This window comes from Rhinatrema bivittatum, chromosome 4 (genome assembly GCF_901001135.1).
Source record: "Rhinatrema bivittatum chromosome 4, aRhiBiv1.1, whole genome shotgun sequence".
NCBI lineage: Eukaryota > Metazoa > Chordata > Amphibia > Gymnophiona > Rhinatrematidae > Rhinatrema > Rhinatrema bivittatum.
Genome location: NC_042618.1, coordinates 24752683 through 24983948, shown reverse-complemented (window position 1 = coordinate 24983948; position 231266 = coordinate 24752683). Strand labels below are relative to the sequence as shown.

The 231266-nt window shown below is 45.1% G+C and overlaps 2 protein-coding genes across 5 annotated transcripts; one reads left to right on the top strand and one right to left on the bottom strand.

Moving 5' to 3' along the window:
• Positions 1-20659: 20659 nt before the first annotated feature.
• LOC115089681 (alpha-1-antitrypsin-like) lies at positions 20660-114372 on the bottom strand. 3 transcript variants are annotated; one of them, XM_029597876.1, is made up of 6 exons: positions 91560-91570; positions 91181-91183; positions 78808-79479; positions 65921-66191; positions 50047-50194; positions 20660-20931 (listed from the first exon to the last, which is right to left on the bottom strand). In XM_029597876.1, the coding sequence occupies exons 3-6, from the start codon at positions 79460-79462 to the stop codon at positions 20740-20742; spliced, it is 1266 nt and encodes a 421-aa protein (XP_029453736.1). In that variant the 5' UTR covers positions 79463-79479; positions 91181-91183; positions 91560-91570; the 3' UTR covers positions 20660-20739. The 3 variants fall into 3 exon arrangements, with proteins under 3 accessions (XP_029453736.1, XP_029453737.1, XP_029453735.1); XM_029597877.1 differs by lacking the exons at positions 91181-91183; positions 91560-91570 and adding an exon at positions 114268-114372; XM_029597875.1 differs by lacking the exons at positions 91181-91183; positions 91560-91570 and adding an exon at positions 103970-104049.
• A 10957-nt stretch (positions 114373-125329) lies between these two features.
• On the top strand, positions 125330-195527 carry LOC115089680 (alpha-1-antitrypsin-like). Of its 2 annotated transcripts, XM_029597873.1 has the most exons (8): positions 125330-125362; positions 127348-127437; positions 127698-127947; positions 149607-149705; positions 153714-154379; positions 165989-166259; positions 177170-177317; positions 195264-195527. In XM_029597873.1, exons 2-8 carry the CDS (start codon positions 127372-127374, stop codon positions 195453-195455), a joined length of 1692 nt encoding a protein of 563 aa, XP_029453733.1. In that variant the 5' UTR covers positions 125330-125362; positions 127348-127371; the 3' UTR covers positions 195456-195527. The 2 variants fall into 2 exon arrangements, with proteins under 2 accessions (XP_029453733.1, XP_029453734.1); XM_029597874.1 differs by lacking the exons at positions 125330-125362; positions 127348-127437 and having other exon boundaries at positions 127860-127964.
• The last annotated feature ends 35739 nt before the right edge of the window (positions 195528-231266 follow it).

Genomic DNA, 231266 nt, shown 5'->3' with positions numbered 1-231266 from the left:
CCCTTTCCAGTGTTAAGACATCTAGGTCCTGTCACCTATCAGTTACAATTACCATCATCACTCAAGATTCACAATGCCTTTCACGTTTCCTTACTCAAGCTTCTAGTTCTCTCCGGATTCTCCAAGAAGCCACCAGATCTGGTTCCACTATCTTCTGAGGCTGATGTCACGTACCAAGTTGGAGAGGTCTTGGACATTCGGAAGCATGGAAGAAAATGGGAATACCTCCTGTCATGGGAGGGCTTCGGCCCTGAGGAGAACAGCTGGGAACCGATGGCCAATATCCTAGACAAGGATCTTCTTCGACAGTTCCATGTCAACCATCCTCAGAAACCCAAACCCCCAGGGAGGGGTTTTAAGAGGGGGTGGGGTACTGTTATGCCTGTTGGTCGCAGATGGCTGTGACCATGAGTACTCACTGATGGTATTGCTTTCCTGCTCTCCCCAAGTCTGCTTGCTGCATGGGCCAGCCTACACTGCCGCGTCCCGCAGGACTCTGTATGGTGGCATGGACGCCGCTACCTTCCACTACGATGTTGGGCCTTCCTATGCATGTGCACGCGTCACTGGCCCCCGCCTTTGAAGCCTCTTTGGCGGGAACCTTGGGGTGTGTCCTTGTTTGATGATCTCATCACAATCTGGTACTTAAGTTCCACCCTTGCTCCCAGGAAGCTATCTTGGCAACAAGTTCCGTGCATATCTACATCTCCTGCCTTCTTGTTCCTGAGAAGACGTTCCTAGCCTTGCCTCTGAACCCACTCCTCGGGGGTCAATGTATGCTCCTTGGGAACTTGCTCTCCTGGCCTACCCCACTCCTTGGGCTAGCTCTGCGCCTCCTGGGTCTCACTCTGCAAAGGCTGCTCTACTTGGCTTTCCTTGGAACACAGCAGCATACTGTGAGTTCTCTACAAGGCGTCCCGCTCCTCGGGCTCGAGCCTGCATCCTATACTTGACCATCTATGTACTACCACTTCTTGGGTTGTGCCTATTGTTCCTTCAGTGACTTGCCAGAGCTGCCCCGCTCCTCGGGACTGAGCTCTTGGGTTTTCTCGTACTGTCATCTACCCACTCCTTGGGTGGCCTATTCCCTAGACTGCCAATGTCCTTGGCTCTCCGGGATCCCGTTGACGTCACTACAGCTACGCCCTCCTCACTATATTGCTCTGCCCCTCGGGGCTGCCTTCCCGGAGAACCTCCTGCACAGCTAGCCTTGCCCCCGCTCCGTGGTTCAGCTGGTGTCTCTCCCTTTGGGGTCTCTGGCCAGATATCATCATCTCTCTGTCAAATCCAAAGGTCACCTCCTGGTTCCTGGGAATTCCCTCATTACTATGCCTAGAACTCCTGCTGTGCCTATACCTCGCCTCCCAAATGTGCAGACCTATGGAGCTCTGCCCCACAGGCAGTATCAACTTGCATTTCAGGCCAAGGGGCCACATACCCACAAATCATAACAACATCCTGCAGGGATCTGTTTGAAGCCAATGGCATTCATAGAGACTAGGAAGGCTTCGCAGGAGGGGGATGGAGGTGTGGCGTCAACGTGGAAGTTGAAATCTCCAAGGAGGACGGGGGTAAGTCCATGTCAATGTTGTCAGCAATTAGTTCAATAAGAGGAGAGGCGTTGTTTTTGAAGGAGGCCTGGGGGAAAGTAAACTAGGCATACTTGGAGTTGTGTGGACTTGAAAAGACCAATTTCGAATTTTGCGGGGGAATGGACCGTTTGGGAAATTAGTCTGAGTTCTTTTTTGGCGGCTAGTAGAATACCTCCTCCCCTTTTCTTAGGCCTGGGTAAGGAGTGTATGTCATATAGGTGAGTGGGGAGTAGGGGAGTTTATGAACCCCTTCAAAAAAATGAAGCAGATTTGTTAGGCAAGACTTCCCTTAGGTAAATCCATGTTAACTGTATTCCATTAAACCATATCTTTCTATATGCTCTACGATTTTGATCTTTAAAATAGTTTCCACTATTTTTCCCGGCACTGAAGTCAGGCTCACTAGTCTATAGTTACCCAGATTGCCCCTGGAGCCTTTTTTATATATTGGGGTTACATTGGCCACCCTCCAGTCTTCAGGTACAATGGATGATTTTAATGATAGGTTACAAATCTTAACTAATAGATCAGAAATGTAATTTTTGAGTTCCTTCAGTACCCCAGCATGCATACCATCTGGTCCAGGTGATTTGCTACTCTTTAGTTTGTCAATCTGACCTACTACATCTTCCAGGTTCACAATGATTTCGTTCACTTCATCTGACTCATCACCCCTGAAAACCATCTCCGGAACTGGTATCTCCCCAACATCCTCATCAGTAAACACAGAAGCAAAGAATTCATTTAGTCTTTCTGCAATGGCCTTATCTTCCCTAAGATCCCCTCACAGGTTTCTTGCTTCGGATATATTTTAGAACGTTTTTATTATGAGTTTTTTTTTCTATGGCCAACTTCATTTCAAATTCTCTCTTCGCCTGTCTTATCAATGTTTTACGCTTAACTTGACAATGCTTATGTTTTATCCTATTTTCTTCAGATGGATCCTTCTTTCAGTTTTTCAAGGATATTTTTTGGCTAAAATAGCTTCTTTCACCTCACCTTTTAACCATGACAGTAATCGTTGTGCCTTATGCGTGGAATATATATAGTCCGTGTTGTACTGGAGATGGACCCTTGGCCTGATGCAGGATTGGTACGGCCCTCTGGTCGGATCTAGACAGCACCTTCCACCAGGATGTGGAGCACATGAGGAGACAGAGGCTGGCTGGAGCTTCGCCAATAACTGTCCGGGGTTTCTGCAGGTTTAGCTCTTGGGTACCCGGACCGCCTGGACTTAGGTGGGCCTCAGAGAGTCTCCTGGAGAGGTATCGGAGAGGTGTGCCCTTCATGAGCAAAGGTGCGCGGCTGATGCAGAGAGGATGAGACAGACCCGAACTGGAGACTCTGGAGACCTCAGGGAGGTAGCAGTTCAGGAAGGTTCTCCATGTGAGACAGGCAGTGCCTGTAGGTCTGGTTGAAGGAAGGCCGTGGGCAGAGTCCAAGCAGGTTGGTCTGGTGGTCACAGGATTAGAAAAAGTGTGTCCAAATGAAGCAAAAGGGTCAAAGCCAGGGTATCCATCCAGAAGTGGTCAGCCAAAGCAGGAGTCAGTTCCAAGGTCAGTCTGAGTGTAGTCAAGGCAAGCGAGGGTCAGTTCCAGGCGGTGGTCAATGTGGTCAGGCAGCGGTCAAACATGATCAGAAGACAGGCAAAGGTCAGGGCCAGTCAGCGGTCAGACGTAGTCAGGCAAGCAGAGGTCAGTATCAAGAATCAGTCTGAAGTTTATTACCAGGGAACATGGAGCAGGAACGAGACAGTCTCTGGAAGACACGGAGGACCACAGGAACACGGAAGACTGGAAGACTGGAACAAAGAATGCTGGAACAAGGAATGATGAGACCTTCAGGGACATAGTAGCCAAGTCCCAAATCCAGTCTGGCAGCCCCAGTGCTGCCTTGGATCAGAAAGGTCTCCCAGTAGGAGAACATCACCCTGGTATAGCAGAAGTTGATCCTGTAGCAAGGACCTGCTCTCCAGGTGATGTATTGTCCTCTCGCACTGAGGACAAGTCTCCCAGGGCTACTGCCCAGGAGGAAAGGGTTAGGCCGGCCATCATAGTTGGTGATTCAATTATTAGAAATGTAGAAAGCAGGGTAGCTGATGGACGTGAGGACCGCCTGGTAACTTGCCTGCCTAGTGCGAGGTGGTAGACCTCACGCGTCACCTAGATAGAATTATAGACAGTGCTGGGGAGGAGCCAGCTGTCGTGGTACATGTGGGCACCAAAGATAGGAAAATGTGGGAGAGAGGTTATGGAAGCTAAATTTAGTATTTTAGGTAGGAAACTGAAATCCAGAACCTCCAGGGTGGCATTCTCTGAAATGCTTCCTGTTCCACATGCAGGTCCCCAGAGGCAGGCAGAGCTCCAGAGTATCCATGCGTGGATGAGACGATGGTGTAGGGAAAAGGGATTCAGTTTTGTAAGGAACTGGGGAAACTTTTGGGGAGACTCTATATCGCTCCATGGTGAGACCGCAACTTGAATACTGTGTACAATTCTGGTCGCCGCATCTCAAAAAAGATATAGTTGCGATGGAGAAGGTACAGAGAAGGGCAACCAAAATGATGAAGGGGATGGAACAGCACCCCTATGAGGAAAGGCTGAAGAGGTTAGGGCTGTTCAGCTTGGAGAAGAGATGGCTGAGGGAAATATGATAGAGGTCTTTAAGATCATGAAAGGTCTTGAACGAGTAGATGTGAATCGGTTATTTACACTTTCGAATAATAGAAGGTCAATTTTCTCAGTGGAAAAGGGTAAACAGTGGAGTGCCTCAGGGATCTGTACTTGGACGGTGCCTTTCAATATATATATATATCAATGATCTGGAAAGGAATATGGCGAGTGAGGTTATCAAATTTGCGGATGATACAAAATTATTCAGAGTAATTAAATCACAAGCGGATTGTGATACATTACAAGAGGACCTTGCAAGACTGGAAGATTTGGCATCCAAATGGCAGATGAAATTTAATGTGGACAAGTGCAAGGTGTTGCATATAGGGAAAAATAACCCTTGCTGTAGTTACACAATGTTAGATTCGATATTAGGAGCTACCACCCAGGAAAAAGATCTAGGCATCATAGTGGATAATACATTAAAATCGTCGGCTCAGTGTGCTGTGGCAGTCAAAAAAGTAAACAGAATGTTAGGAATTATTAGGAAGGGAATGATTAAGAAAACAGAAAATGTCACAATGCCTCTATATCGCTCCATGGTGAGACCGCACCTTGAATTCTGTGTACAATTCTGGTCACCGCATCTCAAAAAAGATATAGTTGCGATGGAGAAGGTACAGAGAAGGGCAAACAAAATGATAAAGGGGATGCAACAGCACCCCTATGAGGAAAGGCTGAAGAAGTTAGTGTTGTTCAACTTGGAGAAGAGACGGCTTAGGGGGAATATGATAGAGGTCTTTAAGATCATGAGAGGTCTTGAACGAGTAGATGTGAATAGATTATTTACACTTTCGAATAATAGAAGGTCTAGGGGGCATTCCATGAAGTTAGCAAATAGCACATTTAAGACTAATCGGGGAAAATTCTTTTTCACTCAACGCACAATAAAACTCTGGAATTTGTTGCCAGAGGATGTGATTAGTGCAGTTAATGTAGATGGGTTCAAAAAAGGTTTGGATAAGTTCTTGGGAGGAGACGTCCATTAATTGCTATTAATCAAGTTTACTTAGGGAATAGCCACTGCTATTAATTGCCTCAGTAGCATGGGATCTTCTTAGCTTTTGGGTAATTGCCAGGTTCTTGTGGCCTGGTTTGGCCTCTGTTGGAAACAGGATGCTGGGCTTGATGGACCCTTGGACTGACCCAGCATGGCAATTTCTTATGTTCTTAAGGAACACTGGGACAAAGCAGGATCAGGAACAAGGAACAGGCAAACTAGATACACTGAGGTGAAGACCCGATTGCCAAGGCGAGGTTCTGGGGACAGAGTCTCGCCTTATATACTAGGACTATGTGATGTCATCAAACTGCACCAGGGGTCGGAATTCCTGTGCTGGGACCTTTAAATGTGGAGACATCGGACGCGCGTGCACACCTAGGGGCGGGGCCGAGGAATTGGAAGACGCAGAGCCCCTGCGAGAGCTCCGCTGAGAGGCTTGCGGTGTGGAAGAGGCCAAGGACACCTGGGGAAAGCGTCGAGGACGTTGGGAGCTGGCGACAGCGGCAAGGCCGGAACTGGTTGAGGGCTGCATGAGGTGAGCAGGACCGGCCGCGGCACCAACGCGGCCAGGATGCGCAATAGACCGCAACTCTAGGATTGTATTTTTAAACAATGTCCATACCTGTTGAACACTTTTAACCTTTGCAGCTGCACCTTTCAGTTTTTTTCTAACTATTTTATCAAAGTTTCCCTTTTGAAAGTTTAGTGTTAGAGCTGTAGATTTACTTATTGTCCCCCTTCCAGTTATTAGGTTAAATTTGATCATATTATGATCACTATTGCCAAGTGGCCCCACCACTGTTACCTCTCTCCCCAAATCCTGCGTTCCAGTAAGAATTAAACCTAAAATAGCTCCCTCTCTTGTTGATTCCTGAACCAATTGCTCCACGAAGCAATCATTTATTCCATCCAGGAACTTTATGTCTCTTACAAGTCCTGATGTTACATTTGCCCAGTCAATATTGGGGTAATTTGGAATTTGGAGGCATCCACTGGTTTATACCGGAGAGGCATCCACCACTCCTCCGGTATAAACCGGAGGAGTGGTGGATGCTTGGAATGCCCTTCCGGAATTTGATGCCCGGAAGGGCATTCCAGGCATCCACCACTTCCTCCAGAAGGGCATTCCAGGCATCCACCACTCTCTCCGTGAAGATATACTTCCTGACATTGGTTCTTAGTCTTCCTCCTTGGAGCCTCAGCTTGTGACCTCTGGTTCTGCTGATTTTTTTCCGACGGAAAAGGTTTGTCGTTGTCTTTGGATCGTTAAAGTTTTTCAAGTATCTGAAAGTCTGAATCATATCATCCCTGCTCCTCCTTTCCTCCAGGGTGTACATATTTAGATTCTTCAATCTCTCCTTGTATGACATCCGATGAAGACCCTCCAGCTTTCTGGTCGCCCTTCTCTGTACTGTTTCAATCTTGTCTCTGTCTCTTTGAAGATACGGTCTCCAGAACTGAACACAGTACTCCAGGTGAGGTCTCACCAAGGACCTGTACAAGGGGATAATCACTTCCCTTTTCTTACTCGATATGCCTCTCTCTATGCAGCCCAGCATTCTTCTGGCTTTTGCTATCGCCTTGTTGCATTGTTTCGCACACTTCATATCATTAGACACTATAACCCCAAGGTCTCTCTCCTGCTCCATGCAGATCAGCCTTCCCCCCCCCCCCCCCCCCATCGAATACAGTTCATTCGGATTTCCACTCCCCATATGCATGACTTTGCACTTCTTGGCATTGAATCTCAGCTGCCATATCTTCGACCACTCTTCCAGTTTCCTTAAATCCCGTCTCATTCTCTTCACTCCTTCCGGCGTGTCCACTCTGTTGCAGATCTTAGTGTCGTCCGCAAAAAGACAAACCTTACCTTCTATCCCGTCCGCAATGTCGCTCACAAAGATATTGAACCCGACCGGTCCCAACACCGATTCTTGCGGTACACCACTTAAAACCGCTCTCTCTTCAGAGAAAGTTCCATTTACCATCACACATTGTCTTCTGTCCGTCAACCAGTTTGCAATCCAGGTCACCAACTTGGCACTCACTCCTAAGCTTCTTGTTTTATTCACCAGTCTCCTATGTGGAACCGTATCAAAAGCTTTGCTGAAATCTCAGTAGATGACATCGAGCGCTCTTCCTCGATCCAATTCCTTGGTTACCCAGTCAAAAAAGTCAATGAGATTTGTCTGACAGGATCTTCCCCTGGTGAATCCATGCTGCCTCTGGTCCATAAATTCTCCGGTCTGTAGATAGTTCACTATTCTCTCTTTCAACAGTGACTCCATTAGGGATGTGAATCGTGTCCTCGATCGTCTTAACGATCGATTTCGGCTGGGAGGGGGAGGGAATCGTATTGTTGCCGTTTGGGGGGGTAAAATATCGTGAAAAATCGTTAAAAATCGTGAAAAATCGAAAAATCGAAAAATCGAAAAACCGGCACATTAAAACCCCCTAAAACCCACCCCCGACCCTTTAAATTAAATCCCCCACCCTCCCGAACCCCCCCCCAAATAACTTAAATAACCTGCGGGTCCAGCGGCGGTCCGGAACGGCAGCGGTCCGGAACGGGCTCCTGCTCTGAATCTTGTCGTCTTCAGCCGGCGCCATTTTCCAAAATGGCGCCGAAAAATGGCGGCGGCCATAGACAAAAAAGATTGGACGGCAGGAGGTCCTTCTGGACCCCCGCTGGACTTTTGGCAAGTCTCGTGGGGGTCAGGAGGCCCCCCACAAGCTGGCCAAAAGTTCCTGGAGGTCCAGCGGGGGTCAGGGAGCGATTTCCCGCCGCGAATCGTTTTCGTACGGAAAATGGCGCCGGCAGGAGATCGACTGCAGGAGGTCGTTCAGCGAGGCGCCGGAACCCTCGCTGAACGACCTCCTGCAGTCGATCTCCTGCCGGCGCCATTTTCCGTACGAAAACGATTCGCGGCGGGAAATCGCTCCCTGACCCCCGCTGGACCTCCAGGAACTTTTGGCCAGCTTGTGGGGGGCCTCCTGACCCCCACGAGACTTGCCAAAAGTCCAGCGGGGGTCCGGAAGTACCTCCTGCCATCCAATCTTTTTCGTCTATGGCCGCCGCCATTTTTCGGCGCCATTTTGGAAAATGGCGCCGGCTGAAGACGACAAGATTCAGAGCAGGAGCCCGTTCCGGACCGCTGCCGTTCCGGACCGCCGCTGGACCCGCAGGTTATTTAAGTTATTTGGGGGGGGTTCGGGAGGGTGGGGGATTTAATTTAAAGGGTCGGGGGTGGGTTTTAGGGGGTTTTAGTGTGCCGGCTCACGATTCTAACGATTTATAACGATAAATCGTTAGAATCTGTATTGTATTGTGTTCCATAACGGTTTAAGACGATATTAAAATTATCGGATGATAATTTTAATCGTCCTAAAACGATTCACATCCCTAGACTCCATTACTTTTCCCACCACCGAAGTAAGGCTAACCGGTCTGTAGTTACCAGCCTCCTCTCTGTTCCCACTCTTGTGAAGCGGAACCACCACCGCTCTTCTCCAATTACTTGGCACCACTCCCGGAGGCATCCGGTGGATGCCTCCGGAATTTGATGCCCTTTCGGGCATCAAATTCCAGAGGAAGTGGTGAAGTTCAAAACTGTGAAGCACTTCAAAGGGGCGTAGGATAAACACTGTGGATCCATCAGGTCTAGAGGACGCGTAAAAAGAGCAGGCAGCAAAACACTGCACGGAGCGGCAGTAGCCACAAAGGCATTCACGGAGCGGGATGCCAGTGGCCAGTGGTTGGTGTTCCACCTTCACGGAGAGGAAGGATGGAGGGCTGCCATCTCCCAATTAAAAAAAGAAAAAAAACAAACAAAAAACAAAAAACAGGGATGGGTTCATGGGCTATAGGTATTACCAATTATTAGGCTTATTCAATTACCAATTATTAGGCTTTTCAATATTTGATGATAGTTAATGTGACTTTCAAGGCATACTTCACTTTCAATGCATATCCAGCATAGCTCCCTGCTTCAACGGCAGGGGAGAAGAAAAACTAATACTTCACGCATATCCAGCATTGCTCTCTGCTTCAACGGCAGAGAGCTATACTGCAGCTTACCCAACTAATCAAACTTAATATTTCACTTGGAAGCAGCTCCATCACTGCTCTCTACATTAATAGTGGGGGTGAAAGGGAAATAGAACCTAAGGTTACTAAGAGCCAAGAAAAACAGATAAGTATGAGAAAAAAGAAGTGTGAAGCTTGCTGGGCAGACTGGATGGACCGATTGGTCTTCTTCTGCCGTCATTTCTATGTTTCTATGTTTCTATTGCTTTAATGATCTTTCTTTTTGTGCCATTGATCACATTCCCTCACATTGGCAGGGAGGAGATCACGAATCACTACTGCTACAGCCTGAACAACGATGGATTTATAGACTAAATACCATTACTCCACACGGGCTAAATACTGAATTTGATTTACATGCGTTTTTAGGATGAATGAACTCTGAGTTTTGGTTCTGTATATTTTTTGACAGTGTTCTTGATCAATAGGAAGAACATTGATGTTTTGCATTCCAGTGGCGTTACACGAGAATTGGATATTTAAAGAGACGCGAGCCTCGACTTCAGTTCTTCTGTTTCCAATGAAGAGATTATTGAGAAGTAGTGTCCATTTTGAGATGGTAGCCTTTCAGACTAAGATAAGTACTTTTTCATCTTCATCACTAGTGAATTTCTATAACGACATTATTGTTATCTTTAGGTCATGACTCTAAGTTTAATTATGTTCACATGCCCCTGAGGAAGCTGTGCTGCGAAACACCAGCCGTGTTGGGCTGTTTTGATAACAGTACTAAAGAGTCTACTATTTACATTCTCTGAGGATTGAGGACAATTTTATGAATACTTAAAAAATGAAAAAATAAGTTTGACTATAATTTTTGAATTAAAATATTTTTCGAAGGTGAATGATTAAAAGACCGGTTGGTTGCTTTGAAGTTACACAACATCAGGCTTGCTGACATGTTCATTTAGGCTATTGTTGCGACCATCGCTGCCCGATGTCTCCACTCCGCCCACCTTACCTCTTTTGCGACTCCTCCTTTGGTTGATGGATGTTTGGCTGCCGCAGCATCTGTTTGCTATCCTCTCCGGTGTCCCCGGACCTGCTTGGGTGCTGCCTCCCACCATGTTGTTCAGAAGCCTAAGGGCGCGCGTGCATGGTATGGTCCCGACTCAAGTACCAGCTGTGGTGTGAACCTCAGGGGCGTCTCCCTGTGATGATGTCATCATACCCGGATATTTAATGCCTACATTGTTGCAGCTATTTGAGTTAGCAAAGGTTTCGCTTCGGATGGGATTTGCTCTCCGTACCTTGCAACTCTGCCTCCTCAGACTTTACCGTTGAGGTACCTGCTCCTCGGGGGCCTCGCTCTCTCTTTGTTTTTCAGGTCGCGGTCTGGAACTGGTACTCGCTCCTCGAGGGCCTGTCTTCATTCCAGCTCCTGTGCTTCTTCTAAGAGACCATTGTGGAGTACATTTCCAACAAGGTTCTATATCTGAACTGTGCTAACTCACTATATTCAGATCTCTCTACAGCACAGCCTATGCGGGATAGCTGTTCCAGTGCCTGAGGGACTACAAGCCCAGGCGGGCTACTTCCAAGCTCACTACTGCCACCTCTGGTGGTTCACAAATCAGTCTAATAAAAGAACTAAATGTGTGTGTGTGTGTCTCTCCAAACCTGAGCCTGACCTGTGGCCCCTCTCGGGACCTTCCCCCGTGGGCATGATCAACTACCACTGGTCCAGGGATCCACCCAAAACCCTTACAAACAAAAACAGCTATATATAAAACAATTTTTGTTTCCACTTTTTTTGTTGTGGTTTGTGGTAATTGAAATCTCCCATTATTATTGCACTGCCAAATTGGTTAGCTTCCCTGATTTCTCTTAGCATTTCATCATCTGTCTCACCATTTTGTCCAGGTGGATTGTAGTATACTCCTATCACTATACTCTTACCCAACACACATGGGATTTCTACCCATATAGATTCTACTGAGCATTTATTCTCTTTTATGAACTTTATCATGTCGGACTCTATACCTTCCCGGACATAAAGTGCCACACCTCCACCAAGTCGATCCTCCCTATCATTGCGATATAATTTATACCCTGATATAGCACTGTCCCATTAGTTATCCTCCTTCTACCAATTCTCTGTGATGCCAATTATGTCAATCACATCATTTACTGCTATACACTCTAACTCTCCCGTCTTACTTCTTAGACTTCTGGCATTGGCATACAGACATTTCAAAGTGTGTTTTTTGTTTGTATTAACAACATGCTTTTCAGTTGTTAGGGATAATTTGGAAATCATTAGCTTCGGTGATTTTTTACATATAGACACATGGACTACATATGCTTTTAATGGAACCTCTCTGTTGCGATGCCCTAACTCTCCTGTTTCATTAGTATCCTTCAAGGATACATTTCTCTGAACCATGCACTGCTGAGTGACTGTCGGCTTTCCCCCTTTCTCTAGTATAAAAGCTGCTCTATCTCCTTGTTGAAAGTTAGTGCCAGCAGCTTGGTTCCACACTGCTTAAGGTGGAGCCCATCCTTTCGGAAAAGTCTCCCCCTTCCCCAAACGTTTCCCCAGGACCTTACAAAACTGAATCCCTCTTCCCTGCACCATCGTCTCATCCATGCAGTGAAACTCTGGAGCTCTGCCTGCCTCTGGGGACCTGATTGTGGAACAGCAAGCATTTCAGAGAATGCCACCCTGGAGGTTCTGGATTTTAGTTTCCTACCTAAAATCCTAAATTTGGCTTCTAGAACCTCTCTCCCACAGCCGGCTCCTCCCCAGCACTGTCTAAATTCTATCTAGGTGACACGTGAGGTCTGCCTCTTTCGCACCAGGCAGGCAAGTTATCAAGCGGTCCTCATGTCCACAAGCCACCCTGCTATCTACATTTCTAATAATTGAATCACCAACTATGATGGCTGACCTAACCCTTCCCTCTCTGGGAGACTTGTCCTCAGTGCGAGAGGACAAAACATCACCTGGGGAACAAGTCCTTGCTACAGGATCACGTCCTGCTACACTAGGGTGATGTTCTCCTACTGGGAGACCTTTCTGATCCAAGTCAGCATGGGGCTGCCAGACTGGATTTGGTACTGGCTACTATGTCCCCGAAGGTGTCATCAATGTACCTCTCTGTCTGCCTCAACTCCTCCAAGTCTGCTACTCTAGCCTCCTGAGATTGGACTTATTCCCTGAGAGCCAGGAGCTCTTTGCAGCGCGTGCAGACATACAGTCTCTCACCAGTGGGTAAAAAATCATACATGTGACACTCAATGCAAAAGATTGGAAAGCCCCCCTCTTGCTGCTGGATTGCTGCCTTCATCTTAGTTTTATTGAGTTCCTAGCTAAGTTTAGGATACTAAGGGAGTTGGAATTAGAGTACTTTAAATTTACAGGAATATTTACTAATTAATCTGCTATTTAAGTTTAGGATGCTAAGGGATTTGGAATTAGAGTACTTTAAATTTACAGCTGAATTTACTAATTAATCAGATAGTCCTAAATGGGGATGATTAAACTTTCAATAAGGACTGGTACAATAGTATGATTTAGATAAGACCCTGATTGATTTTTAATGAGAAAGTGTCTCGTGCCTGAAATGCAAGGGTTGAGTGGGTGACAGACACTAGAATTAACTATTTCTGGCTTGCTTATTACCTCAGACACACACAAACTCTAAAGAATATAAGAACATAAGAACATACCATACTGGGTCAGACCAAGGGTCCATCAAGCCCAGCATCCTGTTTCCAACAGTGGCCAATCCAGGCCATAAGCACCTGGCAAGTACCCAAAAACTAAGTCTATTCCATGTTACCATTGCTAGTAATAGCAGTGGCTATTTTGTAAGTCAACTTAATTAATAGCAGGTAATGGACTTCTCCTCCTAGAACTTATCCAATCCTTTTTTAAATACAGCTATACTAACTGCACTAACCACATCCTCTGGCAACAAATTCCAGAGTTTAATTGTGCGTTGAATAAAAAAGAACTTTTTCCGATTAGTTTTAAATGTGTCACATGCTAACTTCATGGAGTGCCCCATAGTGTCTCCTAACCTTCAAGAAGGACTTAAAAACTTGGCTGTTCAATCAAACTTTCCCTGAAAACCCTGGTTCTCCTTGATGCAGATCCCAAAAACATGAATGCAAGTCATATGACTATCATTTAGTGGACTTATTGAACTTTCTCTTCACAGCCATTTAAGGACACAATCCTATTTTAATAATGTATTATATCATTCATTTTTATTTTTTATTTATTTATTTTATTTTATTTTATTATTGATTCACAATTTTATCTATTTTTGCTCTCTGCTTGCTGTTGTTCCTTGATTCCAATTGTTTTTTAAATGTTCAATGGTTCATGTTCATTGTTTAATGTACCGCCTCCTAGCGAAAGTTTAGTTTTCTTGTAAATCGGTGTGATCTATATTCTTTATAGGAATATCGGTATATAAAAAATTCAAATAAATAAATAAATAAATAAATAAATAAATAAATAAATAAATAGTCTTTCTATTATCCGAAAGAGTAAATAACCAATTCACATCTACCCATTTTAGACCTTTCATGATTTTAAACACCTCTATCATATCCCTCTTAGCCATCTCTTCTCCAAGCTGAAAAGTCCTAACCTCTTTATAGTCTTTCCTCATAGGGGAGCTGTTTCATTCCCCTTATCATTTTGGTAGCCCTTCTCTGTACCTTCTCCATCGCAATTATATATTTTTTGAGATGCGGCGACCAGAATTGTACACAGTATTCAAGGTGTGGTCTCACCATGGAGCGATTCAGAGGCATTATGACATTTTCCGTTTTATTCACCATTCCCTTTCTAATAATTCCCAACATTCTGTTTGCTTTTTTGACTGCTGCAGCACACTGAATCGACGATTTCAATGTGTTATCCACTATGACGCCTAGATCTCTTTCTTTGGTTGTAGCACCTAATATGAAGCCTAACATTGTGTAACAATAGCATGGGTTATTTTTCCCTATATGCATCACCTTGCACTTGTCCACATTAAATTTCATCTGCCATTTTGATGCCCAATTTTCCAGTCTCACAAGGTCTTCCTGCAATTTATCACAATCTGCTTGTGATTTAACTACTCTGAACAATTTTGTATCATCTGCAAATTTGATTATCTCACTTGTCGTATTTCTTTCTAGATCATTTATAAATATATTGAAAAGTAAGGGTCCCAATACAGATCCCTGAGGCACTCCACTGCCCACTCCCTTCCACTGAGAAATTGTCCGTTTAATCCTACTCTCTGTTTCCTGTCTTTAAGCCAGTTTGCAATCCATGAAAGGATATCGCCACCTATCCCATGACTTTTTAGTTTTCCTAGAAGTCTCTCATGAGGAACTTTGTCAAATGCCTTCTGAAAATCCAAGTATACTACATCTACCGGTTCACCTTTATCCACATGTTTATTACCTCCTTCAAAAAAGTGAAGCAGATTTGTGAGGCAAGACTTGCCTTGGGTAAAGCCATGCTGACTTTGTTCCATTAAACCATGTCTTTCTATATGTTCTGTGATTTTGATGTTTAGAACACTTTCCACTATTTTTCCTGGCACTGAAGTCAGGCTAACCGGTCTGTAGTTTTCCGGATCGCCCCTGGAGCCCTTTTTAAATATTGGGGTTACATTTGCTATCCTCCAGTCTTCAGGTACAATGGATGATTTTAATGATAGGTTACAAATTTTTACTAATAGATCTGAAATTTCATTTTTTAGTTCCTTCAGAACTCTGGGGTGTATACCATCCAGTCCAGGAGATTTACTACTCTTCAGTTTGTCAATCAGGTCTATCACATCTTCTAGGTTCACCATGATTTGATTCAGTCCATCTGAATCATTACCCATGAAAACCTTCTCCAGTACGGATACCTCCCCAACATCCTCTTCAGTAAACACCGAAGCAAAGAAATCATTTAATCTTTCTGCGAGGGCCTTATCTTCTCTAAATGCCACTTTAACCCCTCAATCATCTAACAGTCCAACTGATTCCCTCACAGGCTTTCTGCTTCAGATATATTTTAAAAGGTTTTTACTGTGAGTTTTTGCCTCTACAGCCAACTTCTTTTCAAATTCTCTCTTAGCCTGTCTTATCAATGTCTTACATTTAACTTGCCAACATTTGTGCATTATCCTATTTTCTTCTGTTTGATTCTTCTTCCAATTTTTGAATGAAGATCTTTTGGCTAAAATAGCTTCTTTCACCTCCCCTTTTAACCATGCCGGTAATCGTTTTGCCTTCTTTCTACCTTTCTTAATGTGTGGATTTCATCTGGACTGTGCTTCTAGAATGGTATTTTTTAACAATGACCATGCCTCTTGCACATTTTTTACTTTTGTAGCTGCTCCTTTCAGTTTTTTTCTAACAATTTTTCTCATTTTATCAACGTTTCCCTTTTGAAAGTTTAGCACGAGAGCTGTGGATTTGCATACTTTTCCTCTTCCAGTCTTTAATTCAAATTTGATCATATTATGATCACTATTGCCAAGCGGCCCCACCACCGTTACCTCTCTCACCAAGTCCTGTGCTCCACTGAGAATTAGATCTAAAATTGCTCACTTTCTCGTCTGTTCCTGAAACAATTGCTCCATAAAGCTATCATTTATTCCATCCAGGAACGTTATTGCTCTAGCTTGTCCTGATGATACATTTACCCAGTCAATATTGGGGTAATTGAAGTCTAAGCATGAACCTTGCACATTCGCAAGTAACACAAGACGCTGGTGCAGGATAAATGTTAAACCACCAATTCTATGGTGTATTTTAATAGCAATTCCAAATGGCAAAGAATAGTATTGTTTATAATGGCAACTCCATGAATTCAAATACAAGGGTTTTAAACAGGTCCCCCGACACGGTCCCGTGTTTCGCTAGGCTGCATCAGGAGGGACCCAGGGTACATTCAAATCTAAAGGGTAAAAACAAATCTAAATCAGAATAATGGTGACAGTGGCTACATAGTAAGAACCTTGTTAACATGTACATACCTCTGAAGTGATACCCGGAGCGCGCAGGCTCTCACAGATGTGGGCTATTTAAACATAGGAAAAGGCGCGAACGCAGCAGCTCTCGCGAGAGCTGTCAAAACCACCAAGTCTCAGCAGATCCGTCCCTGCAGCGGCCATCAGCGAAACTCAATAGAAAAGATTCCACTCAATTTCTCTATTAAGACCCTCAGGGACCACCGTGTTAAGCGTAAAAATCCATCTCTGCTCCCGACGACCCAGGACCGAGGGGTAGTCACCGCCCCGGGGAGGGCGGCCTACGACCTCGATGTCCGTGAAGTAGAGCTCAGAGATGGCATGGCCACATTCTATCCAGTGGGAGACTAGAGGCTCATCTACTCTGTGTAAACGAATGTTAGAACAATGTTCTATCATTCGAGTTTAACATACGCGTGGTTTTTCCCAAATAGAGTAGAGGGCAAGGACACTTCACAATATACACCACGCCTTTAGTGAGGCAATCTGACACCGCCCGTAGTTGAAACAGGTGCCCGGTGATGGGATGTACAAAGGATGATGTGCAGTCCGTGTGGCTGCACATAGTGCAGCGGCCACATGGACCATGTGTACCCTGGCTGTGCGCTAAGTCAACAGGTGAGGATGCGTGGACCAGCCGGTCACGCAAGTTTTTGCCGCGCTTAAAAGTAAAGCGCAGCGGGCTATGTAAAAGGTCAGTAAGTGCAAGGGCTGCCCAGTGTCGTCTTATCATCGAGGCAATGGCTCCCTCCATAATCGAGAAGGGTAATATGCAATTATTGGAATCATCCTCAGAGTTCGAAGCTGGTAAAAACAGCCAATCTCTGTTAGTGTACAATGCTTAACACGGTGGTCCCTGAGGGTCTTAATAGAGAAATTGAGTGGAATCTTTTCTATTGAGTTTCGCTGATGGCCGCTGCAGGGACGGATCTGCTGAGACTTGGTGGTTTTGACAGCTCTCGCGAGAGCTGCTGCGTTCGCGCCTTTTCCTATGTTTAAATAGCCCACATCTGTGAGAGCCTGCGCGCTCCGGGTATCACTTCAGAGGTATGTACATGTTAACAAGGTTCTTACTATGTAGCCACTGTCACCATTATTCTGATTTAGATTTGTTTTTACCCTTTAGATTTGAATGTACCCTGGGTCCCTCCCGATGCAGCCTAGCGAAACACGGGACCGTGTCGGGGGACCTGTTTAAAACCCTTGTATTTGAATTCATGGAGTTGCCATTATAAACAATACTATTCTTTGCCATTTGGAATTGCTATTAAAATACACCATAGAATTGGTGGTTTAACATTTATCCTGCACCAGCGTCTTGTGGTAATTGAAGTCTCCCATTATTACCGCACTACCAATTTGGTTAGCTTCTCTAATTTCACTTAGCATTTCACTGTCCGTCTCACCATCTTGACCTGGTGGACAGTGGTATACTCCTATCACTATGGTCTTCCCTGACACACAAGGGATTTCTACCCATAAAAATTCAATTTTGCATTTAGTCTCATGCAGGATGTTTATCCTGTTGGTCTCTATGCCATCCCAGATATAAAGCGCCACACCACCTCCCGCGTGCTCTCTCTATTTCATGAAACTTTTATAAGTCCAAAGATTTCTGAAAGCTATACTTACTAATGCTCTTTAACCACTGTTAAATTAGTCTTCATTCAATTAATTGAAGGGTTTGAGATGGTGCGCACTTCCAGTCCTCCTCTACTGCAAAGGGTGCAGGGCCTCTGGAAGCTGGGGTTGTGGAATTCAATCCCTGGATCGCTTGCGGTGACCTCTGGACTCCTCTCCCAGGGGATGCGCGGAGCAGTATGCAGATGAGCCTTCCGGTCCTCTTGTACTGCAGTTACTCTCTCCCATGTCCCCAGAGTCATATCCAGTTCTCCATGCTTTATCCCTATCAGCTCTCTTGTCCTTCTCACGTCAAACCACAGCTCTCCTCTCCTCTCATCTTGATCCCATTATGCCTCACTGTCTTCCCTTCTCTCCCATTTCCATCCCACCTCCCTGACAATCTACCTTCTGGCATGCTCGACCTGACCCCCACTGCACAGCACTGGATTTCTTCTTCCCAGCAGGCTCATCCCGACTTCATCATACTAGTGATGACTTGGCAGGCTCAACTCCTCCACATTACCTTCTACATGCTAGCCCAAGTCACCCTCTCTTATTAATAGTGACACTGCAGTTATTTCCAGGCACACTCAAGCCAAATTCTTCAGCCTCTTCTAGGCCACATGATTCACAGCTGCTCTTCCTCTCTCTAGGTCTGAACAGCCAAATTCTGAGCAAATTTTAGAATTTCTGTTTCAGAGGGGAATTCTTTGCAAATTCTGTACTACACAGCTGCACAGAATTCCCCCAGAGTACCGACAAGCTCATCCCAACTTCACCACACTAGCAATCTCCCAGCAAACTCAACCCCCCCTGCACTACCTTCCACATGCCAGCCCGCACAGGCCCCCTCTTTTACTGATGCTGTCTCTTCTGGGCCTGCTCAGGCTGAATCCTGCAGCCTCTTACTTCCAGGCTAAGTGAATCACAATTGCTCTTCCAGTCTCCAGACCGCACAGCCAAATTTTGAGGAAAGTTTTGAAATTCTGTGCAAGGGGGGAATTCTGTACTAAACAATTATACAGAATTCCCCAGGAGTAATATTACAATTGACTGGTACTGCACGTCAATGACTGCATCTATCAGAAGGAATTATTTTTTCCATTCGTGAAATGCATTGAAATAATGTTGACTGCCAGCTTTATTCTCTCTCTAGAAGCCTTTCTTTAGCATTCTTTATTCTCTCTTTTACTGAATCCTCTTCTTCCTTTATTTTGCGGTGCCCTTCATTTCTATCAATGTCTTTAATTGAAAAAAGAAACCCAACTTCCTGGACATAGCAAGAGCAAGCTCTTCTTCTGAAAGGTGACTATTTCTGCCGTCTCTTGGGGAGTGGGAGTCCATCATCCAACCCTTGAGCAATAATTCTAGTACAGCGAGATGCTTAGTGATGGTACAGACTCCCTCCTCAAGAACCTTTATGAGCCCAGCCCAATGTGAAGATTAGATACCCAGGGGGAAGTGTTCTGTGGTAATGTTGCCCGGGTTGTAATATGTTCAGTTTTCATTCGGTGTAGCCTTCTATAAATCCCTGAGCTGCCCAGAGTAAACTCTGTTTTCTAAAACGTTTTACCCATAACATTTTCATCAGCAACAATGGTCATGTGGAGGGTATTTTAAAAAGCCATTTACTTTAACTAATTAGCCCCACCTTCCCTGAAGAAAAGTAAGTGCATGATCAACCACATATAAACTTTAAGGTGTGGGAAAAACAATGCACGTAGTTTTGCATTTTCAAAATGACGCACATTTTTCACAAGCAACATGTCTGCAGAAAGAGGAAGTGCACATCTTTGTAGGTACTTTTTCCCTTGGTAGTTTTCAAAGGGAAAGTGCATGCATTGCCTACTTTCCCTTTGAGAATTAAAGTACACATGGACTTTGCAACTACCAATATAGGGGCAGACCCTGAAAACCTGCTCCTGTGCGGGCCGAGCCTATTTTGCATAGGCTTGGCGACGCGAGCAAGCCCTGGGACGCGCGTGTCCCGGGGCTTGAAAAAAAGGGCGGGGAGTGGGAGGGCCAGAGGCCTCTCCACTGCCGCTGGGACTGGGGATCGCATGCTGGCACTCGGCCGACGCACGCAAGCTACGCCTGTCCAGAGGCAGGTGCAACTAAGAAGATAAAGGTTGGGGGGGGGGGGCGTTAGATAGGGCTGGGGGGGCGGGTTAGGTAGGGGAAGGGGGCGGGGGCATGGGCATGGTGCCGGTCCAGGTGTGAGACAAGGCTTCTGGCACAGCAGCTGTGCCAGAGGATGTTCGCCGGCAGCCGGCCAGTGCGCGCAAGATTGGCAGGCGTGAATAATGGAAAAAAGGTAGGGGGGGATTTAGGTAGGGCTGGGTGGTGGGTTAGATAGGGGAAGGGAGGGGAAGGTGGGGGGGAGTGGAAGAAAAGTTCCCTCCGAGGCCGCTCCAATTTCGGAGTGGCCTTGGAGGGAACGAGGAAAGCCATCGGGGCTCCCCTAGGGATCGGTGTGCGCAAGGTGCACAAGTGTTGCATCCCCTTGCACCCTCCGACCCCGGATTTTATAACATGCGTGCGGCAGCACGGGCATTTTATAAAATCGGGTGTATATTTCTTCGCGCTGGGTAGCACGCACAAATGTACCCCGCACGCAGGTTAAAAAATCTGCCCCATTGTTCTGAAAACTTCCCCTAAGAAAATTTATTTAACATAAAGGAAGAATGGAAAGCTTCACAACAAACTGAAATTCCAGGTTACACTTGTTGCAGTATTGTTTATTGTAAAAGTACAATTGCATTCGACAGGTAGAGCAGGATAGAAACTATTTTGCAGTAGGGTCCGCAACTTTTCCCATGAAGAGTATGCTTTTAGTTTCATCACTGGCTATCAGAAGCAGGAAAGGACGATTCATCTTTATAGTGAAAGGAACAGACATTCGTATCATTTCAATGGCAGTAACTGCTGCAGCCTCTGTGCCTCTCTCGTCAACACTCACCACTGCCTTATGAGTAGCCTGGAAGAAAAGGATAGAAAGCTTTATAAAGCACTTGTTACAGACCTATGAGCCATAAGACTCATCTTCTGTTATGACTGGAGGTAACGGATCATGGCTTGAGTATGGTGGTAAATGTTACTAATACACAGACAATGCTCATTTGCTGTTTATCATTAATGACTGATCATGGTCAACCAGCAACATTCCTTCAAACCAAAACCATTGGTTCATTATCTTACGTTCATTGCTTCCTAGCTCGATATCTTAGTTTTCTTAGAAGCCTGTCATGGGGCACTTTGTCAAATGCATTTTTTAAATCCAAATACACCACATCCACTGGTCCACCTTTATCGCCATGTTTATTAACTCCTTCAAAAAATGTAGCAGATTTGTGAGGCAAGACTTCTCTTGGGTACATTCTGGCTGTGTCTCATTAAACCATGTCTATCTATATGTTCTGTGATTTTGTTCTTTAAAATAGTTTCCATGATATTTCCCGGCAATGAAGTCAGGATCACTGGTTTATAGTTTCCCAGATTACCCCTGGAGCCTTTTTTAGATATCGGGGTTATATTGACCACCTTCTAGTCTCCAGGTACAATGGATGATTTTAATGATAGGTTACAAATTAATAGTAATAGGTCTGGAATTTCATTTTTTAGTTCTTTCAGAACCCTGGGATGTATACCATCTGGTCCAAGCAGTTTGCTATTCTTCAGTTGATTAATCTCGCCTACTATATCTTCTAGGTTCACCATGATTTGGTTCTGTTTATCTGAATCATCAACTTTGCACACTGTTTGCAGAACAGGTATCTCCCCAACATCTTCATTATTAAACACCGAAGTAAAGAATTAATTTAGTCTTTCTGCAATGGCCTTACCTTACCCAAGATTCCCTTTAATCACTTGATCATCTAACAGTCCAACTGACTTCCTCACAGACTTCTTGCTTTGGAAATATTTAAAAAAAATTTTTTATGAGTTTTTGCCCCTACAGCCATCTTCTTTTCAAATTCTCTCTTAGCCTGTCTTATTAGTGTTTTACATTTAACTTGCCAATGTTTATGTTTTTCCCTATTTTCTTCTGATGGATCCTTCCAATTTTTGAAGGAATTTTTTTTTTTTATAAAATAGCCTCTTTCACGTCACCTTTTAACCAAGCCGGCAGAAGTTTGGCCTTCCTCCCACCTGGACTGTGCTTCTAAGATGGTATTTTTAAACAACGTCCCTGCCTGTTGTACACACTTAACCTTTGTAGCTGTGCCTTTCAGATTTTTTTCTGTCTTCCTTATTTTATCAAAGTTTCCCTTTTGAAAGTTTAGTGCTAGAGCTGTAGATTTACTTATTGACCCCCTTACAGTCATTAATTCAAACTGGTTCATATTATGATCACTATTGCCAAGTGGCCTCACCATTTTTACCTCTTTCACCAAATCTTGCATTCTGCTAATAATTAGATTTAAAATAGCTCCCACTCTCATTAATTCCTGAACCAATTACTCCATGAAACAGTCATTTATTCCATCCAGGAACTTTACCTCTCTAGCATGTCCTGATGATACATTTACCCAGTCGTTATTGGGATAATTGAAAGCTCCCATTATTACTGCATTGCCAAATTGCTTAGCTTCCCTTTTTTCTCTTAACATTTCTTCGTCATCTTATCATTTTGGCCAGGTGGATGGTAGTATACTCCTATTGAAATATTCTTCCCCAACACACATGTGATTTCTACCCATAATTTTTATTTCTATTTTATTTATACATTTATTTAATTTTTATATTCCGCTTTTCAGCACTTCAAAGCAGATTATATTCAGGTAACATAGTTATTTCCCAGAGAGCTCACAATCTAAGGGGGTCATTTTCCAAGGTGTTATCGTGGGAGATAAATTCGCAAATCGCGCTAACAACCGTTAACGCGATTTGCAAATGCAAATTCGTAATTTAATATTCAGGGGGCGGAGTATATGTAAAACGGGAAACAGGTATCGTGGCCCCCAACCCCCTACGCTCATACCTAATCCCCACCTCGAGTTACTAGGTGGCCCTCCCATAGGGATACAAATACCTGTCTAGGGCATAGGCACTATAGCAAGTCAGTCAGTCTCAGTCTCAGTCTCAGTCTCTCTCTCTCTCTCTCTCTCTCTCTCTCTCTCTCTCTCTCTCTCTCTCTCTCTCTCTCTCTCTCACTCACCAATTGCTTAGTTTCATATAACATGTTGCTTGCAGCACCTAAGAGTGGAAATAGGCTGTTTGGACACTTTTGTATACTGCAAAGATTCATTGGTTGTTTTATCGCGGTGCACGATGTTTTCGCGATTTGCGAATCCATTTCCGCAAATGGCGAAAACATCACGTGATGCGATGTTTCCCCGCTGCACGAAAAATGCCTTATTTGCATGGGACACGCCCCCTCATGCATTACCACTGCGATATTGGAAAATGAGGCCCTAAGTTTGTAGCTGGGGCAATGCAGGGTAATGTGACTTGCCCATGGTCACAAGGAGCAGCAGTGGAATTTGAACACTGGTCTCCCTAGTTTGTAGCCTGCTGTTCTAACCACTAGGCTACTCCTCCTACCCATAACTCTTAACCCACCTACACGCACCTTACCCTTCCAGAATTCATCTCACCCCCCTCCTGACCCTCCCCTGACCCACCCACACACCCCTGATCTCCCCCCCCCTGACCCTACACCCCACTGCCCACCTCCCAGCAATTATTATATACTATTTATGTTAAATTACTTATACCGCCTTCCTCTCCTCAATTTTTTAATCCCTCCTGCCACTTAAGTCATAACTGAATGCTTACCATGTCATTGCGAACATTGTTACCATGTTATAATGGTACCATGTTATAATGTAATATAGTCATAATCTTCCATGTTATACTGTTACCATGTTATAATGTAATATAGTTATAATCTACCATGTTATACTGTTACCATGTTTTAATGTAATATAGTTATAATCTACCATGTTATAATGTAAAATAGGGCGGACCCCGCCCTATCTCTCAGTTTCCTGTAAACCGATGTGATATTTCGATCGAATGTCGGTATATAAAATAAATAAATAAATAAATAAATAAATAAATAACAATTCTACCATGAATTTAGTCTCTTACAGGATCTTTATTCTGTTGAATTCGATGTCATTGCAAACATAAAGCACCACCCCACCCCCAAGTTGATCCATCCTATTATTGTGGTGTACTTTATACTCTAGCATCGCACTGTCCCATTGGCTATCCTCTTTCCTGGTAGTCTCTGAGATGCCAATTATGTCTACCTCTTCATTCAATGCTATACACTCTAACTCTCTCATCTTACTTCTGGCATTGGCTTACAGACATTTTTGTTAATATTAACAACTTGCTTATCAGTTGACAGGGATAATTTGGAATCTTTTAACTCAGATGGTTCTGTACTAATAGGCACATGGACCTTTTTTGCCTTTATTGGAATCTCTCTGTTGGGATGCCTTAACTCTCTTGTTTTATTAGTATCCTTCGAAGATACCTCTCTCTGAACCATGTGTTGTTGAGTGACTGTCAGCTTTCCCCCTTGTTCTAGTTTAAAAGTTCTGCTATCTCCTTTTTAAAGGTTAGTGCCAGCAGCCTGATTCTATCCTGGTTAAAGTGGATTAAGTCCTTTGGGAAAAGACTCCCCCTTCCCCAAAAGGTTTGCCAGTTCCTTACAAAATTGAATCCCTCTTCTTTGCACCATCATCTCATCCATGCATTGAGACTCTGGAGCTCTTCCTGTCTCTGGGGACCTGTGCGTGGAACAAGGAGCATTTCAGAGAATGCTACCCTAGAATTTCTGGATTTCAGCTTTCCACCTAAAAGCCTAATTTTGGCTTCCAGAACCTCCGTACCACACCTTCCTATGGGATTGGTGCCTACATGCTCCATAACAGCTGGCTCCTCCCCAGCACTGTCTAAAATGCTATCTAAGTAATAGGTGAGGTCCACCACCTTTGAACTAGGCAGCGATTCTCACATTCACCAACCAACCATCCAGCTATCTACATTACTAATAATCAAACCACCAACTATGATGGCTGATCTAACCCTTTCCTCCTGGGCAGTAGCCCTGGGAAATTCATCCTCAGTGCGAGAGTGCAATGTATCACCTGGAGAGCAAGTCCTTGCTACAGGATCTTTTCCTACTACACCAGGATGATGCTCTCCAAATAGGAGACCATCTTCCTCTAAGGTAGCACCAGGATTGACTTTAGCTCCACCCCTCCAGGGGCACACACGCGCGCACGCGAGAAAGGACTTGTTACCGGTTCATCACCCGCAGGCAGAGGACAGCCCCCTGGATGACGTCAGACGCCGGCAAGGTACTTAAGCTGGCGTCTGCCTACTTAGAATCGCTTAGCAATGAAGTTCCTCTTCAGAGTGTCTAGTTGCCATCCTGCGACTCCAGCTCCTGTGATTCCAGCTCCTGTGACTCCTGCTCCTGTGACTCCTGCCCTGTTGATCCTGATGTAGTCCACGGTATCTGTTTCAAATTCTCTGGCTTGATTCTCTGGCTCTTGACCTCAGCTCCTCTTCCAGTTCTCCTGTCTGCCCCCTGCCTTGACTTCTGGATCGTCTTCTCATCGCTTCGCATCACCGTCGCCAAAGGCCCAGCGGTCCAGGTCCTCATGGGCTCCTCCTGGTGGGATCTTGGACTTCCAGGGTGAAGACTCCCTCTTCACTACCGTTGCCTAAGTCCCAGCGGTTCGGGTGCTCATGGGCTCCTCCCGGGTGTACCACGGACTTCCAGGGTGAAGCTTCTACACAGTACTCGGTCAGCCAGCCGCTAACCCGGTCTTCTCTTCAGGGGAGTCCAACTTCTCTTCCAACTCTTCTCCGCAAGGCCGGCCCAAGGGTCCACATGCCTGGTCACAACAATAGGTATATACACACACTAATGAATATACCCCACTATTTCACTTCTACCCCAAACTTTTTAAGTTCTAAAATTTCCCAAAGCAATACTCACAAGATGATGTTTTCCTCTCAATTCTCCTGCAGGAGACACTAGAAAAGAACTTACCTAGTTCCCTGGTCTTCTTGTTTAATTAAAAAGCACACGCACAAACACTCAGTTCAGCTATGTCATCAGGAGGAAAGGAGTTGCTCTCTTACAGTGGTTAATCTGTTAGTTGCTGATTTTTGTAGCATCACACATCCTCAGATGGGTTCTGAGTGTAATGGACCCTCCGGTTACATTACCATTAAGCCCTAAGTGATTACTGTCTTCAGTTAGTGCAGTATAGGTTAGTGAGAAGGGGAGGCACCATCCTGTACATACCTCCTTTTTTTTTTTTCAAAATAGTTTTTATTATCAGCAATAAATGCATCCATACACTAAACATAAATGGTATAGTACATCAGTTCCAACAAGGGCATGTCCCAACCAAGTTTATTATGTCAAACAGTAACAAAAGTACATACCGATCCTCTGCAACTCGTACAATGCAATTCCCGCTTTTCCTCTTTTTTATTATTTATTTATTTATTTAATTTCTTTTACTATACCGATGCTCAAGACCAGGTCTTATCGTACCGGTTTACAATGTAACTGAGGGGAAACCAATTAACATCTAGGTAGAAAGTAAAGTTACATTAAACAGGGAGCGTAAAACATGGGAGATGGAAGACAGGACAGAATTTAAACTAAAACAACTGGAGAGTTAAAGATACATAAACTAAAACAACTGGAGAGTTAAAGATACATAAACAGAGATTTATCCTTGGCGATTATTAACATTAACATTATTAACTCCCACCCTCCCTGCCTAGTGTCCCAAGTACTAGACACTGCCCCTAGTAAGATCCCATTCATACAAATGCAACCTCCACATTCAACCCATTTGACACCCCCCCCCCCCCCACACTTGTGGCCAACAGGCAGCCCCAAGCAAACGATAGTAACCCCCTCCTTCCACCTCGCCTAGACCAGGGAATTCAATCCCATAGTATAATGTCTAACAGCCCAGTTTGAAAATCCTTGGGTAGCAATGCAGAACATGCTTTCCAGTACCCCTTGTACTGCTTATCTCATTTGCGGCTTCCTGAAGTGCAGTCCATGCATTCCAACTGCAGAAACATTGCCATCTTCTGATACCAGGCCGCCACGGAGGGTGACGTGGCCAGTTTCACCCACACCGACAGGATCGTACGACAGGCCAGCAGAGTGGCCACATGCCCAAATTTTGCCTTAGAATGGTTACCTGGTGGTAGTGAGCTAAAAGGATGGCTTATCAGAATACTGCCTGAGGCCTGTGTGGCAATACCAGTACAGCAGGTGACAGTATCCAGCACAACATCCCAAAACTACGTAAGCATCTGGCATTGTAGGAGATGGTGTAGCAAAGATCCCTCCTCAAGACCACACTTGATGTAAAGCAGACAGTCGATGAGGCCCATCTTGAAACGGCAGACGTCATCGTAATAGGTCAAATGGAGAATCCGGAACTGCAGTTCATAGAGTCCCACGTCCGGGTTGTTGGCATGCAGACTTTTGAAGCAGTTCAACATGTAGTCCACCGTTATATCCCGGGTTAGGAGAGTTGACCACCGGTGCACCAGTGGTTGCAAGAAGTCACATGTCTTGCAGGCCTCACCTAAGGTTTTCCATCCTGCAATAGTGTTGGTGAGACAGGCCACGTCAAAGGCTTTATTTTCGTAGGCAGTTTCTGCGATTACCTCCTCCATTGTCCACGAGAGGGACTGCAGATAATGGCGCGCCTGCAGGTATGCAAAGAAATGACGGGGTGGCAAATGATAATTCTTAGACAACAATTGTAAGTCCAAAATATTATGGGACTCCGAGTCATATAAATGAAATGTGAACACTACCCCATGACTGGCCCAGTGCTGGAAGATGCCACTGCAGTCCTGGCCAGGCAGAAAGTCCAAATTGCCCAACAGCAGCATCAGTAATGAGGTGATGGCCACCAGACCTTGGAGCTTCCTCATCCACCTCCAGGCACGGATATATGGGTTCAGCAATTGCCTGGGGAAGTCCAGGGTACGTAGCTGTGAGGGTCTGAGATGCAACAAACAAAGCGGCGACCAAGGTGCCGTCATTCTGCTCACCAATCCCCTTCTCACAATAGCGGTAAATATCTGTCAGTCACTCTCCCACAAATGTCAGCTGGCAGGAGACATTATAAAGCCGAAAATCTGGCATCCCGCAGCCCCCCACCTGTCGGGAATGTTTGAGAGTTTTGTATTTAATACGGATGGCCTTGCCCTGCCACAGAAATTTAGCAATGCAGGATCGCAGATGCTTTAAATCATTAACAGTTAACCAACATGGGAGCATGTGTAACACATGTAGAATTTTGGGGAGAATTATCATTTTTACCAATGCACATCTGCCAAACAGAGAAAGTGGGAGAGATCGCCAGGCTACTAATTGTTAGGGATGTGCAGAAGGAAAAAATGTGTTTTGTTTTCGTTTTTCATTTCGCCCAGACCCAAATTCATTGCATTAGTTTCATAGAGGGGAAAACCAATTCGTTTAAGAACATAAGAACATAAGAAAATGCCATACTGGTTAAGACCAAGGGTCCATCAAGCCCAGCATCCTGTTTCCAACAGTGGCCAATCCAGGCCATAAGAACCTGGCAAGTACCCAAAAACTAAGTCTAGTCCATGTTACCATTGCTAATGTCAGTGGCTATTCTCTAAGTGAACTCAATAGCAGGTAATGGACTTCTCCTCCAAGAACTTATCCAATCCTTTTTTAAACACAGCTATACTAACTGCACTAACCACATCCTCTTGTAACAAATTCCAGAGTTTAATTGTGCGTTGAGTAAAAAAGAACTTTCTCCGATTAGTTTTAAATGTGCCCCATGCTAACTTCATGGAGTGCCCCCTAGTCTTTCTACTATCCGAAAGAGTAAATAACCGATTCACATCTACCCATTCTAGACCTCTCATGATTTTTTTTTAAATTTTTTATTTATTCATCTTTTAAATAATATACAAAATAAACTTTTGCATTGAAATACAGAGAAATAATACTTTAATAATCATCATTAATAACATCTTTTCCCTCTTAACATAGAGGGATTATAATTAACAATTCTGGAAACTTCTCTTGTTACATAGGAAACATTGGGGAGATGGAAACAATACTAAGGAGTATAGAAGGAAATTAATTTAATCATTCTTTAGCATCCATTTGCCTTACCCTTAAAAAACACATACTCCCTTCATGGTATTTCTGACCAGCTTAATTAAGCACTTACAAGGATAACGCAGTATAAAACTGGCTCCTAATGCTTGGGTTTCAGATCTCATTAATAAAAAAGCCTTTCTACGCTGCTGCATAGCTTTAGCTAAATCTGGATAAACACATACAAGTCCACCGCAATATAATTCGTTCATATTTTTGAAATAATTTTTCATTATCTTTAAAACACTAGCTTCATCATAAAAGGTAACAAAGAGTACAGCCTTGTCCACAATTTCAACAGATGAGTTTTCTAAATAATCGGTTAGATTTTGGAAATCCAACCTTTGAACATTTAAAGTCCCAGAGACAGAGTTGTTTCTTTTAGGTAGAAAAAATAATTTAACAATGGGAATCTCATCTAATGGAATCTTTAACTTCTCCATTACGTATTTTGAGAAGTATGCCTAAACAGACAAACAACATGAAGGAAAATACCCAGACGCCTCTGCTATTCCTTTGGCCTGCCTGGGCTGAATGAACTCTGAGTGACTTTCTGAGCATGACTTGCAGAATGTCTCTGAGCAGGTAGACAAGTTGGCACCAAAAAAAGGTGAGCCTATTCATTGGGTCACACAGAAGAAACCAACGCGGGAGCTTCAGGCACTACCTCACTGGACAAGATAATTAACAGAACAAAAGGATTATCTGGAGAGTGAGGGCAAATGGGCTACATCTGGGAAGACTGGTCAGGGCAGTTCAGGGAAAGGGTGTCATGTCAACAGCATGATGTGACTCTGTAAATGAGTCTTTGGGCAGTCACGTAAGTCTAGAAGCTTCGACAATATTTATGTTTAACTATAAAAGAAGGATCACTTCCTGTATCCAACGAGATGCTGTTCAGTTTGTAAGAATAAGGGCACCCAGTATCCAGCATCTCCCAAGAACACTTATAATGCCTAATAAAATTACTTTATACCTTTTACTGAATCTAAGTGTTCTTGTGTCCCTGGCCCTAAGCATAGAGTATTATTTACATATTTAGCGACAGCACGATAGGGACATTAATAGCTATTGCTATTATTATTCTTTGGTGAAGTGTTTGGATTCTGGTGGACAGAATCCAATTATACACTACATTCTCGGACATGTAATTGGCTTTAAGTCCGAAGGAAGTGTTCCCAGGCTTAAGTGGTCTGGAGGAATTTACCCGGAAGATATTTGAGCTCAGAGAAGAGGCTTCACGAGATTTTCGCGCTTCCCTGGTGGTTGGCGTAGGATGGATCCATTTTTTGTACGTATGTAAATTAATCTTCAAAACATTTGTATCAATTTTTTATTTTTTATGTATATATATTTTCCATTATTTGATTGTTGGTGTGCACATGTACATCATGCACAACTCTATTTAAAAAAAAAAAAAAAAGAATGAGGAAGGAGGAGGATCAGAATAAATTTTTGCTAAAGTGTTTCAGGTTCATTTAGTGGTTAGTAAACTTGCAGTTTACAGAGGGTTAGCTAGCAATAGTCGGTCTTTTGTCCTCAGACCGCATGGCTTAGAAGCTTGGCTCTGCAGCAGTTTCAAGTTACACTTTTGAGAGGACGGGGAGCTGCAGAGTAAATGAGGTGATTTTTCTGTTTGAAGCTGAGGCACCTTTGAGAGCAGTGGTGATTTTTACAGACTGCAGCACAGTAGCTTCCAAAGGAGGAAGAGGAAATTATGAAAAGTTTGAAGTTAAATAGGGTAAGTTTTTATAAGTTCATACTTAAGTTTGCTTTGGAGTTAAAGCATGCTTGCTGTTAGGTTATTATTAAACAGACAAAGGAATCTTTTGGTTCTCTTAGGATGGCACAGGGCTGAGTGATTTCACCCTTGCCTGGTACAAGGAATCTTATATTTACAGTAAATATAGAAACATAGAAATGACAGCAGAAGAAGACCAAACGGCCCATCCAGTCTGCCCAGCTAGCTTCACACATATTTTTTCTCATACTTATCTGTTTCTCTTAGCTCTTTGGTTCTATTTCCCACCATTAATGTAGAGATGCTCATAGTTTCATCTAAGTTTTCAGAACTGTGTTATTAATGAGAGTTTATTGTGAAGAGCTTTTAGAACAATGTGAGCTGTGTTTCATTTCTGAGAAATTCTAGACTTTCATCTGGTAAGAAAACATGAAACTGTATTTATTTAAAGCCATTCATAATTAGATTTGATTTATCATTGGAAAGGGATGTATTGTCTTTTTCTCGTTTTAGAAGTCCCATGGAGTAAATTAGTGGTCAGCTTTAAAGAAATTTGCGTTGTTGAAAGTATGGGGATGTGAATATTAGGGCTGAGGGGTGACGTGATGTTAAAGAGGGGATTGAGTTTTATTTTTATGCTGGATAAGGGTATGTAAAGTGCTTTATCACTTAACTAACTTATTCATTGAAGTGTAACAGTTGTTTGGCGGGAGAGGAGGTGACCCCCCCCCCCCTTAGGAATGTATTTGAGGAGAAAGAAAAAAAAACCTGCGAGCCAGTCACTTTTAAAATGAATTGCATAGTTCTGCTGATGTAAGAGTTTTTAGTAGGGATGTGCAGAGCAAAATTTTATGTTCATATTTTTTATGTCCGAAAGGGGGTCCCACTTGCGGCCAATATGGACATAAAAAAAATCCAATGAGTTGGGTATATGTACATATGTGCAAAAAAAAAATTAAACCCCCTCACCCTCCTTAATCCCCCCCCCCCAGACTTACCACAACTCCCTGGTGATCGAGCGAGGAGTGAGGACGTCATTTCTGCAATCCTTGGCGAGAAGCATGTGACGTCGGTGGCACGTCGAGTGACACGGCGTCACGTGATTCCCGGCTCGTTCGCGCCGGACGGCTCGTTCGGCCCAAAAAGAACTTTTGGCCAGCTTGGGGGGGCCTCCTGACCCCCCCAAGCTGGCCAAAAGTTCTTTTTGGGCCGAACGAGCCGTCCGGCGCGAACGAGCCGGGAATCACGTGGCGCCGCGTCACTCAGACGCGACGTCACGTGATTCCCGGCAAGTCAGGAGGCCCCCCCAAGCTGGCCAAAAGTTCTTTTTGGGCCGAACGAGCCGTCCGGCGCGAACGAGCCGGGAATCACGTGACGCCGGCGTCACTCGACGTGCCGCCGACGTCACATGCTTCTCGCCAAGGATTGCAGAAATGGCGTCCTCACTCCTCGCTCCATCACCAGGGAGTTGTGGTAAGTCGGGGGGGGGGGGGGGGATTAAGGAGGGTGAGGGGGTTTATATTTTTATTTTGGCTCAACAATCGCAATTTCCCACATATCGAACATATCTATGTTCGATATGTGGGAAATCCGATCGTTTATGTCGAATCAATTTTTTAAGTAAAAAAAAAATATGAGTTGCGTTTTACTAATGCGGTCAATCCGAATGCACACCCCTAGTTTTTAGGTTTTTGTTTGATATTGTAAAGTGTTTGGTTGGGTATGTTAGAGGTTAGAGTGAGTTTGTGATAGAAGATGGACTAAGGATATAAGTTATTTAATTAAACTGACGTAAGAAAAAGGGAAACAAAAAAGGGAGAAAAGACCTCATATGCCTACCATCCCGGCTGAAGTTTTTGTTAATTAAAGACCTTATGTTATATTCTAATGATGATAGATATTTCTCAGTTTTGCTTATATCTCACTAAATGCTAACTTTTGGAAGAGGGATGTGGTGTGCTTAACAACAACACAATAAAACAGGGAGATCCCTCATATATAATTGCAGGTTTTGGCTAATGCATATGAATGAGTGCCTAGGGTTGGGCACAGTAGGGAATTAATTGCTCTCTGGTATAACAAAGTCCATTCTTTAAGTGAGTTAGGCATTTATAGCACAGAAAAAAAAAGGGTTTTAGATTTGTAAATGGAAGTAGCTCTTATCACAGGGGACAGTGCCTCCTAGAGGTGGAACATTATAGAAAGGAAAGTAGCTTTATGACTGCTTTTTGCTGAATTAAGGTATAACAGAATGTTGACTTTTAAGGAACCTGTAATGTCATTTTTAAATTTAATTCTAATCATTATATTAACTGTCATATGCTAGATTTCTTTCCAGGGTATCAAGGCACAAAGCACCTCTGTTTCTGTTCCATGGGAGATGACGGTCACAGTTTTTTCCAGTTTTTTCCAGTTTGATTCCTCTTCATTTTTTAATAGATCTATTTTAATTTTAATCCTGATTTTTTGTTTTCTTTTGTGGATCGATCCAATTCTTTTACATTGTTTTTAAAGTACTTTTTATTTTTATTTTTGAGCTCAAAAGTTTGTCAATTGTCTGTTATGTGTTAAATGTGTGATACTGGGAATGAAGAATGAATGAATGCATGCATTATGTGGTCAGTTTTGTGAAATATATGTTTTAATGTAATGTCTGAGTATTTATGTTTATGGTTTGGACCAGTGCATGCTGCATTGACACACTGTGGAAATATTATGCAAATTAGATACTGGGAGTCCATGAAATATGGAATTTCCTTATTGATTAATTTGATCAATTTGATTTCTTCTGCTTTCATTTAGGTTTTAATTCGTTCCATATGTATCCCACATAGTAAGGAGCTAAGAGATTCTGCTCTGCCATCAGCACTGACTGCAGAAATTATCCTTGGCCACAGAAGTTATTACATACTTTATGGACTGAAATACTTACAATTTATACCTGATCTTTGCTTTTCTCTTTGTTCTGTGGAAGTGACTTTAAGCAGAATCTAGGTTCTTTCATTCTTTACCAATACTTGGATATTCAAGTTAATGATATCATCTGAAGTGATGCTATTTTTATTAGTTGGTATGTTCCAAGTTTGGTAGAATTTTCCAGTCTTAGAATTTCTAATACTTATATGTATTTCTGTGCTGAATCAGCTAAATGAATATGTACTAGGTTTTTCTTTATCTTTATCTATGGAAGCTGCCTTCATCACATAGAGGGTGATGTGTCTCAGTGTGATTCAAATATGATAATTCATGGTTCAAGAGGGATATATATATATATTTCTCCTCCACACCAGCATATGTTAAAATACATACTGATTTATTTGCTATAAGCTATTCTTATTCTTTTGTTCTGTGGTCTGTACTTATGGTAATCGCTTTGCTGATCTTTATTTCCTTTTTACCCTGATTTCTTTTTTTGTTTTATGTTTGGTTATTCTGATGTAGTTCTTTTGATCACATGTATCAATGCACCTTGAAATGCCATGCGATAATTGATTGTTATATGTATCTAGTTATTATGCCTCTTTGCAAGTGCCATGATTTCGGTTTCCTAAATTAATGATATAATTTGAGGTTATGCAATTTTTACATTTGTAGAAATTTCCAGTCCAAACATTTCTATTATGTGATTTCTTGACATGCTCTTCTGTCTCTATTTATAAGCTAGTTTGTTTCCATTTAGGATTCCAGAGGGGAAGATATAATTTTCCTTATTTCTGTTTTTTATTTTTATTACATTTCTTCCTTTCTCTGTGCAAAGACTTACACTGATGGTTTATCAATCCTGCAAAGTACATTATTTTGTTTTAGACTGCATAGCATGCTATAGACTTTCTCACAGAGTCAGCTTTCACTTGTTTCTATGATTATCCCCAATTACACTTAGACTTACCATCATCTAAGAGGGGTATTAGCCCCGCTTTCCTAGAAGTACCTGAAGACGAAGCAGTATTACTAGCCCTCATCTACCTTAACAACTTCTACCCCTTGACCAAAACTGGTTTAGAAGCCTTCCCATCCACAGCTGTATCATCTCTTGGACAGGTGACTGCCACAGTTGAATTAGGACTGTCCATACAGCGATTGCTTTCACTGCTACAGGTTGTTGTCATAATAATGCATAGCACCATCAATACCCTACAGAACTAGCATGATGTTTTGGACTTTTGCTATGCCTTTGCCTACTATGCATATGCCTCTGCTTTCGATGATTTGGATTTTCAATCACTGCAGCCTATGAGCAGAATATGTCTTTTTTTTTAACACTTTTATAACTTGTCCCACATTATGTATGCACAACACAGTATGAGTCCTTCTGCTGATTCTTGGTTTTCTTCTATTTTATTGGCTTCCTTCACTTTTCTGATAACGTGCATTGATTATATCCCTGCTTGCCATTTTAATGAATATTATCCTGGGTAGTTGTTTACAATAACAGTACTCCTTGAAAAGACTTGTCTAGTATACCTAGTATTATATTAGAAACATAATACTTTCATACTGGTCTCTCTTTGTTCTTCTTATCTTTACATGTTATACCACTATTATGTAATTACTTGACTCTGAAAGATAACATATGTGGTCTTGCTATTATGAAGTAGGTCCTTTTTATAACGCAGGTATCCGTATAGCTCAATTATAGAGCTAATGGCTACCTAGTGAAAATTAGTTATGCTGTTATTATTTGTCAATTCATGAGTGCATGTCTGCCTATGAGTCTCATTTACTTTAAAGGGGGGATCTAGATGGATAACAACACACACACAAGGTTAGTTGTTAGCTTACACATTTAGCCCATTTGCCATAGTCACTTTTCACTGTTCTGTCTTCACCTCTGGTACTTGAGTGTGCCACTTTGCCATTTGACAGTGGCACAAGAGGGAAATGAGAAGTATGCCTAAACAGACAACCAACATGAAGGAAAATACCCAGACGCCTCTGCTATTCCTTTGGCCTGCCTGGGCTGAATGAACTCTGAGTGACTTTCTGAGCATGACTTGCAGAATGTCTCTGAGCAGGTAGACAAGCTGGCACCAAAAAAAGGTGAGCCTATTCATTGGGTCACACAGAAGAAACCAATGCGGGAGCTTCAGGCACTATCTCACTGGACAAGATAATTAACAGAACAAAAGGATTATCTGGAGAGTGAGGGCAAATGGGCTACATCTGGGAAGACTGGTCAGGGCAGTTCAGGGATAGGTTGTCATGTCAACAGCATGATGTGACTCTGTAAATGAGTCTTTGGGCAGTCACGTAAGTCTAGAAGCTTCGACAATATTTATGTTTAACTATAAAAGAAGGGTCACTTCCTGTATCCAACGAGATGCTGTTCAATTTGTAAGAATAAGAGCACCCAGTATCCAGCATTTCCCAAGAACACTTATAATGCCTAATAAAATTACTTTATACCTTTTACTGAGTCTAAGTGTTCTTGTGTCCCTGGCCCTAAGCATAGAGTATTATTTACATTTTCCTGAAGGTTAATAAGGGAATCTCACCCATAACAATCGGAAAATTTAATAACCTTATATTTAGATGCCTCATAAAGTTGTCTATTGATTCCAGTCTCCTCGACATGCTCGCCCTTTCAGATAACATAGTGGCATGATTTTAAACACCTCTATCATATCCCCCCTCAGTCGTCTCTTCTCCAAGCTGAAAAGTCCTAACCTCTTTAGTCTTTCCTCATAGGGAAGTTGTTCCATTCCCCTTATCATTTTGGTAGCCCTTCTCTGTACCTTCTCCATCACAATTATATCTTTTTTGAGATGCGGCGACCAGAATTGTACACAGTATTCAAGGTGCGGTCTCACCATGGAGCGATACAGAGGCATTATGACATTTTCCGTTTTATTCACCATTCCCTTTCTAATAATTCCCAACATTCTATTTGCTTTTTTGACTGCCGCAGCACACTGAACCGACGATTTCAATGTGTTATTCACTATGACACCTAGATCTCTTTCTTGGGTTGTAGCACCTAATATGGAACCCAACATTGTGTAATTATAGCATGGGTTATTTTTCCCTATATGCATCACCTTGCACTTATCCACATTAAATTTCATCTGCCATTTGGATGCCCAATTTTCCAGTCTCACAAGGTCTTCCTGCAATTTATCACAATCTGCTTGTGATTTAACTACTCTGAACAATTTTGTGTCATCTGCAAATTTGATTATCTCATTCGTCGTATTTCTTTCCAGATCATTTATAAATATATTGAAAAGTAAGGGTCCCAATACAGATCCCTGAGGCACTCCACTGTCCACTCCCTTCCACTGAGAAAATTGTCCATTTAATCCTACTCTGTTTCCTGTCTTTTAGCCAGTTTGCAATCCACGAAAGGACATTGCCACCTATCCCATGACTTTTTACTTTTCCTAGAAGCCTCTCATGAGGTACTTTGTCAAACGCCTTCTGAAAATCCAAGTATACTATATCTATCAGTTCACCTTTATCCACATGTTTATTAACTCTTTCAAAAAAGTGAAGCAGATTTGTGAGGCAAGACTTGCCCTGGGTAAAGCCATGCTGACTTTTTTCCATTAAACCATGTCTTTCTATATGTTCTGTGCAACTGTTATCGGTGCTCTCTTTTGAAGCTGTGGTGTGTTTTTTACACTCTTGCAAATACTCTTGCAAATACTTCCCCCATTGCCATTAAAGTCAATGGGGGAAGTATTTGCAGCCTATTTTTTTGCTGCAGAATTGGGGTTTTCTTATCAGTTCTGATGAAACGTCTGGGGAGCAATCATCAGAACGAGAAAAGTGCTCCAAGGTACTTAGACTGTGGCAAAGTGGCACCAAAGTGGCATGAATAGCCTAAGGCACATTAAAGGGGCAAAGGGGTACCAGGAGTGGCAAGAGTGCTTTAACAGAGGTGCAAAGCAGCAGCAAGAGTGTAAAAAACACACCACAGCTTCAAAAGAGAGCACCGATAACAGTTGCATGACCCCTCGAAGGCAGTACGACAGGCAAAGTGGCAAGACAAGTGGCATCAACATCCTACAGCACAATGAAGAGGGAACAGAGCAAGCAGAAAGACTAGCACCAACACACTGAAACCATGATAGTGGCAAGACCACCACAAGGAGTAGAGTGAGTCATCTGGTGTATGGCAGCAAGGCAGAGTGATAGAAAGTTGATAGGGGCAAGATAAGCTGGCAGAGCGGAGGTAGTCAGGTCCCTGTGGTTTTGACAGGATAAAGACAGGCTGGCACCGGGGAGAGTTCCTTTCCTTTGCGCAGGAAAGGGCTCGCTAGAATAGGTTGGCCACTAGAGTGGAGCACGAGCCTTTAAAGTGTAGCGAGTCGACATGGAGGTGGTTTCTTTGTGAACAGCGGTTCTGGTTCAACGTGGGTCAGCAGGTACTAAGAGATAGGCTACACCCGGGGAGAGTTCCCTTTCCTTTGTGCAGGTATGTTGTGGTTTGATCTGTCACTTCTTCCTGAACTGGTTCACTACCAGAAGAAATGGCATCTTTGTGAAAGATAATTCAAAAGAGGATGCTTTTAGAGCAATAGAGACTGCCATTTGTGAAGCACGAACTGAGCTGGAGATTATTTGTGAATACCCAGAAGCTATTAACTGTACTTATGCACTTCAGCTGATGACAAAGGAACTTGAAGAGCTCTCAGAAATAAAAAAACTGCTACTCAAGTCCAAATCTACAATATCAACCTACGTTGACATTGTACCCTACACCAGCACTTCTCAACCGGTGTGTCGCGACACACCAGTGTGTCGCCAAGCACCGGCTGGTGTGTTGCGTGCTCCCGGTCTCTCCCGCTGCTCTTCCTTCCCTGCTGCCATTGCCGCTGGGCTAGCAGTACATTCAAGCCCAGCAGGAATGGCAGTGGCGCTAGAAGAAGCTCTGGCACCTGTGGCTGGCCTTTTTTTCTTCCCGCGCCCCCCCCCCCCCTGCCATGACCCGGAACAGGAAGTGATACGTGGTGCGTGGGAAGGAGAAATAGCCGGCCTTTCCATGTGGAAAAGTAGCAGCGGCAGCAGCAGCAGCATCGGCCCCCGAGCAATTGAAGCAGCCGGAAAGTAGACAGCAGCATGAGCCTCCTGCGGCTGATGGGATTCTTCTTTTTTGGCCTGCGGGGGCTGAAGGAGGAGGCTGCTGCAGCTACCATTTGTGCACGGGGGGGGGGGGGGGAAGAGGAAGTGAGTGAGAGAAAGAGAGAGAAGCAGCCAGCAAGCCTGTGTGTAAGTGAGAGAATGTGTGTGTGTGTGATTGAGAGCCTGTGTGTAAGTGAGAGAATGTATTTCATTGAGAGCATGTGTGTGATTGAGAGAAACTGGTCAGAGAGCTGATGTGTGTGTATATGTGAGAGACAATGAAAGTGACTGCTCAGGGAGATGACTGATGTGTATGTGAGAGTGTGAGACATTAGTCAGGGAGGTGACTGATGTGTGTGTGTGTGTGTGTGAGAGAGAGAGAAAAAGCATGGAAGTGAGAAATCTGGGTATGTGAGAAAGCATGGACGTAAGAAGCCTGGTGTTGTGGGTGGGTTTGTGTGTGTGTGAAAGAAAGCATGGGAGTGAGAAGCCTGATTATGTGAGAGAGCATGGGAGTGGGAAGCCTGTGTATGTGTGTGCATGCATGAAAGAGAGACTGGTTGGTAAGGTGACAATGTGTGTGAGAGAAAGAGACTGGTGTGTGTGAATGTGAGAGAAAGAATGTGATTCATGGAATGAGAAGCCTGTGAACCTGGAGAGCGAGCATGGAAATGAGAAAAGACTGGTGTGTGTGTAACAGAGAAAGTGATTATGGGAATGAGAAGCCTGTGCATGTGAAGAGAGTGAGCATGGGAGTGAGAAACCTGGGTGTGTGTGAGACACAGCATGGGAGTGAGAAGCCTGTATATCTGAAAGAGAACATGGGAGTGGGAAGCCTCTGTGTGTGTGTGTGTGTGTGTATGCATGAGAGAGATCAGGTGACTGGTATGTGTTTTTGTGTGTGTGTGAGAGAGAGAGAGAAAGAAAGTGATTATGGGAATGAGAAGCCTGTGCATGTGGATAGAACAAGCATGGGAGTGAGAGACTGGTGAGTGTGTGTGAGACAGAGAAAGTGATTATGGGAATGAGAAGCCTGTGCATGTGGATAGAACAAGCATGGGAGTGAGAGACTGGTGAGTGTGTGTGAGACAGAGAAAGTGATTATGAGAGTGAAAAGCCCGTATATGTAAGCAAAACATGGGCGTGGGAAGCCTGTGTATGTATATGGCATGAGAGAAACTGTTCAGGAAGGTGACTGGTGTGTGTGTGTGTCAAAGACTGTTTGGGAGATGATTGGTGTATGAGAGACAGAAACTGGTCATGGGGGCATGACTGGTATGGTGTGTGTGTGAGAGACATGGGCCCTAAGGAAGAGGACCATGAATATAGAGCTTAGGCTCTACTGCTGCTTCTGCTGTGTGCTATGGCCTGCATGGAAGAGGAGTAGGAGAGCTGCTGGAGGGGGTAAGTAAAGGTGGCTTTTTAAGTTTATTTTTCTTGATTGACTGCCATTTTGATTATTTAATATTATGTGATGTGTCTGCTTTTTTTTTAAATATTTTATTGGTGTTTGGAGAATTTATAATAGTTTTTATGAGTTTTTAATTGTTGGATGTTATTCTGTTCATAGCTGTTTTGAAACATTTATTCTGCTTATTAGTATAGTTTTACAATTATTTCTGTGTGGGGATCTATAGCTGCTTGCTAGTTCTGTTTTCCTAATAAGAGGTGTATTGGTTTTTAGGGTCTGATTTAATATTTGTAGTGTTGCCTTTTCATAGATAGGGTTCCTCCTGTTTGAGTGTATTCCATAATACAGGTGTAACTGTGTGCGGATTAGTTTATGTGCATTACTACAGATCCTGGGAGTATGTTAGGTTGGTTCTGTGTCTCTTACCGAGATGAGATATTTTACTAGCATATAAAAGTTTTATCAGTCTTATTTGTTGTGTTTTCTCAAGAGGACATGCATTGGTGGTAAACTGCTGTCTTTTCATAAGTAGGGCTATTGAGACTGGAAGTAGAAGGAGTTTGAGTTGCTGTTACTGAGATGACACCAGAACCAGAATATCTTTTTTGTAGGGTGAATTGTATGGGGAATGTCGTAATTCTGCTTTACATCCATTATTGTGGGTCAGGGGGGTTTCCGTGGATGCAAACTGTACTTTTACATCTAGCCCTGAGACGATCATGGGTCAGGGTGTCATGCATGTGAGAACCATCTGTCAGGTGTGTCCCGACAGAAAAAAGGTTGAGAACCACTGCCCTACACAGTGCTTCTGTAAACTATGGGAACACAGAGGATGCACTAGAGTGCAGCTAACACCAGTTTTCTATAGTACTATAAACATTAATGTTGGCACCTAAGAAAGATTTAGGGAAAATGGCCCATATTATGAAGGTCATGAAAACTATTCAGCATATGAAATATGCAAGCTCCAAACATCTTAGGTCAGCTTTTTATGTTCTTACATTCCAAATGTTACAAAACAGGAAAAAGAATATTCTGGAAAGAAGTGATGCACAAATACATGAAACTGAAATTAGAAATACTAGAACTAAACTCAGACAGGCATAGCATTTGGGGTCAGGCCCTTGTAGTGACGTAAGGGCTGGACAGTGGACAGATAGGCACAGCATTTGAGGTCAGGCCCTTGTAGTGACGTAAGAGCTGGCCGGGCAGGCACAGCGTTTGAAGTCAGGCCCTTGTAGTGATATAAGGGCTGAACAGACAGTCACAGCGTTTGAGGTCAGGCCCTTGTAGTCACGTAAGGGCTGGATGGGCAGGCACAGTGTTTCAGGTCAGGCCCTTGTAGTGATGTAAGGGCTGGACAGGCAGTTACAGCGTTTGAGGTCAGGCCCTTGTAGTGACGTAAGGGCTGGACAGTGGACAGACAGGCACAGCATTTGAGATCAGGCCCTTGTAGTGATGTAAGGGCTGGACGGGCAGGCACAGCATTTGAGGTCCTGTCTTGTCCCACCCTCCTCCCCCCCAATCCCCACCTAAAATAGCATCAGTCAATAATTGGTATTACAATGTTCTCATTCCTTGGTACCCCCAACGTTATTCCAGACCAATATATAACATCTCCAAAAAACACCCAAACAAGGTTGGGGGAACCCTATTGGGTATCAGTGCTCATCAGACACACTTTCCTAGCCTACTTCGTTACACCCTAAAACTCCGCTGGACTCAGTTAAGGTATCTATGCAGAGACCAGATTCTAAAAACTTAGAGAGCGAGTCAGGCCTAAGGGCTGTGAGCTGTTCCATATATCTTATCTGTCTCAATTTAGTGTACAGTTGGGCTAAACCCGGTGGATGCACCACCTTCCAATGCGCTGCAACCAATAAACGTGCGGCGGTCACAATAAAGGTAAAGATTTGGGTCGATTCGTCCTCTAGGGCCGGATATGGAATCCCCAGTAGCCAATAATCAGCCTGCAATGGTATCTGGACCCCCAAGACCGAGCCTACAAAAATTTGGCACTGCACCCAAAACTGTTGAATCCTGGGACACTGCCACCACATGTGCCAAAAAGTACCCATTTGTGAGCATTATCGCCAACAGAGAGGGGACCTACCAGGCATCCAGCGTGCCACTCGCACTGGAGGATAGTGCCATCTCTACAATAACTTATAACGATTTTCCATCATTGACATGGACATGGAATACCATCCCAGCATTTGAAAGTACTCCTCCCATTTATCCATACTCCACTGTGTCCCAAGATCTCACTCCCAATCCAACATGTGAGCATTTTTTTGCCGTGTCTTGCCAGGAGCCCACACAAAGGGAAAGGATCCCCCCCATGATTGTGATAACGTTGGGTCCAGTGCCAGGGCCTCCAATTTTGAAAAATTAATCTTAAGCCCTGCTGTTACACTTCTGCTCCAGGCCCAGCCACATGCAGGCGTTTTCCTTCGCGGAAGGGAGCCGTGGAATTTGGCCTCCTTCACGGCACGGAGTTGCCGCCGATGTCATCTCCCTTGCGGCCCGGAGGCCGCAGAAGCCGGGGCATTTCCCACGGCTTGGAAGCCGCTTTGACACGGCCCTCTTCCTGTACTTACAAGGCCATCTCTGAACTCCTCCCTTCAGCGGCAGAGACACCGCTAATGTTGGGGCCTGCCCTGAGGCCCAGCTTCCTCTTCGCTCCTGTGTCGGCATCCTGCAGCATGGCCGCTGGCCATAGTTCTGCACTGCTTCCTGTTCCTGCTTCTAGGGTGCGGGCTGCACCTCCCTCAGTGATTTAAAGGGCCCCTGGCTGGATATGCCCCGGGCCCCACCTGAACTACTCCCTGGGCTTTTCTTGATCTTCAGCCCTATATAAGGGCCCAGCTTCCAGACCTTGGTTGCCTTCGCAAGGAGTTAGTCTCCTTGGGGTTACTCCTTCCAAGGACTTTTCGTCTTCGCTTCTGCAGGCATTCTTCTGTTCTTCGTGGGATCCCTCGTTGTTGTTCTGTGTTCCTGGTCTTTTCTGTATGTCCTTCGTCTGGTTCCTGATGTTCCATGATGTTTCTACTTTGATGTCCTGAACCCTTGGTTCCTCGAACTCACCTCTCCTGGCGTGCCATGTCATGTTTCGTCACCTCGTGGCATGAGCCTGTCTTCTCGTCTGCAGCCCAAGTCTCCGGAGGGTCACCCTTGCCCGAAGCCAAGTCTCGTCTTGGTCCTGTGTCTCATGTTGGAAGCCAAGTCTTGTCTTGGTCCTCCGTCCCGACTCTCATTCCGGCCCTCGGATGTTCTTGAGACTGCTCCATCCATGCCTAAGACTCTGATTGAACCTGTTCCATTTCAGTGTGGTCCGTGACCAGCCATGGGCAGCTGTGTAGGGCGTGCCTTGCTACAGGCTTCTACTGAATCTTCGCCATGTTCAGGCTTCATCTTCCACGTATTTGTCTGGAGTCTGCCTCGCACTCAAGCGTGGTCCGTGACCAGTCCCGTGGTGGGCTGTGTAGGGCGTGCTGCGTTGCAGCCTCAACCCAGTACTTGACTTTGCTCCTGAACCTTGCTCCTGAGTCTTCACGTCTCAAGCTTCTTGCTGTGTCTTCATGACTCCAAGTTTCTCATTTGAGTCTTCGTGTTCCAGAGCCTCCTGTCCGGCCAGCCGCCTTTGCCGTTCCCAGTGGCAGGTCCGAAAGGGCTTGGAGTAGTCAGAGGATCACTCAGAGACCAACCTTGCGTGTTTGGCCTCATATAGGCTGTGCAGGTCGGCAGGGGCTTGGTTTCATGGTCTCAGCCCAGGCTCAGACATGTCTCACCAGCCTCGGTTCTGCTTTCGAGTCCTTTGGGGTCGTGCCGATATCCACGGTCAGTCTTGATGTCCATCCTCCAGTTCCTGATGTTCCATGATCCAGTCCAGATGTCCATCCTCCAGTTACTGATGTTCCCCCTAGAAAGCGGAACCGCTCTCCTAGCGCTTCCTAACAGATTGCGAAGGCCATGTGCCTGGTAGGGACTGTCCGTGTCCCGGGTTTCTGTTCCTGGACTGTTATCCAGTCCCAAAACGTTTTACAACATGCTGGAGGCGCCAGCATCCCTGGAGAAATTGTTTTCACCAGCTGTTTGGATTCCATGACCTGCAGGAGTCGCTTGCATCTGGACTTTCATCCTTTCATCGATGCCCGGTTGGGTTCCACGACCTGCAGGAGGCGCCTGCACCCAATCTTGACTCCATCAAGTTCTACTATACGATGCAAGCGGATCCCACCCTTGGATTCCCTCCCACCTTCTGTGATGATTTATTTATTTATTTATTTATTTATTTTTAGATCTTTTATATAACGAAGTATAGCATTCTGCCTTCACTCCGGTTTACATGAGAACAACATAATACATACAACAACATAATTCATACAGCTAACCTTAGAACGTTGTGTAACATAAAAAAAAGAAATTGAATATGATTAAGAGATTACTTAATAGAACTATTATAATGTTCCTGGAATACGAAAATATGAAGTTAACGAGGCAAGGGCAGCACAGTAGATTGTGTGGTCGGCGAAAGGGGCTTATGTAGGAGACCGGGGCATGGTGGGTGGGGTGGTGCAAGACGAAGGAAGACTAGGAGGGGTGGGGATGGAAAGGTGGGGGCAAGAGGAGGGTGTGACTAAAGAGCGGGATCGGAAATGTGTAGTGGTTCGAGATAGATGTACGTTGCTTAGCCCACGCCGTCTCTGAAAGTTTGGCTGAATAACCAAGTTTTTAGTTCTTTTTTGAAGGATTTGATGTCGCAGACTGATCTTAACTGTAGAGGTATAGAGTTTCATAAATTTGGTCCTGCTATGGAGAACGCTCTGTTCCTGGTGTTGGTGAGTTTCACGAGAGGAAGCGAGGGTATTTCTAGGTGTAGTTTGTTGGCTGTTCTGGTCAGTCGTTGAGGTTTGTGTTGTTGGATTATGTCATTGAGTGCAGAGTTGTTGGCTTTGTGTAAAGCACTGTGAACTATTGTAGAGTTTTGAATTCTATTCTTTGCTCGATTGGGAGCCAGTGAAGAGTTTTCAGGACAGGGGTGATGTGTTCTGATTTCTTTTTTTCCAGTTAATATTCTTGCTGCGGCATTTTGTAGTAGTTGTAGAGGTTTTAGTGTAGTTTTAGGTAGGCCAATCAGAAGGGAGTTGCAGTAATCAATGCTGTTGAAGACGAGCGATTGTAGAACTGTTCTGAAATCATGTTGGTGGAGAAGTGGGTTTAGGTGTTTGAGGAGGTGAAGTTTGTGAAAGCCTTCTTTGGTTTTGGTTGCGATGTTCTTTTTTAAGTTGAGTTCGTTGTCGATCCAGATGCCGAGGTCCTTTGTCGATTCTTTCAGTTGGATGTTGATGTTATCTATTTGTAGTGAGAGTGATGGAGATGATAGTGCTGAGATGTTTCTTCCTATGAGTATGCATTCCGTTTTGTTCATGTTGAGGCATAACTTTAGGTGGTTCAGCATGTCTCTGATAGCGATTAGGTATTTGGCTGCAGTGCTAAGTGCCTCTTCTATTGTGGATGTTACTGGGATGAGGAGTTGGATGTCATCGGCGTACATGTAGAATGTTACTCCGAGGGTTGATATGAGGTGACAAAGTGGAAGAAGATAGATGTTGAAGAGCGTGGCCGAGAGTGCGGATCCTTGTGGTACTCCAGTTTCGAGAGGAAGGGAATTTAAGGATTTGTTGTTAATGGTGACCTTGAAAAATCTGTCTTTTAGGAATGATTTGAACCAGTTGAAGGTTTTGCCGGAGAGACCGATACTGGCTAGTCTTGACAGTAGGCAATAGGGATGTGCAGAGCAAAAGTTTATGTCCATATGTCCATATGTCCAAAGGGGGTCCCATTTGCGGTCAATATGGACATAAACAGAATTCAATGAGTTGAGTATATGTCCATATGTGCAAATAAAAATTTAAACCCCTCACCCTCCTTAATCCCCCACCCCCCCAAGACTTACCACAACTCCCTGGTGATCCAGCGGGGTCAGGACGCCATTTCTGACCAACTTTGCAAGGAGCATGTGACGTCGGCGTCACGTCGGAGTGACGCGGCGTCACATGATTCCCCGCGGGGTCGCTTCCGGGATCCTCGTTCGGCCCAAAAGGAACTTTTGGCCAGCTTGGGGGGGCCTCCTGACACCCCCAAGCTGGCCAAAAGTTCCTTTTGGGCCGAACGAGGATCCCGGAAGCGACCCCGCGGGGAATCACGTGACGTTGGCGCCACGTCGGAGTGACGCGGCGTCACGTGATTCCCCGCAAGTTCCCTCCGGCACCCTCGTTCGGCCCAAAAGGAACTTTTGGCCAGCTTGGGGGGGCCCCCAAGCTGGCCAAAAGTTCCTTTTGGGCCAAACGAGGATCCCGGAAGCGACCCCGCGGGGAATCACGTGACGTCGGCGCCACGTCGGAGTGACGCGGCGTCACGTGATTCCCTGCGAGTTCCCTCCGGCACCCTCGTTCGGCCCAAAAGGAACTTTTGGCCAGCTTGGGGGGGCCTCCTGACCCCCCCAAGCTGGCCAAAAGTTCCTTTTGGGCCGAACGAGCATTCCGGCGCGAACCCGCGGGGAATCATGTGACGCCACGTCACTCCGACGTGGCGCCGACATCACGTGCTCCTCGCACAGGATTTCAGAAATGGCGTCCTCACTCCTCGCTGGATCACCAGGGAGTTGTGGTAAGTCTTTGGGGGGGGGGATTAAGGAAGGTGAGGGGTTTAAATGTTTATTTTGGATCAACAATCGCGATTTCCAACATATTCAACATAGCTTTGTTGAATAAGTTGGAAATTCGATCGTTTATGTCTCATCACTTTTTTAAGTTAAAAAAAAAAAAAAGTAGCGTTTTACATTTATGTTCAATACGAATGCACACCCCTAGTAGGCAACTGTGGTCCACAGTATCAAATGCCCCAGAAAGATCGAGTAAGATTAGGATGTGGCATAGGTTGTTGTCAAAGCCCCTTATTATTTTGTTTGATAGGTTGACTAGAAGAGTTTCCGTACTGTGGTTTTTTCTGAATCCATGTTGAGCGGCATGGAGAATATTGTTGCTCTCGAGGTGTTCATTAAGTTGTTTTAGTGCTGCTTTCTCGGTCATCTTTGCGAGTAAGGGGAGGTTTGAGATGGGTCTGTAGTTGTTTAGATCCGCAGGGTTTAGGTTCTTCTTTTTTAGAATGGGAGTGATGGTTGCGGTTTTTAGTTCGGTTGGTAGCTCACCTTCTTCGAGAGATTTGTTGATGATGGCAGAGATTGTAGGTGCTATGATGTGTGCCATTTCTTTCAGGTTGCGTGTAGGTATAGTATCAAGCTCGTGGCGTGCAGGGTTGATTTTTCTTAGCATTTTTTCGGCTTCTATGTTTGATATGGGTTCAAAGTCTGACCAGGAGTTGTAGCGTTTGTTTCGAAATTTCCCTCTGTGGATGGGGTGTTTTGAAAGTTTCCTGTTATTTTGCTTATTTTGTTTTTAAAGAATATGACTAGGTCTTGGCTTAGGTTGTTAGATTTGGGTGAAGTGGTGTTGTTGTTTTCTTCGATGAGATTTCTGATAATGTTGAACAGTGTGTTTGAGTTATTTGAAGAGTTCTTTATCTTTTGGCCGTAGTAGTTGCATTTGGTGTTTGTTATAGTGTTTTTGTAGGTGGCCATTTGTGTGCGGTATCTTTGAAGGTTAGAAGAGTTCTTGTGTTTTTTCCATTCTTTTTCCAATCTTCTGAGGTTCGTTTTCATTGAACTGAGATGTGAGTTAAACCAAAGGTTATTTTTATCTTGTTTTTTCTTTAGCTGTTTAGTTTTTATGGAGTTTGTTGTTTGCTGTTTGTTCTGTTAAATGGAGCCAGGATTGTATCGCACTGTTGATGTTTGAGAGGTCTAGATTGATTAGTTGCTTTCCAAGCTCTTGTTGTAGTAGGTTTAGTTGGAAAGGAGGTCGATAATTGAATGAGGTGGTATTGTTTCTACTTGTAGAGATGTTGGATTGTGCAAGAGTTCTGCATCGTAAGAGGACGTGGTCCGACCATGGGACTGGGCTGGCTGAGATGAATGTGTCAGAAAAGTGGTGGCTGGTGAAGATTAGGTCCAAAGTGTGACCCGCTTTATGAGTGGGTATGTTTACTTGTTGTGTCAGGTTGAAGCTGGAAAGCATGTCTAGTAGGGTTTAGCTGTTTTGTGACTTGGGGTTGTTGTCCATGTGGAGGTTGAAATCTCCGAGAATTATAGTGGGTTTTTTTGTGCTGATGTTAGTGATTAGGTATTCAAGTAGAGGGGAGATATCGTTTTCCAGGAGTTTGGGGGGGCAGTAGACCAAGCATATTTGTAGGTGTTCTGAGTCAAAGAGAGTGATTTCGTATTTATTGGGATGGATGTTGGGGATCCATTTCATGTTGAGGTTCTTCTTGATTATTAGTAGTAGTCCTCCTCCTCTGCGTGACTTACGTGGGATTGAGAATAAGTTGTAGTTGTTGTTCGCTATTTGATTAATTATAGCTTGATCAGTGTTTTTAAACCATGTCTCTGTTATTGCTATGAAGTCCGGGTTTGTTTCTTGAATCAGGTCGGATATTAGTATGAATTTTTTGGTCAGTGATTGGGCGTTTATTAGAAAGAAGGTGAGGTATATTAGGTTTTTGATGTTTTTATTGATTGGGATGTTGATCAAGTGCCTGAATCTTGTCAGAGGATTCATCTTGTTAGTTGGGAATCGTGGTGAAGTTGCTTGAAAGTTTGTTGTTCGAGTGCCTTCTTGTTTTGAGGAATAGATATGTTGGGTTTGGTTGGTATAGAGGTTTCTTGGTGGATCTTGGGAGGAAGGACGGGTGGAGTGGTGGGTGGAGTGACGGGTGGAGTGGCGAGCTTAGAACAGGTCTTGAGGGATGCTGAAGGTCAGACGTCACTGGAAGATAGTACTGGGTGATATTGTGAGGAGATTTGGAGGAAGTCCAGAGGTATGTGTGATGAGTAAGTAGTATTTAGATGTGATAGGGGATAGTCGGTAGTCGTAGTGGGTGTTCCGGGATTCGATGTTGGAGGGCGAGGTCTGGAGGTGTTGTTTTTGAGCTGAATGTTGGTGTTTCTGTCGCCCTGTATTATTTGCAAGAAGGTAGTTAGATGAGGATCTAAAGTAGAGGAGGGATTGGTAGCGGAAGAGAAATCTGGGCTGCTCTTTGGGGCTGCACGAAGGGGCGCATAAAGGGGCAGGCTCCTTTGTTGCGCGCCTTTGGTGCGCGACGCCAGGCGAACAGCACCCAAAGAGCTAGTGAGGATTTAAATCCCCTCCTAGGACGTGGGTGAGTGACGACAGCAGCGCGACTTTTTTTTTTCTCTCTTAGCTTTCGGGTGCTTCGTTCGGGCTTTGCGGCTACATGTGCTCTCGTGGCCGGTGGTGGGCCGTCGGTGGTAGGGCGAGAAATGAGGGCCTTACCCTGATGGGTCCCAGCGCCGGCCACTCGACCCTTTCTCCCAGCTCCAATTAACTCAAGAAAGGAGGAATTACAATGAACGAGGAGCAGGGAGTGGGAGCAGGCAAGAAAGGGGGAGAGGGGGTGGGAAGGAGAAGGAGAAAGGGCAGAAGTAAGAGAAAAAAGGAACAACCATAATAAAGGCATAGGGAACTTATTTACAACTTGAACCCTGCTTGCTAATTATATTAATATTGGCTCCCCCATTGATAATAATCATTGTGAAGGAATCAGCAAAAAGGATAGGAAAGCAGATCATTCAAAATCTTACTTTTGATACTGTCAAGTCACGGTATCCAGTGATTCTAGAGAAATCAGCTGCATTGGAAAAGATGACAGGCATTCCCAGCTTCATTAATGGTTCTTTTAAATCAAGGGTTGAAGACATAGTGAACTTTGGAAGATACAAATTTACAGATCTGTAAAGGAAGCAGCACAAAGATTACAGTTATCAATTATATTTTATTTATTTATTTTTATTTTTTTAGATTTATGTTCCGCTTTTCGCACTTTTTCAGCGCTTCAAAGTGCATTACATTCAGGTACTGTAGTAGTCATGTTATAAAGTATAATTTTTTGTCTTGCATATTTAATGTATTAAAAGATTTCATTTAGTGATATCCAAATAAGAACATGCCATACTGGGTCAGACCAAGGGTCCATCAAGCCCAGCATCCTGTTTGCAACAGTGACCAATCCAGGCAATAAGAACCTGGCAAGTACCCAAAATCTAATTCTATTCCATGTTATCTATTTATTTATTTTTAACTTTTATATACTGATGTTCCTGTATAGGTTACATATCGCACCAGTTTACATGAAACTAAAACCGGTTTACATGTTACTGTTGCTAGTAATAGCAGTGGCTCTTTTCTAAGTCAACTTACAAATGCAATGGAAAAGGGTGAAGTGGATAACAAGACTCAACTAAATAAGGCACAAAAGGAGTCCAAGAAAAGCAGTAACCTGAACGAGAAAAGTTGGAAAGCTATGAGCACAAATGCTTGTAGTATGGGCAATAAAATCCCAGATCTATAAGCACTAATGGTAGAGACGGACTTGGACATTGTTGCTGTCATGGAGACATGGTTCACGGAATCTCACAATTGGGATACGGCAATACTGGGCTATAAATTATTAAGGAAGGACAGAGAGGACAGGAAAGGGGGAGGAGTGGCTCTTTATGTCAGAAACAATATCCAAGCATCTAAGCTACAAGGAAGATGGGGCAAAGAAGAAGCACTATGGGCCGACCTAAAAAAAGATGATGGGGCATCCATTTTTATTGGAGTGGTTTACAGTCCTCCAAATCAAAAGAGCTTGACAGAGATCTGGTTGAAGACATCCAAAAGATGGGAAAGAAAGGAGAAGTGGTGATTGCTGGAGATTTTAATATGCCGGAAGTAGACTTGAGAATCCCTTCTGCAGAATCTAACAAAAGTAGAGAGATAGTGGATGCCCTGCAAGGGGCTCTGTTAAAACAAATGGTAATGGAACCCACAAGGAAGGAAGCTACACTTGATTTAGTGCTCACCAATGGAGATAATGTCTCTAATATCCAGGTGGGTGCCCACCTAGCACCAGTGATCATCAAACGGTATGGTTTCATATCACAAATAGGATACGGAGAAAAAGCACAATGACCCGAGTTTTGCTGTTCAAAAACACGGACTTTGATGAAATGGGGAAGTACCTGGAGGAAGAACTAGAAGGCTGGGAGAACAAGAGAGATGTGGAACAACAATGGACCAAACTAAAAGGAGCAATTACCAAGGCAACTAATCTATATGTTAGAAAAGTAAATAAAAGCAAAAGAAAAATGAAACCTATCTAGTTCTCAAGGAGGTGGCTGACAAAATAAAAGCTAAAAGAACAGTATTCAAGAAATATAAAGGATCCCAAAGGGAGGAGCACAAGGAAGAATATCTGATGGAACTGAGGGAGACAAAGAAAGTAATCAAGATGGCAAAACGTCAAGCGGAAGAAAGGATTGCCAAAGAGGTAAAGCGAGGTGACAACACATTTTTCAGATACATCAGAAAAAGGAGAAAGGTCCAATATAGTATAGTGAAATTGAAAGGTGAAAAGGATCAGTGTGTGGAGAGAGATGAAGAAATGGAAGAAATATTAAACGAATACTTCAGTTCGGTGTTCACTAAAGAGGATCCTGGAGAAGGGCCGTCGCTAATTAACAAGAAACTGAAGGGGAGTTGAGTAGATGCAACTCTGTCTACAGAAGTTATGGGAAGAGCTTGGAAAACTAAAAATTGACAAAGCCATGGGGCCTGATGTGGTTTAATCCCAGGATACTGAGGTAGCTCAGAGATGTGCTGGCGGTTCTGCTGCATGACCTGATCAATAGATCCCTAGAAACGGGAGTGGTGCCGAGTGATTGGAGAAGTGCGGTGGTGGTCCCGCTTCACAAGAGTGGGAGCAGAGAGAGGCTGGAAACTACAGGCTGGTTAGTCTTACCTCGGTGGTAGGAAAAGTAATGGAGTCGCTGTTGAAAGAAAGAATAGTGAACCATCTACAGCTGAAAGAATTGCTGGCCCAGAGGCAGCATGGATTCACCAAGGGAAGGTCCTGTCAGACAATTCTGATTGACTTTTTTGACTGGGTGACTAGGGAATTAGATCGAGGAAGAGCACTCGATGTCATCTACTTGGATTTCAGCAAAGCTTTTGATACGGTCCCGCACAGGAGCCTTGTGAATAAAATGAGAAGCTTAGGAGTGAGTGCCGAGGTGGTGGCCTGGATTGCAGACTAGTTGACAGACAGAAGACAATGTGTGATGGTAAATGGAACTTACTCTGAGAGAGAGTGGTGTTAAGTGGAGTGCCGCAAGGATTGGTGTTGGGACTGGTCCTGTTCAATATCTTTGTGAGTGACATTGCGGATGAGATAGAAGGTAAGGTCTGTCTTTTTGCGGATGATGCTAAGATCTGCAACAGAGTGGACACGCCGGAAGGAATGGAGAGAATGAGACGGCATTTAAGGAAGCTGGAAGAGTGGTCAAAGATATGGCAGCTGAGATTCAATGCCAAGAAGTGCAGAGTCATGCATATGGGATGTGGAAATCCAAAAGAACTGTATTTGATGGGGGGTGAAGGGATGATGTGCACAGAGCAGGTGAGAGAACTTGGGGTGATAGTGTCTAATGATCTGAATTCGGCAAAACAAAGTGACAAGGCAATAGCTAAAGCCAGAAGAATGCTGGGCTGCATAGAGAGAGGAATATCTAGTAAGAGAAAGGAATTGATGATCCCCTTGTACAGGGCCTTGGTGAGGCCTCACCTGGAGTACTGTGTTCAGTTCTGGAGACCGTATCTCCAAAGGGACAGAGACAGAATGGAGGCGGTCCAGAGAAGGGTGACCAAAAAGGTGGATCGTCTTCATAAAATGACTTATGAGGAGAGATTAAAGAACCTAAATATGTACACCCTGGAGGAGAGAAGGAGCAGGGGTGATATGATACAGACTTTCAGATACTTGAAAGGTTTTATTGATCCATGGTCAACAACAAACCTTTTCCGTTGAAAAAAAAATCAGTGGAACAAGGGGACACGATTTGAAGCTACAGGGAGGAAGACTCAGAACCAATGTCAGGAAGTATTTCTTCACGGAGAGGGTGGTGGATGCCTGGAATGCCCTTCCAGAGGAAGTGGTGAAGACTAAAACTGTGAAGGATTTCAAAGGGGCATGGGATAAACACTGTGGATCCATAAAGACTAGAGGATGGGAATGAAGAGAAGAGCCATGGGGGTGGAGTACTGTAATGGAGGCTTCTACCTGATGATTACTACCCTTATTCAATAAGCCTTCGCAACTCCAACATTGCTCTCTGCTTCAACGGCAAGGGAAATGTGGAAAACAGGATTTGCATTCAGACAACCACCAACAAGGACTGAATTTCACAATCTGGGTAAACAGATAAGAGCGGGGGTAGCTTGCTTATTACGGAGGTTACTACTCTAAACCAATTAGGTCTGATACATCTCTTTGAATACATATACAGCACTGCCCTTTGCTTCAATGGTAGGGGAAAATGTGGAAAACAGGTTTTACATTCAGACAACATCCAACAAGGCATTGATCTGTGCAGTCTGGGTAACCAAGCATCGGGGTAACTTGCTTGATATGGTGGTTACTACCCTTAACCATTAAGCCTTATGGGTACTTGCCAGGTTCTTATGGCCTGGATTGGCCACTGTTGGAAAACAGGATGCTGGGCTTGATGGACCCTTGGTCTGACCCTGTATGGCATTTTCTTATGTTCTTATGCTCACCTTTGATGCAACTCCAACATTACTCTCTGCATCAATGACAGGGGACAGCAGGAAATTTGAATCAAACAGTCACCAACAAGGGCTCTGAACTTGGTGGTAGATGAAACAGATAAGTATGGGAAAATAATGAAACATATAAGTATGGGAAAATAATTGTGGGAGCTTGCTGGGCAAACTGGATGGGCCGATTGGTCTTTTTCTGCCGTCATTTCTATGTTTCTATAATAGCAGGTAATGGACGTCTCCTCCAAGAACTTATCCAATCCTTAAACACAGCTACACTAACTGAACTAATCACATCCTCTGGCAACAAATTCCAGAGTTTAATTGTGCGTTGAGTGAAAAATCACTTTCTCCAATTAGGTTTAAACGTGCCACATGCTAACTTCATGGAGTGCCCCCTAGTCTTTCTATTATCTGAAAGAGTAAATAACTGATCCACATCTACCGGTTCTAGACCTCTCATGATTTTAAACACCTCTATCATCTCCCCCCTTAGCCATCTCTTCTCCAAGCTGTAAAGTCCTAACCTCTTTAGTCTTTCCTCATAGGGGAGCTGTTCCATTCCCCTTATCATTCTGGTCGCCCTTCTCTGTACCTTCTCCATCGCAAATATATCTTTTTTGAGATGCAGAAACCAGAATTGTACACAGCTTTCAAGGTGTGGTCTCACCATGGAACGATACAGAGACATTATGACATTTTCCGTTTTATTCACCATTCCCTTTCTAATAATTCCCAACATTCTGTTTGCTTTTTTAACTGCCGCAGCATACTGAACTGACGATTTCAATGTGTTATCCACTATGACGCCTAGATCTCTTTCTTGGGTGGTAGCACTTAATATGGAACCTAACATTGTGTAACTATAGCATGGGTTATTTTTCCCTATATGAATCACCTTGCACTTATCCACATTAAATTTCATCTACCATTTGGATGCACAATTTTCCAGTCTCACAAGGTCTTCCTGCAATTTATCACAATCTGCTTGTGATTTAACTACTCTGAACAATTTTGTATCATCTGCAAATTTAATTACCTCACTCGTCATATTTCTTTCTAGATCACTTATAAATATATTGAAAAGTAAGGTCCCAATACAGATCCCTGAGGCACTCCACTGCTCACTCCCTTCCCCTGAGAAAATTGTCCATTTAATCCTACTCTCTGTTTTCTGTCTTTTAGCCAGTTTGTAATCCACGAAAGGACATCGCCACCTATCCCATGACTTTTTAAAACATGTACCGTAATTAACATTTGAAACTAATTGGCAAATCCTCTTCCTGGGTTTGGATTTTGACTCTTATAGAAGGGGCTTTTGTTTTGTTTTATTTTTCTGAGGAAGAAAGCTTAGCATGGGTGGACAGAAGCAAGCACAAAATGGAAAGAGTCTCTAAAGAGACATGTGAAAGGCAATGGTGGACATGGCTAAGTTTGAGATGCTGCCTGTAAGGGAGTATACAGACATCTCTCTTGGACCACCTTAAGAAACCAGGCACAGCAGTCTTGCCTGGCCCTCCTTAAAGTTGAGACCCACATAGAATCTTGAGTGAAAAGAGGAGCTCTTCCCCAGAGTGTAAGACCTCAGGATTAGAAGGGTTAGATGGGCCCCGGGGAAGTGGCAGAGACCCCCCATATGTTAAGACATGTTATGTGTGAGGACTATGTATAAGCTGAAGCTAAGGTGAGCTGTACATTTTGTTTTCAGTTGACTTTTTCACTGTAAATAAAGTACACCCTAAGGAACAGTCAGAGTCTGTCTCCTTTTTCCTCTGGCAGTTCCCAAGCTGCTAACACTTGAGTTATCACATATGGTGGCAGAATTGGGATTTCTTGCCTAAGGGGGAAGCACAGACAAGAGCCCACAGCCACAGCAAGAGAAAAAAAAGTTTGCAGTGCTTTTTTTCTTTTCCTGGTTCTTTCCAGTTCCATTCACCCAGCTTTTGCATAGCAGGCTAAGGAGACTAGCCCCGCTTGCATAGTCAGGGGTCAAGCAGTGAGTAAGGGCTGGATAGGCCAGCAGATGTTTTTGTTTTTCCACTGTCCTATCCCCAGAGAGATATGTAACTTGGAGACAGCTCAGTAAGCAGAGAAGATGGAGCAGGTGATCAGGTCCTTGCTATCAGTCAGCAGCAATTACAAAATGCTCTGCAAACCCAAATTAATCAGCAGCAGGCATTGCAAGAGCAGGTGACACAGTAGCATACGGTTCTAATGCAGATAGCCCAAGCTGTGCAAATGGCTGTAACCAGGCCACCTTCAGTGTCACAGACGCTCCTTAAGATAAACACTGGAGAAGACCCAGATGACTTCTTGAAAAGGTTTGAGCATACAGCACAACTGGCAGGATGCCCAGAAGACAGGTGGGCTACCTATCTGGGGAATCTACTCACTGGTGCTATCAAGATGCTTACCAAACAGATAATCCGGAAGAGAGGACCACCTATCTGGTATTCAAGGTAGCCATTCTAGGGAGATCGGGGCTCACACCAGAAGCCTACTAACAGCGATTTCAGTGGGGGATTATTCAGAGAAAACTCTAGAAACCTATTCTACAGACTTAAAGATGCTGCCTGGAAGTGGCTGCACCAGGAAGGGAAAACCGGAATGGAGGTAGCCAAAGTGGTTCTGCTGGAACAGTTCCAGGACAGCCTCGACCCACCCGTGCGGCAGTGGGTTTGCCAGTACCCAAGTCTTACAGTTGAAAAGGGTCTGGAAGTAGTGGAGGCCTATCATCAGGCCCAACCATGTCCAAATCGCCATTTTTCCAAGAGAAGCCCTCAACTCGGACAAAGAATGGCATAGTCCTAAAACTCAGAGGTCTCGAATGTCAGCAGCATAGGTCCAACTGGACTTTTAACCTCACCTGCAACTCTCAGTCGGACTGCCGTGCTTCAGTTGTAGAGCAAGGGGCCATTTCACCAAAGCCTGTCCCTATAGGAAAGATGAGGCGATGGACATTAATACTGTGACTCCATGCTTTTGTAACTTCGTGGATGTCTCTAGCCAGGCAGTTTCTTCATTCATGGTCTCGGTCGAGCTAGATGGCCTTCCAACACAATCCTTAGTAGACTCAGAGTGTGAAAACACTGGTTCAGAGAGACTTAATGAAGCGAGTCAAACTGACTATGAAAAAGTAGTGACCCTGGCATGCATTCATGGGGACCATCGACAATATCCAACAAGCTGGTTGCAGCTGAAGATCCTGGCCAGCCAAGAGATGGTCGAGGTGGGAATACTCCCTTGGCTACCCTACTCCATGATCATTGGACAGGACTGCCCAAAGTTGAAGTGTCTCTGGAACTAGCTTACAAGTGGTTGAGCCAGCCACAACCATGAAGAACTTGAGTTGCCAGAACTCTTTCCATTGGATGACCCTGACCTTTTCATAAAGACTCTAAGACTCCTAAGTCCTAGACATGACGTTGACAGGACAAGTACACTTACGCTGCTAATCTAGAGGCAGCCGAGGAGGAGGGTTTGGAGTCAGAGGGAGAACAATCACGCACCCAGAATGTCCTACCGGACCCCTTGGAGTGGAAACCTCTGTGTGATCTGGGAAACTTTAGGGGAGCTTAGAGGCAGGATGAATCCTTTAAATGGGCCCAGGAACATATACAACGGGTAGACGAAAAGGTAGACCCTGGGGTGTAGCTTGCACAACCTGTTCCTCCCTATTTTGTGATAAAAGGGGGATTTATTTTACAGAGTTACAAAGGGAAGTATGGAAGGGGAAGTGATAGAACAGCTCTTGGTTCCCAAACCCTATTGTCAGCAGTGATGCAGTTAGTACATAGTCACCTTCTGGGAGTCACCTGGGGGAGGAAAAGACCCAGGAAAATATACTGGCACTTCAATCAGATGCTCAAACAAATGTTGAGGAAATTTGTGGATGGAGATGATAAGAACTGGTACACATTACTACCCTATGTGCTGTTCACAATTTGCGAAGTACCACAGAGCTCATTGGGATTTTCCCCATTTGAGTTACTATTTAGAAGGAGACCAAGAGAAATCTTGGACATAGTTCATGAGACCTGGGAAGATGAAGTGAACTCTAGGCAGAACCTAGTGGACTACGTACTCCAAATACAAGATTGCCTAAAAAAGGCTAGAGAGGCAGCCCTCCTATGTCTGGAAAAGGTTCAGAGGTCTCAAGCTAAAGCTTACAATTGTCCTACTGTCCAATGAATGTTCCAGCCAGGTGACCATTGCCTTCTTCTCCTTCCATCATCAGAAAGCAAGCTGCTAGCACGTTGGAAAGGATCTTATGAAGTGTTGGAGAAAACAGAGCCCGTGAATTACTAAATAGCTCAGCCAGACAAATGGGAAAAAAATCTACCACATATACCTCCTGAAGAAATGGGAAGCACAGGAATGTGGCATGGTTCAGGAAGGAGAGTTTGGCCCAGAGATTGGACCTGAAGTGGACCAGCCCAAGTTCCTTTCAGAAAGCAGCTAACCATTGCACAGACAGCTGACTCGAAGCATGTAGTAGACAAAAACAAGGAGATCTTCTCAAACCTGCCTGATCATACCCACCCGGTGTAACATAGGTGATGATTCATATGGACTGAACCAAATCACGGTGAACCTAGAAGATGTGGTAGGCTTGACTGACAAACTGAAGAGCAGTAAATCACCCGGATGGTATACACCCCATGGTTCTGAAGGAACTAAAAAATGAAATTTCAGACCTATTTGTAAAAATTTGTAACCTATCATTAAAATCATCCATTGTACCTGAAGACTGTAGGATAGCTAATGTAACCCCAATATTTAAAAAGGGCTCCAAGGGCGATCCGGGAAACTACAGACCAGTCAGCCTGACTTCAGTTCCAGGAAAAACAGTGGAAAGCTTTCTAAATATCAAAATCACAGAACATATAGAAAGTGTTGGATTCGTGGACCCTTGGGCCGATCGGAACCAGGGGAAGAGTTGCTGAAGGTGGTTACAGCAGTGGTCCCGACCGGGAGGCGGCAAGGATAGACTGGTGGCTGGCCGAAGGTGGAACTCTGGAAGCCCTATGCGACCAAGAGCTTTGGCGAGAAAGAAGGAGATGGTGGCGCTGGCACTGTGGTGAGAAGATCTTCGCCCTGGAAGCCGATCCTCCCCCGAGAGGAGCTCGTAGGAGTTCGGCCGCTGGGACTTAGGAGATTCACCCTGGAAGCCGGAGTCCCCCCAGGAGGAGCCCGTAGGAACCCGGCCGCTGGGACTTAGGAGGGCCCGCGGGGGCCTGGTCCGATGAAGTCCAAGGTTGTGTGCCGATGGGTCGTCGCTCGCCAGTCCAGAGTCAGGAACCAATGGATCACCGTAAGCCAGTTCGAAGTCAGGAGCCAGAGAGTCAACGTAAGCCGGTCCGGGATCAGAAGCCAGAGAATTACCGTAAGCCAGTCCGGGGTCAGAAGCCAAGAATCACCGCAAGCCAGTCCAGGGTCAGAAGCCAAGAATCACCGTAAGCCAAACCGGGGTCAGGAGCCAAGTAGGAGACAATGAAGCAAGAACGCAGCAACTGGAGACAGGAATACCTGGGAACCTCGTTGCAAGGCAAGGTCCTAGTCCAGCTGCAGGGCTTAAATACCCTGCAGCGTCTGATGTCATCAGGAGGCGTCCCCGATAGTTTCCCGCGCTGTCCCCTTTAAATTCTGAGCAGAGACGCGCGCGCGTCTAGGGGGCGGGGCCTACCGCCGAGAGACGCCGGCTGCTCCGGCGCGGCAAAGAGGCAGGAGCTGAAGGAGCTGCAGGCCCGCGCGAGGTGGGGAGATGCCGGGCCTGCGGCGGCAGAGGTCCCTGGAGGCCCGGGGAGCGCAGGGCCCTTGCGGACTCTCGACGAGGTGGGTGGCGATTCCGGGGTCGGCCCGGAATCGCAACAGAAAGACATAGTTTAATGGAATAAAGTCAGCATGGCTTTACCCAAGGCAAGTCTTGCCTCACAAACCTGCTTCACTTTTTTGAAGGACTGAAGAAACAGCAAGGAAGGCTGTCTAACAAAGCCGTGAGGGCGAACAAACAGGATTAGCAGCCAAATGTCCAAAAAATGGATTTCTTTATTGCAGGGTAACACGAGTTTCGAGTTTTGAGTAAACGGGGAAAGCTATGCTGCTGTCTTTGTTTGTCATCACAAGCTCTAAGCATACTGGTACATTCACTACCTCAGTATATGCAAAAACAGTGATACCGCTGATACAATTATTCTCAAGCCAATCCAATAACCATAAATGTTCAGTCTTTTTCAAGACTTTGATCCTTTGATCCATACACGATTTGAGTTGAGCCCCTGATGTAGCCCCATTGTAAAAGGGCGAAACTCGGCCAGAGTTGGGCACTTTTCACACGCTCGTGTTACCCTGCAATAAAGAAATCCATTTTTTGGACATTTGGCTGCTAATCCTGTTTGTTCGCCCTCACTTTTTTGAAGGAGTTAATAAACATGTAGATAAGCGAGAACCGATAGACGTAGTTTATTTGGATTTTCAGAAGGCGTTTGACAAATTTCCTCATGAGAGGCTTCTAGGAAAAAAAGACAGGAAATAGAGTAGGATTAAATGGACAATTTTCTCAGTGGAAGAGAGTGGGCAGTGGAGTGCCTCAGGGATCTGTATTGGGACCCGTATTTTTCAATATATTTATAAATGATCTGGAAAGAAATACGACAAGTGAGGTAATCAAATTTGCAGATGATACAAAATTGTTCAGAGTAGCTAAATCACAAGCAGATTGTGATAAATTGCAGGAAGACCTTCTGAGACTGGAAAAGTGGGCATCGAAATGGTAGATGAAATTTAATGTGGATAAGTGCAAGGTGATGCATATAGGGAAAAATAACCCATGCTATAGTTACACAATGTTAGGTTCCATATTAGGTGCTACCACCGAAGAAAGAGATCTAGGCATCATTGAAATCGTCGGCTCAGTGTGCTGCGGCAGTTAAAGCAAACAGAATGTTGGTGTTGTGTTCGTGGATCCTTGGACCGGTTGGAACAAAGGATGGAGTACTGTAGAAGTCCACAGCAGGTGTCCCAACTGGGAGGCGGTTCGGGGAACTCGGAGCAAGCTGTGATACTGGACTACGGTGGAGTCCTATGCGACCAAGGACTCGGTACCCAGAGGAAGGACGGACGATGTTGGGCCCTGGTGATTGAAGAGTCTTCACCCTGGAGACCGGCACTCCCCCGGGAGGAGCCCTTAGGAGTCCAGCTGCTGGGACTTTTGGAGATTCACCCTGGAAGCCGGAGTCCCCCCAGCAGGAGCCCGTAGGGATCCGGCCGCTGGGACTTAGGCGACTCCCTGAAGACTGAGGATGGTCTGGATGCAGGCGCCTCCTGCAGGTCGTAGGTTCCAGATGGCTGGCGCCTCCAGCAGGTCGTAGGTAGTCTCTGTAGAGAAGTCGAAGAAAATCCAAAAGCCGGTCCAGGAGTCTAAGTCCAAAGAGCGGTCCGCAGCCAATCCAGGGGTCGGTGTCCAGAGAGTGGTCCAAAGCCAGTCCAGGGGTCGATGTCCAGAGAGCGGTCCAAAGCCAGTCCAGGGGTCAGAGTCCAGAAGAATCAAACCAGCAAGGAGGGCAGAACAAGAGCGGGACGAAGAACCAGAGCCAAGGATGAAGCGGAGAGGAGTCAGGAGACAAGCTGGGTCGAAATGAAGAGCAGTCCAAGAACGCAGCAACAGCAGACCGGAGACCAGGAACCTTGTTGCAAGATGAAGAAGGAACCAGGAAGCAGGGCTGAAGTAGTCTGGGCGTCTGACGTCATCCAGGGACGGCCCAGAGGTTTTACCATGCTGGCCCCTTTAAATCCCGCGCGCATGCGCGCGCGCGCGCGCCTAGGGGGCAGAGCCAGCCACAGCAAAACGCCGGCGTCTCCCTCGAGGAGGGAGAGCCGCGGCAGAGGCCTGAACAGGCCCCGACGAGTTCCTAGCAGAGCGGACCGACCTCGGAGGAGGTAGGGGACCCGGGGTATGGCCCGGGGTCGTAACAGTTGGGAATTATTAGAAAGGGAATGGTGAATAAAACGGAAAATGTCATAATGCCTCTGTATTGCTCAATGGTGAGACCACATCTTGAATACTGTGAACAATTCTGGCCGCCGCATCTCCAAAAAAATATAGTTGCGATGGATAATGAACAGAGAAGAGCAACCAAAATGATAAGGGGAATGGAACAGCTCCCCTATGATAAAAGACTAAAGAGGTTAGGACTTTTCAGTTTGGTGAAGAGACGGCTGAGGGGGGGATATGAGATAATAGAAGGACTAGGGGGCACTCCATGAAGTTAGCATGTGGCACATTTAAAACTAATCGGAGAAAGTTCTTTTTCACTCAACGCACAATTAAACTCTGGAACTTGTTGCCAGAGGATGTGGTTAGTGCACTTAGTATAGCTGTGTTTAACAAAGGATTGGATAAGTTCTTGGAGGAGAAGTCCATTACCTGCTATTAAGTTCACTTAGAGAATAGCCACTGCCATTAGCAATGGTTACATGGAATAGACTTAGTGTTTGGGTACTTGCCAGGTTCTTATATCCTGGATTGGCCACTGTTGGAGACAGGATGCTGGGCTTGATGGACCCTTGGTCTGACCCAGTATGGCATGTTCTTATGTTCTTACATCTCCTGGAGCTGTGATACGCCAGTGACCCTACTGGATTCCTGAGGCCAGTAGGGTCACTGGCTTTTTACCTTCCATTGCCTGCAACACTTTCAAAATGAAAGAACTGGAATTCTGCCTCCACATCTGTAACTGCTCACAGGACCGCGTGTATTATTGAGACCTTCTCTTGTTGTAGCAGAAGAACCAAAGATTAAAGTGGAAATCTACTGAAATCATTTTTTAGGGAACAAATTGTAGGAGGCGCTTTTCAAACTATGAGGTCGATAATGAAAAACCTTCCCTGCCCCATCCCCCTCCCTCCCAATTCTATGACCTGCTTCCTCCACACACTCAGTCCCCACTGGCACCCCCTGAATGGGGAAAACCTGCCCTAAGGGGCCCCCCAGCTGAACCAGCAGGAGACGCATGCTCGGCATTTCTGGCGGCTCTGACAACAATGCTAGTGGAGTCCCCTATTAGCCTTGTTGTCAAAGCAACAAACAACGCCCAGGCAGCAGGAAGGAAGCGTGCGCCTCCTGCTGGCTCAGCTGGGTGCCGCTTGGATGAAGTCAGCAGTATTTCAGAGGGGTGCTGATGAAGATTTGGAGAGGCGGCAATGGTGGAAGGGTGGGCAGACCATAGAAATGCAGTGGTGGCAGGAAGAAATATTGACTTTAGCAGTTTAAAAGAAAATTCTTCTGAGGTGCCCAAAGGGAGGGGAAGCAGAGAGGTCTGTGCCTCAGGGTATTGGGAGGGAGAGTAGGAGGGCAGGCTAATAAAAAATGGTTATGCAGTGCTGGGAGGGAGGTAAGCAAGGGAGAATCACAGCTCTCAGGTCAGCAGGTTACTAAAATGATAATGGAGAGAACGGTGCTTAGGAGATTGCAGCTTGAGATGGGGTTTTTTTTTTTATTGCTTTGTGGCTTGTGGGAGGGTTCCTGAGCTCTGGCTGGCCAGATTTAGGCTCCTGCAGTGCTGTGATTTAGTCCTGTAAGTTAGGCAGTGAAAATCCGTGCTAGCCACCTCACTTTTTCCATCCATCGTAACCTTGTCCCATGGACTGCCCAGAATATCAGTGGTTAAATTTACCTGCCTTAGGGGACTAAATGTATCCAAATAGCTCAAACAGTTTTCAAGGGCTGTGTAGATATTGAACTTGCTGTGTTTTGGGATAGTCTTGGGGTAGGTTTTACGTGCAGATTTTGCTCCAAGTTTAAAAGTGAAAGCATGCCTGTCCTTTACCTATGAAACTTGCTCTGGCACCTGCTTTGCTCTGCAGATAATTTTTCAATTAAAAATGTCATCGATTCACTTTATATTCTTCCAAAGATCTACACCAGGGTGTTCATCTCCATTCCTCAAGAGCCACAAACAGGATATCCACAATGAACATGCATAAGGAGGTCAATATTAAAAAGTCATTTGGTCGGTTAACTGAAAAGTTATCCAACTAAATGGCTACTCGGCCATATTGAAAGCCGTATGCAGGTTAATTCTAGCTGAATAAGCTGGGGGTGGGCGGGAGGCATTTCCGGGAGGAGCAGAGTTAGCTGCTTACGTTCTGTGCCTAACTCTGGTAAGCAAAGTTCGCCAGTTATACATAACTTTAAGATAGCTGAGAATATTCAGTGGTGCAACCGCGTCACTGAATATACCCTGCCAGTTAGCCGTTTATGTATAACTGGCTAACTACCACAGCCACACAGCGGCTGAATATGGACCCTGAGACAGATGTGCATGTGTAACTCTCCTTTAGTAAAAGGTAATGAAAACATATCAGATGCGTTACTTGTGACCTTTCAGGGTTGCAAACTGAGGGGACGATGCAATACAGAGCACCTCAGCCAAGCGTACTGTATAACCCGCAGTTGGACTCGGCTTGTATAGGCACTAATTAATCTCCTTATGCAATAAGGGCATTAGCACCTCTACAAGGCACATCCAACTGGGCATTCACTCCCAATGCAAAAAAAAAAAAATGCCAGCAGTCGGGTGCAGGAAACAAACGCTCAATTGAGAAGCGTCCGTTTCCTGAACCCCCTGGCTGTGCGGTGTTTAGGAAAACTGACGCCGATAAACTCGGCGGGGGGGGGGCCGACACACTTGGGCTCTCCTTGCTAATGCGACCCCCTAATTTAAATCTATTTATTTATTTATTTATTTATTTATTTATTTATTTAGGGTTTTTCTATACCGGCATTCGTGGTTAGAAACCACATCATGCCGGTTTACATATAACAAGGGGGTGTGAACGAAATAACGGAACATAAACAAGTGCAGAGAGAACTTGAAGTTACAATATAACAAGGATCATATAACTGGGGAGAGAATTAGAGTAAGATAACTGAGTAGTTAATATTAATAATTTACATTATATTGTGAAGTCTCTTATATGATGTTGTTGTCCTTCAATTGGGGTCTGGGAAGGCTTGCTTAATTAATTAATTAATTAATTGCATTAATGCATTGTGAGGACTTTGGATTATCTGCTGCCAGTGGGGCAGGAGCATTTCTTCTGCTCTCAGCTACTGGAATGTGGATTTCCTAAAGGGCTTATCTGCACAAGCAACAGGAACTACTTCTCCAACCATTTCATGCTTTTCATCAGCAGCAGAGGAGGACAAGAGAGTTGCGATTTTTTCTGTTTGATGTGCAAGGACTTAAAGCCTCTATTAAAGGTGCACACACTTTATACATTGCAAATGAACTCAATTGCATGAATTTGTGAACCATTATATATATCTGCTTTTGTGAACAAACAAATCCATTCCATTCTAATAAAACTGAATGAGTTGTGCATCTTCATGATTGATACGGGGTTAATGATTGAAACTGAAAATGTGTGCAGTCTTGAAATGATTCTCTATACTGAAATATGTATGTATATATAGAGTGAGAGAGAGAGAGCAGTGCCTTCATTGTATCTCATGCATATTCAGATAGGTATCCAGAAAGCCAGGCCTGTTTGTGGGTCTTAAGGACTGGAGATGGCCATCCCTGCCTTAAACACTCCACCCAGGAACGTCTTCTCACAAGGTGGCCAAAGTACTTAACCCACATTGAGAGAGGACAGTTTCAGCCGGATGATTTACATGAGTAAAATGCTTTTTGCCCACATAACTGGTTTTGAAAATTGCTCTCATAAGAATCAGTGAGGTCCTCTATTTGTGAAGCCAAGATTTGTGTCTTGTATAAAGACCTATGTTTAAGGCCTAATCCTAAATTTGGATTCTCTGCAAACTTTAAGCATCTACAACAGTATTAGTTTTACCTCTGGTGCACGATTGACATCCATTTCTTCATTGTTGACCTTGACAAAGCATCTTCCACCAGCTTCAGTTTTCCTTCATTAGGCAAAATCACAAACGCTGAAGCTTCTCCTTTGTAAGGCAAGCGCACTATAGTGCAACCCAGTTCTTCATCATGAGCTATGTCATACATGCCACTTCGGAACATCATAGGAACTTGTACAACTGTGTTCTCATCTACGTGGAAGTCTCCTATCTTTGTGTCATTAACGCTAAACTGTTTTTCCCATTCGCCTTAAGAAAGAGGAGAAAAAGAAGGGGAGAAAGATAATTCAGTGTTCTAAAAATTTGCAGTATTGAAAACATATAATTCATCTGTAACTGCATACATTTGGGAATTTTGGGTATCAAAAGCTCATTAAAAGTATTCATTTCATTTTGATTGTGGATTGACATCGATATTCAGAGAGCCAGCAGGCAGGTAAGTTATCCAGGTTCAGTTGTGCGTGTAATCTGAATATTCAGCTGGACTTACCAGATAAATCTGCTGCTGAATATATCCGGATTAAGTTATGCACACAACCTTACAGCATTTATTTTGTCTACTAGACTTATTCAGTAACTATAGCCAAATTATCTTTGCACACTGGCAAAACTTTAACCCCCAGCCCTGGAATGCCTCCAGCACCACCTCTTTTTATCGGGATACATTTTATGAGCACAATGAGCTCTGCACATAAAAGTTATCTATTAGAGTGGGGAAACATTTAAATCTTGGCTCTTGTCAGCCGAACTCCAAAATTTAGCTAGACAAAGCCTTTGAATCCTGACCCCATTACTTGTTGTCTAGTCTGTGCTGTCATTTTAGAAGAAGGCTACCTGTACCCTCTATGTTGATAACACCCACCTTGTATCAATGAAAAAATTTGCTATATAAACGATAGGCCTGCATCTCCTAGGGACAAACCCATTACCAAGACGGTCACAAATGACCTCATATTCATGTGATCAGACGGGTGTATATGGGCTAGTAGGATGTCCCAAAGAGCACTCCATGGACCATGACTGCAATCAAAGTTGTAGGGGAGCAGAATACTGATTATTTTTTGTTTTTAAGTAAAAAACCTATACCTAACAAGTATCCTGTTTAATTGAAGGGTGTGCGCAGGGGCCATCACTGCTTGCTGTGTGTTTTTCTGAAATTGTGCATAGTACTTAGGATGTACATCTTGCTTTCAACGTGCATCAAAGCAAGACCAGTAGACAGCAGCATGCTCAGACTTTGGGAAGTGTAGTAATGGAAAGGGCAAGATGGTTGTAACTGTTGCCCTCAGACAATGTGCTGTTATCCTAAGTTATTTTCTGACCTGGCAATGAGGCGATAGCACCAACAGATCCCAGCATTGCAGGCAGGAATTTATGGACTTGCTCTTGAATTAACAAGAGTATTAGACATCCTAGGTGAACCTTCTGCCTTGAGCCCCCCCCCCCCCCCCCCCCCCCGAAGTCCAGGCCACAGCCCCGACCTCCCAGACCCAAACACACAAGTAAAAATTATGCAACAATAAAATGAAGTAATATAAAACATCAATAATAATAAAACCATACTACTAAAAGGAATATTTCAAAATAGCAGACAAATAGTGACAGCCAATAATTACAAACTCAAATTTAAAAAAATGTTCCAGCTTCAAAAGTAAAACTGAAAAACAGCACACACATCAAATATTAACACCCAGTGATTAAAACTAACAAAATTACCTGGGAACCTTTGAATTCCAAATGCCCTGAGATTGTCGTGGATTAGCTGAAGGGGTGGGGAGTGGGGGTTGTTGTGCACAAACTTTCTCCTTTAAGAACATAAGAACATAAGAAATTGCCATGCTGGGTCAGACCAAGGGTCCATCAAGCCCAGCATCCTGTTTCCAACAGAGGCCAAACCAGGCCACAAGAACCTGGCAATTACCCAAACACTAAGAAGATCCCATGCTACTGATACGATTTATAGAAGTGGCTATTCCCTAAGTAAACTTGATTAATAGCAGTTAATGGACTTCTCCTCCAAGAACTTATCCAAACCTTTTTTGAACCCAGCTACACTAACTGCACTAACCACATCCTCTGCCAACAAATTCCAGAGCTTTATTGTGCGTTGTGTGAAAAAGAATTTTCTCCGATTAGTCTTAAATGTAGTACTTGATAACTTCATGGAATGCCCCCTAGTCCTTCTTTTAATCAAAAGTGTAAATAACCAAGTCACATCTACTCGTTCAAGACCTCTCATGATCTTAAAGACCTCTATCATATCCCTCCTCAGCCATCTCTTCTCCAAGCTGAACAGCCCTAACCTCTTCAGCCTTTCCTCATAGGGGAGCTGTTCCATCCCCTTTATCATTTTGGTTGCCCTTCTCTGTATCTTCTCCATCGCAACTATATCTTTTTTGAGATGTGGCGACCAGAATTGTACACAGTATTCAAAATGCGGTCTCACCATGGAGCGATATAGAGGCATTATGACATTTTCCATTTTATTCACCATTCCCTTCCTAATAATTCCTAACATTCTGTTTGCTTTTTTGACTGCTGCAGCACACTAGGCTGATGATTTTAAAGTATTATCTACTATGATGTCTAGATCTTTTTCCTGGGTGGTAGCCCAGGAAAAGATCCTAACATCGTGCAACTGCGCCACGCGGCTGCCATTGCCTGCCCTCCACCTGCTGAACCCGATCACCGAACGACCAACACCGGCCTGCCGAGCCTGAAGTCGGCCCGTGGCACACCCGCGACGACGTCAGCAGCAGCGCCGGGTAGGGACCTTTAAATCCCTGCCCCGACCTCTGGCGCCGTGCGCCGAAGGAGCATGACTAAGGGGCAGGCCCCTTAGTGCTTCCCTTTGTGCTCTTCCTTTGGGCGCTTCCAGTTGTCCTCCTATCAGCCAACACGACTGCCGAATCCTATGAGCCAAAGGAATCCTCCCGACAAAGCAAGCAAACAGCAACCACGCAGAAACACACCTGAAAAGACCCTTCCAGGACCTACTTACGGACCCGACCTACAATGCTTTGGCCCTGTCGCCTCCAACAAACGGACCCTACGAAGAGGCTCGCGCAATCAGCGCACACCCACCGAGGTAAGAGCTAGCTACAAAATCGTTAGGCTTTATTCATTTTCTCCTAGAAGACTCCCCCCCCCCAGGCATCCTGTGAGTCCTTCTCCTCCCCCCAGGCATCCAAAGACTCCCACTCACCTCACTGTCTCCCCTCCGCTGCCCTCCTCAGACCTTGCGCATCCTAACCCTTTCGTACTCCCCACCCCCTTCGCTCTAACCTCCCTTCCACCTATACCTATTCCTGCCTATCTCTTATCTCCTTCAGCCCCCCCATGACCACCATCATGCTCTCCCACCCAATCCCAATCATCAACCGCAGGTCCCTCAACCTCAAGAAACCCCTAGATAGTCCACAGTCCCCACGCCAACGAAACTTACTCCCCATTATGCTCTCCCCATTACCCAACTTCTAGGCCTTGCAACCTTCACCCTGCTTCTCTGCAACACACAATCCATCTAAAAAAATAATACCCATTATCAACGACATCCTTCTTGACTCCAATCCCGACATCCTCGCCCTCACCGAAACCTGGCTTAAGGACACTGACAACGTCCTGTTGAACCAATTTCCCACACACTCCTATGACATATTCTCAATACCTCGGCCAAAAAAAAAAGGAGGAGGCCTCCTCATAGCATCTAAAAAATAACTTAAACTCTCTCTGCTTCCCACAAACACTATACGAAAAATAGAAGCAGGCCTATTCAAGTCTTCCCTTATGCAAATTTTTCTCATATACGCTCCCCGAGAAGCCCTTGACAACAACCCCTCACCACTCATAGAATTTCTTTTGCAGAACATTGATCTTGATAGTCCTGCCATCATCCTTGGGGACTTCAACCTACATGTGGACGCTCCCTACTGCACACCCTCCTGCAAAGCCTTCCTCTCCTCCCTCAACGCTATGGGCTTCACCCAAACTGTCAACACTCCCACCCATAGAGCAGGTCACACCCTTAATCTTCATCAATTCACACATTCAAGTTAGCACTGCCCCTTCCTGCACTCATATACCATGGTCTGACCACGCGCTTATCTTAACCCCCTTTCTAATGAAACACAATCTCCCCAATTCCCCCCCCCCCCCCCCCCCCCCCGACAAGACTATTCACTTCAGGAAGCCATGCAGCCGAGACGACCTCATCACTGCCCTCTCCCACAGCTTAAACAAACTTGATTTCACTGACACTGAGACAGCCCTTACTTCCTGGAATGGGATTACTTCCAGTGTTGCTAACTCCTTATGCCCCTTCATCACAAAAACCCTTAACACCTCAAAAAACTCAAAAATCCTTGGTATTCCTCCGAGCTCAAGATCCTTAAAAATTGCCTAAGACACCTGGAAAAGAAATGGTGCCAAGACCCATCCCTATCCCTCTTGGCCAACTATAAATCTACCTACATAAAACCAAAAAAGATTTTTATACAAAAAGAATACACGACCTACAATTTAATGCCAAGGCCCTTTTCTCCTATGTTGCTGATCTCACCAAGTCACCTTTGACTTGTCCTACTGAATCTGAATCGGATACGCAAGCTAAATGTGAAAAACTCGCACTTCACTTCAATGAAAAAGTCTTGAAACTCACACAGCAATTTCCCCCTTCAGCTTCACTTCCCACCTCTCCTGCTACCACCTCACTCACCACATTTAACTCCTTTGAACTAACATCATCACTGGAAATAGAAAACATTCTCAAAAAAATGAGACCTGCCCGGCACCTCTCTGATAAGCTGCCTACGAAAGCCCTTCTATCTATTCCTAACACTATAGCTAAACCCATTGCCGACATCATAAACACTTCTCTCTCCTCCGGAGTTATTTCTGACCCCCTCAAACAAGCCACCGTCAAATCACTACTTAAAAAGCCTAGCCTCAACCCTGACGACCTCTCCAACTTTCGGCCTATCTCCAACCTCCCATTTCTATCAAAAGTACTTGAAAAAATTGTCAACATCCAACTCTCTGACCACCTGGAAAAATATAACATCCTCTTTCCCTCCCAATTCGGATTCCGAAAATTCTATAATACAGAAACCCTCTTACTTTCACTATCTGACTCCATTCTTAAAGGCTTCGACAAAGGTCACTCACACTTACTAGCACTTCTTGACATCTCAGAGCATTTGATACAGTGAACAGCGAAGGGGTGCCAGTAATGCCGATTTCACTGAGGTGCGTGAAGAGAGTGTTATGCACGCACCTCAGTGAAATCGGCATTACTGGCACCCCTTCGCTTTGGTTTAAATCATACCTAACCAACAGACTCTACAAAATAAAAATCAATGATTGTGAATCGAAACCAATCCACCTCTCTAGAGGCATCCCACAAGGGTCCTCTCTCTCCTCTACTCTGTTCAATGGGTTTAGCTATAGTGTTAGGAATAGATAGAAGGACTTTCATAGGCAACGTATCAGAGAGGTGCCGGGCAGGTCTCATTTTTTTGAGAATGTTTTCTATTTATCTTCTACCCCTTTGCAAACTCCTCTCTGACCTTCACCTCACCCACTTCATCTACGTGGATGACGTACAAATACTCATCCCCATCACCGACTCCCTAGCCGCCTCCATGAAAAGATGGGAAAATGCCCTCTCATCTATAAACGGCCTTCTCACCACTCTCCACCTCGCCCTTAACACTTCTAAAATGGAGCTCCTCATTATCTCTCCTCCCACCCTCTCCCAGTGCACCACCTTAGCAGGCACCTCCTTCTCTTTTCAAGCCCGAGATCTAGGTGTTATAATAGATAATCACCTCAACCTACAAAAATTCATTGGCGCCACCATGAAAGAGTGTTTCTTTAAACTTAACACGCTAAAAAAACTCAGACCCCCTCCTATACCTCGGCGACCTCCGTACTGTCCTGCAAGCCACAGTCATGTCGAAAATAAACTACTGTAATTCCCTCCTTCTTGGTCTACCAAAAGCCACAATTAAAGCCCTACAACTCTTACAAAACACAGCGGCGAGAATTCTCACTAATTCTTGCAAATGTGACCATATCACCCCAATACTCAAAGACCTGTACTGGCTCCCCATTCAACAACGCATAACCTACAAGACCCTCACTATATTGCACAAATCGCTCCACAACGAAAATATGCACTAGATGAAAATACTATCCGCCTCCTTACCCCAACCAGACATACAAGATCTTCGCACACAGGTATCCTCTACACCCTACCCCCAAAACAGATTCACCTCAAATCTACAAGAGAGTGGGCCTTCTCAATTGCCAGCCCCTATGCCTGGAACACCTTGCCACCCGAACTAAGATTAGAACAGTGTCCACATAAATTTAAATCAAAACTCAAAACATGGTTTTTTAAATAAGCCTACCCGTAATTCCTCTACGTGACATCCCCAATCTAAACCCCCGCTTTCATCTGTTCCCTACTCCCCAAGAGTAACCATGATAAGATTGCCCGTACATACAACCCTGTCTACAACTCCTGTGTGGCTCTCCAAATAATTTTATAGCCCTGTTAACCCGTCACACTTTGTACAAGATCTTAGTCATCTGCTCTCCCATCATTTTATATTGTTTTGAATTTTTATTATGTACATAAGTTTGCTGTTCTGACTTCTAGCCTTATGCTATCGCTCCCACGTGCAACTGTCTCTCCACTTCCCAGTTCTCTGTTAACCTGTTTTTTGTAACTGTTCTCTTCCTCCTTTGTTTTTTTACCCCTGTTACATGTAAACCGGCATGATATCTCTGATAAAGGTCGGTCAAGAAAAAACACAAATAAATAAATAAATAAATGCAACACCTTGCACTTGTCCACATTAAATTTCATCTGTCATTTGGATGCCCAATCTTCCAGTCTTCCAAGGTCCTCCTGTAATGTATCACAATCCGCTTGTGAGTTAACTACTCTGAATAATTTTGTATCATCCGCAGACTGGATGGACCGATTGGTCTTCTTCTGACGTCATTTCTATGTTTCTATGTTTTCTATGTAATTTGATAATCTCACTCATCGTATTCCTTTCCAGATCATTTATACATATATTGAAAAGCACCAGTCCAAGTACAGATCCCTGAGGCACTCCACTGACTACACTGGGAAACAAATTTTCACAAAAGTCATGTTACAGAAATGAAATTAGTCAATTCTTATAAATTTCCATGTGCTAAACATGAATGTGACTGTGAAAATGCAAAATTGGCTCTAGTTTTTTTGTAATATGCAATAATATAATTACATCTTGAATTGTATGCCAATAGTAGGAGACCTACGGTTAATACCGTTTGAAAAATGAAGTCATAGACTACGTCTTAGATTTCTTTGCTTGTCTCTTGTACACCTGTTCGGGAGCATCTCTGCGGAGTGTCCAGCAGTAGTCAGCCAGCATGAATATTTCAAATGCTCACCCTTTCTGACTGGGCTTCATATAGTACACTGCTGACATCAGCTTACTCAGCAGCAGCATGGCAGTAGAACTGCATTGATTCAGAAAATGATGTAATAAACTCTGGATGATGTGTGCATGATGGTATTATGCAATATTACATCATTCTAGGCTTATTTACAGTCCTACTGGATACATTTACATGACTAAACATAGAAAGTGAACTATATTAAATATCTTCAAAACGAGAGCCAATAAAAACTTTTCATGGTCATATTCGTATTCAGCACATCAAGATACTACAGAGTAGGACCTTTTTAGGTCAGTAACACTTTCATTGTTGCCCAGAGTTACCCTTTTCAACTGAGATAATTGACCATTTAATCCTACTCTCTGTTTCCTGTCTTTTAACCAGTTTGTAATCCACGAAAGAACATCGCCTCCTATCCCATGACTTTTTAGCTATCTTAGAAGCCTCTCACGAGGGACTTTGTCAAACGCCTTCTGAAAATCCCAATACACTATATCTACCGGTTCACCTTTATCCACATGTATATTAACCCCTTCAAAAAAATGAAGCAGATTTGTTAGGCAAGACTTCCCTTGGGTAAATCCATGTTGACTGTGTTCCATTAAACCATGTCTTTATATATGCGCTACGACTTTGAACTTGAGAATAGTTTCCACTATTTTTCCCGGAACTGAAATCAGGCTCACAGGTCTATAGTTACCCAGATCACACCTGGAACCTTTTATATGTATTGGGGTTACATTTGCCACCCTCCAGTCTTCAGGTACAATGGATGATTTTAATGATAAGTAACAAATTTTAACTAATAGATCAAAAATTTCATTTTTAGTTCTTTCAGTACCTTAGGATGCATACCATCTGGTCCAGGTGATTTGCTACTCTTTAGTTTGTCAATCTGGCCTACTACATCTTCCAGGTTCACAGTGATTTCATTCAGTTCGTCTGACTCATCACCCCTGAAAACCATCTCCAGAACTGGTATCTCCCCAACATCCTCATTAGTAAACACGGAAGCAAAGAATTAATTTAGTCTTTCTGCAATGGCCTTATCTTCCCTAAGAGCCCCTTTAACCCCTCAGTCATCTAGTGGTCCAACCAACTCCCTCACAGGTTTCTTGCTTTGGATATATTTTAAAAAGTTTTTATTATGAGTTTCTGCCTCTATGGCCAACTTCATTTCAAATTCTCACTTTGCCTGTCCTATCAATGTTTTATACTTAACTTGACAATGCTTATGTTTTATCCTGATTTCTTCAGATGGATCCTTCTTCCAATTTTTGAAGGATGCTTTTTTTTGGCTAAAATAGTCTCTTTCACCTCACCTTTTAACCATGACGGTAATCGTTTTGCCTTCCTTCCACCTTTCTTAATGTGTGGAAAATCATATGGACTGTGCCTCTAGGATTGTATTTTTAAACAATGTCCATGCCTGTTGAACACTTTTAACCTTTGCAGCTGCACCTTTCAGTTTTTTTCCTCATTTTATCAAAGTTTCCCTTGAGAAAGTTTAGTGTTAGAGCTGCATATTTACTTATTGTCCCCCTTCCAGTTATTAGTTTAAATTTGATCATGTTATGATCACTGTTGCCAAGTGGCCCCACCACCGTTACCTCTCTCACCAAATCCTGCGTTCCAGTAAGAATTAAATCTAAAATAGCTCCCTTTCTTGTTGGTTCCTGAACCAATTGCTCCATGAAGCAGCCATTTATTACCTCCAGGAACTTTATGTCTCTAGCAAGTCCTGATGTTACATTTACCCAGTCAATACTGGGGTAATTGAAATCTCCCATTATTATTGCACTGCCAAATTGGTTTGCTTCCCTGATTTCTCTAAGCATTTCATCATCTGTCTGACCATTTTGTCCAGGTGGACGGTAGTATACTCTTATCACTATACTCTTACCCAACACACATGTAATTTCTACCCATATAGATTCTATTGAGCATTTAGTCGCTTGTATGATCTTTATCCTGTTTGACTCTATACCCTCCCGGACATAAAGTGCCACACCCCCACCAAGTTGATCCTCCCTATCACTGCGATATAATTTGTATCCCGGTATAGCACTGTCCCATTGGTTATCCACCTTCCACCAAGTCTCTGTGATGCCAATTATGTCAATCTCATCATTTGCTGCTATACATTCTAACTCTCCCGTCTTACTACTTAGACTTCTGGCATTGGCATACAGACATTTCAAAGTGTGTTTTTGTTTGTTTTAACAACCTGCTTTTCAGTTGTTTGGGATAATTCGGAAATCATTAGCTTCGGTGATTTTTTACATATAGGCATATGGACTATGTGGTAAGGCAAGAAGTGGGCTGTGGTAAGGCAAGAAATGGACCTTTGGGCCGACCTGCAGGACGACACAGAGCAGACCGGGGGGCGGAGTCAATGCTTGGCAAGGATACCCAGAGCCTGGAATCACCCCGGGAGGGGCCCATAGGGACCCAGGCCCTGGGGACTGGAGCAGTCAAGGTAGTCCAGAGAGGGTACGATCAAGGGTGGTCTGGAGAGCGGTCAGAAAGTTCAGAGAGAGCTACTGGTGGACAAGGCAGATAGCTGGCTGGCAGGCAGGTCACAGAAGTAGGCAGAGTCTGAACCGGCGGCGAGTAGGAGACTGGGCCGCGAAGCAGCCCGGGATCAAGAGTGCGGCAGGCTGGTAAAGGAGTCCGTGGCAACCCGGGGTCAAGACAGGCGACTGGTTTGCAGAGAGGTCTGTTAGGCAACCGGGATCAGGAACCAGGAGACAACGAGAGTCAGCAAGCAAGGACAGGAACAGGAAGCAACTAGTCAGCAGGAAACCTCGTTGCAAGGCGTCTAGTGGGGGACTGGACGCCGGTTAAATCTGGAGCGGGACGTGACGTCAGCAGGCGGGGTGGAGCCGGGCTTCCGGGTGCTGTGCGCTTAAGAGAGCCCTCCTCGCACGCGCGGCCAGGCAGGGGTAGGCCTGTAATGGCGTCTTCCTCATGGGAACTCCTCGGGCGGAGGCCCCGTCGAGCCTGGGTTCAAGCGGAGTCCTGTGAGAGCTGAAGAGACGGTAAGCGGGCCTGACCCCGAACATGAGAGGGGCTTCGGGATGGCAACACTATGTTTGCTTTTAATGGAACCTCTCTGTTGGGATGCCCTAACTCTCCTGTTTCATTAGTATCCTTCAAGGATACATTTCTCCAAACCATGCACTGCTGAGTGACTGTCGGCTTTCCCCCTTGTTCTAGTTTAAAAGCTATTCTATCTCCTAGGGGGCACTCCATGAAGTTAGCATGGGGCACATTTAAAACTAATCGGAGAAAGTTCTTTTTTACTCAACGCACAATTAAACTCTGGAATTTGTTGCCAGAAAATGTGGTTCGTGCAGTTAGTATAGCTGTGTTTAAAAAAGGATTGGATAAGTTCTTGGAGGGGAAGTCCATTACCTGCTATTAAGTTCACTTAGAGAATAGCCACTGCCATTAGCAAGGGTAACATGGAATAGACTTAGTTTTTGGGTACTTGCCAGGTTCTTATGGCCTGGATTGGCCACTGTTGGAAACAGGATGCTGGGCTTGATGGACCCTTGGTCTGACCCAGTATGGCAATTTCTTATGTTCTTATGTTCTTTTTGAAAGTTAGTGCCAGCAGCTTGGTTCCACTCTGGTTAATGTGGAGCCCATCCTTTCAGAAAAGTCTCCCCTTTCCCCAAATGTTTCCCCAGTTTCATACAAAGCTGAATCCCTCTTCCCTGCACCATCGTCTCATCCACGCATTGAAACTCTGGAGCTCTGCCTGTCTCTGGGGATATGCACGTGAAACAGGAAGCATTTCAGAGAATGCCACCCTGGAGGTTCTGGATTTCAGCTTCCTATCTAAAATCCTAAATTTGGCATCCAGAACCTCTCTCCCACATTTTCCTATGTCGTTGGTGCCCACATGAACCACGACAGCCGGCTCCTCCCCAGCACTGTCTATAAACCTATCTAGGTGACGCGTGAGGTCTGCCAGCTTCACACCAGGCAGGCAAGTTACCAGGCGGTCCTCACATCCACCAGCCACTCTGCTACCTACATTTCTAATAATCGAATCAGCAACTATGATGGCCAGCCTAACCCTTCTCTCCTGGAGAGTAGCCCTGGGAGACTTGTCCTCAGTGCGAAAGGATAATATATCACCTGGAAAGCAGGTCCTTGCTACAGGATCACTTCCTGCTTCAGCAGGGTGATGTTCTCCTACTGGGAGACCTTTCTGATCCAAGGCAGCACTGTGGCTGCCAGACTGGATTTGGGACTTGGCTACTATGTCCCTGAAGGTCTCATCAATATACCTGTCTGTCTGCCTCAGTTCCTCCAGGTCTCTCATATACACACACATAATTATACATGCTCATTCTTTCTCGCACACAAACACACACAGGCTCTCCCACACATGTACACTCTATTAGATACACACATATGTACATACAAATGCTATCTCACTCTCACACCCTCTCTCCTTCACATACACATGCCCTGATTCACTCACACAGGCTCCTTCTCTCACACATACACACACTAAGGATCCTTGTCCCATTCACACATATACCCTTACACAGGCTCCATCCCTCTAACTAGCACCTTCACTCTCTCATACACACACAGTTCCTCTCATCCACACACCTAAATCAAGCTCCCTCTCTCTCTCACGCACACATTCCCTCATAAAGGTGCCTTCTCTTTTTCTCTCATACACCCCCTTATACAACACACTCTGTCTCTTGCATACACACACCTCGCTTCACACAAGTTCTCTCCTCTCTGGCACACACATCCATACACAGGTTCCCTTTCCACACCACAAATGCACTCTCACTGTCTCACACTGGCTCCCTCTCTCTATCTCATACACACAGCATACGGTCTGCCGAGTCTACTATCGGCCGCAAACAAGATAGGCTCTGCTTTGCGCCCGCTGATTCTTTACTCCTCTCTGCCGGGAGCGGGATGGGCTCCACTTGTGGCCCCTTATGGCTCTCTTTGCCATCCTGTACTGGTTGGCGCTCTAGACAACTGCCTAGTTTTGTCTACTGGACGCACTGGCCCTAGGGAGCAGGTATTATCACAAATGTACTACTCATGTGAGTTTCTAGTCAGGTGAGCATTATGTAATAGATCGTAGAGGCTGTACTGGATAAGCACACACTAGCAGCACAGGAATTAAAAGCAATCACAGTAGGGGAGGTCTTGAAGTTTCTCTCTATTCAGAGTACTGCTAGGGAGGATCTTGTTCAAGTCATAGGGATAAGTACTTCAAGCGATCATTACAAATGTATTAAATTATTACACAATACAGAATTATTTTTTTCTCTTTCTGAGCTCACAACCAGTTATTTCAGTCAGCTACCAGATGAAAATTCTTGTAACTATTATCATCTGGCTGCATGATATGTCTTACCTCTAAAAAATATGTAGTTAAGAAGAAGCAGTACAGTTGCCTCATCAATAGCCGTTAAGAAGTCAACAATCTTTCCATGTGTTTTTTCCTCTACATAATCATTGACCTGCTTTACAGCTTCAGATGTATTCTTGAAGTCAGTAGTAAATGCTGTCGCCTCATAATAATGTTTCATGTCACCTGAAAACTTGTCTAGGACTTTGAATTCTTTTTGAATGAAAACAGCATTTCCTGTGTTCACCTGAAGCTTGCTGTCAGGCTTGTTCAACATGTGGATCAGATATTGAAATGCCCTGTGTATCTCTTCTTTTGTGAGATCAGTGTGGTTCAGTCTTAATCCTTCAATAATCTGGTTTAATGTTTCAGTCCGGGCACCTAGGGAGAGCATGGACAGAGCAGTGGAGATGCTCACAGGAGAGAAGAACACGTTAGTGGAAGCTCCAGGTGAAGTAACCTGATGATAAAAATCGAATGCAAAGTCAGCATTGCTCGGGGCTATTTTGTGACAGGTGACATTTTTGTGGTCATGCTTTTCTGAATCATTGTGGTGGTGGTGGTGGTGGTGGTCATCATCATCATGCTCTTTATGATGATCCCCATGGACCACAGCATGGAGCATCAAAATGCACAGACAGAGACAGAGGACAAACCGCATTGTTCTTGTGAATGATTCTGTAAAATAAATACATAAATAAAATCATCATTTTCAACATTAGCAACATAGGTTAATGGAAAGCATTTGCATTGTATAAACATTAAGTGACATCACTGGCTCTTTGGTGCAGTGGTTTGTATTCTGCATACGGTGCATGGCTTCTAAACGTTGCCATAATAGGGACGGGCACAAATCCCTTCTGAAAATAGGGACCTATGTCTTAAAGGTACAAGTAAATCACTTGTAGGAACCCTGCAGTTTCTTTGTACTTAAGATTGCAAACTCTCTGGCTTTTCCCTAGACTGTACAGATTGTATGCTTAGTGTCCAGAAACTGAAGGAAGGGCTTCAACATCTGAAAGTGTATCCTGAGATGTGGTACAGAGCCTACCACTGTAAGAGAAGTCCTTTATAAATGTGTGCCTGATGAGGCTCTCTGCTCTCTTTCATATCCTCGCCTGACATCACTTGGAAAGAATATGTATAGAGGGGCTTGCATCCCTTGTTCTGAGCTGGTTGCTGTAGTTCTGGCGGGCTACCACAGAGATAGTACTGTAGTTCCTCTGAGTTGGTTACAAGTGAGGAAGCAGCCATTGCAGGACCACGAATGAGCAGAGGAGCCAATGTGGCTCCAGTACTGCTAATAAGAGAAAGATCTGATAAAGCTAGGAAGCTGATGTTGATTGAGGAAGCTGACCTCCAAATAAAGGCAGCAGTACAGTCCCCAGGCTGCAGACAAGCAAGGCAGTTGGTGTGGGCCTGTGCTGCAGGAAATCAGTGCAGCCCATGGGTCAAGCCAATGAGTAAAGAAACCAGTGAGAGAGAGAGATTGTGGGAAGGAGAAAGGAAGAGGTGAGAAATCTGGAGCTGGAGGGAGAGGATATGAGAGAAGAAATGGGAGAACATAAGAACATAAGAAAATGCCATACTGGGTCAGACCAAGGGTCCATCAAGCCCAGCATCCTGTTTCCAACAGTGGCTAATCCAGGCCATAAGAACCTGGCAAGTACCCAAAAACTAAGTTTATTCCATGTAACCATTGCTAATGGCAGTGGCTATTCTCTAAGTGAACTTAATAGCAGGTAATGGACTTCTCCTCCAAGAACTTATCCAATCCTTTTTAAACACAGCTATACTAACTGCACTAACCACATTCTCTGGCAACAAATTCCAGAGTTTAATTGTGCGTTGAGTAAAAAAGAACTTTCTCAGATTAGTTTTAAATGTGCCCCATGCTAACTTCATGGAGTGCCCCCTAGTCTTTCTACTATCCGAAAGAGTAAATAACCGATTCACATCTACCCGTTCTAGACCTCTCATGATTTTAAACACCTCTATCATATCCCCCCTCACTCGTCTCTTCTCCAAGCTGAAAAGTCCTAACCTCTTTAGTCTTTCCTCATAGGGGAGTTGTTCCATTCCCCTTATCATTTTGGTAGCCCTTCTCTTTACCTTCTCCATCGCAATTATATCTTTTTTGAGATGCGGCGACAAGAATTGTACACAGTATTCAAGGTGCGGTCTCACCATGGAGCGATACAGAGGCATTATGACATTTTCCGTTTTATTCATCATTCCTTTTCTAATAATTTCCCAACATTCTGTTTGCTTTTTTGACTGCCGCAGCACACTGAACCGATGACTTCAATGTGTTATCCACTATGACGCCTAGATCTCTTTCTTGGGTTGTAGCACCTAATATGGAACCCAACATTGTGTAATTATAGCATGGGTTATTTTTCCCTATATGCATCACCTTGCACTTATCCACATTAAATTTCATCTGCCATTTGGGTGCCCAATTTTCCAGTCTCACAAGGTCTTCCTGCAATTTATCACAATCTGCTTGTGATTTAACTACTCTGAACAATTTTGTGTCATCTGCAAATTTGATTATCTCACTCGTCGTATTTCTTTCCAGATCATTTATAAATATATTGAACAGTAAGGGTCCCAATACAGATCCCTAAGGCACTCCACTGTCCACTCCCTTCCACTGAGAAAATTTCCCATTCAATCCTACTCTCTGTTTCCTTTTAGCCAGTTTGCAATCCACGAAAGGACATCGCCACCTATCCCATGACTTTTTACTTTTCCTAGAAGCCTCTCATGAGGAACTTTGTCAACGCCTTCTGAAAATCCAAATATACTATATCTACCGGTTCACCTTTATCCACATGTTTATTAACTCCTTCAAAAAAGTGAAGCAGATTTGTGAGGCAAGACTTGCCCTGGGTAAAGCCATGCTGACTTTGTTCCATTAAACCATGTCTTTCTATATGTTCTGTGATTTTGATGTTTAGAACACTTTCCACTATTTTTCCTGCACTGAAGTCAGGCTAACCGGTCTGTAGTTTCCCGGATCGCCCCTGGAGCCCTTTTTAAATATTGGGGTTACATTTGCTATCCTCCAGTCTTCAGGTACAATGGATGATTTTAATGATAAGTTACAAATTTTTACTAATAGGTCTGAAATTTCATTTTTTAGTTCCTTTAGAACTCTGGGGTGTATACCATCCGGTCCAGGTGATTTACTACTCTTCAGTTTGTCAATCAGGCCTACCACATCTTCTAGGTTCACCGTGATTTGATTCAGTCCATCTGAATCATTACCCATGAAAACCTTCTCCATTACGGGTACCTCCCCAACATCCTCTTCAGTAAACACCAAAGCAAAGAAATCATTTAATCTTTCCGCGATGGCCTTATCTTCTCTAAGTGCCCCTTTAACCCCTCGATCATCTAACGGTCCAACTGACTCCCTCACAGGCTTTCTGCTTCGGATATATTTAAAAAAGTTTTTACTATGAGTTTTTGCCTCTACAGCCAACTTCTTTTCAAATTCTCTCTTAGTCTGTCTTATCAATGTCTTACATTTAACTTGCCAATGTTTATGCTTTATCCTATTTTCTTCTGTTGGATCCTTCTTCCAATTTTTGAATGAAGATCTTTTGGCTAAAATAGCTTCTTTCACCTCCCCTTTTAACCATGCCGGTAATCGTTTTGCCTTCTTTCCACCTTTCTTAATGTGTGGAATACATCTGGACTGTGCTTTTAGAATGGTATTTTTTAACAATGACCACGCCTCTTGGACATTTTTTACTTTTGTAGCTGCTCCTTTCAGTTTTTTTCTAACAATTTTTCTCATTTTATCAAAGTTTCCCTTTTGAAAGTTTAGCACGAGAGCCTTGGATCTGCACACTGTTCCTTTTCCAGTCATTAAATCAAATTTGATCATATTATGATCACTATTGCCAAGCGGCCCCACCACCGTTACCTCTCTCACCAAGTCCTGTGCTCCACTGAGAATTAGATCTAAAATTGCTCCCTCTCTCGTCGGTTCCTGAACCAATTGCTCCATAAAGCTATCATTTATTCCATCCAGGAACGTTATCTCTCTAGTGTGACCCGATGATACATTTACCCAGTCTATATTGGGGTAATTGAAGTCTCCCATTATTACTGCACTACCAATTTGGTTAGCTTCCCTAATTTCTCTTAGCATTTCACTGTCCATCTCACCATCTTGACCAGGTGGACGGTAGTATACCCCTATCACTGTAGTCTTCCCTGACACACAAGGGATTTCTACCCATAAAGATTCAATTTTGTATTTAGTCTCATGCAGGATGTTTATCCTGTTGGACTCTATGCCATCCCGGACATAAAGCGCCACACCTCCTCCCGACTGCTCCTCTCTGTCATTGCGATATAATTTGTACCCCGGTATAGCACTGTCCCATTGGTTATCCTCTTTCCACCATGTCTCTGAGATGCCAATTAAGTCTATGTCATCATTTACTGCTATACATTCTAATTCTCCCATCTTACTTCTTAGACTTCTGGCATTAGCATACAAACATTTCAAAGTTTGTTTTTTGTTTGTATTTTTATTCTGCTTTTTAATTGATAGGGATAAGTTAGAATTTTTTAGCTCAGGTGAGTTTTTAGTTACAGGCACTTGGACTACTTTTCTAATTATTGGAACCTCACTATCGGGATGCCCTAATTCTAATGCATCATTAGTATCCTTTAAAGATACCTCTCTCCGAACCATGCGCTGCTGAGCGACTGTCGGCTTTCCCCTTTGTTCTAGTTTAAAAGCTGCTCTATCTTCTTTTTAAAGGTTTAGCGCCAGCAGTCTGGTTCCACCCTGGTTAAGGTGGAGCCCATCCCTTCGGAAGAGACTCCCCCTTCCCCAAAAGGTTCCCCAGTTCCTAACAAAACTGAATCCCTCTTCCTTGCACCATCGTCTCATCCACGCATTGAGACTCCGGAGCTCTGCCTGCCTCTGGTGACCTGCGCGTGGAACAGGGAGCATTTCAGAGAACGCTACCCTGGAGGGTCTGGATTTAAGCTTTCTACCTAAGAGCCTAAATTTGGCTTCCAGAACCTCCCTCCCACATTTTCCTATGTCGTTGGTGCCCACGTGTACCACGACAGCCGGCTCCTCCCCAGCACTGTCTAAAATCCTATCTAGGTGACGCGTGAGGTCCGCCACCTTCGCACCAGGTAGGCATATTACCAGGCGATCCTCACGCCCACCAGCCACCCAGCTATCTACATTCCAAATAATCGAATCACCAACTATGACGGCCGACCTAACCCTTCCCTCCTAGGCAGTAGGCCTTGGGGAGATATCCTCAGTGCGAAAGGACAATGCATCACCTAGAGAGCAGGTCCTTGCTACAGGATCCTTTCCTGCTTCACCTGATTGGTGCTCTCCCATTATGAGACCTTCTTCCTCCAAGGCAGCACCAGGGCTGCCAGTCTGAAATTGGGACTTGACTACTATGTCCCTGAAGGTCTCATCTATATACCTCTCTGTCTGCCTCAGCTCCTCCAGGTCTGCCACTCTAGCCTCCAGAGATCGGACTCGTTCTCTGAGAGCCAGGAGCTCTTTGCATCGCATGCACATGTACAACTTCTCACCGGTGGGTAAAAAATCATACATGTGACACTCGATGCAAAAGACTGGGAAGCCCCCCTCTTGCTGCTGGATTGCTGCCTTCATCTCAATTTTGATCAGTTCCTAGTTAAGTTTTAGGTTGCTATGGGAGTAGGAATGTGTTTAACTTCCTTTAAATGTATTAGTGAATTCACTATGTGTCTGGTAGTGGCCTACCGGGGTCTGATCGAATTCTCAATAAAGTTTTTGTTGATGGTTTTTTTTTGTTTTTTTTTTTGAAAGTGGCACCTGCCTATAAATTAAGGGATGAGCTAGGGGTGGGTGGGTTTTGAAATACAAACAGTCTAACTTCAGTTAGTCAGCCTGAGTGACTCACTGCTCCCTTGATTAACAAATGTTGGTCCCTATTCAAACCCAATCACACTACCTCAACACCTTTCCAAGGTGAGTAACTGAGCTGAACTATTCAACTTTTTTACTTTGGTATATACTGCTCCTAGCTTATTTCTAGCTTCTGGCTACTTTTTCGTGGGGGTTTTTTTTTTTGTGGGGGGGGGGGGGTTTCAATACAATGCACTCAGTATTAAAAACAAACAGTCGGCTCTTTAAAAGTCTGGAGAAGGGGGCGCTGTTTGCAGCTCATGTGAGCAGACGTGTGCCGGCTCTGCTCCTCCCTCCCCGAGCCTAAAAACCCCAGTAGACTGCCGATTTTGGTAGTGGTTCGCAGCGATTTCGACCCAGAATCACTTAGGGGAGAGCCCCGTGCCATTTATGATGACCTCCAAGAAAAAACCAGCGGACCTCCAACAATTTTCGTATGGCAAGGCCGCCGCGGAGCTCACCCAAGATGGCGCCGACCAGCCGGGTTCGGCACAGATAGAAACGGCAGACGCAGGCCCCGGGACTAGTGAATTGGCGGACCCCGGAGCGGCGAGCCTGGCTTCACTCCTTACCCGGGAGGAGGCCCGTCAGTGGTTTATAGACCTGCGGGCGGATCTGAAGCAGCACCGATCGGACCTCATGGCCTCTATGGCTGAAATCAAGGAAGACCTGGCAGCTGTGGGACGCCGCGTGGACGAAACGGAGAATCGGATAGATGGCCATGGTGACGCGATCAACTCCCTCATCGCCAGGCAGGACACCTCTTCTACCGAGATACAAGCTCTGCAAGCTAAAGTCGAGGACCTAGAAAATAGGAGCAGGCGAAACAACTTAAGAATCAGAGGGGTCCCCGAGGATCCGGAGTTTGCGGACGTGGCAGGTACGGCAGCCCTGATTTGCAAGGACATTTTGATTCAAGGGGGTACTGATACCTCTGATCCCGAGGGCCCGCACACCACAGTGCAATTTGAGCGGGCACATCGCGCCCTGGGGCCCCGCAGAGACCAAAAACCAAGGGACATTGTCCTGTGCTTCACCAGCTTTATGATGAAGGAGCGTATTTACACACTTTCCCGCCAAATGAAGGATATCCAGTGGCACAATTTTCACATTGCTATTTACCAGGATCTTGCTCCAATCACGCTTCAAAAAAGGTTTGAGCTTAGGGAAGTTACTTCAGCTCTACGGGAGAAGGACATCAGATACCGCTGGACCTTCCCCTTCGGACTGGCTTTTCAGATACAGGGGCTCACTCATAGGATTACAAACATCATGGAGGCGACTGAAGCTTTCCATAAGGCTCATCTGCCAATTACCTTTCAACCCCGCCAACCGACGGATAAGGTCCCTACTAGGGACAATGCACCTCGGTGGCAGCGAGCTGGAAAAGGGGGTAAGAGACTCCGTCGCCAACCGGAGGAGGGCCGTGTACAACATGATGAGCAAGGTTGAAGACCCCTGAACTTTCGTGCTTACTGAAATACTGCGTGGATCTTGAGGGTCCCGCTTCACAGATGTTGGAGGCCTGAAAGGGGTCTGGGTCAGGACTTAATCTCATGAGGTTTTTTCATTGCTGATTTCTGTTGACTTATGTTAGTTATATAATGTTTGCTGCGATACCATTCCAAGTTTTTTCTGCTGGGGATAAATGTTGTTTTAGATTATCCTGTATAGGATTCTGAGTGAGTGCTCGGGGAGGGGAAGGGGGGAGGGTGTGGCGGGTCGGACTCCGTGATTGATGCAGCAGGCTCACTGGAGTAGGGGGTCCCATGGAGGTCTCTGGGATCATATAGAATACTGTGGGGCCATGGTCAATAATCTGTTCTTTTCTTTCGCAGAAGTGACGGATACAGTTGATGGATTCTCACAGAGGGGGAGGGCAATCAGGCGGCAGCATATTGTGCGGGGGGACTGTGAATTGTCTGGGGGCGGTTGGAGCGTGGGTTACTTTTCCATGTACTAAATGGCTACTAAATTGATTTCCTTAAATGTTAAGGGTCTAAACACGCCAAGGAAGCGTTTATTGTTTAAAAGGGAGATGCAGAGACAAGCAGCGGGGATAGTGTTTGTACAAGAAACTCACGTTCGGAAACATCATGAAAGGCTTTTGGCTTTTCCGCAATACCCGACTGCTTTTTGGGCAGCCAGTACTGTTGGCCTTAGATATGGAGGGGTGGGAATACTGCTCTCCTCTTCTTTTGTTCACGAGCTGTTATTGGTTGAACGGGATCCGCAAGGCCGGTTCCTTCTGGTTAAACTTAAAGTAGATAACAAACTCATTACATTGCTAAATGTGTATTTTCCCAATACCCACCAGGAGCCATTTATCCATCGCTTACATACGTTGTTACTTCAACATGCGGATGGGGAGTTGATAGTGGGGGGGGACTTTAATTTAGTGCTGGACCCGGCGATGGACTCCAGTTCCAGTCGCTGTTCTCATTCAGGGGGGAGTCGAGCGTTGCGTACCTTTTTGAGTAAGTGGGGCCTTGTGGATATCTGGAGGGTTAGACATGCACACTCCAGGTCATACACATTTTATTCGTGCCCGCACGATTCTTATACGAGGCTTGATTATTTCTTCATATCCTCATCCTTACAACCTCGGGTCCAAACTGCTGACATAGAGACCATCACCTGGTCGGATCATGCGCCAGTGTGGCTGATGTGTAGATTGGGGGACGCTGGTCGAGGCTTTCGGTCCTGGCGACTTAACGATTGCCTCCTTAAGGACCGGTCCTTCTGCGTTAAAGTAGAGGACCAATTGAAAGAATACTTTCGGAACAACCAGACAGCGGGTATCTCACCACTTATCGTATGGGAATGTGCAAAGGCTGTGATAAGGGGAACCTTCCTTGCAAGGGCTGCGTATTGTAACAAAGCACGAGAGGCACAACGGAGGAAGTTATTGGGGGAATTGGCTACCCTCACACAGCGCCATAGTGCTACGAAATCCGTGGGGTTATATCAGAAGATTTTAGCAGTCCGGGACCAGCTCCGGGCCCTTGAGGATACTGCTATTAGTCATTATCTGACTAGACTTAAACAGCAACACTTTGAGGGGGGCAACAAAGCGGGGAGATACTTAGCTAGGCGCCTTAGGGCAGCGCAAGCTAAAACGGTTGTAGCCAAGGTGTATGATCATGCTGGAAAGCTAGCTACCTCAGAGGAAGCCATTCGGCTTGCATTTACTGATTTCTAGTACTCCCAATTATATAGTAAGGATGGGGCTATTTCACCTGACGCTATACTAGAGTACCTCTCGGCTGTGCCCCTGCCCCAGATTACCCCCTCACAAAAGGAATTTTTAGACAAGCCCATTGAGTCGGGGGAAGTTTTGACTGCTATTAAAAAGCTGAAACTCGGCAAGGCCCCTGGAATGGATGGCTTTACAGGCCAGTTTTACCGCAGATTTGCAGCGCTTCTAGTGGAACCCTTAACCCTTGCATTTAATTCCCTATTGGAGGGTTCCTCTTTCACCACCGACGCCAACACTGCGGGTATCACAATCTTGGCAAAACCAGGCCGGGATCCTACCAGATGCAGCTCATACCGGCCGATTTCTTTAATCAACTTCGATCTCAAGATCTTGGCCAGGGTACTGGCAGCACGCTTGAATGGGGTTCTTCCTGGTTTAGTACATAATGACCAGGTGGGCTTCGTACCGGGGCGCTTAGCAGCTGATAATGTCCGCAGGATAGTTGATATCGTTGACATAGTTCACAGGTCTAATTTACCCTCAGTGCTTTTAGCTTTGGACGCTGAAAAAGCTTTCGACCTTGTCCACTGGGAGTTCTTATTCCAGGCCCTGCGGGCGATGGGGTTTGGGTCACCTTTTATTTCCCTCTTATGTAAACTTTATGAGAACCCGGCGGCCAGAGTGAAAGTTAATGGTAGCTATGGGACTCCCTTTCCCATTAAGAGGGGAACCCGGCAAGGCTGCCCCCTTTCTCCTTTGCTTTTCGCTTTATTCCTAGAACCCTTCGCCATAAGGATTAGGGGGGCTGCGGCGATTCAGGGGGTGCGGGCGGGGAATGACCATTTTAAGATCTCTCTCTTCGCTGATGACATTATGTTCACCCTCACCGACCCAGACCGGTTGCTGGACGGGCTACTCGGCGAACTAAATAAGTTTTACAGCGGTGTCGGGGATGAAAATTAATTTTGACAAATCAGAGGTCCTTAATCTAACACTGTCTCCTCAGTTAACCACCGAGCTCCAGCGTCGTTTCCCCTTCAAATGGGCCCCTTCCTCTCTTAAGTATTTGGGGGTTCGTATAGGATCGCATAACAAACAGCTTTATGACTTGAACTACCGCCCCCTTGCCAGGGACATAGGTGGTAATCTAGACCAGTGGATGGACAGTGCTCATTCCTGGCTGGGAAGGCTGGCTATTGTTAAAATGAATATACTCCCCCGTTTTTTATACTTCTTCACCACTATACCGATTTTTATTCCATCCCAGCAACTCAAGCAGTGGCAACAGCTCTTATGCAGTTTCATTTGGCGCAGACGCCCGCCACGGATTGCGAGGGCCACCTTGTATCAACCCAAGGTTAGGGGGGGTTTGCATCTTCCCAATCTGGAATGGTACTACTGCGCGGCGCAATTGCATGCACTAGTGGCAATACACGGCACCCGTGATAGACCTCAGTGGGTACGACTAGAGCAGGCCATGATAGATTCCCTCCCCATAGGGGCGTTGCCTTGGCAGCCTCCAGTAAAGTGGCCTAAGACCGTGACTGTAACGTTTGCACTGCGCACCACGCTGCGGGTGTGGCGCCGGTGGCGTGCCATTCTGGTGGGCACTGAATCCTATTCTTTGATGACACATCTTTTTACACACCTTACCGATGGGGGACATGAACGCACCAGGTCCCAACATCTTTGGGAGAAAGCTGGCATATATAGAGTGGGACATGTGCTACAGCAGGAGGCTCTGCTGACCCAGACCCAGTTATGTGATACATATGCCCTTGTCAGCATGGACTTTCTTTTGTATGCTAGAGTTTCCCATTTCGTTCAAAGGGGGCTGCGAGAGGGCACCTTGAGGACGAAGAATACCCTATTTGAAACGTATTGCAAGAATGCCTCGTCCATTAGAGGAGTTATTTCCAAAATTTATGCCCTTATTAGTGGACGTCGGCTAAGGGTACAACGTCACAGAACTCTTTGGGAGGTGGACCTTTCGATCCCGCTAGATGACGCAGATTGGGAGAAAATATATTCCACCGCCACTAAATGCTCTCTCTCAGCTGGCCTACAGGAAAATTGTTATAAATTAATATATCGCTGGCACAGAACACCTGAGGCCCTCCATAAATTTGTACCTTCAATTCCTGATGTCTGTTGGAGGGGATGTGGTGACAAGGGTACTTATTATCACATCTGGTGGGATTGCCCGAGGGTCCAGGAATGCTGGTCGCAGGTTATTGCTTGGGTGAGTCGGCTTTTTCCTGTTTCCCCTCAGATTCGCCCCTGGCATGCTTTGCTTGGTCTCCCCATTGACGATACTCCAAAACACACACAGCAATTACTTTTACAAATCTTTATTGCAACACGGGCAGAGATCGCATTACATTGGAAGAGGGTTCATGCTCCCTCTTTGGCTCATGTACATAAACGTTTACATTCATATTACAGCATGGGTAGGCTGACGGCTGTGCTACGGGATCGTCTAGGAGCTTTCCATAAAGTTTGGGAACCTTATTGCACTTGGTTACAGAAGCAGGGTGAGGTTCTTTCTTCACTCGTACCTTAATTAATTGCTCACCTACAGGACCCAATCTTTGTGCTCCCTTCTGGGTAATGTCTCACGTATATGCACAAGGATTTTGCTTCATTCCCCAATATCAGCGGTATGTGGTCTTTACTGACCTCTGTCACGGGTCCGTTCAGCGGTGCCTTTTAGCTGAGCACCGCAGTGGTATGCTGTATCGTGCCCTCTTGTGTCTTCATTTGCCCTCTTTTGTCTTCTTCTGTTCTTTTCTTCTCTGATGAAGCCCTTGCCGAGGTACCGCTGGCTTCCTCACTTCTGGACAACAGCAACTATGACCATGTGGGAGGGTGGGGGGAGGGATAATGGGTTGGCTGGGGTTATTTCTTTTCTCCATATTGTTAAAATGATGGTGACTCTTTGTTGTAGTTAGCACAACATGCAGAACTCTTTTGTACTGTAGATACCTGGAGTTGGCAGTGTGTCTAATAACTGTTCATGTTATACATGTTGTACATACTCTGCTTGGTTACCAATAAAAATTGTTTAAACGAAAAAAAAAAAAGTCTGGAGAACACTCAGTTCTGCAGACTTTTAAAAATAAACACACTATCTACTGCTACCTTATTGACTGACTAAAAATACAAACAGTCTAACTTGTTTATTCACTGCCTACCTACTGCTACCTTATTGACTGACTAAAAATGCAAACAGTCTAACTTGTTTATTCACTGCCTTTCTGACTATTAAAGGCACAAACACACAAACACACTAAATAATATTCCCAAATAGTTAACTTTGCCCCAATACTTTTAAAAAAGTCAATGTCCCAAGCAAAAACTTACTGATTCCTTTCAGCCACCAGCAAGGTGATCCTCTCCTCTCAGTGTTTCCACTGGAATGTGGGTTACTGAGCTCTTTCCTTCTAATTTATAATGTGCTTCTAAGGTAAATTAGTGCAAAACAATCCCTTAGGAGATGTACACTTCAGTTAGATTTCCTGAGTGACCTTTCAGTTAGATTTCCTGCGTGACCTTTCAGTTAGATTTCCTGAGTGACTCACTGCTGTGCTGATTAACCAAGAATAGTACCTATTCACAAACACACAATCTTCACACTTAGTTAGTCAGCCTGAGTGACTCACTGCTCCCTTGATTAACAAATGTTGGTCCCTATTCAAACCCAATCACACTATCTCAACACCTTTCCAAGGTGAGTAACTGAGCTGAACTATTCAACTTTTTTACTTTGGTATATACTGCTCCTAGCTTATTTCTAGCTTCTGGCTACTTTTTTGTGTGTGTGTGTGTGTGGGGGGGGGGGGGTTGTGGGGGTTTTTTTTTTTCAATACAATGCACTCAGTTAGTATTAAAAACAAACAGTCAGCTCTTTAAAAGTCTGGAGGGTAGGAAGGTGCAGGAGAGGTATGGGATGATGCTTGAAGGAACATTTGGGGTGAGATAGGGAACTAGGGGGTGAAGACAGAGGCATTGCTAGGTATTTAAATGACTTGGGGCACAGGCCATGGAGTCCAATTAAATTCAAGAATCACAATCATCTTACCTCCTCCAGATCTTCCTGTAAAAACACAGGACACTGATATTACTAATATCCTGGTGGGGCAATTTTAAGAAATCGGCACCAATCACACTGGCAGAGCACATGCACTGGACCAGCCAAGAGGATTTACACCATACTGGTTGATTCTTCCATGATCAGGCATCGCTGCGAGGGTCTCTCTCCACTTCTGTTCTACTTAGGTACTGCTTGCTTTCATAAAGCTATTTTATTCTCTACCGTATCTCTCCATAGAATAAAAAATAAATTGTAGACAGAACATGCAATAACATAATTACTGAAAATCAGATTCCAGTCACTGGATTTCTGGCAAATTCTAAAACCTTTCAATGGATCATGAAAGAATCATCTAAAACAGGGGTTCCACCTTTTCAACCTCCAAAGTTTTCCCGGACCCCCATATGCTTGTTTAATTTTTATGTGCAGTTATATGCTATATATAGAAAAGTTATTAATGTAATAAATAATTATATGCACATCAGACTCATTCATAATAAATAAAACTAAAAAATGTTTACTGATATAAAGTAAATACATATAATTGCAAAGCACAGCAGTAAAGGTGCAGGAATGTATTCATCTTCATTAACTTATGTAGTGTAACTATAGGCAGCCACACAGCTGGATCTGGCGCAACTGGGGGGAATGGACTGGTGAAGGATTAGGGGATGGGAAAGAGAAAGAGAGGGAAACAGATTGGTGGGATGGGAGAGAGAGACGGACTGGTGGTGGGAGATGGACTTGTGGAGGAATAGAGAAAGAAACTGACTAGGGTGAGATGGAGGAGGGAGGGAAGGAGAGAGGCTGGTGGGTGTGGACTGGTGGAGAAAGAGAGAGAGGCAGAGAAAGAGAGGCTTGCAGGGATGGACTTGTAGAGAGAGAGAGAGAGAGACTGATGGGGATGGACTTGTAGAGAGAGAGAGAGAAAGAGACTGGCAAGGATGGACTGATAAAGAGAGAAGGACTGGTTGGGATTGGTGGGGATGGAGTGGTGGAGAGAGAGAGAGATTGGTGGGGATGGAGTGGTGGAGAGAGAGAGAGACTAATGGGGATGGACTCTGGAGGGAGAAAACTAATGAGACTGGATTGGTGGAGGGAAAGACAGAAACTGGTAGAGGGAGAGAAAGGGACTGGTGGGGATGGATTGGTGGAAGGAGAGGGATGGACTGGTGGAGGGAGAGAGGGGGAGTGGTTGGGGTGGACTGTGAAACAGAGAGAGAGTGAGAGACTTGTGGGGAAAGAGGAATGTTTGAGGCCCCCATCACTAAAAGGGAGAGGGGTAGAGAGAGGTTTGGTGCACTGATTTCCCACCCAGTCTCTCCCCCCCCCCCCCCCCCCCGCACTGTATTATTTTTTATTATTGTTACTAATTTTAAATAAAATCACCTGGGACAGGGAAACCACTCTGTTAAATCGATCTTGTTGGGAGTCCAATAGTTCTCTCCACATTTTCCTGTTAGGAAATTCCATATATGCAGAGACCGGACAGCCCTGCTCATAAAGCAAGAGTCATCGCTACAAACATTTGGCAGCATTATGGCAAGGTGCTGGGTGTGCAGGTCAGAGGCATTTCTAGACAGAACCTTCTAAATAACAGAAACCCTGGCCAGTTTCAGCCATCTAGTAAAACTATTACTAAAATTATTCAAGAGCGACAATCATTAAAACTTCTTCTATTTATCTATCTTTCTTTATGCTTTACTTTAAGTATGTTTATTTATGTTTTATTGTTTGTTTATGAACGTTTGATTTGTACACTGCTTAGGGTTCCGTGCGTAAGTGAATTATAAATTTATATATGACAGTGAAGTCTGGGGTCTACACAGGATAGGACAGAATCCCAATATAAAACCTGCGCCTGAAGTTCTACAATAACCTGTGCTCAAGAAACTCCCCCAACAAGGTGCAGAGCAGAATAAGGATATTTCCCCATTATGACTCATCCAATTATTCTTAAATTCAGCAGCCATAAGGCCTGTTTGTGGCTCTTGAGGACCAGAGTTGACCACCCCTTAACCTAACCATGTATAACCTAGCTCCTTGGTGGATTAAACCTCTTACGGGTGCTCCCAGAATCATCGTAACTTCTTACAGATACATGTAGAAACGAAGAAGCGCGTTGGTAAAAGGGGGTTTTGGGGGGGTCGGGAGGGTGGGGGAAGCGGGGGGATTGGGTTTAAAGGGTCGGGTGGGTTTAGGGGTTATTTTTGTGTGCCATTTTTCCTGCCCTCCCCCGAAACGATAAGAGAACCCCCACGATCAATATTGGGGGGTTTTCCTATCGTTTCGGGGGAGCCCCCGATTTCTGACGATTTTGAAAATATCGACGATATTTTCAATCGTCCGAAGCCCGATTCACATCCCTACTTCTTAATGTTTGGGTAATTGCCAGGTTCTTGTGACCTGGTTTGGCCTCTGTTGGAAACAGGATGCTGGGCTTGATGGACCCTTGGTCTGACCCAGCATGGCAATTTCTTATGTTCTTATGTTCTTATAACTCATATCAGGTAGAAAGCATTCAGATCACATAACATCTTCTCTGATTGACCTACATTGGCTATCCTTCCCTCAAAGAATTAAACTTAAACTTGGGATGAGTATTTACAAGCTCAGCAATGACGGTCCATGCCCCTGGGCAAATGCAATATTGAAATTTTATCAACCAGCCTGGTCCTTGCGTTCTTCACAGCGAGGCCTCTCAGAAGTTCTTTTGCCAAAATTCACACGCTTACACATCACACGTGATGGTTCGTTTTCTGTGGCCGGCCCGGAATTTTGGAACTCACTTCCTTAGAAATTCAATAATGTGATTCTGTCAAAACTTGTAAAACTCTTTTAAAAACCTTTTTGTTTAAACTTGGGTTATTTTTAACTTTGTTTTTTAATCTGATGTTCTTCATATTTTAGGAATCTATTTTTGTGTTCCTTTGTTATTATCATAATTGTTTTATCGTGTTATGCTATTATTTCTTCTGTTTATGTACCTTCTGTAAATCGCCTAGACCTTCATTGTGATAGGCAATGCATAAATTTAATTAAATGTAAATATAAATATTATCCTTCACCATAGAAAAATATTATTCAAACCCTGGTGTCTCCTCACTAACAGCAACACAAACACCCTCCACTACTAGAAACATTGTATAATACAAAATCCTGCAAAAAATATACACACAATCTACAGGAAACCTGCCAAACCATAATACCCTAATTGCCAGACTCAAACAGTAAGAACTCTCTCCTTAAAAAAGCAATACTGCAAATATTACACCCGGCCCTAAGACACCAGTACATTTCCTGTTAGGAAAACAGTACAAATCGTGCTGCTATAGATCCTTATACAGAAACCACAGGCTAGTAGAATACCTCATCTAAGTCACTCATGCAAAACATAGACAGATCCTTGCCAAATGCAGAATAAAGAGACCATAAAATAGAAATACAAATGTGCAGACAAAAACTGAACTGGAAACCGAAAGAAGCCAGACACTGTATGCAGCGCAAGAATGGAAAAACAGAAATATCACCTTTCCTCATAAAACAAACATATCAAGAAATATGAAACCAATCATAACAGTAAAACCATACTAATAAAAATAATAAATATTGCAAAACAACTGATGAATAGAATATCCAATGATTAAAAACTCACTTTTTTTTTAAATTTGCCAACCACCAACAAAATATTTCAAAACAGAAGACACAAACAATAATAATTAAAGCTAATAGTCTGAGATGTCTTGGATTAGTGAAGCATGTCATATGCATACATTCTATAACATATAAATATTCATTCTGTCACACACTCCAACCCTCTCTCTCACATACACACGCCCCCATTCTCACACAATCCTTTTCACACAAACACAATCTCTCTCTCACATTCCTTTTCTCATACATATACAAGTACTCCCCCTTTCTCACACATGTTCACACACACACACACCTTCTCATATACATACACCCTCCCTTTTTTTACACCTTTTTTCACAGATACACATACTATCTTTCACATTCATGCACCTTCTCACTGTTGCGCAGGAGGTGGACCCTTGGGCTGAGGTGGGATTGACGCTACCCATAGGGGAGGCCCTACGGTCCCCACCGTTGGCAGGCAGAGCTGACTGACTGACGGAGGCTGGCTGGGACTTCACCAATACCAGCCCTCGTTCCCCACGGGTTGAGGCTTTGGGTACTGGGGCCTGCTGGAGTTAGGTGGGCCTCCGTCCGAGGTCTTTGAGGAGATGATGAGGAGGTCAGCCAGGGGCCAGCAAAGGCAGGACTCGAGAGTCTGTACTGGACGAGGCGGAGTCCCAGAGACCCGGGTGCCAATAGGAACAAGAATCAGACAGGGGGTGGCCGAAGCCTGAAAGGCCAAATCCATGAATGAGGCTATAGAGATGTCATAAAACAAGCAGAAGTCAGGGCAGGAGGCAATCAAGGAGCAGTGGCAAGGCAAGGCTAAGGTCAAGTCCAGGAGCGTAGTCAGACAAAGCAGAGGTCAGGACGAGGAGATAATCAGGCACGTAGTCAGATGAAGCAGAGGTCAGGACTAGGAGAAGATCAATAGCGTGGTCAGGCAAAGCAGTGGTAGGGTCCAGGAGAAGATCAATGGCGTGATCAAGCAAAGCAGGGGTCGGGTCCAGGAGAAGATCAATGGTGAGGTCAGGCAAAGCAGTGTTCGAGTCCAGGGGAAGATCAGTCTGTAGTAACAGCTGAGTAGCACGAAGCACAGGAACCAGAGGAAGACGAAACCAGGAACAGGAACATGGAAGGAAAAGGAACCAGGAACATGAGGAAATCACCAAGGAGGCAATGAAGTACATGTGCAGCGTGAAGACCTGATGCAAAGGCGACTAACAGAAGCTGAGCCCAGCCTTATATACCGGAGCTTCAGTGATGTCATCATCCGGGGCCGTGGGATGGGTTCCTGCTGCGGCCCCTTTAAAAGGAACAGAGAGGCACGGTGTGGGACGGCAGCATCTCTCGGCGAACTACGCGGGGAGGCCCGCCACAGAGCACTGGAGTCAGCTGTAGAGACAGGAGCGCTGGGGACAGCCCATGAATGGAGACGGCGTCCCACAGCTGCAAGGGAAATGGAGCCAGATGCTGGAGCAGGCAGAAGAGGGTAAGAGGGCCTGGCCGCAAGCCTGCCGCGGCAGGCACATGTAGCACTCACTGTTAGGATCTGCTCCTCCAGAGGGGAGGAGCTAGCAATCTGTGAGGATCTACTCCTCCAGAGGGGAGGACTTAGCAATCTGTTATGGGTTGCTCCTCCAGAGGGGAGGAGTTAGCAATCTATTATAATCTCCATGCTGAGATAACACTCTGTTAGAGTTTGCACCTGTGGAAGGATGAGTTAATAATCCGCTATGGTTATGATGTCTAATGGGCGGAGACATCAGATGGGAGCTAGCACTCTGTAGGATCTGCTGCTGGATACTCCTGTTGGAGAAGGAGTTGGCAATCTGATAGAATCTGCTATGCTGATGGGAGAGGCACACAGATGAGAGTAGCAATCTGATATGCTCAGCTCCTGAAGTGGAAGGAGTGAGCACTCTATAGTAAATAGGTGAATCCTTGGGCCAATGGCAGATGACAGTGCCCCCAGGAGGATATCCTGAGAAGGACCACCAGCTAGGCTGGGGTATGGAGACAGACACAGATAGTTCTTTTATTAGACAGGTTAGTAGAACTACCATAGGTGGCAGTAGTGAGCTGATATGCCCGGCAGGGCTGAAGTCCCTCAGATACTGGAACTTCGATCCCAGGGTTGCTGAGCTGTTGGGAGACAATAGATAGTAGGGATGTGAATCGTTTTTTGACGATTTAAAATATCATCCGATATATTTTAAATCGTCAAAAAATCGTTAGGGCCACGATACAATACCAATTCCCCCGATTTATCGTTAAAAAATCGTAAATCGGGGGAAGGGGGAGGGCAGGAAAACCGGCACACTAAAACCCCCTAAAACCCCCCCCCGACCCTTTAAATTAAATCCCCCACCCTCCCGAACCCCCCCCCCCCAATGCTTTAAATTACCTGGGGATCCGGCGGTGGTCCAGAACGGCGGCGGTCCGGAACGGCCCCCTCAATAGAATCGTCATTCACCTCCTGCACTCGATCTCCTGCCGGCGCCATTTTCCGTACGAAAACGATTCGCGGCAAGAAATCGCTCCCGGAACCCCGCTGGACTCCCAGGAAACTTTTGGCCAGCTTGGGGGGGCCTCCTGACCCCCACAAGACTTGCCAAAAGTCCAGCGGGGGTCCGGAACGACCTCCTCCGTCGAATCGTTTTTGTCTATGGCCGCCGCAAAATGGCGGCGGCCATAGACAAAAACGGGGGTCCGGAACCCCCGCTGAACGACCTCCTGCAGTCGATCTCCTGCCGGCGCCATTTTCCGTACGGAAAACGATTCGCGGCAGGAAATCGCTCCCGGAACCCCGCTGGACCCCCAGGAACTTTTGGCCAGCTTGGGGGGGCCTCCTGACCCCCACAAGACTTGCCAAAAGTCCAGCGGGGATCCGGAAGGACCTCCTGCAGTCGAATCGTTTTGGTCTATGGCCGCCGCCATTTTGCAAAATGGCGCCGGCTGAAGACAACACGATTCAATTGAGGGGGCCGTTCCGGACCGCCGCCGTTCCGGACCACCGCTGGATCCCCAGGTAATTTAAAGCATTTGGGGGGGGGGGGGGTTCGGGAGGGTGGGGGATTTAATTTAAAGGGTCGGGGTGGGTTTTAGGGGGTTTTAGTGTGCCGGCTCACGATTTTAACGATTTTCACGATAGTTTACACACCCAAACGGCAACAATACGATTCCCTCCCCCTCCCAGCCGAAATCGATCGTTAAGACGATCGTGGACACGATTCACATCTCTAATAGATAGTGAGTAGACAGTGTATGCTGGATACATAGCCAGAAGAAGACAATCTCACTTAGATTCTTAAGAAGGCTCAGTAGCTGGAAAGAGTTAGGCCCTCGAGGAGCGAATACCTGGTTCCAGGGAAAGCTCTGAGAGAGTGGTGGCAACTCACGATTGTCCGTATCTGCGATAGCTTCTAGGCAGTAGAGAATCTTCAGAATCTTCAGGAACATGGGCGCTCGAGGAGCGAGTACCGGTTCCTATCTGTAATCTGAAATAGTAACTCACAATGTCTGTATCTGCGATCTCTTCCAGGTAATAGAGAATCTTCAGAGTGTTTAGGAACATGGGCCCTCGAGGAGTGAGTGCCGGTTCCTGTCTGCAATCTGAAATAAAGAAAAGAGAGCGAGGCCCCCGAGGAGCGGGTATCCCTGGTAAGTCCGAGGAGGCAGAGTAGCGTAGAGAGAAGTGGGTCCAGATGAATCCCCGCAATCAATCCTTGCTAACTCGAATTGTTAGCGAAAGTGAAGACCTTTAATGTTGGAAGCAGATGATGTCAATACAGGGGGACGCCCCTGAGGTTCGCGCCCTTGCTGCTACATGCTTCGGAGCGCGCGTGCGCGCCCTACGTCATCAGGAACATGGCGGATCCGCAGCGTCGAGCCGGCCCGGGGATGCCAGAGAGAAGCAGCATGGAAACGCCGCGGCAGCAAGCCATCCATCATGCTCGAAGGGAGTCGCCAAAGAGATAGAGAGGGGCGCAGGCGAAGAGCAGCCACAAGCGCAACACTCACAGACCCCTTTTCTCACACATGCAGTGTCTTTCACAAACTCCATTCACACATACATACAAATGCTCCTTCTCTCATACACACACATGCTCCCTCTCTCTCACACTCCTTTTCTCACCCACACATGCTCTCACACACCCTCTCAGTCACACATTCCATTGATCTCTCTCACACATACACACACACTGCATCTGTGAGACAAACACAGACACACTGCCTCACACATACATGCTGCATCTCCATCACACACACGCACATACACAGGCACATGCTCCCTCTTAAACACACACATGCCCTCACATACACATGCTCTCTCTATCTCAGACCCACACTGTTTCTCACACATATACACACAGACACACTCCCTCTCTCAAAGACCCACATGGTTTCTCACACACATGCTCCCAGTCTCACACACACATTTTTTCATACACACAGAAATATTCCAGGTGTCACATGATCCTCTCACTTACACACTTCTTTTATTATTCATACACACACACTCCCTCTCTCAAAGACCCACATGGTTTCTCACACACACGCTCCCAGTCTCACACACACGTTTTTTCATACACACAGAAATACTCCAGGTGTCACATCTCCCTCTCTCTTATACACTTCTTTTATTATTCATACACACACTCCCTCTCACATGCGGTCCCTTTCTTTCACACTACTTTTATTTCACACATGCTCCCTTTCTCATGCACTCCTTTTCTCACATACCTACTCCTTCTCTCCTTCACATACAATCCCTATCGCTCTCTCGTACACTCCTTTTCTCACACACACACACACACACACACACACATATATGCTCTCAAACAGTGACAGATTTAGGGTTTTTCCAACCCTAGGCACTGTTGGTGTTGTTGCTTCCTTCCCCCAATTAGGTCACACAACAGGAAGTAGAAGGTCTAATTCATAGCCCCAAAGTTTTCTGCAAGAGCTCATAGAAACATAGAAACATAGAAATGACGGCAGAAGAAGACCAAATGGCCCATCTAGTCTGCCCAGCAAGCTTCACACATATTTTCTCTCATACTTATCTGTTTCTCTTAGCTCTTGGTTCTATTTCCCTTCCACCCCCACCTTTAATGTAGAGAGCAGTGATGGAGGTGCATCCAAGTGAAATATCTAGCTTGATTAGTTTGGGGTAGTAGCCGCCGCAATAAGCAAGCTGCTCCCATGCTTATTTGTTTTACCCAGACTATGTTATTAGCCCTTATTGGTTGTTTTTCTTCTCCCCTGCCGTTGAAGCAGGGAGCTATGCTGGATATGCGTGACGTATAAGTCTTCTCCCATGCCGTTGAAGCAGAGAGCCATGCTGGATGTGCATCAAAAGTGAAGTATCAGGCACATTTGGTTTGGGGTAGTAACCGCCGTAACAAGCCAGCTACTCCCCGCTTTGTGAGTGCGAACCCTCTTTTCTTCTCCCCTGCCGTTGAAGCAGAGAGCTCTGCTGGATGTGTGAAGTATCAGTTTTTCTTCTCCCCTGCCGTTGAATCAGAGAACTATGCTGTATATGCATTGAAAGTGAAGTATCAGGCTTATTTGATTTGGGGTAGTAACCGCCGTAACAAGCCAGCTACTCCCCTCTTTGTGAGTGTGAATCCTTTTTTCCACATTTCCTCTTGCTGTTGAAGCTTAGAGCGATGTTGGAGTCAAGCCTGTGTATGTTTATTTAATAAGGGTATTGACTCCAAGCAGTAGCCATCATTCTGGCTCAGGTGTAAAACATTTCTTGGAAAACATTAGAACATTCTGAAGTATATTGGCAAACATTTCCATTTTATTTACTTATTTATTTGAATTATATTCTGCCTTTTGGCACTTCAAAGCAGATTACATTCAGGTACTGTAGATATTTCCTGGCCCCAGAGGGCTTACATTATGTTTTAAAAGCAATGTAATTTTCCCAACTTGCTTGTCTCTATATAAGTTATTTCTTTTTATTGGGTGAGAAAAAGAGATCTTGGACATCAGTAGAGGGAGGAGATCTCAGGGATGAGGATAGGGAGAAAAGCCCAGGGAGGAGGAGAAAAGTGAGGATAACCAGGAATGGGTTGAGAAGGTGCCAATCTCTCATTCTCTAGCCTGCAGTCTCTCTCTCACATAGCCCCCCTCCTGTCTCCAGGAAGAAGAATCTCTCTCTCTCTCATATACACCAGTATGCAGTCTCATTAGTTAAATTTAATAATTTCTTACACTGCCGGGGCAGCCTGCGCTATTGACCTCTCCTCTCTATTATCATCTTTGGGGGGGCTCGGAAACGGGCAGGGGAGGTCCTATCTGTACAAGCAGATTTCTGCTTTCCTTAACTTTTATTTTCAGTGTCCCCCCTGCCCACGTCAGGTCTCCCACGGAAAAATCACCCATAGGCTTGAACGTAAACGGAACCGCTCAGGCTGCCTCTTCAAGTCAAGAAACGTAAAGCAGAGGGAAATGCCTGTAAGCTGACTTTTCCGAGGGGATTCTTTCTTTCAGGCAGATACAGTAAAAGTCGCAGGAGAGCGGACGTGCGCACAGGCCACTCTCCTCTGCGTGCGATTTAGTATTCAAATGAGAGCCCGCGGTAAAAAGAGGCGCTAGGGACACTAGCGCGTCCCTAGCGCCTCCTTTTTGACAGGAGCGATGGCTGTCAGCGAGTTTGACAGCCGACGTTCAATTTTGCCAGCGTCAGTTCTCAAATTCGCTGACAGCCACGGGTTGGGAAACCGGACGCTGGCAAACTTGAGCGTCCGATTTTCAACCCACGAGCCGCAGGCTGATTTTACATGTATTTTTTTAAAATTTTAAAATATTTTTTTATTTTTGGGACCTCCGACTTAATATCGCCATGATATTAAGTTGGAGGGTGTACAGAAAAGCAGTTCTGTACACTTTTCCGGTGCCAGCAGAAATTAACGCCTACCTTTGGCTGCACATTTTACTTACTGAATCGCGCTGGAATAACTAATAGGGCCATCAATATTGCGGGCGCTATCAGTTTCGGGGGGGGGGGGGGGGGGGTTGGCTGCGCGATTTCGACTGAATAAGGGGTAAAGCTAGCACATCGAAAACGCGCGTCCAAATGCGGGTTAACAGTGCACTCCGCCAGAGCGCACTGTACTGTATCGGCCTGTTTATTAGGCTCGTGGGCTGGGGGACAGGTCACAGCAGCAGGACACTGCCCTGGGCTCCTGCCCCTGATCTTCATTGTTTGAAGGACGGGGTGAGGGGGTTGTGTCAGGAGAGAAAAACCCAACCAAACAGAGGTGGTTCCCCTTCTTTTTCTGCGTCCCCTCGGCGAACAACTCCTGTCGCAGTTATTGATCGGAAGGGGAACACAGAAAGCCACTCGGGGATGCAGCTCTAGAGCTCCGGTGTGGGGAGTAGAATGGGTAAGTTTGTTCCTTCATAAATGTTTTTTCCCTTCTCTGATCAGAGCATTAAACTGTCGAGTTCCTGTTGTAGCCGGGGTTGCTTAATGGAAATGCAATTGAAAATGGTGCTGACGGTGCTACCCGAGTGAATTCAAAGGCTGTACCTTGATGACAATACAAACCCACCCTGGCAGCCAAGTAGCAGGAAACCTTACAGCGAGGCGGGAAAGAAAAAAAGGCTTTGCATAGTCAGTTCTGATGAACAAACCTTGCTTTGCTTCTACCTGCCGTGCAATGCAACTCTGGAAAAGCAAATTAAGCCCAATATCAAGTCAGGAAACTTAATACAGAAGAACAGGTCATCTTTCAATTTCTAAACCATTTTACTAATATAAAATATCAATGTACCCTGTCTGAAAATGCTAAAAGTACCCGCGGACTTCCGGGTTTGCACACTTTTAGCCGAATTTTAAAGAGGCGGCTTTAAGTCTGTAGAAAACAGCGCCCGTACTGGCCATCTCGGCCGACCGTACCAATATCAGGTGCAAAGTAGGAGTCGGCTGGTCGCAGAGCGCGTGCTAAAATATTTATGCCATCTCTCAGCCGCTTACAGAGAGCGTGCTTTGCAGCTGCTAATTTCAGAAAGTGTCACAGCACATGGACGGTTTCCTTTTAAAACTGCCCCATGTACATCACGAAATATTCAAAAGTGTTTCTTCCCCCCCCCCCCTCCCTCAGAGATTTGGTATGTTCCATCCTGTTATTATACACCGATTTCTGTTGCTAAAGCAAACGGAGGGCACTCTCTGAAGGGGGGAAGGAGTTTTTATGTAATGAAATTATTGCATATAAATGAACTCTGCCAGTGGCAAAAATATCCAAGGGTGTAAAGTAGTACTTACAGTCTGTTCACAGAAAGATCTTCCGGCGTTCATGGGTCTCTAGTGCGCTCTGGTCTGTGTTTTATATTGGCGAATGTTTCCAATATTATGCAACTAGGAAAGGTTCAGTAACCAGGTCAATTGCACAGGGTTAATGGAAGACCCCGAGTAAACAGTGATGAAACTGGTTTAGACAGCGTGCATGTCCTGGAGGGGACTATTAATATGATAAGCCTGAGCCATTTGCCAAACTGTCTTTTTTTTTTTCTCAGTTTTTCCAAAGTGTGTAATTTTTTAATTTAAAGCAGAGCAAGATAAGTGCATGAAATCCCACCCCACGGTGCATGCCCTGCACGGGTGGGGTGATAGAAGTATGTATAAGCTCTTTGGGGTAGGAACCCTGACTCGCTCTTTTCTGTGCCCCTTTCCCCAGGGTGTGGATCTTTTGCCTTGGGGAAAGGGTTCCTTTTTGGTCCCAGTGCAGGGGTGGCTGACATCCTTTAGGTATTCCCTGAGAGAGGGTAAATCTCTGTGTGAGTGCTGCGTGCCCAAATACAGACGCTGGACACATTCGGTTAGTGTCCAAAATTAAATTTTTTATTGATAAAATAGTTGCAGATGGCACAATAAATATGTGTCCAGCACCACAGTATTTTCGCTCCTTGGTTACAATATTCACCTCTATCTTTGCAGGAATATTTGAAAGGGCAAGGGATCTTATTACCCTCCTGTGTTAGGTGATATGGAAGTCCAGGTGGGTAGGGCAGCCTTTAAGCTGTGCATGAAAACCCCTTCCACGAATGGTTAAAAATCCTATCTTTGCTATATTGTAATCTCTCGCCTCTCCACCGTGGCTGAATACTCTGGATTGGTGTCCTCTAGAATCTTTAAAGTCCTTTACTCATGATTAGCAGTTTCTTCCTCCCACTGGATTAATCTCAGTCTCTCACTCTCCTCTCCATCCCTTAGGGGAAGGATCCCTGGAAGCTCCACTGCAGGTAGGAAGGGGCAGCCAAGCAATCTTTCTCCTGGATGTCTAACTTAATACTTGTTCCCTCAAATGAAGGTCTTCCCTATGTCTGGGCGCCCCAGACACAGGGTTCCCCGTGCCCTGAATCCAGGAAAGGCCCAGGTGTCCAGTGAGGCTCCTACCACGAAAAGCTCAAAATCCCAAAAACAACACAGAGGGGTATCCAAACCAGCTAGGGAACAGGCTTGCAGGACCAACCTCGTGACCCTGGTCAGGATTCCCAGGCTGGGTTAGCCTGTTCCCTCCGACTGAGCCTAAAAATGCAACAAAATGTAAGCTGCTCCCTACCTCCCAAACTCACCAAAAATCTTGCACGACTGCCTCCAGACTTTCAGTATTGAGTCTAGGGTAGCAGCCATTCCCAGGCCCCTCAAAGGAAGGGACTGGAGTTTGAATGGTTCTCCCCCCGTCCACTAACCCCATCTAGCTGGCATTCCCAGGGCATACTGGGAACCGAAGAATGGCTCTCGATTACTTGTAGAATGTTGATCTGGTGCATTTTGTAAAAAAAATGTAAATAAAAGCGATTTGGAGGCACCTGTACACAGTGCAATTGATGGTCCATGCTGACTGCCTGGATTTACACTTCTCACCTAAGAAAATGTGTGTCTGCAAAGTATACAAATGTGGTAAATGACTACAATGCATGGATGTCTCTGCTTTTGTTAATAAAGGAAACACGTGAATATAAAAATGCACTAATCAAGTTTCCAGCATATGGTGAAATGAAAGGAGAAACTGGAAAGTAACTCCAGAGTGTGACTGTGAAGGTTTTAAAATCAGTTTAGCTTCTGATTTATTAACCTTTATCCCTGTAGACACAGAAATGGGAAAATAAAAACCCTTAATAAATCAGGTCCTTAGATTCCTATCAGATCAATATTCATGGCAAATGTTGGCATATTCAGCCCCTTATCTGGCCAAATTATAGCCGGATAAAAAAGGTCGTTCTGGGACGGGGGAGGGGGGTGAGATATCCGGAACACCTAGCCGAATGTCTGATGTGTCCCTAGCGAACTCTCGCAGAATGCATGGCTAGGAACCCGTGCGGATCGTATTCTTGCCACAGGTATCCCTGCCATCTGCCCAGGGACCTCTGTGTGAGGTACTGCCGTGGAGATTGTACGTAGCAGAAAAATAATTATCCCAAAGCACAAATCAAGGAAGCGATTTGTTTAAATCATGCCAAAGCAGTTCCATACGCTAATACATGAAGCAGATCATGACGTTAACATTTACATTCTTTCAAAACACAGCGGCATTTGTGGAAGATTTATTTTGCGGTAGATTCTTCGCTCCCAGAGTCACTGTGGTTTTTTCAAATTAAATAATTTAATAGCGGGTGAATCACCTAGTTTCCTTGAGCTCATTAATATCATAATATCTAATCAACCTGAACTTACCCTCCCCAATATTACATCCTCCCCCCACGTCTCATCTCCAACTGTCAGAGACCTTGGCATCGAACTTGACCAGCACCTCGATTTCAAAGCCCACATTAAATCCCTTCTTAAGGGAGGCTTTTACAAGCTTCACATCATGAAAAAGCTAAAACCACTGCTCCACACACAAGATTTCCGTCTAGTCTTGCAGACCACTATCCTTTCCAAAGTGGATTACTGCAATTCCCTCCTCCTTGGCCTTCCAGAGTCGACCATCAAACCCCTACAAATCCTGCAGAACGCCATGGCGAGAATCTTAATGAACACACGAAAAAGAGACCACATCACCCCCATACTGAAGGACCTTCACTGGTTACCCATTTCTTTCCGTATACAGTATAAAACCCTCACCATACTACACAACCTCCTCTACAAATCCAACCCCTGGCTCGAGGACTCACCCCACTTCCGCATAACCAACCGTCCTACCAGATCCTCCCACGCAGGAACCCTACATACCCCCTCCCTCAAAATCGCCCATCTCACCTCCACGAGAGAAAGGGCCTTTACCATAGCGGGCCCTTCACTCTGGAATACTCTCCCTACCTTTCTCCGCCTTGAACCCTGCCTGGCCACCTTCAAAAAAGGCATAAAAACGTGGCTTTTCAGAAAGGCCTACCCGGAAACCAACCAAACCTAAACATTTCCACATAATCTACCCCGAAACCATCCAAACTTATACATTCCCACATAATCCCCCCCCCCTCTCAGATTCCCAGCCTCCATCCCCCTCACCCCACCCGCCCTTTTTCCCCCCCCTCCTAAGGCTTTCCCTTTTTTCCCCCCCTCCTAAGGCTTTTCCCCCCCTCCCAAGGCTTTCCCTTTCGCCTCTCCTTTGCCCGCCCTCCCCTTATCTTCCTACAATTTTACAAAATTGTTCAATTTTGTCCGATATAATCAATCCTATGCCAATTGTCTCTAATGTAAATAGTCCTTTTTCTGTATATAAGTTCCTTTTATTTCTTATGTTAACGGTTGTTTTTATTCTCTCACTCAAGCTACCTATCTTTCCCTCTCTTCTTCCTGTCTCCCTTACCCCCCCCCCCCCCCCCCCCCCCTTTTCTGGCCTGCTCCCATCCCCGGCCCCCTGTTCATTGTAATTTCCTCCTTTAACTGAGTTACTTGTAAACCGGCGTGATGTGCCTCACGAACGTCGGTATATTAAAAGTTGTTAAATAAATAAATAAATAAATAAATAAATAAATTAAATAAATATGTATCGGGACACTTTCTAACGCTGACATACAAATCTGCTTTTTTTTTTTTTAATTTGTAAATTTTTCTTTATTGGCAACTTATAAGCAGAAATCATAACAGGTACAACAGGACTAATCATACATATCATAGTCAGTAGTAATGCTTTGTACAAATACCACAACAGAACCAAAATATGACTGTGCCAATAATATATGTTAATGCCAGTCCCATCCCTCCCTCCCACCCTCCCATCCCTGTACTAACACAATAGATTATAGTATAATAAAGTGGTAAATCATAGTGAAACAACCATACACGTGATGATATTAGCTGCATGATAATAATCAAAGGAGAACCTTGCAAAGTGTGAACAGAAAGTCGCATTACATTTCTGTAGGAGAGAGGGTTCCTGGATACGTCAGAATCCCAACTAGCAGCATCCGGAAGAGTCCAACTAAGAATTATGAAGTGGATAAGCATCGTTAATGGGCAGTGGTTGATAACCATTGTTCATAGCCCTCTCATACTTTAGTGAATTTAGGAACATTCTTATGTTTATGAGCCGTAATTTTCCCTAATGTATGCATATGTAAAACAAGTTTTTGTATATCCTGGATGGTAGGAATCTGAGGTTCTTTCCATAAACGAGCTAGAGCACACCTCGAGGCCGTCACTACATACTTAATAAAGGCATTGTGAAATTTCGAGTGGTCTGGAATGTCATTATTCAGCAACGCTTGAGAAGGTGAAAGGGATTCCGCCCTGCCAAATATGGAAGTCAGCCATTGTGAGACCGCCTGCCAAAAAGATTGTACTTTGGAACATTCCCACCACATGTGAAAAAATGTACCCAGACTTTGACATAATTTCCAACAGAGGCCTGATGTATGAGGTTGAATGTGGCGGAGACGAGCTGGTGTCAAATACCACCGATATAGCATTTTACAGCCGTTTTCTCTGTGATGAGAAGAGATAAGGCCCCTCCCCAAGTGATGAGTAAGCCGTTTCCAATCTTCCCCCGACCAATTTTCCTGAAGATCCCTTTCCCAAGCGACAATATGGGATGCCTGTATGGACAAAACACCTACTAGCATCCCATATATTTGTGAAATGTGCTTACCCTCTTTACCTGCATGCATACATATAGATTCAAACGAAGGATTTCCCAAGGTAAGCTCCTCTTTTATCCTGGGCTGGGAAATAAAATGCTTTATCTGTAAGAAAGAGAAGAAATCCCTTGGTTCAAGTTGATGGCGCTCGCGCAGCACAGGGAAAGAAGATATCCCCCCCAGGCTCCCATATATGTGAAAATCGAAATGTACCCCGCTCCTTCCATTTCTTAAAAACATGAGCATGAGCAGCATGACAGAATGAAAATCTGCTTATTTTTTTGTAACTGCAGATCATTTAAACGCTGCCGAACCTGTTCACGTTGCTGACATTTAAACCTGTTACTTTTCCAAAACACAGCAGCGCTTTCTGAAGTTTTATTCTGCGATATATTCTTTGTTTCCAGGGTTACTGCACTTTTAAAGTAAAGATAACAGCAAACAAACATTTTAAATTATTTTTAATTGGTGAATCACGTAGTTTTCTTAAGATCATTAATTCATTTGTATCGGTACATTTGATGATTCGGTCTGTGATATACTGTTGCATGTGCCGGCAGCGGCAGGCCTGTGGTCGGGCCCACTTACCCCCGTTTGCCTGCTCCAGCGCCTGGTTCTACCTCTCCTGCGGCCGTGGGCAGCCGCCTCCGTGCTCAGGGCTGCCTCCGTTGCTCCCAGCTCTTCCGCGGATGTCCCAGCTTCACGGCGGGCCTCCCCGCGTGGTCTGCGGGGAGACACCATCATCTTGTGCTATGTGTCTCCCTAGGCGCGCTTGTGCGCGCAACTGGTCTACCTTTAAAGGGGCCACGGCAGGAATCCACCCCGCGGCCCCAGATGATGACTTTACTGGGTCCCGGTATATAAGGCCAGGCCCAGTCAGTGCTTCCTGGCCTTGGCAACAGGTCTCCACGCTTGTCGTGTGCTTAGTTGCTTGTTCCTGGTTCCCAGTTTGTTCCTGCTTCATCTTTGTTCCTGATTCCTGGTCATTCCTCGCTCGTGGTACCCATTCCTGTTCCTGAGTTCCGTGTCTACCCTGCTTGTCTCGTTACTGACTGATACCTGGATTGACCTCTGCTTTGTCTGACTACGCTTCTGATTGATACTTGGCTTGACCTCTGCTTTGTCTGACTACGTTTCTACTTGACTCCTGGTTTGACCTTTGCTTCACCTGACCATCCTCTGCTTGTCTCCTGGTTTGACCCGAGTCCGTTTGCCACTTCCTCTCCTGCCGCCAGCCCTGATCACAGTCTGCTCTACCAAGCCTCTGCTGAATCTATTCTGGACTTGGCCTCTCAGGTTTCGGCCTGTTCTTACTCGGACGCCATCTGTCTTGCTCCCAGTTCCGCTTGGTGTCCGGGTCTCTGGGACTCTGCCTCGTCTGGACTTGTTCTCCAATCTCAGTCACTACTGCTGGCCCCTGGCTGACTCTCACATCACTTCTGGGAAGACCTCGGATGGAGGCCCACCTAAGACCAGCCGGCCCCGGTATCCAAGGGCTTAACCTGCAGGGAACGAGGGCTGGTATTGGCGACGCTCCAGCCGGCCTCCGTCAGTCAGCCAGCTCCGCCTGCCGATGGGAGGAACTGTAAAAGTGGCTGCAACATGATCTTTATAAGTTCAATGATATGTCATGTAGATTCCAAAGAGCCCTCAGTATCAAAGGTGCAAGAGAGGGCATTGGCTCCTCTGTTCTTTTCAGCGGGACGGTACTGCAACTCAAAATCAAGCCAAATAAAAAACAATCACCAGCAGGTTTGTTGGGGGTTCAGTCTTCTAGCTTGTGCTAGGTTCTCTACTTTTTTAAAATCCAGATAGATAGTTACTGGATGCTTAGCTCCCCCTAGCAGGTTTCGCCATTCTTCCAAGATTAGCTTGACTGTTAGTAACTTACCATTTCCAATACAATAATTTTTCTCTGCTTTAGAGAATTTTGTTGAAAATCAGGAGCAAGTCACCAAGGTTCCATCATGGTTTTGCTGGAGAAGGACAGTGCCTATCCCAAGGGTAGACACATCTACCTCCAAGATGAATGGCTTGCATGGATCCAGCTGGTGTTAGAATGGATCAAGGGTGAATTCCCTTTTGAGACACTCGAAGGCTTGAGTAGTGTCCGTAGTCCATTTCTTAGTATCCATGCCCATTTTAGTTAGGGATATGAAGGTAGCTCCCAAGGAGGAGTAATCATGGATAAATTGCCTATATTAATTAGCAAACCCCAGGAAGCAGTGTAATGCTTTGAGGCCCATGGGTCGGAACCATTCCAGAATAGCTTTTAATTTATCTGGGTCCATTTGGTGGCTTTGGCAAGAGATAATACATCTCAAGAAGGGTAATTTTTCCCGTTTGAAGGAACACTTCTGTAATTTGGTGTAGAGGTGGTGCTCTCAGAAGCACTGCAGGACTTTCTTTAGGTTTGCTGATGGAGTTACAAGATCTTAGATAAGGCAAGGATGTCATCTAAATACATGACTACGTGGGAATGGAGGAGGTTCTGAAATATTTTGTTCACCATGAACTGGAATACAGCAGGAGCATTACACAAGCCAAAGGTCATCACTAGATACTCGTAATGCCTGTCCCTGGTGTCTTCCACTCATCGCCCTGTCTGATCCGAATCAGGTTGTATGCACCCTGGAGATCAAGCTTGGTAAAGCATCTGAGCTACCTGCTACCACTCATGTCAAACAGCTCTGAGATGAATGATATCAGGAAGCAATTCTTTTTCGTGATAGCACTGAACCCTCGGTAATTGATACATGGGCAGAGGGAACGTCCTTCTTTCCCATAAAGAAAAACCCAGCTCCTTTCAGGAACGTAGACAAGCGAATGTTCACCCTCTCCAGATTTTCATGGATATACTGAGACATGGCTTCAGTCTCAGGGGCCAAAAATAGGAAGACCCTCCCTCCTGGGGGTATCTTGCCTGGGAGGGGGTCTAAGGGGCAATCATAGGTACAATGTGGTGAAAGAGTTTTGGCTTGTTTCTTGCTGAACATGATAGCATACGAGGAGTACTGTAGCTGCAGGCTATATAGCACAGGAACTGAGAGTCAGGCAAAGGGTGTTGCCAATTAGATCTGGGTTAAACAGCACACCTGGCAAGTAGTGGCCCATCTGGAGATCCCCAAGATGTCCCAGTTGATGTGGGGTTGATGTTGGATCAGCCATGGGAGGTCCAATATGATTTCATTGACTGCTTGTGGCAGAACATATAGGCAGATCTGCTTCTGATGGAGCAGGTCCGTTTGCATCTGGAGCAACCAGGTGATCAGGATGATGCAATCTGGTAAGGGCACCCAGAGACATTTCCAGTTGCACGGTGGGGATTCTGTGCTGGCGCATGAAGTTCTCTGTAATGAAGTTACCGGCCGCACCGGTATTCAAAAATGCCTGCACACGCAGTTGAAGGACCTCTAGGAAGAGCAAATTGGAAGCAGGATTTGGGGAAAGGAACTAGATTGACTTAGAGTAGCCTCTCCTACCAGCCCTAGGTCCTGGAGTTTTTCAAGCTTAACCAAACAACGAACTGCGAAGTGCCCCTGGCCTGCCCAAACAAGACAGAGATTATGCCACTTCCTTCTCTGTTTTTCCTCTGAAGACAATATACAACAATCTACTTGCAAAGACTCCTCTGTGGTCACGGTGGTTCTGGAGGAGCTTGCAGAAGATGGAGAACTGGACAACCTATGGATAGGATGATGAGATGAGCCCCTGTCCTGGACTCATTCTCAGAACCGGAGGTCCAACCTGATGGCTGGACTGATGAGGCTCTCCAAGGTGGCTGTAAGATCCTGTCTTGCTAGCTCATCCTTTATGGGCCGTGGCAGGCCGTGGTGGAAGATGTTCTTCAGACAATATTCTCTCTTTTGGAGCTCTGAAGCTTGGGTACGGAACTGAACCACATTCTTCCTCCCTGACGTGAAGCCTTGGTGACTCTGCAGAAGTTCGGTTGCCACTGCTATGGTTAAGCCGGGTTTGTCAACTATGAGACGGAACTCACAGAGTAACTGGTCTAGATTGGCAAGGAGAGGGTCATCGCTCTCCCAGAGAGGGGAGGCCCAAGCCAGTGTGGAACCCCCCAATTGAGACAGAATGTAAGTCACCTTGGCCTTGTTTGTTGAAAGAGGATCGCTTGGAGATTGAAATGCATTTGACATTGGGTGATAAAGCCCCTATACTCTGTGGGCTCCCCACAAGAATCATGGTGGAGGTAGTAGCTGCAGAACTGATCTTAGGGCAGGAGTCAGGGCTGGCTGCAGCAGGACTATAGGAGGAGGAGTGACTCAAGTGAGAGAAAGGGTCTTATCTTTAGCAGGCCCCACACTTTGGAACACAATGCCCCTAGAGATCGGGTTGCAAAGAGATCTCAAAACCTTTAAGAAAAGTTTAAAAACATGGCTTTTTAAACAAGCATTTTATAAAGAGACTGGAGAATGAGAATGAAAATATACAGGAATAGGCAGAAGAAGAACACCAGCACACAGCACTATTTTAAGAATGTGCATCACAATAATCTATGAAATCTACCTCACAAACGTAATTGTAAACACTATGGGGCGGATTTTCAGAGCCCTGTTCGCGTAAATCCGCCCAAAACCGGGCGGATTTACGCGAGCAGGGCCCTGCGCGCCGGGAAGCCTATTTTACATAGGCCTCCCGGCGCGCGCAGAGCCCCGGGACTCGCGTAAGTCCCGGGGTTCTCGGAGGGGGGCGTGTCGGGGGCGTGTTGGGGGGGCGGGCCCGGTCGTCGCGGCGTTCCGGGGGCGTGTCGGCAGCGTTTTGGGGGCGGGTACGGGGGCGTGGCTACGGCCCGGGGGCGTGGCCGCGCCCTCCGTACCCGCCCCCAGGTCGCGGCCCGGCGCGCAGCAGGCCCGCTGGCGCGCGGGGATTTACGTCTCCCTCCGGGAGGCGTAAATCCCCCGACAAAGGTAAGGGGGGGGTGTAGACAGGGCCGGGTGGGTGGGTTAGGTAGGGGAAGGGAGGGTAAGGTGAGGGGAGGGCAAAGGAAAGTTCCCTCCGAGGCCGCTCCGATTTCGGAGCGGCCTTGGAGGGAACGGGGGGAGGCAGCGCGGCTCGGCGCGCGCAGGCTATACAAAATCGATAGCCTTGCGCGCGCCGATCCAGGATTTTAGTGGATACGCGCGGCTCCGCGCGTATCTACTAAAATCCAGCGTACTTTTGCTTGAGTCTGATGCGCAAGCAAAAGTAGGCTGATCGCGCTTCTTTTAAAATCTACCCCTATATATATGATTTTTACCCATGAACAGTATCTTACAGGTACACCTGCTCATGACCTACTTCACTAAACAAGTGATTGTCTTTAACGATTTATTGTAATTGAACCTTTTGTGGCACCTGTTAGAATGTACGATAGTATGCACCCACTTACATTAATTTATGTGCCTATATGTAAATCATTGCAATGGTATGTTACTTAGCGACAGTATAGAAAAGATTTCAAATAAATAAATAAATAAATAAACAAACAAACAAGTGTCAAAACATCCATGCAAGCAGCAGTCTCTCCAGAACCTCAGTTACCTGATCCATGGTACCTATTGCTGCTGAATCCGTTGAGCCATGCCAAGGATGGTTTGTAGAGCAGACAGATCCTCTGGGTCCATGGCCTCAGCAAACAGCTTGGCAATGGTGGACATCAATGCCAAGGAATGATTGGCGCAACCTAGCGAGCTGATCCGCTAGGTCCACTGTGTCAGCAGGTGGCTGAGCCCTGTAGTGGGACTGGCTGGAGTTTTGGCACTACTAGATATATCCTCCGCCTTCGACACCATCAGCCACAGCATTTTAATTGACTGGCTCACAGAAATTGGAATCACTGGTATCCCACTTCGCTGGTTCAAATCCTACCTAAACAACAGACAATACAAAGTTAAAATAGGTAACAGTGAATCCAAGGCTATCGACCTATCACGAGGTGTTCCACAAGGCTCCTTTTTGTCCTCCACCCTATTTAACATATTCCTACTACCACTCTGCCACCTCCTCTCTGAGCTTGGTCTTCCGCACTTCATATATGCGGATGACATACAAATACTCATACCTGTCACTGATACCTTACCCAAAGCCCTTAATACATGGGAATCGGCCCTCCTCTCAATCAACAATCTCCTCACCAACTTCAACCTTGCGCTCAACGCATCCAAAACAGAACTCATGATAATATCACCACAACACAACACTATCAATTTCCCCTCCCCCTACACCCCCCCCCCCTCCACAATTTCCTTCTTGCAACATATACGAGACCTAGGTGTTATACTGGACAACCAACTTAATCTAAAAAAATTTATTAACTCCATACTAAAAGATTGCTACTTCAAACTTCACACCCTAAAAAAACTAAAACCCCTCCTATATCTCAACGATTTCCGTACAGTACTACAGTCTACCATTTTCTCGAAAATTGACTACTGCAACACCATCCTCCTAGGCCTTCCTAAAAACACAACCTACCCCCTCCAAATGCTACAAAATGCTGCTGCCTGAATTCTCACCAGCACCCGCAAAAATGAACACATCACCCCAATTCTCAAGGAACTGCACTGGCTCCCAATCTCTTCCCGGATCCACTATAAGACCCTCTCCATCATACACAAATCCCTACATAATCAAAACATGCAATGGTTTAAAGATTCCTTACTATTTCGCACCCTCTCAAGACCCACCAGAACTCAATACCTGGCAACACTACACACACCATCACCTAAACTCACACACCTCACCACCACAAAAGAACGTGCCTTATCTATTGCTGGACCTGCACTATGGAATAATATGCCAACCGACCTACGCCAAGAACACTGTCCAAAAAAATTTAAACAAAAACTTAAGACCTAGTTATTCAAGCAGGCATATACTTGAAACGTTTCTGACCCCTCCTGACATCTTCAAACGTTACCCCCTCCTGACATCTTCCTCCTCCCTACTCTCCCTCTTCATGCTACCCCCTCGCCCTTTAAACATCCTTTGCCTCACTATACTATTCTTTTTATCTAAATGCCTTCTCTTATTCCTCTTCCACTTCTCCTCACCCTGGAAATTTCTTATTCTTTATTATATCACACATCAACACCCAAATGATCTCTTAGAAATGCAACTCCCCATTCTGTTGCAATACCTTTGTTATTGTAATATTTGTTCACTGTTTTTTAAAGTTTCTGTTCTAATTTAGTTCTAATTTGGTTTGATCTCAGTTCCTTGTAAAGCATTTTACGCTGCATTCATGTTCATTGTAAACCGATGTGATGTTCCCAACGAATGTCGATCTATAAAAAACATTAAATAAATAAAAAATAAATAAATGATTGCCCCATAGATCCCTTCCCAGGCAAGATACCCCCAGGAGGGAGGGTCTACCTATTTTTGGCCCCTGATACTAAAGCCATGTCTCAGTATATCCATGAAAATCTGGAGAGGGTGAACATTCACTTGTCTACGTTCCTGAAAGGAGCTGGGTTTTACTTTATGGGAAAGAAGGATAGCTCCCTCCGCCCATATATCAATTACTGAGGGTTCAATGCTTTCACGAAAAAGAATTGCTCCTGCAGTCTTCCAGTTCATGGTGAACAAAATATTTCAGAACCTCCTCCATTCCCACGTAGTCATGTATTTAGATGACATCCTCGTCTTATCTAAGATCCTGTAACTCCATTAGCAAACCTAAAACAAGTCCTGCAATGCTTATGAGAGCACCACCTCTACACCAAATTACAGACGTGTACCTTCAAACAGGAAAAATTACCCTTCTTGAGATGTATTATCTCTTGCCAAGGCCACCAAATGGACCCAGATAAATTAAAAGCTATACTGGAATGGTTCCGACCCATGGGCCTCAAAGCATTACACTGCTTCCTGGGGTTTGCCAATTACTATAGGCAATTTATCCATGATTACTCCCTCCTTGGGAGCTTCCTTCACATCCCTAACTAAAATGGGCATGGACACTAAAAAATGGACTACGGACACTACTCAAGCCTTCGAGTGTCTCAAAAGGGAATTCAACCTTGATCTATTCTTACACCAGCCAGATCCATGCAAGCCATTCATCTTGGAGGTAGATGTGTCTACCCTCGGGATAGGCACTGTCCTTCTCCAGCATAACCATGATGGAACCTTTGTGACGTGCTCCTGATTTTCAACAAAATTCTCTATAGCAGAGATAAATTATTGTATTGGAAATGGTAAGTTACTAACAGTCAAGCTAATCTTGGAAGAATGGTGAAACCTGCTAGAGGGAGCTAAGCATCCAGTAACTATCTATCTGGATTATAAAAAAACTAGAGCACCTAGCATAAGCTAGGAGACTGAACACCCAACTAACCTGCTGGTCATTGTTTTTTAATTGGCTTGTCTTTGAGTTGCATTACCGTCCCGCTGAGAAGAACAGACGAGCCAATGCCCCTCTCTCGCACCTTTGATACCGAGAGCTCTTTGGAATCTACATGGCATATCATTGACCCTATAAAGATCATGTTGCAGCCACTTTTACAGTTACTCCTGGGTGGAACAAAGCTGCTGGCACAAACCTTTACAAAGGAGAAAGAGCAGATTTTAAACTAGGACAAAGAGGAAAGCCAATAGTCGCTCAGCAGTGCATGGGTCAGAGGGAGGTATCTTTGAAAAATACTAAATGAAGCAGGAGAGTTAGGGCATCTGAACAGAGAGGTTCCAATAAAAGCAAAAGTAGTCCAAGTGCCTATAAGTAAAGAACCAACTGAGCTAAAAGATTTCATATTATCCCCTGACAACTGAAAAGTAGGCTGTTAATGCAAAAAAAAAAAAAAAAACCCAAAAAACAACATACTTTGAAATGTCTGTATGTCAATGCAGAGAGAGATAGGAGAGTTACAGTGTATAGCAGTGTATGATGAGCCAGACATAACTGGCATCTTACAGACATGGTAGAAGGAGGATAAACAATGGGATAGTGTCATACCAGGGTACAAACTATATCGCAATGATAGGGAGGAACAACTTGGTGTCGGGGTGACGCTTTATGTCTGGGATGACATAGAGGTATGGTATACAAAATATGCACGTTTGTGTCCTTCCATAAGTATTGTTTTTTCATTGCTTCGTTCACTCCCGACCTGATGGGAGACTACCTGTCGCTGTTCTGCATACCATCTAATGACCTAATTGAAAACTTGCTACATCTTCCGTCCCGTTGTGAATATTTAAAATGGAGGATGACGTAATTGAAGCCTACAACCCAGCGTAGTTCTATTTCCGGTAGAAGACATTTAAATTAAAGGACGACTCAATAGAAGACTGAGGTTGGCGCAGCCGTAGTCCGGGCTTGCGTACTTAAACCAGAAGATTCGCCATGTTCTGGATAAAATGGCGGTCGAGGATGCCGACCGTAGACATAACGAAGTGAGATGAAATGGAACTGTAAGAAAGCCATCGCTGGAGACCCAAAATTTCTCTGGATCAGCCACTGCCCCTGAAGCAGGACCAGGACGGTCCGAAACACGATCGTGTCGGGACATTCGAAAAGATGAGTATACCTTTGGGACATTTACAATAGAAAAGCATTTTGAGCGATTGAAAGTGTTGCAAAGTGGTCTTATATTTAGAGAGTTTGGCTCTGTTCCAAGGTTTGTGCAATATGCGATGCACACAATGATTAACGACGGTTTGGGTCTATAAACGTTTTATGAAAAATGAACATTTAAAAAATTTAAAAAATTTCTAAAAATTGACCTCGTGACTAATAAAGCAATTTGGACCTGTACACTACACAAATGAGTCTGTATGCTTAACAAACTCATGTAGATCAGAGGTCCTACAGATATATAAATAACTGAAATAGTGATTTGCTTATGTGGTTCTACATTGTGATTGTTGATAAAAGGAATACCAGTTACCTTTGTACAGTTTGATGTGTGTTTTACAATTTTGGAGGTTCTGGAGTAAAAGTGTTTTGGGCATATAGTGTGTGAATGACATAAGGATGACATAAGGATCCTGCAAGAGATTAAATGCACAATTGAATCTTTATGAGCAGAAATCTCATGTGTGTTGGAGAAGAGTATAGCATTAGGAGTATACTACCATCTACCTGGCTAAAATGGTGAGCTAGATGATGAAATGCTAAGAGAAATTAGGGAAGCTAACCAAATTGGTAATGCAGAAATAATGGGAGATTTCAATTACCCCTATTATTGACTGGGTAAATGTAACATCAGGACATGTAGAGAGATAAAGTTCTTGGATGAAATGACAGATTTAGGGAGCAATTGGTTCAGGCACTGACAAGAGGTTAAGTTATTTTAGATCTAATTCTTAGTAGAGTGCAGGATTTGGTGAGAGAGTTAAAAGTGGTGGGGCCGCTTGGCAATAGTGTTCATAACATGATAAAATTGAATTAATGACTGGAAGGGGGACAATAAGTAAATCCACAGCTATAGCACAAAACTTTCAAAAGGGAAATTTGGAGAAAATGAGAAAAATAGTTAGAAAAAAACTGAAAGGTGCAGCTACAAAGGTTAAGAGCGTACAACAGGCTGAGACATTGTTAAAAAAAAACTAAAAAAAACATCTTAGAGGTGTAGTCCAGTTGTATTCCATGAATTAAGAAAGATGGAAGGAAGGTCAAGCGATCACTGGTATGGTTAAAAGATGATTTGAAAGAGGCTATTTTAGCCAAAAGATCTACCTTCAAAAATTGGAAGAAGGATCCATCTGATGAAAATAGGAAAAAGTATAACCATTGGCAAGTTAAATGCAAAAAATTGATAAGATAGGCTAAAAGAGAATTTGAAAAGAAGTTGGCTGTAGAGGCAAAAACTCATGCTAAAAACTTTTTAAAATACATTTTAAAATACATTGTAAGCAGGAAGCTTGCGAGGGAGTTGCTTGGACCGTTAAATGATCGAGGGATTAAATGGGGCACTTAAGGAAGATAAGACCATCGCGGAAAATTAAATGGATTATTTGCTTCAGTGTTTACTGAGGAGGATGTTTGAGAGATACCTGTTATAAAGATGGTTTTCAAAGGTGTCGAGTCAGATGAACTAATCCAAGTCATGGTGAACTTGGAAGATATAGTAGGCCAGATTGACAAACTGAAGAGTAAAAAACTGAAGAGTAGCAAATCACCTGGACCGGATGGTATACATGACTTCAGGACTGTCCTCCAAGCCACGCTCTTTGCCAAGATTGACTACTACAACACACTCCTTCTGGGGCTTCCACTCTCCTCCACAAAACCATTGCAGATGCTCCAGAATGCAGCAGCTAGAGTCTTGTCTAATACAAACCGCAGAGAGCACATCTCCCCCATCTTAAAGAACCTACATTGGCTGCCAATAAACTATAGAATCTTACCCAAATCCCTTACCATAATCCACAAAATGATCCACAAACAACACCCGTTGGACCTCCAGTTCCCCCTCAAACTCCATTCCTCATCCAGACCCATCAGAGAATCATACAAAGGATCTCTCCATGTACCTCCTAACAAAACTTCACACCACACCGCAACCAAAGAACGAGCATTCTCGATAGCAGGACCCACTATTTGGAACAATTTACCTCCTGACCTCAGACAGGAACCCTGCCTACAAACATTTCGAAAAAAACTTAAAACCTGGCTATTTAGCCAAGCTTTCCCTTAATCTATTCACTTTCGGAACTCTACATCTCAAGCCTACCTGACATCTTACATAGCGAAATCCTTTAATCACAATGGTTATCCTTATCTCCTTCTCTTTCTTCTATTCCCAAGTTTGATCTCCTTGTTATATGTAACTTTTTTTACCTCCTCTGATTATTTTACTGTTAAATGGTTGATAGAATGTTTACCCCTTGTTCCATGTAAACCGATTTGATATAACACCCGTCATGAAGGTCGGTATATAAAAGAATTAAATAAATAAATAAATAAATCCCAGGGTTCTAAAAGAACTAAAAAATGAAATTTCAGACATATTACAAGTAATTTGTAACCTATCATTAAAATCATCCATTGTACCTGAAGACTGGAAGGTAGCCAATGTAACCACAATATTTAAAAAGGGATCCAGAAGTGATCCGGGAAACTAAATACCGGTGAGCCTGACTTTAGTGCCAAGAAAAATCATGGAAACTATTATAAAGAATAAAATAACAGAATATATAAATAGACATACTCAGTCTCATACAGGCTGTCTCTCATTCATGTGCTCAGTCTCACACAAGCGCGTGCGCACACACACACATAGACACATACAGGCAGTCTCTTACTCTCTCATGCTCAGTCTCACACAGACAAAGGCACACACACATGCTGTCTCTCACTTTCACATGCTCAGCCTCACACAGGCAAACACAACCACAGGCTCTCTCTCACTCGCTCAGTCTCACACAGGTTGTCTCTTACTCATGCTCAGTATCACACAGGCACACACATTCAGGCTGTCTCTCACTTTCATGTGCTCAGTCTCACACAGGCACATGCACTCAGGCTGTCTCTCACTTTCATTTGCTCAGTCTCACTCAGGCACACTCACTCAGGCTGTCTCTCACTTTCATGTGCTCAGTCTCACTCAGGCATACAGAGACACTGTTTCTCTCCTCCTGGGAGCACAAGTAACAGCAGCAGTAGCAGCAGCAGCAGCTTGAAGCTTTAACCTGTCCTCATTTAGCCACTGTGGCCGAGGGGACTCTCTCTCTTTCTTGGGGCCGTGGGGGCTGACGCTGTGTCTCTTCAAATTTGGCTCAGCACTACTCCTTCTCTTGTTCCTGTGCGGGTTAACTTTACTTCCTCTTCCAGGCCATGCTGATAAGGAGGCCATACCACTTGCGCGCCCCCCCCCCCCCCCCTCACATGTTCTTTCTAGATGGCCGCTTCCTGCTGCAATCAGCTCTGCTACTACGTTCCGCCCGGGATTGAACAGAGGAGGGGGAGGGAAGTTTAACCAAATCAGCAGAAGACCAGGGAGCTCGGTATTCTGAAGCGGCGGCAGCGACATACCAGCTGCTTTAGGGAGTACATGTTTAGATCTTTAAGTCTATCCCCATATACTTTAGAATGAAGACCACCGACCATTTTAGTAGCCACCATCTGGACCAACTCCATCCTGTTTACATCCTTTTGAAGGTGCAGTCTCCAGAATTCCAAGTGAGGTCTCACCAAGGACCTATACAGGGGCACTATCACCTCCCTTTTTCTGCTGACCATTCCTCTCCTGTACTGCCAAGCAGCTTTCTGGCTTTTACTGTCACTTTATTCATCTGTTAAGCAACCTTAAGTTCATCAGAAACAGTTACTCCTAGATCCTGTTCTTGCTTTTTGCTTAGAAGAATTTCACCTCCAATACTGAATCTTTCCCTTGGGTTTTTGCATTTTTTAGCATTAAATCTTAGCTGCCAGACCTTAGATTATTCCTCGAGCTTCACTAGATCCCTCCTCATGTTTTCCACTCCTTCCTGGTTGTCCACCCTGTTACAGATTTTGGTATCAACTTATTTTTATTTAACACTCCTGTGGCGTTAAAGGTGAATCACAACATTTAATACACAATGCTCGCAGTGTGATTTTCAATTATAATTGTAAAACATAATTAATACATCCATTCGAGAACATATATAATATAATGTAAATAATTAATCCTAACTGATCGGTTATCTTACTCTATTCTCTCCCCAGTTATATGACCCTTGTTGTAATGTAACTTTTGATCTCTTTGCACTTGTTTATGTTCCGTTATTTGTTCCCACCCCCTTGTTATATGTAAACCGGCATGATGTGGTTTCTAATCACGAATGCCGGTATAGAAAAACTATAAATAAATAAATAAATAAATAAATATTAGACCTGTTTTGCCATCTCTTCATCGGCTTCCATTTTTCCTATTGCATCCAATATAAATTAGCAATCAGTATCCACAACTTACTGAACAATGTTGCCTCCCCATGGATCTCCTCAACGTTGAAGCTTTACACAGCCAATCACTGCGCTCCTCCAATCAAGGTCTCCTGGACATACCCTCTGCAAAGCTTGCCCATCTTGAGGAGACCAGGGACAGGGCTTTTTCAGCTGCTGCCCCCATTCTTTGGAACTCCCTTCCGACAGATTTAAGAAGTCTGACAGACAGTAAGTCCTTTCAAAGAGCCCTCAAAACTTATTTTTTCAGACTGACTTTTGACATTACTTAGCCAACATGTTCTCTGAAACGTTTAATATTTTTGTTTGTCAGACCATATATAAAAAAATTTATATTTTTATTTTAGGACTTTTATGTCTGTTTTTTTTTTTTGTACCCCGCCCTGAACCACAGGTACAGAGATTCCAACATTAGTAGGGCATAATAATAATCAGTGCTTTTAAAAGAATAGTCATGGGAAGCAATGTGACATGATGAAGTGAGGGTGGAAAGTGTGGAAATGCAGTTTAGCCTATGCCTTCGCCTTCTCTATATGCTTGTTCGAATAGCCAAGTTTTGAGGAGTTTTCTGAATAGTTTTAAATTGCTTTGTGTCCTCAAATTTTCTGGTAAGCGGGCCAGCCAGTGAAATCGCTCTCTCCCATACCGTAGTAAGTCTGGTGGATGCGACTGGGGGTATTGATAACAAGGCCTTATTTGCCGATTTCATGTTACGCTCTGGTGTGCGAATTTGGATTACTGCATTTAGCCATTCAACTTCCTTGCCGTATATTGTCTTGTGTAGGATGGAGAGTACTTTGAACTCGATCCGTTTGTTAATGGGTAACCAGTGGAGTGCTTTTAGGACAGGTGTGATGTGGTCCGTTTTTTTATGACCGGTTAGAATTCTGGCGGCTGCATTTTGGAGTATTTGGAGTGGTCATAAAAATAAAATTACTGAACAGAAAACAGCAAATAAATGAAATTAGTAAATATAAAATACAAGTGTTATGACTGTTGGCTGCGGGCAGCCGCGGCCGACCCTACTCACATCATGTCATGCTCTGCTCTCCACTCCTGGTGAACTCGCGGCTGTGGCTAACCGCTACCGCCGCATTCCTCCCAGCTCTTGAGACTCCACGTGGCGGCTGGGACGCAGCCGACCTATTCTCCGACTCCAGGCCTCCCTAGGCGCGCATGCGCGTGCCACCGGGCCTCTCTTTAAAGGCCCAATGGCAGGAACTCCAGGGGCATCCCCGGCTGATGACATCACTAGCCTGAGATATTTAAGCACCTCCTTTGGCCTATGCTAACCGACATGGCAATGAGTTCCCTGAGCCCATCTGGTGCTTGTTCCTATTCTCCGGACCTGCAGTTCCTGCCTTGGATTCCTGTCTCTGCGCTCCCCCGCTACTCAGTGTAGCCTCAGTGTTACTACACCAGAGATCCTGTCTCCACGCTTCCCTGCTCCTTGGGCCTGCTCTGTGCATGTCTGCCTTGGAGATCCTTCCTCTGGTTTATCCTGTCTCCTAACCTGCTCAGCACTGCAATACCTTGGAATGTTTTCTCTCATACCCTGCTCCTTGGGGCACCCCTCAGTATTGCTTCACTGCAGGTGTCTGCGATCACGTGGCTGTGACGCAGACAACTCGTCTATGCCTCCTTTCTCCTGGGCCACAGACGTGGTTCAGCTGCCTGTGCTCCATTCAACCTCAGCTCCCGACGGTGGGGTCCTATCGGGCTCAAACCCTCAGGGAGAGTCAACTCCCACCTCAGGCCAAGGGTCCACAAAACCTAACAACAAGAAACTGTTCCCAAATTTCAGCGAGATCCGTCAAGTGGAACAGACCTACAAATTTTGCAGCATGCCCTAGAACACCAAAACACCTCCCTATTGGGATTTGGAAACAGAAGAAGCTGTACTGTTACAGATCACTACATAGAAACTACATGCTAACTAGCAGAATACCTCATCTCAGTAACACATGCAGCAGAACCCTTATGAAATACAAGAGAGCAGGGAATAAGAAGCACAAAGAGTGTGGGGGAAGGGGACAGAATTGGGGCATGGGGAAGAAGGTAGAGGATAAGGCTGAAAGGCATGGGGAATTAAGGCAAGGGAGACGGCAGGTGGCCATGGGGAAAGAGGAGAGAGCTCGAGGAAGGGTAAGAGGCAAAGAGAAAAGACATGGTCGGAGACAAAAAGAAAGCGAAAGACAGTTCCATTTCATGCCCCCTCTGCCCTCCAAAAGCGGCAACCGAGCCTCTCTTTACTCCCCTCAGCCCCTCCTCTCTCTTCTTGCTCCCATCCCTCTACTTTTCCCTTTGGCCTCCTTCCTCCACATATTTCTCTGCAAGGGAAGCCCTGCTCTCAAGTTAATTCGTCTGTTCCTAAGTCCTAGCTCTCCCCTGCTTGCTCCTTCCAGCTCCCCTCTCCGGCCAGGCGCCTGCCTCTACTGGAGACCGGAGGGAGAACGGCAGTCTGGAGTCCAGGCAGAAGCAATCGAGCCTGCGGGCAGATTCCAAGAAGGCAGATAGATCGGGGGATCTGGCAGCGCTCGGCAGAGGCTGGGCCATGCAGGAACGCACGCAGACCCCACACAGAAGCCGCGGGGGCGGAGCTTCAACGGCCGTTTCCTAGGCAGCGCCGCGGAGGCAGTTCCCAGCCCAGCAAGCGCTGGTTAGTAACCGACAAAGGTAAACAAGCAAAACAGGCCTGCACGTGGCGGAATTTACCTCCGCAGTGACGCGCGAGCTGTAGTTCAGGTAGGAGGGTAGGAGTTGTTGCTGTTGCTTAAGGAAGGGAGCAGGAGGGGGCAGAAGTCGCTGGTGGCAGCTGAATTTTGCTTTTTTTTTTGGGAGGGGGGGGGGCGCGCATACTTCCATCCCCGGCCTCCTCGTTGCGACGCTTATGGGCAGCAGAGACCCATGAACATGGGAAGATCTTTCTCTGAACACACTATATACTCGTTTGGCATTTTTCCACATCCTTATATCTTACTAGCGGTACCCAGCCACACATTGCAGTGGCTGAGTCAGGTTCTTAACCCTCCCTCCCCCTTCCTCTTGCTCATTTACCTCAGTCACTCACCCCCCCCCTTCCCTCCCCTGTCCCCACTCCAACTCTCTCCCCTCACACTCACCTCTCCCCTCATTCTCCCTCCCCTGACACTCACCTCCCCCCTCATTCTCTCTCCCCTCACTGTCACCTCCCCCCGCCAATCCCTACCCTTCAGTTCAGAAAACCTTTGTCTTTCTATTTCCGTGGGAACCCCCCCAACCCAACCCCCCCCCAATCCCAACCCTTTAAATCAAATAATAACCCCCCACCCTCCTGCCCCCTCCCAAGACCTGGGAAATTAAAATTGTTGGTGCTACACGTGGTCTGTCCCTGGGCGTCTGTGCGCGTTATGTAGCCAAATAGGGGAGTGCCTAACCAAATTTGCAATTCCAAATTTGTTTTGTGGTCTGGGGAGGGCTATTTTGGTGCGTTCCCGAGATTGTGCAAGTTTAGTATATGTATTTGTGTGTGAACATCCCCCTTCCCCCAAAAAACAACCCTATGAGAAAAGTTCTCTTAAACTAACTACCCCACACTCTCCTGCCCCCCTCCCCCAGCCCTGCGAAAAACAGTAGCCCCCCCCTGCCCCCCCCCCCCCCCAGAGTTGCTGAATGAATGAAACCTGCCCCCCCTCATGACCCCTCCCCAAGATGTTCGCAATAAATTCATTACCACCCCCCACCCTCCAGACCCCCCGAGACCTGATAAAAATGTCAGTCAGTGGAGCGGGCGTTCAGGAGCGGTCCGGGAGCAATGTATTGGCGTTGGTCCGTCAGCTGCAAGCACTGAAACGGGTTCCGACGGCCCTTTGCCCTTACTATGTCAGTGGGGTGGAGCAATGGCAGCGGTAGGCCCTCTGACATAGTAAGGGCAAAGGTCCGCCGGCTGCCAGTCCTGAAAATGGCACCGAGGGGCCCTCGCCCTTACTATGTCACATGGGCTACTGCCGCCATTGGTGCCCCCGAGTGGCATAGTAAGGGAAAGGGCCGTCGGCGCCATGTTGATTGCTGGCAGCCAACGGCCGTAGTGCAGGAGATGTGTCCCAGACCGGTCCTGACCCCTCGCTGGAGCCTCCCGGACTTCTGTCAGGTTTTGTGTGTGTTGTGAGGGCCTGGGAAGTAAATCAATTTGGCATGTGTGTGGGGGGTGTGAGGAGGGTGGGGGGTGTATTTTATCTGTAAAGGAAATAGTTATCTTCTGGTGAAAAAAGTGCGCGAATGTGTTAAAATGGAAGTGAAACGTGGACCTGGACTGGTGAAATGATTAGTGTAGCGTGTGTTAGTGTAAGGTGTAACAGATGGCGCTTATGTCCAGCAGATGTCGCTGTTTTCTGGAAAAGAATTTTAAACCTATTTTACCTGTCACAGGTGTGACATATCTGTAATGTGAGTACAGAAGAACCTTCCTGTATGCGAAATGAAGGTTGTGTCCAAATTTGAAAGCAATCAGTTCAGTGGTTTCTGAGATTAGTGATTTTGTCCAAACTATTTAACATTTTTATTTATATAGATGTATTAGTATTTATTTAATTACTTACTTTAAAATATTTATAGCCCACCTATAACAAAGCCAGTTGAGCTAAGGGGGTTACAACATAATAAAATACATTAGCAAATATAGAAACATAAGCACTTACATCTATCCACACATAATTTACTGTTCCTCTCAATCAGTCACATTCTCGCACTAGGAAACATACCTTCTATTTCCCCAAATGCTTCCTGGAACAAGAAAGAGAGAGCTCGAGAGCTGGAACCAGAAAGAGAGAGCTCGAGGAAGGGTAAGAGGCAAAGAGAAAAGACATGGTTGGAGACAAAAAGAAAGAGAAAGACAGTTCCATTGCATGCCACCTCTGCCCTCCAAAAGCGGAAACCAAGGCTCTCTTTACTCCCCTCAGCCCCTCCTCCCTCTTCTTGCTCCCATTCCTCTACTTTTCCCTTTGGCCTCCTTCCTCCACATATTTCTCTGCAAGGGAAGCCCTGCTCTCAAGTTAATTCATCTGTTCCTAAGTCCTAGCTCTCCCCTGCTTGCTCCTTCCAGCTCCCCTCCCCGGCCAGGCGCCTGCCTCTACTGGAGACCGGAAGGAGAAAGGCAATCTGGAGTCCAGGCAGAAGCAATCGAGCCTGCGGGCAGATTCCAAGAAGGCAGATCGGGGGATCTGGCAGCGCTCGGCAGAGGCTGGGCCGTGCAGGAACGCATGCAGACCCCACACAGAAGCCACGGGGGCGGAGCTTCAACGGCCGTTTCCTAGGCAGCGCCACGGAGGCAGGTCCCGGCCCAGCAAGCGCTGGTTAGTAACCGACAAAGGTAAACAAGCAAAACAGGCCTGTACGTCGCGGAATTTACCTCCGCAGTGATATGCGAGCTGTAATTCAGGTAGGTGGATAGGAGTTGTTGTTGTTGTTTAAGGAAGGGAGCAGGAGGGGGCAGAAGTCGCTGGTGGCAGCTGAATTTTGCTTTTTTTGGGGGGGGGGGGGGGGCGCGCATACTTCCTCCTCGTTGCGACGCTTATGGGCAGCAGAGACCCATGAACATGGGAAGATCTTTCTCTGAACAGACTATATACTCGTTTTGCATTTTTCCACATCCTTATATCTTATGTATTAGTATTTATTTAATTACTTACTTTAAAATATTTATAGCCCACCTATAACAAAGCCAGTTGAGCTAAGGGGGTTACAACATAATAAAATACATTAGCAAATATAGAAACATAAGCACTTACATCTATCCACACATAATTTACTGTTCCTCTCAATCAGTCACATTCTTGCACTAGGAAACATACCTTCTATTTCCCCAAATGCTTCCTGGAACAAGAAAGAGAGAGCTCGAGGAAGGGTAAGAGGCAAAGAGAAAAGACATGGTTGGAGACAAAAAGAAAGAGAAAGACAGTTCCATTTCATGCCCCCTCTGCCCTCCAAAAGTGGCAACCAAGCCTGTCTTTACCCCCCTCAGCCCCTCCTCTCTCTTCTTGCTCCCATCCCTCTACTTTTCCCTTTGGCTTCCTTCCTCCACATATTTCTCTGCAAGGGAAGCCCTGCTCTCAAGTTAATTCATCTGTTCCTAAGTCCTAGCTCTCCCCTGCTTGCTCCTTCCAGCTCCCCTCCCCGGCCAGGCGCCTGCCTCTACTGGAGACCGGAAGGAGAACGGCAGTCTGGAGTCCAGGCAGAAGCAATCGAGCCTGCGGGCTGCGGGCAGATTCCAAGAAGGCAGATCGGGGGAACTGGCAGTAGGGATGTGAATCGGGCTTCGGACGATTAAAAATATCGTCGATATTTTCAAAATCGTCAGAAATCGGGGGCTCCCCCGAAACGATACGAAAACCCCATGATATTGATCGTGGGGGTTCTCTTATCGTTTTCGGGGAGGACGGGAAAAACGGCACACAAAAATAACCCCTAAACCCACCCGACCCTTTAAAACTAATCCCTTTGCTTCCCCCACCCTCCCAACCCCCCCAAAAACATTTTACAGGTACCTGGTGGTCCAGTGGGGGTCCCAGGAGCGATCTCCCACTCCCGGGCTGTCGGCTGCCACTAATCAAAATGGCGCCGATGGCCCTTTGCCCTTACCATGTGACAGGGTATCCGTGCCATTGGCCGGCCCCTTTCACATGGTAGGAGCACTGGATGGCCGGCGCCATTTTTAAAGATGGCGCCGGCCATCCAGTGCTCCCTCCATGTGACATGGGCCGGCCAATGGCACGGATACCCTGTCACATGGTAAGGACAAAGGCCATCGGCGCCATTTTTATTAGTGGCAGCCGACGGCCCAAGAGCGGGAGATCGCTCCCGGGATCCTCACTGGACCACCAGGTACCTGTAAAATGTTTTTTGGGAAGTAGGCACCTATACCCATAAATTTTGGGCATGTGTAGTAATTAAGGGCTTTTGGCTGCAGCTAATAGGCACATGTAACCAATTGCTATCTACGGTTTTGCCAAATGACCCTGCAATCTGGCTATTTGGACTGGATAACCATGGTTTAGATAAATATAGTCTAAAATTCATACAAAAAGCCAGTCTGATAGGGAAATAAACTATTTTGCTAGTTGGGTTTCAGAAAACATTTCCCAACACGATCAATGGTTTAAGCTCTTGATTAAACTGTTTACAATGGAATATACCTGTGGTCAAGGTACCTCCAGCACAAGAAGGTTGGCCATGGAAAAAACTTGGAAACCTCTAGAAGACTATTTGACTCCCTCAATAGTCTAAACAGCTACTTAATTAGTTAATTAATAATTAATTAAAGCTTTATACAGCTCCTTAATCAACATATACATATTCTAAGATCATTGGTTTCAGTTTCTAGTAGGACACATATAGGGTAGGGGGGGAAAGAGGCGGGGAAGGGAAAGGACAGGGGAAGGGAGACGGATGGTTTCCTAGGGGTATTGATGAGAATATGGTTTATTGTCTAGGGTCCCCCTGGTTCCATTGCTTCAAAAGGACAAGGGAGGTAATATGAGTCTCGAAGGCATATCTGTTCAACGAATGGATGTTTCAGTTGTATGCTATCTGCCGTTAACGTTAATGTTCATGTTCTTCTCTTCTCCATGTTTGGTATCAAGGACTACATGTATATGTATGTGATAAATACCAATAAAAATAATTACCAAAAAAAAATGTTTTTGGGGGGGTCGGGAGGGTGGGGGAAGCAAAGGGATTAGTTTTAAAGGGTCGGGGTGGGTTTTTTGTTTATAGGCTCGGGTGCAGCCGATAAAACCACGATCGGGCCCGATGGAAAAAAACCCACATGTGAATCGGAACCGGAATCTGAACCGATTCCGGTTCCGATTCACATCTCTAACTGGCAGCGCTCGGCAGAGGCTGGGCCGTGCAGGAACACACGCAGACCCCACACAGAAGCCGCAGGGGCGGAGGTTCAACGGCCGCTTCCTAGGCAGCGTGGCGGCGGCGGAGGTACAACGGCCGCTTCCTAGGCAGCGCCGCGGAGGCAGGTCCCGGCCCAGCAAGCGCTGGTTAGTAACCGACAAAGGTAAACAAGCAAAACAGGCCTGCACGTGGCAGAATTTACCTCCGCAGCGACGCACGAGCTGTAGTTCAGGTAGGAGGATAGGAGTTGTTGCTGTTGCTTAAGGAAGGGAGGAGGAGTTACTCACTTTGGAAAAGTGTTGAGGTAGTGTGATTGGGTTGAATAGGTATCAACATTTGTTAATCAAGAGAGCAGTGAGTCACTCTGGCTGACTAACTGAAGTTAGACTGCTTGTATTTTCCAACCCACCCACCCCTAGCTCATCCCTTAATTTATAGGCAGGTGCCACTTTCACAAAAAAAAAAAAAAAAAAACATCCACAAAAACTTTATTGAGAATTCGCTCAGACCCCGGTAGGCCACTACCAGACACATAGTGAATTCACTAATACACTAATACATTTAAAGGATGTTAGACACATTCCTACTCCCATAGCAACCTAAAACTTAACTAGGAACTGATCAAAATTGAGATGAAGGCAGCAGTCCAGCAGCAAGAGGGGGGCTTCCCAGTCTTTTGCATCGAGTGTCACATGTATGATTTTTTACCCACCGGTGAGAAGTTGTACATGTGCATGCGATGCAAAGAGCTCCTGGCTCTCAGAGAACGAGTCCGATCTCTGGAGGCTAGAGTGGCAGACCTGGAGGAGCTGAGGCAGACAGAGAGGTATGTAGATGAGACCTTCAGGGACAAAGAAGCCAAGTCCCAACTTCAGACTGGCAGCCCTGGTGCTGCCTTGGAGGAAGAAGGTCTCATGATGGGAGAGCATCAACCAGGTGCAGCAGGAAAGGATCCTGCAGCAAGGACCTGCTCTCCAGGTGATGCATTGTCCTTTCGCACTGAGGATATCTCCCCAAAGCCTACTGCCCAGGAGGGAAGGGTTAGGTCGGCCATCATAGTTGGTGATTCAATTATTAGGAATGTAGATAGCTGGGTGGCTGGTGGGCGTGAGGATCGCCTGGTAACATGCCTCCCTGGTGTGAGGGTGGCGGAGCTCACGCATCACCTAGATAGGATTTTAGACAGTGCTGGGGAGGAGCCAGCTGTCGTGGTACATGTGGGCACCAATGACATAGGAAAATGTGGGAGGGAGGTTCTGGAAGCCAAATTTAGGCTCTTAGGTAGAAAGCTTAAATCCAGAATCTCCAGGGTAGCATTCTCTGAAATGCTCCCTGTTCCACGTGCAGGTCACCAGAGGCAGGCAGAGCTCTGGAGTCTCAATGCGTGGATGAGATGATGGTGCAAGGAAGAGGGATTCAGTTTTGTTAGGAACTGGGGAACCTTTTGGGGAAGGGGGAGTCTCTTCTGAAGGGATGGGCTCCACCTTAACCAGGGTGAAACCAGACTGCTGGCGCTAACCTTTAAAAAGGAGATAGAGCAGCTTTTAAACTAGAACAAAGGGGAAAGCCAACAGTCGCTCAGCAGCGCATGGTTCAGAGAGAGGTATCTTCAAAGGATACTAATGATGCATTAGAATTAGGGCATCCCGACAGTGAGGTTCCAATAATAAGAAAAGTAGTCCAAGTGCCTGTAACTGAAAACTCACCTGAGCTAAAAAATTCTAACTTATCCCTATTAATTATAAAGCAGAATGAAAATACAAACAAAAAACAAACTTTGAAATGTTTGTATGCTAATGCCAGAAGTAAGATGGGAGAATTAGAATGTATAGCAGTGAATGATGACATAGACTTAATTGGCATCTCAGAGACATGGTGGAAAGAGGATAACCAATGGGACAGTGCTATACCAGGGTACAAATTATATCGCAATGACAGATAGGAGCACCCGGGAGGAGGTGTGGCGCTTTATGTCCGGGATGGCATAGAGTCCAACAGCATAAACATCCTGCATGAGATTAAATACAAAATTGAATCTTTATGGGTAGAAATCCCTTGTGTGTCGGGAAAGACTATAGTGATAGGAGTATACTACCGTCCACCTGGTCAAGATGATGAGACGGACAGTGAAATGCTGAGGGAAATTAGGGAAGCTAACCAAATGTATTTATTTAATTTATTTATTTAACAGTTTTATATACCGAAATTCTTGTATGAGGGTACAAATCAGTTCGGTTTACATTGAACAGAAACAGTGCTTCAGTAAATGAAGCAATTACAATGAACATTAACATTACAATCAACATTAACAGAGCTTCAAAAGAGAACAATTACAAAGAGCTAGAGATTCCAATCAGAATAATATATTATTAACCAATGAAACAAGCAGAAACATTTAACATTTCTACAGAACACAGTGTCTCGGTGAGAAAAATATAATACGCACGTGTCGCAAATATGGAATGCACAAAACTAATGTCATGGAACAGAGGTGCATATAATGGTGTCACTGTACAATATAATGCAAGGCTAGTGGGGGGTAGTGATTACGCACGTGTCGCAAATATGGAATGCACAAAACTAATGTCATGGAACAGAGGTGCATATAATGGTGTCACTGTACAATATAATGCAAGGCTAGTGGGGGTAGTGATTACGCACGTGACGCAAATATGGAATGCACAAAACTAATGTCATGGAACAGAGGTGCATATAATGGTGTCACTGTACAATATAATGCAAGGCTAGTGGGGGTAGTGATTACGAGTGTGCACTGTAGTGAACAAAAAAGGAGCCAAAACTGGATATGAAATTAATGACTAAGGGGAAATAAAAGATGGAAGAGACAAAAGCACTACTCATGAGAGGGCAGGTTTTAATTTATCGGATTATCTGAATAGGAAAATGCCTGATTGAACATCCAGGTTTTGAGTCTTTTCTTAAAAGTGACCGGGCAGTGTTCTAGCCGTAGGTCTGGAGGGAGAGAGTTCCAGTGTTTTGGACCAGCCGCTGATAGGGCTCTCATTCCTGAGGTTGTTTTAAGAAAGGGAACCTGGAGGGTGTCTTTATATGCTGCTCTTACCGGCCTGGATGGTAAGTGCAGTCTAAGAGGGAACTTGAGATCCAAAGGTGTGATGTTGAATATCGCTTTGTGTGTGATGGTTAAAGTTTTGAACAAGATTCTGTAATTGATAGGGAGCCAGTGGAGGATCTTCAGGATGGGGGTGATGTGGTCCCATTTTTTAGATCTGGTTAGAATCCTGGCAGCGGCATTTTGCACCATCTGTAAAGGCTTGATAGTATTTGAAGGGAGGCCGATCAGAAGTGAGTTGCAATAGTCTATTTTTGAGAAAATAATGGCCTGAAGTACTGTATGGAAGTCGTGGAAGTGGAGGAGCGGTCTAAGTCGTTTTAACACTTGGAGTTTGAAAAAGCAGTCCTTGGTAGTGTTGTTGATGAAGCTTTTGAAATTAAGTTGTTTATCTATGAGGACTCCCAAATTTCTGACTTGGGAGGAGAAAGTGGGAGGGGTTGCAGGAAGGGGGTTAAGCTGAGTGAAATTGCCGTCGTGCGAGATAAGTAGATATTCCGTCTTTTTTGTGTTCAGGATCAAGTTGAGGCTTGATAGAAGGTTGTTTATGGACTTGAGGCAGGTGTCCCAAAACTCGAGGGTTTTGTTTAATGATTCGGTGATTGGTAAGAGAATTTATACGTCGTCTGCGTACAGATAGAAGATTAGATTAAGACTGGTGAGGAGATGGCAGAGAGGGAGGAGGTAAATATCCTATCATCGAAACCATAACTCTGCATCTCAATCTTGACTCCCCTGCTATAATCCTGGGTGACTTCAATTTACATGTTGACAAAGTTCCCCTCTCTACAAACTGTGAAGCCCTCCTCACCGCACTGTCAGCGATGGGATTCAGACAACAAATCAATAAACCCACCCACAAAGCAGGCCACACGCTCGATCTACTCTTTACAAACACTGGTATTTCTCTTACAAAACAACCAAATTGCAAAAAAGTCCCATGGTCAGATCACTCTCTAATCTCCACCAGCTTTTCCTTACCTCGATCAGACTCCAAACTCAACTCAAGACCCTCTTTCCTATACAGAAAACCTTGCAACTCGGAACATCTAATTAAAGCTCTAACCTCGGATCTACCACTCATTGAAGTATCTACCCCTAACGCTGCCCTCCAATCCTGGTCCAAAATAACAAAATCTATAGCAAACACTCTCTGCCCACTGACAACCAAAACAAGGTCTGCTAATACATCCAAACGACATCCCTGGTATAATGATGAACTACGAAAACTCAAACAATTACTTCGGCAAAAAGAAAGAAAATGGCGCAAAGCCCCTTCACCAGCCTCACTCTCTGATTACAAACGATCACTCCATCTTTACAAAAGTACCACGTTGAAAATCAAAAGAGACTACTATGCCCGAAAGGTTCATCATCTCAGCTTTGACTCAAAAGCTCTATTCGCCTTCGTTTCCAGCCTCACTAAACCTATCACTCCAGATATACCACCCGAACAAGCCCAGACTAAAGCAGACGAATTGGCTCTTCATTTTAACAAAAAAATATCGGATCTCCTTAATCAGCTGATTCCAAACACTACGTCTCCAGATAACACATATCTTCCCCAAAATAAAGACATCCAGCTTAATGCCTTTGAACCCATCACAATCACAGAGATACAAAATGTATTAAAAAGAATGAAACCGTCATCACACCCATTTGATCAAATCCCTACCAAAATGCTTCTTCTTATCCCGGACACAATAGCAAAAACCCTAGCAGATATTATAAACTGCTCCTTATCACATGGCATCTACCCAGATGACCTAAAAACTGCCTCAATCAAGCCACTGCTAAAAAAACCAAATCTAAATGCATGTGATCCCAACAACTTCCGCCCTATTTCCAACCTACCATTTATAGCTAAAATCATGGAAAAACTGGTAAACACCCAACTATCCAACTACCTAGAGGACCACAGTATTCTGTCCCCAAACCAATATGGTTTTCGCAAAGCCGCAAGCACCGAAACGCTACTAATTTCACTCATGGACTACCTACTCTCTGGTATTGATAAAGGCCAAGCATATTTACTAATCTTCCTTGACTTCTCGGCGGCCTTTGACACCGTCAACCACGCCCTTCTTCTAAAACAGCTGGCAAACATTGGTTTAACAGGTGCCACACTAAACTGGTTCAAAACATTTCTAGAAAACAGAGGATACAGAGTCAAAATTCATAATAAAGAATCCCAATACCACCCTTCTAATAGAGGAGTGCCGCAAGGATCATCACTTTCACCCACCCTTTTCAATGTCTACCTGCTACCACTCTGCCAACTACTTACAAAATTAAGCCTGAAACATTTCCTTTTTGCAGATGACGTACAGATCGTAATCCCTATAAAAGAATCAATCTCAAAAACAATGGAATAATGGGACAGTTGCCTATTAGAAATTAAACTTCTCCTCAACAGTCTAAACCTTGTACTCAATGCTTCGAAAACAGAATTCCTGCTCATATCACCGGAAAACAATAACACACTTCCTAAACCACCCACACTCCTTCAAACAACCCACGTAAGAGACTTAGGAGCCATCCTAGACAATCGTCTCAACCTCAAAACATTCATTAACCAAACCACCAAAGATTGCTTCTACAAATTACATATCCTGAAAAGAATAAAACCGCTGTTTCACACTCAGGACTTCAGAACAATCTTGCAAGCAATAATCTTTTCCAAACTAGATTATTGCAACTCATTACTATTAGGCCTCCCAGCTTCTTACACCAAACCTTTACAAATGGTTCAGAACTCTGCAGCCAGAGTCCTTACAAATTCCAGGAAAATTGATCACATTTCACCTATTCTCAAAAACCTCCATTGGCTTCCGATCCACTATAGAATCATGTACAAAACCATTAACATCATTTACAAAACTATCAACCAACACACGCAACTCGACCTACAAATACCACTTAAAAAATTCACCTCCGCCAAGCCTATCAGGGAACACTACAAAGAGTCACTCCAAATTCCAAAGGCCAAAACCTACCAACATAAATCCTTGAGTCTCAGAGCCTTCTCATCAGCAGGTCCAGCTCTCTGGAACTCGATCCCACCTGATTTGAGACAAGAGCCATGCTCTTTAACATTTAGGAAAAGACTAAAAACTTGGCTTTTCAAAAAAGCATTTCCAAGCCTTGAATAAAACCTCTTCTCACTAGCACTAACTCGTATGCAATAATGGAATGTAAACACGAATCAACCAACCTCAAACCCTCTCTCACTAATTCCTGCTGAATATTTATCATACTATTACCATTCACAACTGTGTCATATTTATTCATTTGATTACCTATGTACCGTTTCATAGTCTTATTTTTTCACTTGCTATTCTAATGTATCAATAGGCTGAAATGTAAATATTGTGCTGTTCAATTTCTCCTCTTCCATCCCAAGTTTATTTTCCTTGTTTTTTTGTAACTTTCCCTCTCCCTTTTCTGATTCACTGTATTTAAAGTTCAAGGTTCTTATTGAAAATATTGTTTTTTACGTTACGTTATGCTTTACACTCCTTGTTATTTGTAAACCGGGTTGATGTGATGCCTATCATGAAACTCGGTATAACAAAAACAATAAATAAATAAATAAATAAATAAAATATTGAAGAGGGTTGGGGATAGTGAGGAGCCTTGGGGAACTCCCAACGTAGCGCAGACAGGTAGGGACTCTTCATTGTTGATTTTGACCTTGTAGGTCCTGTTTTGAAGGAATGACTTGAACCAGCTTAGGGCGGTGCCTTTGACGCCGATGTCCGATAGATGATCTAGAAGGTAGGCGTGGTTCACGGTGTCGAAAGCTGCAGAGAGGTCAAGGAGAATAAGAAGACTTGGTTGTTTTTTATCCAGACTTGTGAGGATGGTGTCTGTAAGAGTGATTAAGAGTGTTTCCGTGTTGCGGGCTTTCCTGAACCCGAACTGATATGGGGAGAGGATTTTGTTGTTGTTCAAGAATTCTGTGAGTTGCTGGTTTACTATTCTTTCCAAAATTTTTGCGATGAATGGAAGGTTTGCTATGGGGCGGAAATTGGCTGGATCATCCGGGGAGAGATTCGGTTTTTTTAGCAGAGGTTTTAGGATAGTAAGTTTAAGTGGGTCTGGTACATGGCCCTGTGAGAGTGAACAATTGATGATTTTTGCAATATGCTTGGAAATGGTATTAGGAATGGAGATAAGCAGGTTGGATGGGATTGCGTCCAGTGGGTGAGATGCAGGTTTGAGCTTTTTGAGAATGATTTCTATCTCCATTGAAGAGGTAGGTTCGAAGGTGTCAAGATATGTAATTGGGTGAGCGGTTGCTGTAATGGGGAGTGAAGGGAGAGGAGAATTGTTGTGTGTGAGTGGAGCTAGAAGGTTTATGATTTTCATTTTGAAGTAAGTAGCTAGTTCGGCTGCTTTGCTTGAGGCTTAATCATCTGGAACCGCCGTAGGTGAAGGCTTGGTGAGCAAGGAAATAAGAGTGAATAAAGCTTTTGGGTCGTAGATGAAATGATGGATTTTTTGAGAGTAGAAGTTTCTTTTGGTGCGGAGGATGGCGGTCCTGTATTGATGCATTAGTGCTTTGTATGCTGTCAGATTGCTTGTAGAGGAAGGGTTTTTGCGCCAAAGGTGTTCTCTGCTTCTGAGGTCTCTCTTGATGGATTTAAGTTCCGGAGTGTACCACGGTTTTCTGTTGTCCATGTTGGAATGAAGAGTTTTTGTAGTTAGAGGGCAGGTGAGGTCAGCCACTTTTTTCGTGATTTTTGACCAGGAAGCTGTGGCCAAGACAGCGTCAGTGAGGTCGAGCTGCTCTAACTCCGAAGTTAGGTGATTGATGAGTGTGTCTGTGTTGCATAACTTCCTGTAATGGATTTTGGTCTTTTGCGACTGAGAGGTGAAAGGTTGATGATTTTTTAGAGTGGTGGAGATAAGCTTGTGATCAGACCAGGGGACAGGAGTACAGCGTGTGCCAAATGAGGGGGAGAGGCTCTCATTTAAAAAGATCAGGTCCAAGGTGTGTCCTGCTTTGTGAGTAGGTTCGTTGATAATTTGTTTGAAGCCCATACCGCTCAATGAATTAAGAAATGTGTTGCAGCTCGATGACAGTGGGGACTCATCCACATGGAGGTTGAAATCTCCCAAAAGGATGGTTGGTTTGTCTGAATTAATATGTTTGGCTATGAGCTCTATTAACGGGGATGGGTCTGATTCAAGGTAGCCGGGAGGGGCATAAGTAAGGGCAATTTGTAGGTTGTTAGATTTGAAAATGGCAAGTTCCAGGGGGGAGAGGCATTTGCCCATTGAAGAGTAAGTCTAAGTTTTTTGTTTGCAGCGAGAAGCAGACCTCCACCTCTTTTCTTAGGTCTGGGAATAGAGAAGAAGTTGTATGAGGAAAGCGGAAGTTGGTTGATTAGGGCAATATCTTCTGTTTTTAACCAGGTCTCTGTGATGGCACAAAGGTCAGGTTGGGATTCCAAGAGGTAGTCATGGAGAAGATGAGTTTTTTTTGTGAGGGATTGAGCATTTAATAGTGTTAGTGTGAAAAGAGTGAGACCTAGAAGTTGGTTTAAAGGAGATATCATGATTGGGATTAATCTCTTTTGTAAGATTGAGGATGAGTAAGAGCATTTTTCTAAGTTGTTCCTGCTTTTGTGAATGATTGGGATAGTGAGAGTGGTCATGGTTCGCAGCAGTGGTGGATGGTAGTGAGGAAGGTAGGGATTGGATTCGAGCGAGTAGAGAAATGTCGCACGGGGAACTGGTGTGGGAGAGAACTGCTAACGTCGAGATGAGTGGAGAATAAGAGTGTTCCTGTTAATAATTGCTTGTTTCACAGAGAGCTGCCTTAAGGAGCTGCACTAAGGGGCGCACAAAGGGGCGGGCCCCTTTGTTGTGCTCCTTGGTATTGCGGTAATAATGGGAGACTTCAATTACCCCAATATTGTCTGGGTAAATGTATCATCGGGATACGCTAGAGAGATAACGTTCCTGGATGGAATAAATGATAGCTTTATGGAGCAATTTGTTCAGGATCCGATAAGAGAGGGAGCAATTTTAGATCTAATTCTCAGTGGAGCACAGGACTTGGTGAGAGAGGTAACGGTGGTGGGGCCGCTTGGCAATAGTGATCATAATATGATCAAATTTGATTTAATGACTGGAAGAGGAACAGTGTGCAAATCCATGGCTCTCGTGCTAAACCTTCAAAAGGGAAACTTTGATAAAATGAGAAAAATTGTTAGAAAAAAACTGAAAGGAACAGCTACAAAAGTAAAAAATGTCCAAGAGGCTTGGTCATTGTTAAAAAATACCATCCTAGAAGCATAGTCCAGATGTATTCCACACATTAAGAAAGGTGGAAAGAAGGCAAAACAATTACCGGCATTGTTAAAAGGGGAGGTGAAAGAAGCTATTTTAGCCAAAAGATCTTCATTCAAAAATTGGAAGAAAGATCCAACAGAAGAAAATAGGATAAAGCATAAACGTTGGCAAGTTAAATGTAAGACATTGATAAGAAAGGCTAAGAGAGAATTTGAAAAGAAGTTGGCCGTAGAGGCAAAAACTCACAGTAGAAACTTTTTAAAATATATTCGAAGCAGAAAGCCTGTGAGGAAGTCAGTTGGAACGTTAGATGATCGAGGGGTTAAAGGGGCACTTAGAGAATATAAGGCCATCGCAGAAAGATTAAATGATTTCTTTGCTTCGGTGTTTACTGAAGAGGATGTTGGGGAGGTACCCGTAATGGAGAAGGTTTTCATGGGTAATGATTCAGATGGACTGAATCAAATCACAGTGAACCTAGAAGATGTGGTAGACCTGATTGACAAACGTAAGAGTAGTAAATCACCTGGACCGGATGGTATACACCCCAGAGTTCTTAAGGAACTAAAAAATGAAATTTCAGATCTATTAGTAAAAATTCGTAACCTATTAAAATCATCCATTGTAGCTGAAGACTGGAGGATAGCAAATGTAACCCCAATATTTAAAAAGGGCTCCAGGAAACTACAGGCAGGTTAGCCTGGCTTCAGTGCCAGGAAAAATAATGGAAAGTGTTCTAAACATCAAAATCACAGAACATATAGAAAGACATGGTTTAATGGAACAAAGTCAGCATGGCTTTACCCAAGGCAAGTCTTGCCTCACAAATCTGCTTTACTTTTTTGAAGGAGTTAATAAACATGTGGATAAAGGTGAACCGGTAGATGTAGTATACTTGGATTTTCAGAAGGCGTTTGACAAAGTTCCTCATGAGAGGCTTCTAGGAAAAGTAAAAAGTCATGGGATAGGTGGCGATGTCCTTTCGTGGATTGCAAACTGGCCAAAAGACAGGAAACAGAGAGTAGGATTAAATGGACAATTTTCTCAGTGGAAGGGAGTGGTCAGTGGAGTGCCTCAGGGATCTGTATTGGGACCCTTACTTTTTAATATATTTATAAATGATCTGGAAAGAAATACCACGAGTGAGATAATCAAATTTGCAGATGACACAAAATTGTTCAGAGTAGTTAAATAACAAGCAGATTGTGATAAATTGCAGGAAGACCTTGTGAGACTGGAAAATTGGGCATCCAAATGGCAGATGAAATTTAATGTGGATAAGTGCAAGGTGATGCATATAGGGAAAAATAACCCATGCTATAATTACACAATTTTGGGTTCCATATTAGGTGCTACAACCCAAGAAAGAGATCTAGGCGTCATAGTGGATAACACATTGAAATCGTCGGTTCAGTGTGCTGCAGCAGTCAAAAAAGCAAACAGAATGTTGGGAATTATTAGAAAGGGAATGGTGAACAAAACGGAAAATGTCATAATGCCTCTGTATCGCTCCATGGTGAGACCGCACCTTGAATACTGTGTACAATTCTGGTCGCCGCATCTCAAAAAAGATATAATTGCGATGGAGAAGGTACAGAGAAGGGCTACCAAAATGATAAAGGGAATGGAACACCTCCCCTATGAGGAAAGACTAAAGAGGTTAGGACTTTTCAGCTTGGAGAAGAGAAGGCTGAGGGGGATATGATAGAGGTGTTTAAAATCATGAGAGGTCTAGAACGGGTAGATGTGAATAGGTTATTTACTCTTTCGGATAATAGAAAGACTAGGGGGCACTCCATGAAGTTAGCATGGGGCACATTTAAAACTAATCGGAGAAAGTTCTTTTTTACTCAACGCACAATTAAACTCTGGAACTTGTTGCCAGAGGATGTGGTTAGTGCAGTTGGTATAGCTGTGTTTAAAAAAGGATTGGATAAGTTCTTGGAGAAGAAGTCCATTACCTGCTATTAATTAAGTTGACTTAGAAAATAGCCACTGCTATTACTAGCAACAGGAACATGGAATAGACTTAGTTTTTGGGTACTTGCCAGGTTCTTATGTCCTGGATTGGCCACTGTTGGAAACAGGATGCTGGGCTTGATAGAACCTTGGTCTGACCCAGTATGGCATATTCTTATGTTCTTATGTTCTAAGTTTTCAACTTTTTCCTAAATATCTTAATATCAGTAATAGCCCATTATTCAAGGGGTAATTTATTCCACAATACAGGCCCTGTTACAGAGAAAGCTCTTTTCCTAGTTTCTGCTAACTGCATTCCTTTAATGGAGGGCACCTCAAGGTAACCCAACTTTTGACAACAAAGCGTTTTAATAGGAATATATGGCTGTAGTAATTTTGTTAAACAGTAAGAACCCTTCATTTTAACAGATTTAAAAATTAAAACTAATTTAATTCTTTGTTTTTAAATTTAATTCTTTGTTGGGGGTTAACCCGTGTAAGTCTCATAACATGGGGCTACGCTGACCACTCTTGATCATAAAGTGAAGTTGTACACTAACAAATACAAACAACCAAACCTCAATTCCCCGTCCTATAATATTATCAACTACTAACCACTTCTGGGAAACTCTGGGAAGGCGTCATGTGCAAAAAATTTTCAGAATGAGAATTTTGCTCTCCAGAGTCCCTGAAGAAGACAATTGATGTTTTACGTAGTGCTCTCCAAGGTCCCTGAAGCAGACAATTGATGTCAAAACACGGCTGATGCCGGGCAGGCGGCTCCAACTCACGGTGGAAGTTAACAGCAATTGGGAGGGCATTGGCCCACAATACAGAAGAAGATAAGTACTGAATTTTAGAAGTGCGAACGACTTATGGAAGTCGGGTTGACTGCCAGGGAGAGTGAAAAATTAAATTTAAAATATAAATAAAAATGATTAAGAAAAATATTAAAAAGTTTTTTTGAGAATATTTATTTATTTATTTATTTTATTTAAGTTTTTTTATATACCAACATTCAAGACAGTAGTCCCATCATGCTGGTTCACAAGAAACAGGGGTGCAATAAACTTTACAATTTGAACAATGGTGCAGAAAAGCAGTTACATGTAACAGGGAATCAATAACTAGGAGTAAGAAGGAAAATGAAGATCAAATAGTTATATATATATATATATATATAATAACATTATAAGAGGTGGCTATTAATGCTAATACTAGCGAAGAATGTTGATTGGCTATTAATGCTATTACTAGCGAAGAATGTTGATTGGAGGAGGTTAAGTAATGTTGGAGTTAGGAAAGGCCTGCGTGAACAGCCACGTCTTGAGTCTTTTCTTGAATGTTGAGATGCTGGGTTCCATTCTAAGATCCGGGGGAATGGCGTTCCATAAAGTTGGACCAGCTGTGGAGAAGGCCCGATCTCTAAGCGTGATGTGTCTGGTAGTTTTGGCTGGAGGTACTTGAAGAGATCCTTTGTAAGCATCTCTTGTCGGTCTTGTTGAGTAGTGTAATTGGAGGGGGATATGGAGATCGATTGGGGCTAATTGATGGATGTTTTTGAAAATGGTGAGAATGGTCTTGTAGATTATTCTGAAGTGGATAGGCAGCCAGTGGAGGCCCATCAGGATAGGGGTTATGTGTTCTCTTCTCCTGGTGTTAGTGAGTATACGGGCGGAGGCATTTTGGACCATTTGTAATGGTTTGGTGTGTGAAGAAGGGAGACCAAGCATGATGGAGTTACAATAGTCCAGCTTTGCGAAAATGATTGATTGTAGAATCGTTCTGAAGTCATGTGTGTGGAAGAGAGGCCGTATTCTTTTCAGCACTTGGAGCTTATAAAAGCAGTCTCTGGTGGTTTTGTTGATGTTCGCTTTCAGGTTTAGGTGATTGTCAATTAGAACTCCTAGGTCTCTCACTTGTGTAGTATTTGGTAAGGCTGGATGAGTGGGTGTGAGGGAGCTGTTTTCTGGTGTGATGAGTAGAAGTTCCGTTTTTGAAGAATTTAGTATAAGGTTGAGACTTGTGAGAAGCTGTTTGATATTTTGGAGGCAGGTTTCCCAGTGAGACAGTGTTTTTGCGAGTGACTCCTTGATGGGGATCAGGACCTGAATATCGTCAGCGTAGAGGAAGTGTTTGAGATTGAGGTCAGTGAGAAGTTTACATAAAGGTAACAGATAAATGTTAAACAAGGTAGGAGACAGGGATGAGCCCTGAGGGACTCCTACTGACGCAGGGTGAAGAGAGGATTCTTTATTATGAATCTTAACCTTATATCCTCTGTTGCTGAGGAAGGTTCTAAACCAAGATAGGGCGGTGCCCGAGATACCTATGGCTGTTAGTTGGTTGATGAGAAGAGAGTGATTGACCGTGTCAAATGCAGACGAAAGGTCGAGTAGGATCAGAAGGAAGGATTGTCCTTTGTCTAAGCCTAGGATGATGTGGTCGGTCATAGAGATGAGAAGGGCTTCCGTGCTTAGGGTTTTACGGAATCCGTATTGTGATGGGAAAAGTAGGTTATTGTCTTCAAGGTAGTTTGAGAGTCGGGAGTTTACCAATTTTTCCATTATCTTGGCTATGAAGGGGAGGTTGGCTATAGGTCTAAAGTTGTTAGGATCGTTTGGGTCCAGATTTGGTTTTTTGAGAAGGGGTTTGAGTGAGGCTAGTTTGAGGTTGTCCGGGTAGAGTCCTTGAGTGAGGGAGCAGTTTATGATATCTGCCAGTGTTTTGGCGATAGAATCTGGAATTGATAGTAGTAGTTTAGCTGGGATGTGATCTGAAGGGTGGGAGGAAGGTTTCATTTTCCTTAGAATTCCTTGGATCTCCATGGATGAAGTTGTGTCAAGTTCTTCTAACTGAGTGTAGTTGATTGAGGGTTGACGAGTGGTTAGTGGAACAGTATGGTTAGTGGGGAGCTGAGATAGAAGAGTGTTGATTTTGTTGCTGAAGAATAGGGCTAATTCTTCCGCTTTCGATTGAGCTTGGTCATGTGGAATCTCTGGTTGGTTTAATTGTGTGAGGTTGGCTACATAGCTGAAGAGGGCTTTGGCATCGAATACCAGGTCATGTATCTTCGAGGCGTAATAGTCCCTCTTGGATCTTAGGGTGCTTGATTTGTATTGGTGCAGAGATGATTTGTAGATTGAAAGGGTGTTGGTTCCTGGGTTTTTGCGCCATTTAGCCTCATTTTGTCTTAGTTGGAGAATAAAGATGGTATGCCATAGAAAGGTATAATCATACAGTGGTTATTACATGTATATGGGTACCGCACATCACTTCACATCAAAGAGTTCCCCAAAAGTGGTTAGTAGTTGATAGTACACTAACAAATGGCAGCTATTATTCAACAACAGTAGAATGTGCTGTCCATACATTTTTTTTTTCAGAGAAACCACTTATTTAATTTACTCTGGGGATGAACATCAAGGAACAACTTGTCGTGCACATCTTCCAGTGCCTAATAAAACTTCCAACATCAATCCTAAAAGACAACATGGGTGCAGTAATTGTGATTTATGTAACCAAACCATGTCTGGCCTACGTTGGGTTCACCCCACCACTAGATATAGGATTAATCACAAATGTTATTCAGATTGTACATCAACACGTGGTTTATTATTATAATGCACATGTCCACTTATTTACATCAGACATTGTGAACTCTTGTGACTATGGTAAGGTTGGTGCAGCCTATGGGGCGAACCTTGTAGGTCCTCTCCAACAGTTGGAGGACTCTGGCTGGCAAGAAACTGGTCTAGGGCTTCACCTATATGAGTCCCTTTCCCTACTGGTTGAATCCCTTGGGTTCTGGGGACTGCCAGGACTTAGGCGATAGTTTTTTGCGGTATGGTATAAGTGAAGGTCCAGGGCCAGACGAGGGTCCGAGGCAGGCGGCAATCAGAATAGGCAGGCAGTAATCAGAAAAGTCAGTCCAGGCAAGGGCTCAGAACCAGTGGTCAAGCTGAAGGAAGAGAAGGGAAAAGAGAGGACTGCCACAGAAGGACTAGCAGGCAGACAAGGAGTGTAGATACAAAAAATGCAAAAAGATGCAAAAATATCAGCAGAACCAGGGGTCACAATTTAAAACTCCAGGGAGGAAGAACCAATGTCAGGAAGTATTTCTTCACGGAGAGGGTGGTGGATGCTTGGAACGCCCTTCCGGAGGAAGTGGTGAAGACCAAAACTGTGAAGGATTTCAAAGGGGCGTGGGATAAACACTGTGGATCCATAAATGTGTATAAAGAGAAGAGGCACGGGGGTGGCTTGCTTGCGGGAAAGACGGCTACTACCTAGAGATTAATATCCTTATTCAATAAACATACACACAGTTAATGTGACTCCAACATTGCTCTATGCTTCAACGGCAAGAGGAAATGTGGAAAAAAAAGGATTTGCATCCTCAAAAATAAAAGCAGGGGAGTAGCTTGCTTCTTACGGCGGTTACTACCCCAAACCAAATAAGCCTGATACTTCATTTTCAATGCATATCCAGCATAGCTCTCTGCTTCAACAGCAGGGAGAATGAAGAAAAGACGATTTATATTCAGACAACAACCCACAAGGAATGAATTACATAGTCTGGGTAAACAAATAAGCATGGGTGTAGCTTGCTCATTACGGCGGTTACTACCCCGAATCAATTAAGCCTGAAACTTCACTTGGAATACATATCCAGCACAGTTCACTGCTTCAACGGCGGGGGGAATGATGTAAAGAGGATATATATTCAGACAACCAACTAGGATTGAATTGCACAGGCAGGGTAAACAAGCATGGGAGTAGCTTGCTTATTACGGCGGTTACTACCCCAAACCAATTAGCTAGATACTTCACTTAGATGCAGCTCCAGCACTGCTGTCTGCATCAGTGGTGGGGGTGGAAGGGAATTGGAACCAAAAAGTTAGCAATAAGGGCCCTGACTTCAGCAGTCAGAGTAACAGATAAGTATGAAAACAATTAGGTGTGAAAGCTTGCTGGGCAGACTGGATGGCCGTTTGGTCTTCTGCCGTCACTTCTATGTTTCTATGTTTCTATGAGGTGGGGCAGGCTGGAGAGACAGGCAAGACAAGGTAAGGCTGGAGATAGGAATCGGGAACGCTGGCAACTCGCACTAAGGAAGTAGCAGAACCTGTTGGAGAGGCAAGTTGCTGGAGTCGCGGCTGGGTTTAAATACCCAGCCAACGTAATGTCATCAGGGAGTGCCAGAGTTGGTTTTCCCACCACAGGGCCCTTAAAGCTCCGTGTATTGAGCTCGCACCTAGAGACTAGCGCAGATTATATTAGCACCAAGTGTAAGCCAGCTGCTTACTGTATTGTTCCTTCTCTTCCTGTAGGAGATAAATTGAATCACAAATAAGATAGCCTCTGCTCACTCTCCTTTCTTTTTAAGTCCAAAAAGCCAGAGAAACACATTAAAACTATATCAAAAGGTAGATGGTGATGTGGACCATTTTGCAGTCCTTTTTGTTGATTAGACAGAGAGGTGTCAATGCAAATTCTTTCCTTTGAAGCCGACTTAGTTCTCTTCCTATGTTAATTTTATATTTAACCCCCCCCCCCCCCCTGTCTGCACAGTAATGGGGGGGGGCAGAGGGGTTATGACTGAAAACCTGTGGTATTATTTCCTGGGTTGCAGTGACAGAGTGGACATGACTGTAATTGCTAGATGGAAATAGATATTTTTCCAGGAAACAGAATTTTGAAATCAAAACCTGAGTATGTACCTTTTTAATTAGGCATAATTGATAATGCTGCATTTTGTTTAAAGTCAGACAGGCAGAGAGAAGGAAAAATAGAAGAACATAGCATTTAGGAGAGGTTTCTATTCCATATTTTGGCCATATTTTATATGTAACAAACACCTGGTTCTGTTATCAGTAAGGCCTGGGTGAACCCTTAATCTGTCTCTAACAGTGCAGGTTAGTGGATGGGAAAGGTTACCATTCAAATGCTGCCCCTTCCTTTGAGGGTGCTGGAATGACTGTCCGCCTCCAGAGGTTTTTTTAAGCAGCCTTCTCCAGAGAGTCTGGATGCAGTGCCTTATGATGTGTTAGGAAGTAGAGAGGAGATTTTCCTGTGTTGCTTTTCAGGCACAATCAGAGGAACCAGGCTCATCCTGCCTGGGGAGCCTGATCAGGAGGGTTTTTCCTTTTCCAGTCCACTCACGGAACATAAGAAGCTGCCATACTGGATCAGACCAAGAGTCCACCAAGCTCAGCATCCTGTTTCCAGCAGTGACCAATCCAGGTTACAAGTACCTGGCAAGTAATCAAACATTAAATAAATCCCATGTTACTAATGCCAGTAATACATGTCTAATCCCTAAGTAAACTTGATTAATAGCAGTTTATAGACTCCAGGAACGTATCCAAATTTTTTTTTTTAAACTCAGCTACACTAAATATCCTAACCACACCTCTATCATATCCTCCCTCAGCTGTCTCTTCTCCAAGCTGGACAATTAAAATCTAACTAACTCAAACACACCCCATTCATCCAATTAAAAACATGAATACTGCACCTTGTAATAATTGTATAACACTTATATAATTTATTATGTTAATATCACACATTAAATTAAATCCTTTCACTGCCAACAATACTTCTTCATCATTTTTTTGCATATATGATATTACTTATTTCTTCATCATATTGTATTCAATATCTTCACTTATTCATTGTTCTCCGGGTATTGCTCTCTCTTAGAGGGTAATTTTATCAATTTCTCTACCACATTTTATCAATTTTATCAATTTCTCTCTTAGAGAGCAATACCTTATACATTTAGGGCCGGATTTTAAAAGGGTTACGCGCGTAACCCTTTTAAAACTCCCCTGCATGCGCCGAGCCTATTTTGCATAGGCTCGGTGGCACGCGCGCACCTCGGGACGTGCGTAAGTCCCGGGGCTTGCCTGGTGGGCGTTTTGGGGCGTGTTTCTGGCCCGGGGGCGTTTCGGGGGCATGGCCGAGGCCTCCGAAACGGCTCCCTGGCCGGGGAATCGCGTAACTTTTAAGATAAAGGTAGGGAGGAGGTTTAGATAGGGCCGGGGGTGGGGGTGGGTTAGGTAGGGGAAGGGAGAAGAAGGTGTGGGGGGGTGAAAGGAAAGTTCCCTCCGAGGCCGCTCCGATTTCGGAGCGGCCTCGGAGGGAACAGGCAGTGCGCACAGGGCTCAGCGCGCGCAAGGTGCACAAATGTGCATCCCCTTGCGCGCGCCGACCCCAGATTTTATAAGATACGTGTGGCTACGCGCGTATCTTATAAAATCCCGCGTACTTTTGTTCGCGCGCGTAGATTTATAAAATCTATCCCTTAGTGTTTATACTTACATTTCTACTTATATCATCTAGTTATGCATAGCTGGCTGTAAGCCCACTTTTCCTGTCTAGCTATCTTGTTTACTAAGCACGCTTATAAATATAAAAAGCTCTTTGTTATTAAGTTCTCAGCTTATAAACAATCTTATGAACTTATAAACAATAAAAATTGTTGCTTATCTAATTTGACAAACCTTAACAATTTAGCTGCTTACAGAGACACTTCATTGTTGAAAGTACTTAACTTATAAACAGTTAAACTTGTTGTTTCTCTTTTCTGACACAACAATAATAATCTAACATCTTACAAAAAATTATATTTTGTATCTTCTGTCTGGGTTTTCCAGCTCTTCTAGCTGGTGACCTGTAATGTAGAGGAAATGTTACCTTGGTTCCCTCTGGCAGTGTATCTGTAAGAAATGTTATTATTTCTCTATTTAGACATCTGTGTGTTCCTGGAGGTTAAACCAAGATATAGATCAGAGGGTGCTGACTGCTTTCTTTTTAATGGGACTGGTTTACCAGGTCTTTTCTTAAAAGGTAAGGAGCCACTTGTCATTAGTAACTGAGGTGGTCCGTGTGACCTTTACACAGTAATTGTACATTCCAGACCAGATGGAATTTGGAACTGTCAGATGATAATGAACTTTCTTGTGCCCTGCAGTGCTTGGTATTGGCACCTGCTCTTTTTAATGGTTTCAAGGCTCCATTGGCTACTCTTATTCAGGCTGTGGGTTGCTGTATATATGCAAATGTTTTCAAATTCCTTATTGTGGTGAGCAAGAGGAATTGAGTAAATTTAAACAGTGTTTAGATAAAATGATAGATTGAGTGACCTCACATAAGCTCAACGTCAGTTCTCAGAAATAGCATTATGGAGTTCAGTCTCTGGAGGCTAGAGTGGCCTTCAGGGACATAGTAGAGCAGTCCACTTCCATTTGGGAAGCCTCTGTGTTGCCTTGGAGGAGAAAGATCACCTGGAAGGAGAGCATCACCTTGATATGCAAGGAAGCAATCATGTAGCTAGGACTTGCCTTCAAAGTGATGTAGTATCCTCTTGCACCATTTGGACCTGAATTTCTCTGATGCTTAATGGTGGGCAGACTGGATGGGCCATACGGTCTTTTTCTGCCATCATTTTTCTGTTTCTGGGGATCCATCTCTGCCTAAGGAAGACAGTATATAGCCTAGATTAGAAACTCTATCAACTCCTGATCAAACAAACATTTCTCAGCTTTAGCATAGAGACCATGCTCTTGGAGGCATTGTACCACCAGAACCACATGTTCTTCATGGAGCCTGGGGTTATCTGAATAGATCAGGTTATCATCGAGGTATACCTCCATGAACAGGTCTAAAACATAAGTAAAGATATCATTAACTAGTATGCAGAATGTAGCAGGGAAATTTGGAAGTCCAAAAGGCATGATCGGGTACTCAATTTATTTATTTATTTAACATTTTTATATACCGATATTCGTGGGAAGATCATATCGGTTTACATATAACTTGCAACAAAAGTACATTGAACAGGGAGAGGTACAACTGGTGCGGGGATAAGCAGAGCTTAGAACAAGAACAATGTAACTATTATTTAAAGAAGTGGGGGCAGACATTTTGCTGGTATAGGGGGAACGGGGAAAATAGGGTGGAATGAGCACTGCAACTATAAATTACAGGTAGCGGCGGCAGAAGGTTTGCTGGTATGGGGGGGCAGGAGGGGGGCAGGAGGGAAATAGGGTGGAACTAGCATTGCAAGTATAAATTACAAGTGGCAGCGGAAGATATTTTGCTGGTATAGAGGGGGCAGGAGGGGACTGGGGTGGAGGAAGAGACATGGCATGGAGAGATCCAGGGTGAAGCACTGGGAGGAGATGGGAGTGCAATGGGTGTGGAGAGGGGAATAGGAGGGGTGCAAAAAGGGGAGAGATGAGAAAGGGAGGGAAGGCGGTGCGGTAGGGGAAGTTGTGCATAAAGGTGTAAATGCTGAAGGCGCGAAAGTTTAATCTGGGAATGCTTGTTTAAAAAGCCATGCTTTTAGCTTTTTTTTTAATTTTTGGGTGTATGGCTCAAGTCGAAAGTCTGGCGACATGGAGTTCCAGAGGGTGGGTCCTGCGATAGAGAAGGCTCGCTCTTTTGTGGATGTCAGGCGATAGGTCTTGGGGGAGGGGATGTGTAGGGTGCCTTTATATACTGTTCTGGTGGGGTGATTGGAGGCCTGGAGGCCTGGAGGTGGAAGGAGTTGTCAAACCAGCATATGTTGCTGTTGTGAATGGTTTTATGTATGATAGAGAGGTTTTTATAGATGATGCGGGAGGCAATCGGAAGCCAGTGTAGTTCCTTAAGTATTGGAGTAATGTGGTCAGTTTTCCAAGTGTTGATTAGTACTCTGGCTGTTGCATTTTGAAGGATTTGTAAAGGTTTGATGGAAGAGGCAGGGAGGCCTAGGAGTAGGGAATTACAGTAATCCAGTTTTGTCAGGATCATAGCTTGAAGGACCGTGTGGAAATCATTAAAGTGGAGGATTGGTTTAAGTTTTTTGAGGACTTGGAGTTTGAAGAAGGAATCTTTTATAGTTGTGTTGATACATTTTTTCAGATTTAGTTGGCTGTCTATGGTGACGCCTAGGCTACGTGCATGTTGTTGAAAAGAATTTGGAAGTGTGGAGGGGTTAATGTCAGGGGGATGCTTGGTGATTTATGTTGAGCGATAATGATGAGTTCGGTTTTTGCAGCGATCAAGGCTAGGTGGAGGTTGGTGAGGAGGAGGTTTATCGCACTGAGGCAGTTCTCCCAGGTTTTAATAGACTTGGATAGGGAATCCTGGATGGGATTGAGGATTTGGACATCTTCCGCGTATATGAAGTGTGGTAGGCCAAGATCTGTGAGGAGCTGGCAGAGGGGAAGGAGGTAAATATTAAAGAGTGTGGATGAAAGGGAGGACCCTTGGGGGATGCCTTGGGTAAGTTGCGTGGGAGTAGATTTGGAATTTCCAATTTTGACTATATAATGCCTGTTCTTTAGGTAGGAGGTGAACCAGTAATGCCGATTTTTGTAAAGCGTCTGATTAATATATCATGGTTAACAGTATCAAAGGCTGTGGAGATGTCAAGTAGGGCCAGGATGTAGGCATGATCATGGTCTATTCCTTTGAGAATAGTGTCTGTGAGGGAGAGCTGGAGGGTTTCCGTGTTAAAGAATTTTCAAAAACCGAATTGGCTGGGAGATAGAATGTTGTGTATTTCTAGGTAGGCTGAAAGTTGGGCGTTAACAACTTTTTCCATGATCTTGGCAAGGAAGGGAAGGTTGGAAATGGGTTGGTAGTTAGAGAGGTCTGAGGGGTCAAGGTTGGAGTTTTTTAGGATGGGTTTAACTATGGCTGACTTTAATGCATCATAAACTATACCAGTGGTGAGTGAACAGTTGATTATTTGCGCTAGGGGTTTGGCGATAATGTTAATGTTGTCTAGCAGGGCTTTGGTGGGAAGAGTGTCGAGTGGGTGCAAGGAGGGCTTGAGCTTCTTTAAAAATATTTCAATTTCTGAGGCAGAGGTGGTGTCTAGTGTGTCCATGGCCGTGTTGGGGTTACTGCGGAGGGAGGATGCTAAGGGGGAAGGGGAGGAGAAACGAAGCAGGAGTTTAGCTATTTTGTTGTGGAAGAATAGCGCGAGTTCTTTGCTTTTGGCTTTGGATTCCACTTCAGGGATGGGGGGGGTGCTATTTTGGTGAGTTCAGAAACGTATTTGAAAAGTGCCTTGGGATTATATTGGTAATCGTGAATTTTCGCTGCATAGTGGTCATGTTTAGTCTTGAGGATAGTGATTCTATAGGTGTGTAAAGAGGATCTGTCTAGGTCAAGTTGCATTGGAGAGGGGTCCTTGCGCCATTTTCTTTCGAGCAGTCGGTCAAGTTTTAGTTTTTATAGGAGTGGGGTGTACCATGGTTTTTTTGCGTGTAGTGTGTGATTTACTTCCTTGGACTTGATGGGGCAGAGATTATCGGCTATGCTTTATGTGATGTTGCTCCAGGAGGAATCGGGGTTGGTGAGGTCTAAGTTGTGGAGAAAGTTAGCAAGGGCTGAGGTTAACTCGTCTTTATTACAGGGTTTCCTGAAATAAATGTTATTGTTGTGTTTGTGGGGGGTTTGGAATGTTGTTTTCCCACTCATCTCCGACTTTAATATGATCAAGTTGTAGTTTCCCTTTAGATCCAGTTTTGAAAAGATATTGGCTTCCTGATTTAAAAGTTCTGGGAACAAGAGCATTGGCTACCGTTCTAAACTGTAATCCTGTTTAGAGCTTGATAGTCCACACAGAGGGGTAGGGTCCCATCTTTTTTTTTTTTTTCATAAATAGGACAGATGCTCCTCCTGGAGAGGTAGACCTCATGATAAAGCCTTTTGCAAGTTCTTCTGCACTATATGCAGAATATACACCACTACACAGAAGAGACATTGATAAAGCTTCATTTTTATACAAGTCAAATATTTTTTTCTAATCTCTGTTGCTAATATTGAAAATGTCAAATTTATTTATTTATTTTTTAACAGAGCCATTCACAAGAACAATGCAGTTTGCACTCTGTCTATATCTGTGCATTTCAGTGCTCTATGTTGTCCATGGGGATTATCACATAGACTATGATGATCGCCACTACCAGGATTCAGAAAAGCATGAACATACAGAGCAAGACCACAGAAATTTCACCAGATACAAAATAGCCCCGAGCAATACTGACTTTGCATTCCGTTTTTATCATCAAATTACTTCATCTGGAGGTTCCAATAATGTCGTGTTCTCTCCTGTGAGCATCTCCGCTGCTTTTGCCATGCTTTCCCTAGGTGCCCAGTCTGAAACATTAAACCAGATGATTGAAGGATTATGCTTTAACCGCACTAATCTCACGAAAGAAGAAATGCACAAGGGTTTTCACCATCTGACCCACCTGCTGAACAAATCTGACAGCAAGCTTCAACTGAGCACAGGAAATGCTCTTTTTGTGCAAAAAGATTTCAAAGTCCTAGAAAAGTTTTTAGAAGACCTCAAATATTATTATGAGTCGACAGCATTTACTACTGACTTCAAGAATACCATTGAAACTGTAAGGCAGATCAATGATTATGTATCGAAAAAAACACATGGAAACATTGTTGATTCGGTAAAGAATGTTGACGAAGGAACTTCATTGCTGCTTATTAGCTGCATACATTTTAGAGGTAAGACATATCAGATGAAAATAGTCACAAAAATTGTCATCTAGAGGTCGACATAACTGATTGTAAGCTCAGAAAGAGAAAAAAAATATCTTCCTGCTCATAACCCAGATCAGTCTCAGCACGTGGGTTATACATCTCTACCAGCAGATGGAGACAGAGAAGAAAAGCTTTACTTAGATCTGCAATCACGAGTCACTGCTACAGGGCTCTGGTCGAGATGTGTTTCTGGAGGGGAGAGCAGCTCCTGCACAGCCAGCACACCTCAGGTGGTAACCGATTAACTTAGTTGGCTGGGGCAGGCAAATGGCTCTCCTTGACTACATGGGAATGGTGGCCATCTTGTAGACTTGTAGTGAGGAGCAGGAAATGTCGGGGGAGGGGTCTTCTCCTCCAGTGTGCCCTACTGTCCCAGACACCAGGAGTGCCCAGGAGGAATCAGAGGGAGCTAGGGACTTCATGGATAAGGATTCAGAGGAGACATTTCTTCTAAATTTGTGCTCCTTATGCACATGGTTTTCCCGGCAAAGAAAGGAGCAGTAGGAAAGTGTTCATGCTCCCAGAATCTTCCATGGTAGGGGAAAGGTAGAAGACTAAACTCCTGGTGGAGGGGAGTTCAAAGCGCTTCTCTGTAAACTTGGGCTCAGTCAGCAGGCTGTGAGTGTATCTAAGGATTTTAAGAGCACAGAGAGGGCCAGGATCCCATGGAAGAATCCCAGGGGAAAATGTTGACAAAAGATACTGGGACCCAGATGAAGTTCCTGTTGCTGAAGGTGACGACCCTAAGGTGGTCCGGCTTTTCAGGAAAGAGTTGTTATTTCCCCTGATTCCCCAAGTATTGCAGGAGTTTGGGATTAAGGTGCTTCTGAAGGATTCCCATCATGAGGGAGTGGACTCATGTCATGGAAGGTCTTCGAGGTCTGGCAAAGACTTTTTCCTTCCATCGGATAGTTAAGAAGTTGGAAGTCAGGGATACTTTTGAGGCTGGTCTGAAGGTGGATAGAGCGATGACCAAGCTGTACCCTCCTACTAGAGGATATGCTGGAGCATATCATGCTTCCTAAGGTAGACACTTTGAACTCAGCAGTGACAAATAAGACCACCTTCTGGTGGCAGGGTCAGCAGCTTTAAAGGACGTGCAGGACTGGAAGATGGAGATCCATCTGAAGAAGATATTTGAGGTTTCAGCTTTGGGCATCTATACAGCAGTCTTAGTAGCTTCATGGACAAGTCTGTTTGCGCTGGGTGCAGCAGCTTCGAGTGAATGGAATGGCTTTCTCTGTCCCCGCCAAACAAATGGAGCACTTGGAGGCAGGGGCATCTTATATTGCAGATGCATTATACGACTTGCTTCACACATCTACAAGCAGGAATGAGGAACAAATTCTGCACGAAGTAATCAAACAAATGGGCAGGAGAAGTGCAGAGCAAATTCAAGATCCACACAGATTTCTTATTCACAATTATAAATCTTTACTTGGTATGGCATCTCCACTGTTCTAGAATACATGTAGCATTTCAAAGAGGGAGACCAAGTACCAAGTAAAGATTTATAATTGTGAATAAGACATCTGTGTGGATCTTGAATTTGCTCTGCACTTCTCCTGCCCATTTGTTTGATTACTTCGTGCAGAATTTGCTCCTCATTCCTGCTTGTAGATGTGTGAAGCAAGTCGTATAATGCATCTGCAATATAAGATGCCCCTGCCTCCAAGTGCTCCATTTGTTTGGCGGGGACAGAGAAAGCCACATCTGCCAGGAATATAATGTCCTCAGTTTCAGCCAGAAGACTCCTGTGGTTGCAAAATTGGTTGGCAGATGTTTAGTCCAAGTCGCAACTAGGCAATCTGCCTTTTAAAGGCAAGGTGTAATCGGTGAGGAACTGGAACAGCTGGTGAAACATTTGGGCAAGTTGAAAGGTCATAAATTGCCCAAAGACAAGCCAAAAGGAGGCAAAAATACTTTCCCAACCAGATCGTGGTATAGGGAAGCGAGGAGGTATCATCCAAGTAAGGAATCTTCTTCCTCTCAGAGGCAGGGGTCTGAGGCCCTGAGGCCCAGAGGCCAGAGGCCCAGAAGATGTAAACCTACACAATGAGATGGGGCTGATCCACTCTTCCTCGGAGCTTGTGGGGAGGGGGGTTGGCCCTTTTTATGAAGAGCGGACCAGTGGGTCCTGACAGTCATAAGGGGTTGGCTACGCCTTAGAATTTACATGTCTGATTCACGAAGCCTACATAATTTTCCCTTCTACCCTCTGCACCAAAAGGAAAGCGATTGTTGGATTAGCTGCGGAACCTGGAGGCGATAGTTCCTCAGGAACGTGGAACAGGAAGGTATTTCATCTATTTCATGGTCCTGAAGTTGGAGGGGACCTACCGGCCATGTTTCCAAATGGAGACTGCGCTCGGTTATTGCAGCGGTGTGCAAGGGGAAGTTCTACTGTCTTTGGATCTCACAGAAACATATCTATATATTCCCTGTACGTACCAGGATAAGTCCAGACAGTGGGTTATCTCCCCCTTCCAGCAGATGGAGTCTAATAGAACTTTGAAGGATGCTTCCTTATAAGGTAGTACACCCTCTACTAATCCTCAGTATTCTTTTGACTCCAGCAGATGACAGCGGTGGCTTTCGTTCCCCACTGAGATGACTAGAAAGCTATTTTAGGAATTTTATATATTTTCCTCAGCTTTCCTTTCTTTTGGATGGATCAAGTCTAATTTAAAAAAAACAATTTTCTGAGGGAATTATTTGGAGAGCTTGTAGCCTCCGCTCCTGTTTTAGTGGGAGCTTGCAGGCAGTACTATTTGCAGCTCTCCCCACCCCTCCCATCTCTTTTGTCGGAGTAAGTTTGTTTTTATTTCCTTTTGACAGGTTATTTCCTCTTTTCCTCTCTCCGGGGTGCAAGTCGGAGGTGCCAACCTCTCCCCCTGTGGCTGCTATCCGACCCGCTGCCCCTGTGACACCGTTTTCCTCGGGGCAGCCAGCACAGAGAGGCGTTATTCCTCTGTGCCTCTATCTGTGGGTCACTGAGGGATAGAGAGAGAGCAGGACTGAAGCGGAGGCTCTTACCCGCTTCTTGCAGCCACGAACCTGGTGAGCATGAGGAAGAACAGTCTGAAGCGGAGGTTTTTCCTGATTCCCACAGCTTTAAATCTTGCCTGTTTCTCGCGTAAAGAACAGCTGGTTCCCTCGCGGCTCCGTCGGGGTTCCCCATGCCTCGTTCGTCCAGGTGCTGCGCTTGTGGAGAGCCCGGGTCGAGGCTCTCCCGTGATGGGATTTGCATGGCTTGCCTCCCTGGTGGGGAAGGACTCTCAACCGCCGGGCCACTCTGGTTCTCGTCTTCTGGTGCGCCTCGACTCAGGGGCCGGCCCCGATCCCGCTGACCGCGGGAACGGCAGCCATTTTGTCTCCAGACTCGGCTGCTCTGGCGCTAACAGGAGAAGAGCAGGAAGCTCCTTTTTCATCTCAGCTGCCGGTTTTGACACCCGTTCCATCTCTGGAGCCTTTTCCTCCATCAGAGGATCTTCCCACTCTTCCTCCATTGGGGCCACCTCCGTTTTCCACGGATTTTGTTCTCCTGCTTCACAATGCTTACCTGGCCAGAATGGGCCAGCACCAGGAATTTTTGGCGGGACCTCCTCCTCCTAAGTTACCCAGAATGGCTGATTCCACTGAGGTCTTGGAAAATGCCCAGACCGTGGGGAGTGCCCAAGGGTCAGCGGTCCCGGGACCAGGGGTACCTCCGACTACCTCAAGCGCTCCGAGGGTCCGTTTGGTACACCCCTATGCGGGGAGGTCTGTTCCTCAGCAGGACCCGGATCCAGATGAACCTTCAACTATGGCTCAATTGGAAGGGGATGATCCTAGAGTTCTGCGGATCTTTCAGAGGGATGAGCTGGACCCCCTCATTCCATATATCCTACAGGAATTGGACATTGAGGCTCCTCAGAACCCGCCTGAGCCTAATCCACCAGCGAAGAAAGGGGACCCCCTTCTGGCTGGTCTACGTCCACCGTGTAAGTCCTTTCCTTCCCATCCCACGTTCCTTCAACTGTTATCCAGGGAATGGGATTCTCCGAAGACCTTCCTCAAGATCGGCAGAGCCATGGATAAGCTATATCCTCTCCCGGATGATTTCCTGGAGCTTCTTAAGGTTCCTAAAGTAGATTCTGTAGTCTCAGCGGTTGCTAAAAGAACTACCATTCCAGTAACGAGTGGTGCAGCCTTGCGAGATCTTCAAGATTGAAAGCTGGAAGTTTATCTTAAGAGAGTTTTCGAGGTGTCCGCCCTGGGGTTCCGGGTGGCCATTTGTAGTTCCTTCGCTCAGCGTGCAGGCCTCCGCTGGCTTCAACACCTGCTCAGCTCCCAGGAGTTGCCTCCTGAGGAAGCACTTCAGGCAGACCACCTGGAGGTCGTCATAGCATATGGAGCAGATGCTCTATATGACATTCTTAGAGTATTGGCCAGATCTATGGTTTCTGCAGTCTCAGCTAGATGCATCCTCCTGCTGCACAACTGGTCGGTGGATTCTTCTTCCAAGTCGCAGCTGGGATCTCTACCCTTCAAGGGCAAGCTACTATTTGGGGAGGATCTGGACCAGATTATCAAGTCCCTCGGAGAGAATAAGGTACACAAACTGCCAGAGGATCACCCTCGTTCTTCTAGGTCTTTTAATTCTACTAGAAGCCGATTCAGGAATCAACGTCGTTTCCGCCAGGCAAGGACTGCAGCTCCTCGTCAGCCATCCTCTCGATCTCAATCCTGGACTCAGTCCTTTCGTGCCCGAAGACAGCCCCGCTCTGGTCCAGCCCAGGGGACGTCCTCCAAGTCTTCGCAATGAAGCTATGCCAGCCCACTCCCCGATCCCCAGGATAGGGGGACGTCTCTCCCTTTTCTATGAGGAGTGGGTCAACATCACATCAGATCAGTGGGTCCTGGATATTCTAAGACACGGCTATGCATTAGAATTTGCTCGGCCGCTAAGAGACAGGTTCCTCTTCTCTCCATGTGGCCCAGTCCAGAAACAACTCATAGTCCGGCAGACACTCGACAGGCTTCTGGCTCTCGGAGCGATTCGTCCGGTCCCCTCCCCCGCCCTGGAAGTAGATTGGGGACATTATTCAGTATACTTCGTAGTCCCCAAGAAGGAAGGTTCCTTCCGCCCGATCTTGGATCTCAAGATGGTCAACAGGGCCCTCAAGATTCCCCACTTTTGGATGGAAACCTTGCGCTCCGTGATAGCAGCGGTACACTCTGGAGAATTTTTGGCCTCCCTGGATCCGATGGAAGCTTATTTACACATTCCCATTCTCCAATCGCATCAGTGTTTTCTGCGTTTCAAGATTCTGGGACAGCATTTCTAGTTCCAGGCTCTACCCTTTGGTCTTGCGACTGCTCCTCGAACCTTCACGAAGGTGTTGATAGTAGTAGCTGCCGCTCTCCGGAGGGAGGGAGTCTTGGTGCACCCATTCCTGGACAACTGGCTCATTCGGGCAAAGTCCTCAGTCCAGTGCCACTGGGCGATTGACAAGGTGTTGACGCTTCTTCACTCCCTCGGTTGGGTGGTCAACTTCGCCAAGAGCAGCCTTTCTCCGTCTCAGTCTCTGGACTTCCTGGGGGCGCATTTCGACACAGCGCTGGGCAAGGTGTCTCTGCCCCCGGACAGGGCTCATACACTCATAGCTCAGATACAGCGATTCATCGGTTTCTCGCTTCCAATGATATGGGATTACCTCCAGGCCCTGGGATCCATGGCTTCCACCATCGATATGGTCCCCTGGGAGTTTGCTCATATGCATCCCTTACAGCGCGCCTTGCTCTCCCGCTGGAAGCCAATGTCTCGGGACTTCCAAGCCATCCTTCCTCTCCCGCAGGGAGCCAAGGACAGTCTCTCGTGGTAGTTCAACCTGTCTCATCTTCTCCAGGGTGTTCCTTTGGACATCCCGAAATGGGTAATCGTCACGACAGACGCCAGTCTCTCTGGCTGGTGTGTCAGATGAGTTCTGCGCAAGGGAAGTGGACGCCGTCCCAAGCAACTTGGCCGATCAATTGCTTGGAGACCAGAGCAGTGTGTCTGGCATTGAAACGCTTCCTACCTCTCGTCCATCATCGAGCAGTCCGAATACTCTCAGACAGTGCGACCACTGTGGCCTACATCAATCGCCAAGGGGGCACGAGGAGCCGGCATGTCTCTCGGGAGACAGACAGTTTGGTATGGGCGGAGACTCATTTCCTGCCTAGCGGCTTCCCACATCGCAGGCATAGACAACGTTCAAGCCGACTTTCTCAGTCGTCAACATCTAGATCCTGGAGAGTGGGAACTCTCAGAGGAGGCAGTGAATCTCCTGTTCCACAGATGGGGGACCCCCTATCTGGATCTAATAGCAACCTCCCGGAATGCCAAGGCAGCTCGGTTCTTCAGTCGCAGAAGAGAGTACGGCGCAGAGGGAGTGGATGCCTTAGTCCCATCAAGGTCCGGTAATGCTGGTGGCACCAGAATTGCCCCATCATCTGTGGTTTGCAGACTTGATCAACCTCGCAGTGGACAGACCTCTTTGTCTGGGTCACCTTCCACGCTTGCTGCATCAGGGTCCGATATCTTTTGCCCAGGCCGATTACTTCTGTCTTGCTGCCTGGCTTTTGAGAGGCACCGGCTGAGACGGCGTGGATACCCAGAGGCCATTATCTCGACCCTCCTCAAGGCTAGAAAGATGTCTACCTCCATCTCCTATATCAGGTATGGAAAGTTTTTGAGAACTAGTATGCCTCCATACTTGTGTTGCCACAGACCGCCTCGGTGGCTCAGATCCTATCTTTCTTCAACAGGGACTGGACAAGGGTCTGGCCTACAACTCGCTGAGAGTTCAAGTCTTTGCCCTAGGCTCTCTACTTCTTCAATGAGAGGGAACTTCCCTCTCCTCTCACCCGGATATCATCCGATTCCTCAGGGGGGTGAAGCATGTGAAACCCCTGGTCCACGCTCTTTAGCCTTCGTGGAGTCTCAATCTCGTTCTTCGAATCTTGGTCGGACCACCCTCTGAACCCATGCATTCATCGACCCTCAAGGATATCACTCTCAAGACGATTTTCCTGGTAGCTATCTGTTCGGCCTGCAGAATCTCGGAGCTTCAAGCACTCTCGTGCAGAGAGCCTACCTTCGTTTTATGGATTCGGGAGTTTCCTTGCGCACTGTGCCTGCTTTTCTGCCCAAGGTAGTTTCCGAGTTCCACTTGAATCAGATGGTAGAGCTTCCGTCCTTCTCTCCATATATCAAGCGTATCCTCATTCGCTATCTGGAAGTCACTAATGATTTTCGCTTGTCGGACCATTTTTTGTTCTCTGGCATGGTCTGAAGAAGGGGGCCAAGGCTTCGAAAACTACCATTGCTCGCTGGCTGAAGGAGGCGATCTTGGTGGCCTATATTGGAGCGGGTCGACAACCTCCGGCGGGTGTCAAGACCCATTCTCTTCAAGCTCAGGCTGCTTCCTGGGCGAGATGCAATCTGTCTCATTCCAGGAGATTTGTCGAGCGGCAACTTGGAAATCGTTATGTACCTTTGCTCGTCATTATCGTCTACACATACAGTTGCCTACTTTTGGTTCCTTTGGCTCTAGGATAATTTGAGCAGGGCTTTCCGGGGCCCACCCTACGTAGGGAAGCTTTGGTACATCCCACTGTCTGGACTGATCCTGGTACGTACAGGGAAAAAAAATTATTCCTTACCTGCTAAAGTTTGTTCCTGTAGTAACAAGGATCAGTCCAGACGCCCTCCCTGACTGTTTATTGGGTTTGGGATTGCCTCTCTGCTCAAATTGTTTTTTGGTGCCTTTTTTCCCTTGGCTGGTTAATGGTTCATTCTGCAAGTTTGTTGTTTGACACTGTTTTGTGCCCTTTGCACACTATTTGTTACTTAATTCTATTGTTCTTGATCCATCCTGATTTTCCTCTTTGCTTTGATATACTCCATACTGAGGATTAGTAGAGGGTGCACCACCTTATAAGGAAGCATCCTTCAAAGTTCTATTTGACTCCATCTGCTGGAAGGGGGAGATAACTACTTTGTAGTGCTGGGAGACATTTCCAGTTTTGTGCACTTCTTTTGGGGTTAGCAACAGCGCCTCAGATGCTCAGAAAGGTGATGATCATCATGGTTGCAGCTCTGGAAAGAAGGAATCTTAGTGCACCCTTATCTGGATGACTGGCTCATTTGAGCAATGTTGAAAGACCTATGTCAGCAGTCGGTTCAGCGGATTATGCGAAGAGGCACATACCCTGGACTGGGTAGTGAATATGGCCAAGAGCAGTCTGGTTCCGACCCAGTCGCTGGAGTATCCGGAAGCCCACTTTGATACCAGGCTAGGAAAAATGTTTCTCACGGAGAAGAGGGTACTGAAGTTGCAGGCGCAGGCCTGCCGATTGTTGTGGCTTTTGGTACTGAGAGCCTGGGATTGTTTGCAGGTCCTGGGTTTTATGACATCTACGCTAGATCTAATTTCCTGGGCCTTCACGTATATGCAGCCTCTGCAGAAGGCGCTTCTGTCCCACTGGAACCTGCAGTTGGAAGAGTTCCACATTCCACTGCTGCTGCAGGGGGAATCCAGGTCCAGTCTCTCCTAGTGACTTTCTCAGGCCAACCTGGAGGTGGGCGTCAAGTTAGAAATCCCAGACTGGGTGGTAGTGAATACTGATGCCAGCCTGTAGGGCTGGGGGGCCATTGGTCAGGGGCAAACAGCTCAGGGTAGGTGGTTGGCAGAGGCATGGTGGTCTATCAGTCATTTGGAATTGAGGGTGGTGCAAAAGGCGTTTTCTTTTTTTTTTTTCCCCCCCCGCGTTCGCATAATTAAGTAGTGCGAATTCTCTCGGACATTGTAACAACAATGGCTTATATCAACCGCCACAGGGGAACCAGGAGTTTCATGGTGTTAAAGGAGATCCAAAAGCTTTTCCATTGGGCGGAGCAGCACCTGGTCATTGTAGCAGCCTCTCATGTAGCCGAGGTGGACAACGTCCAAGCAGACTTTCTCAGCTGACACACATTGGACCCCATAGAATGGGAGCTTGCGGAAGATGCAATGAGTCTTATTTGTTTCAGGTGGGGCAGTCCTCAGCTGGTCCTGATGGCAATGAGGCAGAATGTCAAAGTGCCCCACTTGTTCAGTCGCAGAAGGGAAGTCTGAGCAGAAGTTCTCAATGCACTAGTTCTCCCATGGCCAGCCAGCATTCTGTTGTATGTCTTTCCTCCGTGGCCACTGATGATAAGTTTTCTAGGGAGGATCGAAGATCATCCAGAAAAGATGATCCTCATAGTGCCGAAATGGCCACAGCATCTGTGGTTCATGGACTTGGTAAATTTGGCAGTGGACAGCCTTCTAAGACTCTAGCATTTTCACATGTTGGTTCATTAGGTCTCAATCTTCTTGGATCAGGTGAATTGCTTTTGTCTCACAGCCTAGCTTTTGAAAGGAATTGGTTGCGAGTGAAGGGCTATTTGGAGGAAGTCATTGCCATCTTACCACAGGCTAGGAGGCCTTCCACTTCCTTGGCTTATGTCAGGGTGTGGGGAGTATTTGAGCCATGATGAGGAGGGTGTGGCGCCTCTTCAAGCATCGCTGTGTCATATTCTGGCCTTCTTTCAGAATGGCTTGCATTCAGTCCCTAGGAGTCCAGGTGGCAGCATTGGGTTGTACTAGGGGGTAAGGTGCAAGGGATACCCCTGGTTTCACATCCGGATGTGGTCCATTTTCTTTGAAAGGTGAAGCATTTTTATCCTCCGGTGAAGAAAGCGTTTCCCTTGTAGAACCTTAATTTGGTGTTGCGGGTGCTCTGTGGTCCTCTATTCGAGCTGTTGGAACAGCTGTTGCTGAAGGACCTTAAGTGAAAAGTAGTCTTTCTGGTGGTGATATGTTCGGCCTGAAGGATTTCGGAGCTTCAAGCATTGTCGTGTAGAGACTCCTTCCTCCAGTTTACGAAAAAGGGATATCTTTTGTGCACGGTACCTTCCTTCTTGCCAAGGTGGTTTTGGCTTTTCATCTCAGTCAGTGGAACTTCTGTCCTTTTGGAATTTGGATTCGGCGGTTCTGCATGAGAAGGAACTTTATCTGTTGAATGTTGAATGTCCATCACATTCTCTTGTGCTATCTGAAGGTCACCAACAGTTTTGTTTGGAGGTGCAAAGAAGAGGAGTAAGACTTTTAAAGCTACTACTTCGTGCTGGCTGAAGGAGGCCATTCTGTCTTCTTACATTTGCAAGGCGTAGCAGAGTCCCATGGGGCTTTGAGCTCATTCTACTAGGATGCAGGTAGTGTCCTGGGCTGAGTGTCAATTGGTGTCCCCCCAGGAAATCTGTCAGACAACGACCTGTCTTCTCTACATACTTTCTCAAGGCATAACCGGCTGGATGTTTGGGTGCCAGAAGCAGCAGGTTTTGTGGAGTCTGTGTTTTCAGATTCCCACCTAGTATTGGGGACTTGGGTACATCCCATGCATCCGGACTGATCTGGGGAATGAACAGGAAATGAACATTGGTTCCTACCTATTAATTTTTGTTCTTGGAATACCACAGATCAGTCCAGAGCCCTGCCTCTCTGGAAAGACTCTGTTTTTGCTATGTGAAGATAGAAGCAGATATTTTAGGTTTTCAGCTTTTAATTAGCTTTTATGGACAAAAAGGCTCGAGGTTGGAGGGGGGGGGGGGGCTCAACCTTTCCCCTGCTCAGGTTGGGTGGGGTAGTTGTTTGTTTAGTGTTATTTTTCTTTTGGTACAGTTCATACTGAGGGGCTGCAGGTGGCATACTAACTTAAGTAGCACAGGGTCAACAAACCTTTTCTTCTGTCTCCATCTGCTGGTAAGGATGAAAGATGCATGCCTTTGAACTGATCTGTAATAGTCCAGGAACAAACATTAGCAGGTAAGAACCATTTTTCCTATTCTGCCATTCAGCTAATCTGTCCCAGTATTGTGCAATAGTTTAATACATTTGCAATGATTGCTTGAAGATTTGAACAAGGCCCTCCTTAGCAGAGAGGAACTTCAAGAGGGTACAAGTAGCCTTCTAAACTGAGAGCACAGACTAAACAAGAAGTAATAGGGCCAGTCTTCAGCCAAGATTTACACATTTCCACATTTCCACCATCTAATAAATATATTTTATGTGGATAACCAATTCTGCGCACAAAATTTATCCAGAAAAAAAGAGGTGGCACTAGGGGCATTCCAGGATTGGAATTAAAATCTACCCAGTCTGTATAACTGTTGAGCCCTGTCCATCTAAAGTTACCACACAAGTCTGGTTGGAAAAATAAATGCTGTAAAATGATCTTGGTAAAGTTATGTGTGTAACTTATTCTGGATATGTTCACTTCAGATTTATCTGGGTAAGTCCAGTTGAATATTCAGATAAAGTTGCATGCACATCTGTACCTGAATAACTTACCTGCCTGCTGGCTGTTTGAATATCGACATCATGTCATTTTGATTGTGGATTGACATATTGAGTTCTTTTAATGAGCTTTTGATACTCATAATTCCCAGTTACAGGTGAATTTTGCGGTTGCAGCACAGCCTCATTGAATAATGTTTTTCTCCTTCTCGCCCCCTCACCTTTAAGGCAAATGGGAAAATCCCTTTAACGCTGATCATACAAAGACAGAAGATTTCCACGTAGATGAGAACACAGTTGTGCAAGTTCCTATGATGTCCCGGAGTGGCATATATAATGCAGCTTATGATGAAGAACTGGGTTGCACTGTAGTGAGTTTGTCATACCAAGGAGATGCTTCAGCGTTCATGATTTTGCCTGACAAAGGAAAACTGAAACAAGTAGAAAATGGTTTGTCAAGGTCAACAATGAAGAAGTGGAATTCAAAGCTGCAATCCAAGTAAGACCACTGGCTGAGAATCAATATTCAGGATTAGGTCTTAAATGAGGCTTTTTATATGAGGCAAATCTTGCCTTCATTAATAGAGGACCTCCTTGGTGATTATGAGGGCAATTTTCAAAGCCATTTTCCTGGGTATAAAGCATTTTACTCATGTAAACCAGCTAGCTGAAATTGCCCTCCCTCAATGCAGTAAAAAGTACTTTGATCGCCTTGTGAGAAGGCATTCTTGGATGGAGTGTTTAAGGCAAGAATGGCCAACTCCAGTCCTCAAGAGCCACAAACAGACCCGGCATTTTGCATACCCATATGAATATGCATTAGATACAATGGAGGCATTCTAGTAAATGAATGATTTCATGTGTTAATGAGTTGCACAGCTTCATGATTCGTGCAGGGTTAGTGAGTAAAACTGAAAGGGGCGGATTTTCAGAGCCCTGCTCGCGTAAATCCGCCCAAAACCGGGCGGATTTACGCGAGCAGGGCCCTGCGCGCCGGGAAGCCTATTTTACATAGGCCTCCCGGCGCGCGCAGAGCCCCGGGACTCGCGTACGTCCCGGGGTTCTCGGAGGGGGGGCGTGTCGGGGGGCGGGCCGGAGCGCGCGGCGTTGCGGGGGCGTGTCGGCAGCGTTTTGGGGGCGGGTACGGGGCGTGGCTACGGCCCGGGGGCGTGGCCGCGCCCTTCGTACCCGCCCCCAGGTCGCGGCCCGGCGCGCAGCAGGCCCGCTGGCGCGCGGGGATTTACGTCTCCCTCCGGGAGGCGTAAATCCCCCGACAAAGGTAAGGGGGGGGTGTAGACAGGGCCGGGGGGGGGGGTTAGGTAGGGGAAGGGAGGGTAAGGTGAGGGGAGGGCAAAGGAAAGTTCCCTCCGAGGCCGCTCCGATTTCGGAGCGGCCTTGGAGGGAACGGGGGGAGGCAGCGCGGCTCGGCGCGCGCAGGCTATACAAAATCGATAGCCTTGCGCGCGCCGATCCAGGATTTTAGTGGATACGCGCGGCTCCGCGCGTATCTACTAAAATCCAGCGTACTTTTGCTTGAGTCTGATGCGCAAGCAAAAGTAGGCTGATCGCGCTTCTTTTAAAATCTACCCCAAAGTGTGTGCAGTCTTGAATATATATATATATATATATATATATATATATTCACACACATACATATATATATATATATATAAACACACATTTCTGTATAACTGATTCTGTGGTGTTGCAAGGGTATTTTCAAGGCTGCACACGCTTTGGGGCGGATTTTCAGAGCCCTGCTCGCGTAAATCCGCCCAAAACCGGGCGGATTTACGCGAGCAGGGCCCTGCGCGCCGGGAAGCCTATTTTGTGACTTGGACTTTGGTCAATTGCTGTGCAAAGACTTAAAGCTCATATTAACAGTGCATTTCAGCACCCTTTATACATTGCAAGTAAACTCAGTTGTATAAATCTATGAATCATTTATATATTTGCTTTTGTGAGCAAGTTAACACATTCATTCAATTCTAGTAAATGAATGATTTCATGTGTTAATGAGTTGCGCGGGTAGTAAAACTGAAAGGGGTAGATTTTAAAAGAAGCGCGATCAGCCTACTTTTGCTTGCGCATCAGACTCAAGCAAAAGTACGCTGGATTTTAGTAGATACGCGCGGAGCCGCGCGTATCCACTAAAATCCTGGATCGGCGCGCGCAAGGCTATCGATTTTGTATAGCCTGCACGCGCCGAGCCGCGCTGCCTCCCCCCGTTCCCTCCAAGGCCGCTCCGAAATCGGAGCGGCCTCGGAGGGAACTTTCCTTTGCCCTCCCCTCACCTTACCCTCCCTTCCCCTACCGAACCCACCCACCCGGCCCTGTCTACACCCCCCCCTTACCTTTGTCGGGGGATTTACGCCTCCCGGAGGGAGACGTAAATCCCCGCGCGCCAGCGGGCCTGCTGCGCGCCGGGCCGCGACCTGGGGGCGGGTACGGAGGGCGCGGCCACGCCCCCGGGCCGTAGCCACGCCCCGTACCCGCCCCCAAAACGCTGCCGACACGCCCCCGCAACGCCGCGCGCTCCGGCCCCGCCCCCCGACACGCCCCCCTCCGAGAACCCCGGGACGTACGCGAGTCCCGGGGCTCTGCGCGCGCCGGGAGGCCTATGTAAAATAGGCTTCCCGGCGCGCAGGGCCCTGCTCGCGTAAATCCGCCCGGTTTTGGGCGGATTTACGCGAGCAGGGCTCTGAAAATCCGCCCCATTATGAATATCCTGAAAACCAGTCTTGTTTGTGGCTCTTGAGGAACAGAGTTTGCCACCCTGGTTTTGGTCATTAGAAGAAAGTAATATGGATAAATGATATTTTACACTGAAAATGTATGCAGGTGCCATGGCAAGTTTCAAAGCTAACGTACAGGCAATACTTTCACTTTTAGTCTTGGAGCAATGGGTGCAGGCAAAATATGCCAAAAAGACTTTGTCCCAAAATTCACTGAGGACAGTATACAAAATATCTATCCAGCTAAGTATGGACTTAACCAGCTAGATCAAAGTCTTAAAAAATTGTCTGGCCATGTTTACTTACTTAAATTTCACTAGGCAGCCACTCATATTCTGGGCATTTCAAGGGGTGGGGTTAGTGTAATTGGAGAAAGATGGCTAGCACTGATTTTTGGCACTAGCTTCCTAACTTAGGGGGTCATTTATCAAAGTACTATATGGCATTTTCGCATGCGTTAAGGTATTTTTGCATGAAAAACGCCTTTAACGCATTCAAAAACGCATTTAACACATGCAAAAATGCCATAATGCATAGTGTGATGCAAATTAGAAAAGGGGGAGGAGTTTGGGGTGGGATTTGTGGCCAAGTGGGCTGGCTGCATAATTTGTGAAGCCCTATTGCATGGCTTTAATGTGTATTTTAACTATGCCTTTTTCATTTGTGTAAAGCTGTGCAATAGTGCTTTATTGTGCTATGTGATGTTTTTGCAAATGCTGTTTTAAGCTCCTGGAGATGCAGCCTAGCTATCAGGGCCCTTCTGCATCCACTGGGGGGGGGGAGAGAGAGAGTGCCTAGCCATAATGCCCTCATACTAGGTAGGTATTTATACCTCTATATGAGGCCTACCTAGTCACGCGAGGTGAGGTTTAGGTATTAATGTAGAGGTTAGAGGCCACTTTGACATTCAAAGTGAGACGAATGAACAGAACAGTGCTCTCTTGTGAAGATTTGGTGACCTTCGGAGTGAGGAAACTCATCCAAAGATGAGATTTGTGCAGTGTTCTCTCAACCTAGCTTGATGTTACCCAGGTAGAGAGCCCATAATGTTAGGTTGAGAGAACACTGCACAAATCTCATCTTTGTGTGTTTCCTCATTCCGAAGGTCATCAAATCTTCACAAGAGTGCACTGTTCTGTTCGTACCTCTCACTCTGAATGTCAAAGTGGCCCCTAACCCCTGCACTAATACCTAAACCTCACCTCGAGTGACTAGATAGGCCTCATATAGAGGTATAAATACCTACCTAGTATGAGGGCATTATGGCTAGGTGCTCTCTCTCTCCCACCCCCCCCCCCCCCGGGGGTAGAAGGGCCCTGATTAGCTAGGCTGGATCTCTAGCAGCTTAAAATGGTCCCCCCAGTGGTTGCATGTGCTAATTTGCAATAAACTGCTTGCTACCATAAAGCACACCACTTTTCCTATCACATGCGATATTTAGTGCATTTTGATAAATCCAGGCCTTACAAAGCCAAATGACAGCACTGCAGTAGTGATCCTAAATCTGACTGGCCTGAGCTCAAGAACACTCTGACAAGCCATAAAACAATAAATACAACTACCCCAAGCTGCAATCCCTGAAGCACCATCCCCTCGCAGCACTTCCATATCATTGTAGTAATGTACTGGCAGCAGAGATGCGTCCTCCGTCCCGGTATCCTGTGGCCATTATTTATTATACTGCCAAAGCCACAATCCTGCTTGCCTACTCTCCTTCCCAGCATCCTAAGCCACAGCTCCCTCTGCTCCCCCTCCCTTTTGGGCACCCTATAGGCTTTTTATTTTAAACACAAAAGTCAATACTTCTCCCTTCTCCCTCCCCATACCTTTGATCTGCCCACTTTCACCATTGCCCTCTCTCCCAATCTCCATCGACTTCTCTTGGAATACTGACAACTTAACCTGAGGGGCCCACAGCTGAGCTAGTAGGAGACGCACTCTTCCTTCCTGCTGCCTGGGCGTTGTTTGTTTGCTTTGACAACAAGGCTAATAGGGGACTGCACTAGCATTGTTGTCAGAGCCGCCAGAAATGCCGAGCCAGCAGGAAGGACAAGGGTGTCTCCTGCTAGTTCAGCTGGGGGGCTCTTGGGGTAAGTTTCCCCCATTCAGAGGGGTGCCATTGGGGATTGAGTTTGGCGGAAATTAGGTATGTAGAGGAGGAAGGTCATTGAATTGGGAGGCAGGGAGAAGGACAAGGAAAGTTTTTCAATATCGACCTCATAGTTTGAAAAGTTCCTAAAATAAGATTTCAGTAGATTTCCACATTAATGTTTGGCTCTGCTACCACAAGAGAGAGTCTCAGTAATACACGTGGTCTCGTGAGCAGATCCAGATGTGAAGGCAGAATTCTACTTCTATAAGGTGTTCTGAACAGTGAGAGGTAAAAGGCCTTTTTTCTGGGTTAATTGACTCTCTTTAAATTGTCCTTGCTCAAGGATGCAGCTAAGAGTTTGCATGTTGTTGGTGCAGTTTTATCTGCATTTAGGGGAGATGCTTGCTGGGGGAGGTGGGTTAGACAAAATTCCACATATGGGTGGCGTTTTCAAATCTATAAACGTGCATTTACAGCTAAATCCTACCCACAGATAAAGTAGGTGCCAGGGACTGCACGGACTTTGTACCCCACTGTGTGGTTCAGCAGGAGATGTGCACATGTGCTTTTGCTGATTTATTTATTTAGTTAATACATTTATATTCCGCATCATTAAAACACATCTGTGTGGGTAACAATTAAAACAGCCATAAAATGTAAATATATGTCATGAATAATCAAATCAAATAAATATCAAACAAAATACAAAACCAACATACACCTGTACATAATATTTCCTGCATCAATGGTAGTGTTCAGAGCCAAAAACTTGATCGGCCATGTTGCAAACCTCTTCTATTATATAAATTTATTCCTGTTATCACCTAGCCACCATAATATTCCTAACCTCTGATATGCTTTAAAATAGTGAATTCCCATTAACCAACTTTATTCTTTCCTTTTAAACATAAATGAATATTTAAATAACCGAATCCAAAAACAAGTAATTCAGTTATGTTAGTAAAAGCCAAAGAAAAAATGTTTTCAATGCTTTGCGAAATGTCATTAAAGAAGTTACTGCTTTAAGAGCTTCTAGTAGTGCATTCCAGAGACCTGGGCCAGCAACATAAGACAAGACGTCCTCTGGATTCATCTTATCTAATTTGCTTAAATGAAGGTACTACTACTAAGTTATGATAAGACCATCTCAGTGTGCTGGTTGATAAATTTTTAAAATACAATGAAAACAACTAAGAAATAAGATCCCTAACTCAACAAAACAGGAAATCAAAATGATCAAAAGAGATGTGACACAATGGACCACCTTTGACGAAGTATCCGACATCGAAGTTGAATCCATGATAAAAAACTTAAATCCTGCCCCACATAAAATAGATACCATACCTACTATGGATATAAAAACACTTACCGACATAGCCTCCCATACAATAGCCAAAATCATCAACCTATCACTTAACGATGTCTGCAACCCTCTTTAACATATACATGCTGCCCTTATGCCATCTGCTTGCAGAACTAGGAATCACACACTACATATATGCAGATGATATTCAACTAATTCTACCTATAGAAGACACATTAGAGAAAACACTAAATCTGGCTAACATGTACCTAGACATTATAAGACAACTACTAAACCAAATGGAATTTGTGATTAATATTGATAAAACAGAATTTCTACACCTAGAACGGAAAAATACCGAAATCAGCCAAACGCCAATAACCCTCAATAACAACCAGACAACTGAACTAGCTAAAAAAAGTACGAAACCTTGGAATAATAATGGACCCTGAAATCAATCTAAAACAACACATATCACAGAAAGTAAAGGAAGGCTATGATAAACTCATGGTACTCAGAAAACTAAAACCACTACTAACACTAATTTCCGAACAGTTCTACAGGCACTACTTTTCTCCAGCATGGACTACTGTAATGCCCTTTTATTAGGACTCCCAAACACAACATTAAGACCACTCCAAATACTGCAAAACACAGCAGCTATAATACTAACTGGAAAAAGGAGGAGGGACCATATAACTGAAACACTGGCGGAACTACATTGGTTACCTATCGAACACAGAATTAAATACAAAACCCTATGTACCATACATAAACTAATACTTGATGAGAAATCGGACTGGCTAATAGGGATGTGAATCGTTTTTTGATGATTTAAAATATCGTCCGATATATTTTAAATCGTTAAAAATCGTTAGAGGCGATATATAATAGGAATTCCCCCGATTTATCGTGAAAAATCGTAAATCGGGGGAAGGGGGAGGGGAAGGGGGAGGGCGGGAAAACCGGCACACTAAAACAACCCTAAAACCCACCCCGACCCTTTAAAATAAATCCCCCACCCTCCCGAACCCCCCCAAAATGTCTTAAATTACCTGGGGTCCAGTGGGGGTGTCCCGGTGTGATGTTCCACTCTCGGGCCACGGGTGCATTTGATAGAAATGGCACCGGCGCTACCTTTGCCCTGTCACAGGGCAAAGGTAGCGCTGGCGCCATTTTGGTTCCTGTCCCCCGACATCGTGAGTGTAGGAGATCGCTCCCGGACCCCCGCTGGACCCCCAGGGACTTTTGGCCAGCTTAGGGGGGGCCTCCTAACCCCCACAAGACTTGCCAAAAGACCACCGGGGGTCCGGGAACGACCTCCTGCACTCGAATCGTGTTGCTGTACTGCAAAATGGCGCCGGCCATATGGCCATATTGCTGTACTGCAAAATGGCGCCAGCCGAATGGCCGGCGCCATTTTGCAGTACAGCAACACGATTCGAGTGCAGGAGGTCGTTCCCGGACCCCCGCTGGTCTTTTGGCAAGTCTTGTGGGGGTTAGGAGGCCCCCCCCAAGCTGGCCAAAAGTCCCTGGGGGTCCAGCGGGGGTCCGGGAGCGATCTCCTACGCTCGCGACGTCGGGGGACAGGAACCAAAATGGCGCCGGCGCTACCTTTGCCCTGTGACAGGGCAAAGGTAGCGCCGGTGCCATTTCTATCAAATGCACCCGTGGCCCGAGAGTGGAACATCACACCGGGACCCCCCCACTGGACCCCAGGTAATTTAAGACATTTTGGGGGGGTTCGGGAGGGTGGGGGATTTATTTTAAAGGGTCGGGGTGGGTTTTAGGGTTATTTTAGTGTGCCCGAGAGTGGAAGATTTATTTATTTATTTTATTTAAGCCAAATGGAGCTAGTGATAACATTGAAAAAACTGAGTTTATACACCTAGAACGGAAAAACATGGAACTGATTCAAAACCCTATCAAACTTAAAAATGGTCAGAAAGTGGATATAGCCGAGAAAGCCCGATACCTAGGAGTAATAATTGACACAGAACTTAGCCTTAAACAACACATATCACTGAAAGTCAGAGAAGACTACACCAAACTTATGGTCCTCAGGAGACTGAAACCGCTACTAACCCAGAAACAATTCAGGATAGTCCTCCAAGCACTAATCTTCACAAGTACAGACTACTGTAACACACTATTTCTAGGATTACCATACTCAACAATAAGACCACTACAAGTCCTACAAAACTCTGCCGCCAGAATACTCACTGGCAAGAGCAAAAGGGACCACATTACTCAAACACTGGCCGAACCATACTGGTTCCCAATAGAGCAGAAAGTGCAATTTAAAACACTTTGCATAATTCACAAACTAATCAATGAAGATAAAGCTGACTGGTTAAACACAGCGCTACGCTTACACGTACCCCAAAGAAATCTGAGATCAGCCAATAAAGCTCTACTAACCATCCCCTCGGTAAAGACAGCCGAACTAACACAAGTTAGAGAGAGAGCACTATCTTTGGCTGGTCCAACATTATGGAACACATTGCCACTAGAGGTAAGATTATAGAGTGATCCAAAAATCTCCAAAAACAGTTTAAAAACCTGGCTATTCAGAAAAGCATTTCACAATGAGAATGGAGAATGAAAAACACAGAACAAGGTTACCTAGATGCGTGGTCCCACATTTTTTCATTTTATACTCAATAATTATGTTAGAGAACTCCAGTTTAAGCACAACTCTTGTACAATTACCCTATTAATCATATAAATGGACTAGATCCATGTCACCTATCCTATACTTTATTTTATATAAGCATGTACCGACATTGTAATGGCACGTTTGTAGATACCTTTGTAACCAAACTAAAAATATGTGCCTATATGTAAACCGTTGTGATGGTGCATTACTAAACGACAGTATATAAAAGATTTTAAATAAATAAATAAAATAAATAACCCATGAATGGCCTTAAAAGCTAACTATAAAATCTTAAATTTAATCTTTCATGAGACTGGCAACCAATCTAACTTAAAATTGAAGTCATATGATGGCGAATATATGCCCCAGTTATAAGTCGCGCAGCTACGTTTTGTGCTAATTGTGGCACATGTATCGTAGACTGAGGCAAACCCAAGTATAAAGAATTCCAATAATCCAGAAGGGATGTAATTAAGGCATGAATCACAGTTTTTATATCCATAATGTTTCAAAAGGCTTTAGATGGTGCAGTATGCGAAGCTTATAAAAAAAAAGACATTTCAGAACTGGTGCAAAGCCCATGGGAGGAAAGCATGCCCAATCTTTGTTCCACTGTGGATGGGGTGAAAACAGCCACTTATGAATACATTTTCAGTAGTGCATCCATGGATGGTTGGCAAGATAGTAGCTTCGGCCAATCTGTCCTTCGCAACCTCTTCCAGGTTTAAACCCAACTCTTCCTACCTAAAGCCCTTTGTTTGGGATCAGGCTGTCCCCCGGTCTTTCCAACTGCACCACAGTTGTTTTGGTGCCTGTTGGCACCTGTTTTTCAATGCAGGTTGGTCATATATGTTTCCGGGAACAGCCTGTAGCTTGGTATTCACCCATCTGTGAGGACACCATCCTGCTTGTCCTAGGAGAATGCAGAGTTGCTTACCTGTAACAGGTGTTCTCCTAGGACAGCAGGATGTTAGTCCTCAGGAAACCCACCTACCTCCCTGCGGAGTTGGGTTCTTCTGCATCTTGTTGTTTTATGTTTCACTTGTGAATTCTATGTTACAAGACTGAAGGAGGACCCCGCATGGACGCGCGGATAGTGGCATGCTGGGCATGCTCAGTATGTTAGTCAGTTTCTAGACTAGCACACAAAGGTTTTCTGTGCCGGGCTTCATCTGATGATGTCAGTCATCTGTGAGGACTAACATCCTGCTGTCCTAGGAGAACACCTGCTTTCTTCCAGATGCTTCTTAATCTCACCACCTCCTCTTTGAGTTCTGCCACTTCTTTCCTGAGGGAGTCTTATCTGCAGACATCTTTCATACTAAACCAGTTTCTCACTGTGGGTCAGGATGTTACCCAGGTAGAGAGTCCATCAAACTAGGTTGAGAGAACATTGCACAAATCTCATCTGGGGGCTGGCGGGTAAGTTATGCAGGCAAGCCTTCCAGTCCTCTTCTGCTGCAAGGGGGGTGGTGCCTCTGGAAGACATGGTTTAATGAGACACAGCCCGCATGGATTTACACAAGGAAAATCTTGAACCTAAGAACATAAATTGCCATACAGCTGGAGGATCCATCAAGCCCAGAGGACTAGCCAGTGGCTAATCCAGGATACAGGTACTCTGGCAAGTTACCCTAACATCAAATAAATCCCATGCTACTAATGCTGGTAATAAACAGTAGAGAAAGGTTCAGGCTTTGTTTTCGGCCCACCACAGGAAATTTCATATTTCCCACGGTTCAGGCCTTTGAAATTCGGGGGAGCCGAATTTCGGGTTAGTGTGCACTAACATTTTAATGTTGGCGCTAATTTCGGGAAAATTTGGTTTGGTTTTCGGGATCCCTGAACCAGGACGAATTAGGCAATTTCAACGAAATTGCCTAATTCGTCCTAAATGATTGCACATCCCTAATAAGCAGTGGCTATTCCCTAAATCAACTTGATTAATAGCAGTTTATGGTCTTCTCCTCCAGGAGCTTGTCCAAACCTTTTTTTAAACCCAGCTACACTAACTGCCTTTACTACATTTTCTCACGATAAATTCCAGAGCTCAATTGCGCAATGAGTGAAAAACAGTTTTCTCTAATTTGTTTTAAATGTGCCAGTTGCTAACCTCATGGAGTGCCCCCTAGTCCTTGTATTATCTGATGAGTAAATAGCCAAATCATATATACCCATTCCGCCTATATTGATGTTTGGTACATGACGAGGTATGTGATTATCATGATTTGTACATTTTGCCCATCTTTTTGTGTGGTCCTTACTTTATAAGAGTTTTTGTCTTTTATTTCAGTATCTGGAATTTATGCCGTTATCCCTCCTGATGCAGCATTTGGGCAAAGCACGGGGTCCATGTCAGGAGACATTTTTAAAGATTGTTAATTGAATGAAGTATTGTGAATCATCAGACTTTTGTAAAGACCTTTATTGGCTCCTCACTCTGCTGGCTACCTGTAATGTAATATTTATCCATCTATATTCAGCCCTTATCCAGCTAAATTCTATTCGGGGGGGCAGGAGGCATTTTGGGGTGGAGCAGCCACGCAGGGGCTAAATATGGATCCCACAGTTTCTAACGAGACTATCTTAATATATAATGTTTGTGCTGCTTTGTTTACAGATCTCTGGAATTGCATATTCCAAAGTTCACCATGTCTTCAACCCTTGATTTAAAAGAAACTTTAACGAAGCTGGGTATGTCTGACGTCTTTTCCGATGAAGCTGATTTCTCTGGAATCACTGGACACCGTGACTTGAAAGTATCAAAAGTAAGATTTAGAATGATCTGCTTTCCTATCCTTTTTGCTGATTCCTTCACAATGATTATTAACAATGGAGGGAGCCAAAGTGAATATAGTTAGCAAGCAAGGGTTCAAGTGATAACCCTGCAGTTACAGCATGGTGTCCAGATGGGGGAGGGGAAGAAAGGCCATGTAGCTTGTTGCAAGTGTTCTACTAGCAAAAACCTGAAACACGCAAGAACCAACAGATACAGCAGCAAGTTGTCCAACTCCGCCATGGAAGTTCCTGAAGGGTGCTGCAACCTTTGAAGCAGAATGAGGGGGACGTGCAGTCTCCAACTGCACAACTAAGCAACTAGCAATCCTCAGCCTGTTCTTTTAACTGCAGACATTCAATAGGAAAAAATAAAACAAGACCCACAACAGAGTGCATGTGCTTTGGGCAAATGCTGGGAAGTAAACAGAGCAGCTCTCGATTTCTCGCTGTCTTGCATGAAGGTAGAAGGTGAAAGCTTCTGTCTCCACCCGCACAGACGACTGCCCGAAGTTAAATGGGTCTCAGATTTAGACACCTGTTAATTTTTGTTGTTTTATGTTGTCATTTTTTTATTTTTATTATGGCAAATGGCCTCAAAGGTTGGAAGTGGCCCAGGCTTCTCTAGACCTCTAAGAGTCCATATATGAACCCATCCGGCAGCCACTTAGACAATTGAATAGATATTGAGCTGGCTATATGGTCTAGTTGCAGTGCTGCATGCTAGAGTTGTGCAGCCCCAAGGATTTAATTTTGTGCCATTTCAGGGGGGTGTTTGGGGGGGGGGGTTAATTTGATTTTGTTTCCAAGTTAGTGCATGCTATTTGAAAATCTCACACACTAAAAATGAAGCAAATTTAAAATGAATGTTTATTGGCGTTTCTTTTTGTTTAATTTTCAAATGACACGAAAACACTAGCAAAACAAGAACTTATTACACCAGTGTTTTCGTGTCATTTGAAAATGAAATCACTTCCTACTGCACACTAATATGCAGGAAACCAGGGCATATTGTCTGATTTGGCTGATGCTGAGGTCAACAAGGTCTAGAGATGTTGCAGGAGGAAGGTAATTTTAGCCATCCTGCAAATGTGACATCTACAGGTTGGCTTATAGCTGGATTTGTGCCAAGCTACAGAGGAAACCATGCTCTGTGTGCCTCAGCTGAAATATTTGTGCAAGATGACCGAGCTAGACAGGAAAGGGAGTGATGTTACAAATGAGAGAAAATTCATGGGTACTTATGAATAATAGGGGTATACGTTTGTTTTCAGATGACATGAAAACATCATTCCCTGTACGTACCGGATCAGTCCAGACTCCTGGGGTTTGCCTCCCCTCCAGCAGATGGAGACAGAGAAGTTTTAACGGACTCCGTCCTATACCCCTGAGGTGCCACCTAGAGTCTGTCAGTATTTCTCTGTCTCCAGCAGATGGTGGAGGTGCAAAACCTTGAGTCTGGTTAGGTGTTGATTTTGGATTAGGTTAGCTGGGTGTGACTGGCTTAGCTTTGTTTAAAAATAATAATAATAATAATAATAATAAAGAAAGTTAACTTTGGATAAGAGGACATCTTTTCTGCCTCCGAGGGGGTTGTCAGGTCCTGGTGGGACCATCCCCCCGGTAGTAGAGGCAAAGGAGCACTGGGTTGAGAACCCTGTACCTGTCCACCACTGAGGGTGATACCGGGGAGCCCGGTTCACTCACCCTCAGAGGTAAGTCGCACAGAGCCCTTTAAAAAAAAAAAAAAAAAAACCCTGTATTTTTGCTTTCGCTTGTTTTTGTGACCGGCCCAGCGTCCTCCCTTCCCTTCGCTGCTGCGTCGCGGTCCGGGTGTGTTGCGCTGTCCTCCCGGGCAAATTTGAAGGTTTTTCGCTGCTTTTCTCCAGGGTTTAGTCTAAATTTAGTTCGCGGTCATGCCGCGTGGTGCGGCCTGTTCCGCATGCAGAAGAGTGTGCGCTTATCTCGAGCAGGCATTTGCACTGCTTGCCTCTCGGGAGGAGAGGGACCGTCGAGCAGGGCCGTGGAAAAAGATTTGTGCGGCAGGGGTCCCAAGATGCATAGAGAGCTTGGGAGGCTCGATCAGCAGCGTCAGCCCACGGTTCCTTTCCTCCTTAGTGCAGGTACAGAGGCCATTTTAAGGACTTTTAGGGAGCAGGAGAGGGCCACATTGGGGGAGAGAAGCTTACCACCACCTTTATCACCGTGGCCTGGGACCTCCGGGAGGGGGGGCAATATTCAGGCTGCTCAGGAGCATTCCTCTGAGGACGACGCTGGACAGGACTCGGACGGTTCTTCCTCCTCATCCTCCTCTGATCTAGTCTGGTTGCTCCGCAAGGTCTTCAAGGCCCGAAAGACTGCATGGTGGTAAGTTTTCTCGGGCTATGCCAGTGTCCATGGGAGCAGATAAGGGAGCCACCTCATCCCGGAAGCGTTCCAGGTCCCCTTCAGGAGTAGAAGCCACAAAGGCCAAGTGCCCACTACGGTCCACTTCCTGTCCGATGGACAGTTCTTCTTCGGACCATTCGGATTTGGAGGTTTCCCCACTCAAGGACGGGATGCGGATCAGGATAGTCAGCTCCAGCCTCCCAAGCACAGGGGCGTGCCTATGGTTGAGGGTGATGACCCTAAGGTAGCCCATTTGTTCCGGAAGGATGAATTAGGACCACTTATCCCGGCTATTCTGGAGGAGCTAGGAATCGAAGTTCCCCAGGAGGACTCGCGCCTGGGGGCGGTGGATCCGGTAATGATGGGACTCAGGGGTCCAGCTCGGTCTTTTCCCTTCCATATGTCAGTTACGGACCTTTTGTCTCGTGAGTGGGACACTCCGGATCTGGGTTTGAAAGTCAGTCGAGCTATGGACAAATTATACCCTCTCCCAGAGGACATTCTTGACCTTCTTAAGGTACCCAAAGTCGATGCTGCAGTCTCAGCGGTAACAAAAAAGGCTACCATTCTTGTGACAGGGTCCACGGCTTTAAAGGATTTGCAGGATCGCAAACTAGAGTTGCAGCTTAAGAAGATCTTTGAAGTCTCGGCTTTGGGAGTCCATGCCGCCATGTGCAGCAGTTTTGCATTAAGGGCCAATCTTCGCTGGGTGCAGACGTTACAATTGATAGCATCACTGTCCGAGGAGGAAGCGGTCCAAGCTGGTCAGCTGGAGGCTGTGGTGGCTAGTGCTGATGCCCTTTATGACCTCCTATGGACTTTGGGCCGAACTATGGGCTCGGCTGTCTCAGCCCGCAGGCTTCTCTGGCTTAGGAATTGGTCGGCGGAAGTTTCTTCCAAGTCTCAGCTTTGTTCCATGCCTTTTAAGGGTAAGTTGCTCTTTGGCCAACAGTTGGAGGACCTGATCAAGTCTCTGGGAGAGAACAAGGTCCATAAGTTGCCACGTGGTCCTTTCATCGGCGGTCGAGGTTCAGGAGAAATCGTCGCTTTTGCTCCTCACGTTCCTCGTCTCACCAAGGTCCGAGTCGTCAGCAGTCCTGGAACCAGTCCTTTTGGGGCCACAGGTCCAGCAGAGATGCTAGAGCCTCTCAGCCTCATGGAGGCCCCAAATCCGCACAATGAAGTGAGGTCGGTTCACTCCTCCATTCCACGGATAGGGGGAAGGTTGTCCCTCTTCCTAGAGGAGTGGACCAGTTTGACCTCAGTTCAATGGGTCTTAAGCATAATAGAACAAGGCTATGCTTTAGATTTTGCTTGGCCGCTTCAGGAGTGTTACCTCATTTTCCCGTGCTCTTACCACCAAAAACGTCGGGCGGTTCAGGAAACCCTGCAACGCTTGCAGGACCTAGGCGCCATACTTCCGGTGCCCACAGGAGAGCTCAGGCAAGGTTGTTACTCCATCTACTTCGTGGTACCCATAAAGGACGGCTCCTTTCATCCCACACTCGACTTCAAAGGCGTTAATCAAGCTCTAAAGGTGCCTCAGTTCTGCATGGAGACTCTTCGTTCAGTGATAGCTTCCATTCACAGGGGAGAATTCTTGGCATCTCTGGACTTGACAGAAGCCTACTTGCACATACCTATTCGCCCGGACCATCAGAAGCATCTGCGCTTCGCTATCCTCTGACATCATTTTCAATTTTGTGCACTGCCTTTTGGTCTGGCAGCGGCACCCAGAGTTTTCACCAAAGCAGTAGTAGCGGTGGCCCTGCGGAAGAAGGGGATTCTGGTTTATCTATACCTGGACGATTGGCTAATTCGGGCGAAGTCAGAGGCCTTTTGCCAGAAGGCAATTCAGAGAGTGCTTCAGATGCTAGCCGTCTGGTTCCTTCCCAGTCCCTAGAGTTTCTGGGAGCTCGATTTGACATGCTATTGGGAAAGGTTTTTCTCACTGAGGAGAGACTGGCCAAGCTTCTAACTCAGGTGGAGTTGTTACGATCCATGCCTCGTCCCAGGGCCTGGGACTATTTATAGGTCCTGGGCTCGATGGCTTCCACGCTTGATCTGGTGCCTTGGGCCTTTGCGCATATGGAGCCTCTTCAATCAGCATTGCTCTCCTGAAGGAATCCGCTATCTGAGCAGTTTCACCTTCGCCTTCCCCTGACGGACTTGGTGCGGTCCAGTCTGCTTTGGTGGCTATGCCCGGACAATTTACGTCGAGGGTTGGACTTGGAAATCCAGTCTTGGATAGTAGTAACCACGACGCCAGCCTTTCGGGTTGGGGAGCAGTTTGTCAAGGGAGAGCGGTACAAGGCCAGTGGAAGAGGACGGAGTCTTCTTGGTCGATCAGTCGGTTAGAGACCAAGGCGGTACGGTTAGCTCTGCAAGATCTCCTCCCCATGGTAGAAGGGCGCTCTGTGAAGATTCCCTCCGACTACAGTGGCTTACATCAATTCTCAGGGGGGAACCAAGAGTCATCCTGTGGCGATGGAAGCACAGCTTTTAATCAACTGGGCAGAACGGCACTTGTACAGGATAGCTGCCTCTCACATTGCCGGGTTGGACAATGTGCAGGCCGATTTTTCTCATCTGCAAACAGTTGGACCCGGGAGAGTGGGAACTTTCCAAAGAGGTTTTTCATCTGCTGTGCAACCGATGGACCAGGCTCTTCATGGACTTGATGGCGACGTGTTGCAATGCCAAGGCACCTCGTTTCTTCAGTCAGCGTTGGGAGCCAGGGGCAGAAGGGGTAGATGCTCTTGTTCTTTCCTAGCCAAAGGACATTCTCTTGTACGTCTTTCCACCATGGCTGTTAGCAAGATTTTGCGTCACATCGAAGCTCATCCGAGCAACGTGATATTGGTGATGCCAGAGTGGCCGAGATGACCATGGTTTGCGGACCTCCTGAATCTAGCAGTAGACGATCCGCTGAGATTTTGTCCCTCTCCGAATCTTCTGCGCCAAGGTCTCTTTTGTTTAGAAGAGGCAGATCGCTATTGTCTAGCGGCATGGCTTTTGAAAGGCGGAGATTAAGGAGCAAAGGCTACTCGGATGAAGTGATTGCCACACTATTACATTCCCGTAAGACTTCCACCTCCATGGCGTACGTTAGAGTTTGTGGTGTTTTCGAGTCCTGGTATCTGGACCACAAGGTGAAGCTGTCCGGGGCTTCGGTGGCGGATGTTCTGGCCTTTTTACAAGCAGGTCTAGCTAAGGGATTGGCTTTTAATTCCCTAAAAGTGCAAGTGTCAGCCCTCGGTTGTTTTCATGGGAAAGTGCAGGGCATTAATCTGGCCTCCCATCCAGATGTGGTTAGGTTCCTGCGTGGGGCTAAACATCTGCGTCCTCCGATTCGGAATCCCTGTCCTTCGTGGAAGTTGAATCTAGTTCTCCGCACCCTTTGTAATGCGCCTTTTGAGCCGTTGAAACGAGCTACTCTAAAGGATCTGACGGTGAAGGTCGTTTTCCTCCTGGCTATCTCCTCCGCAAGGCGTGTTTATGAGTTGCAGGCCTTATCGTGCAGAGAGCCCTTCTTGCTTATTTCTAATGCAGGTGTTTCTTTACGGACAGTACCCTCTTTTCTCCCAAAAGTGGCGTCCTCCTTTCATTTGGATCAGTCAGTGGAGCTCCCTTCCTTCGCGGGCCTGGATTTTTCTACTTCAGAGGCTAAGGACTTAAGGAAACTGAATGTAAAGAGGGTGTTGTGTTACTTGGAGGTCACGAACAGTTTCTGTCTCTCGGACTACCTGTTCGTCTTGTGGAGTGGACCCAGGAGGGGTCATAAAGCTTCAAGGGCCACTATCGCGCGCTGAGTAAAAGAAGCTATAGTTTCAGCATACATTGTTCAGGGCCGTCCGATCCTGGTCAGTCTTCGAGCGCATTCTATTCAATCGCAAGCGACCTCGTGGGCTGAATGTCAACAGGTGCCACCACAGGACATTTGTAGGGCGGCTACCTGGAAGTCTACACACACCTTTGCTAGGCATTATCGCCTAGACGTCAGGGCCCCAGAGACCAGTTCCTTCGGGGCTAGTGTGCTCCAAGCGGGACTCTCTCAATCCCACCCTGGTTAGGGAAGCTTCGGTACATCCCAGGAGTCTGGACTGATCCGGTACGTACAGGGAAAGGAAAATTGGTTCTTACCTGCTAATTTTTGTTCCTGTAGTACTACGGATCAGTCCAGAGTCCCGCCCATGGGGAAATGGAGAGTCCGCTCAGCCGGTTGTCATTCATAGTTTTAAGATTTTTATCTACTGTTCTTATAAAGTCTGCCCTCCGTTGCAGGGTAAGAGAATGGGCATAGTTTAGTTCATTATGTTACAAGTGTTCGTTCCCTCTACTCTTAAGGAGGAAAGTTGGTTATGATGGAAGTTATATTTTTTTGCTTGGGTACAGTGTAATACTGACATATTCTAGGTGGCACATCAGGGGTATAGGACGGAGTCTGTTAAAACTTCTATGTCTCCATCTGCTGGAGGGGAGGTAAAACCCAGGAGTCTGGACTGATCCGTAGTACTACAGGAACGAAAATTAGCAGGTAAGAACCAATTAGAGGAAACCATGGTCTGTGTTGTGTGCCTCAGCTGAAAGATTTGTGCAAGATGACCGAGCTAGACAGGAAAGGGAGTGATGTACAAATGAGAGAAAATCCATTGGTACTTATGAATAATAGGGATATATGATTGTTTTCAGATGACATGAAAACATCAATGAAACAAGCTGTTTTCCTTTCATATCATTTGAAAATGACACAAAAAGAAAGAATGCTAACAGAATTTCATTCAATTTCGTTTTCATTTTTGTAAGAAGGGGATAAAGCCGAATAAGAAGAGAAAGATGGTCTAGGCTACTGGTAGAGCCCATTTCACTAGCAGCCAAATGAAAGGGAAGACTGCTTGGACCACTGACAGATCCTAGCCTGCCAGCGGCTGACATGAAGCAAAGAGAGCCTGGACCATTGGCAGATCCCAGCCTGCCAGTGGCTGAAGTAGAATGGAGATGGCCTGGGCTGCTGATGGAGGCCATTCCACCAGTGACTAAAGTGGAACAGAGTCAGCCCAGACTGCTGACGGAGCCAATCCCACCCGCAGCTACAGAGGAAGAGTGTGACCTGCAACTGCCACAGTGGTGAAGGCCAAAACTATGAAGGATTTCAGAGGCGTGGGATAAACACTGTGGATCCATAAAGTATAGAGCAGCGCTTCTCAACCGGTGTGTCGCCAAGCACCGGCAGGTGTGCCACGTGCTCCCGGTCTCTCCCGCTGCTCTTCCTTCCCTGCTGCCGTTGCCGCCGGGCTATCAGCATGTTCAAGCCCAGAGGGAATGGCAGCGGTGCTAGAAGAAGCTGTGGCACCTGCGGCTGGCATTTTCTTCTTCCCACGCCCCACCCCACCCCCGTGACCCGGAACAAGAAGTGATACGCAGTGCGCGGGAAGGAGAAAACTGTACCGTGTGGAAAAGTAGCAGCGGCGGCAGCAGCATCGGCCCCCGAGCAATCAAAGCAGATGGTAATCGAGAGACAGCAGCATGAGCCTCCCACGGCCGATGGGATTCTTCTTTCTTGGCCTGCGGGGGCTGGAGGAGGAGGCTGCTGCAGCTACCATTTGTGCTCGGAGGGGGAGAGGAAGTGAGTGAGAGAGAGAGAAGCAGCCAGCCAGCCAGCCAGCCAGCCTGTGTGTAAGTGAAAACATTTGTGTGTGATTGAGAGCCTGTGTGTGATTGAGAGAAACTGGTCAGAGAGCTGATGTGTGTGTATATGTGAGAGACAATGAAAGTGACTGCTCAGAGAGATGACTGATGTGTATGTGAGTGTGAGAGAGAGAAAAAGCATGGAAGTGAGAAATCTGGGTATGTGAGAAACATGGGAGTAAGAAGGCTGATTATGTGAGAGAGAGCATGGGAGTGGGAAGCCTGTGTGTGTGTGCGTGCATGAGAGAGACTGGTTGGTAAGTTGACGGTGTGTGTGAGAGAAAGACTGGTGTGTGTGAATGTGAGAGAAAGAATGTGATTCAGGGAATGAGAAGCCTGTGCACGTGGAAAGCAAGTACGGAAATGAGAGAGAGACTGGTGTGTGTGTGTGTGTAACAGAGAGAAAGTGATTATGGGAATGAGAAGCCTGTGCATGTGAAGAGAGTGAGCATGGGAGTGAGAAACCTGGGTGTGTGTGAGACACAGCATGGGAGGGAGAAGCCTGCATATCTGAAAGAGAACATGGGAGTGGGAAGCCTGTGTGTGTATGTGTGTGTGTGTGTATGCATGAGAGAGATCAGGTGACTGGTGTGTGTTTGTGTGTATGTGTGTGTGAGAGAGAGAGAGAGAGAAAGAAAGTGATTATGGGAATGAGAAGCCTGTGCATGTGAAGAGTGAGCAGGGGAGTGAGAAACCTGGGTGTGTGTGAGATACAGCATGGGAGTGAGAAGCCTGTATATCTGAAAGAGAACATGGGAGTGGGAAGCCTGTGTGTGTGTGTGTGTGTGTGTGTGTGTGTATGCATGAGAGATCAGGTGACTGGTGTGTGTGTGTGTAAGAGAGAAAGAAAGTAATTATGGGAATGAGAAGCCTGTGTATGTGGAGAGAACAAGCATGGGAGTGAGAGACTGGTGAGTGTGTGTGAGAAAGAGAAAGTGATTATGAGAGTAAGAAGCCCATATATGTAAGTAAAACATGGGAGTGGGAAGCCTGTATGTGTGTATGGCATGAGAGAAACTGTTCAGGAAGGTGACTGGTGTGTGTGTCAAAGACTGTTTGGGAGATGATTGGTGTGTGAGAGACAGAAACTGGTCATGGGAGCATGATTGGTATGGTGTGTGTGTGAGAGACATGAGCCCTAAGGAAGAGGACCATGAGTATAGAGCTTAGCCTCTACTGCTGCTTCTGGTGTGTGCTATGGCCTGCATGGAAGAGGAGTATGAGAGCTGCTGGAGGAGGTAAGTAAAGGTGGCTTTTTAAGTTTATTTTTCTTGATTGACTGCCATTTTAATTATTTAATATTATGTGATGTGTCTGCTTTTTTAAAATATTTTATTGGTGTTTGGAGAATGTTTAATAGTTTTTATGAGTTTTTAATTGTTGGATGTTATTCTGTTCATAGCTGTTTTGAAACATTTATTCTGCTTATTAGTATAGTTTTACAATTATTTCTGCGTTGGGATCTATAGCAGCTTGGCTTGTTCTGTTTTCCTAATAAGAGGTGTATTGGTTTTTAGGGCCTGATTTAATATTTGTAGTGTTGCCTTTTCATAGATAGGGTTGCTCCTGTTTGAGTGTATTCCATAATACAGGTGTAACTGTGTGCAGATTCGTTTATGTGCATTACTACAGATCCTGGGAGTATGTTAGGTCGTTTCTGTGTCTGTTACCGAGATGAGATATTTTACTAGCATATAAGCGCTTGTATCAGTCTTATTTGTTGTAGTTTCTCAAGAGGACATGCATTGGTGGTAAACTGCTGTCTTTTCATAAGTAGGGCTATTGAGCCTGGAAGTAGAAGGAGTTTGAGTTGCTGTTACTGAGATGACACCAGAACCAGAATATCTTTTTTGTAGGGTGAGTTGTATGGGGAATGTTGTAATTCTGCTTTACATCCATTATTGTGGGTCAGGGGGGTTCCCGTGGATGCAAACTGTACTTTTACATCTAGCCCCGTGACGATCATGGGTCAGTGTGTCATGCATGTGAGAACCATCTGTCAGGTGTGTCCTGACAGAAAAAAGGTTAAGAACCACTGGTATAGAGGATGTGAATGAAGTGAAGAGGCATGGGGTGGCTTGCAAGAATGACAGCTACTACCTGGAGATTAATATCCTAATTAAATAAACATACACACGGTTAATGCAACTCCAACATTGCTCTATGCTTCAACGGCAAGAAGAAATGGGAAAAAAAGGATTTGCTTCCACAAAAAAGCAGGGGCGGAGCTTGCTTGATACGGCGGTTACTACCCCAATCCAAAAACCCTGATACTTCACTTTCAGTGATATCCAGCATTGTTCTCTGCTTCAACGGCAGAGGGTATGATGAAAAGATCTCTGCTTCAACGGCAGGGGGAATGATGAAAAGATGATTTATATTCGGACTGCAACCAACCAGGACTGAGTTGCACAGGCTGGATAAACATGCGTGGGAGTAGCTTACTATGACGGCGGTTACTACCCCTAAACAATTAACTAGATACTTCACTTAGATGCAGCTCCAGCACTGCTAACTACATTGAAGGCGGGGGTGGAAGGGAAATAGATCGATGGGAGTGGAAGGGATGGCGGGATAGAAGGGAAATAGAACAAAAAGTTACTTACAAGGGACAAGAGAAAAAGATAAGTATGGGGAAAACAAAAGTGAAAGCTTGCTGGGCAGACTGGATGAACCGTTTGGTCTTCTTCTGCCGTCTTTTCTATGTTTCTATGTATGTAGAGAGAGAGAGAGAAGGGGGATGATTGGTGGTGGGTCAGCAGCCACTGGAGAGGTTGCAGTGGCAGGAGACAAATGCTGGGCCTGAGGCTGAGCCATAGGGAAAAGGCAGGGACAAATGCTGGGGAGGGGGGATATGGTTTTTTTCAGTGAGCCTAGAGGACTAGAAACATTCCCAGGGTCAGTAATAAGAGCTTTATATTCAAATCTGAAGTAATAATGGGCAGTTTAACAGACCCTGGGGAGGTTTCTATTCCTTATGCCTAAAGCTCCTACCCTGACTAATGTTTATTAAAAAATGTATATTCTGCTTGATTATCAGTTCTCAGGGGATAACAACAAAACATCCAAAAAAGCAGAAAATAACTAATAAAGACAAGATCAACAAAAACATACAGGGTTAAAAGCATAAGAAGTTGCTATACTGGGTCAGACTGAGGGTCCATCAAGCCCACCATCTTGTTTCCAACAGTGGCCAATCCAGGTTACAAGTACCTGGCAAGTACCAAACAGTAAATAGATCCCATGCTAGTAATAAGCAGTGGCTATTCACTAAGTCAACTTGATTAATAGTTTATGGTCTTCTCCTCCAGGAACTTATCCAAACCTTTTTTAAACACAGCTACACTAGCTGCCGTAACCACATCCTCTGGCAATGAATTCCAGAGTTTGTGTATTGAGTGTGAAAGAATTTTCTCTGAGTTGTTTTAAATGTGCTACTTGCTAACTTTATGGAATGCCCTCTAGTCCTTAAATTATCTGAAAGAGTAAATAACCGATTCAAATTTACCAGTTAAGTCCTTTCATGATTTTATAGAACATAAGAACATGCCATACTGAGTCAGACCAAGGGTCCATGAAGCCCAACATCCTGTTTCCAACAGTGGCCAATCCAGGCCATAAGAACCTGGCAAGTACCCAAAAACTAAATTTATTCCATGTTACCCTTGCTAGTAATAGCAGTGGCTATTTTCTAAGTCAACTTAATTAATAGCAGGTAATGGACTTCTCCTCCAAGAACTTATCCAATCCTTTTTTAAACACGGCTATACTAACTGCACTAACCACATCCTCTGGCAACAAATTCCAGAGTTTAATTGTGCGTTGAGTAAAAAAGAACTTTCTCCAATTAGTTTTAAATGTGCCACATGCTAACTTCATGGAGTGCCCCCTAGTCTTTCTATTATTCGAAAGAGTAAATAACCAAGTCATATCTCCCCGTTCTAAACCTCTCATGATTTTAAACACCTCTATCATATCCTCCCTCTGCCGTCTCTTCTCCAAGCTGAAAAGTCCTAACCTCTTTAGTCTTTCCTCATAGGGGAGCTGTTCCATTCCCCTTATCATTTTGGTTGCCCTTCTCTGTACCTTCTCCATCGCAATTATATCTTTTTTGAGATGCGGTGACCACTGACCAGAATTGTACACAGTATTCAAGGTGCGGTCTCACCATGGAGCGATACAGAGCCATTATGATATTTTCTGTTTTATTCACCATTCCCTTTCTAATAATTCCCAACATTCTGTTTGCTTTTTTGACTGCCGCAGCACACTGAACCGATGACTTCAATGTGTTATCCACTATGTTGCCTAGATCTCTTTCTTGGGTTGTAGCACCTAATATGGAACCTAACATCATGTAACTATAGCATGGGTTATTTTTCCCTATATGCATCACCTTGCACTTATCCACATTAAATTTCATCTGCCGTTTGGATGCCCAATCTTCCAGTCTTACAAGGTCTTCTTGCAATTTATCACAATCTGCTTGTGATTTAACTACTCTGAATAATTTTGTATCATCTGCAAATTTGATTATCTCACTCGACGTATTTCTTTCCAGATCATTTATAAATATATTGAAAAGTAAGGGTCTCAAAACAGATCCCTGAGCCACTTCACTGTTTTTGTCTCCACCACTTCCACTGGGAGGCCGTTCTACACATCCACTACCCTCTCTGTAAACAAATATTTCCTAAGATTGTTCCTAAGTCTACCCCCTTTCACCCTTATCTCATGATGCCTCATTGTAGAGCCTCCCTTCCGTTGAAAGAGGCTCACCTCCTGTGCATGGAAACCTTTGAGAGATTTAAATTTCTCTAACCTATCTCCCATCATATCTCCCATATCTCGCCTTTTCTCTAGGGCAGGGATGGGCAAATTATGGTTCGTGGGCCAAATCAGGCCCATCATTGATTTCTATTTGGCCCGCTAAACTTTTAAAAATGAACATTAGCTGTGGTCTGCGATGTTCACAGAGTGCCAAATTCATCACAAAGGCTTAATGCACCCCCATTTGAATGACATGCTGAAGCGCTTGATGCTGGGTCCTGGCCTTTGTTGATGACATCAGCACCCAAAGAGAGGGAGGAGTTAAACACGCAGCCAAACTTTTCTGTCCACGAGGGCAGGTGAGCATTTGCGCCGCGTGGCACCCTGAATAAAGATGCGACTGGCTTAAAGCCTGCCTTTTCCCCTGTATAAGTGTTGCGATTGGCTCTTATATTTGCTGTAAGAGCCAATCTCAACACATATACAGGGGAAAGGGGAGGAGAAGAGAACCCCCGGTGCATAGGTTCCCATCCCCTGCCAGCGAGGAGAGGCCCAGTGCTGATGTGAGTGTAGGAAGGGACAGGAGGGAAGGAAGGGAAAGTAGTGAGTAGGTGAGTAAGTGAAATGGAGGGAACATGAATGAGTGGGAAGGAGAGGATGAGTGACTGAGAGGGAATGAATGGGAGTACAAGTGAGTGACTGAGAGGGGTTAAAATGAAGGCAGTGAATAGGAGGGAGTGACTGAAAGGGAAGGGTAGTGAAACAAGGGAAAAGGATGACTGGAAGTGAGGGGTTGAGTGACAGAGGCAAGGGAAAGAGGTTGTGAGGGTTGAGTGACTATGAGGGAAGGAGAATAAATGACTGAAGGTGAGAGATATGGAAGGGAAAAGGGAGAGAGGAAGGAAGTAGAAGAGGGGAGTGAAAAGAATCGAGGATAGTGTGTGTGTGTGTGAGAGGAGGAGGCTTGTGTGTACCCTCTTCTCTTTCCCCCTACTAATCCAAGTCTATAATCTCAGGGTGACTGGAAAATTGGAAATGAAAAGTTTCTAGATTTGGAGGTGGGAATTTTTATTTTTTTTTTTTTTTACCCTTAGTTTTAATTATTGGGTGATCTGCTGTTTTGAAATATCTGATTTTGGGGAAATGTTTAAAGGGTTTTTTTTAAACATTATTCTTCTTAATTATTAGGTGTTCTATTTGTCATCTGATTTGAAATATGCTTTTTATTAATATGGTTTCCTCGCTATTAGGATTTCTATTTCTTGACTTTGTTTTGTGAGGAATGGTGATATTTCTGTTTTTGCATTATTGCACTGCATATGAATCTGGGTTTTAGTGGTTTCCAGTCCAGTTTTTTTGTCTGCACCTTACTATTTATACTTTACAGCCTACATTTGTGACTGAGATGAAGTAATCTGCTAGCTGGGAAACTGTCTTGTACCCGTGGGCTGAAAGTTTTTCTGATTTTGGTAGAGGATCGGGATCCATGACTGAAGGTGCTCCTTGGGTGTTAAAAATGATGGCGCTTAATCCTGCTGGATACTGAAATGCCTGCAGCAAGTGGTAAAACTGTGCTGTGTTGAGGACCCATCATGCCACCCCTTCCTTGCCCTGCAGTTCTCGTTGCCCGCACCAAAATGTTTGCCCACCTCTGCTCTAGGATGTACATGTTTAAATATTTAAATCTATCCTTATATGCTTTAGAACAAAGACCACCGACCATTTTAGTAACTACCCTCTGGACCGACTCCATCCTGTTTATATCCACAGAAACTTAGAAATGATGGCAGAAAAAGACCAAACGGCCCATCCAGTCTGCCCAGCAAGTTCCCACACTTATGTTCCCATACTTATCTGTTTCACCGACCTCCAAGTTCAGGGCCCTTGTTGATAACTGTTTGATTCGAGTTTCCTTCCATCCCCTGCCGTTGATGCAGAGAGTAATGTTGGAGTTGCATCCAAGATGAAGCGTAAGGCTTAATGGTTACGGGTAGTAACCGCCGCACCAAGCAAGTTACCCCGATGCTTGTTTACCTAGACTGCACAGATCATTGCCTTGTTGGATTTTGTCTGAATGTAAATCCTCTTTTCCACATTTCTCCCTGCCATTGAAGCAGAGAGCAACGCGGTTTATGCATTCAAAGTGAAGTATCAGACTTAATTGATTTAGGATAGTAACCGCCACAATAAGCAAGCTACCCCCACGCTTATTTGTTTACCCAGACTGTGTAGTTCAGTCCTTGTTGGTTGTTGTCTGAATGCAAATCCTCTTTTCCACATTTCCCCTTGCCGTTGAAGCAGAGAGCAATATTGGAGTTGCATTAACCGTGTGAAGGCTTATTGAGTAAGGGTAGTAATCACCAGGTAGTAGCCACCAACCATTCCAGCAAGCCACCCCATGGCTCTTCTCTTCATTCCCATCCTCTAGCTTTTTAAAGGTGCCGTCTCCAGAATTGTACAGAGCATTCCAAGTGAGGTCTCACCAGGGACTTATACAGGGGCAATATCATCTCTCTTTTTCTGCTCACCATTCCTCTCCCTATACATCCAAACATCTTTCTGGCTTTTACCTTTGCTTTATCCACCTGTTTGGTCACCTTAAGATGATCAGTTACAGTCATCCCCAGATCCCACTTTTCCTTTGTGTTTAGAAAAATTTCATCTTCAATACTGTACCTTTCCCTTGGGTTTTTGCATCCTAAATATATTATTCTGTATTTTTTAGCATTAAATCTTAGCTGCCAGACCCTAGATCATTCCTCTAGCTTCACTAGATCTCTTCTCATGTTTTCCACACTTTCCTGGTTGTCCATTGTGGTGCAGATTTTGGTATCATCGGCAAAAGACAAACCTTTCCCGACAATCCTTCTATTATGTCGCTCACAAAAATGTTGAATAGAACCAGTGCAAGGATAGATTCCTGATGCACACCGCTAGTAACAACTCCCTTCTCAGAGAAAACTCCATTTACCACTATACTTTGTCACCTCCCACTCAGTCAGTTTCTAACCCAGGCAGTCATTCTAGGGTCCATACCAAGGGTGCACAATTTATGTATAAGTCTTCTGTGCATACCGTGTCAAACTCCTTACTGAAATCCAAGTAAACTATGTCTAGCACTTTCCCTTGATCCAGCTCTGTGGTCACCCAATCAAAGAAACTGATCAGATTGGCCTGACTTTGAGAGTAGATAATGTTTCTCTAAAATTGGTCCTACACAAAATTAGGTTTAGTCTCACTAGGCACTGATTAAGTCTAATGCTGATAAATTGATTTAGAAAAGCAGTGTAAGCCTACACAGAGTTGTGAGGTAGCTTTAATTAAAGATAAAGAAGCTGTACATCGAAGATTGTAGATTGTGGATAATTATGCTAGAAGATTAAATATTCATATTTTAAATCTTCCAAAATCTCCAACTTTGTCATTGTTCGAGATGCTCAGAAAATTGTTTCAATTCTTCCTGTTTCTAAGGTCTTCCACTTCCGACCTAGTGGGGAACCATCAAGTTTTACATTTGTTGGTTCTGATGCCTTAGCTGCTAATCCTGATTTGACTGCTTTGTTGCAAGACTCCCAGGTAGAAGCTCAAAGTAGAGAAGCACTATTGGTTACATATGTTCTAGAAACTGATGAGAGCTGGGCGATGAAAATGCTTTGGGGTAGATTTTCAAAGGGCTACGCGTGTAAGATACGCGGATAACCCCCGACAACCTGCCCCTGAGCGTGCCGAGCCTATTTTGCATAGGCTCGGCGGGGCGCGCAAGCTCCGGGACACGTGTATATCCCGGAGCTTTCAGAAATGGGCGGGGCGGGGGCGTGCCGGTGGGGCGGGGCTGGGGGTGTTCCTGAGTCCTCCAGCACAGTGGCCATGCCGGAGGTTCGCTCGCCGGCAGCTGGCCGGCGTGCGCAAGTTACGCCTGCCTCGGACGGGCGTAACTTTTGAAACAAAGGGGGGGGGATTTAGTTAGGCCTGGGGGGTGGGTTAGGTAGGGGAAGGGAGGGGAAGGTCGGGGGGCTGAAAAAAAAAGTTCCTTCCAAGGCCGCTCTGATTTTGGAGCGGCCTTGGAGGGAACGGGGAAAACCATCGGGGCTCCCCTCGGGCTCGGCACGCGCACAGATGTACCCCGTGCGCGTAATATTTAAAATCGGCTCCTTTTTGTTTGGGTGATAAATCTTTTTTAGGTACTCAGCTGGCACTATTTCCAGATGCAAAAAAAAGGCAGAGCAGATTGCTCCTGGTGCATCATTTGGTAAAATTATGCAGTCATGTTTCTTTTTTTATGAACGAGAGCAACTAGAAGGTTTCCTACAAAATAGAAAGGTATCTGTGGGTTTATCTGCTTAAGAGGCCTCAGAGTCTTCCAGATTTTTTCAAGTGATTGTATTTTGAATCAGTGTTGCTGTTTTCTCTAGGATGTTTCCTCTCTTTTCCTTCCATAATCGAGGTCTCATTAATGGATAATATTTTCTGTGATTAATATTTTTTACTGTGTTTCTTTTTTATCCAATATAATGTGGTTATCAGGTTTTTTTTTATTAAACTGTTTGAAATAAAGTTTTAAAAAAGTCTTAATAGGTGTATATACGAGCGTGCGCATGTGTATGTTAGGGCAGCCTTTTATATGGATAAATCATTGGCTGAGTACATTTGCATGTGTAATATGGTGTTAAATGTGTAAGAAAGCAGAGAAGCAAACAGTTGCAGCTACAGGACACTTTGGATGTTTGTTACCTCTCTTTGCATTAATTATTTTTATTATAGCTTTACAAAGATATGATTGAATAGCTTATCTATTTTCATGAATGTAATAGCTTCTTGATTGTCGCATAGCAGAATGGATCTGATTTCACTGCCTTTTTTCCCATTCTATCAGAAGAGACTTTGATGACCTAGGATGTTTTGCAGTTAATGAACCAATGGTTTTGATATGAAGCAATGTTGCCGGTTCAACATAAACAGTGGATGAGCATTGTCTGTGTATTACTAGCATACTCAAGCCATGATCCGTTACCTCCAGTTATGACAGAAGATGAATCCTATGGCTCATTGGTCTGGAACAAGTGCTCTATAAAGCTTTCTTTTTTTTCTTTCAGGCTATTCATAAGGCGATGGTGATCGTTGATGAAACAGGCACAGAGGCTGCAGGAGTTACTGTCGTTGAACTCATGCCAATGTCTGCTTCTACCACTGTAAAATATAACAAGCCTTTTCTGATTTTAGTGTACTATTATAAAACCAAAAGCATACTCTTCCTAGGGAAAATCGTAGACCCTAGTACAAAATAATTTCTATCCTGCTCTACATGTCAGTTGTAACTTTACTTTTACTGAATAAACAAGTATAACCTAGCATTTCAACTTGCAGTGAAGCACTACATTCTTCTATTATGTTATATATTTTTTTCATAACTCTGTCATCAATGGCACAACTGCAAAAGGAAAGAGTAAAGTGAATAACAAATCTCAACTAAAGTCTCATAAGGAGTACAGGAAAAGCAATAACCGTAAACAGAGTACATGGAAAGCAATGACTACAAATGCTCATAGTTTGGGAAATAAAATCCCAGATCTGCAGGCCCTAATGACAGAGGCAGAACTGGACATCGTTGCTATCACAGAGACATGGTTCACAGAATCTCATGATTGGGATACGGCAATACCAGGCTATAACTTGTTAAGGAAGGACAGAGTGGATAGAAAAGGGGGAGGTGTGGCTCTTTATGTCAGAAATAATATCCAAGCATCTGAGCTGCAAGGAAGTTGGGGCAAGGAAGAAGCACTATGGGTCGACCTAAAAACAGATGATGGAGCATCCATTTATATTGGAGTGGTTTACAGGCCTCCAAACCAAAAGGAAGAGCTGGACAGAGATCTGGTTGAAGACATCCATAAGATAGGTAAGAAAGGGGAAGTGGTGATCGTTGGTGACTTTAATATGCCAGATGTAGACTGGAAAATCCCATCTGCGGAATCTAAAAACAGTAGAGCAATAGTGGATGCCATGCAAGTATCTTTGTTCAAACAACTGGTATTGGAACCCACGAGAGAAGGAACTATTCTCGACTTAGTGCTCAATAATGGAGATATCGTCTCTGATGTCAAGGTGGGCGCCCACCTCAGCACCAGTGATCATCAAACGGTATGGTTTAATATCACTAAAAGAATATGGAAAAGAAGCACAAAGACCAGAGTTTTACAGTTCAAAAACACAGACTTTGAGGAAATGGGGAAGTACCTAGAGGAAGAACTAAATGGATGGGAAAATGAGAGAGATGTGGATCAGCAGTGGACCAATCTAAAAGGAGCAATCGCCAAGGCAACTGCTCTATATGTTAGAAATGTAAAGAAAAGCAAATGAAAAATGAAACCTATCTGGTTCTCAAAGGAGGTGGCTGACAAAATTAAAGCTAAAAGAACTGCATACAAGAAATACAAAAGATCCCAAAGGGAGGAGCACAAAGAAGAATATCTGATTCAACTGAGGGAGACTAAGAAATTAATCAAGTTGGCAAAAAGTCAAGCGGAAGAGAGGATTGCCAAGGAGATAAAATATGGTGACAAAACATTTTTCAGATACATCAGAGAAAAGTCCAAAGTGGTATAGTGAAATTGAAAGGTGGAAATGATCAATGTGTGGAGAGAGACGAAGAAATGGCAGAAATATTAAACGAATACTTCAGCTCTGTGTTCACTAAAGAAAACCCTGGAGAAGGACCATCTCTACACAACAAGAAACTGGAGAGAAGCGGAACAGAGGAAAATCCATTTACAGTAGATAATGTATTGGAAGAGCTAAAGAATCTGAAAGTGGACAAAGCCATGGGGCCTGATGGGATTCATCCAAGGATACTGAGGGAGCTCAGAGATGTGCTGGCGGGACCGCTGTGCGACCTGTTCAATAGATCCCTAGAAACGGGAGTGGTGCCGAGTGATTGGAGAAGAGCGGTGGTGGTCCCGCTTCACAAGAATGGGAGCAGAGAAGAGGCTGGTAACTACAGACCGGTTAGCCTCACTTCGGTGGTGGGAAAAGTAATGGAGTCACTGTTGAAAGAGAGAATAGTGAACTATCTACAGTCAGGAGAATTGATGGACCAGAGGCAGCATGGATTCACCAGAGGAAGATCCTGTCAGACAAATCTGATTGACTTTTTTGACTGGGTAACCAAGGAATTGGATCAAGGAAGAGCGCTCGATATCATATACTTGGATTTCAGCAAAGCTTTTGATACGGTTCCGCACAGGAGACTGGTGAATAAAACGAGAAGCTTGGGAGTGAGTGCCGAGGTGGTGACCTGTATTGCAAATTGGTTGACGGACAGAAGACAATGTGTGATGGTAAATGGAACCTTCTCTGAAGAGAGAGCGGTTTTAAGTGGTGTACCGCAAGGATCGGTGTTGGGACCGGTCCTGTTCAATATCTTTGTGAGCGACATTGCGGACGGGATGGAAGGTAAGGTCTGTCTTTTTGCGGATGACACTAAGATCTGCAACAGAGTGGACACGCCGGAAGGAGTGGAGAGAATGAGACGGGATCTAAGGAAACTGGAAGAGTGGTCGAAGATATGGCAGCTGAGATTCAATGCCAAGAAGTGCAAAGTCATGCATATGGGGAGTGGAAATCCGAATGAACTGTATTCGATGGGGGGGGAAAGGCTGATGTGCACGGAGCAGGAGAGGGACCTTGGGGTGATGGTGTCTAATGATCTGAAGTCGGCGAAACAATGTGACAAGGCGATAGCTAAAGCCAGAAGAATGCTGGGCTGCATAGAGAGAGGAATATCGAGTAAGAAAAGGGAAGTGATTATTCCCTTATACAGGTCCTTGGTGAGGCCTCACCTGGAGTACTGTGTTCAGTTCTGGAGACCGTATCTTCAAAAGGACAAAGACAAGATGGAGGCGGTACAGAGAAGGGCGACCAGGAAGGTGGAGGATCTTCATCGAATGACGTACGAGGAGAGATTGAAGAATCTAAATATGTACACCCTGGAGGAAAGGAGGAGCAGAGGTGATATGATACAGACTTTCAGATACTTGAAAGGTGTTAATGATCCAAAGAGAACGACAAACCTTTTCCGTAGGAAAAAAATCAGCAGAACCAGGGGTCACGATTTGAAGCTCCAGGGAGGAAGATTCAGAATCAATGTCAGGAAGTATTTCTTCACGGAGAGGGTGGTGGATGCCTGGAATGCCCTTCCGGAGGATGTGGTGAAGACCAGAACTGTGAAGGACTTCAAAGGGGCGTGGGATAAACACTGTGGATCCATAAAGTCAAGAGGCTGCCAATGAAGAGTGGGTGACTCGCCAGAATGATGGCTACTGCCTGGAGACAATACCCTTATTAAATAAACATACACATGCTTACTGTGACTCCAACATCGCTCTAAGCTTCAACAGCAAGAGGAAATGTGGTAAAAAGGATTCACACTCACAAAGAGGGGAGTAGCTGGCTTGTTACGGCGGTTACTACCCCAAATCAAATAAGCCTGATACTTCACTTTCAATGTATATACAGCATAGTTCTCTGCTTCAATGGCAGGGGAGAAGAAAAACTGATACTTCACACATCCAGCAGAGCTCTCTGCTTCAACGGCAGGGGAGAAGAAATGAGGGTTCGCACTCACAAAGCGGGGAGTAGCTGGCTTGTTACGGCGGTTACTACCCCAAACCAAATGTGCCTGATACTTCACTTTCGATGCATATCCAGCATGGCTCTCTGCTTCAACATCATGGGAGAAGAAAAACAACCAATAAGGGCTGTATAACATAGTCTGGGTAAAACAAATAAGCATGGGTGTAGCTTGCTTATTGCGGCGGCTACTACCCCTAACTAATCAAGCTAGATATTTCACTTGGATGCAGCTCCATCACTGCTCTCTACATTAAAGGTGGGGGTGGAAGGGAAATAGAACCAAGAGCTAAGAGAAACAGATAAGTATGAGAGAAAAAAATGTGTGAAGCTTGCTGGGCAGACTGGATGGGCCATTTGGTCTTCTTCTGCCGTCATTTCTATGTTTCTATGTTTCTATGTTTCATAGGGGAAATTTTCAAAATTATATGGGTAGTGGCAAACTCCACGGAAGCTGCCAAGGGGACAAATTTGCACCTGCTTTTTCTGTGGATGCCTTTTCTCTGAAAAAATGTGTGTAATTTTGAAAATATAAAACAATGCATGGTTGCCTTCTCTGAAATAACTCCCTGTCTGAGGCCATTTACTTTTTCCCCCTCAGATAAAAGTATATGTTTGGTTGATCCCACACTTACTTTTATCCAGGGAGAGTGGGCTAATATTCCAGGCTTTTAAAATTTGCCCTCTTCATGACTATTGTTACCGCCAAAGTTTGGAAAACGTTTTTTACAAAACAGATGGAGAGATGTATGAAGCCATGATATTATATTGTGGGAGGATTGTGATATTTAGGCCCTCCCTGACAAAATATCACTGTGGTCTTGCCACACAATTTTATATTGCGGGACAAACACATGACAAAAGTATCGTACGGCAAAACGGGGCCTCCCATTGTGTTAAAAGGCCAGAGGCCCTAAAATCCCTCTCCCACCAAAGTGGAAGTTTATCGAGACCCCTGCCCACCCTGTGCCGCCTGTGCAGGCAGTACGGATCCTCCAAATTAAAAAAGAAATTCATAGTCATGCAACAACATCCCACCCCTTTTCCCAAACCCCTGCTCTTTTATGAAAATAACTCCTCCATCTACATTAATCCCCCCCCCCTTCAAAGCCCCTTCCCAACCCCTCTTCTCAAAAGAGAATACAATCCTTGATGCCTAAGGCCCCATCCCTTTTCCCCCTAAAATCTAAAAAGAACCTGGTGGTCGAGGTGTCCCCGGCACCTCCCCCTACCCCCATTACCTCATAGGGAGCAGCAGCAGCCCCGAGCACTCCCTAGCTCAGGGCCAGTCAATGCCATTTTGGAAAATGGCATTGACCTGACTTTGCCCCATCATGTGATAGGGCAAAGGCTGCTCGGTGACATTTTGGAAAGTGGCAGCAACTGTCCTGGGACCTAGGGGGTACCCTGGACCTCACTAGATTACCAGGGACATCACTAAACTATCAGGGGCCTAATGTATGGAGGGGGTCCAACAGGTGGGCTAGTGGTAGGTGGTGCTGGGGAGAGGGGACTCCTTTCTACTTGGGGGGGGGGGGGTTTGGAGACTGATTGAGGGGAAAGAATTTTGGGGTACATTTTAAAAGGTACTTGTCGATTTTATAACACGCGCGTGCATGTTATAAAATCTGATGGCTGCACGCACATGCGCGCCGGATTTTATAATCTGCGTGCGCGAGGAGGGGAGAATTAATGCAAACTCCGTGCGGCGACGCATTTGGGCCTTCCCCAGTTCCCTCCCAGTCTGCTCCAATTAAGGAGCGGACTGGGAGGGAATTTCACTAACCCCCTGCCTAACCTTTCTTACTCTTCCCCTCTCTCTCTCCACCCCCTAAAACTCACCTACCTGGCCTTAATTTTTTTTGTTTTATTACTTGCTGCTGGTCGGGAGCAGACGTAATTTATGCGCGCTGGCCAGTTGCCGGCACGTGCTTCCCCGGGGCAGCGGTTAATGGCCGCTGACCTGGCCGGCCCCCATCCCGGCCCTTCGAAGAAGCCCGGCACTTGTGTGCGTACCGGGGTTTACATGCGTAAGTCTTTTAAAATTACCTGTTTGTTGACAAGAGTGGAGTTTGGGAAGGGGGGGGCAGGGTGTAGCTACATGACTTTTTAATTCTATATTTTTACTTTTTCCTGTGCTGGGTTCCCTTGACAGGCAGTGGGGGGGGGGGGGGGGGGTGTCAAGCTAAACCCCTGGAGGAGATTTTGAATGGTGGTCACTGCTGGCCCTTTAAATTTCTAAGCTAGAGCATCAAGAGAACATTAACATCCCGATGCACTGGGTAAAAGTTACCTACAACTCCTGACTGAATCTAACATTTTGGGGAAATAACATGGCTTGTGTTATTTGAAACAGGCCGCTTATTTTTTATTAGTATGAAATTAGGTAAGGATGTGCTGCTTTGAAAACATTTGCAAATTTTATGCATCAAAGCAGCTCCTTTCAATATGAGGCAGGTTTTTTGGTAAAATATTTGTCGTTGCAATAAATGTATATTGCGCATTGTGAGAAACCCTGTTTTTTGCTTGTTTAATGCTTATTGCAACTTAGTAAATATACCCCTAAAACAGTAATAACTACCAGCACTCAAACAGTAATAACCCTATCTATGACAAGGCAACACTACAAATATTGCATCAGGCCCTAAAACAGAATACACCTATTAGGAAAAAAGACAAAGCCATATGCTGCTATAGATCCCTACACAGAAACTGCACACTAACAGAATTCCTCACCTCAGTCACACATGCAGAACACAGCCCCTCATCAAATAACACAGTAGACAGTGGTACACAACCTGTGGTCCGCCAGATCATAACGGGCTCCATGGAAAGCGAGCAGTGATAGAAGAAAGCCTACATAGCAAAAAGAAGAGGCCCAATTGGCCGCCGGCGCACCCCAGCCAGAGAATACTGAGGGTGGCAGCAGGGCCACCAGCGCACCCATTCCGTCAACGGCTGAAGATTTCAGGAGGCCCAACAGGCTGCTGATGCACCCATTCCACCAGCGGCAGAAGATTGCAGGAGGCCCCAACAGTCTGCTGGCACATCAATCTCACCAGCAGCTGAAGCCTAAAATTAGAATGAACATGTGTGTTTATGAGAGAGGAGAAAGATTGTGTGGCCACCTCCTAATCCACAGCAATCTCAGGATGACTGGAAAATCAAAAGCTCCCAGGTACGGAGAGTGGGGAATTTTTAAATCCTTATTAGTTTTAATTGTTGGCTATTATTTGGTGTATCTGATGTTTTGAAATATTTTATTGGTGTTTGGGAAATTTAAAAATAATGTATGAGTTTTTTCCCATTGTTGCATTGTCATTTCTGGTTGTTTTGGCCTGCGTGTTTGTATTTATATGGACTCTTTATTTTGCATTTGGCAAGGATCTGTCTGTGTTTTGAATGTGTTGACTTAGGTGTGATATTCTGCTAGCATGTAGTTTCTATATAGGGACTTACAGTAGCTGGAGTTGTCAGTTTTCTTAACAGGAGGTATATTGGTGTTTTAGGGCTTCTTGTAATATTTGCAGTATTGCCTTTTCATAGGTAGGATTGTTACTGTTTAAGTCTGGCAGTTAGGGTATAATGGTATGGCAGGCTTCTTATAGGTCCCAAGTACATTTTTTGCAGGATTTTGTATTATACAATGTTCCTAATAGTGGAGGGAGTTTGTGTTGCTGTTTGTTATGGTTTTGAGGTGTTTGAGTGGATTCTTGGGTACTGTGGGGATGACCACGCCCGCGGTGAGGAGCCCGGTGAGGAGCCACAGTACTAGGCTAGACTCGAGACGCACAAACACAGAATTATGTTTTTATTGTACAGCTGATGTATGCCACCAGAGGTGGCAGTAGTGAGGTGATCCAGAGGTAGCAGTCCAGGGACCCTCAGCAGAGGGAACCCGTCTCACCGAGATGGTATAGGGAAATCCAGGAGTAGGTTCCCAGCGCAGCAGAGCTGTAAATGAGACAGACTGAGAAGTTAGATTACTCACAAGTTGGTGGCTGTATGGATGAAGATTCCAGCAGGCAGAAGTAGTTGAATACAGGCACTGTACCAGGAAGAGCAGGCCCTTGAGGAGCGGGTACCTGATCCCAGATAGACACCTGACAGAGAGCAAAGGGCCCTCGAGGTGAATTACCCCGATGAGCTAGCAAACATGAGCAGGCTAAATACCCGGATGGCGTGACGTCACTCGAGGGGGACACCACCGAGGTTCCCACCATGACGTGGATAAAAGACAGTGGCGTGCGCACCCTATGAGGGCCTTAGGAGAAACATGGCGTGATGCTTTGCCATAGCCATTCCGGAGACGCCGGAGAGAGCGGCATGCAGACTCGGCGGTAGCCATCTTGCCAAGGCTAGCGGGGAGAGCAGAGAAAAAGGTGAGGCACAAAGGTCGAAGCCGTCTGAGACCGACGGACGCAACAGTACCCCCTTCAAAGGGCCTCCTGCAGACCTCCTACCTGGTCTTGGTTTCTGAGGATGCATTCTGTGGTATTGCTGAAGCATGATATTAGCCAAAGGTTCCCAAGAGTTTTCTTCATGTCCGTAACCCTCCCATGACAGGAGGTATTCCCATACTCTGTCTCTCTTTCTCACATCAAGGATAGCATCTACCTTGTATTCGATGTCTTCTGCATCAATAGGTGTAGGTTCAGTTGTCTTGGTGGAGAACTCGCTAAGGACTAGCGGTTTCAGTAGTGAGACATGGAACGCATTATGAATCTTCATCGCTGGTGGAAGTTTCAGACTGTACGTTAGAGTACCCAATCGTCGGAGAATGGGAAAGGGTCCGACAAAGCATGGAGCAAAATGAGCTAATGGTAGCTTGAGTCTTAGATGTTTTGTTGACAGCCAGACTTTGTCACCAGGCTGGAATTCAGGAGCCTTGCGGTGGTGAACATCATAGCTTTTCTTTGCTCTGTGTCCTGCTCTTTGAAGCATCTCTTTAGTCTGAGTCCATAGTTGTTGAATATCTTTGGCAGTAGATTGAGCTGCCGGGGACGACACTGAAAGTGGAAGTGGTAAGGGTGCTAATGGTAGTCATCCATAGACCACTTCAAATGGTGTTGATCCAGTTGATGTTGCTGGATGAGAGTTGATGGCGAGTGCAGCCCAATCATTTTGATATGTACTGACATAGGCACGAATGAACTGCTTGAGTGTCCTATTCATTCTCTCCGTTTGCCCATTAGACTGAGGATGGTATACAGAGGTGAAGGGTTAAGGAAGTCATTGCGGCAGTCTTTGTGGCTGCTGAGGTTGGCTTACCAAAACAGATTAGACTGCATTCCACGAGGGCTCAGGCAGTATCGTGGGCAGAAGTTTGTTTGTTGTTACCTGTTGAAATTTGCCGAGCAGCAGCATAATTATCTTTGCACACCTTCTCCAAGCATTATCTCTTGGATGTTAGGGCTAGGGAAGATGCTGCATTTGTGTGGGTGATATTGACTAGACCGCTTGCAGCCTCCCACCCTTTACGAGATTAGCTTTGGTACATCCCACTTGTGGGGATTGACCTGCCTGAATGCTGAGGAAGATCAAATTACTACTTACCTGATAATTTCCTTTCCTCTAGTAAGGGCAGGTCAATCCCTGACTTGCCCTCAGCTGCCAATGATTTAATTTGTGGTTAGCCTTTCTTCAGGCAAGCTATGATTCCTGGCACGTGGCTTTTCTAGCCCTTAGTTTGCTAGATATGTTCCTTCGGTTGGCTGAGCTTAGTGTGTCTTTGGTTGAGGAACATGAATAGTTGGCTGTTGTTAATAATGTTTAAGTATAATTAGTGTGTCCACAGTTTGGTTTTTCCAAAGAATACTGGCAGGTTGATGTCGAGGCAGGGCTGCATAGTCGTGATGTCATCGTTTGCTCTGTCTCCACCTGCTGGCAGAGGTGCATAACCTACTTGTTGGGATTGACCTGCCCTAACTAGAGGAAAGGAAATTATCAGGTAAGAAGTAATTGCTCCTTATAATGCATTTTTTAAAACTCACTATTTATATTGTTTGTTTTTTGATACTATGTATGTTTTCCTATTAGCTGCTTAGGGTTTATGTACATGCGGCATATAAATAAATAATCCTACAACCTCGAAGGGAAACAGAAAATTCAAAATATAAAATTGTGGGGTGAATATTTATAACAAAGAAACACATCAAATGCACTCTCTCATATGGGGGCGCTACCTACCCACATTTCTACTGTTTCCTCCACACCCAAATGGAATATTCTCTATGGTTCCTGGTTCCTGCCAGTCACAGGAAGACTGTGGTTCTTTGCAAACTGATGGCCCAGTGTAACCTTGAACCAATGTGTTTTATCCATCGTCCACTAAGGGTACTGATTGAACTTATTGAATGCCCTGCCAAATTGCCCTCCGAGCCTGTTCTGGGACCCAGTAGTGCATCAGAATGTACTAGTAGTGGAGCTCTCCTCCCTCTTAATGGCTAGAGAGATCAAATCCATTTTACCAGGGCAAAAAGGGTGGGGAATTTACTCCAGGTACTTCCTGATACCAAAGAAAACAGGGGGACTCCGTCCCATTCTTGACTTAAGGGCCTTGAACAAGTTCATCAAAAAAGGTTCAAGATGATTTGCCTAGGCACCCTGATCCCTTTGTTGCAAAAAGAGAACTGGCTATGCTCCCTGGATCTCAAAATTGCACACACCCATATCTAGATCTTTCCAAGTCACTGGAGGAATCTCAGATTCATGGTGGGAAAACAGCACTTCCTGTATTGTGGCTGCCATTTAGGCTTGCATCGGCCCCACATATCCTTATGAAATGCCTGACCATGGTGGTGGCATACCTTTGCAGACTGGGAGTTCACATTTTCCCATATCTGGATGATTGGTTGGTCAAGAGCACTTCTTGGTGGGGGGCACAACGAGAACATACACTTCACTATCCGGGTATTGGAGACATTAAGGTTCTTCATCAATTACCCCAAGTCCCATCTCAATCCATACCTCAATTGAATTTTATTGGAGCCCTGCTAGACACAGCTCAGGCCAAGGCCTTCTTGCCTCGACAAAGGTTGAGAGGGCTCACTTGCTGAAGCGTGGATATTCTATTGCGGTGATTGCCACCTTGCTACGAGCAAGAAAATTTTCCATTTCTTTGGCCTATGTGCAGGTTTGGCGAGCGTTTGAGGCTTGGTGTGAAGATCGAGGGGTTCTTCCTCATCCAGATAAGATCCCACTCATTTTGGAATTTTTGCAGGATGGATTGAATAAAGGGCTGGCCCTTAATTCCTTAAAAGATACAGGTAGTAGCTCTTGCCTGTTTCAGGGATCATGTGAATGGTGGTCCCTTGTTGGCTCATCCAGATGGGGCCTGTTTCTTGAAAGGAGTGAAACATCTTCGTCCTCCCTTGCGGTTACTGGTGCCCTTGTGGAGTCTTAATCTGATTTTTGATTTCTTAGTGGGCCCTACTTTTCAACCAATACATAACCTTTCCTTGCAGTTACTGACCTTGAAAACAGTGTTTCTTGTGGCAATTTGTTCTGCACGGAGACTATCCAAGCTGCAGGCCTTGTCTTGCCGGGAGCCATTCCTTTGAGTGACTCCAAATGCAATATAGCTGTGTACTGTTCCTTCCTTTTTGCCAAAAGCAGACTCAGATTTTCACTTGAATCAGTCCATTTCCCTGCCGTCTCTGGATAGGGAGATGGATGCAGAGGAATATCGCTTGTTGCAACCCTTGGATGTTAAGAGACATATTAAGAGGTATCTGGAGGTTTCTAGACATCTCAGGAAGACGGATCACCTATTTGTCCTCCATGGTGGACGTAAACACGGCGAGCCGGCTTTGCTGGCTACAATAGCTTGCTGGATTAAGGAGGTAGTCATGGCCTCATATGTGGATGCTGAGAAGCCATTGCCTAGTCAGGGTAGGGCTCATTCCACTAGGGCTCAGGCAGTGTCATGGACAGAAGTTAGATTGTTGTCTCCTGTTGACATTTGCTGAGCTGCGACTTGATCCTCCTTACACATCTTTTCCAGGTACTATCATCTGGATGTGCATGCCTGGGAGGACACATCCTTTGCACGTGCGGTTTTGACTGGACCGTGGGCAGCCTCCCATCCTATTCGGGAGTAGCTTGGGTACATTCCACTGGTTCTAAATTCATCTATCTGGACACTAAGAAATGAGAAATTACTATTTACCTGATAATTTCCTTTTCTTTAGAATAGACAGATTAATCCAGTTTCCCACCGTTGATTGCTGAATGATTGTGCTATGGTCCTTCTGTGTGGTTCCAGGTTCCAGGGGTTACTGGTAAGTGTTAATCCAGTCCCTAGACTAGTGTTAATACATTCTTTGATCTCAGTATTTCCTATTGGCTGAGTACTGGAATGGTTATCTTGTTGCGGTCTGCACCGCTTCCCCTCTCTTCCCCGTGACCAGCGCCTACCTCTGCGTCGGGAGACGCCGCACTCCGCGGTCTCCAGAACCCAAGGACGCGCTCTGTTCCATGTGGCATCCGCCATTTTGCCTGTCTCTCTCACCGCGGCCTCGCGTGCCCGCGAGTACGGCCTCTTTGAGCGCCCAGAACCTGGAAGTCAAGCCCCGCCTGCGCTGATGATGTCACGCTCCGAGACAGATATAACCGGCGTCCGGACATTCCCTCATCACCTTGCAATGAGGTTCACTACAGTCTTGTAGTTCTGAGTTGCGCTTCGTCTTGCTGTGTTCCTGCCGCTGACCTTGGAGTTCTTGACTACGCTCTGCCTGCCTCGACCCGGTTCGTCCCTGACTACGCTCTGCCTGCTGCCTGCCTCGACCCAGTTCGTCCCTGACTACGCTCTGTCTGCTGCCTGCCTCGACCCCGGTTCATCCCTGACCACGCTCTGTTGCCGCCTGCCTTTGATCCCGGCTCGTCTCTGTTCCTGCTTCAGCCTTGCCTTCACCTGCTGGCTGCAGACCCCGCTCCAGGTTTCTACTTGCTCCTACTCACGCTTGCTCATTTAGAGACTCTATTATCTTTGGACTTCCTGGTTCTCTATTGCTGGACTCTCTCTCTAGTACCCAAGTCCCAAGGTGCCAGAACCCTACGGGCCCCTCCTGGGGGGTTCTGGGTACCCGGGTGAAGATCTTGTGCTAGACTCAATTACCATTGGACTTCCTGGTTCTCTGTTACTGGACTCTCTCTCTGGTACCTAAGTCCCAAGGAGCCAGGACCCTACGGGCTCCTCCTGGGGGGTTCCTGGTTCCCGGGCAATCACCTGGTGAACACTTTGAGCCTTGGCTCCGCCTCCCGGCCTACCCCGTCTCTCGTGGTAGGTCGGCCCAAGGGTCCACTATTCCACAGCAGTACCCAACTGCAATATATCTGTTATTAATCAAGTTTTTGTTAATCTGTCCACAGTTGGCTTTTGTAGAGAATACTGGTGAGCTGATGTCACTGCAGGAGTATGTATACTGTGATATTAGCTTTGCTCCGTCTCCAACTGCTGGTAGAGGTGCATAACCCACTGGTTCTGGATTCATCTGTCTGTTCTAAAGAAAAGGAAATTATCAGGTAAGTAGTCATTTCTCATTAACAGAGAATGTATTACTAAGGGGGAGACAGTTTAAATTTTTATGTCAGTCATATCTGTCAAAGAAGGGAGAGAGCATTCCAAGCCACAAAGTGTGATACACCAGTGTGTCAGAAATGTGTTCAAGAAAATAGAGATTAAACTCGTGGATTTTGGCATTGCCCTAAAATCCAAGCATTTTGGATTAAATTACAGGTTTATATAGAGATGGTAATTAAAGTGTGTTTGTCTCTCATCCCCATAATCTGGCTTTTTGGGAACTATGATAAATGTATTCCTACTCTGAAACCAAGTAGACAGTTGTTTTTAGATAAAGCCTCATTAGTGGCAAAAAAAACAAAACATATTGTCCACTTGGGTTGAGGTAACTAGTCCTAAAATTGTTCAATGGAAAATAAGGATGACTAAACTCCTAACTTTTGAATATTTGTCTGCAAAATACAGCTCAGAGAAACACTTAAGAACATAAGAAATTGCCATGCTGGGTCAGACCAAGGGTCCATCAAGCCCAGCATCCTGTTTCCAACAGAGGCCAAACCAGGCCACAAAAACCTGGCAATTATCCAAACACTAAGAAGATACCATGCTACTGATGCAATTAATAGCAGTGGCTATTCCCTAAGTAAACTTGATTAATAGCCATTAATGGACTTCTCCTTCAAGAACTTATCCAAACCTTTTTTGAACCCAGCTACACTAACTGCACTAACCACATCCTCTGGCAACAAATTCCAGAGCTTTATTGTGCATTGAGTGAAAAAGAATTTTCTCCGATTAGTTTTAAATGTGCTAATTGCTAACTTCATAGAATGCCCCCTAGTCCTTCTATTATCTGAAAGTGTAAATAACCGAGTCACATCTACTCGTTCAAGACCTCTCATGATATTAAAGACCTCTATCATATCCCCTCTCAGCCGTCTCTTCTCCAAGCTGAACAGCCCTAACCTCTTCAGCCTTTCTTCATAGGGGAGCTGTTCCATCCCCTTTACCATTTTGGTTGCCCTTCTCTGTACCTTCTCCATCGCAACTATATCTTTTTTGAGATGCGGCGACCAGAATTGTACACAGTATTCAAGGTGTGGTCTCACCGTGGAGCGATATAGAGGCATTATGACATTTTCCGTTTTATTAACCATTCCCTTCCTAATAATTCCTAACATTCTGTTTGCTTTTTTGACTGCTGCAGCACACTGAGCCGACGATTTTAAAGTATTATCCACTATGATGCCTAGATCTTTTTCCCGGGTGGTAGCTCCTAATATGGAATCTAACATCGTGTAACTACAGCAAGGGTTATTTTTCCCTATATGCAACACCTTCCACTTGTCCACATTAAATAAGGCCTGTCATCTTATGTTTCAGTAGCAGAAGTTTCTGTAACATGATTCATGATTAATCCTTGACTCTTAAGCCTGTAAGTTTACAAGTTGAACTAGTGTTAATAAAACATATTTACCCCCCCCCCCCAAAAAAAAAAAAAAGGAATGCCCCTATGTGGAGGTTTAATTTACTGGCTGGGGAAAGCAGGAAATGATAATAAAAGGCTGCTCAGATATGGCAGGAATATTTGGATGTTCTGTCTCCTCTGGAAAGGAACACCATTCTTAATCTATGAAAGAAACCTTTTTGGATAGGCATGGTTAATACTCTTTGAGAGAGAATGGAAGGAGTTAAGATCTTGAGTGATGTACAAATTGGGGGAAAAATAATTCCTTGGACTAGATGGGAATATGTGATCTACCATTGATAGTAGGAGAGTTCTTTCAGAGAGGGGGAAAGCAACAGGGAGTTAAGTTTTTGATGTGCCTGATGTACCTTTAAGTGTCTATATGTACCTTTTTCTTGTAATTAAGGGATTTTGTTCTGATAGATATTATGTTCTAGGCTGTAGTTTTGCTACTTCATGTATTTTGAATTCCTGTAGGTAAAAAAGCCAATAAAATTTTTATGAAAAAAAGAAAAGCCTTGTGGGTTATCAGACACTGGCTGCAAATATTGCAGATGCTGCTTTTAATGAAAACTAAAAGAAAATAAAAGGCAGGGAACCAGGAGAATCGGTCTGCTCAACAGTATACACTGTGCAAAGGCAGAAAGAAATTACTGGCTTTCTACCAGTGTCCTTTAGCTCATCATCACAAAACCAATCAAAGGAGGAAGGTTATGGAGCTGGATAAAAAATCAACCAAAAACCTAAGGGGCGGATTTTAAAAGGAGCGCGAATAGCCTACTTTTGTTTGCGCTCCAGGCGCAAACAAAAGTACGCTGGATTTTAGTAGATACGCGCGGAGCCACGCGTATCTGCTAAAACCTGGATCGGCGCGCGCAAGGCTATGGATTTTGTATAGCCGGCGCGCGCCGAGCCGCGCAGCCTACCCCCGTTCCCTCCAAGGCCGCTCCGAAATCGGAGCGGCCTCGGAGGGAACTTTCCTTTGCCCTCCCCTCACCTTCCCCTCCCTTCCCCTACCTAACCCACCCGCCCGGCCCTGTCTAAACCCCCCCCTTACCTTTGTCCGGGGATTTACGCCTCCCTCTGGGAGGCGTAAATCCCCGCGCGCCAGCGGGCCTCTTGCGCGCCGGGCCGCGACCTGGGGGCGGGTACGGAGGGCGCGGCCACGCCCCCGGACCACCCCGGGCCATAGCCACGCCCCCATACCCGCCCCAAAACGCTGCCAACACGCCCCCGAAATGCCGCGATGACCGGGCATGCCCCCCGACACGCCCCCGACACGCCCCCCTCGGAGAACCCCGGGACTTACGCGAGTCCCGGGGCTCTGCGCGTGCCGGTAGACCTATGTAAAATAGGCTTCCCGGCGCGCAGGGCCCTGCTCGCCTAAATCCGCCCGGTTTTGGGCGGATTTAGGCGAGCAGGGCTCTGAAAATCCACCCCTAAATGTGTAGCAGCAGGGTATATTTTAAGTGAACATAAGATATACTACACTGGATTAGACTAAGGGTCCATCAAGCTCAGTATCCTTTTTACAACAGTGGCCAATCCAAGTCACAAGCACCTGGCAAGGAACCAAACAGATCCCATACTACTAATGCCGGTAGCAAGCTGTGGCTATTCTAGCAATTTATGGACTTCCCTTCCAGGAGCTTATCCAAACCTTTTTAAACCCAGCTACACTAACTGCCTTAAATACATCCTCTGGCAATGAATTCCAGAGCTTAATTGTGTATTGAGTGAAAAAGAATTTTATCAAGTTTTGTTTTAAATGTGCTACTTGCTAATTTTATGGAGTGCCCCCTAGTCCTTGTATTATCCAAAAGAGTAAATAACCATTTTACATTTACCCGTTCAAGACCTTTCATAATTTTGTAGGCCTCTGTCATATCCCTCCTCAACCGTCTCTTTTCCAGGCTGAACAGCCCTAACCTCTTTAGCCTTCCCTCATAGGGGAGACGTTCATTGCCCTTCATAATGTTGGTCATACTTCTCTGTATTTTCTCCATTGCAACTATTTTGAGGAGGAATAGCCTAGTGGTTAGAGCAGTAGACTATGAACCAGAAGACCAGGGTTCAAGTCCTGCTGTCACTCCTTGTCACTTTACCCTCCATTGCCTCAGGTACAAACTTAGATTGTTAACCCTCTGGGGATAGAGAAATATCTACAGTACCTGAATGTAAACTGATGTGATATCTCAATTGAGATTGAATGTTGTATATATAAAAAAATAAATAATCATTGAGCAATGAAGAGGCTTAACATTCTGTATGCTTTTTTGACCACCACAGTACATTTTTATTGCCCCTCTCCAACATCCCTGCAGTATAGAGCTCTCAGCTCCTAATCTTCAGGAGTGAAAGAAAATGTAGGCCCCTCCTGGGTCATGGTTTGGGCCCGATTTTGCGACACAGATGAGTACAGCTTTTGGACAAGGGTCTGTAATGTCTGGTCATTGAGCTCTTATCCAGCTGTGGGACTTGGTGGAGGAATGCCTCCTGGTCAGTATGTACCCCCACTAAGCTGGGGATTTCCTGTGGAGATCAATCCTTCTGTTAGTCCCAACTTTATTCCATGGCCTCAAAGGTTGTCATTGGCCCCCTTTCACTATGTGCCCCCACCTTGGTTTGCAATTGGGTGGAATAATGTCTCGTCCTTGCCTACGGGTGGGGAATCATGTTGTTTCCTCTTTACAATTGCCCTGATTGGAGGCAAAAGCAGTGACACAGGTCATGGACGAACAAGCAGGGACATCTGGGCAGGAGGTCTGGAGAAATCTCCCAGAGAGATTGAGACAGCACCTGGGACAGATGTCTGGCAGTTAGACCGTGCTGGCTGCTCCCGCGGGCATGACTTGGTTGACTCAAGTGAGTTAATCATAGCCATTGGCAAAGGTCAGCAGCAGGCATGGTTCTGGCAGTGCGGGTTGAGAAAGGGAGGTCTGAGGTTAAGACAGGCGAGAAGAAGAAAGAGAAGGCTTCTAACGTTAAACATAAGTGTAAGATTAGGACTCTTCTGAATCCAGGGTCTTATCGCCATCCAGTTCGTCTAGTTCTTCATCAGCATCAGGACAGGTAGTTCTACTGTAAAGGGGCTTCTGCCAATAAATGCTAAGAGGGATCCTCCAGCTCTTGTAACCCTGTCCAAATCATGGGAAGGGGTTGCAAAGTCCATCTGCCAAAAAATTAAAAAGAGGCAGTATTTAGATTTTTTTTTTTTTTGTTAGATGGCCGAAGGGGAAAAGGTAGTTTGAGGAGGAAGAAAGCAAAAAGGGATGAGCTGTGTGGGAAAGAGCAAAATGTTCACAAGAATATACTCAACTGGGTTCACTGTTCTTGCCATGTGACAGGGGCTGACCAATGGCACCGGTAGCCCTTGTGACATAGTAGGTAAAAGGCTATCAGTGCCATTTTGAATACCGGCAGCCGAGGGTATGAGTGCAGGAGATGGCTCCCAGACCCCCCGTCCACCATGGAGTTTTGGTAAGTCTTGGGGGTGTCAGGAGGGTGATGGGTTGTAGTTAATTTAATTTTAGCCAGGAAACAAATAAGAATTAACGTATAAACGTATCGGGGGCTCCCCTTGCCGAATGCAACTTATCTGCTCCCCGATGAATACGAATCCCGAATGCAACGTATGGCGTCCTTCTGCACATCCCTAGTTAACACCTTTTTTGCCTTTTAGATATACCAATTGCAATGGGTTCAGTGTGGATCGTGGGCCATTTCTTCTTGCATTGGGCTGCAGAGCAGGATCTCATGCATCCTTATGGCCTTCATCTGGGGATGGAACAAGAAGGGATCATAGTATGTTGGCTGGTGCATTGCAGGATGCGTTGGGATCATTTGTTGCTCCTGATTTCGGGGCAGGTAGAATCCATGGCTCCTCCAGAGATTTTGATAATTCATCTCTTTGACAATGATTTGGTTTCTTGGACTTGTAAACATCTGATCAATGTGGCATGCAAGGATTTTGCATTGCTTTTGGCTGTGCTTCCTTATATATCCTTATGTTAGTCTCTCATCACTCGGCCTAAGATGCAGGGTCAGGCACAGTGGGGGGGGGGGGGGGGGGCGGGAGGTGCCTTAAGAAAGTGAATAAGCAAATTGGTTCATGGTTGAGCTTTTTGGGGTGGCTTCCATATTCGGCACATTTGGGCATGGGAACCCTGGACTTGGTTCACCTGTCCGATATAGGACTTGATTTATTTAACAATTTCCTGCAAGAGGCTATAGATGATATCTTTCCCATTAGGTCAAGGCCTGCATCTTTTGGGGTGCTGCATACATGTCTTTGAATGTACTCGTTTGGTGCGGGGGACCTGAGCAGATGGTGATAGATTTGCAGGATTTAGCGTGGTCTACTACCTGTGAATTGCTGAGGGTCTGGGTTCAGATTTGAGGATATGGACCACTAGCTGGCTGTCGCGGGGGCCTGGGATTGATGGGCCTACACTACAGGTCTGGCAACTTGGGGGTGGTTTGTCTTGCTGAACTGTGGGAGTTAAAACTACCAGGGCCAGCTTAGGACTGTTAAGTTCTGTAATAATTTTATGTTCATAAGCTCAGGTACTGGATATAATAAAGCTGCAGCCTTTAACCTCCATTTTAATGTCTAATGTTTCTTTATGTGTAAGTGGAAAGGAAGGGTGCGAGAACTAAGAAGGCTGGTTGGTGTCTTGTCTTGTGTTATGGGATACTCTATGAGATATTGGTTTCCCCTTGATCCCTCATGTCAATCATTCGTCCTTGTGTCAGCTCAGACATGTGTCACTGTTTACCAACTATCAGGTTATCAAACAATCTGGCTTTGCCCCATATTCTAGCCTGCAGATTGTTGGTACAGCTCTTGCATTGATCTTGGGATGATTAGATCATATCAGCTTGCTCACTGTCTTTGCTTCTTAAATTTTTGAAATACTAAAGAGTAAGCACACGGTTTGCTTGCATCAGATTGTACCACAAAGAAATCTGTTTTGCTTTGCTACCTTAGTACATGTACTGATCTGAAATAAAATAAGTCTTGTGTTCATGGGGGTCTAAAATTTCTATACCACCTCCCTGGTGCAGAAGGAATGCCCGAAGTGGTGTACAACAAAAACATCTTTCATACATCACATAGAATCATACGGGATATGATTCAGCTAATGGATGACTTGCAAAATTATTTAGATAAACTTATGTGACTAACGTTGGCAGGATATTCAGCAGCACACTGCACCATTTATGTAAAAGATAGTAAGATAACTTGTATCCATCTAACTTTAGGACTATTCTTCAGCATGACGAGAGTTAGACAAGTTATCCAGCTCCCTCTGAATTTTAAAGTTAGTCGGATAACTTACCCTGCTAACTTAACTCCACCTTGGAATGCCCCAACATTATTTGCCTAAACTTTAGCCTGCTAATGAGTTGTCCAGATAAACTTTAGCCAGATAAGTGGCTGAAATTTTAAAAAGTTGTCATTTAGCCAGATACTGTCTTTATTGATTAGTTTACTTTGATTTTTCCCTCCCCGCCTCCCTATCCCCATAAATTATTTGGTACAGCATTTGTTTTTTTTTAGTTTGCTGTTACTCATATTAAATTTTAATTTTTAATGTCTTTTATTATATACGTTCTCATGTTTGTCATTTTACTATTTATTTTTTACTTTTATGTTTTTATTATGTATGTACATGCTGTAAACTGTTGTGACTACTCCCCAGTAAAAAAAAAAAATGGTATATACAAATTGTTTAAATAAATAAACAACTTATAAGTTTTCTGGTTAACCCCCAAAAAATAAACTAACAACAATTTCTAGTTTCAACCAACTAACTTAATTCCACCAGCCTCATATCAACAGCCATAAGCCAAATAATCTTATTGGGAATAAAAAAGTTGGAACCTTCATGCAAAATGCCAATGGATTAGTTTCCAACTGAATCTCTTGTGGCAGCAATTTCTTCTATTTCAGCGGAGGCACTTTCAGTAGAGCACTCTGAGAAGGCCATAATTCCCATGCAGAAAAGTAATGCTTTAATAGTGGATATCCTACACCATGTAGTATTTTAAAGATCATAATCAATACCTTAAACTTAATTCTCTCCATCACTGGTAGCGAGTGTAATTAATCTAATAATGGACAGTACTAGTTCTCCTTGAGCTTCAGCTCTAGCCACCACATGCAATGTGATGCATATAGGGAAAAATAACCCATGCTATAATTACACAATGTTGGGTTCCATATTAGGTGCTACAACCCAAGAAAGAGATCTAGGCGTCATAGTGGATAGCACATTGAAATCGTTGGTTCAGTGTGCTGCGGCAGTCAAAAAAGCAAACAGAATGTTGGGAATTATTAGAAAGGGAATGGTGAATAAAATGGAAAATGTCATAATGCTTCTGTATCACTCCATGGTGAGACTGCACCTTGAATACTGTGTACAATTCTGGTCGCCGCATCTCAAAAAAGATATAATTGCGATGGAGAAGGTACAGAGAAGGGCTACCAAAATGATAAGGGGAATGGAACAGCTCCCCTATGAGGAAAGACTAAAAAGGTTAGGACTTTTCAGTTTGGAGAAGAGACGACTGAGGGGGGATATGATAGAGGTGTTTAAAATCATGAGAGGTCTAGAACGGGTAGATGTGAATCGGTTATTTACTCTTTTGGATAATAGAAAGACTAGGGGGCACTCCATGAAGTTAGCATGGGGCACATTTAAAACTAATCGGAGAAAGTTCTTTTTTACTCAACGCACAATTAAACTCTGGAATTTGTTGCCAGAGGATGTGGTTAGTACAGTTAGTATAGCTGTGTTTTAAAAAGGATTGGATAAGTTCTTGGAGGAGAAGTCCATTACCTGCTATTAAGTTCACTTAGGGGCGGATTTTAAAAGGGCCGCGCGCGTAAATCCCAAAGGTAAGGGGGGGGTTTAGATAGGGCCGGGGGGGTGGGTTAGGGAGGGGAAGGTGGGGGGAGGGCGAAGAAAAGTTCCCTCCGAGGCCGCTCCGAAATCGGAGCGGCCTCGGAGGGAACAGGCAGCGCGTGCTGGGCTCGGCGCGCGCAGGTTGCACAAATGTGCACCCCCTTGCGCGCGCCGACCCCGGATTTTATAAGATACGCGCGGCTACACGCGTATCTTATAAAATCCAGCGTACTTTTGTTCGCGCCTGCTGTGCGAACAAAAGTACGCGCTCGCATATTTTTTAAAAATCTGCCCCTTAGAGAATAGCCACTGCCATTAGTAATGGTAAAATGGAATAGACTTAATTTTTGGGTACTTGCCAGGTTCTTATGGCCTGGATTGGCCACTGTTGGAAACAGGATGCTGGGCTTGATGGACCCTTGGTCTGACCCAGTATGGCATTTTCTTATGTTCTTATTTTGAAATATCTGTTATTTATAGAAAGCCTTAACCAGCAAACTTACAACTAAAGCATTTCCATAATCGGTCATACCTTTTTTACTTTTCAGTATCCTGGCCTTCCCCCAAATCTGCTGCTTCTCAATGGTCTCTGCTTTGTATCTGTTCTTTTTTCTGCCTTTCATTTCTCTTCTGAGATATACCCTTTCTTTGTGTATCAGTACAAAATCTTTACTAAAATGATGTGCTTATGTTTTGTGGTTGACTTTTTGAATCCACAGCAGTTTTTTGTAATTTTTAGCAAATTATTCTTTGATTCACCAAGCGTCCATAAAGTAAGAAGCAGAACGCCACACGCCATTGATTCACCAAGTAAAAGCTGGAGCTGGAGCAACCTTGTGCTAAATTGTGGTGAAAAACCTTCTGGGCCCCAAATTTCTGATTGAGGAATATATAGTGTGTCTCTCAGTAGTCAGTAAACATCTCTTTTAAATGATCAAAGATAAAGGAACTACACCTTCAGCAGGGTCAACAGAGTGTCCTTGGTAGCTTCTATTATGACACTGACTTTACTGGTACATAGGATAAGACCTTGGGAAGTGAGCCACACATTGCTTCATCTCGTAACCATCTTATTTGCTGTTGTGGGCAGATGTGCAAAGTGCAGGGTTTTTTTTTTTGTTTAATCACTATTCTTGGCTAGGAGATATGGCTTAACAGAAATATCAGTTGGGTGGGGAAGCATCCACTCTCCTTTGCTAATGTTAAGGCTTATATTATTTTCATCTGAACTGTGGCAAGAGTATTGCATAATTATAGGGTGAACCCCTACTGTTGACTCTCTTGTGGAAAGAAATATACCAAACCATCTGGATGGAGGAGACCCTGCTCTCCATACGTGTTGAAGTATGAAGTAAATAGTTATCCATGAAGTGACCACTGAATGACATTTTAAGAGAATGAGTCATGATGTAAATTTGTTTAATGTGTTCTTGGGAATAATATGCATGTTCCCTTAAATATTTGGGCTATATTATTGGTGGATTTTAGAGAGCAGGCCCTTCTCAGAATAGGGTGGGGATTAGGGACCTCTAGGTCTGTGACCGCACTGGAGTACTTAGCCTTGAGAGATTGCTGGGGATGGCAACTTAGGTTGAGAGATTGCTGGGGATGGCAGAAGAGGAGATTGAGGGGAGAGTGCTGGGGATGAGAGACTGCTGGGGATGGGGAGAGAGGTTGAGAGAGTGCTGAGAATGGGATGTTCAGGGGAGAGACTACTGGGAATGGTAAAAAAGGAGCCGAGGAAGATAGACTGCTAGGGATGGAGAAGGGTATTGAGAAGAGAGTCTGCTGGGAATGGAGGGAAATGGGATTGAGGGAAAGTCTGCTGGGGATGGGAGAAGAGGTGGAGGAAAAAAGACGAGGATAGGTTAGGGGAAGAGAGAAGCTGTTGGAGATGGGAGGGGGAGAGTATTGAGGGAGGGAGAGAAACAGCTAGGGTCAGGGCTAGTGGAGGTTAAGGGAGGGAGGGAGAGACTGCCCGGGAGGGGAGAGGGGGTTTAGGCAAGAGAGATTGGCTTGCAGCACTCGGGACTAGAGTTGTCTCTCTTTGAGCACCAGTTCTGAAAAGTTGCCTACCCCTGCCCTAGAGGAAAGTTGGGATAGGGGCGATATAAGAGAAACATTTAAATGCAGCAAATCCTCACCTGTACAAAGCTTGACTTGCGATGATCAGTACTTCTGCCAAACAAAATGTGCAATGCCCCGCTTCAGTCCTCCAGAAGCACGATTCACCTTGCGATGCTGAGCAGGGTGCCCGGCACCCACGTCTTCATCCAACGGGCAGACATCAGTATGTTCAAACCCTGTCCTCGATGCTGTGAATACCTGGGTGCCATGCTGATGGCATCCCTTATACCCCAGGCCATTTAGAAATGTCGATGTGCAGGAGAACAAGCAAGGAGCGTAATCCCTGATTCAAGCAAACTTCCCGGTACGAGCAAAGCCTTCACTTTTTTTTTTCTGCCTCTGAATACACTGTAAATCCAGAAATACCAGCAGCCATGCAAAGCCTCATTTCTCTGACCTTTTTAAATTTCCAGCCCAGCTCTGTCTCTTACGAAAAGTCTCTGTGCGAAATGGCAGCACCTGTGAAAAATCTCGAAGTGAATTTCCAGCATTCCTTGAAGCCCTTCCAGAATCCTCGGGCAGAAATGCCAGCATCCATTCAAGCCTGCGTCCTGTGGCCAGTCCCTCTCTTCTGAAAACTCTCCGGTGACAGTCTCTCTCTGAAATACTGCCAGAAAAGCAGGGATCTACGGAGAACGAGGGTAACTCTTCTGGTAAGAAACATTAAGACAGGAGCAATGGAATCCGAACTGGAAATCATCAAACGCTCTGGAATTAGGCGAGATGGGACCTGAAATCGCTAGCGCGTTGGAATCCCCCCGGGAACAAGCACTGTGACCATCGCAAAAGACCAAGCCATGGATTCAAGAACGGGTTACGGGACCGGCTTCTATGCAATGGACGGTGCTAGCAAAGCAGCCTTTGGCCCAGTCACAGAGGTCGAAAAACTGTTACTCCTTTGGCTGGAAGATCAAAATCTTACTCTGCTCCAGTAAGTCTTAGGCAAAATTCTGGAAAAGGCAAGAAGTCGTTAACCTGATCTGAAGGAAAAAAAAAAACCAAGGGGAGATTCTAACACCCAGGCCTTTTAGCGCAAGTAGGGGCTGGTTTATATACTTTAAAGCAAAGGCAAACCTGTATGAGTTCAGGATTGCTGGGGAAGCCGCCAGCGATGACGAGGATGCAGCTCATGTTTTCCTGTAACAACCAGTGCTTTCTTTCTAGTAAAGGAAGGTGCAGGTCCTGTGCAGGATGCATGGTTTTTATAAGGGCCCACAGGGCAGGTCGAGCAGGTGCAGGATAAAAGGTGCCAGTACTCGGTACCAGCAAGTGCTGGCTGAAATAAAAACCCCGCCGGTAAACTTTGTGCAAAAATCATCATAGAAGGCAGCGGCTGCTGTGCACGGCAAAGTTTTTAATGTTGATGAAACTGGGTCCTTTTTTTTTTTTTGGAAACCAATGCCATCCAAAATCTACATTTCCAAAGAGAAACAAAATCACTGCCATGCTCTAAAGCTGCCAAGGACAGACTAACCTTTTGGCTTGCTTCCAATGCCACGGATGACTGTAAACTTACCCTTTTGCTTGTCTATCCTTCTGAAAACCCCAGGGATTTTCTGAGGCATTTCTCCCAGTGATATGGAAAGCCACTCCTCAGGCTTGAGTTAATAAAAACAATTTGGAAGACTGGTTTAATCATCATTTTGTGCACAGTGTCTACTGAAATTATGGCATCTAGAGCCGTATTACTTTGTCAGTGCCCCAAGTCATCCTGTTATCCTCCGTGACATGTAATCTCACTTCAAACGTGGTCTTTCTGCCACCTCAGTGCTGCAGCCATTGGACCCAGGGGGGGGGGGGGGGGGGGCGGTTAGGGCATCTTTCAAGGCCTACTCTCTTAGGCTCACATTTTCACAGGCTGTCAAGGCAAGTGAAAGAGAAGACGGACCAAGCCTAAAAGTATCCTATGGGATGAGAACTATATATCCCGGGAGGAGTGTGGCGAGGACACCAGTATGGGAATCTGGTCAAGAAAGCAAACCCTGGGTGGAACCTTCAGAATCCGAGAAGCCCACGTTAGGAGAACGTCTCTTTCACTTAGAAGAACTGGGGGAGGGTCAGAGAAGAAAGAGGGAGGGACTTCACAGACTTCACCCCATCAAGGGGGAGGGGGACACCCACGTGTACTGAGAGGAGATGGAGGTGGAGGTGTTGGAGAATGCTGAGCCAGAGCCAACGGATGTGGGAGACGAATGGTGGGAATCCCCTCAAGGAGACCTGGATTGCTAAAGCCATACAGGTTAGAGTCCGGTAGAAGAAATTGCTGTGGATGGTAGTAGCTGTAGTTGGGCAACGCAAAGTGTATGACAGTAAAGGGTTTCCCACAAACACCAGAGGCTAGAAACCGGAGACTGTGTCTGAAACAGACAGGGTTAAACCCGGTGGCAAAAGCAAGGGACAGATCAATATGCAGTTCTCTCCACAAACTGTGATTTGACCTATACAGAGAAGGCCGGACCTACTTTCACCCGGCCTGTGAGTCAAGATTGATTTGTTCAGGTACCTGCACCCAAGAGCTATGGTAACAAACACCTGAGGGAGAACGCCAAGGTTAACCTTCACCCCCAGAGAAAGGACGCAGCCATTGGGATCAGAAGATCTGGGGAAAAGGCAGAGGAGCTAACCCACGCAAAGACATTCTTTTATGGGTCCTTAGGATATCTGCCATCCGCCAAGAAACCTTTATGAAACTTGTTTTGGTGGTACTCAGGGGGATCCTTTTGAATGGTCTTATAGGGGTCTATAATCAGTAAGCTGTTTAGTGGGTAAGTTATCCGGCTAAAGGATAACTTGTTCCGTATATTCAGTGGGATAAACATCCCACTGAATATACTTGTTTAAAGTTATAGCAGAAATATCCGAGTAAGTAGCACACCTTTAAAAAAAAGAAAAGCACCAAGTCGCGGGCCTTCCAGGCTCACGTCCCCCGTCTCACCACATCTCGACCCCCTTTCTCCTCCGCTCACACAACAATATGTACCATACGCTTAAAAAAACAATGTTCTCCAGCCCCACTCCCCCCCCCCTGCTAAAAAATCTTAACTTTATCCATTCTGACCCCCCAGCATCCACTCACCGCCCCGCCTGGCATCCTCTTATCTACCCAGTTACCTTTAAACTTGCCTCTCTTGTCCTGCCGGGATCTCTGTTCTACGCTATCCCATGCATACCCTTCCAGCGATACTTAAGTCAGCATTTCCCAACTGGTGTGCTGCGGCTGCAATCTTATGTCCCCCACCAGCAGAGGGTGTGGGAGAGCAGCACTTAGCGGCAGCTGCTTTTGCTCTCCCCTCTGCAACAGAAAGTATCTGGGGTCCTGGAGTCTCATGAAACCTGCTGGCTCCATGCAGTTCAGATTGCAGAGGGAAGCTGGCAAAGGAGGAAGAAGCAGCACTCGCTGAGCCTGCTGACAGACGTCTTCTGTACAAGGATTGGGGGTGGGGTGAGGCAGGGGACGCTGAATATGCCACCGGGTGTAGGGGAGAGTGAAGGGGAGGTGATAATACTTCGTGGGGATGGGAAGGAGAGGGGTGTTGCGTCCGTCGGTCTCAGATGGCTTCGCCCGACATGCCTCACCTCTATTTCTGCCTTCTCCACCAGCCTCGGGAGAATGGTGACCATAGCGTCTCCTTGCCGCACCCTCCGGCTTCCCCGGAGCAGCTCTGGCGCGGCGTCCTGCCATGTTGACTTGCGGTCTCCTAGGGCGAGCGCGCACGCCTCACGTCTTGTAGCAGTGTTGGCGCGAACCTTGTGGGCATCCCCCTCGAGTGACGTCACTGCCTCAGCATACAAAAGGTTGCCCATTTGCTGACTCTCGCTGAGTTAGCAACAGATTGGATTCACTCCAGTCTGAAGCTGCTCTGCTGCTTCTACTCTGCTGGAAGCCACCTTCACCCTATGGGGTCTACTAACCTGGGTACCCGCTCCTCGGGGGCCCTTTGCTTATTTCCAGGTGCCAATCCTATTTACAGGTACTCGCTCCTCAAGGGCCAGTGTGTCTATCCTGGTGCCTGCTACCAATTCTTCAACCTGCTGGAAAACTACCTATCAGCTACAGAGAGTGAGTACTACTTCTGTCAGTCATAAGAACATAAGAAATTGCCATGCTGGGTCAGACCAAGGGTCCATCAAGCCCAGCATCCTGTTTCCAACAGTGGCCAATCCAGGCCACAAGAACCTGGCAATTACCCAACACTAAGAAGATCCCATGCCACTGATGCAATTAATATCAGTGGCATGGGATCTTCTTAACTCCTCGCTGCTCTTCAACATCGGGCCCTACACCACCATTGTGGAACGGTCTCCTCTGCCGAGGACTACAGACTGCTAATACCTATCCTCTCTCTACTGTTCATTGTGAACTCTATCTACTCAGTGGCGTGGGAGTTTGTAATAACATCTTCCAGTCTGTCTCTCCTACATTGCCTTATTGGACATCTGCATTGGGGCCTTACACCACCATTGTGGGACGGGGTCTCCTACGCCAAGGATCACAGACTGTTGCTATTGAACCTGCTCTCTACTGCCACCTCTGGTGGCCCACACCGCTGTATAATAAAAGATTCATTCTCTGTGTTTGTGCATCTGAGTCTAGCCCGGTGCTTCAGTTCCCTATGGGGCTCCTCCCTGTAGGAGATAACATCACTGTTGCCCCTGAGAATCCACCAAACACCTCGATACCATAACAAGGGGGAGGAAAGGGAAGGTGAAGATGATGTCAAGGACTGAGGCTGAGGGAAGGTGATGCCAAGGGGTGAAGGGAAAAGAAAGTGATGACAGGGGGTACGGGAGATGGAAGATTATGATGATGATTATGTTGGTGGGGGGAGAGGAGTGGAGAGAGAGGGAAAGTGATGATGCCAGGGGCTGCGAGTGAGAGAAGATGATGATGTCAGGAAGTGAGGGAGAGGGCAGGTGATGCCAGGGGTGGAAGGGAAGAGGTGATTGGCATGGGGAGTGGAGGGAGAGAGAAGAGAAAATTATGATATCGAGGTGGAGAGAGGGGATAGGGGATGATGATGCCAGGAGGAGAGGGAGAGGAGTAGAGGGAGAGGGAAGGTGATGATGATGGTGATGTTGGGGTGAGGAGAAGAGATGGAGGGAGAGAGCAGGTGATGATGCCAGGAGGTGAGGGAGAAGGGTAGAGAGAAAGGGAAGGTGATAACGATGATGTTACCAGGAGTGAGGAGGTGGAGAGGAGAAGGTGATGATGATGATGCAAGCAGGAAGGAAGAGGTGGTTGAAGTGAGAAGGTGATGATGATGCCAGCGGGTGGGGGAGAGAGAAGGTAATGTTGATTATTATACCAGGAAGTGGGAGAAAGGGAAGGTGATGATGATGCCAGAGGGTGGGGTAGAGGGAAAGGCATGATGATGATGGCGGGCAAGGTACAGAAGATAGGGAGGGAGAGAGAAGGTGATTATGCTAGGGGGTGGAGGAGAGAGGGAAAGGGAAGGTGATAATAATGATAGGAGTGATGAGAACAGATGGAGGGAGAAAGAAAGTGATGATGATGATGCTAGAGGGTGGGGAGAGAAGGAAGGTGAGAATGATAGCGGGTAAGGACAGAAGGAGAGGGAAGGTGATGATGATTGGAGGAGGGAAGAGATAGTGGGAGAGAGAAGATGATAATGATGCTGGGGGGGGGAGAAGAGGTAGAGGGCTAGAGAAAGTGATGATGATGCCGGGGTGGGGGGAAGGGAAGGGAAGAAGATGATGATGCGAGGGGAATGGACGAAGAGAGAAGGAAGAGAAATGTGATGGTACCAAGGGGTGAGGGGAGAGGGCAGGTGATGATGATGCCAGTGTAATGGGGGAGGGGAGAAAAGAGAAAGTGGTGATGGGGAAATGGGTTGTGTCCCACAGCGAAGTGAACCTTGTGCCAGGTGCGCCACGAAACAAAAAAAGGCTGGGAACCACTGCTGTGCAGGACATACTCTTTATATTAAACCTTATATGAGGGGACGCCCTCATAAGTTACTCCAGTTTTCAAAGCAAGTTTATGTGCTTGCGTTCACTTTGAAAATTATCCCATCAAACCTACCCACGCACAGTTACACCTGCTAATTTGTGTGCAGGAAAAGTGAAGTGCATGTTTCTAAAAATCCAAAAAGTGTGTGCAGAAATCAAAACCCTTCCCCTTCTTAGTGGAATGCAGGATTTGGTGAGAGAGGTAACGGTGGTGGGGCCTCTTGGCAATAGTGATTATAACATGATCAAATATAAACTAATAACTGGAAGGGGGACAATAAGTAAATATGCAGCTCTAACACTAAACTTTCAAAAGGGAAACTTTGATAAAATGAGGAAAATAGTTAGAAAAAACTGAAAGGTGCAGCTGCAAAGGTTAAAAGTGTTCAACAGGCATGGACATTGTTTAAAAATACAATCCTAGAGGTGCAGTCCATATATATTCCACACATTAAGAAAGGTGAAAGTAAGGCAAAATGATTACCGTCATGGTTAAAAGGTGAGGTGAAGGAGGTTATTTTAGCCAAAAAAAAACATCCTTCAAAAATTGAAAGAAGGATCCACCTGAAGAAAATAGGATAAAACATAAGCATTGTCAAGTTAAGTGTAAAAAATTGATAAGACAGGCGAAGAGAGAATTTGAAATGAAGTTGGCCATAGAGGCAAAAACTCATAATAAAAAACTTTTTTAAATATATCCGAAGCAAGAAACCTGTGAGAGAGTAGGTTGGACCATTAGATGACAGAGGGGTTAAAGGGGTTCTTAGGGAAGATAAGGCCATTGCAGAAAGAATAAATGAATTCTTTGCTTCCGTGTTTACTAATGAGGACGTTGGGAAGATACCAGTTCCGGAGATGGTTTTCAGGGGTGATGACTCAGACGAACTGAACGAAATCACTGTGAACCTGGAAGATGTAATAGACCAGACTGACAAACTAAAGAGTAGCAAATCACCTGGTCCGGATGGTATGCATCCTAGGGTACTGAAGGAACTCAAAAATGAAATTTCTGATTTATTAGTTAAAATTTGTAACCTATCATTAAAATCATCCGTTGTACCTGAAGACTGGAGAGTGGCCAATGTAACTCCAATATTTAAAAAAGGCTCTAGGGGCGAACCGGGTAACTATAGACCAATGAGCCTGACTTCAGTCCCGGGAAAAATAGTGGAAACTAGTCTCAAGATCAAAATCGTAGAGCATATAGAAAGACATGGTTTAATGGAACACAGATAACATGGATTTACCCAAGGGAAGTCTTGCCTAAAACTCTGCATCTTTATTTTGTAGGGGTTAATAAACATGTGGATAAAGGTGAACCGGTAGATGTAGTGTATTTGGATTTTCAGAAGGCGTTTGACAAAGTCCCTCATGAGAGGCTTCTAAGAAAACTAAAAAGCCATGGGATAGGAGGCGATGTCCTTTCGTGGATTACAAACTGGTTAAAAGACAAGAAACAGAGAGTAGGATTAAATGGACAATTTTCTCAGTGGAACAAGGTAAACAGTGGAGTGCCTCAGGGATCTGTACTTGGACCGGTGCTTTTCAATATATTTATAAATGATCTGGGAAGGAATACGACAAGTGAGGTAATCAAATTTGCGGATGATACAAAATTATTCAGAGTAGTTAAATCACAAGCGGCTTGTGATACATTACAGGAGGACCTTGCAAGACTGGAAGATTGGGCATCCAAATGACAGATGAAATTTAATGTGGATAAGTGCAAGATGTTGCATATAGTTTTTTAAGACTTATGTAACCCCTGAGATGGTTCAATCCAAGTAACAGTTCCAGGGGCTATATCTCACACTTCTATTTAGTTAGACATTGAACTATACCATTAGATTTACTTCCAGGGTTTCCTGCGTGAGCGGGGAAGTTTCCTTTCAAGACCCTCATATTGCTTTTTCCTTTTTTCATGTGTCTTGCACACAGCACGGATAATGTCAGCATTAGTTACAGAATCAATAAATACAACCGCAAAAACAAAAGTGTGACTGAAACTTCAGCTTTCAGCGAAGCTCCACCCTCTTCCGTTCTGTTATACTTTTTTTTTTTTTTTGTCTTGATGACAGTTTTACTGAAAAAATGTTTTAGACAACTGAGTTCACTTCGAATAGTTTAAGATTTGGTCAAAGACAGATCATTAAGACTATGCGGAATGCACCGAAAGAGCACAAATTTGCAGAACATATCAGAACCCGACATCATTACCGCCTCCTGAATGCACAGAATCCTTGGCCCTAAGGTACGGAGACTTCACGTTGCTCTGGGCTCCTAGGCTTCTTGAAGAGTTTATTTCATTTATTTATTTATTTATCTTATTTGGAAGCTTTTATATACCGATGAACGTTGGGAACATCTCATCGGTTCACAGAAACATAGAAACATAGAAACATAGAAACATAGAAATGACGGCAGAAGAAGACCAAACGGCCCATCCAGTCTGCCCAGCAAGCTTCACATTTTTTTTCTCATACTTATCTGTTTCTCTTAGCTCTTTGGTTCTATTTCCCTTCCACCCCCACCATTAATGTAGAGAGCAGTGATGGAGCTGCAACCAAGTAAAATATCAAGCTTGATTAGTTAGGGGTAGTAGGGGTAGTAACCGCCGCAATAAGCAAGCTACACCCATGTTTATTTGTTTTACCCAGACTGTGTTATTCAGCCCTTATTGGTTGTTTTTCTTCTCCCCTGCCGTTGAAGCAGGGAGCTATGCTGGATATGCGTGTAGTATCAGTTTTTCTTCTCCCCTGCCGTTGAAGTAGAGAGCTATGCTGGATATGCGTGAAGTATCAGTTTTTCTTCTCCCCTGCGGTTGAAGCAGGATATGCATTGAAAGTGAAGTATCAGGCTTATTTGGTTTGGGGTAGTAACCGCCGTAACAAGCCAGCTACTCCCCGCTTTGTGAGTGCGAATCCTTTTTTCTTCTCCCCTGCCGTTGAAGCAGAGAGCTATGCTGGATATGCGTGAAGTATCAGTTTTTCTTCTCCCCTGCCGTTGAAGCAGAGAGCTATGCGTGAAGTATCAGTTTTTCTTCTCCCCTGCCGTTGAAGCAGAGAGCTATGCTGGATATGTATTGAAAGTGAAGTATCAGGCTTATTTGGTTTGGGGTAGTAACCGCCGTAACAAGCCAGCTACTCCCCACTTTGTGAGTGCGAATCCTTTTTTCCACATTTCCTCTTGCTGTTGTAGCTTACAGTAAACACAGCTTAGCAGCAGAGGCTTTACAATATAACAAGGAACTATAGAATACACGTGGTATATGTATAGGAAAGAATTTTAACAATTAATAAGTAAGAAATGTAAAGAAACGCAACAGTAAACTGTTATGAGGCGGGCAGGAATAAAAGAATATCTGGGATAGCAAAACTTTTCAACAGTGTACATAAAAAGGGGAGAAAGTACAGCAGGTACAATGCGAGAGGAATATTTACAGGAGGAATATTTACAAAGAGGTAACATAGTTACGCATGCAAATGTAACCTGCTATCTGAGCAATTTTTAAAAGTCATTTACCTGCGCTAAGCGCACTTCATGCAGGTAAAATCTATTGATAACTCAATGGCATATACTATAGCAATTTTCAAAAGCCCACTTACACCAGTAAAGTGCATTTACAGTTGGAAAACCCAGTTTTAGGTGTGCAAATGCTTTTGAAAATCAGATCCTAAAGGTTTTCTCCCATTTCCCATTATTTTAAAATAATCCCCGCCCACTTCCCCAGGCTCGCTCTCCTATCCCCACAGACGGCCCCAGGACTCCCCCAGCTTCCGCGCTATGATTGGGTCCAAAAGGGGGCAGGATGATCCCCAGCCTCTCCTGCCCAAAATGGCGCCAGAGGTCACCAAAATGAAATGAAATCTCCCCCATCGATGCAAGGAAAACAAATCTCAGAGCCAGCAAAAATGCTCAGCTTTCAGATGAGGAGCGCGCTCCTGGAGAGGTTTATCACTGTGACCAGGAAATGGGGTTTTTTTCCCCCATGAAAAACAATGATTGGAAACCACACAGAGATGGAGGGGAACGAAGGACCCTGCGGGAGAAAGGCAGGAGAGGATTCAGTGCAGGAAAGAATGCAAAAGCGAGAAAGAGGCCTAGAGAGAGGAGAGAGAGGATGGCCGTCATTATTTCAGTCCATTTCACTAAGGAAGAAAATAACCTCCCTCTGACAGGTGCCGTTTGCTCGCTAATTACAGTCATTGCCCTGCAGTGCCAGTCAGCTGTAATGTGCCTATCCTGCTCCCTACTCGCAGCAGCCCAGGATTATCCCACTCCTTGGCACGTACCATGCATGCAGAGCCTTCCAGCACAAACACAATTGAAAGAGGCCTCTGATTGTCAGATGCGAGTGATTTATTTTAGCCTCATTTTTTGAGGGTCTGGTGTCCTGCCTGCACTAAACATTCAGGACGTGTCTGGGGAGAGACACAAGGACTCTGAGTCTGACCAGTGTGTGGTTTTCTTTAGATCCGTGCATAATTCTAGACCGTGCGGGTGCGTACTCCAGAAAGCAGGTTGCCTCTTAGATCTGCCTGGAGCTTCTTCTTTACTAAATATAATTACTGCTTTTGCCACAGACCCATTGCGTCCTGAACTGGATCGCGTATGGAGGTGTAAAAGCTTGCCACCTGCTTTAATGCCACCAGTGGTGCGCGACCTAATGGGAATGGAGGGAAGGGAAGCTGGGGAGGGGGAGGGGAAGCGATCACTCACTCCAGTCCCCCTCCCTTTCACTGCCTTGCTCCTCCATGCAGAGTTCTTCGGGCTGCTCATGGGGGCGGGAACCCTGAGGGCATGTCACTGAATCCGCGCCACGGTGGTTTCTTTCATATGCCCAAGCTGGGGTCCCTTCCCGCCACTGGCACAGCATCCAAACCGTGCATCGGGGATTTGGGCCTGAATGCACACTGAGGCGGCCATGGCAGGTTGGTTTTGGGGGCGGGGGGGAGGAGGGCACTTTCACCCTGTCTAATGATAGAACCGCCCCTGCCTGGACGCTCCACTGCTGCTGCTCTTCCTCCAGGCTCTCTCTCCGAGGTCGGTGGCGGGGTAGGGAGCCACGTGCATTCCAGAGGAGGATCCTGCTGAAGCGGCGAGGCTGAGGGGATCACCCCTTAGACAGTGGCCCCCACGGGGATAAGACCACTCCGCCCACTTTTCAATAGGCACGATGTTAATCTGGGTTAGAAGTAGTCTACTCAAGAGAATTTGTGTTTTGTTTTTTTTTGGTTGAGATACAGAATGCTGTCCTGTTTGTTTAACTTTCCCTACTGCAAATGTGTTCTTTACTTAATTAGTCCACTTCGCTTTTATGCTATATTATTAATTAAGTACTTTTTTTTATCAGGTGGGGGCCTAATGGTTCCTTTAGGTCTGGAATCAGTTTTAATTTTAGGCTGTTGCATTGTGACTGAAGAAGCCCGATATTACTAGGGAGGTGCACGGAAACTTTTTCATTTGGGTTTTTTTTCACCATTTCATTCTTTTCTTTCATTTATTTAAAACAAAATAAAGAAAACTAATTGAAATTTTTTTTAAAACCCCAATATATGGTGTTATGTCTGCACCAGGGCCCAGCCCCTAACCCCACTATCAAAGTTTTGGGTTTTTTTTTTAAACCCTGCCTGGACTCATATGGCCCATCCTGCCAGCATCTGACCACAACTGTGAGATCCAAATGGGACAGAAGCCAGGCCCAGTCGCTCCCGACCCACGGCCAGCACCATTTGGATTACAACTCCAGCTCCTGTCCCCTTTCCGGCTATGGATGAGAGGATGATATAGAGGGTAGGGGACGATGACTAGCTTTATTGTTATGGCAGTTAGCGTGGTTGGGTTTAAAAAAGGTTTGGATAAGTTCCTGGAGGAGAAGTCCATAAACTGCTCTTAATCAATCGGGAATAGCCATCGCTTGTTGCAATCATTAGTACCTTGGGATCTATTTAATGTTTGGGTACTTGCCAGGTTCTTATGGCCTGGATTGGCCACTGTTGGAAACAGGATGCTGGGCTTGATGGACCCTTGGTCTGACCCAGTATGGCAAATTCTTATGTTCTTATGTTATGTTCAATGAAAATATGCCCCTTGCTCATGTGAGAATTTATAAACTCACATTTGAAACAGGGGAAAAAAAGCATATTTTATTTGTTGAATAAATTCAGCTTTGAGTTACACTCATGGGTTATTTTAGGTCACTGCAAAGCAGCTTGATCCATCTGGTAAGAACACACAGGAATAGAAATTTGGCTGCCAAACTGCTGCCAGCTTCTTTCATGATAAAATTGCCTCTCTTCGGGAGGTTTTGGATAATGTTAGACCTCCTCCTGAACTCTCTAATTCCAGTAACTATCTCACTGAATCTGCACTACATTGCATGCTTTCAGCTTGTTAACAAAACTTGGGTGACCAAATTATTACTGACCACCATTAAGTCTACCAGATGCCACATAGACCCTTGTCCTTCATG

Coding starts and splice junctions, on each gene's coding strand:
- LOC115089681 (XM_029597877.1), bottom strand. CDS start 79,462: ATGCGGTTTGTCCTCTGTCTCTGTCTGTGCATTTTGATGCTCCATGCT. Junction 66,192..78,807: donor TAACTACATATTTTTTAGAG/GTAAGACATATC, acceptor CTCTTTCTTAAG/GCGAATGGGAAAAACAGTTT. Junction 20,932..50,046: donor GTGACTTGACAGTATCAAAA/GTAAGATTTTGA, acceptor CTTTTCTTCCAG/GCTACTCATAAGGCAGTGGT.
- LOC115089680 (XM_029597873.1), top strand. CDS start 127,372: ATGCTTCCTGGAACAAGAAAGAGAGAGCTCGAGAGCTGGAACCAGAAA. Junction 127,438..127,697: donor AAGAGAGAGCTCGAGGAAGG/GTAAGAGGCAAA, acceptor TGCTCCTTCCAG/CTCCCCTCCCCGGCCAGGCG. Junction 149,706..153,713: donor ACCAGGTCTTTTCTTAAAAG/GTAAGGAGCCAC, acceptor ATTTTTTAACAG/AGCCATTCACAAGAACAATG.